This window comes from Strongylocentrotus purpuratus, unplaced genomic scaffold, assembly GCF_000002235.5.
Source record: "Strongylocentrotus purpuratus isolate Spur 01 unplaced genomic scaffold, Spur_5.0 spur5_contig_839, whole genome shotgun sequence".
Lineage (NCBI taxonomy): Eukaryota > Metazoa > Echinodermata > Echinoidea > Camarodonta > Strongylocentrotidae > Strongylocentrotus > Strongylocentrotus purpuratus.
The window spans coordinates 748,349-1,001,689 of NW_022145545.1; the positions used below are offsets into that span (position 1 = coordinate 748,349).

The 253,341-nt window shown below is 37.7% G+C and overlaps 13 protein-coding genes across 16 annotated transcripts; 5 read left to right on the forward strand and 8 right to left on the reverse strand.

Annotated features, from left to right (window-relative positions):
• Positions 1–1,427: 1,427 nt before the first annotated feature.
• Positions 1,428–3,206, reverse strand: LOC115924820 (serine/threonine-protein phosphatase 1 regulatory subunit 10-like). The gene is made up of 2 exons (XM_030987685.1): positions 3,101–3,206; positions 1,428–2,689 (listed from the first exon to the last, which is right to left on the reverse strand). Exons 1-2 carry the CDS (start codon positions 3,150–3,152, stop codon positions 1,611–1,613), a joined length of 1,131 nt encoding a protein of 376 aa, XP_030843545.1. The 5' UTR covers positions 3,153–3,206; the 3' UTR covers positions 1,428–1,610.
• Positions 3,207–6,299: 3,093 nt separating this feature from the next.
• Positions 6,300–8,072, reverse strand: LOC115917873 (serine/threonine-protein phosphatase 1 regulatory subunit 10-like). The gene is made up of 2 exons (XM_030987704.1): positions 7,852–8,072; positions 6,300–7,442 (listed from the first exon to the last, which is right to left on the reverse strand). Exons 1-2 carry the CDS (start codon positions 7,901–7,903, stop codon positions 6,364–6,366), a joined length of 1,131 nt encoding a protein of 376 aa, XP_030843564.1. The 5' UTR covers positions 7,904–8,072; the 3' UTR covers positions 6,300–6,363.
• A 3,271-nt stretch (positions 8,073–11,343) lies between these two features.
• Positions 11,344–12,756, forward strand: 185/333 (Sp185/333). Its single transcript, NM_001079548.1, is given in 2 exon segments — positions 11,344–11,419; positions 11,827–12,756. Coding segments are annotated over 2 exon segments (876 nt in total). The 5' UTR covers positions 11,344–11,364; the 3' UTR covers positions 12,648–12,756.
• A 7,067-nt stretch (positions 12,757–19,823) lies between these two features.
• LOC115924835 (translation initiation factor IF-2-like) lies at positions 19,824–21,446 on the forward strand. The gene is made up of 2 exons (XM_030987714.1): positions 19,824–19,960; positions 20,367–21,446. The coding sequence occupies exons 1-2, from the start codon at positions 19,909–19,911 to the stop codon at positions 21,173–21,175; spliced, it is 861 nt and encodes a 286-aa protein (XP_030843574.1). The 5' UTR covers positions 19,824–19,908; the 3' UTR covers positions 21,176–21,446.
• A 17,610-nt stretch (positions 21,447–39,056) lies between these two features.
• On the forward strand, positions 39,057–66,755 carry LOC580195 (cubilin). Its single transcript, XM_030987358.1, has 15 exons — positions 39,057–39,474; positions 40,513–40,884; positions 42,476–42,847; positions 43,369–43,731; positions 45,678–46,052; positions 46,459–46,842; positions 48,897–49,280; positions 50,197–50,568; positions 50,832–51,230; positions 52,654–53,037; positions 59,560–59,735; positions 61,828–62,228; positions 64,006–64,105; positions 65,219–65,408; positions 66,227–66,755. Exons 1-15 carry the CDS (start codon positions 39,057–39,059, stop codon positions 66,391–66,393), a joined length of 4,857 nt encoding a protein of 1,618 aa, XP_030843218.1. The 3' UTR covers positions 66,394–66,755.
• A 5,144-nt stretch (positions 66,756–71,899) lies between these two features.
• On the forward strand, positions 71,900–74,761 carry LOC100891926 (RBPJ-interacting and tubulin-associated protein 1-like). Its single transcript, XM_003727418.3, has 2 exons — positions 71,900–72,031; positions 73,336–74,761. Exon 2 carries the CDS (start codon positions 73,592–73,594, stop codon positions 74,222–74,224), a length of 633 nt encoding a protein of 210 aa, XP_003727466.1. The 5' UTR covers positions 71,900–72,031; positions 73,336–73,591; the 3' UTR covers positions 74,225–74,761.
• A 3,556-nt stretch (positions 74,762–78,317) lies between these two features.
• On the reverse strand, positions 78,318–132,714 carry LOC100891864 (DENN domain-containing protein 3). Its single transcript, XM_030987723.1, has 25 exons — positions 131,861–132,714; positions 131,080–131,398; positions 128,044–128,168; positions 127,124–127,284; positions 125,323–125,431; positions 122,441–122,638; positions 121,666–121,806; positions 120,699–120,805; positions 119,282–119,440; positions 117,096–117,323; positions 115,749–115,900; positions 111,459–111,508; positions 110,714–110,850; positions 110,034–110,209; positions 109,177–109,275; positions 107,605–107,785; positions 106,918–107,048; positions 106,064–106,284; positions 84,068–84,212; positions 83,356–83,498; positions 82,782–82,933; positions 82,051–82,187; positions 81,459–81,577; positions 80,866–80,988; positions 78,318–80,393 (listed from the first exon to the last, which is right to left on the reverse strand). Exons 1-25 carry the CDS (start codon positions 132,404–132,406, stop codon positions 80,202–80,204), a joined length of 4,251 nt encoding a protein of 1,416 aa, XP_030843583.1. The 5' UTR covers positions 132,407–132,714; the 3' UTR covers positions 78,318–80,201.
• Positions 132,715–136,199: 3,485 nt separating this feature from the next.
• Positions 136,200–151,073, forward strand: LOC587908 (ATP-dependent RNA helicase DDX54). Its single transcript, XM_030987366.1, has 17 exons — positions 136,200–136,348; positions 138,832–138,955; positions 139,267–139,337; positions 139,794–139,982; positions 140,872–141,059; positions 141,715–141,898; positions 142,497–142,628; positions 143,332–143,542; positions 144,080–144,220; positions 144,861–145,082; positions 145,501–145,574; positions 146,384–146,560; positions 147,411–147,562; positions 148,400–148,504; positions 149,280–149,387; positions 150,224–150,321; positions 150,691–151,073. The coding sequence occupies exons 1-17, from the start codon at positions 136,238–136,240 to the stop codon at positions 151,071–151,073; spliced, it is 2,670 nt and encodes an 889-aa protein (XP_030843226.1). The 5' UTR covers positions 136,200–136,237.
• Positions 151,074–152,534: 1,461 nt separating this feature from the next.
• On the reverse strand, positions 152,535–178,059 carry LOC100892448 (putative homeodomain transcription factor 2). Its single transcript, XM_003723228.3, has 20 exons — positions 177,935–178,059; positions 173,974–174,746; positions 173,296–173,352; positions 172,429–172,510; positions 171,606–171,702; positions 170,337–170,448; positions 169,517–169,641; positions 168,642–169,127; positions 167,721–167,896; positions 166,686–166,933; positions 165,672–165,948; positions 164,948–165,116; positions 164,069–164,264; positions 162,905–163,036; positions 161,985–162,071; positions 159,907–160,062; positions 158,964–159,059; positions 158,257–158,274; positions 155,594–155,719; positions 152,535–155,199 (listed from the first exon to the last, which is right to left on the reverse strand). The coding sequence occupies exons 2-20, from the start codon at positions 174,046–174,048 to the stop codon at positions 155,179–155,181; spliced, it is 2,736 nt and encodes a 911-aa protein (XP_003723276.3). The 5' UTR covers positions 174,049–174,746; positions 177,935–178,059; the 3' UTR covers positions 152,535–155,178.
• Positions 178,060–183,709: 5,650 nt separating this feature from the next.
• LOC757267 (NAD(P)H:quinone oxidoreductase) lies at positions 183,710–189,237 on the reverse strand. The gene is made up of 3 exons (XM_001197762.4): positions 188,716–189,237; positions 186,605–186,841; positions 183,710–184,222 (listed from the first exon to the last, which is right to left on the reverse strand). The coding sequence occupies exons 1-3, from the start codon at positions 188,843–188,845 to the stop codon at positions 183,993–183,995; spliced, it is 597 nt and encodes a 198-aa protein (XP_001197762.1). The 5' UTR covers positions 188,846–189,237; the 3' UTR covers positions 183,710–183,992.
• Positions 189,238–190,880: 1,643 nt separating this feature from the next.
• Positions 190,881–195,917, reverse strand: LOC580559 (ATPase inhibitor, mitochondrial). The gene is made up of 4 exons (XM_780611.5): positions 195,780–195,917; positions 194,010–194,052; positions 192,738–192,827; positions 190,881–191,731 (listed from the first exon to the last, which is right to left on the reverse strand). The coding sequence occupies exons 1-4, from the start codon at positions 195,833–195,835 to the stop codon at positions 191,594–191,596; spliced, it is 327 nt and encodes a 108-aa protein (XP_785704.2). The 5' UTR covers positions 195,836–195,917; the 3' UTR covers positions 190,881–191,593.
• A 5,375-nt stretch (positions 195,918–201,292) lies between these two features.
• On the reverse strand, positions 201,293–226,785 carry LOC115924903 (cell surface glycoprotein 1-like). Of its 4 annotated transcripts, none has more exons than XM_030987728.1 (12): positions 226,131–226,785; positions 223,766–223,811; positions 222,435–222,461; positions 215,787–215,881; positions 215,199–215,330; positions 212,897–213,037; positions 212,360–212,483; positions 211,723–211,921; positions 207,814–207,954; positions 207,175–207,437; positions 205,646–205,684; positions 201,293–203,339 (listed from the first exon to the last, which is right to left on the reverse strand). In XM_030987728.1, the coding sequence occupies exons 1-12, from the start codon at positions 226,412–226,414 to the stop codon at positions 201,987–201,989; spliced, it is 2,844 nt and encodes a 947-aa protein (XP_030843588.1). In that variant the 5' UTR covers positions 226,415–226,785; the 3' UTR covers positions 201,293–201,986. The 4 variants fall into 4 exon arrangements, with proteins under 4 accessions (XP_030843588.1, XP_030843584.1, XP_030843589.1 ...); XM_030987724.1 differs by having other exon boundaries at positions 211,723–211,927; XM_030987729.1 differs by lacking the exon at positions 222,435–222,461 and having other exon boundaries at positions 211,723–211,927.
• Positions 226,786–234,700: 7,915 nt separating this feature from the next.
• On the reverse strand, positions 234,701–247,989 carry LOC580675 (sushi, von Willebrand factor type A, EGF and pentraxin domain-containing protein 1). The gene is made up of 11 exons (XM_030987750.1): positions 247,805–247,989; positions 247,627–247,689; positions 241,488–241,611; positions 240,009–240,124; positions 238,878–239,066; positions 238,096–238,344; positions 237,525–237,770; positions 236,915–237,115; positions 235,841–236,413; positions 235,396–235,557; positions 234,701–235,159 (listed from the first exon to the last, which is right to left on the reverse strand). The coding sequence occupies exons 1-11, from the start codon at positions 247,860–247,862 to the stop codon at positions 234,990–234,992; spliced, it is 2,151 nt and encodes a 716-aa protein (XP_030843610.1). The 5' UTR covers positions 247,863–247,989; the 3' UTR covers positions 234,701–234,989.
• Between the last annotated feature and the right edge of the window lie 5,352 nt (positions 247,990–253,341).

A 253,341-nucleotide genomic window follows, 5' to 3' on the forward strand; every position in this document is an offset into this window, starting at 1 on the left:
GCCCGAATCTCCTCATATTCGTGCTTCGAATTGACTGCACATATTGAGTTTTGTATCAATGTATTCGGCAGCGAGGTGCCTGCACGTTTATTTTTATATTTTATCTAGTGTGTTGACTATAAAGTCAATTTTTAACGTATTAAAAGTGTGATGGAGCGGGACGAGTGTCAGAGTGATATAAGATGAATCTTCTGAATATTAATTTGGATTAGGGTGACGCGAAACCTTTTTGTTTCTTAAAAAGGTGCCTTGACTAAAAAAAAAAGGGTAAAAAAACGCTGGCCTTCACGTTGATCTAATCCAATGAACTATAATTTCTTACAAGAAGAAACAAAAGCTTGTGTTCTTGCTGGAAATGGCTTCCCCAGACTAGCAATTAGTCAAGTAAATGGGGAGGCACGGGGCATATCCTCCGCCCAATCGAAAGCCAAAACATTGTTTTATAACAAATAAAACAAAACACAAAAACCCAGAGGTAACCGTTTTTAGATAGAAAAGGAGTAGCAGAGCGGAAAGAGAACGAGAAAGCAGATTGGTTGAGAGCTCGTCACGTGACCAGAAACATTTCATCTATTAAAGTACTACTGTATATGAGTGTACTATTTGGGAGTTAGAAAAAAAATGTGGATTTTTTTTTTTTTTTAATATAATTTTTTCTTTTCTTTTTCAAATCTTAATTTAATGAAAACAAAATATTTCAAATCTTTTTAGATAAAAATTGATATTTTTGGGGTCTAAATTTTTGTTTTCTAAATGGTATTTAAAAAATAAATAAATAAATGTTTGATGCAGGATATAAAAAACAAATATGGACTGCTCTGTAATCGGATGATGGTGAGAAATACCATTCCCTCGGTGGTGTTCACACCGGCCCTTCTATCACCCCCTCGGCTTCGCCTCGGGGTGATAGAGGGGCCGGTGTGAACACAACCTTGGGAGTGATAGTTCCCACCATCATCCTCATGAGCAGTCAATATTTGTATACTATTTTCTCCCTCTGTCTGTCTCTCTCTGTCTCTGTCTCTGTCTTTCTCTCTCTCTCTCTCACTCCCATCTCTTTATCTCTTTGTTTCTCTCTGTGTATGTCTCTCTCTCTCTCCCCCTTTCTCTATCTCAGTGATCTATCTCTATCTATCTCTATTTCTGTCTGTCCCTTGCTTTCTCTACCTTTTCTATCTATTTCACCCCCTCTCTCTCTCTCCCTCTCTCTCTCTCTCTCTCTTCTCTCTTAATCCCATCTTTCTCTGTCTGTCTCCCTCTGCCTTTCTCTCTATCTATCTCTCTTTTACCTCTTCAACCAATCAATATCGTGATCAATCCAGCTGCATAATAAAAATATATAAGGGGCTTTAATATTGAACGCTTCACAAGTATTTGTACGATTTCAATTATATATTTTATTTAACAAGTCTTCAAAAATTCAGTATAAATAAGAGTTTGATAATTCGTCAGCATTTTTATGCACCTTTCACTGGCTTTCAGTCTCTTGTATCTGAATTTTTAGACACAATCCATGCTGTTGTCTCTGGTAAGATATGCATTCTGTCCAAGGAAAGACATTGATGACTATTATCAATATATTTACACAAGCAATATTTTAAAAACAAATTCTACACCTCGGCGACCACATTGATGTCTTCTTCATTGATTGCGACCACTTCAGGTGGTGAAGATGTCGTTACGCTTTCCGTCGTTGGATGCTCCTTCTCCTCACTTTCATTCTCACCCCATCGTCCTCGGTTACCATAGGGCCGACGGTGGCCATCACGCCTGGAAGATCCTTCTTCGGTTCCGTTGCGTCTGCCGAAGAGACGGTCTCCGAAAGGCTTTCTACCGAAGGGGTTGAACCGGAAGGGCCTCGACTCGAACATTGGTCTGTCCTGATCTCCATCTCTGGTCTTGTTGTGATGACGATGGGGGTGGTCTCCCGTCTCATTATGACCCTGGTGACCTTCTGTATGGTTGCGTCTGCCGAAGGGACGGTCTCCGAAAGGCTTTCTACCGAAGTGGTTGTACCGGAAGGGCCTTGTATCATGTAGTTTGTCCTGATCTTGATCTCCCGTCTCATTATGACCTTGGTGACCTTCTGTGTGGTTATGATGACGGTGGTGGTGGCCATGGTCGCGATGGTGGTGAGGGTGAGGACGGCCATCCTCCTCGCTGCTTTTGTTGCGCTGACCAAACGGTTGTTCCTCTGCTTGGTCCTGAGGATGACCTTGACGGTGACCATGATGACGACGTCCAGGACCATCAAACTGACCGGGCCCTCCTAGACCATCACCAATTTGTTGGGCAGCATCAGTTTCTTCTTCTCCATCACCACGCCTGCCTCCTTGGCCGAAGAAAGGTCTTCCTCCAGCACCAACTGGTCTGGAGCCACCAAATCCAGGTCCGTCGAATCTCCTTCCACCCATCGGACCGCCATTTTGTCTCCGTCCATCCATCTCCGGGGCACCAAATCCAGGTCCATCGAACCTCCTTCCACCCATTGGTCCACCATCTTGTCTCCGTCCATCCATTTGTGGGGCACCAGAGTCAGGTCCATCGAACCTTTTTCCACCCATTGGTCCACCATCTTGCCTAGATCCACCCATCTGCATTCCACCAGGCCTTCCTCCAAAGCGACCTTGCCCTCTCTCTCTGCCATTCTCATTTCCTCGTCGTTCATTGTAATCTCTTTGTGCGTGAGCTGTAGGGGATAATGAAAAATACAAATCGAATTAATTAAGTGATCACATTCTGCATTATTATCTTCAGCTCTACATTGGGTTATGGCAGGTGACAAATAAGAATGGTAACTCGCCTTCTTTGATGTTTTTTCCCTTTATGTTTAACCCTATCGGTTCGATATTCAAAACGCCTAATTCTGACTGAATTGAACTTGAATACCAGATTGAACATAAAGATAATTCTTATCTTTTGCCATTCGACCAACGGATTGGTGTAGGCTTAAGAAATAATATAAATTATTTTGTGTAACGAACAATTTAGAAATGCATATTATAAAATATGAAATAATCATATATACTTCTGTGAGCTATTCGTTGGCTCTATATTTAGCACTTATCAAGTAATACCGAGTAATAATTTGATTTCTTACCCGAGATAGCAAGAGCAGCCACAATGGCAACGATCAGTGTCACTTTCACCATGTTAGTAATAGGTCTCTCCGATGCTATAGCTTTCTCTTGATTCGTAACCTTCTATAAGAGAACGAGCTCCAAACTGAATAACTATCTGCTGGATCACTGAATATATAGTCTTTCTAACATAGATTAAAATCACTTTCGTACCAGACCGTGTCAGGAATTACCAGGCATACCCTGTTCTAGTTGATCCCCCCCCCTTTTTTCTTTATTTTTATACTTTGTTAAAAAAATTTGAACCTTATATCAACCACTGATGTGGAGAGTGCGTTGTACGTACTAGTACCAAAACCAATTACTTCATCTTCGGATATCCGGTAGAGCCATGTGTTGGGCGACACAGATGTCGGGGATGTCGGGGATTACATTAGTAGTCACCCTTGGAGTTTTTGAGGGAGCAACGGTCATCGATTTCTCTCTCTCTCTCTCTCTCTCTCTCTTTCTCTTTCTCTTTTTCTCCCCCTTTCCCCCTATCCTTCTATTTGAAAAATTGCATTGATTCGAAAGCCATTTTAAAAAGTTATCAAAGAATCTAGGCAATAACAACATCATCATTACAATCATTATCATTACCATTATCATCATCATCATTATCACCATCAATATTCTAGTCATCATTTTCTCCGTCATCTTACAGTTGTCATCTTCATCATCATACCAATCATAATCATCACCATCATCATCATCATCATCATCATCTTCATTACCATTATCATCACTATCATCACCATCATCATCATCATAATCATTCGGAAATTAAAAAGTAATCTAGGACATCCTTTGAAACAGCCCCTCGTTCGTATCAACTCATATTAGTTACAATTCCAATGATTACATAATTATATCCACATTCTGAAATTAACCTAATGGTATATAATGCATTATGAATGAATTGCAATTGCGTTCCTTGAAAATTATTTCGTCTCCCACCATTACAACTTTTCTGTTACATACCTTTACTCTTTGACAAGAAGTCTGTTTGACTATAATTTGCAACAACATTTCTGTGTAAGAACGGCATTTCTGTTCTGTTTTCCAGTACCGAATTTATTAGTCTAAATATGTATTTATCGAAGGGTCGTGAGAAATAAACATCCGGGGTAGTGAGCCTTCGAAAAACTGAAAATCAATAATTCTTTTGACATGGACGGTATATGTAAATCTAACAAGAGCCTACCTTTACATTTTCCTAGGCTAATTGCCTAATCCAGCGTTTTTCAACCGATGTGCCCCAAGACATTTTTAGGGTACCACAAAAGAATTTGAAGAATATATAAGATTTAAAAAAAAATTCTTGGAATAACGTCGATTTCTTGAAAACCTTAACGACCACTGAAGTACAGTATGTAATTTCATGAGGAAATAGCAATTTACTGGATAGAAAATTGTCTTTCTTCCTTACTCGCTTCACTCCTTCGCAAGACTTAGAAACATGATGATTTCTATCAACGAAGTGCCTTAATATTTGAGCATTGAGGTGCCCGAATAGCCTTCTATTTGACAGTTAGGCGCCCACATAATTATGTGTTATATCTTTTATATGAAAACTTCAATTTTACCACGCTCGTTCCCTTCACCCGCTCGCAACATTTAGGGATAATTCTGGGCAATGAGATGCCTGAATCTCCTCATATTCGTGCTTCGAATTGACTGCACATATTGAGTTTTGTATCAATGTATTCGGCAGCGAGGTGCCTGGACATTTAATTCTATATTTTATCTAGTGTGTTGACTATAAAGTCAATTTTTATCGTATTAAAAGTGTCATGGAGCGGGACGAGTGTCAGAGTGATATCAAATGAATCTTTTGTAAATTAATTTGGAATTAGGGTGACGCGAAACCTTTTTGTTTCTTAAAAAGGTGCCTTGACTAAAACAAAAAGGGTAAAAAAACGCTGGCCTTCACCTTGATCTAATCCAATGAACTATAATTTCTTACAAGAAGAAACAAAAGCTTGTGTTCTTGCTGGAAATGGCTTCCCCAGACTAGCAATTAGTCAAGTAAATGGGGAGGCACGGGCATATCCTCCGCCCAATCGAAAGCCAAAACATTGTTTTATAACAAACAAAACAAAACACAAAAACCCAGAGGTAACCGTTTTTAGATAGAAAAGGAGTCGCAGAGCGGAAAGAGAACAAGAAAGCAGATTGGTTGAGAGCTCGTCACGTGACCAGAAACATTTCATCTATTAAAGTACTACTGTATATGAGTGTACTATTTGGGAGTTAGAAAAAAAATGTGGAATTTTTTTTTTTTTTAATATAATTTTTTCTTTTCTTTTTCAAATCTTAATTTAATGAAAACAAAATATTTCAAATCTTTTTAGATAAAAATTGATATTTTTGGGGTCTAAATTTTTGTTTTCTAAATGGTATTTAAAAAAAATTAAATAAATGTTTGATGCAGGATATAAAAAACAAATATGGACTGCTCTGTAATCGGATGATGGTGAGAACTACCACTCCCTCGGTGGTGTTCACACCGGCCCTTCTATCACCCCCTGGCTTCGCCTCGGGGTGATAGAGGGGCCGGTGTGAGCACCACCTTGGGAGTGATAGTTCCCACCATCATCCTCATGAGCAGTCAATATTTGTATACTATCTTCTCCCTCTGTCTGTCTCTCTCTGTCTCTGTCTCTGTCTTTCTCTCTCTCTCACTCCCATCTCTTTATCTCTTTGTTTCTCTCTGTGTATGTCTCTCTCTCTCTCCCCCTTTCTCTATCTCAGTGATCTATCTCTATCCATCTTTATTTCTGTCTGTCCCTTGCTTTCTCTACCTTTTCTATCTATTTCACCCCTCTCTCTCTCTCTCTCTCTCTCTCTCTCTCCCTCTCTCTCTCTCTTTTCTCTCTTACTCCCATCTTTCTCTGTCTGTCTCCCTCTGCCTTTCTCTCTATCTATCTCTCTTTTACCTCTTCAACCAATCACAGCTGCATAGTGAAAATATAAGGGGCTTTAATATTGAACGCTTCACAAGTATTTGTACGATTTCAATTATATATATTTATTTACAAGTCTTCAAAAATTCAGTATAAATAAGAGTTTGATAATTCGTCAGCATTTTCATGCACCTTTCACTGGCTTTCAGTCTCTTGTATCTGAATTTTTAGACACAATCCATGCTGCTGTCTCTGGTAAGATATGCATTTCTGTCCAAGGAAAGACATTGATGACTATTATCAATATATTTACACAAGCAATATTTTAAAAACAAATTCTACACCTCGGCGACCACATTGATGTCTTCTTCATTGATTGCGACCACTTCAAGTGGTGAAGATGTCGTTACGCTTTCCGTCGTTGGATGCTCCTTCTCCTCACTTTCATTCTCACCCCATCGTCCTCGGTTACCATAGGGCCGACGATGGCCATCACGCCTGGGAGATCCTTCTTCGGTTCCGTTGCGTCTGTCGAAGGGACGGCCTCCGAAAGGCTTTCTACCGAAGGGGTTGAACCGGAAGGGCCTCATCTCGAACATTGGTCTGTCCTGATCTCCATCTCTGGTCTTGTTGTGATGACGATGGGGGTGGTCTCCCGTCTCATTATGACCCTGGTGACCTTCTGTATGGTTGCGTCTTCCGAAGGGACGGTCTCCGAAAGGCTTTCTACCGAAGTGGTTGTACCGGAAGGGCCTTGTATCATGTAGTTTGTCCTGATCTTGATCTCCCGTCTCATTATGACCTTGGTGACCTTCTGTGTGGTTATGATGACGGTGGTGGTGGCCATGGTGGCGATGGTGGTGAGGGTGAGGACGGCCATCCTCCTCGCTGCTTTCGTTGCGCTGACCAAACGGTTGTTCCTCTGGTCGGTCCTGAGGTGGACCTTGACGGTGACCATGATGACGACGTCCATGACCATCAAACTGACCGCGCCCTCCTAGACCATCACCAATTTGTTGGGCAGCATCAGTTTCTTCTTCTCCATCACCACGCCTGCCTCCTTGGCCGAAGAAAGGTCTTCCTCCAGCACCATCTGGTCTGGAGCCACCAAATCCAGGTCCGTCGAATCTCCTTCCACCCATCGGACCGCCATTTTGTCTCCGTCCATCCATCTCCGGGGCACCAAATCCAGGTCCATCGAACCTCCTTCCACCCATTGGTCCACCATCTTGTCTCCGTCCATCCATTTGTGGGGCACCAGAGTCAGGTCCATCGAACCTTCTTCCACCCATTGGTCCACCATCTTGCCTCGATCCACCCATCTGCATTCCACCCGGCCTTCCTCCAAAGCGACCTTGTCCTCTCTCTCTGCCATTCTTATTTCCTCGTAGTTCATTGTAATCTCTTTGTGCGTGAGCTGTAGGGGATAATGAAGAAAAAATCGAATTAATTAAGTGATCACATTCTGCATTATTATCTTTAGCTCTACATTGGGTTATGGCAGGTGACAAATAAGAATGGTAACTCGCCTTCTTTGATGTTTTTTCCCTTTGTGTTTAACCCTATCGGTTCGATATTCAAAACGCCTAATTCTGACTGAATTGAACTTGAAAACCAGATTGAATATAAAGATAATTCTTATCTTTTGCCACTCGCCCAACGGATTGGTGTAGGCTTAAGAAATAATATAAATTATATTTTGTAACGAACAATTTAGAAATGCATATTATAAAATATGAAATAATCATATATACTTCTGTGAGCTATTCGTTGGCTCTATATTTAGCACTTATCAAGTAATACCGAGTAATAATTTGATTTCTTACCTGAGATAGCAAGAGCAGCCACAATGGCAACGATCAGTGTCACTTTCACCATGTTAGTAATAGGTCTCTCCGATGCTATAGCTTTCTCTAGATTCGTTGCCTTCTAAGAGAGAACGAGCTCCAAACTGAATAACTATCTGCTGGATCACTGAATTTATAGGCTTTCTATCATAGATTGAAATCACTTTCGTACCAGACCGTGTCAGGAATTACCAGGGATACCCTGGTCCAGTTGATCTCCCCCCTTTTTATCTTTATTTTCATACTTTGTTAATATCTTTAACCTTTTATCAACCACTAATTTGGAGAGTGCGTTGTACGTACTAGTACCAAAACCAATCACTTCATCTTCGGATATCCGGTAGAGCCATGTATTGGGTGACACCGATGTCGCGGCGTAGTACAGTAGTCACCCTTTGAGTTTGCGAGGGAGCTAACGGTCATCGGTTTCTCTCCCTCTTTCTCTGTCTGTCTGCCTGCCTGTCTGTCCGTCTGAGTATCTCTCTCTCTATCTCTCTCTATCTCTCCTTCTCCCTCTCTCCCCCGATCCTTCTATCTGAAAAATTGCATTGATTCGAAAGCCATTTAACAAAGTTATCAAAGAATCTAGGCAATAACAACATCATCAAAACAATCATCATCAATTTTCTAATCATCATTTTCATTATCATCACTAGTGTTATTATCTTTTTATCCTTCATCGTGCAGGCATCATCATCATCATCAACGCAATCGATTAATTATATTCAAGTGATTTTTTTTCCAAATGATTATTCCTTTTTTATGATTTCATAACTCGAAGCAAGAGGAATTTCATAACACAACATTGAAGCTCATATTTCTACTAAATAGGCCTACTGTTATATGGTGATACTGCGAACAAATGGAAAGTTGAAAACGATTTCATATGACGTAGTAAAACTAGATCTAGAAAAAGGTCACTTCATTCTTTCTATTTCGGAAATTAAAAAGTCCTTCAGGACATCCGTTGAATCAGCTCATATAGTTCGTATCAGGTCATACCCCGGTTACAATTACAATAATTGCATGTTTATATCCACATTCTGAAGTTAACCTAATGGTATAGGCAGGGGTGGCGATCCCAGGGGGACGGGGGGACACGTCCCTCTTTAATATTTTTAGGGGGATCGTCCCCCCCCCCCCAGAAAATTTGAAAAAGTGCACACCAAAACAAAATGTATATGGGAAATACTGACTGCCAATACTGCAACACACTTCTAGGCTCTGGGGGCTCAAGTGTGCAGCGTTTAGACTAATCAAAATGCAAAAATCATCTCGCTCGGTCTCTATTCTCCCTCTTATAATATCCTTCAAAATGTACAAGTAAATATTGAAGAAAATCTGTAATCCGTTGTCACCATGTCAGTTTACACTGTTTGTTTACAAAGTGAAGAGTTATAGAAAAAGATCAGTGCTACAAAAATGAATATTAATCCGCTTGCTCTTTTCGGTAAGGAGTCACTACAACATTTATATATTTGCCAGAATTATATTTGACATTTCGATATCAATATACACGTAAAGGGCAGAGGCCTAGAGTGGAAATAGAGATCCAATTCGTGCACAAACTCTATCCTACTTACTAAAGTTTCCCTACTATACTGATATTCACAACCCTTCCAGTTTCATAAATGAGGTATCAAAATATGCTCATCTGACCTTAAATACCTATAAAACCCCTGAGCTTGCGGGGGTTACGCCCCCTGGATGCTCATCTGACCGTAATTAAATGCCTAAAACCCCTGAACTTCCGGGGGCTCTGCCCCTGGACCCCACTTAGGGCCCTTAGGCGGGCCCCTGAATGCTCATTTGACTGTAATTTAAAGCCTAAACCCCTGAGATTAAGGGGGCTCGCTACGCTCTACCTGATCATTGATACTTTAGACCCCCCCCCTCCCCAACGTTCCGCGGGGCATGCATGGGACATTATAAGAGTGGTGGTGACGCGGATTTTTTTTCTTCTGCCCCCTCCCAAACGCTTTTGCTCATAACGCCACTGGTCTCGCGCATTACATCCGGGTAAGAGAGCCTTTAAAAAACGGAAAATCCATTGTATTTCGTACCTGGACGGTATATGTAAATCTAGCAAGAGACTAGCATTTGCCTTTCGCTTGGCTAATTGCCTAAATACATGTATTGGGCTAATTCAACGAACTAAAGCAAAAGCTTGACGTGTTCTTGCTGGAAATGGCTTCCCCAGACAAGCAATAAGCGACGTAGAAAAAGGGAGGCATTGGGACACGTCCCCCGCCCAACCGAAAGCAAAAAGCAACAACAAATAAACAAATAAATTTACAAAACACAAAGTAAAATTATTTCGATAGAAAAGGGGAGAGAGAGAGAGAGCTCTAAGATGACGAAAAAGGAAACTACCCGACGGTTGCCTTGTTAATTTGAATTTCATTTCCAGGACACTTAAGGTAGAAAAAGAGATAGTTAAGAAATAGTAGTTTTTATAGTAGTAATCTAGCGTCAGTAGAAGTGGTAGCAGGAGCAATACAGTGCGTCCCAGAAAAATACGAAACCGAGAGTTATTGATGTTTTATCATAACTTAGTCACATTTATAATTAATAAATGACACATATTTGGAAAGCTTAGATCCTCCTCTTTCATTTGATGCAACTCATTTAATGCACATTTCAGCTGCCCGCCGTAGCAACAAACGGAATTAACAAAAGACTAAAACTCCGTTTCGTTGACAATCAGCCGTAGACGAAAGACTTCATGCATGGTTGATTGTCAACGAAACGGAGTTAAATCTTTTGTCAGTTCTGCTTGTTGCTACGGCAGGCAGCCAATGAAAACGAATTCGTTTGATAAAATTATGAAAATGCAGGCACTACTTTAAACAAACAGAACTTTGTTATTCCTAGCTCACTTTTCCTGACTGATGTGTCATGTGAAAGGGCAGAAACTAAACTTTCTAGAAATGTGATTTTCTCTTTGAAATTCAGAAACCGTCCGCCAAATGACCTTTTTTTAAACTTTGTTAAATGGCTTTCGAATCCATGCAATTTTTCAGATAGAAGGATAGGGGGGTACAAAAGAGAGAGAGAGAGAGAGAGAGAGAGAGAGAGAGAGAAAGAGACCAGTTACCGGTGCTTCCTACTGTACTACACCACGACATCAGTGCCACCCAATACATGGCTCTACCGGATATCCGAAGATGATGTAATTGTTTTTACGTACTGGTACAACACTCTCCAAAACAGTGGTTGCTAAGTCTAAGTATAGGATAAAGGTTAAACATATCAACATTGATATTGAAGAAAGAAAAAAAAGAGAAAAAAAACGAAAAATAAACGGAAAAAACTAGACCAGGGTAAACCTGATAATTCCTGACACGGTCTGGTACGAAAGTGATTTCAATCTTTGGTAGAAAGCCTATAAATTCAGTGATCCAGCAGATAGTTGATCAGTTTGGAGCTCGTTCTCTTATAGAAGGCTACGAATCTAGAGAAAGCTTGTAGCATCGGAGATACCTTACAAACATGGAGGTGAAAGTGACACTGATCGTTGCCATTGTGGCTGCTCTTGCTATCTCGGGTAAGAAATCAAATTATTACTCGGTATTCCTTCATAAGTGTTAAATATTAAGCCAACAAATGACTCACAGTAGTATATTATTATTTTGATTTATTATAAAAGGTGTTTCTAACTTGTTTGTAACACAATAAAAATAACATTTATTCTTCGGCCTGCAGCATTCTGTTTTTTTTTTATGAAAAAAATGTTTCATGGTTCTTTACAATCTGGTTTTCATATTCAATTCGTTTAGAATTAGGCGTTTTGAATATCCAACCGCATGCATGCATTCTGGTAGAGTTAAACATAACGGGACCAGACATCGAAGAAGACAAATCTCCTAGCATAAACCAATGTAGAGCTAAAGATAATAATGCAGAATGTGATTAATTTTATTAATAAATTCGACTATTTCATTATCCCAACAGCTCACGCACAAAGAGATTTCAATGAACGACGAGGAAAGGAGAATGACACAGAGAGAGGACAAGGTGGCTTTGGAGGAAGGCCTGGTGGAATGCAGATGGGTGGTCCTAGGCAAGATGGTGGACCAATGGGTGGAAGGAGGTTCGATGGACCTGAATCTGGTGCCCCACAAATGGAAGGACGCAGACAAAATGGCGGTCCGATGGGTGGTAGGAGATTCGACGGACCTCGATTTGGTGGCTCCAGACCAGATGGTGCTGGAGGGAGACCTTTCTTCGGCCAAGGAGGCAGGCGTGGTGATGGAGAAGAAGAAACTGATGCTGCCCAACAAATTGGTGATGGTCTAGGAGGGCGCGGTCAGTTTGATGGTCATGGACGTGGACATCATGGTCACCGTCAAGGTCCTCCTCAGGACCGACCAGAGGAACAACCGTTCGGTCAGCGCAACGAAAGCAGCGATGAGGATGGCCGTCCTCACCCTCGCCACCATGGCCGCCACCACCAGCATCATCATCGCAACCACACAGAAGGTCACCAAGGTCACAATGAGACAGGAGATCACCCCCACCGTCATCACAACAAGACCGGAGATGGAGATCAGGACAGACCAATGTTTGAGATGAGGCCCTTCCGGTTCAACCCCTTCGGTAGAAAGCCTTTCGGAGACCGTCCCTTCGACAGACGCAACGGAACCGAAGAAGGATCTCCCAGGCGTGATGGCCAACGTCGGCCCTATGGTAACCGAGGACGTTGGGGTGAGAATGAAAGTGAGGAGAAGGAGCATCCAACGACGGAAAGCGTAACGACATCTTCACCACCTTAAGTGGTCGAGATCGCAGTCAATGAAGAAGACATCAATGTGGTCGCCGAGGTATAGAATTTGTTTAAACAAAAATTGCTTGTGTTAATATACTAATATAGTCACCAATGTCTTTCATTGGACAGAATGCATATCTTTAGTACCAGAGCCTACAACAGAATTTTGTCTAAAAAATCCAGATACAAGAAACTGGAAGCCAGTGAAAGGTGAATGAAATTTTGATAAATTATCAAAATCTAATTTTGTACTGAATTTTCGAAGTCTTGTTAAATAAAATATACAACTGAAATCATACAAATACTTGTGAAGGGTTCTATATTAAAGCCCCTAATATTTTCTTTATGCAGCTGGATTGATCACGATATTGATTGATTGAAGAGAGAAAAGAGAGATAGATAGAGAGAAAGGCAGAGGGAGACAGACAGAGAAAGATGGGAATGAGAGAGAAAGAAAGAGAGAGCAAGAGAGAGAGAGAGGGGGGGGGGGTCAAACAAATAGAAAAGGTAGAGGGAGAGAGAAAGAGAGAAGAAGAAGATAGATAAATAGAGATTATAAATATAAAGAGAGAAAGAGACACAGAGAGAGGACGGGGGGGGGGAGGTGTATGAAAACAGAAAGAGATAGTAATACTAGCAGTAGTATATAGTTGTAGTACTATACTACTGAGCCTACCACCACTTCAATTTCCACTACTACTACTACTACTACTACTACTACTACTACTAGGCTTTTATACTACTACTACTATTACTACTACTACTACTCATAGGCGCCGGAAGTGGGGGGGGGGGCAGTTGCCCCCCCCCAGTCAAAAATGTGGGGGGGGGGGCAAAACGCATTTTTGCCCCCCCCCCCCCAAAAAAAAAAAAACGCCCCCCCCCCCTCCAAAAAAAACCCCTAAATACAGTAAAGGAGTAAACATGGTTTGTATTTTCAATCCAAAAGAACGTAACAATAATAAAAACCTGAATTAAATCACATATACAATTCCATTCAAAGAAAAAGGAAAGTTCACAGGAATTAAATTTCATAAACATTGCGCATGCCACCTATATGGTATTTATCAATCGAGGTCTCTATAATAGCGATACGCGCATATCGTGGACATATTGTGCGAGAATGGGAAAGCGTGTCCGTTTTTTTGTTATAGGGGCGAGAAGACATGAGCCCCTGAACGCTGGTGTACTGATGGGGGGGGGGGGGTGATGTATTTCTTATTCGAAACAAGTGATTTACAAATGTTGATGTTGTGACATGATTTTCCGGCATTTTTTGTTTTTGTTTTTTGTAAGTCATACCTTTTTATGCGTTTGTTGGAAAATAAGAAATTCCAAAATTACAGTCAGGCGAAATACGCTTATTTAGAAGCCTTTATGTCATGGTCTGCAAAGTGGCTGGGCTCGGGCACCCCACCCCTCTCCTTTTTGAAAAAAAGTATGTTAAAGAGAAAAAGAAAGAAAGACGGAGAAAAAATAAGTGACCTGCCAATGTCACAAATAAGGTATAAAACATGCTCATCTGACCGTAATTAAATGCTTAAAACCCCAGAGCTTACGGGGGCTCCGCCCCCGAACCCCACCAAGGGACCTAAGACGGGCCCCTGGATGCTCATCTGACCTTAATTAAATACCTAAAACCCCTGAGCTTCCGGGGGCTCTGCCCCCTGGACCACACCAAGGGCCCTAAGGCGGGCCCTGGATGCTCATTTGACCGTAATTAAATACCTAAAACCCCTGAGCTTCCGGGGCTCTGCCCCCTGGACCACACCAAGGGCCCTAAGATGGCCCCTGGATGCTCATCTGACTGTAGTTATATATTTAAACCTCTGAGCTTCTTGGGGCTCTCCCCCCTTGGATCAAGTTAATTGACTTACAGAGGGCCCCTGGATGCTTATCTGACCGTAATTAAATACCTAAAACCCCTGAGCTTCCGGGGGCTCAGCCCCTTGACCCCCTGCCGAGGCTCATGCCCTGGACCCCACGCCAATTTACGCTCTACCTGATCGATAATACTCCACTTTGAAAAACGTTCCGCGGGACCTGCATGTAACGTGTAAGACTGGTGGTGATGCAGATTTTTCGTCTACCCCCCCCCCTTCCGAACTTTTTTCTCACTACGTCACTGCCCCTAGAATGTGAGCCCCCTGGAATGTTTCCCCCCCCCCCCCATCCCAAACTGCTTCCGGCGCGCCTGCTAATACTACTACTACTACTGCTACTACGCTTTTATACTACTACTACTACTATTATATTGCCGCTGCTACTGCTACTACTACTACTGCTATATATTACTACTTAAGTATCTCCGAGGTTGTGGTAAGGGTTAAGCAGTTCCTGTCTTGTTCTTCTTCAGCTCTGCTACTCCTTTTCTATCTAAATTCTGTTACCTCCTGTTTTTGTTTCCTTTTTTTTCTCTTCTTCTTCTTCAACTCTTTAATTTAAAAAATAATGTTTTGGCTTTCGATTGGCGGAGGAGGTGTCCCGTCGATTCCCATGCCTCCCCATTTACTCGACTAATTTCTTGTCTGGGGAGGCCATTTCCAGCAAGAACACAAAGTTTTGCTTCTTTTTGTAAGAAATTTTAGTTCATTGAATTAGATCAAGGTTTAGGCCAAAGTTTTTCAACTTTTTTTTTAAAGTCAAGGCACCCTTTAAAAAAAAAAACAAGGTTTCGCATCACCCTAATCCCAAATTAATTTACAGAATATTCATTTAACATCACTCTGACACTCGTCCTGCTCCATCACTGTACACATGAGCTCATTTGTTTTTATATTTTGCGAGCGAGCGAGCAAAAAATAAAATAACTCTTTTTAATATGATAATAATTGACTTTATAGTCAACCCACTAAATAAAATATAGAATTAAGCGTGCAGGCACCTCGCTGCCGAATACATAATTACAAAAATCATTACGTGTGGCCAATTCGAAGCACGAATATGAGGGAATTCGGGCATCTCATTGCCCAGAATTATCCAGTTTTTAAATGTTGCGAGCGAGTGAAGAGAACGAGCGTGGTATCAAATAGGCTACTCGGGCACCTCAATGCTCAAATATGGAGGCACTTTGCTGCCAGAAATCATCATGTTTCTAAGTGTTGCGAAGGAGCAAAGTGACCAAGGAAGAAAGACAATTTTCTGTCCAGTAAAATGCTATTTTCATGAGATGACATACTTAAGTTTGATATCTTTATTTATACACGGTTAAAAAAGCCCCAAAAGTTACAAGTCTGATTTCCATTGGGGCCGTATGAAACAATGTAAATACATCGAATTAACATAAAAATGATAATGGTACATCAAAATATGAAATAATCAAGATAAATATCTAAAAAAATAACGATAGAATAGTACTGCCGAAAAAGTATATTTATATGAATAACAATAATCATGAGTGTCCAAACAAGAGTACTGTAAATATACTTCAAATTAAAATTGGTAATAAGAATTGTTACTAGTGCATAAACTGCCAGAAATGATATATATCTATAAAAAAATCAAATGTGGCTGGTCAAGATACTGCATTATTACAGTTAAGGATATGATTACAATTTTATTTTATTTAATTCATTAAAAGAACATTTGAAAGTGAATCAAACTAACAAGCACAACAGATAAAACTCTATTATTTAATCATTTTCGGATAAAATGAAATAAAGCTATATTACATCATATGGAAAGAAGACAAACATTTGTGGTTGTTAAGATTTTCAAGAAATCGACGTAATTCCAATATATTTATTTTGTAATTGTATATATTATTTAAATTCTTTCGTGGCACCTTAGAGATGTCTTGCAGTACATCGATTGAAAAACGCTGGTTTAGGCAATTAGCCAAGGGAAAGGCAAATGCTAGGCTCTTGCTAGATTTACATATACCGTCCATGTAAAAAGTATTATTGATTTTTCAGTTTTCCGAAGGCTCGCTACCCCAGAGGTTTATTCATCACGACCCTTTGATAAATAGATATTCAAAATAATAAATTTGATACTGGAAAACAAAAACTAAATGCTGTTCTGACACAGAAATGTTTTGTCCAATATAGTCAAACACTCAAACAGACTACCTGCCAAAGAGCAAAGGTATGTAACATATCAAATTGTAATTGTGGGAGACGAAATAATTTTCAAGGAACGCAATTACAATTCATTCATATTGCATTATATACCATTAGCTTAACTTTTGAATGTGGATATAAACAAGCAATTATTGTAATTGTAACTGGTATCACATGATACGAGCTATAGGGGCTGATTCAACGGATGTCCTGAATTACTTTTTTAATTTCCGAAATAGAAAGAATGAAGTTACCTTTGTTTAAATCTAGTTTTAAAACGTCATATCAAAACATTTGTAACTTTCCATTTGTTCGCAAAATTTCCATAACAGTTGGCCTATTACGTACAAAATATGAGCTGCAATGTTGTGTTACGAAATTCCTCTTGCTCCGAGTTATGAAATCAAATAAAAACGAAATAAATTTTGAAAAGAAATCCCTCGAATAATGACCATCTATATGAATCGATTGCATTGATGATGATGATGATGATGATCAGGGGCGGCCGAGTGATTTACAAAGTTGGGGGGGGGGGGGCACCAACAAAAAGGGGCACTTTCTAGAGAAAAAAAGGGCACCCCTACAATGGGAAATCTCAAAGCAAAAATATACACAATTTTTAGACATTGGTATATACCCCTACATTGTGATTACATTATCAGGGATGATTTCGATATTTGTTTCTCTGTATACATTATACAGTATATTGCTTAAGTATTGTACTTTGCAGTTGGGTGTGAGGTCGCAGTGCGAAAAATTACATCTTATAAAGAAGAAGAACAAATTCTGATGGGGTTATAAGCACATTTTCATAACAGAAGACTGAAATGACCTTTGATAAGTAACATATTTATATCATTTATAAATGCGAGAGAGCGTTTAATCAAAAGTGAAAAGGGGCATTTCTCGTACCTGAAACGGGGCACTTACTTGAGGTTAATAAAGGCACTTATGAGAATGGAAAAATTGACAATAATTGCAAAGGGAAACAGGAAAAACTGTCGAAGGAAAAGGGGCACGTGTCCAAAAAGGGGCACTTATCTGAGGTGGAAAGGGAGAGGGGCATGTTTATAATGGAATAGGGGCACTTTTCAAAGTAGAAGGGGCACTTCTTACGAGGTTCAAGGGGGACTTTTCGTATGTAAAAAGGGGCACTTTTGGGATACTTGAAAAAGTGGGGGGGGGGGCACTATGCCCACCCCCGCCCCCAGGAGGGCCGCCTCTGATGATGATGATGCCTGCATGATGAAGGAGAAAAAGATAATGAGATTAGTAGTGATGATGATAATGATGATGATAATGGTAATGGTAATGATTGTTTTAATAATGTTTTTAATGCCTAGATTCTTTGATAACTTTGTTAAATGGCTTTCGAATCCATGCAATTTTCAGATAAAAGGAGAGGAGAGAGAGAGAGAGAGACAGGCAGGCAGAGAAAGAGAGAGAGAAACCGATGACCGTTAGCTACCTCACAAATTCCTAGGGTGATTGCCAGGGGCGGCGATTTCTTTTCATGACCGGGGGGGACGAAATGCGAGGGACGGCGGCGTATAATGATCAAAAACGTTTTTTTTTTTTTTTTTTTTTTTTGCGGGGGGGGGGGGGGGGAGAAAATCCGCAACCCCACTCTTACATGGTACATGCAGGCCCTGCGGAACGTTTTTCAAAGTATGGGGGGGGGGCTTCGATCAGGTAGAGCAAAGCGAGCGAAGCAAGTGGAGCTTAAATTGGCGTGGGCTCAGCTCAGGGTTTTTAGGCATTTATTAGGGAAAACCATGCCATTTCAGAAACATTTGTAAATCACTGGTATCGAGTTAGAAAAAAATCAAGTTTGAACTTTATTAAGGGGCAACTACCCCCAATCCCCCCCCCCCCCCATCATTACGCCAGGGCGAGGGAGCATAGTGAACGAGAGGGGTGAAGGTGACGGAAGTGACTACCCCCCCCCCTCCCACCGCAGGTTTTTGAAGTTTTGTTGTATTAACAAAATATAAAAACAAGCAATATATCTTTTTCACACTTCACTTTTCAAGAATATTTACTGTACACTTTGAAGAATATTATGCGAGGGACATAGCTCCCGAGCGAGAAGATTATTGCATTTTTATTTGTCTAAACGCTGCACTCTTAGCAACGACTTAAACTTTAAAAAAGTCTTTGGGTAATAAACAGAACCATTAACAACCTTTTTAACTTAACACTTATAAATTTGCATATTGCGCATAATTTATCAAATTACCAAATTAATTACATATTACTTTCCAAAACAAAGTCACATCCTTACAATATAACATAAAGTGAAAAGTTGAGTCAACTTGTCCACAAGAGTTGCATAAATTATTCACAACTTGCCATTAATATAAGTTTTCTTTTGAGGCAACAAACCTGTGAATCATCTTGAAATTAAATTGTTTAACTTTATTATTACGAATTTGCTTTAATTAAATGAAAATACATCCTTCCAAACAAAGTCATTATCTCAATCTAAAAAGGAATTCCAAAAATAAATGAAATTTGGTTCTCTTGACTTAATAACAAACGATAGTAATCTTTCACTTTCATAACAAAAACATTCACTTTATCCCCTGTTTCTATTTCTAAAAGATTCGAAATATCACATTCATGTTCAAAATCATTATCATAGCTTAATCTATATAACCAATACATTAATTATGATGATGATAATGGGGATGATTATGATTGTTATAATGATTGCCCAGATTTTTTTGACAACTTTCTTAATGGCTTTCGAATCAATGTAATTTTGTTTAGAAAGCGGATGAGAGGGAGAGAGAGAGAGAGAGAGAAAGAGAGAGAGAGAGAGAGATAGAGAGAGAATATCGTTGACCGTTGCTTCCTTGAAAATTCCAAGGGTGACTACCCGATATCAGTGTCACCCAATACTTGGCTCTACCGGATATCCAAAGATGATGTAATTGGTTATACGTCCTGGTACAAAAAGGTTACAAATATTAACGAGGTTTGACATCGAAAAAACAGCAACAACAAAATAAAAACAATGATCAACTGGAACAGGGTATACCTGGTAATTCCTGACACGGTCTGGTACGAAAGTGATTTCAAGCTATGGTAGAAAGCCTATAAATTCAGTGATCCAACAGATAGTTGTTCAGTTTGGAGCTCGTTCTCTTATAGAATGCTACGAACCTATAGAAAGCTATAGCATCGGAGAGACCTATTACTATCATGGTGAAAGTGACACTGATCGTTGCCATTGTGGCTGCTCTTGCTATCTCGGGTAAGAAATCAAATTATTACTCGGTATTCCTTCATAAGTGGTATATTGAGCCAACAAAATTACTCACATAAGTATATTGTTATTTTGATTTATTATAATATGTGTTTCTAACTTGTTTGTGACACAATAAAAAATAACATTTATTCTGCGGCCTGCAGCATTCTGGTTTTTTTAATGAAAAAAATGTTTCATGGTACTTTACAATCTGGTTTTCAAATTCAATTCGGTTAAAATTAGGCGTTTTGAATATCCAACCGCATGCATGCATTCTGGTAGAGTTAAACATAACGGGACCAGACATCGAAGAAGACAAATCTCCTAGCATAAACCAATGTAGAGCTAAAGATAATAATGCAGAATGTGATTAATTTTATTAATAAATTCGACTATTTCATTATCCCAACAGCTCACGCACGAAGAGATTTCAATGAACGACGAGGAAAGGAGAATGGCACAGAGAGAGGACAAGGTGGCTTTGGAGGAAGGCCTGGTGGAATGCAGACGGGTAGTCCTAGGCAAGATGGTGGAAGGAGGTTCGATGGACCTGAATCTGGTGCCCCACAAATGGATGGACGCAGACAAAATGGCGGTCCGATGGGTGGTAGGAGATTCGACGGACCTCGATTTGGTGGCTCCAGACCAGATGGTGCTGGAGGGAGACCTTTCTTCGGCCAAGGAGGCAGGCGTGGTGATGGAGAAGAAGAAACTGATGCTGCCCAACAAATTGGTGATGGTCTAGGAGGGTCCGGTCAGTTTGATGGTCCTAGACGTGGTCATCATGGTCACCGTCAAGGTCCTCCTCAGGACCGACCAGAGGAACAACCGTTCGGTCAGCGCAACGAAAGCAGCGATGAGGATGGCCGTCCTCACCCTCGCCACCATGGCCGCCACCACCAGCATCATCATCGCAACCACACAGAAGGTCACCAAGGTCACAATGAGACAGGAGATCACCCCCACCGTCATCACAACAAGACCGGAGATGGAGATCAGGACAGACCAATGTTTGAGATGAGGCCCTTCCGGTTCAACCCCTTCGGTAGAAAGCCTTTCGGAGACCGTCCCTTCGGCAGACGCAACGGAACCGAGGAAGGATCTCCCAGGCGTGATGGCCAACGTCGGCCCTATGGTAACCGAGGACGTTGGGGTGAGAATGAAAGTGAGGAGAAGGAGCATCCAACGACGGAAAGCGTAACGACATCTTCACCACCTTAAGTGGTCGAGATCGCGATCAATGAAGTCGCCGAGGTGTAGAATTTGTTTTTAAAATATTGCCTGTGTAAATATACTAATAATAGTCACCAATGTCTTTCCTTGGACATAAGCATATATTACCAGAGACTACAATAATGTCATACAATTCAGATACAAGAGACTGAAAGCCAGTGAAAGGTGCATGAAAATGCTGACGAATTATTAAAATCTAATTTTATACTGAATTTTTGAAGACTCGTTAAATAAAAGTATATAACTGAACTCATACAAACACTTGTGAAGCGTTCAATATTATAGCCTCTAATAATGATTATTATTTTCCTTCTGCAGCTGTATTGACCATGATATTGATCTATTGAGATTAGAGAGAGAGAGAGAGAGAGAGAGAGAGATAATATATCAAATAATAGAGAAAGAGAAGGAAATGAGAAGCGAGGAGAAGAGGAAAAATATTGTTACCTATGGCCAGGGTTCGCAAAAGTGAAATACTTCACTGTTGCCCAGAGGCACGCGATGATATTGAGACATTGAGAGAGAAAGAGAGAGAGAGAGAGAGAGGGAGAGTGAGAGAGAGAGAGAGAGAGAGAGAGAGAGAGAGAAAGAAAGGGAGGGGGAGTGAGAAAGTGAGAGTGAGGGAGTATTATATATACAGTGCGTCCCAGAAAAAACGAAACCGAGAATTATCGATGTTTTATCATAACTTAAGCACAACTATAATTGATAAATGACACATATCTGGAAAGCTTGGATCCTCCTCCTTCATCTGATGCAACTTATATAATGCATATTTGACGCATGAGTGATTAAAAGCAATTTGAAGAGAGGAAACCAAAAAGTCATTTGGCGGGCGATATCTGAATTTCAAAGAGAAAATGCTATTTCTAGAAAATTGAGTTTCTGCGCTTTCATATGACACCTCAATCAGGAAAATGAGCTTGGAATAACAAAGTTCTGTTTGGTTAAAGTAGTGCTTGCATTTCCATAATTGTATTAAAACGAATTCGTTTTCACTGGCTTCCTGCCGGAGCAACAAACGAAATTAACAAAAGACTTAACTCCCTTTCGTTGACAATTAGCCGTAGACGAAAGACTTCATGCATGGCTGATTGTCAACGAAATGGAGTTAAGTCTTTTGTCCATTTTGCCTGTTGCTCCGGCAGCTAGTGAAAACGAATTTGTTTGATAAAATTATGGAAATACAAGCGCTAATTTAAACAAACAGATCTTTGTCATTCCTTGCTTAATTTACCTGATTGAGGTGTCACATGAAAGGGTACAAACTCAACTTTCTTGAAAATGATTTTGTCTTTGAAATTCAGATACCGCCCGCCAAATTACTTTTTGGTTTCCTCTCTTCAAATTGCTTTTAATCACTCAAAATGAAAGAGGAGGATCTAAGCTTTCCAAATATGTGTCATTTATTATTTTCAAATGTGACTAAGTTATGATAAAAACATCGATAATTCTAGATTTCGTTATTTTCTGGGACGCACTGTATATACCGTATATAGCTGGCAAATTAAACAGTAATGCAAGTATAATACAGAGTACAGTACCAACGATATCAACAATAATATGAAACTTATTTGTTTTTATGGTATACATGTATAGTACTGTGTTCAATGAATGAATTAAATCGCTTAAATAATAACGTTTTAAATTATCATCGTCTTATGAAATATAATTTAAATCATATATATCTTCATATATATCTGTATTAACGAAACATAACATTACAAAGTCAAAGGTATTTTTTCCACTTTCAAGGTTTCTGTGACCAGCATTTTATTTTAATGTTTACTGATTTTCACACACAAACGAGATACTACCTGAATTTCAAATAATTATGTTAGTTACAAAAATCAGAATTGGAAGTCATCTGAATTTGCTTGGCAATCAGTTCGTCAAAGAGTCAAGTGATACCAAACTTGTCCAGATACTTATACAAACTGAAATGGTCTCATTCCTTTGTATCCGAAACCAATTATTATTCCTAGAAAGGTTTCCATTTTATAATACTCGAGACCTGCGACACACTCCCCCCTCTTCATTGAAAAATAACCTAGAACTTTTTATTTCAAAAGATCCCTTCACTACTGAGGATACCTCCTGTGGAACACCCCATCACCCGATCTACGTACATTATCCTCCCTATCATTCAAGAGGCGATGTAAAAAGCTAACTATTATAAATACCTTCTGAAATTCAACTTTTATCAATTAATTTGTATACATATTTATAGTATATCCATTTATTTTTATATTATTTTTATATTCCTTGTTTTAAATGTTTGTGTCTTATCATGTTCTATATGTAACGTTTTTAGGTTTTGTAATTGTACAGACAGGTCCCATTGGAAAGTCAAAACTTGACATTGAAAGGGCCACCCTGTATGAAAAAGATTGAAATAAGATTAATAGATAAACAACACCTTTCGTAACCAGCGGATATTCTCATATATAATTCATATTTTACTAATCAATTAAGTGAATGCTTGAGTGGAAGGCCATGTACTGTCCTTTTATCGAATAGAGAACAGTGTGACAGATACAACCAACCATGGACCTACTAGGTCCATGGATCAACTAATAAAAAAACATCAACAGCAAAATGTCCAGCATTTTTGTAATACGTTTTTATAAATCGAGTGCACAGAAACGTAAACAAAGTAACAAACAATACAAAACAGACGAATAAGGGAAGAATGATCTTAGTAACCAAGCGAATAGTAATTTACACATATTGTCATTGGTTCTTACGAACTAAAATTCAGAGTTACAAAGCGAATAGTAATTTACACATATTGTCATTGGTTCTTACGAACCAATAATTATGTAGTGCATTGGAATTGTGTATATAATGAGGATTTTAAATCAATTAAATTATAACAAATTAACTCAGTCCTGCTGGAAAGCACATACACTGCACACATATCCTTGGGGTAATTTTCTGGAGATAATTGTCCTTGGGGGTTATTTGTTCCACTGGTAATTAGTCGGGGTGTGAATTTCTAGAGGGTAATTTTCCTTGAACCTAAGAAATTATATTCATGTATACAGCTACGTTATATGTAGAATAAATGGATTTTTAAAGACATTCCTAATGCATGTACCATTACACGGATATAAATGGAAACTTTGGCTTTTTGCCAACGATCTCGTGACTTTAAATCATATCAAGCATCAGCGTACTGCCATTTGCGGGGGGTGTCAGTTTTGTTTTTCTTCAGCAGGAGGCTTTTTATTGTCATAGGTTGGTCAAAGTGGGGCGAGACGCCCATTTTCCTCGTTATCAATAAAAAAAAACATCTAGGGATAGAAACATGCATTGATCGATGGGTATAAAGTGCTCCCCCTCCATGTAGGGTTTTCTAACCCCATAACATTTTGGGGAATTGTACTCCCTACTAATTGCCTGCGTGGATGTCGGTGTCGGAAATTCCGCCTCTCATTGTGTGAATTACCATACTAATAATAGACAAATCATAAGATGATTGTTTCTTCTTTATTTTTAAACATGATTCAATGAGAAAATTCAAAATTTATTTTGAATTTCGAATAAAGGCTGGTTAAGGACATAATTATGGCACTGGCAGAGAGACAGCTAATTAAAGTATCTCAAGAAATTCAAAACGATTCTTTGACTCTCAAAAATGCAAACAACATGCCATACATTTACCACAAAGAGTTTGATACAGAGAGACAGAGAGAGAGAGAGAGACAGACAGACAGACGAGGATAAATAGCGTAGAATACTTAGTCTGCATGCACAGACTCTAACTGTACCACAATTCCTAAAGCCTTGAGCAGAGCCTAAGAATGTCAGTATTTGGTTAGGCTGTGTCAAATCGGCTAAAGTACAGAGCCTTTAATGCATGAATACTGTATGACTGCATGTAGGGGATGGGGTTAGTAATTAAGGAGAGATGTAGTGGGAGAGGGAGGTGAATTATGTCAACGTGAAAAATACTCGCTTTCGCCAAAGTCGTTTATGCAAGCAAGCAATGCAAGCGCGCGCACACTGCACGTATAACGCCCACACTCCTCCGATCCTGCCGATATTGCTACGTTTACACTATGTTCCCGGCGGCCACGGCAGCCCCGTTTGCCCGAAACGTAGTGCGCCGTGGGATTTAGACCAATATTATCTCTAGATTCAAGTTTTGTTACGTCTTGCCAAGTTTTCTCACGGTCTATCACGGTATCCGTGACGGGCCGTTGGGGGGAAGGGTATGCTGAGTCCCGGAGGCTCCAAGGCGCACTACGGTTCGGCCCGCGTTCTACCACGGATGCCAGAACGTTTCCTCCCGGCCCGTCACGTTCTGATGGGGTCCCTCACGTTTCCCACGTTCTGATCAAGGTCTGACACGTTTTTCACGTTCTGTCAAGGCTTTGTACGGATGAAACGTGGACGCAGGACAGCTTTGGAGCACGTTTGTGCCGGCGGTATAAAAAGAAGGTCTCCCAAGCAATAGCAATTCTGAGACCTCGCGTTGTGTCAGACCGTAGTAGAACGCTACGCGCCGTAGCGTGCCGGGCGCTTAAACCGTCCCACTACGGACCACCCACAAGTTTTGTTACGGCCTATTACGGACTGTCACGTTTTGTTACGTTCACCCCGTTTATTACGGCCTACTAGGTTTCTCATCCGCACCGTGACTGCCGTGGCAAATTTTTTGACAGTTTAAAAATCTGACACGGTATCCACGGCAATCACGGCCTGTCACGTTTGCCCATACGGTCCCCCGCGTTGTGTCACGTCAATCCCGTTTCGTCCACGGTGGCCTGAAACGTGGTTGCCGTGGCCGCCGGGAACATAGTGTAAACGTAGCATATGCAGACAAACAACAATCGCCTCACATTATAGGTTTGTGTAATCTAAACAGAGACTGAGAGAGAGAGAGAGAGAGATAACGATGGAGTTTGATAAATTATAAGGACAGAGGGATGGATTTGGAGAGAAAGAGAATGGAATGGAAAGTTTGAGCGAAATAGCGTGACAGCTAGGAAGGGAGAAAGAGGGATACAAATCTTAAAACAAATTTTTTCAATTTTCTCAACGGTAGCTGTGGATCGAATTTTATAATGCCTATATTAACAAAAGTGAGATGATCAAAGTGTGAGCAAAGTATCCAGCACTATACATGTATGTATTGTTATGTGGGCATCAATAATCAAGTGTGAGTGAATGAAGGGGGAGGGGTCGCACCCCGTGAGCCCCCTATCCTCGGGCGCCCTGCCAAGATGGATTGATGGATTGTTCTCTTTTTCCTTTCACGTTCCCCTAATTCATCAATGATAACATGACATATGCTTATAATCATGATTATAAGTATATTCTTATAAAGCGCATTACATAGTAGTGTAGAAAGGTTGATACTTTTTAGAAAAGAAAATTACATAATCAAAACAAATTATTTCAAAGTATTTGGTCATATCAGCCCTATATATCCAGATTGTTACAACAATGAATTGGTATACTGGTAAATCATTAGGCACTGAACGCCGATAAATAAAAATCGTTTTGAAAAAGTTGATATTAAACCAACGTGCGAAATCGTATTATAGCTAAAAATGGATTTCTAAACATTGATAGTAGAACACTTGTAATATATATATTTTTTAATTATAAAAGGATGATTACAATTTTAAGTGTGAAGTGTTCCACTTCTCCCGCGTACCAGTTCACTTCGTTTACTCTAATTGTTATCAAAAGATTACTCATTTATTATTATCATGTCTTTTTATCAATGTTTATTTCAACTTTACAAATGAAAAGCTATGCGACTCCAGCCAGCTGCATGCCTGGGATAGATAAAAACAAAGTTTTGCTAATCAACTGGCCATCAATCATAATTAATCATGAACATGATGTTTATTTAAGTTATCCGCGTTACCTATTATTCATTGTATCAGTTTATCACGAATAATGAGATAAATATAATTAAGTAATGAGATATAATCCTGAAATGCAACAAACATTGATGAAATAGCCATGTGCTTTTTTTCTCATGAATGTTTTATTTCCTTCGTTGTTTTGGTAAAATAGGAAACTTTGAACCTTCCAATAAATGGCTGAGTTCAGCTGAACCGCCTATACGATCAGGTGCAGGCCGCTTTGCAGCAAGCATGAAGCTCTGTGGTCTCAAAGACTCTGACCTGTGTCCATGTGGTCAATTTCAAACTGTTGAGCATGTTCTGAATGAGTGTGCTGTAGTAGGACTCACGTATGTCCCTAACCACCACGGTGTCATATTTGAACACGTGTCAGTATTAATAATTATAATCAATCCATGAGACCCAAGATATGCTCCACAAAATGTACATGTGTCTGATCCTTTCACTATTTTTAAAATTTTCAACCAAATTTTGAAGAAAGAGATGGCTCGCGTTCAACAGTAAACCTGCAACATGGTGGTTAGGCCAAAACCCTTAAACATCGGGTAGACCTACACCGGTACACCTAAGAGTAAACTACTTTCCCCAATCCTTTCTGGTCAAGAAACAAAATATTATTTTTTTAATTTTTTTTTTCTTCTGAATTCCTCTAAGCCGAATCCCTGGGATATTAAATTGGTTGGCTTACAATCCTCAACGCTTATGTCAATTCATTCAACTATTATTATTATTACATGCATTATTCATTTGACATTGTAAATAGGAGTAATGTAAAAAAAGAGCCTACAAAATAAGTAAACAAATAACTTTATGGCAATAATTTCATGGACACTATAGAGCAGACCAGGAGGCCTGAGAAGGAATCGGTCAATCAAATAACCATGGCCCATAAGGCCCCATAGGTCTTCATTCCCACCAATGACCTTCAATGTGACTCAACATTTTGCAACACTTTAGCAAACCCTTCTCAATCATAATTGCGTGTGAAATTGTGGGACCATTTTTAGCAAATAACAACTGTTAGCGTTGCTTTTTATCAGTGCTTGCCTGGTAAAACGTAATTGCCTCCTACCTTTAATCATACATTTCATGTTCTGCATCTCGTCACTCCCTTATGACTTGTGTAAAAAATTAACCATATTAACTTACTTGTATCCAATCAAGTCTCCGAACAAGCTGATAAGTTATGCAGATATATTTGCGTAAACAGACTGACCTCATTTTGGATTGGATAGATTCGACGATTAATTTACATTATTTTACCCTTATAGCCAATAGAATTCATATCGATTAGGCTCTGTTGCTACGTTATCATAGAGCTTCAAAGAATCATTAATTATAAGAGCAGAGAAATTAGCACGCTCCTATCATTATTTCGAGGAGAGTTAAGATTGTTCTGAGAGTAAAACAGGATCCGCAGTTTATCTATCTACAAGCGATCAGACAGCGACGTCGAAATGGCGCGAAATTCTTCAGCTATGATGTCAAGTGCCTGGCTTTGCATTTCAGTCGCTTTCCTTCTACTGCCTGAAATAGGTGAGTTGTCATGACAGCGTCTTTATATCTGGAAATTTTATTGTTCTGTGCTCAGACGTTTCTCAGATTTACGTAATTCTTTTTTTTTTAAATTTTGGCCTACATTTCATAATGAATTATGTTAACAATTGTAATTTATTTTACTTCAATAAGGTACAGTGAATCAACCGACTGGATAAATGATCAGTTTTGAACTTATTGTATAATTGCCGACTTACAAAGTGGGGGGGGGGGGGGGGGGGGGGGGGGGGGGGGGGGGGGGAGGGGACCAACGCAAAAGGGTACTTTCTGGAGAAAAAAGGGCACCTCAAAGGGAAACCGAAAATATACAATTTTTTAGACATCGGTATATACCCCTAGATTAGTGATTACATTATCAGGGGTGATTTCAATAGTTGTTTCTCTTTATACAAGATAATGCTAATGCCTAGGTCACATATAAACCGGGCCCCGTACGATTTTCCCTACCCGGCGGCTTGCCGTGGATTTAGAGACCGTACGGGAACCGTCCGATTTTCATTTCTACGGCATGTGTGGTCACATATTCTGCGGCGCCCGGGAGGTGCCCGGAGAAAATTGGTCGAGTGAAATGCAAGGCGCCCGTAAGGGTGCCGACAGGGTGCCGGCAGGGTGCCGGCCGAGTGCCGGCCGGTATTCTTACGGGCTCCTTCCGATGAGCAGGTGTACCGATGGCTCCTGGAAGGTGCCCTGTCGGGGCCCTGCCGGGGCCCGGCCGGGTGCCGTGCGGTGCACTGAACTACAGAGTGAGTCAGAAAAAATGTCCCACTTTTCAAAAGTTGTATTGTTTGAAGTATGAATATTTAATCATGGGTCTCATGATATATCTTGATAGAGTTAACCTCCTAGTACATTTAGGTACCATTTTCATTTGAATCTCTGAATGCATCACTGAATATAAGGCAATCTTTACAAGAATGCCAGATCTCACTTGCGCCAAGTTACTGGGTGAGGAATAAAACAGTGCATTAAATAAAGACAGTCAGACACGCGCACACACCCACACACACACACACACGCATACACAACACACACGGTGAGAATTGTTTCATAATTACCCCTTTTCTGATTGAGCATTGATTTTCATCAAGATCGCTGGCATAACCCTAAAAATCTTTCCCTTTTGTACACATTCACTACCACCATCATGTCATCATCATCATCATTGTCATCATCTTAATCTTCATCATCATCATCATTATCATCATCATCATCATCATCATCATAAAGTACAACATCCGCACCAAGAGGACAGCGGCCACTCAACTTTTCGTACGACAAGAAGAATTCCCGACAAAAAGTAACAGTTTGGGTGGGCCTTGACGGGAATAGAATGCTTATTTGTGTGCGTGTGCGTGCGTGTATGCGTGTGTGTGCGTGTGTGTGTGTGTGGGTGGGTGCGTGAGTGTGTGTGCGTGTGTGTGTGTGTGCGTGTGTGCGTGTGTGCGTGTGTTTTTTGTCTGTTTGGCTAATTGGATAATTGAAAAAACTGGCTGTCTTTGTTCAAAACATTATTTTATTCCTAACCTAGCAACTTGGCGCAAGTGAAATCTGGCAGTCTTGTAAAGATTGTCTGATGTTCGGTCATGCATGCAGAGATTCAAATGAAAATGGTACCTAAATGTACCGGGAGGATAACTCTATCAAGACATATCATGAAACTCATGATTAACTATTCATACTTCAAACAATACAACTTTTAAAAAGTGGGACATTTTTTCTGACTCACTCTGTATCTGTCCTCCGGTATCCGCACCTCCTGTATTTAAAACTGCGTTGTACATTTCGAGATGCCGCCGTGAGGGACCCGCACGGGCAATATTCATTTTAAATGGCCCTCGGACGGCAGACGCCTGTTGTTGTGCATATCACCCAGGGCTCTTGAGGGCGCCGTAGGGTACCCGTAAGGAACCCTTGAGCACCGCAAGGCGCCCGTAAAGATTTTTCATGAAAATTGACCCCCAAAATCGTGAGGGGCCGTTCGGGCACCGTACGGAACCCGCATGGGACCCGTAAGGTGCCCTACTGGCCCTTTACGGGCTTTCTACGGCTTAACGGTCAGATAAAAACGCCGGGAGAATTGGGAGCAGCCAACTCAGCACGACGGCGCCCGTACGGTTAAAAAAACTGTCCCGGCGCCCGTAGGAACTTTACGGCAACCGGCCGGACACCGACCGAAAATTCCCAAAATGTCTGTTTTTACTCGCCGTACGGGCCCCGGAGTGTATATGTGAAAGCCCCATTAAGCATCATACTCTGCAGTTGGCTGTGATAGTCTGAATATTCATTTGCAAGCGTTGCGAGCGAGTAAAAATTGAAGATTTGTGAGGTCGCAGTGCGAAAAATTACATCTTTTAAAGCAGAAAAACCCCAATCCTAATGGGGTTATCACACTTTTTCATAACGGAAGACTAACAAGATTTTTGATAAGGAACATAATTATACCATATATAAATGTGAGCGAGCGTAGCGAGCGTGCTATGGGGGAAAGCGCTTTAAATTAGCGGCACGTTTACTGATGAGAGGAAAAGGTGACACTTATCGATAGGGATTAGACACTTATTAGAAAAGAAAGGTAGCACGTGTCAAATTACTAAGGGTAATTAACACAACTGAAAATGGGGTACTACTACACCTTAAAAAGGGCACTCACCAAGGATGACAAAAGGCATTAATGCGAATGGGAAAATGGACATTTGTCATTAAAAGTAAAAAGGGGCTAGGTTTGATTCAAATGATTAAAACGATTCTATTTCTCATGCAAAACATAATACAAGAATATTTATATCACAACAAATATGCAATGAAAAATATTAGAGAGTAAAAGGACACGTATCATTGAAAAAAGGGAACTTATCAGAGGTGAAAAGGGGCACTAATCGCACCTGAGAAGGGACACTGACCAGATATGAAAAGGGGCACTTATGAGAATGAAAAAGGGGCACTTATAATAAAGGAAAATGTGCATTTATTGAATGAAAAGGGGCACCGATCACATTTGAATAGGGGCACTTATCAGAGAAGAAAAGGAGTAGTTATAAAAGGAGAAGGGGCACTCTGTTTTAATGAAAAGCGCATTTATTAGAAAGGTAAAGGGGCACTTGTCAAAGTAAAACGAGCATCTCTCATATTTGAATAGGGGCAATTATCGGACGTGAAAGAAGCACTAGTCTTATCTGAAATGAAAAGGAGCAACTTCTTTTTACCTGAAAGGGGTCATTCACCAGAGCTGAAAAGAGGCATTTATGAAAAGGAGAAGGGAATCTTTGTTTTAATGGGGGAACTAACCATCAGGAAAAGGGGCACATGTGATAATAAAAATATGCGCTTCTCTAAGTTAAAAAAGGGTAGCTAAAAAAGGGAAAGGGCACTTCTTACAAAGGAAATGGGTCACTTGACAAAGTAAAAGGGGCACCTCTCAAATGTTAATAGGGCAATTATCAGAGGTGAAGGAGGCACTTATTACAAGTGAAAAGGCGCACGTATCGTACCTGAAAAGAGGCACTTACTAGACATTAAAAGAGGCACACAGCATGAGTAGTAAACACAGCCGTGGAAAAATGTAAACAACACAAGTTCGTATATAGTCGTACGATGAGCGATTGAAACAACGAAGTCTGACGGATCTTTGGTCGAAGAGCACACCTGTCAGCACTGGCGTACTGGTAGGGGGGCTAGGGGGAGGGGGGCGCCATCCCCCAAATAAAATTGAACCATGACTTATTTTCAATTCCATATACAAGTGATGTATAAATGTTCGTGATATCTCATGATTTTCAACAAAATGCGTTTTTCTCCATCATGGAGAAAAACGCATGATGTCTGTTGCAAACTGACACATTCCCGAAGCCAGGAAGAGCATATGTTTTATAATCACTAAGGGGCCTTGTAGTGGCCACTAACAGTTACACTTGTAAAAAAAATCCTTTTCAGAAGCTACTGTGACAAGCACTGCCGGGATATAACATGCTACCCACCCCCTGCTGGAAAGAACACTCTCATTCACAGTGTGAACACACAGTTCACACTGTGAACGGAGCCTTTTCACAGTGTGGACACTGTCACAATGTGGTAAACCACACAGTATTCACATTGTAAAATTCGATTTCACAGTGTGAATGTACCTGCTCACAGTGTGAAAATGATTTCACAGTGTGACCAAACTGTGATAAATAGATTTTCACAGTGTGAATACCTTACGACATACATTTCACGGTGTGAACAGTAAATTTCTCAGTGTGGCCACTCTGTGAAAAATACTTCACATTGTGAAAAAATAGAATTCACAGTGTGGCCGCTGGAATACTCGTGTTTTGGATCGAGGCCAATCAAGTTTCCGTGCATGATAACAGACGAATATGTACAACTACACGTTGACGGATGAGAACATAATTGGAATGGCGGACATGGCCTGGTGAAGTTTCCCAACAGCTAGGATAGCTATCAGGCGAGGGTGCTGCCGGGCTGCTGCCGGGCTGCTGCCGGGCTGTCATTGAATGGTGAGTATCATCTTTGTTATAAGTACTTCGCTCAGGGAAACGCTATGAAGACACTTTTTCAAACATTTTTGGACATTATAATTGAGCATGTTAAACACACAAACTGTTAAGTAGTGTATATCGGCCATTTTAGGCTATGGACTAGACCCTAGGTCTAGAAATAAATCAGGTAAGAAATAAATGTTGGTACAATTTATTTCATGTTTTCTGTCGGCAAAAAAAAAACAGTCGGACGAAAATGCATAAAAATAAGATATAGTCTAGGCCTACATGTAAGTCACTAGAAATGACATATATTCAATAATAATGTCTAAAAATGTATGAAAATGTGTCTTCCTAGCGTTTCCATGAGCTAGGAGTAGTATGAATAATGTTTGGTCGTGAACTGTGTCGTACTACTACTTTTACACTCGATCTGCGTAGAAGTACGAAGTGTGGCGTACGGAGTTCGTCAAATTTAGGCTGGATATGTTTGATTATTTTATTAAAATCTGTTAACGTGCTTTTCTTTTCAGTAATTCTTGACATTTCTTTTCTGTTCCACAGTTCCATACACGAGGTTCTCGGACATACTTGACCCAAGTACAGCTGGGAATACTGGAGCTACACCAGCAATCCTGGTCACGTGCTGTTCTTGCACTCATTGATATGCTCTTTACCTATGAGCAGATGGCAGACAGCATAGTTTCAGCATTTAGATTAAAGGAGGAGAATAAGGGAAGCAGTTGCTTGACCAAGACAAGGTGGATGCCATCATTGGTGTGGCATTTTACTATAACATATACTGACAGTGCCCCTTGGCTCATAATACTAACAATGCTATTGGGAAATTGCTTTTGATTAGAAAAGCATAATAAATTGCTGAATGTATGTCGTTTTGAAAGTTTTATTATTTTATTTGACTAATTATATGTAGACCAAAATATGAAACTATAATATATGGGGGGGGGTTAGGGGGTTGAACCCCCCCCCCCCTCCTTTGGTATTTTTATGTATGTAAATCCCCCTAAAAAACACCAACCCCCCTCCCCCTTTGGTTTTTTTTTTTTTTTTTTTTAAATTATAAAAAAAAAAAAAAAAAAAAAAATTATGCACATGGCTAACCTAAAAAAGGTGACCTTACCCCCACCCCCCCCCCCCCCAACGAAGAAAATGTCAAATTTTCAAATTTCAAGACCAAAAAAAAAAAAAAAAAAAAGTGTCCTCTTACCTCCCCCCCCCCCCCCCCCCCCCCCTGCCCCCCCCCCCCCCCCCCCCCCGCTTATTCAGCGGCTGACTTAGTCGTTGCGATTTTTTTGGTCTCCAAAAACAAAAAAAAAGTGTCCGCTTACCCCCCCCCCCCCCCCCCCCCCCCCCCACCCCCGCCACTGAGCGACTTTTCGGCCGGCGCGATTTTCAAATTTTCGGGAGCAAAAAAATAAAGCTGAGTCGTTGCGAAATTTTGGGCCCGATTTAAACCCCCCCCCCCCCCCTCCCCTTGAAAAAATCCTGCGTACGCCCCTGACCTCAAGAGCAACCTGAATTGGACAGATCACATAAAGACAACAACAAAGAAAGTCAGCTCTGTCAGTGCATTTTTGCTGCGGAACATTAGGCCTTGCCCAAGAGGGACGAAAGCATTGTGCTTCTTGGCTCTTGCTTGCCCAATCCTGGAGTATGCGTGCACAGTGTGGGATCCTCTCACCCAGGACAACATACACAGGCTGGAAATGGTACAGCTCCGCAACGCCCAGTTTATCACTGGAGATTACCATCATACCAGCAGCATCGCACCAATGCTGCAACATCTCAAATGGCCATCTCTCCGATACGCAGGGCACGGTTTAAGATGGTGATGGTGTACGGAACTGTCAACCTGCACTCAGAGTTTCTCAAAATCTACCTTCTATCGGTGTTAACATCCTACCATGGTCATACCCAGTAATTCCAAATACAATTTACAAGGACTCTCGTATACCAGAAGTCATTCTTCCCCGATTCCATCATGCTTTGGAACTTGCTACCTGCTGGATTTGTCAACTGTACTTTCGCTAAAGCTTTTAAGCAAGAGGTACAAAATTTCCATCTCCGTTAGAAGGGGAAGAAGGATTTTTAACTGCACATAGAATATTATAGAAAGTTTTAAATTCGCACTGTATATTCGCGACACCAGACCTGACGTACGTGATACACCATACGGTGGACTGAAGTGATATCTCAAGATCTGGGGGATGATAATTCGGGCTTTAACAAATTTTGTGATAGTGGAGGTATTATTTTTGACTGCACAGTCGGAAGTTCCATCTAGTTATAATATCCTAACATCAGTATATTATCGTTAGAACAAAAAATCATAAGTTACTTATGTAGTTTAGGAAGTACATATATTTTTGTATGCCATTCTGCTTTTTTCTGTGCCACCGTATATAGAGTGTATGGTTATTTATTTGTTAAAAGGTGAGCAAAATCTGTTTTTTTCTCATCTTCAGGTATTTATTAGTATTAGTTGTAGAAATTTATGTAGCCATAACAGTAAAACGTGTCTGCCTAAAATAGATTTGTTTTCAACTTTTTTCAAGATGTATTGACAGAGATATTTTGAAACTTTTTTTCATTTTAATAGGTTTATGAAGAACCTGTATGTGCCAAAGATTTTCTGATACATTGCAATTGCCAAAGTTACATATCATGTGTGGATATTTTATACTTGGAAAATGTGACTAGCCATATTAATGTATCTTCATAAATTTAATATACCTACAGAAATGTTTAAGAGATATTGCTAGAGATGCTCTAAAACTATTTTTGTTACTGACGTAACATGCTAATGTGCTTTTATTATGTTTTACGAGTGTCTTTACACCTTTAAAATACATTTTCAGGCAAATATTGATGATATGTGCAATTTTTGCCGTCACTGTAATTTAATCCTCGATGTTATACAGTGGAACCTCTATAACTCTATTTCACAAGTCCACGTTTTTCTGTAATTCATTGTTTTAAACCCTTGTACAATAAGATATCTGCATGATATAAAGAGGTCAATTCAGTGGACACCAATGTGCTCATTATAATGAGGTTTCACTGTAGATAGCAAGTTCTGTTTTCAGAAGTATCTCTACTATCTAATTTAAACTGTTTGGATTCATTTGTCTTTGTTTTCATTCTGGTTCACATCATGTTGGCATTCACAGAGTAAAATTTGTTTATCTGTTAGTATAGTATTACTGCAATCTTTGTATACCTAAGAGGATGTATGTTCATAAGTCCTTTTAGCGAAAAGTACATCAATATAAGCTTTTGAAATACATTTTAAGTTACCTCATAAAGGCTATAACATGTATATGTTTAAGATTACTGTATTATTTTCAGATGTTTCGGGGGTATATTTCTATTTAAGTTGAGTTTATAAGTGAGACATTGATTATAAACCTTTTCTCCTTCGTATTTATACGTACTAAGCTCTACACGACTACATTTTCAAAGTTTGAAATATTTCACAAAGAATTCAAAAACTAAACTTGTATCACAGTGTGGTGGGCCTTTTATAGTGTGGTAATCTCATACAATATAATGTGTCACAATGTGAAAACGCCCTAATTTAACATAATGGGCGTTTCACATTGTGTTTGGTGTTTCACAGTGTGGTGAGCATTTCACTGTGTGAGTGTTCACAATATTAAATTAGGGCGTTTTCACATTGTGGTTGCTTCGTTTTACAGTGTGGTTCACAGTGTGGATATCTACACTGAAACGACGCGACCACAATGTGAAAACGCCTCAATTTAACATAGTGGGCGTTTCACAGTGTGTTTGGTGTTTCACAGTGTGGTGAGCATTTCACTGTGTGAGTGTTCACAATGTTAAATATGGGCGTTTTCACAGTGTGATTCACACTGTGTTTCACACTGTGAATGAGTGTTGTGGTCTGGTCGTTTCACAGTGTGGTTCACTACAGATTCCCACTGTGAAACGACGCGACCACAATGTGAAAACGCCCCAATTTAACATTGTGGCGCACACTGTGATTCACACTGTGAATGAGTGTGAATGAGTCTGAATAAGTGTTGTGGTCGCGTCGTTTCACAGTGTGGATAACTACAGATTCACAGTGTGGTCACATTGTGAACTTGTGGTTATCCACACTGTGAATCACACTGTGGAACGACGCGACCACAATGTGAAAACGCCCCAATTTTACATTGTGGCGCACACTGTGATTCACAATGTGAAACACAGTGTGATTCACACTGTGTTCCACACTGTGAATGAGTGTGAATGAGTGTGTTCTTTCCAGCAGGGAAGGCCAACTTGTAAATGCAGTCAATATAATGAGCCATTAGTCTCAAATATATCTTGAGTCATAAAACGATTGTAGATGTAAAATTAGTCTGTTTTGTTACGGTATACGTATTTCCGATATGCACCGATTGTAACTTAGCAGTTATGTACAAATCTCCCATTTTGAATTGAAGCACATTTCCAATGATTTTGTCACCGTCCATTAGGTATTCTACCAAACTATGTACGTCTATTTATTGACCTATTGCTTCCAATACCTTTTTTGTATATATATATATATATATATATATATATAGGCGTGAAGTAAATGGTCTAGGAACGTGAGACGTAGCTGTACTTTACAAGTTTATTACTAGACCATTTTCTTCACGCCTTCATATTCTGGAACACCCGTTGTCATGTCAGAGTTGAGAATTCTCGCACTGTTATATATATATATATATATATACTTAGATTTGGTCTATTCCTCCGTACAGTGCTCAATGCTTATGGGCAGAGCAAAATATATATTGAATAAGGCAGACTAATGGAGCATGGTTGCAACTCCGAGTTTCACGCCTTGCGAGCGATCATCAGGCAACTGATAGCATGATTACTCTACAATCTACAATACGTTCAAAATAAGGAATACAATACAATACAAAACAATAAGATTTACTCATGGGTGAAGGGGCTATTGTGATTGTTCAGGTACTGCGATGGAATTTTAAAACATGGGAGGGGGTATCGCAAAATAGTCTCCACCAAGGTGCTAGTACATAAATATATATATATTTAATTAAGTATAGTCTCTTTTGAAGTTGCAGAGGTAGAATTTGTTTTCGTGGCGGCATTTGGAGATGAGTTCTGGTCTTTTGTTCAGGAGTGTCTGTTTCTCGGCGTTGATGATGGCAAGCTTCTCAGTTAGGCACAGGTTGCATTTCTTCGTTTCGCTGGAGTACGCATGGGCCTTGCTGGAGATCTACCACTCGATGGTGAATGGGGTGCTTTGGTGTTTGAGTTGCCAGATGTGTTTAGAGAGTTCTGTGCTGTTTTTGTGCTTCTCATGTCGGAAGGACTGTAGATGGTTGCCGTACCTCAGCTTGAACGGGGGCTCGGTGAGTCCAATATATTGCTTAGGGCTTTCTGGGCCGGAGACTTTTGCACTGTAGATGATACTGCCGGCCTGGCAGTTTCCTTGTAGGGGGCACACATTCTTTTTCCGGCAATTGCAGGTTTTCGGCTTGGTGTGGTCGTCCGTGGATGAAACCTGCTTGTTGTGCGCCTTGATGATGCTGGCGACATTCGGCATGCAGCTGTAGCTGACTTTGAGCGTGTTCCTGTTGAATATCTTGTTGAATTTTGATTTCTTTGGGAAGTGCTTATCAACAAGCCTCAGGAACGATCTGCCGATGTTGGTTGCGACGTTTTTGCTGAATGGAGGGTTGAACCAGATGATGTTTCGTTTCCGGTTTTGCTTTCTCCTTGTCGGGCGCTCCTTCGTGTAGGTGAGGGTTTCAGCAAATTCACTGGCTTTTAGGGCATCGTTGTAGGCAGGGGAAGCTTCGTTGAAAGTCTCTTCATCGCATGATGCACTCGAGGAAATCTCTGCTGTTCGACAAAGGCAAACCATGGAGGAAGAAGGATAGCAACGGCCTCTTCGACGTCACTATGGGCAGTTTTGACGGAGCTGAGATATGTGAGTTGGTCGGCTTATACATCCTAAGTATCCTATCGAAGGACTATGGCAAAGATGGAATCGGGCTTTACAGAGACGATGGGCTAGCAGTCTTCAAGAGCATCTCCGGAAGCAGAGCCGATCGAATTAGGAAAAGCATAACGAGAACATTCCAAAAACTTGGCCTTCACATCACAATCGTTTGCAACCTAAAAATCACCAACTTCCTCGACATCACCTTCAACCTGAGTGATGGCAAGTACTACCCTTACAGGAAGCCGAATGACTGCCCAATGTACATCCACAAGCTATCCAACCACCCACCATCCATCATCAAGAATCTCCCAGCATCAATAAGCCGCCGAATAGCAGACATCTCATGCGATGAAGAGACTTTCAACGAAGACCAGAGCTCATCTCCAAATGCCGCCACGAAAACAAATTCTACCTCTGCAACTTCAAAAGAGACTATACTTAATTAAATATATATATATTTATGTACTAGCACCTTGGTTGAGACTATTTTGCGATACCCCCTCCCATGTTTAAAATTCCATCGCAGTACCTGAACAATCACAATAGCCCCTTCACCCATGAGTAAATCTTATTGTTTTGTATTGTATTGTATTCCTTATTTTGAACGTATTGTAGATTGTAGAGTAATCATGCTATCAGTTGCCTGATGATCGCTCGCAAGGCGTGAAACTCGGAGTTGCAACCATGCTCCATTAGTCTGCCTTATTCAATATATATATATATATATATATATATATATATATAAGCTTTTAAATTTACAAACTATGTAGGTCTATTTATTGACCTATTGCTTCCAATACCTTTTATGTATATATATATATATATATAGGCGTGAAGCAAATGGTCTAGGAACGTGAGACGTAGCTGTACTTTACAAGTTTATTACTAGACCATTTTCTTCACGCCTACATATTCTGGAACACCCGTTGTCATGTCAGAGTGGAGAATTATCGCATACATACGATATGATTTTCAATACCTGTTTCATAACGTTCATCATTTCCCGTCATTTTGCGTATACGATGAACTTTACATTTTCATAATCATGATGCCCTCATATTTCTTGATGTGAACGATCTACAATGAAGTCCCTTCCCTAGCATGCTAGGTAGTGTCGAAAGGTTTTCACAGGTAACAAAAGCTGAAATAGAAATTGTGCCTCTTGTTAATATTTGTTCTTTCGTTTCCGTCAACTATCGTGTTCAATATTATTTTAAGCCCGTCTCAATGAAATCATATATAACTTTTAAAAATCAAAATGATTAAAAAATGTAATGTTATCTTTTATGGAATCCCCTGAGGTGAGAAAATAATTGATTTTATTGTAAAGAGAGCGAAATATGGAGACAAATTGAAAAATTTCTTATTCCTGATAGTTTGTATAATTTGTTGTTATTTCTTGATCATCACTAGATGGTGGAGACCCGACTCCATGCGGGAAAGTCATCCTTCTGGACGCGGACCAACCAACTGTCCAAATCACAGACGAGCGTTACCGTCTCGGAGGGACTGAAGACGATGCCACAAACGAATGCCTTTGGTATTTCCGCGGTCCACCCGGTACGACCATTCGACTGGACATAGTGGCTTTGGAGCCCATGACTGAACCCTTCATTGTCTATGACGGACTCGGGATCGAGACTGATAATGACCAAGGCATCCAACTCGGTGGACGTCATGGGAACAGTTTCATATCAAATGGTCGTGGACTCACGTGTAAACTACCCACAAAATTAGACGACATCCACCAAGAGACTTCGGTGACCATGCAAGCAACTCTACAAGGTACTAAACTGTGGGTCATATTGCTTACAATGTGTTTATAAAGGGATGGTTAAAATCCTAATCCTAATAATAATAATAATAATAACAGAATAATATAATTTTGTTGGGGTTTATTCGGTATTTGTCGTATTTGGAAGTGTCGTAGTAGAGTGGTTTGGCAAAGTATTTTTGCAAGACATTAATCTACATTTGCCACTCAATACCCAAGAGAGAAATGGGGACCCGGTAGGATGACGAAAGCATTCTTGTTAGTAATTGCCTATGCCCTCACGGTGACCATATGGTAGGAATACTCCCCAGGGAGTGGGGATGGTGCACATTGTGCGGGAATGAATCCGACGACAGGGGTAATAATATCTGTAAAGCGCTTAAAGGTTGTATTCCGTATTAAGCCATAATAAAGACGCTCACGATGCTAAGCAAACCACAATGACTTTGCATCCTACTGGGTAGGGCTATCCGTTAACATCTGGGTGATGAGAAGCAATGTAGACGAAATACCTTGCTTAAGGATATGACTGCCGTGCCGAGGATCAAACCAACGACTTTTGCATCTCATGTCAAGTATTTTTACTCGACTATACAGTGCGTCCCAGAAAAACGAAACTGAGAATTATCGATGTTTTATCATAACCTAATGACATTTATAATTAATAAATGACACATATTTGGAAAGCTTATATCCTCCTCTTTCATTTTGATGCAACTCATATGATGCATATTACACGCATGAGTGATTAAAATGAATTTCAAGAGAGGAAACCAAAAAGTCATTTGGCGAACGGTATCTGAATTTCAAAGAGAAAATCACATTTCTAAAAAGTTGAGTTTCTGTCTTTTCATATGACACCTCAATCAGTAAAAATGAGCAAAGAATGACAAATTTCTGTTTGTTTAAAGTAGTGCATGCATTTCCATAATTTTATTAAACGAATGCGTTTTCACTGGCTTTCAGCCGTAGCAACAAACGGAATTAACAAAAGCCTTAACTCCGTTTCGTTGACAATCAGCCTTCGACCAAGGAGTTACTCCTTGCTTCGACGAAAGACTTCATGCATGGCTGTTTGTCGACGAAACGGATATAAGTCTTTTGTCAATTCTGCTTGTTGCTACGGCAGGAAGCCAGTGAAAACGAATTCGTTTGATCAAATTATGGAAATGCAAGCACTACTTTAAACAAACAGGACTTTGTCATACCTTGCTCATTTTTGCTGATTGAGGTGTCATATGAAAGAGCAGAAACTCAACTTTTTAGAAATGGGATTTTCCTTTTGAAATTCAGATACCGTCCGTCTTATAAAGAGTTGATATTAATCGCAACTTTTTTGTAATTGAAATCAATCACATCTATGTACATACAAGATAGAAGACTGCAACTTGCGAATGATTTGAATCGATCGCAACTCTTTATGAGACGGGGTTAAGTCTTTCTAATAGACCTGTATAGCGAGTAATGTTTTGTATCGTATAAAATCAGGCACGAATTTTTATCCCATATTAGATGCCTAGAATGTTACCAAACACTGCTTTGGGGTTTTCTCCTTGACTATGGATGCCCATTCACTCATCTTTCTTTCATCTTTCCATGCAGAAGAGTTGTCAATCGAAGGAGCCATTCCAGGAGAGTGCGGAGGAACTATCAATCTCGACCAGACTTCTCCGATATCTCACTTCAACGTCACCAACTCCTATCCATCTGGTGTGTCTGCCTCCTGTAACTGGTACATCAATAGTCCTCCCAACACGATGATTGTGGTGGAGTTTTATGATTGGCAATTAATTGATGACAACGATTATCTGAGTATATATGATTCAAGAGGAAGACAAATTTTCTATGCTTATGGAAAACTCCAACAAGCCCCACACCCAGTTATATCTGATTCCAGTGCCCGTGTCTATTTCAACGCTTACTACAATAATGATGTGTCGGATTCCTATTTCGGCGTGAAATTCAGCTACATAGGTGAATACTTTTATAATTCGTGTTCCATGATGTTCCAATAACAGGAAGCTGGTCCCGATTAAACTGGATGATATGAGCAAGCAAAGCGAATGAGCAGTTTAAGAAAGTCGGTTATCAGAATAAGCCCAATATAACATAGCACGCCAATTTTCTTTCAGATTTATGAACCTATTTAGGTTTTTAGAAATTTGAGATATCGACAAGAAATAAGAGATTACTTAAAACTTCAAACTCTCGAATTTCAATAATTGTCGACCATCGCCGTAGCCCAAAGTTATTCCCCTGCCTATTTTGCGCCAATGCTAAAAATATGCAAAAAGAGGAAGTGTATGACTTTGTTCCAAATCAGCCCTGATACATATACATCCAAGCTAATGTAGATTTCATATCAATATAAACGATTAGATAGAATCCGCTTTGCAAGGAAGAGCATTACCAACGAAATATTGCAGCAAGCGACATGCAACATTTCTTATCTCTTATGTCTCTTTCGTGTTTCGTATCTTTTTCATACTATATAGATGGACATAACGATGCCAGCGTCCTCCAATCATCTGGTGGGGTCATTGAACTGAATGAAAATACGACATCGCTGACCGTTCAGTCTATGTATTTCACTTCTACATATTATGTTGAAAATGTGAACAACTACTGGTTTGTTACTAGTCCAGTCGGAAGACGTATAAAGGTCGAATTCCATAAGCTTAAAGCAGGACATTTCTATGTATATGATAGTTCTAACACAAGTGGAATAGTATCTCGTTTCTCGAATCCATCTATCATGCCTGAAGATAGGGTTTTCTCTCAGAACACGGGAACACTATACTTCCAATTCAGTGGAACCTATGGAGGAGTCGGCCTTCAATTTACAATAAGCATTACAGGTGAACATTGTTTAAGAGTGAAAATAGAATAAAATTAACAACATTATTTAACCAAACGGTCACCCTTTAGAACTGAGGCCCTATTCATACTCACCTCGTTAGAGAGGCGTTCATACGAGCGTTCTGTGGAGACACAACCGTGACAGGAAGCGTATTTCTGGAAGACCACATCGAGCATTTGGTCTGAACCCGGCGCGCAAGAAGCAGTTTGAGATTGGGGGGGGGGGGGGGGCAAACCTTCCAGGGGGCTCACCTTTCAGGGGCAGTGGCGTAATGAGCAAAAACGTGAGGGGGGGGAGAAGAAAATCTGCATCACAAACACTGTTACATGTTACATAATATATGCAGGCCCCGCGGAACGTATTTCAAAGTGGAGTATCAAAGATCAGGTAGAGTGTAGAGAGCGGAGCGAGAGGAGCATAAATTGGCGTAGGGTCCAGGGGCTTCCCCCCAGCGGGGTAAGGGGCGGAGCCGAGGGTCAATGGGCGGAGCCCCCGGAAGCTCGGGAGTTTTAGGCATTAAATTACAGTCAGATGAGCATTCAGGAGCCCGTCTTAGGGCCCCGGGTTGGGTCCAGGGGCGCGGAGCCCCAGGAAGCTCGGGGGTTTTAGGCATTTAACTTCGGTCAGATGTCCATATTTTATTACCTCATTTGTGACAATGGCAGGCCACTCATTCTTTCTTTCTCTCTTTTTTTCTTTTTCTCTTTAACATACTTTTTCCAAAAAAAGTGAGAGGGGGGAGGGGGGAGGGGGGGGGGGGGCATCCCCGATCTTGCCATTCTGAAAGCCCTGACATGAAGGCTTCTGAATAAACATATTTTTGACTGACTGTTAAGTGGGAATATGTAATTTTCCGAAAACGCATAAAAAAGTATAATCTATAAAAAAAGTGAGGAAAAATCCCTGAGAATTATGTTATTTTACCAACATTTATATTTCTCTGATAACGAATCGAACCACGTTTTGAATCTTAATTGGATGGGGGCAACTGCCCCTCCCCCATCAGTACGTCAGTGTTCAGGGGCTCATGTCTTCTCACCCCTATAATAAAAACACACGCGCTTTCCCATCCTCTCACGATATTTCCAGGATATGCGCGTATCGCTATTATAAAATCCTCCATTGATAAATAAATATAGGGGCATGCTTACTCTCCATTTTTTTTTTTTAATGGAACATCATTTGTATGTGATTAAATTTAGGTTTCATTATCATTTATTTTCTGTTTGGTTAAAAACGTACAAACTATTTTTACTCCTTTACTCCTGTTTTTTTTTTTTAAATGGGGGGGGGGGGGCGTTTATTTATTTATTGATTTCATTTTTTTTTGGGGGGGGGAGGGCAAAAATGCGTTTTGCCCCCCCCCCCACTTATTTAATGAAATGCTTTCCACTTTAATACGATCGCTAAGACTTCCAAAAAATCAACCTGAGGCAAATTCAATATCCGTGTCCACCACCTGCTATGAATGTGCAAACATTAATAATGTTTTATGAAATTCTAACATGGGTCATACAATACGGTATTGAAACTGCCCTTGAGTTGATTTCTTGAAAATTTTCGCGATCATGATCTTTTTTAGTAGTAAGATCGATGCATTGTTAATATGAACGTATTCAAACATTATATATTGCTCGCAAAATATCTTCATGACAATCTAAAATAGAAATGTCTCAATAGTTTTTTCTTGACATTTAGCTTTAAGGTACATTCATTTTGTTCAGGACCGTCGCCAGACTATTTGAATGGGGTAAATGGGATCAGATTTAGTTTGCCAACGGGGAAAAAATCGGATGGTGGAATTGCCCAAAGATTTTTACGTTTTTCCCTAACAAGCAAAATGACTTTAGAAAAACGTCACCAGTCTTTTATTTTCCTATATCACGCCCCCCCCCCTCCCTTGTAGCGGCGCCCTTGATTTTGTTATGCAAAATATCTTTGCAGATGAATACCCAGTTGTGGGGCAACAGACATGTGGCGGTAGAGTAGAACTGGATCAATTTCAAGATAAGTTTATCTTCATCTCCCCGTACTACTACGGTCAGTCGGTTAGAGGAGAAACAGATTGCTATTGGTATGTGACTAGTCCGGCAGGTAAACAGGTGCAGCTTGAATGGCTAGATATTGACACATCGTATGAGTACGTGAGGGTGTACGATCACCCATCATCTCAAAGTTACCCGGTATCTCAATTCCGAGGTGAATTTGATCCAGACCTGTCACCGTTCGTGTCTACTCGAGGAGGCATCACGTTTATGCTAGACGACTACTCATCTGATACTAATGGAAGAGGGTTCCGAGCCAACGTCTCCCTTTCAGGTAATAATTTCGATTGTACACTATGATACTGATTATGATGAAAACACCAAAGGCCACAATGACCTGATAATAAGAATGTTTATGATAAGGATTCACAAATCATCATCTTTTAAACAAAGTTCAACCATGCTTATTAAAAAGACAAACGAAGGCATTAGTTTTTCTTCATCAATCTACAGTGCCTCTCTCCACCCAAGAGCAGTATATTGTTATCAGGTATATATCTATTATTTGAATGCTTTAGCGTCTTAGGGCAGCTTGGCTAAAGCCAGAAAGATAGTAGAACTGTATGGATCGACGCCTTACGCATTCCCTGGTATATCAACGTCGCTATTCGTATACATGTACATGTATTATGATTGTTTACATTACATAGTACATTGAAACGGTTCTCTTCTTGATCTAGATGGAACTTCGGTAGTGGGCCCAGGATCATGCGGGGGGACAATTAGGCTGAGCAAATCGATGCCAGACTTTACACTCAACTCCCCACATTACTACCAACCCTCGTCATATGAGTCTAACACATATATACGCTGCTACTGGTGTGTACATGCTCCCTTGGGACAGGAGGTTGAACTGACATGGTTAGACATAGACTATAAAACTTATCAAGTTATGATCTATGACTACCCATCCTCTACCAACTACATAGTTTCAAGTATACAAGGAGACATTGACGTGGATATATCACCTGTGGTTTCTTCACGTGGTGGATGGACAGTACAACACACTGACAAGTACACTGGGAAGAAGGGAAGAGGCTTCCTGGCAGAGTTCAGTCTAAGAGGTAAAGTAGGAGGCTCTCCGTTTGTAACGCCTACGAATTTCCAACAAGAACTCTTTACTGTCATCGGCTACTTTGTACATTCGTCCCTTCCCCCATCCAAAGAAATGCATCATTGACTACTTCAGTGATGTATTTCTATTGGGAAATTTAATGGCATTGATTTGGATGGTATGAAAATAATGTTGATGTCGGATTTTCCCGACGGGGGTGTGGGGGGGGGGGGGGTAATAGTAAAAACATATTCCCCCAAATTTCTCTTTCGGGACTTATTTTCCAACTCGAATCCCACGGCCCCCTATCTCCCCTCCTTCCCCATGCGCTGACGGTGGGAAATTCACATTTATGACACAGTAGGCCATGCTTGTAACGGAATCAAGTTGAATACATAGGCCTTCATCTTTGTGAATGCCTCGTTACGAATTAATTCATTCAAGTACTACGAATCAGGTGCGCCGAAAGCAGTTTGGGATTGGTGGGGCAAACATTCCAGGGGGCTCACCTTCCAGGGGCAGTGACGTATTAAATAAGGGGGGGTTAAAAGAAAAATCTGCATCACCACAACTCTTAGATGATACATGGAGGCCCCGCGGAACGTTTTTCAACGTGGAGCATTAACGATCAGGTAGAGTGTAGCGAGCGTAAAGTGGTGTAGGGGCCGGGGGCTTTGCCCCCGGAAGCTCAGCGTTTTTTAGGCATTAAATTACGGTTAGATATTATTCAGATTATTTGTGACATCTTATTTGTGACACTGGCAGTTCACTAATTGGCGCGGGGTCCAGTGGCAGAGCCCCCTGAAGCTCAGGGGTTTTAGGTATTTAATTACGGTCAGATAAGCATCCAGGGGCACAGGGGGCAGAGCCCCCGGAAGCTCATAGGTTTTAGGTATTTAATTACGATCAGATGTGCATCCAAGGGCCCGCCATGGGGCCTTATGTGGGGTTCAGGGGGCAGAGCCCCCGGAAGCTCAGAGGTTTTTAGGTATTTAATTACGGTCAGATAAGCATCCAGGAGCCCTCTTTAAGGCCCTTGTTGGGGTCCAGGGGGCAGAGCGCCCGTAAACTCATGGGTTTTAGGCATTTAATTACGGTCAGACGAGCATCCAGGGGCCGCCTTAGGACCCTTGGGGGGAGGGGGGTCCAGGGGGCGGAACCCCCGTAAACTCATGAGTTTTAGGCATTTAATTACGGCCAGATTAGCATATGTTGATACCTCCTTTGTGACATTGGCGGGTCACTCATTTTTTTTCTCTCTCTTCCTTTCTTTTTCTCTTTTAAATACTTTTTCAAATTCGTGAAGGGGGGTTAGAGCCCCCAAGCCCCGACATTCTGCATGCCTGACATGAATGCTTCTAAATAAGCATATTTTTTCGCCCGACTGTAAATTTGGGAATTTGTAATTTTCCAACAAACGCATAAAAAGGTACGATTTACCCCGAAAAAACACCGGAAAATCATGTCATTTCAGCAACATTTATCAATCACTGGTTTCAAATTAGAAATACCCCCCCCCCCCATCAGTACGCCAGTGTTAAGGGGCTCATGTCTTCTCACCTCTATAATAAAAAAAAAAACACACTCGCTTTCCCATCCTCTCACAATATTTCTACGATATGCGGGTATCGCTATTATAAAAACCTCGATTGATAAATATAGGGGCATGCGGAATGTATAGGAAATTTAAATCCCATTCTTTGAATGGAATATAATTTGTATGTGATTCAATTCAGGTTTTCTTATTTGTATGTTCTTTTTGTTTCAAAAATACAAACCATCTTTACTCCTTTACTGCTTTTTTAAATATTTTTTAAGGGTGGGGGGGGGGGCGTTTTTTTTTTTTGGGGGGGGGGGGCGCAGGTGCCCCCCCCGCCCCCCTCCCACTTCCGGCGCCTATGCTACGAATTATTTCAAAAGTCAGAGTGCATATGAATATATTAGGTCTACGTGTTTGCAAGGTAGGGCAATCCATAATGTTTACCCGACCTAGCAATGTAAGCAATGTAAGCAAATCGAGATAAGTTTATCCACATGTATGCTATAAATATGTTCATTTCCTAGACACACCCAATTCTTCGAGCGCGACTTCATGCGGAGGTATGATTCCACTGACTCAGTCTTCACCACATGCTACCTTCTCCATCCCGTACTACTATCAGTCGTCTAGATCTTCTGTTTTCTTGAACTGCTACTGGTATATTACAAGTCCTTCAGGAAAACAAGTCCAACTGACAGTACTTGATCTAGAGACAGGCAGTTCTGAAAGGATATATATTTATGACCATCCGACTTCTATTAGTCCAAGTTACCAGGTATCTTACTTGTCTGGACGCCTGGAATCACCTGCTACTGTCTTGTCTTCACGGGGCGGAGTGATAGTGCGTTACTACGATTACAACTCTGGTTATAACGGCCCAGGAATCCTGTTCGAAGCGAGGATTCTAGGTATGAACGAGAAATCCAACATTCTAGATGAGCTGGTAGAAAAAGTTAAACTGATATAATACAAGAAAGATATGCGTGGTTGTTAGTTGAAGCACATATGTTTCCTCCTCCTGACATCTCTTGTACCCTTTACGGTGCCTACAGGTGTTTCAATGGTATTTTCATCAAAAACATGTGGATGGGATGGCATCCCTCTGCTTTTAAATAATATAAGACTTCCTTTGCAATTCACCTTTTCCCCTTTTTTGTGTATTCAACTTGATGAAGGGTGATTGATTAGTGCCGGCTAGGGCGCTAGGCTACTAAAAAATATGCTTTTCCCTTAATAGTTATAATCAATATAGATGTGTCATAACGTAGTGGTAGTGGATACGTGATCGGACTGTCGCCCGTATATGGTTCGTAAAAAAAGGCGTTAGTTTGAGTTCTTATTAACAAAAATATGTATTACGCTTTCGTTCTAATATCATACTAATGATAATTGTTTTATTAAGAAATATGGAAGGCAGCCCAAGGGCTAAATTGTACAATATTTTTTACAATAGTATTTATAAGACTTTATATCTCTATATGCTCTTGTATGTGACATATGAACGAACATAATACACACAAGTGGGTCTACCACTGAATGAGTAGTAATTCTTAACTGTATATAGGTAAAATTTCAAATTAATGTAATGTAAAGGATGAACACATAGGAAAGAGGGTAGCATACGTGTATATGCTTCATACTTTGAGAAGACAGGTGGTAAGAAATCCTAAGAAATACATTCCCAGCCTTAGCATATACACGCAGCTATAAACAATTAGCAGCATCATAACATCAATTAATTTTACTTTCCATCACTCTTCCGTGCGCTCTCATGACAATTCGAAGAACAGCTCCGCATTTTTTATTCTTTATTGTCACCTTCAGATGCAATGCCTTCGGAGGTGCCGGGTTTCTGTGGCGGAGTGATTCCTTTGAGTACAAGTACACCACGGGTCACAACCACCACTCCTTTGTATCATAAAAATTCGGAATCTGATGTGACCATCGACTGCTGGTGGTACGTCAGAAGTCCCTCGGGTAAGCAAGTTGAGATGCGTGTACACGACCTCCAGACAGAAAACGAGTATGTGACGGTGTACGACTATCCATCGTCATCGCTCTACCAGGTTTCCGATCTTCGGGGCATTGTCAGTAATTCTACGGTGGTTTCAACAAGGGGAGGTTTCTCTGGAGTTTTCAACGATACATCAACTAGTAGAAATGGTCATGGTTACGCCATGGACGTCGCATTAACAGGTATGACCTGAGTGGTTTTTGACTTGACTCTTAACATGTTTCCATTTCATATAAGCACTTAAGTCGGGAGTTAAGCTTAAAGTAATGCAAATCTGACGGAAAATCAGAGTCGGTTTTCATCGGAATTGCGAAGATCGTAATTTATGTAAAATCCAACGCAAATTATCTTCAACGAGCTTTCTTTCCTCTATTGATAACAATATTCAACTCTGTTATCTTTGAACTATATACCTATAATATTGTGTGTTTACCTTGTTTTTCAGACGAACTGTCGTGGGATAGTGTGGGTATTGATTCCTGTGGTCAAACGGTACACCTCGACCTTTCATCACCATCTATTGTCTTTAGAACACCGACTTATCCAGTCGAGGTTGTGAATGACCGGTACATCTGCTACTGGTATTTCACCTGCCCATACGGATACCGAATCTCGCTGCTTTTCAACGATTTCGACATTTTCTCTGGCTCCCGCCTCAGAGTTTACGATGCCTCTTCTGTTTCTTCAACCTATCAGTTGGCCGAAATATCGTCGAGTTCCACACCAGGTTCTGGAGCCATTCAGTCATCCAGCAATACCATGACGCTTTACTACAATGATACTGACTGGAGTGACGTAACAAAGCAACGTGGAATACTCGCTGAAGCCTCCATTGTTTCGTCAGGTTTGATATATTCAGTTCAGTACTGTTCGGGGTTATTTCCAAGTTTCACGTTAAAAAAGGTCATTTTGGCTCACAAGATATATAATGGTAATACAAATGCATAGGTATGTTTAATAAACGGAGGTACATAAATTATCAATTATATATCTAGACAATACAATTTCCATATTACAGCTAATACCTTCTCTCTGCTCTCTCTCTCTCTCTCCCCTCTCTTTCTCCCTCTCTCTTTATCTCTCTGTCTCCCCCTCTCCCCCTCTCTCTTCTTCTTTGCCTTCTTTCTCTCCCTCGATAGCTCTTTTATTTCAGTGGACAATATTAGTATGGATCTACTAGCGACAGTATAGTATATCCGTGATAGAAGTAACCGAATACGAGCCAAGAGTTGATCCTTTCGAAGAACAGCGGTTCGGCTCAACCGAGGTTTTTCGAAGTTAGACTAAAAGAATCATTTCTGATAATCCATACTGGCGTTATGAATATTAATACGTAGTACGAGCGCCAAGTTTGTATTTCGGGGATGACTCGGTTTCACACTGACGCTTGATAAATTCGTTCCTAAGATTTTTAGTTAAACCAAAACTTGCTTAATTTTAAAATGCAGTAATTTTGATCACTAGTGGCTGAACTCCCCCCTCCACAAATACACACAGACAAATGAAATAAATATATAATATTCCAAAATTATTCTAGACAATGCTTTCAAAGTATTCTAAAAATTACTTCATCCAAATCCTGATAGACTGAGGATGTAATTGGGTAACTAAGATAATGCGATATCAATAGGCACGACAAATTTATATCCAGGACTTTGCGATTATGAAAACGTATCCGCATGATGGGATGATCTAAATTATAACAGACACATTATTTGAAATTATGTTTTTGTTTGCCTCCTCCTATATTACTACTAAGCAGCTACATTAATATGCATGTCAAGAGATGTCGTGGTCCAGTGAATATGTCTCCGGAGTGTGGATCACAAGACAGGCCTTGCAAATTCCTTTGGCAAGACAATGACATTTGCCATTTTCCACCAATGTAAAGGAAATGGCTTTAGGGCCTTATCAAAGTGGTTTTGCCGTAAGTAGGCTAGTCCAGAATTTGGCGTTACCAACACTACCTCCCCCTACTTACTTGCTACCAGCCGATGATGGCGTGATAAAAAAAATAAGGACGCCCGGCGAAAAAAAAATAGGTCCTTCCTCAGGCTGGGCTGGTGAGTTTGTTGGTAACGCCATCTTCGACGGCTTGAATAAAGTGTGTAAGGAATTATAAAGAACCGGGCAGATTCTGATGAAGGGGGGTGCATGCCGTGTAATAATATTCTTATAAAGCACTTAGAAACATAAGTACCAAACGCTATATTTATTGCAACTATTAATATCTTATCTATCATATATTTGGTGTATGTTATATTCAGGAGAACCAACTTGGGAGCAGGTTGGACCGATGTCTTCATGTGGTAGCGCTGTATCATTGTCTGGCCAAGATAGTCGTATCACGCTCACAACTCCTGATTACCCGGATGTAAATGGCGACTACTACGAGTGCACGTGGTTCGTAGAATGTCCCAGCTACACAACAGTTCGAATCGATTTTAACGACTTCTGGCTTGATTCTAACGGGTATCTTCGCGTGTATGATGGCCCGAATACTGGTTATTCTGTGATACAACATTCAACTGGTAATTTAAGCATACCTGACAGTGTGAATTCAAGCAGCAACGTCATGACGGTCTACTACTACAACAATCGCGGAACCTCAGGCAAAGGAGCTAGTTTCGCAATAAGCTGTTTATTTGAAGGTAGCTGAACGACCTTCTTAGTCACATAACTAAAATCATAAAAATAGAAAATTATGAGAAAAACAGTCTTGTCAATGAATAAAGAATTTTAAAAGAATGTCTAGAGGGGATTCACGTAGGCCTACCTATTATCCGTGTAGGCCTGTCGTAAGATTAAAATAGGATATTTCAAGCGCTGTACGCAAAAAAAAGAATGAAAACCGCGGCCATGCACAGCCTTTATTCGGCTTTATAGTTTATCCGTGCTGCCTAAATTACAGAAAGAAAAAAATGAAATATTAGTAATATCGTAGATATTTCAGACCTTAGTTAAATTATGAAATAAGTTATTAAAGATCCTTTTTTTAATTTTTTTTTTAAATAGTTTTTTTTTATGAAGAAAGAAAAATCGAATCAATTTCTTTGTCTTCTTCATCATTTATATAACTGATAAAGAGAAACAATGAAATGTGAAGAAACCTGACGCAAAAGGGAGGCCTACGCTAAACAAAATAATGAAGATGATGATGATATGTTTTGTAGTGATTATTATGATAATAATGATAATGATAGTGATAATAATGTTTTGAAATTGCCAATTATTAATGATTGCTGAAAACCTAAACTCGTAAAAAACTGAGTTTTGAATATTGTAAGGTTAAAAGATTTCAAAGTTATTTCTTAGTATCTTTTATGACATTTCCATGAATAGGGCCTCATCTTACTCTAAAAATGCCTCTGACAATTTCCTTAGATTTTCAATTTTTTGAAAAATAAAGGCCACAGATCTTAGTCTTTCAGTTATTTATTCAACACCAACAATACTAATGTGCATGGGTGTCGATCCTTACGTAATACCTATTGTTCAGGGGGATGAATGAATAGATCATCCCCCTGAACAATAGGTATCAATTACAGATCGACACCCATGCCAATGTGCATCGCCTTGTCATTTTTTCTAACCTCTTTGCTATCTCGATTCATTAATGACTCATGACTCTGTGTTAAAGGGATAGTTTAGTTCTGTTTTCAGATCGCAAATGCCTTCAAAGTGCATGGCTATTGCTCTTATTCTTATCTATGAAATTTCTAGTGCCCTTTTAGAACCTAAAATTGCTATGGAGGTAATTTTAGACCCCAAAATGTGTGAAATTTAGCCAATACGATCATACCAATTCAGCTCCACTTTAAAAAAAACACGTTGATCGGCATTGGCTGAAATATGACGTAAACGGCGCTGTTTCGTTTTTTCAACGGTTTTTTCAAGTTATCTAATATTTGTGGTGATACACAAGTATTAGAAATCGTTATATTTATGGATATTTCAGCCGTCTCTGAACCAATTTTTATCAAACAAAGCTGATTTTGTCATTTAAATTGTACGTTTTAATTTGTATTTTTTCCCATCATTTATTAACTGAATAATAATACGTACATAAGAGACACGAAATTATCTCGATTACAAAGAAAAACACATGAATTATACTTATATTACAAAAAGAATTATACTTTTTTGTTTAACATAGTCAACATTTCTTTCCAGAGATGATGCTTTTCAACATTTACCTTTCATAATATTTACTTTAAACAAATGTCGAATTTGTTTGTAAAATTACCTTTTCTTTTTTGCGTATATAAAACATAAGAAGCTAAATTAATTAATAGATTTTTTAAAAATACATATTTTGAATTTATGTTATCACATTGCTTGCCTACAATTATATCACTGTATTCAATATTTTCATTATAAAACAATACTTCTGTTTTTCTGAGAAAAATAAGACCTTGTTCCAAAATATTTTTGAGTACTCACAGTCATAAAATAAATGATAATATTTTTTTCTGTGCATTTGCACTTCAAACAATAATCATGATCAGATCTTTTTGAACGATATAGAAATTCTTCAAATACTAATAACTTATAGAGTAGTTCGAAATTAAACTGTTTTAAATTTTTTCCTTAACGTATGTCAAATTCGTTTTCCATATATTTTCCCAGGATAATTTATTTTTATTTTTATATGAACACAAAACAGTTTCACATTTTAATTTTCTTTTCCAGTCACGAGGTATACACTTCCAAAGTAATTTAACCTCACATAAATAATTATTTTTAATACAAAGTAATTCTTTTGCCCGATTTACATCCACATCCCCTTTGGCGTCTATGATGTCCCCAATAAATAATATTCCAGATTTTAGCCAGTGTTTCCACCATAAACATAATTTTTTCTTTCTTTTATATATGTGTTTCCCCATGACAGCTGCATTCTAATATTATTGACCTCATTACATGATTTATTTACACATTGACATTTTTTCCATGCGGAAATACATTGTTGGTAAAATAAAGGTGTTTCTTTTAGAACTGTAAAATCTTCGTTTTTTAAGAAACTCATCTTGAGCACTAAAAAGTTAGGCCCAAGATAGTTTAAATAATAATATGGGAGAATCTTCCATCTAAAATTATGATCTTTATTATCCATTAACTTAAAGAGCCAATTTACTTTTAAAGCAAAACTTTGCAAGACAAAATCTGGCATATTCAAACCTCCTTTATCGGTTGACCCGATTAGAGTTTTTCTCTTTGCTCTATCTAAACCATCCCAATCAAAATTGTAAATGAGTTTTTCAATTTGTGTATTTATACAATCAATATTTGGAAAAAACTGACATAATAAAGTAATATTTGACAACACAAGTGATTTCAATACAGTTACTTTAACAAAGTATGTCAACTTTCTACGTTTCCATCGTTTAATTTGGTTTTCAATATGTTCTTCCTTTTCCTTCCATGTTTTTTCATAAGCTAGTTTCATGTTCTTACTAAAATAAACACCGATTGTTTTTTACAAACTGATAGGACCATGTGATTTCCTTACATTGTTCTACATTAAATTCACCAAAATGAAAACCTTTTGATTTTGATACATTTAAAGTAGGTCCTGCTGCACAACCAAAAGTTTTTATTTTACGCATGGCATCTTTAAAAGAATTTCGTTAGCAACGAAAATTGTTGTATCATCTGCTAATAAGCTAATTTTCACTTGAGTATCAGGCATATCTTCTAATCCCGGTAATTGAACACCTTGAATAGCTTCATCTGATCTAATCTCGGTTGCTAATATTTCGATGACAACTAAAAACAATAGAGCAGACACTGGGCATCCTTGCCGAAGACCTCTTTGCAGAGAAAAAAAAGATGATTGCCAATTATTATTAATAATACAACTTTGAACATTTTTTAAAGAGTTTTTATATATCCAATAAATATGCAATCAAATTTAAATTTGTCTAAATTTTATAAAGAAAATCCCAACTTGTTTGATCGAAAGCCTTTTCTATGTCCAAAAAGATAACAGCTCCGGAATTCTCTTTTTCTTAAAAATAACATATATGATCATCGATCAAACGAATATTGTTCCCAATAAAACGTCCTTTAAGATATGCATTTTGATCTGAATCATTTCAAACATTTAATACTTTTTTCAACATTCCTGCTAACACAGATGCTTTTATAATCGGTATTTAGGAGACTAAGCGGCCTCCAATTTGAAAGATTTTCTTTATCACCTTTCTTATGTAAAAGGGTTATGACAGCTCTAGTTTGTGAAATAGGTAAATTTCCTATTAACAATGATGTTATGAATAAATTTAACAGAATATGTTGCAAATTATTCCAAAAAAATTGGTTAAACTCAAAAGTCAAACCCTCTGAACCTGTTTTTTTTTTTTAGTCCCATTTAGGGCGTCATTACATTCTGTTAGTGTTATTTCTGAATCACAGTATCTATTTTGTTTTTCATTTAATACATTATCAACCTTAATGTTTTTTCAGATAATCATTCACTTCATTCTCTTTTCCTGTCGCCGAATACAAACGAGAAAAATATTCAACTTCAGCTACAATTATATCTTTCATATTTCTGTATATTATTACATTAACATTTACTTTAAACATATTCTCTAACTTAAAGTTTCTTTTTTCTAAGCCTAAAAATTATTTATTATTTCGCCCACCATCTTCATACCATTTGATTTTTGACCGTATTTGTGCACCATGTATTTCATATTCATAGAATTCTGACAATTGTCTTCTAACATGAGACAATTCTTCACCCTTGCCTTATTAATACAATCATCAATTGACATGTGTCTTATTTTCTGTTTGAAAATGTCCCACAAAACTGATATTTTCTCTGTTTTTAATTGTAATTTCGCTTCTAAGTCATTAATAAGAAAAATTACATTTTTCTGATAACCATCATCTTGCAAAAGTGAGTTATTCAGTTTCCAAATGCCTTTGCCTTTTGTTGCGGCCTTAAACTCTAATTTTAAATACAATGCATTATGGTCTGCATAAAAGCGACCTAAAATGACTTTAGCAAAATTATTCAACCATTCGGCAAACAGTACGAAGTCAATTCGAGACTATACAAAGCATGGATAAGATTGTTCATGTGTACATTCCCTTGCTTCAGGGTTTCGCACTCTCCATATATCAATTAAGTTTTTTAAAGAGATTTGGTAAATAAAAAGCATCATTACCATCCTTCATTATTCCTCCATTTTTGTCCTTTTTACAATTCAGGACCGTGTTAAAATCACCGGCTAAAACAACCCTTCTCCTGGAAGTATGTTCATGAAATAGTTAAAATCATTCTTGGAAAAAAGCCATTCTGTCGCTTACTACATTTGGTGCATATAAATTAATAAACCAGATAGTTTCACCTGCAAAATATACTCTTATTCCATTCAACCTGCCATTCTCAAGAGCAATTTTTCCTGAACATCGATAGCCTTGTTGCGGAGTAAAATACTTGTTCCGCAGCTTTGCGAAGTACCCACTGCATGAAAGGCACGATCGACCTGACCAATCGTATTTATCATAAATTGTATGTTCTTTCAAATTTGACACTCAGTTTTTCATTATCTCACAAACAAATATTTTGTGTAGCGCCCTCTGCAACAGAACTCCACTATCCCTTTAAATAGGTGGAATTTCAACTGCAATGCGTATTGGGAAATGTTGAGTTCTGAATTTGTCGGACTTCGTATTTTTAATTGAATATTCAGACCTTTATTCTAAGTAAAACATTCACAGAAATGTCATAAAAGCTAAGTATAATATAAATGTGACATCCTTCAAATGCACAATGTGAATACCTCTGTGTGATACGAGTTATTACGTATAAGTTACTAACGATCAAAGGCGTAATTGTTTGTTTACATGTATTTTAACTTACATTAACTCCCGTCTCCCCCTTCTCTCTCATCCTTCTCTCTCTCTCTCTTTCTTTCTCTCTCTCTCTCTCTCCCCTCCCCCTTTGTTATCATCTAAACTATATCCCACGATGATGATCACTATGCAACGGCTACATCGCAACCTACATCGTATGGCACAACTGGTGAGTGGCTCGGAGCATTGGTCACACTCCTCCTCAAGTTCAGGCAAAATAATGCTTTGTAAATAAAAAAAAAAGCATCATTAATGATATTTAGTCTCGCCCCTCCCAGCCCCTAGAAAACCTGTCGATGCCTACCCAAGCCCACCCCCCCCCCCCCTCCTCATGCTGAAGTTGCAAATGGTAGTTGTCCAGGAATATTATATATATTTGTTTTGAGGATATTTCGCAATCTGTGAATTTTGAAACACAATTTTTTTTCTCTAATCGGACTTTATACTACATTGTCTGTTTGGAGCCAGATAACGAATATTAAAAAAAACACCATTTTGCAAGAGTTGAGTAGGAAATGTTCGCATTTGCACAAACTTGTTTATTCTATCAATTTCGGCTTTATACTTCAAAATTCATGAATCGGTGAAGACCTTTCCTGTGTAGCTTAGGTTCGTCATACGGTTGTGTGCACTTGAGAGTTTATTTCTTTGATATTATTTTGGTGACCAGACATTTGCTCCTGCGGCAATAGACCATTTCGTAGTTAGCACATGGGTAAAATGACCCCAAATATCCACAGAATTTTCACTCATGGAGAAGTCCTACTTTGTGTGTGTATAAGAATAATCAATGCCAAAGTCATGTTTGTGCTTTATGAAAAGCTTTTGTTTGCCCTCTTGATCTTGTATCATAGAATGTACCGTAGGTGTACACATGAATATTAGGGACTTTTAGATTTACACGAAGACATTGGGGATTGCTACGATCGACGTCCTTTTAATGCACTGCCTTGAATGGACGTCACACGTATCAGTCCATGCAAATGTAAAAGTCCCTAATGATTACATAACATGAGCACGTATTCATCTTGGTAGGTTTTACAATTTTATCACAAATGACCTTTATCTGCCCATGCGCAGATAGTATTCACGAAATTGCTTTACTTCGTCAAATATGGTTAAGGTTGCTATTGGGTTTTACGTGAGGTGTACGGTTAGGATTAGTAATATTGTTGGGTCCAGGGTTCAAGTTAAGAAATTATGTTAGTGTATATAGGAAATAGACGAGGTTAAATCGTCACAAGAGCATGCGGCGTACACTCGATATTTGAAAACCATCTGGAAATGATTATCTTTAACAGAAGTCAACCTGGAGTGTGACAGCACATCCATGGCGGTTTTCCTGGACATAAGGCAGCTACCAAACGGAACGAATGCAGAAGATATTCATTTCGAGGATGAAGATTGCGTGGGGATCGATCATGATACTACTCAAATCGTTCTATACACCAGATACGACAAGTGTTCAACCAGAGTGCAAGTAAATAACATAAGCACAATTTGTACCGTCATTTTAGTTGTCCAATCAGAACTGAGGTGAATCTGTTAAACTGGCCTATCATTCTTTGAGCTTCGAAGCATTCATGATTCCTTTTTTTCTGTGCTTTTAATAGAGCCTTTCCCACCTAGAACCAGTGAGAAGATCTAAACGTCATATGCCGTTAAACAGTTGCACTATTACTGTTTGATAAAATTCCTTGAAGCAGAATAATTCTCTAGGCTATAATTATTGTTATTGTTATCATTATCATCATTACTACTATTATTATTATTTTTGTTATTGTTATCATCATTTTCATCATCATCATCATTATCATTATTATTATTATTATTATTTCGTTGTTGTTATTGTTATTATTATTATTATGATTATTTAGGAAACTGAGACCAGCATCATCTATTCTAACGTGGTGACGTACAACACACCTTTGATAAAATTCTATGAATTAGAATAATTTTCTAGGCCTATATAAACCAAAAGCATGTTTGACATGTATCATTATATCAATTCCATTGTTCCTATAGAGTGGAGATAGAGCTGTGTATTTTGTTCGAGTCGTGTTTCCAAATGATTTTACCGCTATATTAATCATGTTAAAAAGAAAACTGAGACATACTTAATCTTTTCGTAACACTCTTTTTTGAGGTCGATCTTCATTGTAATGCATAATTTTACCGCTGTTTCAATGTAGCGTGATTCGGGGTGTTGTTGTATACAGTGCGTATCAAAATAAAAGTTTACACAACTTTGGTAGCTTCTAATTAAAAAGTTTTCACCTGTGTGATCTTGAATTATATTTCATTGTAAAGAAAAACTAATACCCTGTCTAATTATACCATTTTCATAATTGTGCTACGAACGATGACTGAACAGGAGGCTTTTCAAAAAGTATTGTCGAAATCCTCGTGTACGCGTCTATACGAAGTTTGGGCTGAACATTGAATGTGGGTCAAAAGCCATTATATGTGTGTTATCTCATTCCAAAACAATTGCTCATTTATTTACATTGACCATTAGGGAGTTGGAAGAAAAATAGTTAACATCAACTCTAACTCAAAGAAATGCTTATTACAAGCAAAATTTATGATATTCTCTTCGTTATGATGATTGCAATCTTGCCTTCATCCGCAACCCTTGTTTAATATATCCTTCTCATTGGGTGATACAAAATGGATAAAGTTTATCAAGGATTTTACCTTCTTAAAAAATAAAAGTCTGTTATCACTTTCTTTGAAATGTAATCGTCATAAATGTTCTTTCTTGCACTTGGGTTTAGTAACCCAAATCAAAATCGCTATTCGAGTTAAACACCTTATGCTCCTGACGCGTGTGAAATGGCGCAGTGGACACGTGAGCGGTGAGGTAGTAGGCTGTTTAAGATAATTAAGGGTTATCCTGTCAATTGAAACAAGGTTCTGTGAAAGCCTAGTTATATTGCATTATTTTGAACAATGAAGCACTGAAGCACAGGGCACAATTTAACTTAAAAAAGGATTTAAGACCAGAGAAGCACATGCATAATTATGGCAAGACCCATTTGCTCCTAAAGCCCAATCTTAGAACAAGGCGATGTTGACAACACTTTTTAAAGACCCTGCTGCTCATTTACCCGTGGCAAAAATTATTATTAAAAGGGTATCATTGAACAGAAAATAAGTTACTCCTCATCATGAAAGCAATGTCCAAGTCATATTGGTTATGAATTTTTAATTAGGAGCTACCAAAGTTGGGTAAACTTTTTATTGATACGCCCTGTGTGGTAGTGGTTTATTCGCTGGCTCTCAATGCAAGGGTTGGGGATCCGAATCCCGGTCAACATATTAATGGCTACCCGGCAATTACTGAGGTAATGGTAAATGGACCTCCCTCGGGAAGAATAGCATTGATGCTGCGGATTGTTTTTGTATGAACAAAATCATTGTGATAATTAATTGTAGCACCAGAGGCTGTTATTATTGTTATTGTTATCAGTATTATCATTACTTATTCTATTATTATCGTTGTTATTGTTATCATCATTGTCATCGTCATCATCATTATCATTATTATTATCATCATCATTATTATTAAGGAAACTGAGACCAGCATTATCTATTCTAATGTGGTAACGTCCTACAAACCTCGGCCGCTCCCAGGCACGGAAATAACGCGGGATAACATCCTTATGATCCCTGTCAAATGTGAACTTGATCGCCATCGTCTCCTGGGTGATTCCTTCGACTCGAAGATCGGCGAGATAGTGTTCAACGAAACGGGCTACGGTGACTTTTCTCTTCGACTCGATCGCTACACAGATGCGACCTTCGACGAGTTCGCAGGTGACGACGAAGGCGAGATCATTCTTGGAGAACATCTTTACTTTGCGGTTAATCTGACAACTGTGGCTGGCTTGACTGTCTTTTTCGAGAACTGCTGGGCCACGCCATCTCAGTACCCGAATGACGCAAAGAGTTACAACTTCCTCGACAATGGGTAATGAAATCACTCTCTCATTTCATTTATCCATTTATTTATTGAAACAGTATTTTTTTTTCTTTTTAATAGATCAGCAAAAGCTGTTGTTCATCAAGTTCCTGATTAAGGACATTCAATTGTAAAACAGAAAAACAATTTGAATAGAACACTCTTAATGCAGAAATTGATTAAATTTATTAATTTAATTACAATGCTAAAAAATTACAATAGCATATTGAAAATATAATGAAAATGAGATACACGGAAAAACATATGATGCGCCTATCCGTAGTGGGAGCACTTTGGTTAATTGGGGAAGGCTCTTGGCTCTTATACGAGGGTCCCAGCATGGAGTAACTCCATGGTCCCAGCCTGCAGGTATAATTCTTGCGTGGTCCTTACATCCTTGGACAAGGTGTTTTGCCCGCAATTTTGTCCCACTCCACCCGGGTGTACATGCCTACTTCGCAATTATGGGGTAATAAGAATTGTAGGGCCAGTAGGAAAAGACAATACTAATGCTAATGTGTATACCTTAGGTTAAAAAAGTCCAAACTATTAATTATCAACACTATTATTCGCCTTACTTAGACCTATTCTACTTGTAACCTATTCATACTCTCGGGTGCTTCCCTGTCAAATTTCCCCATGGGAACCCATGTAGATATGCATTCTGTAAATGTGCAAGATAACATAACCTCCAAACTACACACACCTTATCACACAAATTTACACACAAATGTACACACGTTCACCCGCACATCTTCTATGGATATTTACTGACCGCTGCCAGGTCTGCCAGATTACTAAAATGACTTTTGCTTTTGATAAAACAATACACAAAATCAGTAAGCATAAAGAAATGTTTGCATAATGCTACCGTAATGATATATATATATATTTTTAATAGCTCAAGTTATATTGCGTCCATATCCATCCTAGAGGATGCTCAACGCACCTAAAGAGTATTTTTACCCTGGCATAAGCATTAATGCTGCACAATGCGCTGAAAGCATTCAAGGAGTTACTTCCTACCAGATACCCGTTTGCTACACATGGGTCGAGAGTGACAAATGTAGATCAATATGTTTCGTCAAAGGTCAGTTGTGCAGCGGTTGCGATTCGAACCGCGAACCATATGAACTACAGTCTGTTGAAATTTTAACTAGGCAACGTGACCTCTCGGTGGATAGTAAAACAAAACAAAAAACTCAGTGCGATTCCGTGATTCATACGAAAGAATAACATTCATTCGAGTGTTTCATCCATAGTTGCAGGATCTATTGACTATGACTACTGGTAGTGATACCAGAAAGCACCATTATTCAGTGGTCAAACAAGAGATTTTTCATTTTGTATATAATGTTGAAAATCTCAAGTCATATAAGTAATCACTGATTGATTTGATTAATTGAAAATGGCCATAATCGTACGGGACATATAGCACGAAATTGCTCATAATTCTCCAATTCGCGGTGGGCGTGTGTGTGCGGACGTGCGTGTGTGGGTGCGTGCGGGTGTGTGCGTGCGTATCTGTGAGTATCTTTGAGTATGTATGTAATGAGTTTTTACTAATCGCGTATCAATCAGATAAAGATTATGTACGTCTAGGACCGACCTTTAACGTCACCATCCGAAAGAGGTGACTCAGTATTGAACCCCGGGTATCGAACCTGGGTTCGATCAGAGTCGGTTTGTAGCCGAAGACAGACAAGAGAGCTGACCATGCACGGACATAACCACTAGATCAACTCACATTTATCATGACGGTTTTGTTGTTCTTTTCTTATCTCAGATGCTCAGAGGATCCCACTATGCGCAAATTGTACTCTTCTGATCCGTCATTCTCCAAGTTTGTCATCGACGCTTTCACCTTCATCGAGGAAAACACACAGGTGGGATGATAAGGCCATCGTTCTTTTGTATTTCCATTTCTTTTTCACAATGATAAAAGTACAAAAGTGGTCAAAATAATGAATAAAAGGCGTAAAAGGCTGCAAGAATGACAATAATAGGGTTTAGGGAAAAGGCTGAGTAAAGCTGAGATAATTGTTATCAGTGAGCTGTATCATGTTCACGTCTGCCTGAAAAAAAAAATCACAGTAGAAATATCCCCTGAAAAGGATTGATCATCGTTTTCGAAATATTACCGGAGGTAGCTGGAAATTTGTTGATAAATATTCCATGCCACATGAGTAGTTTTATATTAGCCTACCCATTTCGTTTATGTGTGCACTAAATGTCATTTGTCAGCATTTTCAGACATTCTGATTAAATTTCTTGTAATTTTGATGAATTCAAACCTTACACTTCTGTACTAAACAGGCGCGTACGCAGGATTTTTTCAAGGGGGGGGGGGGGTTAACATTTTTAAATCGGGCCGAAAATTTCGCATCGACTCAGCCAGCCGCTGAATAAGCGGGGGGGGGGGGGGGGGGGGGGGGGGAAGAGGACACTTTTTCTTCTTTTTTTTTGGTCTCGAAATTTGAAAATTTGACATTTTGCTCCGTTGGGAGGGGGGGGGGGTAAGGTTGCCTTTTTTAGGTCAGCCATGGAAATAGTTTTTTTATTATTATTTTTTTTTTCTTCAAAAAAACAAAATACAAAACAAAACAAAGGGGGGGGGTTGGGTTTTTTTTTAGGGGGGTTTATACACATAAAAATACCAAGGGGGGGGGTTTAACCCCCTAAACACCCCCCCCCCCTGCGTACGCGCCTGGTACTACATACATATTAAACCTTTCTATGTAAATTTTAGCCCATTTCTTTCAAAACGTAATCACATGACCAGTACTAGATTTATTTTGAAACATCCGTCTTGATGTTTATAATGATAGATGACGTTATAAGACCCTGTCTTATGGGGTACCTTGTCATTCATGCCATTTTGGGGGGAGGGTGGAGACCCGCAGACTTCCCCCTCTAGAACCACTACTGAATACCACTGAACGCAACTGAAGAATATGTTATCGTCATAGAGGTCGGTTATACATTTTTTTTCCATGCAGGTTTTCATTCACTGTGAGGTGCTCATTTGTAATGATAATGACCCATCGTCTCGGTGTTCCCAGGGATGTAAGTCTAGATTCAGACGTGGTAGCCGTCACACCCGTGGAACAAGCTCCACACCTCATCTTATCTCTAATGGACCTCTTTCAACTGCCCACACTATGCATGCCGCAGAAACACACAACTCTGGTAAATTCCTTTTTAAAGATACTTTAAAGGTGTCGTTTTTGTCTAGTGAAAACGTCATCGGACCGTGAATTACATGGTTTGCCTGCAGATATTAATATACATTTGTCCCCAACCGCCCAGGTTTTAAATGGGTACCGGTATGAAGGAATTACTTGAATGATGTGAGAGCTGAAAACGGTAGCCTAGCTAGCAGAGCCGGGGTATAAATATTGGAGCGCCTTGACCACCTTGCCTGATGGGCAATGAGCGGTTTAGAAATACCAATCATCATTATTATTATTATTATTATAATTATAACCTACAGACTAGGCCTATGCCAATTAACTGTCTCTATTTGTCATCTTGTTTTTGTGTGTAGTTTGTTTGTATTTCACTTTGTATGTATTCTATATGGTCAAATATCCAAATTTAAATCAGTTATGGGGAGCAGCCTCAATGTATCACCTACTTGTCCTGCCTTTGACATTTGACCTCTTGTTTTCTTGTACAAATCTTTTTATGTTGTATTTGTATTTTAATTATTGTCCTTCATGATGACATTGTTTTAATACTGTATTACATAAAATTAGCTTAATGGATTAGAAGTTTTAACCTGAAATTTCCTCTTTTCTTCATTCAAAACGCTTACAACGAGCCAGCGTCTGTTTCTCAGAAAGGGTCGTGTAAACTTATAAAATATAGAATATGTATGACATTTAGCACAATCCTTTATATAAATCATTTCTTCTTCCTAGTTTTTGGAATGGGGATCATTTTGTTTATTTTTCTCTTTTTCATTATTGATAAAATAATTAGGTATTCATGATCTTTAACTACAGATGGTTCGCCGGTCGGTATGGAATCAAGCATTTTGATTGGAGTGCTCGCGTGTATCACGTGTTTGATTGTTGCCACGGTAGCCGGTGTGCTCTACAAATTACCAGCGAGACGCATGTCCAACATTTATACCATCGAGGCATCGAGTGAAGGTCAACGAAAATTATAAATAAAGTTGAAATACCAGTTATCAAAGAGAATGTTGAGTTATGGGAATAGTGATGTGTTAATATAATAATATGTTAGTACAATAATATCGTAGAGACTTTCGAAAAATCAACTTATTAATGCAATTTCAGTATAACCCTGTCATATACCTTTTTTCAACGCGCGGACATTGCAATGACGTTTTACATAATTCGATCATGATTTCTATGAGATGTACAACAGGGTATTGAAATTCCCCGCGATTTTTTTTTTTTAATCCGCATTTCTCACTTTCCACCTAGGTGTAAATGGGTACCTGGTAATTGCTGGAGTAATAATGATTGCAGGGCCCTCATGAAGGGCCTTGATGCCGATGAGGCTACCTGAGTGTTATTGTTATTATTATCATTATCATTTTAAATTTAGTATTATTATCATTATCATTTTAAATTTACTATTATTATAACTATTTGTATTATTATTATTATCATTAGTATTCTTATAACTGTTATTAGTAGTATTATTATTATCATCATCATCATCGGCTATACTAAAAAAAAACTTGGATGATGTCGGTATGAAACGTATGCCTTGGACTTGTCAATCTACCTTATCATGGTTTTGATGGTACTTAAATTTGTATTAATCTAAATTAATCATCAATCATTATATAGGCCTAATGAACATGGTGAAGAGCGCAAATTATTGACATTAAAGTCTACTAAGTGTTATCATTTCGAGGATGTCATCGAGTGAAGTATTTAATTTGACATCTGATGTATCTATTGGAGACAGGCATATCCAATGTACCAATTTCATTGGCCTATTCGGGACTCCCCCTACAGGGACTGCTGATGTGAGCAGCTACCAACAAGTATTTGTTGATACCCGAACTGGCTATTGTTCGCAATTGCAAAATATATACAACAACGACAAAACATGCAAACGAAATAACTTTTTGTATGATTATTACACCATATTCGATATTTATGCATTCTCGAATTTATTCTACCTTCACTATGTTGTATCTTCGTTTGCTTATCTTTGGGGTTCATGGTTGATATACAGTTAAGACCTAAATTAGTGATACCCCTTGTAAATTTGATGTTTTTGTGTTTTTCGCAACTCAAGAATGAAAGGTGGACTGGTTCAATTAGGGCCTTTGTTGAAAATTGTCAGACGTAAACTTTAATATGTCTCATTCTCAAAAAAAACATAGAACAGGACATATAAACATTTTAAATACTTAAAGTTTTACGAAACTCTGTAAGGGTATGAATAATTTAGCTGTTAAATATACGTATGTTTTGGTTTTCAGGATTTATCATGCTTTCTTGCTATAGATATTTTCATAACTTTGCAATCATTATATTGAATAGAGGATTTTGCAATATTATAGTAGAAGCTTTACGTATCTTAAACATGTTATTAGTCTTTCGCCTGATGTGTTCTGATGTAGACTGCATCCCTTTAATAAACACACACTGTTATGCCGTTTTCCTCCTGTTGTCGATTCTACCACAGTTTAATATGAATATCCGAAATTACAGAGAAATCATTGCCAAGAAGAGAGCTTTTACCCATATTCGAATCAATAATGTTACACGAAAAAGCTCAAGCTTGTCCAACAAGTCATGGCTATAGCAATTTCCCCCGACGTAATACAGATGAATTTGAACAAACACCAGGAATTTATCTTTCAATATTAAAAGGTTTTAATGCTCTTAAAGGCTTTGATTACAGTAGTATAACAAAGGATTTGTGTTATTTGGTTGTGGTGGGTATTTGTAGTTAAAACACATAGCATTCTTTATTTGCCAATTTTCCTTGTTTTGTTTATCTTCTTCTTCTTGGCTTGGCTTCCTCCAGTTTGGAGAACTGCAGTTTGTGCAGGTGTTGGTAGTACACATATAAAAAGGATAGGCAGGTTTAAAGGTTGCATCACATATGTAGTGGAACGTTTACCATGGAGGTCAAGTATAATGGTTTTAATTTTCTTTAGACCGTAAAAGTAAAAGCTGCGTTGTACATGTATACGTCTTTAAAACATGACGAAGAAGTTTACAAAAACCTTTATGACATATTAATACACTACAAAAATAGATACTTTTCTGTTGTTTTTTCTCTTTGTTTTCGATTCATGCCCTAAGAATTGTCTTGTATTGAATCTGAAGTCCGTCTTCAAGCAAATATAGCTGAGCTTCATTTTTTTTCTCTCTGATTCGTTTTTACATTTATCACTTTGATTGTCATTCTGTTTACTTTACTACCTAATGTAGTTTGTCAAATGAATCATCGCTGTTCTACCAAAGGTTAAAACATTTGCTTTGATTTCATACATCTAAATTCAGACGGGCCATCATTTATGAAAACAGATATCAAAACTGGCAAGAAAATATATTTCTGTTACTCTAAATGAAAATAGTCGATTGGATTTCCATTGACGTCGACCAATGCCTGTGATTAGCGAACATTTACCTCCTTAAAGGGGCACGTTTCCGCCAGTGTAGTTATCGGAACATGCCATCTGCGTAAGAGCCGATTTCTGTTGGTGTCAATAGGCAGCTATAGCACCGTCCGCCAGCGCGTACGTATTTTGAACATGCCCCTTTAAACTATTACTTTTCACCTTAAGCATGACAAGTGCAAGGTCTCGCGGTTTGGTCAATAGGTTCCTGGACTATTGAGTACAAGGTACGGGATTCGAATCCCTGTCACAACATTAAATGTCCTTTGCTACTATATTAATATACGTTCTGCCACTCTCCACCCATGTAAAGTAAATGGGCATACCGAATAGGAAGAAATTCCTTCAATTCTCGAGCTCCTTATCTCGATAAAGATTTTGCAACAATTTTTTTCCATTCTTCTTTTTTCCGCTTTCGATTATTACATTATTCTTTTGAACCATCTTTACCGCATCAACAAAGGGGGCTATTGTAATGAACGAGTATGTAGTATAACTCATAATTGATGAATACAGATCATGTAGATTGTGTGTAATGACTGCGACAAAAAATTGCAAAAAAAAATGTATGAAAGAAAATCATAAAGCAATAAAATACATAATGCCTCAAATTGACTGATAACTTGCTTTATCTTTTGTTTCGTCTTTTTGATTATTTTCCCTCTATTTTGTAAGATTGATTTTTGGTTTGTAACTTTTGTGTTTGTCACTTTTTGTGCTCATAAAGCTTGCATATTGGAACAAGAATATCAAGACAAAAAATATTTTTTCTACTTATGATAATTATGACGCTAGAATTTATAATTAATGACACTTTGTAAAATCAGAATTTGTTGGTAAATTTGCTGTTCAACATTTTGAGTTACTTCCTGTAAAAGAAATTAATATATTATATAATATTCAAGGAATTCATGGAAAGACAGAGTGTGGAGATGCAGACCGAGTCTATCCTTTATAAAAAGAGAGAAGAAATTGTGAAAATGACACATAGACGAGTGAGAGACAGAAAGAGACAACCCCTCTCATCCTATTCTCCAGGGAGCAGTCAGCCAATACAATAAATAGTACAAGATATGATAGAAAATGGATTGAAGCGTGCAAGTGATCAGAATTTAGATTTTATACAAACTAACAGTTAAATAATAACACTTCTTCTCCAAGGATGATTATTTCGTTTTAAAATATGTTAATATAATTATAGCGTTAAAAAACATATATAAGACCAAAAAAAAGACAAGATAGTAGTCATATTGTTAAGTCTTGTTTATTTGAATACTTTCTTTATAACCTGCAATCATTACAGAAAGACAAAATTATGTCATACAAAAATAATTAAATTGAAAGCGATAATATTATATAAAAGCATTGTAAAACATACATGACAATATATTTTACTCGTACACTAAACTGTTGTTATAAATTGCATATTAAAATACAAAATGGCAAAATTAAATACAAAACATGTTTACATAAATTACATTAAGTGCAAAATTGTCAAAATGTTTAAAAATGCTAAAATGCACTTAAAATGCACTTAAAACTTTAATGTGTCTATTGAAATACCAAAGACTAGCTGAACAAGTCTGAAACACTATCAATTAAGTACTGGCATATTAATATTAATCCATTTTAAGAAAAAAAACTTTGCTGGATAATATTCATTAAAAAAAAATATATATGTATAGATGGCAAATTAAACAGTAATGCGATTATAATACGGAGATTACAGTTCCAACGATAGCAACAACAATATTAAACTTATTTGTTTATATGGTATATGTATAGTATACGGTGTACAATGAATGAATTAAATCGAATAAATAGTAATATATCTTATTTTTAAATTATCATCATCTTATGAAATAGAATTGAAGTCATATATCTGTATTAACGAAACATAACATTACAAAGTCAAAGGTATTTTTCCGCTTTCAAGGTTTCTGTGACCTGCATTCTTCATTTGATGTTCACCACTGATTTTCAAAATAAACAAGATATTACTTTTATATACTTATGTTACTTATCAAAGGTCTTTTCTTTGCTTATAACCCCACAAGGATTGGGTTTTTCCTCATAATAAGATGTAATTTTTCGCACTGCCACCTCACAAATCTTAAACTTGCTCGCTCCCAAATAAATTGTCAGACCATCAAACCCAGCTGCAAAGTATGATGCTTAAGCAATTTCTTGTATGGTGTATTAAGTGAATCAAATATTGAAATCATCCCTGATAATGTAACCACAATGTAGGGGTATATACCAATGTAAAAAAAGAAGTATATTTCTGCTTGGAGATTTCCCTTTGTAGGTGCCCCTTTTCCCGGAAATTGCTCTATTTTCTTGGTGCCCCCCCCCCCCCCCCCCACCCACTTTGGAAGTCGCTCGGCCGCCCCTGCCCTTCGACCATAATAGCTTGGGCTTGATAGGGTATATTTATATACACCGGTTATGGGGACATTTATATACACCGGTAATGGTGTTTCTTATTTCAAACGCTATATATTGATATATAGTTTCGCCTCGAATGGCTTTACATATCGGATATCCTACGTTGAGATTGCTTTAATAACCCACGGCAAGTCCAAGTCCCTATAACGCGGTTTCATACACATGTCCCCATAGCACTAGTTTTATAGTATGTAATTATATATATATAGAGAGAGAGAGAGAGAGAGAGGGAGAGAGGGAGTGATTATATATAAAATAATAGAGGAAGAGAAGGAAATGAGAAGCAAGGAGAAGAGGAAAGAAATTGTTACCTAGTGGGCCAGGGTTTGCAAAAGTAAAATAATTCACTGTTGCCCAGAGGCATATGCGAGCCCTCATCATAATTATAGGGTACCCAGGCAAAGATAGAAATATAAAATATAACACATTAAATAAAGGCCCTAGGCCCTAGGCTTAACTGCTCTTTGAACGAACAATTAACAACGACAACAACAATAACACCAACTAAAGCTGGCCTTTTTTATTATTAGTGGAGACGGTTTATTTCATCAAGAGCACCAAATGTTCCGGACGGATTTGGCGCCGCACCGTACTCTCGTCGGTACCAAATCCGCCTGCGTATCCTATCCGTCGTGACACGGTTCGTTGGTAGGTGACGCATTTTTTTGGTGACAACAATATTCCGGGAATATGTTCGACGAATTTATCCCATATCGACGTCCAATATAGTTGTTTTGATTTACCGGTAAGAATCGCCCACATTTTCCTCTTATTTTGTTTCCATATCTCCTTGTAGTGATGTAGAATGAAGGAATATGGTCTAACTACGTTGTTTACGTTTCACTGTAATAATTTTGATAGTATGGTCCCATGTATCGCAAATTGCGTACCGTTCTGTACTATCACTAACTTGATTTGAACTTGTCTGATAAAGCCGGCGCCGCGCCAGGGACTCGTTTCTCGAAACCAATGACGAGACAGTCGTAGCTGTGTCCACCTAATACGGAGATGTTTCTGATGTTCCTATGCCGTTTTACGAAGAGTTTACTCGCTAGACATCTCATGAATTCTCATTATTATCTGAGGGGCCGGGTCCACAATTTACAAGCTTTGCTTTTCAGTGGACCTCTCCATTTTCTCAAAATATAAATGCAATTAAATTTTAAAATTCATTTTTTTGTCTTCCTAAAATGTATAAATTATTATTAAGATTTGTTTATTACCAATGTAACTATGTTTTGTATACATTTTTACATTGTATTCGTTATTATGTATTGTATTTTGTTGGAAATGAAAAAATAAAAATGAAATGAAATGAAAAATGAATTTGATACTAGTAGTATCAGGCCTTATCGTCGAGAATGTATTGTCACTGTTAATGTTATTAATGTTAGCATGATTGACATGTCAAAATCTGGCTTGGTGTGACATAATGTTACGTATTGACATTGCCATTGAATTTAAGTTGCGCTGAAGTTAAGTAGGCCCTCTCTCACTTAAATTTGAAGCCACTCGAGCAGATCGATCATTCAATGGGAGCTCATAGGCTCACTGTACAGCGCTCAATGCGCAAAGTTCTTCATGCTCCCTGGCCTAGCACATAGAACTTTGCGAATTGAGCGCTGTACAGTGAGGTGACGCGCTCACACATAACTGACACACACAAATGGCACTGCACACACATAAAATAGAAAAGTCAACAAACATTTCAGAATAAATTTCCAATTTGTACCTTAGATATAACGAAAACAAGAATTTTTCAAATTTAAAGAAAAGTTACGTAAGATTTAAACTTAGTTGAAATACTTAACCTTTTAAGGATTCTGAAAAAATTGTAATATATAGAGGGTATGACTGAAATATCATGATTTTGGTATCGGATCAAAATGAAAATCGCAGGCTTTCTCCTCGCACCAATATCTTATAACATTGAGCGAATGGAAGCCAGCGATAGTCAATAAGAAGGGCCCTTAATCCTTGTAGACGCCAATTTAGGAAAATGAGGCTGCAATTCTCTAATGTTGTACCCTTTTATTCTTTTGTCCACAGGAGCCTGACCAAGCGGTTGACACAAGGTATTGGGACTTCAAAAAAAAGCTAGACAGAGATATTCTTGTCCAGGTCTAGTAACAGTTTCTACCTGCAGAAGTTTACCCAAGCCACTCAAATTTTCGACCATGCTCACTGTTACATTCTAAAAAGTACATGAGAAAGGTTAATGAGGTAGCTGCTTACTTAGGATGTGGAGGAGGTTTCAGTTTTCAATGGCACTCTACAATAATTAGATCATCTGAAAAGAGATAAAATGTCGGATTATTCTTTTCGTAATACTGGCAGTGGGCGCCAGTCCAGCCTCAGCGTACAGGGCGAGTCCATGGGCAGAGACACTTCAAATGGAAGCGTGAAGAAAAACTACAGATATCGGGTGATATCCAATGACTCCTCAGTGGACGAGACACTCTTCGGATCACATAGAGATAGGAATAGGAAAGCACAGGTTGAATGGAGCGATCATCCACCACAAAGAACGCCCTCTAGTGGGGCAACGAGGAAATCTCCAGCAATCAAACCAATGCTGACTGTCTCCCCGTCCATGCCTAAGACGAGGAATAAGTATCGGATTCAGCAGCACACACCGACTTACGTCGACCACTCCCTCTTTGGGGGACCTCTCGAGGAGCCCTCTTTTGAGGCACCATGGACGGACAAGAAGGCCGATAAACGTAGAAAAACACCTCTTTTGTGGGGGTCCCCTGTTCAGGGTAGTCTTGAATTTGAATCAAGGTCAAACTCAAGCATGGGTGAATGCCCTGGGTCGGCCAGTGGAAGTCGGCCTGGGTCGGCCGCTGGAGGTCGAAGGTCATCCACAGGAAGCAGGCCTCAGTCTGCCTCGGGGAGGCGCTCAGCAACACCTAGTAAACCAGCTCCTTGGAAGTAATAGGTTTGAGCTACTTGAACTTTGATTAATTGGTAGATATATGAAACCCCTGAAATTAGTTTGTGGGAACCTTTGATCAGCCCATTAGAAAAACAAAATGCCATGTGCAAAGTTTGATATATATATAGTAACTGTTTAGTTACAATCCATATTAAATTCTTAAGCTGTGCTACGTTGCATTTTCATGTTTGTACATACATAGTCTATCAAAACACGCGACTGTTTATTAATTGCTGTTTGATGTTAAAATGATAGGCCTACATATATATACATTATATATATACATGTACATGTCTGTTTTGTGTCCTAATTTGTTAATACACATACAGGTGTATACACTGCAGATGATTTTAGAGTGCTTATTTGATTGCTCTCGGGTCCAGAATCTACACTTTTGTGAAATAAGTTGTGTCAAGGGATTATTCATGAATGCTCTAAAAGCATAGAATTTTCAAAAGCGAAGATTAATCTTCTTTTTTAAATGAAATCAATATTTGTATCAAACAGCAGAGGGGGGATTCAGGGAAGAAAAAAGAAGAAGAAGATTTTTCTAATTTTTAAAATCTGTTTGGAGCATTTCTGGCTCCGAACAGACGATATATACCGGTACATGTACAGTGTATATTATGATTGTGTTTATTGTATTTATGTTTTTGTGTTTCCCATCCAGTTTCTCATCAGTGCAAGTACAAATTATATCTATTTCTTTTCATAAGCATACATGTATATTGTTTGTAAACAATACTTTTGGATGTGTAACATTATTCAAAGTAAACTTTCATCTTTCATGTTGGCACGTGACAGGCAAATGGTAATTAAAGGCCCACTGCACTACTTGTAGCTACTTGCGCCCTCTATGTAACAAACAATGCCTAATCGGTGACCATTGGTCCCCCATGATCCTCTTTTTCTTATGTTAACTGAGAGCTGAGTTGATGAGATAACCACCGGTCCAGTGACCTTGCAGGGCAGTCTAATCCCTCCTGTAAACTACGGCAGATAAGCTTTAATACATTGCTTTTAGGCTATTGCTTAAAGTGAATCTAGCTTTTAGGTTTGCCCAGGTATAGTTCTACTAACGCATACAACTTTGTCTCGGGGCACAGTATCGTTTTGAGATGTCCTTGGGCTATAGTTTTCATTGTGCCCCTCAAAACAGTCATTATTTGTATACATGTCCTGGGACCTTTCAAAGAAGCTGAATGAATGTGGATGAAATAATATTGTAATTGTATATAATGTTGTCATCATATCTACTTCGTTATGTACAGCTTTAATACATACCTTTTTAATATGACCAAGTAAAAAATACTTGGTGCAAAAGGTGTGATCGAGCCCGCTCTCCAATGTGATTTGTTATGAAGTTTTGGTTGACACTCAGAGACGTTTCTTCTGTATTCTCTGATCATTTTGATTTGTAATTTGCATCATAATATAGTATAGTCCAGAAATGTTACCGGTAGTTATACCTCTATTTATTGCTATAACAAGCTGTTACAGGAGTAAAAGTTCTCTACGCTGCACGTAATACGCTCATAATTGATTAAAGTTTCCATAAATTGTTATTGTCATTGGGCATACACAATATATGTAATTTGGTGGTGAGGTCAGCTGGTAAAAGAATTTTTTTGATGTAATGATTGCCTATTAACTCTTGGGTATGAGTGTCCCATGTATATGAAAAACAGTTTTTATTTGTAAATTATAGACTACTTAGACACTAAACAGGTTTGTATATGAATTATGTGCCAAGAATGTACTACATGTATGTACAGTTGGTATATTTTGTGTAAAAAACATGTTTATAAATAATGTGAAATTAATTGTTGAAGGTTGTTTCGAGATAAAAGACAAACATAAATGAAAATATCGTGTGTGAAAGTAATTTCTTTTGTTGTGCATTTAGTTACCATTATACGACACTTGAAACATGAATATATAATGCAATGTAAGTTGTTTTACACCATGAAATCTAAACATAGATAGCACATGCTGTTAAAGACGGGTTAATTGAGAAAGAGTATCACACATACCAAGCTACCGACAGTAGGAAGCACATTCCAAAAGATGTTGTGAAATGGAATATATGGTATTGTTATGTTCCAAATGAATAGATGATACAATCAGAAAAATACATATTTACTTGCCTTCATTTGTCCACGGGTTAAAATCTAGTAGGAATTTCTGAGCATTGTTTTACAACTAATATGTCTCAAGATTTAGTGTAGATAAATTCTACAAGATTTGATTTACAATATACATTATGTACCAAGTCCAGCTTGATACTAAATGCAGTAAATGCTGAATTGTTGATGTAATTAAAAAAAATAGCAATCAAGTGTTACAGTATATCATTAATAATGCTTGCTTTAAAGACAATTTTACATATTTGAAAAGAAGACAACATACCTGTAGTCAAAAATAATTTTTAGGCTATATTCACATGTAGACTTTATTGCAACATAGTCTCGTAATAGCTTTTTTGTTTCATCTATTGTAGACATACATGAAAATAATAATGTTTAATATACAGTATAAACATATAATCAACAAATTAATAATAAAGTAAATTGAATGTGCAAAAAATATATTTGGTTGCATTTTGCTGGAAGATATGAAAATATGTTGCATAAATTATTGAAATATACAAACATGCATAGATTTAGCAAAGTGACAATGTGACCAATTGGAACTGCAAGTAAGTGCATTGTTATTGAACAATCTTTTAATTTTTTTAAATAATATGATTAGAGTCTTCTTGGCTTTAACTTGGAGGGTTAAACTTTGTGTCAGTCATGTGCAAACCATGGTGCAAGAGGCTAGAGCTATATGAGATAATCTTTCAATGAAATATTTCTCACGAAGGAGAACATTGGAGAGACCTAGAGAATATTTAGTATATACTATGAGAACATAATTTGCCATATGTTAGAGCTGATTAGCATTGTATTTGGTATTAGAGTCTAGTCTAAATGACTGAACTGCATTCCTGCTGACAATATGTGCTACACAATACACATTGAGGTATACACCCTGCTAGACTTGATATGTACAACCTTGTTTTGACACCAGGGCCCAATTGCATAAAACTTACCGTTGATGTAACTTAGTCACCATGGCAACATCACTCAACAGCCAATCAAATCAAGGTTTCCTAGAAAATTACAATTAATGGCAAAGTTACCATCAATGTAAGTTTTATGCAACGGGCCCTGCTCTACTAAATCTAAAGAATTAACTAATTTGTGTTACTTTATACAAAAAAGTAAAAGTTTTGATGCTAACATAGGTTCTACCTCTAGTTTTTTGTTGTTGTAAATTCCTTTAGAGTGGTGAAGGCTTGCAAATGCTTGAAACTACATATTAAAGTACAATGTACTTTCAATTCTCTCCTAACCACAAGTTCACATCATGATTGCATTTAAATGTATAATTAATATTATCCTGAGAATGATCTTAGTGCATAGCAAATGGAAATATATTAACAGGTAATGCAGTGTTGATATAAGTCTAAGGAATGAAAGAAAATTCCATCAATTACCTCAATAAAAATTAGGGTAGAACAAAATACCACACAGGTTTATTTTGTTTATATTTTCGAGAAGTTGCATACACATGTACTTGATACACCAAATACTAGACTCCCCCATCAAAAATATATGTTTTCACTTAAGTTACATGAATGGCCTTTACCAATAACTATTTTTAAAAAATGTGATGGAATCAAAATTTGAACAACAAGAAACCCAATTTCTTCCTCTTAGTCAGAAGACTTTGGGAAATGGGCAAAAGCATGAAAAAGACTACGATAACATAACAAATATTGCACATCATAATTGTTTAGGTCGCATAGTAAGTATGAAATTGACACACTGATAGAAACTTGAATAGTATCACAAGATTGTCTTTTGACAATAAAACTCAATGGAATAAAAGTGACATAATAATACATGTATTATATGCAATTGATTGATTGATTGATTGATTTCTGTTTGATTTTCTTTTTCTTTTGCATTTTTACAAATATATAACAAACAAATATTGCAAATTTACACATGACAAAAGAATATATGTAGAATAAAGTAAGGCTGGGTGTAACTAATCGAGAACATCAAACAGGAGGGTTGACAAAACACTTCATATTGACGCTATAACTGTACAAGGACAGTTTATACATAGACACTAGACACCAGAAACTATATGTAAGCACTATCCTGAATAACAAATGCATCACCAGATTATGTACCAATAGGGCAATTCCAATTGGTAATTTTTGAAATGTAACCAAATTTAATGCATACGTCTAGTTTGTCAAGTGCCATCAGCTATTACAAATATTTGCACTGTACATGATGAGAATTCCATATGGTGGTAGGCTAGAGCACAGTGCATTACACAAGACATGTCTCTCGTAAAAGTGAATGACAACACCGGTTATTGGGTAAACATCAGAATGGTGTCAAATTCCCAACGAAAACCTGACTACTAGGCGTCTTTATTATGGAAATAATTGTACATGTAATTTGGCATATTTTCAAGAAAGACATATCTGTGGAAGCAAATCAAAAATGGAAGTATACGATATATGAAAAGCAGCTGTGGTTGATATGTATATACATATATAGCTGGACTATTGAAACATTAAGTACGACAAGTGTATCTACATAATGCACTGACATATTTACACATAGACATAGCACATAATACATTACTTAATATAAATTACATTTCACTATGAACTCTTAACAGGTCCAGAACACAGATCATTTTTGAAAAAATTATATTGGCATAAAATTTGAAGTTACAATGCATTAAAAATAAAAAGAATCTATGTTCTTCTGAGAACATTCAACAGTCTGCAATTTGGGCACTGTTGACAATTGGCTCATTAACAAAGGACACTAAATTGATTGCATCTTCATTTCAATGTAAAAAAAACACATTGTATATTGGAATTATGAGAAACGTATTGGTTCTGCACTTACTATTGGTTCCAGATGAAAGTATATTCTTGATATCTTTGTTTTCTAATCTTCTATGATAAAAAGGTATTAAAATGATTTTTTTCATTTTCATATACGTGCAGAGGAAAAAGGAAATGAAAATACTGACTGACTTTCTAAAAAATAAGATGTGCAGGCACATGTTTATGTACTGGTACATATCTGAATAAGCCTTTACAAAGTCTGAGCTAAAATTTACATCAGAAGTACAAGAATAAAATCAGACATATGTTGGAAACATGTGAAAATTTGTCTTTTTTGTATTAAAGGACAAATTTAAAGTTTAAAGAAATTGACATGTATATATATCTCTTTATAATACAGCACTGAATAACTGATTTGTGATTTTACGTTTAAATCATAGGGATCTTTATTGCACATTGAAGGATAAGAGTAGCTCCTCCCAAGGTGTTTTAAACAAGAATAACCAATAAATATTGACAACTTTGCGCAGCTTTCATTTCCCTGTAGAAAACTTCAACCAAAAAAAGTAAACAATCCCTACTTGTAACTCTATATTTCAGTTCATAACATTATTAAATTTCAAGAAGCTCAATTTCTTTGTTGACTTGTTCTAAATATATTCAAGACAGATATTTTCCATCTTCAAGCTGTTCATCTACACGAGAAGCATTAATGTGCTCCTCCAGGACTTATTTCATCAAAGTTTTTATGGTTAGGACTAGGATTACAGTTGGATTTTAGGTTTAAGATTAGGTTGAAGTTGAAGTTATGAAATTTGACTTGGCCTGACTTGGGGCCAATCAGGTATAATACTTCTCTGGACAACGCAACCGCAGTAATCATGTGCATGCAACATACGCGAAATTCGGTCTGTTTCGCAAACGCTAGCGCGCGCTGACCATGTAGAGATTAAGTCGTTGACTACCGCTAATGAAGTCTCTTCGTTTACGTGCAGTTGTCCAAAAGAAGTCGTAGATGGCGTTAACCAGTATTTGCCAAGCTACACTCCTTTAGTTTGCCACAAAGTTTGCCCTCCAGAGGGCGACCTTTCCATCCTTGCTGCCTGCCCCGGTGATGACGTAACGTAACTCTGCCTGGCACATGGACCTGATAGCATCTTCATGAGCCTCGAGCTCCTTCTCGTACTCACAGGTGTTGGCATCGAAGAGGTGAATCTTGCCTTGTTTGCTACCAGCCCATATCTAAACCGATATAAACAATAAAGTAATCAAAATAAGAATTATAAAATTGCTGTTGTAACTTTAGTTTCCACTGAAATGACCGCACATTGAGCTAGACTACGGAGAGTCTTGGCTGCCGGGATTGGCTTTTCTTTTTGGAATAATGAGCTGATCTCCAAAGAGGATGGAAGGGAAAAGAGGAGGATGACATCATAGCTACACTAGGGGGGGGGGGGGGGACAGCTTTGGGTATTAGTATAAGTGATACAGGGCAACATTAATGTAGACCTCTGAAATGGCTTCTTTACATTTTATCTAAAACCTAGCCTGATATGTGTTATGAGATAAAAATGTATTGAATATGTTACAGAACAAACCACTGAAGACTGCTATTGCATTCCATATGATTTATGAAGAAAATCTTTTCATAGACAGATAATAACAAAGCATTTGGAGGCAGAGGCTCTAAGTGGAGAATGTATAATATACTGACCCTGGTTCCTACGGCAACAAGCTTGCTGATACCCCGGCATGATATGGTAAGAAGCTTCTCTTGTTTGAAGGTGTTCACATTCCAGCAGGCTACCTCTCCTCTCCTACCACAACCTGTCCAGATCTGTCAAAGAACAAAGATTAGCTGTAAGTAACGTTCTATATAATGTTATTAAAATCTAAATAAAACTTAAAATGATCATCATTATTCAACACCGTCATCCCCACAATCAAGATAAGATGAAGCACCATTCTCATTATCCTCCCTCTCCTCCTCCTCCCCATCCTCATTATATAAAAATCCCCATCCTCCTCATCACCATCATCATCATCATCACCATCATCATTTTCATCTTCCCTATCATAATAAACATCCTCCTCCTCATCATCATCATCTTCATCACTACCATCAGCATTATTCCCCTCAATTCTATCATCACCACCATCATCTTCCTCATCATCATCATCTTCCTCATCGTCATCATTTTCATCACCACCACCATCCTGAATCTTTATCATCACGATTTGCATCATCTCCTGCCTCTGTCTCAGCCTCATAGTCCCACTCATGATACTAATAGTTATATAACTTACCCTGTTCCCTAGAAGAAGGAACGACTCAATGAGGGATGGACCCCCATCTTTGTCAAGATGCTGGAGGCTGCTCAGCTCACTACCATCCAGGCCTATGACTTTGATATCAGTCTTGGTACCTGCAAAATACAATACCAGGTGGAGTTTAGCTATCATAGAGTCAGGGACATTGACGATCGAGGGAATGAAAAACATTTTGCATATTGCAAATGTGTTCACAGCATGATGAGATGATAATCATATAAAAAGTAAAATCTCATTCTCTTGTCTTTTTTAAAAGTAAACAAATGTTTGCTGATAATCATTGAGACCAATAACAATGATAAAGATACATCAATAATAATCATGATCATATCAATAATAGAAATAATAGACAAATACAGGACTGTTTCTAAACACTTTTACAAATGACAATAATAATAAAGAAACTTGAAATAATAATAATCTACTGCAAAAGAAGTACATGTCTAAAATGAGCAAATTAAAAGATATCAACATGCCATAAGACTGCATGAATAATATCATAATATATGAGACAGGTGTACTATATGATGATGATAGTCATGCTGTTGATAATTGCAAGGAAACTTACAGCACCATAACTTGTCATTGTACCATCTCATTGAGACGAGCGTCTTGGTATTCTTCAGCTGTATCTGATGTTTCTGTGACAAGCTCTGCGTGTCCCAACCAAAGATCTGCCCATTCAAGCTGCATGTGAAGGCAATCCTGAATACAGAAATGCAACATATTGATTGAAACAAGGTGTATACAATACTAGCATAATGAAAATAATAAAATGCTCAACATGAAATGTAATACAGTACTGGACAAGGTCACAAGTTTGGTGGTATGGTCGATTTTTCTTTATGCATATACAAAACCCAAATCAATCACTTTTCTTTAATAAGCTTTGAAGGTTGTTAGAGGATATCATCGCTAAGATTAATCTGTGCTGCCAAACAAATCTGTTTTCTCTTTTGTAATACACTGTACACTGGGGATTCCATAGCACATTTTTTCCAGATTTATCAACATATAAACACGTCGTTTCACATTTGTAAATTAAGTTCCAGAGCAATTTCGTTTCTAAAATAATCATGATACTATACTATACTATACTTTGAATGACAACAGATTAAACATTCTACTGTATCTATATAACTTGTTGGCTACTGAATTATCTATTCCCCGTAGGCTTAATACAGGGATCATCAAGTTCAACACAAAATGCTTCATTTTTAGATAAGGTCAAAGGTGTGGAGGTAATTGGCTAAGCGTACAACTAACTTTTGAAAATGTATGTTGTAAAATCATACTTACTTGCCATCTTCTGATATGGTCATGTCAGAGACAATGTCGTTATGTTCTACAAGCTGTTTGTTTGACAGGCAGCTGGGTATGTCAATGATGTAGATGGTTGTATCGAACGACCCCGCCCATACCTGCTCTCCTCTCACAGACAGCAGGCAGCACTGTTACACATACAAAGAAATAAATGAATGATACATAATTACTAGTAAGGTGAGTGTTGAATAAACTTTGAATTGAATTGAATTATCAAACGTAACTATTTGGCCATTAAAAATACCTTTTTTTTCATGAAGAATTTTAATCATTCATCTATTATAGGCTAGTTTGATGATAAAAGGAACTTTACCCAATTTTCATTTGAAAGTAAAATTATTTGAATTCCAACTAAGCTTGCTCAATACACTCTTCCCTCTTTGAAGGTTATAAATGATATAAAAATAGTCAATGTGACTTTTGAACAAAAAATAATGTTTGTACTAACAATGTACATTAAATCATGACACCGACCTTGGCAATGTACAAATATATTCAACTTGAAGTCAAAAAGACTTTTTAAAAAGATGAGAAGAACTGAAAAATTTACCACTCTGTCCTTGGCGTCGGCAAATTCCGCCTCCAGCACGAAGTTGCTCCCGTCGAAGACCTTGACCTTGCCTGACCCCATGGCGCACCAGAGTTTGGGCGTGGCCTCCTCCTCGCTCATACTTCGGTCTGAAAAGACAGAGGCTGAGGGATGTACAGAGGGTATAGTAAGGGGTCAGTTCTGATGTGTGTGCCGTCGGTGGGGGCAGCATGCATCAGGGGATATTTATCCTGACATACTACTAACTAGGCCCCTCTTGATCAAAAGGTATCATCTATTCTAATAGCACTGATCCGGAGAATTCATGAATTATTATTGTAGTGTAATTACATTTTTGGTAAAAATATTTAGATTTGTTTCTGAGTTATTACACGGTTAGAATAAATTCCACACGGCAGCATACTTACCTGACCCAGCACAAAGAAATATCTAGCTGAAATTCCTCATAAACTAAAATACACAAACAAAACTATTTCACTATTCACTTCAAGGACCTTAGAGGATGATAAACCGTGCGTTGTGTGGTGAAAAAGAAATATCTAACCTGTTGAATTATGTGCATTTTGAAAACAGTGTAGTCACAAACAAAGGAAAATCGCTAATCATGCATAGCTTTTCTAGAAAATGGTATTACTATGAGTTTTTAGATTAAAAAAGAAAGATATAAAAGAAACCCAAAGAACCATGCAGACATCAAGCTGAGTGGACTTACTGCCCGGTGTGTAGACCATAGCCTCCACTGTAGTCCTCTGTGCCTCGTTACTGGATGGGTTAAACTTGTGAACCAAAGCTGAGCTTGTCTCTGGTGGAACCCGTCCCATGCCCTCCTCTCTCAACCGTGAGAAGTGACACAGATGCTGAAACATAAAAGGAAAGAAAAAGAAAATTTTGTTGTGAAAAATTGGTAATTGGATGATCATAGTCTCTCAATTCATTGTGTCTTAATTGCTATCAGATCGGTTAAACTTGTGAACCATGGCTGAACTGATCTCTGCTGGAATGCACCCCATGCCATCCTCTCTAAACAGTAAGAAGTGATGCAGATGTTTAAATTAGAAATTTTACCAAATTTTGAAATAAAGACTGCTTAAAGGAAAGATCATGTTTTTACATTATGTTTAGACAACAACAACAACTAGATGGAATTTTGACTGCGCGCAGTCGAAAATGATGCCTCCGCCATAGAGCAATTTAAACAAGTTTGGAGTTTAAATCTCCAGTGGTTCTTGAGATATCATGATAACAATCTCAATGTATGGCATTTCGTAAGTTGACCTCTGTGACCCTTGACCTTTGACCTACGTGCTCCAAAATCTAATCAGATTGTCTTCCTATGGTGATACACACTATCATTAAGTTTGAAGTTTAAATCTCCAGTGGTTCTTGAGATATTATGATATGGTGATACATACTATCATTAAGTTTGAAGTGAAAATTCTCCAGTGGTTCTTGAGATATCGCAATAACGATCTCAATGTATAGAATTTCATAAGTTGACCTCTGTGACCCTTGACCTTTGACCTACGTGCTCCAAAATCTAATCAGATCGTCTTCCTATGGTGATACATACTATCCTTAAGTTTGAAGTTTAAATCTCAAATGGTTCTTGAGATATCATGATAACAATCTCAATGTATGGAATTTCATAAGTTGACCTCTGTGACCCTTGACCTTTGACATACGTGCTCCAAAATCTAATCAGATTGTTTTCCTATAGTGATACACACTATCACTAAGTTTGAAGTTTAAATCTCCAGTGGTTCTTGAGATATCATGATAACAATCTCAATGTATGGAATTTCATAAGTTGACCTCTGTGACCCTTGACCTTTGACATACGTGCTCCAAAATCTAATCAGATCGTCTTCCTATGGTGATACATACTATCCTTAAGTTTGAAGTTTAAATCTCAAATGGTTCTTGAGATATCGCGCTAACAAACTCAATACAAGGAATTTCATAAGTTGACCTCTGTGACCTGTGACCTTTGACCTACGTACTCCAAAATCTAATCAGATCGTCTTCCTATGGTGATAAATACTATTCCCGAGTCTTAAGTTTAAATCTTAAATGGTTCTTGAGATATTGTGATAACGGTCAAACGGGACGGACGGACGGACGTACGGACGGACGTACGGACGGACGGACGTACGGACGGACGTACGGTACTACTCACGACAGTATGCTTGTGAGATTTTTGTCTTGTGTGTCTGAAAAAAAGGGGTATCTTGTGTGTCTTTTCATTTTTTCCTTCTAAAGACTACTTGTGTGTCTTAATTCCCAACTTCTTGTGTGTTTGTCTAAAATTAAATGAAAATGCATCTTGTGTGTTTTTTAATACAATATGTGTTGAGACTGGTTTTTAAAATTAAAATTAAGGCTTGTATGCCCAAAAGACATTATTGTCTACCTCTATCCAAGTCAGGAAAATTAAGGCTTGTGTCCCGCAAAAACACATCATTTACCCGCCTAAGTCGTGAAAATTGAGGCTTGTGTGGCAGAAAAGACGATCAGCTACCCTGTCCAAGACAAGAAAATTAAGGCTTGTGTGCCTAAAAAACTTGATGTCCAAAAAGTATACAACTATTTATTTGTGACTTTTGAATGACCAAAAAATTGATTTATCTTTTTTCCTCATTGAATAGAAACATCACACACATATAATACAGGTAATGCAATAATATTCCAATGCTGTGGAGGAACCAATGAAAAGCCAAGGAGCTTGTCATGGCAGAAAGACATTATTATCTACCCCTGTCCAAGTCAAGAAAATTAAGGCTTGTGTGGCATAAAAAACATTACATGTATTATATACCTCTGTCCAAGTCATGAAAATTAAGGCTTGTGTGGCAGAAAGACATTACATGTATTATATACCCCTGTCCAAGTCAAGAAAATTAAGGCTTGTGTGGCAGTAAGACATTATTGTCTACCCCTGTCCAAGTCAAGAAAATTAAGGCTTGTGTGGCAGAAAAACATTACATGTATTATATACCTCTGTCCAAGTCATGAAAATTAAGGCTTGTGTGGCAATAAGACATTATTGTCTACCCCTGTCCAAGTCAAGAAAATTAGGGCTTGTGTGGCAGAAAGACATTACATGTATTATATACCTCTGTCCAAGTCATGGATATTAAGGCTTGTGTGGCAGTAAGACATTATTGTCTACCCCTGTCCAAGTCAAGAAAACGAGGGCTTGTATGGCAGAAAGACATTACATGTATTATATACCTCTGTCCAAGTAATGAAAATAAAGGCTTGTGTGGCAGAAAGACATTACATGTATTATATACCTCTGTCCAAGTCAAGAAAATTAAGGCTTCTGTGGAAAAAAAAAAACATTACATGTCTGCATTTAAAGTGAATTTTGATGTGGAATTGGGAAATCTTAATGAATTTTGATATTTGGAATCTCAAAGTTTGTGAATTTCAAAGTTTAAATTCATCCAATGTACAGAAAGCCAGTACAGAAAGCCAGTTCTGTGGCATAAAAAAAACATTACATGTATTATATACCTCTGTCCAAGTTATGAAAATTAAGGCTTGTGTGGCAGAAAGACATTACATGTATTATATACCCCTGTCCAAGTCAAGAAAATTAAGGCTTGTGTGGCAGTAAGACATTATTGTCTACCCCTGTCCAAGTCAAGAAAATTAAGGCTTGTGTGGCAGAAAAACATTACATGTATTATATACCCCTGTCCAAGTCAAGAAAATTAAGGCTTGTGTGGCAGAAAGACATTACATGTATTATATACCTCTGTCCAAGTCATGAAAATTAAGGCTTGTGTGGCAGTAAGACATTATTGTCTACCCCTGTCCAAGTCAAGAAAATGAGGGCTTGTGTGGCAGAAAAACATTACATGTATTATATACCTCTGTCCAAGTCATGAAAATTAAGGCTTGTGTGGCAGTAAGACATTATTGTCTACCCCTGTCCAAGTCAAGAAAATGAGGGCTTGTGTGGCAGAAAGACATTACATGTATTATATACCTCTGTCCAAGTCATGAAAATTAAGGCTTGTGTGGCAGAAAAACATTACATTATATACCTCTGTCCAAGTCATGAAAATTAAGGCTTGTGTGGCAGTAAGACTTTACAGCACTGGCTTTCTGTACATTGGATGAATTTAAACTTTGAAATTCACAAACTTTGAGATTCCAAATATCAAAATTCATTAAGATTTCCCAATTCCACATCAAAATTCACTTTAAATGCAGATATCCATTAAAATTCTCAAAATCACTTTGCCGATGGATTTTCAAAGAGGAGTATTGACAAAAAGAATATGTCACGTAACTATGAAGAATTTTTATTTCTTCAGAGGCAAAGTTGAGTATTTCATTATTTGCTAATGGAATACGTTTTACACATATCTGGAACTTTAAAGGTACTATGTCCCATTTGCAGGCCCCAAAAATGAAAAGGTTAAATTCCAACAGCATTTGAAAGACAATATTAATTTAGAACTTTCCGAAAAAAAGGGGGCTTGAAAATGTCTTTAAGTGGGAAAATAACGACTATTAGTTGTCAAATCGACTTAGGAGCTATAGAGCCAATAAGTAATGGTCTTGATTTTCAGACCATTGTACAGCATGGTCGTACGTTTTATGCTGCACAAAGATTCAATCAGTTTAATTTTGGCCATCACAAGAAGTGAGTTATTGATGTAGACGAATCCTTTACAGCTCATTTTATGTACGTTATTACCAAAGAAGACAAAAAGCCAGTCAGTCACTCAATACTGACAATAGTGTCTGACAGTGAAGTCTAGCAAGTAGACGGTTTCCTTGCATAATTTGAATATTAGGACACTGCTAACGTTTAAATTTCACAGATAGGACATACATGACATATTCATAATTCCTGCAAAGTTCTACAGAATTTGAGGTTGGCTGCAAAAGGGACATAGTACCTTTAAGTTAAGAAAAGAAAAGCTGTGGTCATCAATGGCAAGCTATCACCTGAGACCACCCTTAGCTACGGAGTTCCGCAAGGCTCTGTCCTCGGTCCCTTGCTCTTCACACTCTACATCACCCCTCTTGGCTCTATCATACAGCGACATGGTCTTAGCGCACATTTCTATGCAGACGACAACTAAAAGATGAAGTTGAGTTCTGGTTTTGCGATTGCATTGTGAAAGAAACGGTGTGGAATCGACCAGAAAAGGTTGATCATCTAGCATATAAGAATTTGTGTGTATTGCAAGGTTCTGGAATCATCAAAATGATAAGAAATTTGGCCAAGTCTTGGTAAAGTTACAAACACTGTACACAGAAAGATGTATATGGGACTACACAACCACGTGGCGTAAAAAGGCTATTCCCCCGAGTTTTACGATGTTACATGACATATTTAGAATATGAAGGCATTTGAAGAGCCATGCTTTTTAAGGGAACATGTCTTATCTGATGTTCTTCCACACTTGCATAATAGGAATGATAACGCTCACAAATTATTTTTCACCTCTTCCCAGAACTCAACCTTCTCTTTAAGAGCTATAGAGCCAGTAATTAATAATCTGATTTCAGACCACTGTACTGCAGGGTCAATGTCGCTATTCATAAGGACCGCTATTCATAAGGTTTGCTATTCATAAGGTCCGCTAATCATAAGGACCGCTATTCATAAGGTCCGCTTTTCATAATTGGAGAAAAGGGTCATTATTCATAAGGGTCATTATTCATAAGGACCGCTATTCATAATGAAAGAAGAGGGTCGGTATTCATAATATTAGAAGAGGGTCGCTATTCATAATACGAAATCGGGGTCGTTATTCATGAGGGTCCCTATTCATAATATTACAAAAGGGTCGGTATTCATAACACAGAAAGAGGGTCGCTATTTATGATACGAAATGAGGGTCGCTATTCATAATACGAAATGAGGGTCGCTATTCATAATGCAAAATGAGGGTTGCTATTCATAAGGGTCATTATTCATAATCGATGAAGAGGGTCGCTATTTATAATAGGAGTAGAGGGTCGCTATTCATAATAGAAGAAGAGGGTCGCTATTCATAATAGAAGAAGAGGGTCGCTATTCATAATAGGAGTAGAGGGTCGCTTTTCATAATAGGAGTGGAGGGTTGCTATTCATAATAGAAGAAGAGGGTTGCTTTTCATAATAGAAGAGGGTCGCTATTCATAATAGGAGTAGAGGGTCGCTATTCATAATAGAAGTAGAGGGTCGCTATTCATAATAGAAGAAGAGGGTCGCTATTCATAATAGAAGAGGGTCGCTATTCATAATAGGAGTAGAGGGTCGCTTTTCATAATTGGAGTGGAGGGTCGCTATTCATAATAGAAGAAGAGGGTCGCTATTCATAATTGGAGTGGAGGGTCGCTATTCATAATAGAAGAAGAGGGTCGCTATTCATAATAGGAGTAGAGGGTCGCTATTCATAATAGAAGAAGAGGGTTGCTTTTCATAATAGAAGAGGGTCGCTATTCATAATAGGAGTAGAGGGTCGCTATTCATAATAGGAGTAGAGGGTCGATATTCATAATAGGAGTAGAGGATCGCTATTCATAATAGGAGAAGAGGGTCGCTATTCATAATAGAAGTTGAGGGTCGCTATTCATAATAGGAGTAGAGGGTCGCTTTTCATAATAGGAGTAGAGGGTCGCTATTCATAATAGGAGTAGAGGGTCGCTATTCATAATAGAAGTAGAGGGTCGCTTTTCATAATAGAAGAAGAGGGTTGCTATTCATAATAGAAGTAGACGGTCGCTATTCATAATACGAAATGAGGGTCGCTATTCATAAAACAAAATGAGGGTCGCCGTTCATAAAACGAGAAGAGGGTCGCTATTCATAATAATAACAAAGGGAAATATTGGATGGAGGCCATCCCCACAGCTATGGCGTCCTGTACAGGCACGTAGCCAGAGTTTGATGTTTGGGAGGGCACATACATGTAATCGATCGAGGTAAACAAAAAGGGGGTCTAAAAAAGTTCAACTGATCTTGGAAATTTGGGGCCCCCCCCCCCCCCGTCCTGGTCGCTATTCATAATACGAAATCGGGGTCGTTATTCATGAGGGTCCCTATTCATAATATTACAAAAGGGTCGGTATTCATAACACAGAAAGAGGGTCGCTATTTATGATACGAAATGAGGGTCGCTATTCATAATACGAAATGAGGGTCGCTATTCATAATGCAAAATGAGGGTTGCTATTCATAAGGGTCATTATTCATAATCGATGAAGAGGGTCGCTATTTATAATAGGAGTAGAGGGTCGCTATTCATAATAGAAGAAGAGGGTCGCTATTCATAATAGAAGAAGAGGGTCGCTATTCATAATAGGAGTAGAGGGTCGCTTTTCATAATAGGAGTGGAGGGTTGCTATTCATAATAGAAGAAGAGGGTTGCTTTTCATAATAGAAGAGGGTCGCTATTCATAATAGGAGTAGAGGGTCGCTATTCATAATAGAAGTAGAGGGTCGCTATTCATAATAGAAGAAGAGGGTCGCTATTCATAATAGAAGAGGGTCGCTATTCATAATAGGAGTAGAGGGTCGCTATTCATAATAGAAGAAGAGGGATGCTTTTCATAATAGAAGAGGGTCGCTATTCATAATAGGAGTAGAGGGTCGCTATTCATAATAGAAGTAGAGGGTCGCTATTCATAATAGAAGAAGAGGGTCGATATTCATAATAGGAGTAGAGAATCGCTATTCATAATAGGAGAAGAGGGTCGCTTTTCATAATAGGAGTGGAGGGTTGCTATTCATAATAGAAGAAGAGGGTTGCTTTTCATAATAGAAGAGGGTCGCTATTCATAATAGGAGTAGAGGGTCGCTATTCATAATAGAAGTAGAGGGTCGCTATTCATAATAGAAGAAGAGGGTCGCTATTCATAATAGAAGAAGAGGGTCGCTATTCATAATAGGAGTAGAGGGTCGCTATTCATAATAGAAGATGAGGGTCGCTATTCATAATAGAAGAAGAGGGTCGCTATTCATAATAGGAGTAGAGGGTCGCTATTCATAATAGAAGATGAGGGTCGCTTTTCATAATAGGAGTAGAGGGTCGCTTTTCATAATTGGAGTGGAGGGTCGCTATTCATAATAGAAGAAGAGGGTCGCTATTCATAATTGGAGTGGAGGGTCGCTATTCATAATAGAAGAAGAGGGTCGCTATTCATAATAGGAGTAGAGGGTCGCTATTCATAATAGAAGAAGAGGGTTGCTTTTCATAATAGAAGAGGGTCGCTATTCATAATAGGAGTAGAGGGTCGCTATTCATAATAGGAGTAGAGGGTCGATATTCATAATAGAAGTAGAGGGTCGCTTTTCATAATAGGAGTAGAGGGTCGCTATTCATAATAGGAGTAGAGGGTCGCTATTCATAATAGAAGTAGAGGGTCGCTTTTCATAATAGAAGAAGAGGGTTGCTATTCATAATAGAAGTAGAGGGTCGCTATTCATAATACGAAATGAGGGTCGCTATTCATAAAACAAAATGAGGGTCGCCGTTCATAAAACGAGAAGAGGGTCGCTATTCATAATAATAACAAAGGGAAATATTGGATGGAGGCCATCCCCACAGCTATGGCGTCCTGTACAGGCACGTAGCCAGAGTTTGATGTTTGGGAGGGCACATACATGTAATCGATCGAGGTAAACAAAAAGGGGGGTCTAAAAAAGTTCAACTGATCTTGGAAATTTGGGGCCCCCCCCCCCCCCCCCCCGTCCTGGTCCTGTAGGGGGTGACATATAGCCCTGAATAGTTGTCTCTTTTTAAAGTAGTTATATTTTATCTGTTATCTTTGATAATTATATAGAGCCAACCCCCGCTCATGTGGTGACGGGGAAAAAAAAAGAGTAAAACATAACACACATGTAATCCTATCGTAAATTGTCCTCCTTGTTGGAAATCTTGCCCCACCACCCTGCCCCCGACTGATCTTATCCAGGCTACGCCACTGAGACATTAAGTAAGCCAAGCAGGCCCATTATCCATTTTAGTTTGCTATTTAAGAAACTAGTAATTGTTTATACGACAATAATGTTTTTGTAGAAAGTAATTTTTATTAGGACTCATGGACCTACAAATTATTGAGCGGGATTGGACCTGACCATACGCCTAGTATCTACTGAGCCCCCCCCCCCCCCCCCCATCAGTACGCCCTGGCGCGGATCCAGAATTTTCCAATAGGGGGAGGGGGGCGGAAATTTGAAAAATGCGCAGTTTTTCAACTCAACATACCAATACTGACAAGGTCATATTAGAAGCACGATGCCGGTACCTACAAGCAGGCACAATTTTGGAAAGGGGGGCAAGCTCACTTCACGTCTCTTGTCCGATATCAACATTCCCCGTTTTTAAGTTATACATTTTTTTGACATTTTCATCGGGGGGGGGGGGGGCTGAAGCCTCTTGCCCGAAAAGGTAATTTTCTAGTTCACAATTCGGCTAGTGAGCGAAATGAGCGAGCAAAAATATGAGCATAATATGTATTTTGTGAAAGTGACGATTTGTTGTATCATTCTCGACTCATATTTCTTGTTTGAATTGAGTTCCCCCCCCCCCTCCTGCGCAAAACGCGTAAGCTCTGACCTTTCATAATTTCATTAAATTATTAGAGAAAGAAGACGATTCATTGTACCATTCTCGACCCTTTTTCCTTGTCTGAATTTGGTTCCCCCTCCCCCTCCGGCGCGAAGCGCGGAAGCTTTGACCTTTCATTGTTTAATGCAATTATTAGAGAAAGAATATGATTCGTTGTTCCATTCTCGACTCTATAATCCTTGTCTGAATTCAGTTTCCCCCCTCCCGCGCGAAACGTGGAAGCTTTGATGTTTCATTAAATTATTAGAGAAAGAAGAGGATTTGTTGTACCATTCTCGATTATTAATCCTTGTCTGAATTCAGTTCCCACCCCCCCCCCCCCCCTCTTGCGCAAAGCGCGTAAGCTTTGACCTTTCATAGCTTAATGAAATTATTAGAGAAAGAAGACGATTCGTTGTTCCATTCTCGACTCTGGCTACGCGCCTGCTTTAAAGGGAAAATGAAACAATTATGATTGTGATAGCACACAATAATGTTAGTAGAAATAGTAAAGAACAAAAATTATTGCAACAACCATGGATAAATCACGGCCGGGAGCGTGGGCCGAGTGTCATATCATAGGTTTGTGTTATTGGGTGAGGGGGCGTAGCGACCAAGTGAGATTTTGCAATGTTGAATGCTGACATTATGCACTCTAGGAAATCCCTAAGCCCAATTTGTACGTTCTTTCCGCTATATATCTTTCTAGCTATATTTCTAAATTTCCTGGCGGACATGTCCTCCTATCGGGTCCAGGATCACCGCCCGTGTCCATGATTACTACCAACATGAGCTCAAATACAAGCTCAAGCGAGTTTATATGAGCTGAGGCCAAATGAAGAGCAAAATAAGAGTTGTGAAGCGGCCCCCCTACCGTTAATTACAAAATTGACTTTACAGCGCAGGGGCTGTTTTAACGTTTAACTTTGATTCCGTGGCTCGAAAGTTACTGTCACTAAGCGCCATTTCCTTGTCTTTCCATCTTTCTCACCCGACTCTCCCCCCCCCCCCCCCCACTCAGTGTTATCTAGGGTACGCGTACGCATTTTCCTCTGTTTGAAAGCACCCCTCTATCTCCGGTGTGTAAAGTCAGTACAGGCCGGATTTTTGTGTATTACGGGCCGGACTTTGTTGGGTGAAAAGTACTCCTTTACCGGAGATTTTGGGAACACGAGTTCTGTCCTTCCGACCCCAGAGTGGGAGGGAGAAGGGGGGGGGGGGCTTTTTTTTCCCCCTCTCTCTGTGTTTCTTTTCTCTTCTTTCTTGTCTCTTTTCTTCTATTTTCTTTTTCTTATCCTTTCTTATGCTTCTCCTTTTTTTTCTCTCTTCTTTTTTTCCTCTTTTTTCCCTTTTTTTGCGCCGCCAATAGGGGGGGGGGGGGGGGCCGCGGCCGTTTCGGCCCCCTGGATCCGCCACTGAGTATGCCTGTGGTGTCCAGTGGCGTATCTGGCGCTTGTTCTCGTTTTGGAGTGGGGTGGGGGTGAGAGGGGTGCAAAAACGTATCTTTTCCCCCTTGTTTTTTCTTCTTCCTCTTTATTTTCTTTCCCTTTCTCTTTTTTGCTGAGGGGAGGGGGGAGGCAAGGGCCTTTCAATCCAAACCTTGTTGGCGTGCATTTTTGGTTATATGCGCCGTGCATTTTTGGTTATATGCAGACTGCGTACCTCTCTGCCCTGCGCGTATCCCGTGTATGCGCGTGTATCTGACACGAAGGCAATCTGAATGTAATCGAGAAGGCTCACTTGACTCCAACTTTAATTTATCTTTAATATAAGGAGTAAAGCATAATTTGTTGATTAACGTTCTATTAGATCTTCTTTGATGTTGTACAGTATAAAACAAAAAATGAATGTTTTTCATTCGTTTAATAGTGCGAATATTTTCATTCGTTGAAAGATTAACATTAATTCTATTCAACTCATGAAAATATTTGTACTATTGAACTCATAACCATTCATTATTTGTATAATAATCCATGCCTGTCAAAGTCATGAAGTTTTGGGAAATTTTGAAAAATGGGTGGATAGTGAATCTTTACAATTTTGATATATTTGGATGCCCCTGTGGATGTGGATGTATTAAAAGCACTAGTAATTTTAACCCTTAAAACACTTCTGCTTTCAAGAAAAATTTAATATTAAGATTTACCGGTGCTCCCGGTAAATTTTGATAAATTTCAAATAGCTCCTACGGCCGTACAATGGTAGATGCGACCATATGTAGTTGTGGTATATAATTTCCGAACGGGAATAGCTTATCGGTCGATTTTAGTCAAGAAACATTGTTTTATAGCTTAATTAATATCTTGACCTTGAGAGGGAGCTATACAACATGAAGTGTTTATCATTTATAATTTCATAACTTTAGAGTCGATTTCGACCGCGACAACGATCAGTGAATATTGTAGGATCGCATATGCTTCCAATATGTTCATTTGAACCAAATTCACGACCCCATACCAAAACTTTGTATTACCTTTAAGGCTTGTGTAGCAGGATGATACCAAATCATCTATACCTGTCAAAGTCACAAAAAGTAAACTTTATGTGCAAAAAAAGTACATCATAATCATCATCTACCCTAATTGTCCCAGTCAAGAAAATTAAGGCTTGTGTGCCAAAAAGACATTATTATCTACCCCTGTCCAAGTCAAGAAAATTAAGGCTTATGTGGCATAAAAAAAACATTACATGTATTATATACCTCTGTCCAAGTCATGAAAATTAAGGCTTGTGTGGCAGAAAGACATTATTATCTACCCCTGTCCAAGTCAAGAAAATTAAGGCTTGTGTGGCAGAAAGACATTATTATCTACCCCTGTCCAAGTCAAGAAAATTAAGGCTTGTGTGGCAGAAAGACATTATTATCTACCCCTGTCCAAGTCAAGAAAATTAAGGCTTGTGTGGCATAAAAAAACATTACATGTATTATATACTTCTGTGCAAGTCAAGAAAATTAGGGCTCGTGTGGCAGAAAGATATTGTCATCTACCCCAGTCCAAGTCAACAAAATTAGGGCTTGTGTGGCAGAAAGACATTATTGTCTACCCCTGTCCAAGTCAAGAAAATTAGGGCTTGTGTGGCAGAAAGACATTATTGTCTACCCCTGTCCAAGTCAAGAAAATTAAGGCTTGTGTGGCAGAAAGACATTATTGTCTAACCCTGTCCAAGTCATGAAAATTAAGGCTTGTGTGGCAGAAAGACATTATTATCTACCCCTGTCCAAGTCATGAAAATTAAGGCTTGTGTGGCAGAAAGACATTATTGTCTACCCCAGTCCAAGTCAAGAAAATTAAGGCTTGTGTGGCATAAAAACATTACATGTATTATATACCTGTACCACTGTCCAAGTCAAGAAAATTAAGGCTTGTGTGACAGAAAGACATTATTGTCTACCCCAGTCCAAGTCAAGAAAATTAAGGCTTGTGTGGCAGAAAGGCATTATTATCTACCCCAGTCCAAGTCAAGAAAATAATGGACTTGTGTGGCAGGAAGACATTACATGTATTATATACCTCTGTCCAAGTCATGAAAATTAAGGCTTGTGTGGCAGTAAGACATTATTATCTACTCCAGTCCAAGTCAAAAAAATTAAGGCTTGTGTTGCTAGAAAGATATTGTCATCTACCCCAGTCCAAGTCAAGAAAATTAAGGCTTGTGTGACAGAAAGACATTATTATCTACCCCTAACCAAGTCAAGAAAATTAAGGCTTGTGTGGCAGAAAGACATTATTGTCTACCCCTGTCCAAGTCCAGAAAATTAGCGCTTGTGTGGCATAAAAAAAACATTACATGTATTATATACCTCTGTCCAAGTCATGAAAATTAAGGCTTGTGTGTCAGAAAGATATTGTCATCTACCCCAGTCCAAGTCAAGAAAATTAAGGCTTGTGTGGCAGAAAGACATTATTGTCTACCTCTGTCCAAGTCATGAAAATTAAGGCTTGTGTGTCAGAAAGATATTGTCATCTACCCCAGTCCAAGTCAAGAAAATTAAGGCTTGTGTGGCAGAAAGACATTATTGTGTACCCCTGTCCAAGTCATGAAATTTAAGGCTTGTGTGGCAGAAAGACATTATTATCTACCCCAGTCCAAGTCAAGAAAATTAAGGCTTGTGTGGCAGAAAGACATTATTGTCTACCCCAGTCCAAGTCAAGAAAATTAAGGCTTGTGTGGCATAAAAACATTACATGTATTATATACCTGTACCACTGTCCAAGTCAAGAAAATTAGGGCTTGTGTGGCAGAAAGACATTATTGTCTACCCCAGTCCAAGTCAAGAAAATTAAGGCTTGTGTTGCTAGAAAGATATTGTCATCTACCCCAGTCCAAGTCAATAAAATTAAGGCTTGTGTGACAGAAAGACATTATTATCTACCCCTGTCCAAGTCAAGAAAATTAAGGCTTGTGTGGCAGAAAGACATTATTGTCTACCCCTGTCCAAGTCCAGAAAATTAGGGCTTGTGTGGCATAAAAAAACATTACATGTATTATATACCTCTGTCCAAGTCATGAAAATTAAGGCTTGTGTGTCAGAAAGATATTGTCATCTACCCCAGTCCAAGTCAAGAAAATTAAGGCTTGTGTGGCAGAAAGACATTATTGTCTTCCTCTGTCCAAGTCACGAAAATTAAGGCTGGTGTGTCAGAAAGATATTGTCATCTACCCCAGTCCAAGTCAAGAAAATTAAGGCTTGTGTGGCATAAAAACATTACATGTATTATATACCTGTACCACTGTCCAAGTCAAGAAAATTAGGGCTTGTGTCGCAGAAAGGCATTATTATCTACCCCAGTCCAAGTCAAGAAAATAATGGGCTTGTGTGGCAGAAAGACATTACATGTATTATATACCTCTGTCCAAGTCATAAAAATTAAGGCTTGTGTGGCAGAAAGACATTATTATCTACTCCAGTCCAAGTCAAGAAAATTAAGGCTTGTGTGTCAGAAAGACATTATTATCTTCCCCTGTCCAAGTCAAGAAAATTAGGGCATGTGTGGCAGAAAGACATTACATGTATTATACCTCTGTCCAAGTCATGAAAATTAAGGCTTGTGTGGCAGAACGACATTATTGTCTACCCCTGTCCAAGTCAAGAAAATTAAGGCTTGTGTGGCAGAAACACATTATTGTCTACCCCTGTCCAAGTCAAGAAAATTAGGGCTTGTGTGGCTGAAACACATTATTATCTACCCCAGTCCAAGTCAAGAAAATAGAGGCTTGTGTGGCAGAAAGACATTATTATCTACCCCAGTCCAAGTCAAGAAAATTAAGGCTTGTGTGTCAGAAAGACATTATTATCTTCCCCTGTCCAAGTCAAGAAAATTAAGGCTTGTGTGGCAGAAAGACATTATTGTCTACCCCTGTCCAAGTCCAGAAAATTAGCGCTTGTGTGGCATAAAAAAAACATTACATGTATTATATACCTCTGTCCAAGTCATGAAAATTAAGGCTTGTGTGTCAGAAAGATATTGTCATCTACCCCAGTCCAAGTCAAGAAAATTAAGGCTTGTGTGGCAGAGAGACATTATTGTCTACCTCTGTCCAAGTCATGAAAATTAAGGCTTGTGTGTCAGAAAGATATTGTCATCTACCCCAGTCCAAGTCAAGAAAATTAAGGCTTGTGTGGCAGAAAGACATTATTGTCTACCCCTGTCCAAGTCATGAAATTTAAGGCTTGTGTGGCAGAAAGACATTATTATCTACCCCAGTCCAAGTCAAGAAAATTAAGGCTTGTGTGGCAGAAAGACATTATTGTCTACCCCAGTCCAAGTCAAGAAAATTAAGGCTTGTGTGGCATAAAAACATTACATGTATTATATACCTGTACCACTGTCCAAGTCAAGAAAATTAGGGCTTGTGTGGCAGAAAGACATTATTGTCTACCCCAGTCCAAGTCAAGAAAATTAAGGCTTGTGTTGCTAGAAAGATATTGTCATCTACCCCAGTCCAAGTCAATAAAATTAAGGCTTGTGTGACAGAAAGACATTATTATCTTCCCCTGTCCAAGTCAAGAAAATTAAGGCTTGTGTGGCAGAAAAGACATTATTGTCTACCCCTGTCCAAGTCCAGAAAATTAGGGCTTGTGTGGCATAAAAAAACATTACATGTATTATATACCTCTGTCCAAGTCATGAAAATTAAGGCTTGTGTGTCAGAAAGATATTGTCATCTACCCCAGTCCAAGTCAAGAAAATTAAGGCTTGTGTGGCAGAAAGACATTATTGTCTTCCTCTGTCCAAGTCATGAAAATTAAGGCTTGTGTGTCAGAAAGATATTGTCATCTACCCCAGTCCAAGTCAAGAAAATTAAGGCTTGTGTGGCAGAAAAACATTATTGTCTACCCCAGTCCAAGTCAAGAAAATTAAGGCTTGTGTGGCATAAAAACATTACATGTATTATATACCTGTACCACTGTCCAAGTCAAGAAAATTAGGGCTTGTGTGGCATAAAGACATTATTATCTACCCCAGTCCAAGTCAAGAAAATTAAGGCTTGTGTTGCTAGAAAGATATTGTCATCTACCCCAGTCCAAGTCAATAAAATTAAGGCTTGTGTGACAGAAAGACATTATTATCTACCCCTGTCCAAGTCAAGAAAATTAAGGCTTGTGTGGCAGAAAGACATTATTGTCTACCCCTGTCCAAGTCCAGAAAATTAGGGCTTGTGTGGCATAAAAAAACATTACATGTATTATATACCTCTGTCCAAGTCATGAAAATTAAGGCTTGTGTGTCAGAAAGATATTGTCATCTACCCCAGTCCAAGTCAAGAAAATTAAGGCTTGTGTGGCAGAAAAACATTATTGTCTACCCCATTCCAAGTCAAGAAAATTAAGGCTTGTGTGGCATAAAAACATTACATGTATTATATACCTGTACCACTGTCCAAGTCAAGAAAATTAGGGCTTGTGTGGCAGAAAGACATTATTGTCTACCCCAGTCCAAGTCAAGAAAATTAAGGCTTGTGTTGCTAGAAAGATATTGTCATCTACCCCAGTCCAAGTCAATAAAATTAAGGCTTGTGTGACAGAAAGACATTATTGTCTACCCCAGTCCAAGTCAAGAAAATTAAGGCTTGTGTTGCTAGAAAGATATTGTCATCTACCCCAGTCCAAGTCAATAAAATTAAGGCTTGTGTGGCAGAAAAACATTATTGTCTACCCCAGTCCAAGTCAAGAAAATTAAGGCTTGTGTGGCATAAAAACATTACATGTATTATATACCTGTACCACTGTCCAAGTCAAGAAAATTAGGGCTTGTGTGGCAGAAAGACATTATTGTCTACCCCAGTCCAAGTCAAGAAAATTAAGGCTTGTGTTGCTAGAAAGATATTGTCATCTACCCCAGTCCAAGTCAATAAAATTAAGGCTTGTGTGACAGAAAGACATTATTATCTACCCCTGTCCAAGTCAAGAAAATTAAGGCTTGTGTGGCAGAAAGACATTATTGTCTACCCCTGTCCAAGTCCAGAAAATTAGGGCTTGTGTGGCATAAAAAAACATTACATGTATTATATACCTCTGTCCAAGTCATGAAAATTAAGGCTTGTGTGTCAGAAAGATATTGTCATCTACCCCAGTCCAAGTCAAGAAAATTAAGGCTTGTGTGGCAGAAAAACATTATTGTCTACCCCAGTCCAAGTCAAGAAAATTAAGGCTTGTGTGGCATAAAAACATTACATGTATTATATACCTGTACCACTGTCCAAGTCAAGAAAATTAGGGCTTGTGTGGCAGAAAGACATTATTGTCTACCCCAGTCCAAGTCAAGAAAATTAAGGCTTGTGTTGCTAGAAAGATATTGTCATCTACCCCAGTCCAAGTCAATAAAATTAAGGCTTGTGTGACAGAAAGACATTATTATCTACCCCTGTCCAAGTCAAGAAAATTAAGGCTTGTGTGGCAGAAAGACATTATTGTCTACCCCTGTCCAAGTCCAGAAAATTAGGGCTTGTGTGGCATAAAAAAACATTACATGTATTATATACCTCTGTCCAAGTCATGAAAATTAAGGCTTGTGTGTCAGAAAGATATTGTCATCTACCCCAGTCCAAGTCAAGAAAATTAAGGCTTGTGTGGCAGAAAGACATTATTGTCTTCCTCTGTCCAAGTCATGAAAATTAAGGCTGGTGTGTCAGAAAGATATTGTCATCTACCCCAGTCCAAGTCAAGAAAATTAAGGCTTGTGTGGCAGAAAAACATTATTGTCTACCCCAGTCCAAGTCAAGAAAATTAAGGCTTGTGTGGCATAAAAACATTACATGTATTATATACCTGTACCACTGTCCAAGTCAAGAAAATTAGGGCTTGTGTGGCAGAAAGGCATTATTATCTACCCCAGTCCAAGTCAAGAAAATAATGGGCTTGTGTGGCAGAAAGACATTACATGTATTATATACCTCTGTCCAAGTCATGAAAATTAAGGCTTGTGTGGCAGAAAGACATTATTATCTACCCCAGTCCAAGTCAAGAAAATTAAGGCTTGTGTGTCAGAAAGACATTATTATCTTCCCCTGTCCAAGTCAAGAAAATTAAGGCTTGTGTGGCAGAAAGACATTATTGTCTACCCCTGTCCAAGTCCAGAAAATTAGCGCTTGTGTGGCATAAAAAAAAACATTACATGTATTATATACCTCTGTCCAAGTCATGAAAATTAAGGCTTGTGTGTCAGAAAGATATTGTCATCTACCCCAGTCCAAGTCAAGAAAATTAAGGCTTGTGTGGCAGAGAGACATTATTGTCTACCTCTGTCCAAGTCATGAAAATTAAGGCTTGTGTGTCAGAAAGATATTGTCATCTACCCCAGTCCAAGTCAAGAAAATTAAGGCTTGTGTGGCAGAAAGACATTATTGTCTACCCCTGTCCAAGTCATGAAATTTAAGGCTTGTGTGGCAGAAAGACATTATTATCTACCCCAGTCCAAGTCAAGAAAATTAAGGCTTGTGTGGCAGAAAGACATTATTGTCTACCCCAGTCCAAGTCAAGAAAATTAAGGCTTGTGTGGCATAAAAACATTACATGTATTATATACCTGTACCACTGTCCAAGTCAAGAAAATTAGGGCTTGTGTGGCAGAAAGACATTATTGTCTACCCCAGTCCAAGTCAAGAAAATTAAGGCTTGTGTTGCTAGAAAGATATTGTCATCTACCCCAGTCCAAGTCAATAAAATTAAGGCTTGTGTGACAGAAAGACATTATTATCTACCCCTGTCCAAGTCAAGAAAATTAAGGCTTGTGTGGCAGAAAGACATTATTGTCTACCCCTGTCCAAGTCCAGAAAATTAGGGCTTGTGTGGCATAAAAAAAACATTACATGTATTATATACCTCTGTCCAAGTCATGAAAATTAAGGCTTGTGTGTCAGAAAGATATTGTCATCTACCCCAGTCCAAGTCAAGAAAATTAAGGCTTGTGTGGCAGAAAGACATTATTGTCTTCCTCTGTCCAAGTCATGAAAATTAAGGCTTGTGTGTCAGAAAGATATTGTCATCTACCCCAGTCCAAGTCAAGAAAATTAAGGCTTGTGTGGCAGAAAAACATTATTGTCTACCCCAGTCCAAGTCAAGAAAATTAAGGCTTGTGTGGCATAAAAACATTACATGTATTATATACCTGTACCACTGTCCAAGTCAAGAAAATTAGGGCTTGTGTGGCAGAAAGACATTATTATCTACCCCAGTCCAAGTCAAGAAAATTAAGGCTTGTGTTGCTAGAAAGATATTGTCATCTACCCCAGTCCAAGTCAATAAAATTAAGGCTTGTGTGACAGAAAGACATTATTATCTACCCCTGTCCAAGTCAAGAAAATTAAGGCTTGTGTGGCAGAAAGACATTATTGTCTACCCCTGTCCAAGTCCAGAAAATTAGGGCTTGTGTGGCATAAAAAAACATTACATGTATTATATACCTCTGTCCAAGTCATGAAAATTAAGGCTTGTGTGTCAGAAAGATATTGTCATCTACCCCAGTCCAAGTCAAGAAAATTAAGGCTTGTGTGGCAGAAAAACATTATTGTCTACCCCAGTCCAAGTCAAGAAAATTAAGGCTTGTGTGGCATAAAAACATTACATGTATTATATACCTGTACCACTGTCCAAGTCAAGAAAATTAGGGCTTGTGTGGCAGAAAGACATTATTGTCTACCCCAGTCCAAGTCAAGAAAATTAAGGCTTGTGTTGCTAGAAAGATATTGTCATCTACCCCAGTCCAAGTCAATAAAATTAAGGCTTGTGTGACAGAAAGACATTATTATCTACCCCTGTCCAAGTCAAGAAAATTAAGGCTTGTGTGGCAGAAAGACATTATTGTCTACCCCTGTCCAAGTCCAGAAAATTAGGGCTTGTGTGGCATAAAAAAACATTACATGTATTATATACCTCTGTCCAAGTCATGAAAATTAAGGCTTGTGTGTCAGAAAGATATTGTCATCTACCCCAGTCCAAGTCAAGAAAATTAAGGCTTGTGTGGCAGAAAGACATTATTGTCTTCCTCTGTCCAAGTCATGAAAATTAAGGCTGGTGTGTCAGAAAGATATTGTCATCTACCCCAGTCCAAGTCAAGAAAATTAAGGCTTGTGTGGCAGAAAAACATTATTGTCTACCCCAGTCCAAGTCAAGAAAATTAAGGCTTGTGTGGCATAAAAACATTACATGTATTATATACCTGTACCACTGTCCAAGTCAAGAAAATTAGGGCTTGTGTGGCAGAAAGGCATTATTATCTACCCCAGTCCAAGTCAAGAAAATAATGGGCTTGTGTGGCAGAAAGACATTACATGTATTATATACCTCTGTCCAAGTCATGAAAATTAAGGCTTGTGTGGCAGAAAGACATTATTATCTACTCCAGTCCAAGTCAAGAAAATTAAGGCTTGTGTGTCAGAAAGACATTATTATCTTCCCCTGTCCAAGTCAAGAAAATTAGGGCATGTGTGGCAGAAAGACATTACATGTATTATACCTCTGTCCAAGTCATGAAAATTAAGGCTTGTGTGGCAGAACGACATTATTGTCTACCCCTGTCCAAGTCAAGAAAATTAAGGCTTGTGTGGCAGAAACACATTATTGTCTACCCCTGTCCAAGTCAAGAAAATTAGGGCTTGTGTGGCTGAAACACATTATTATCTACCCCAGTCCAAGTCAAGAAAATAGAGGCTTGTGTGGCAGAAAGACATTATTATCTACCCCAGTCCAAGTCAAGAAAATTAAGGCTTGTGTGTCAGAAAGACATTATTATCTTCCCCTGTCCAAGTCAAGAAAATTAAGGCTTGTGTGGCAGAAAGACATTATTGTCAACCCCTGTCCAAGTCCAGAAAATTAGCGCTTGTGTGGCATAAAAAAAACATTACATGTATTATATACCTCTGTCCAAGTCATGAAAATTAAGGCTTGTGTGTCAGAAAGATATTGTCATCTACCCCAGTCCAAGTCAAGAAAATTAAGGCTTGTGTGGCAGAGAGACATTATTGTCTACCTCTGTCCAAGTCATGAAAATTAAGGCTTGTGTGTCAGAAAGATATTGTCATCTACCCCAGTCCAAGTCAAGAAAATTAAGGCTTGTGTGGCAGAAAGACATTATTGTCTACCCCTGTCCAAGTCATGAAATTTAAGGCTTGTGTGGCAGAAAGACATTATTATCTACCCCAGTCCAAGTCAAGAAAATTAAGGCTTGTGTGGCAGAAAGACATTATTGTCTACCCCAGTCCAAGTCAAGAAAATTAAGGCTTGTGTGGCATAAAAACATTACATGTATTATATACCTGTACCACTGTCCAAGTCAAGAAAATTAGGGCTTGTGTGGCAGAAAGACATTATTGTCTACCCCAGTCCAAGTCAAGAAAATTAAGGCTTGTGTTGCTAGAAAGATATTGTCATCTACCCCAGTCCAAGTCAATAAAATTAAGGCTTGTGTGACAGAAAGACATTATTATCTACCCCTGTCCAAGTCAAGAAAATTAAGGCTTGTGTGGCAGAAAGACATTATTATCTTCCCCTGTCCAAGTCAAGAAAATTAGGGCTTGTGTGGCAGAAAGACATTACATGTATTATATACCTCTGTCCAAGTCATGAAAATTAAGGCTAGTGTGGCAGAACGACATTATTGTCTACCCCTGTCCAATTCAAGAAAATTAAGGCTTGTGTGGCATAAAAAAACATTACATGTATTATATACACTGCACACACAAAACCATCCACCCATGACACACACATACACAGAGCCATACACTGCCTACTACTTTGCTTACAAATACTACACACTAACAAGTCACACACACACACACAAGTACTGTAGATGCGCATAGTACCTAGCTACCTGGATGTCAACTGTAGATGGCACTATTCCGTTTGGCTACTTGGACACAACCCCTCTCTAAAATTTGGACATTTATTTTGGGCCTTTTTTGGGGAAAATTTTTTCTTGTGTGACTAAATCTTAGTTGATTAGAAATGACATGTCAGACATCTTAGACACTGAATATGATAGTTTTCTTGTGTGGCTAGACACACAAGTCTAAAGTGACACACAAGGATATCTCATACGTAAAACTAAACACACAAGCATACCATCGCAAACTCGGACGGACGTACGGACGGACAACCCGAAAACATGATGCCTCCGGCACCACCTTCGGTGGCGGAGGCATAAAAATGTTACAACATGATAGTTTATCATTATATTATATTATATTTTACTGAAAACAATTATGGACAGGTACTTTGAGGCCATTCATGAGCCAAGTTTGCAATTTGGTACTAAAAGAGTCTGAACAAAATCGGTGGCGTTTTAATGTAACAAAAGTTGGGGGCCAAAAAAGGCTCAAAGGACTTTTGCTGAGCATAGAGAGATTCATACCAAGCAAATATGTTCAATAGCTTGATAATAAAATAGTAAATTTCCCACTTAGTTTGTTTGTTTGATTGATTGATTTACTTCACTGCTAAGAAAGCATGACTGCTTGTAAGTTAGCAACCAGGGGACCAATGGCTTTAAGTCCTCTTCGAGGGACTTGGTAATGAGGATTAATGCCTTATCAAAGGGCACTGGCGCAATGAACCCAGGACCTCCCGTTTACAAGTCCACTGCTCTACCACTAAGCGATCAAACCTCCCTTGTTAAGAATTGATTACAGGACCCTCGTCTAATACCTACCCATACTGCACTATCAAGATGCTTTGCGTGAGTTGCATCCTCATTCTCTGCACTCCGTATGACCGAGTCTATCAGCTTCACATTCCTTGCGGCTTGCTGCACTACCTGAGGATCTTTCTGAGCATCGGCAATGACACGCCCGGCCCACAGCTCAGTGATCAGTGTGAACCAACTGTTACGCTCTGCCTTCAAATTGGCAACGTATGGACTGGTATTGGGCTCTGGAATAGAAATATAGAGTAAACATACAAAAGAGTGGTCAAATGAGTGCTTGATGTCACAGCTCAGTGATCAGTGTGAACCAGCTCTAACGCTCTGCCCTCAAATTGGCAACGTATGGACTCGTATTGAGCTCTGGTAAAGAAATATGGAGTAAATATATACAAGAGTGATCAAATGAGTGCTTGATGTAATGTTGTAACATTGTATACAATGTTTGTGTACATTATACACATTTCCATGTTGCAAAACACAATCAGGCAAACAATACTGTGCAAAAATATGATAAAAGCATAAAGGAAAAGTAAAAATGGCTTGTACATTTTGTTACTACTTAATTAATGAATTGTATATTTGTAATAAAACTAGCTACCTCTTGCATGTTATATGACAAATGAAAGATTTTGCCAAACTGTTTATCATACATCTAAAACTGAACGCATGTGGGAATTCAAAAATTAGCTGGTAATTAGATACAACCTGCATTGTATAAGCTAAAGAGTACATTGTCTATCCACCATGTAAACGACGTACAGAATGAGGTGACAAAACACCGACTGGATCTATGACACATTCTCCGGGGACCATTGCTCTGCGGTCAAGTTACATAACATGCTGAGGTTAGTGTTACTTACTGGTGCTGTATATCCTAAGGGCTTGGCAGCTGAGGAGGATGTTGAAGTATTCAAACTTCTCCAACTTCTCTATGTCTCTGGCTCTCACAATCTCTTTGTAGATATTGCTGCCTTCGCCCATGTAGAAGAGCCTAGTAAATAAGGAAAATATGAAATTTATACAGGATACATCTTGCAGGAAATTTGCATTCCAGAGAATGCAAAGACATGCAGTTATACCTAAGGAGTGACAAAGGGAAAGACGGGTAAAACAACATCCTTCACATCCACATATCTTAGTTTAAATTGCAGGAATATTCTGATATGATTGTATATAATCACAGACAAAAACCTGTCTTTCTAAACAAATTGACATTTTCCACTTTCACTTAAAAGATTTGGCGAGTAATGTACATTCAACAGTGCCATTAAACTGTGTAAAATAAAGGGAAAGGTGTGTGTGCACAGAAAAGTGGCTGCGGTGCTATGAAATTAGGCAGAGACAGATTTAAGCAAGCAGTACATGTAATTTCAATGTGGTATTCCATACAGAAAATTACACTAAAAATCATCAGAAGCTAAGGGCAAACCATTTACTTATCAGGCACTTGTTATATATGATATGAGTAGAATGATATGACATGATATTCAAACATTGTCATTTTCCTCCTCAAAGCCATAACTAAAATTATCTCCAAATGACTGTACCTCTTCTCAGTCAAGACCAATCTTCCCATGCCATGATCTGTTCTGATTAAGGAAGACATCTTGAGAACACTCTCAGTGCTCTCCAAGTATTCCTTGTAGATACTCAGTGGTATGGACTTTGTCTCCTCTAGTCCTTCCTTCCATGCCTCGTAGAAATAGATGAAAGTCTCTGCATCAAGGACTACACAAAGAGAATTGAAAGAGAAATTAGGGTACTGAACATGGGTAAGATAAAACTTCCACCAAAAAAGGTCCAGTGTTGTGTGTCTTAAAACTTGATATCAATAACAAGTGATTGAAATTGTGGCATTTGATTGGCCAAGAGCAAATTTGACAAAGTTAAAAATTTAGCATTTGTTATTTATAAGTTTTACGAAACGGGACCCAGATTTCCAAAAGTTTCATGCCACAAAATTGACTGAATCTGGTCATTAGAATTGTCCATGCGCAAATGCAGATTTCTTGCCATAAAAGTGATTGGTTTACAGGATAGTTAATACTTCTTGGCACCCCTGACAAGAAATAAGTAGCAAGAGACACACTTAAATCAAAGTAAATTTTGCATGTTATGCTATCAGAATTGTCTCACTTGTTTGAAACACAGGTGACACTTTGTGAAATATATGATGAAGCATATATACCATGTAGTAAAATTAAGTCAATCAAGGCCTTCGTAGTTTCAAGTAGTGCTGTAGCCGAACCGCCGAACCGAACTTCGCCGAACATGGCACTTCCAAACCGAACCGAGCCAAACCGAACCGAACGCAAAGGCCTGGTTCGGACGTTCGGCAGAAAAATGAAAACTTCTTCACAAGCCAATTAACTTGTCATTTTGTACCAAATTTTCATGTCATGATTGCTCATTCTATATTTACTTTGGCGCTTGTTCAGAAACCTATCCAAAATTTGATCCGTAACTCGGGCGTGGAGATACCCTACTAAAACATACCCAAAATGAAGTAAATATTAATCAAATGTCCAAATAAAGATCATGAGTTAAAAGTCGTTATGTTTATTCCCTGTTTCGTGTCAATTTTCATGATATATTTGGAGCATTTTTCAAAAAAACATTGATATTAGTAACCACTTTTTCACAGGTTTAACAGTAAACCGCTGCACAATACAAGTGCATACCGATGGTGGGTTGCGGGCGGACACTCGCCTGTGTGAAATTATCTACCGTAATAATGTCTCAGATCCTCATTACTGTAGATAACTCTAAGGTAACATCACAGTCTCCAAAAGACTTAAATTTTTATTGATTACATGACTCATTATTTAAAAATTTCTTGCAAAAAATAAATATGCGTACATTCCTTGTAGATTTCTACTCTCCTGTAATCTAACAAGCTTTGAATTGTCACACATTTGTTAGTGTAAATAAATAAAGTGAGCCAAGATAGTCTACAGGTGTAATTCAACTGGTTTTGTATAACAAAATATCAGTTCATTTATTTTATTGACAAAATAAATGCAAGAAGAAGGGAGTCCTCAGATTTAAAAACTTCACAACAAGGGTGCAAAAGTATATTTGAAGAGAATAGGTTAATATATATTTGTTTTGCTACTCACAGTTGGATCCTGCTGATAAAGCATTGAACAGCCTGTCAATCACATCTACATCAATGGCTATCTCTAAGTACTGCATCCAGTGGATAAACTCCCTCAAACCTAGAAAAAACAAATACCAAAAACTATGAAAATTAAAATAATCTCTGAGTGGATAACTCCCTCAAACCTAGAAAAAAAAAGAAAAAAAAAATATTCAAACTAAAATAATTTCAAAGAACTGCATGCAGTCGATAAACTCTTTCAAACCTAAAAATCTGAATACTATATACTGTAAAATCAGAAATTTTTGAATGCATGAAATATCTTTTAATTTCATACCTGGTTCAGATTCACAATAGATTTTTGCAATGCAAAAATAATTAAATCACAATTCACTTACACTAAATTTGTGCAATTCACAAAAAGTTTCATGTCATCAAAGTTTCTGATTCTGCAGTAATACAAATTTAGCTAATCTCTAGACAGCATCCAATAGGTAAACTCCCTCACTCCTTGAATACAACAAAATATCACAAGAAATATCCTTGCTGTGATATCTATAGGCTAGGTAGAAACATGTCTCAAGCCTACATGTGTAAATATATCTGGGCCCGTCTTGCATAGAGTTGCGATTAATCCAAATCAATCAAGTCCTCCAATCAATCGCAAGTTTGCAGTCTCCTATCTTTTATATACATAGTTGCAATTGATATCAACTCTTTGTAAGACAGGGCCCAGGACTGGTTTTAGGGTGGTACTGTATGACAACGTGTGGTGTTATAGTAAGCGAGTGCAACAGGTGTCATATTGCAGAATGTGTAATATTGATATTTTAATTCATATTCTGGCTGGCTGAAAATATCTATTTCCATGCTTACCTAGTTCTCCTTTTTCAGGCAGGTCATCCGGTTGGATACTGGGCATGGCAGTGATCTGAGGTGCGGCACGGCGCTCGCTGATCTTCCGTAGGATCTCACCTCTCTTGTAGAATTCTCTTCTGTGGAGGAGATCCTTGTCTTCTGCACTCAAGTTGTTCATCAGCTCAGTGATCAGGCTGCACAGAAAGTATTTACAAAGATACTCCACAATGGTCGAATAGGTAATATCACATTTGTATTGCCCCATATGGACTTGAGTTAGAAGTGGCATTAGTCCATTGAGAATATCATTACATCAGACGCATTACAATTTTGAAGAAGTGCTCAGGTGTCAACACTTTAAATCAGTCAGTGTAATAGATTCTAGTTTTATTCATGCAAAATTTAAACCTGAGCTTGGCAAGACAACAATCTCTCCATAAGTCAATCGAGAGAAAAAATAATTTGATTTTGAAAAGAATTAAAATAATTCAAAGCATCAATACAATTAATTATGAATCATACCATCAAGTAAACTGTAGAAACAGACAAGTTTTCAATGCAGCAGAAATTTTTCACATCAATCTTGTACCAAAAACTCAATCATTCTACAATTTATATCTATGAAATCTAGAAGCAAATTTGCCAATAGTCCATGAGAATGTCTAAAACAAAATGTTATTAATCTGCAATAAACTCACTTAGTAGGTAGGATAGACAGGTCTGCTTTGTGTAGATTATGGAAGTCATCTAGTGCATCGAGAGGGCAGTTACATGCTACATGGAACATCCCTCTTAGATACAGGTAGGAAGCCTTGAGAGCTGGCTGTCTACAGCTCTGTAGGACCATACATGAGAAAGACAAGAATGGATGCTAAAACTCTTTACAATCCTCTCTACAACTATTTGAAGGTATTTATTGAAATTAAAAATATCTCAGGAAATAACAGATTTCATGTTAAGAGTGGCAAAATAAGAAATGCTCTACAGTTGTACTTGGAGTAGATGAGAATGGGTTCGGTGAGTTTGAAAAATGAATTACGCTTTATAACTGAAAATACTTCTCTTTGTTGCTTTATATCTCAAATTAAAAGAGTAATTTTAAAATGAGTTTGAACACCAGAATTCTATACATGTTAAGCTTGACCGGTGATCACTCATGGGAAGACACTTAAAGGTACCAATAGGCATGTAATAAGTTTTAAATTGCAGTACGCTGCTTGATGTTTCAATGTGATGGAAAAAACGGAGGGTGCCAAAACTTTATTTAAAAAATTGGGTGCCATGATTAGGTTTTTTTAACTTCTCTGTTACATAAATTAAAAACATTACGCCACTAATAGCTCTTGGTAAAAGTATAAAGCAGAAAATGTGTCAAGGATTTTCTTAGGTTTACCGGTAACTAAGATTTGTGAGGGGTTTAAAGTATTCAGGACTACTCCTTACCTCAATGGAATGGTCCAGCTGCTCAATACATTTGGTGAAGAAATGTTGGGCTGCATAAAGATTTCAGAATAAAATATGCATATAGTTTTTTATAATCGAAATATACAGTGCGTCCCAGAAAAAACAAAACCGAGAATTATCGATGTTTTATCATAACTTAATCACATTTATAATTGATAAATGACACATATTTGGAAAGCTTAGATCCTCCTCTTTCATTTGATGCAACTCACGTGATGCGTATTTTACGCATGAGTGATTAAAAATAATTTGAAGAGAGGAAACCAAAAAGTCATTTGGCGGACGGTATCTGAATTTCAAGGAGAAAATCACATTTCTAGAAAATTGAGTTTCTGCCCTTTCAGATGACACCCAATCAGGAAAAATGAGCGAGGAATAAAAAAGTTCTGTTTGTTTAAAGTAGTGCTTGCATTTCCATAATTTTATCAAACAAATTTGTTTTCACTGGGTGCCTGCAGAAGCAATAAACAGAGTTGACAACAGACTTAACTCCGTTTCTTTGACAATCAGCCATGCATGAACTTTCTAGAAATGTGATTTTCTTTTTGAAATTCAGATACCGTCCGCCAAATGACTTTTTGGTTTCCTCTCTTCAAATTCATTTTAATCACTCATGCGTGAAATATGCATCATATGAGTTGCATCAAATGAAAGAGGCTCTAAACTTTCCAAATATGTGTCATTTAGTAATTATAAATGTGACTAAGTTATGATAAAACATCGATAATTCTCGGTTTCGTTTTTTCTGGGACGCACTGTATAGTAATCCAAAATACATTTTATAATAGATAAGACATTGAAGTAGAAAGGCATATGACTGTATACAGTTTACATGAGAGAAAACTGAATGTAGTTTCTGAATGTTTGGTAAACTTACAACAGAGCAAGATTTAAATCTTTGAAGAATTTTTTTTTTATCTGTATACCAATCACCAATACCAATCACCATCTGCAAGTCTGCAATACCAGCAGCACCCATCCAAGAGCTTTGACCCTGCTTCCATTCAGCTCCCAGCAGCTTCTTGACTGATAACACACTGTACCTTAACCACCCTGCTTCCCTGCGATCCCTTCATCTATACTACAAACAGCACAGCTGTCTAAATCATTGAGTACGTTTCTCTCACCTAGTTCTTTTCATGACTCGGACTGAACATACTCTTATAGATAGCAAACAGACCCTTTTAAAGCCCAACGGTACAATGTTATTGTAAACTGCGAAAATTTATTGGTGTGACAACTTGTGTCTTTCTAAATACATAAGAATAGGAGAAAATGCAGAAGAGGGCTCAGAAAGTTGTTTCTAAAATACAATTTCCATTGCTGTGTAGGATAGATATACTTGAGAACAGCAGAAGAATTTGAAGGCATATGAAAAGTATATTTTGAAATAAGCAAGAGCTTTCAATGCTAGGTCATACTTGTTTTAATTTACTCAAATGTACAATTTTTTTATCAATTTGGCCTGTGGCCACAACAATGATTTTAATAAATTTATTCAACTCTCTCTCTCTCTCTCTCTCTCTCTCTTTGCCTCTCTCTCTCTCCCTCTCTCTCTCTCTCTCTCCCCTCTCTCTCTCTGTATATCTCTTTCCTATCTATCACACCCTCTCTCTCCCCTGCCCTATTTTTCTGTAATTTTATTCATACATCTAGGTAAAACAAAAAATTCTGTTTGCCAAACTAAAGTTAAACTAGATGGAATTTTGACTGCGCGCAGTCGAAAATGATGCCTCCGCCATAGAGCAATTTAAACAAGTTTGGAGTTTAAATCTCCAGTGGTTCTTGAGATATCATGATAACAATCTCAATGTATGGAATTTCATAAGTTGACCTCTGTGACCCTTGACCTTTGACCTACGTGCTCCAAAATCTAATCAGATTGTCTTCCTATGGTGATACACACTATCATTAAGTTTGAAGTTTAAATCTCCAGTGGTTCTTGAGATATTATGATATGGTGATACATACTATCATTAAGTTTGAAGTGAAAATTCTCCAGTGGTTCTTGAGATATCGCGATAACGATCTCAATGTATGGAATTTCATAAGTTGACCTCTGTGACCCTTGACCTTTGACCTACGTGCTCCAAAATCTAATCAGATTGTCTTCCTATGGTGATACACACTATCATTAAGTTTGAAGTTTAAATCTCCAGTGGTTCTTGAGATATTATGATAACAATCTTAATGTATGGAATTTCATAAGTTGACCTCTGTGACCCTTGACCTTTGACCTACGTGCTCCAAAATCTAATCAGATCGTCTTCCTATGGTGATACATACTATCCTTAAGTTTGAAGTTTTTACATCTCCAGTGGTTCTTGAGATATCATGATAACAATCTCAATGTATGGAATTTCATAAGTTGACCTCTATGACCCTTGACCTTTGACCTACGTGCTCCAAAATGTAATCAGATTGTTTTCCTATAGTGATACACACTATCACTAAGTTTGAAGTTTAAATCTCCAGTGGTTCTTGAGATATCATGATAACAATCTCGATGTATGGAATTTCATAAGTTGACCTCTGTGACCCTTGACCTTTGACATACGTGCTCCAAAATCTAATCAGATCGTCTTCCTATGGTGATACATACTATCCTTAAGTTTGAAGTTTAAATCTCAAATGGTTCTTGAGATCTCGCGCTAACAAACTCAATACAAGGAATTTCATAAGTTGACCTCTGTGACCTGTGACCTTTGACCTACGTACTCCAAAATCTAATCAGATCGTCTTCCTATGGTGATAAATACTATTCCCGAGTCTTAAGTTTAAATCTTAAATGGTTCTTGAGATATTGTGATAACGGTCAAACGGGACGGATGTACGGACGTACGGACGGACAACCCCAAAACATGATGCCTCCGGCACCACCTTCGGTGGCGGAGGCATAAAAAGGTCCCCCAAAAGTTAAAAGTTTTCCTATATTGACATGGAAAAGACTATAAACAGTCAATAATTTGTTGGGAGCCGGAAGTGTCTTAACTCAAACTAATCTACGCTCCCTTGGCTCTGACAATAACTGACAATATATGTGTATAAAATGAGTATGAATCAGTGAAAATCATTAGAATGTCATGAAAATATGGAACGCAATTTAAGGTAATGAAATGAAGCTCCATACTATGAAGGAATATACAATGCTTCAAAATGAGCAAGTTTACAACCACGGCAAAAGTCTATGCTACCATGGAGACTACAAGTATGTGTATATCATGTGATACTTGAAGATAGTTTGCCAAATCTACTATTGTAGATGTCAGCAAGGAAAAGAAGAGACTTTCACGTGAATATACTTGGACAGAATCAATCCAATAACTGATATATAGTGCTGGTAATGATGCAAGAAAATAAGAGACTTTCACGCAAATACACTTGGACAGAATCAATCCAATAATTCATATATAGTGCTGGCAATGATGCAAGAGAAGGAATCATCAAGTATTTTGAGAAATGAAATAGCCACTCCTCCAGCTTTGGATGACAGACCTGATTTTTCTGACGGAAACTCTACTGTTTTGATGCCTTCATCATTTTCATTATCTGTTGAGGAAATATCGATAATACACATGCAGAACTACAGCAATCAGCATTTTCATTCAAATTCTATATCAAATCTTGATAAAAAAATGTTCGCATAAATCAAGGCAGTATAGCACTGTGTTACTATCAATCTAAGGCTCAACACTAATATATAGCTCTATATCAAAATGCATCCCCAAAAGAAAGTAAGATCAAAGTAATACGATATTAAAGTCATTCAGCGTGTCAAATGAGCTTTATTAGAAAAACTGCCTTATTTAAAAATGTATAATAATAATAATAATATTGGGTTCTTGTATAGTGCTCAACACTGTCAGACTTGACCCTCCCGGCGCTCCCGATTATTACCCTGGCTTTAGCACTGCTGCCATTACGGCGCTGGTTGAGTGTGGCAAATGTAGATCAATGTCTTACCAAAGGACATTGGTGCCACGGCGGGACTCGAAACACAGACCTTGTGATCGACAGTCCGCTGAGGTATCCACTCGACCACAACACCTCTACTCAAATACCATTGATGAACTTCATAGTAATTTTTAGTTAACATAACACATTGGGTTTATTTTGTATTACAGTTCAAAGGACAGTAAAAAGTTACATTCATTTTAAAAATCCCATTTCCCAATTCCTGTCTGTTCCATGAAGGTGAACAAAAAAAAAAAAAAAAAAAAAAAAAAATGAAACAAATAGCTTTTCACAGACCAGACATTTATGAATTACCTGAAGTGTATGGGATATGAAAGAGAGGCAGCATGAACTGCGCAGTCTGATCAGATGAACTTTGACCTGTGTCGCTGAAACTCCTTCCATCGGATACTCTGCGTCGTCTCAAATCAGGCATAGCCTGTCCTGTACTCTGCTGCTTACGAAGTCTACAAATGACAGAAGAAAACAAAATTGATGGTGTTGTGTTTAGGTGTAACAGATAGAGAAACTGGCTGTAATATTTCAATGAAAGCAAAGTAATATTTCTCAGGGATGACATCGGGTGTACTGAAGTCTAATCTGTCTAGGATTTTAGAGGGGGAAGGGCAAATTGGGATTTAATAGACCACTATAAGGTCTCATATCTAGAAAGCCTGATCAATGAAAATACTTTATATTGATTTTGTACCTTTAAGTGTTGATATATACAGTTATATACAGTTGTTGAAGAAAAAAACCCAATATACTATTGAATGCAGACTACTATTGTGATTTATGGAAATGTGATGTGTTTTTTTAGATATAAAAAAGCATAGTAAATTGTATCATTTCTTGTAAAGTAAACCGATTCTAATAAGTTCTTAAGGTATTTTTATTTTCCACATTTTCAACTATGTGATTCACTGTTATTCTATCATCACCTACATTGGTTCAAAATTTGAATATTCATATTTAAGGTCATTACCAGGTAAAAAATTATACGCTTTGGACTTGATAGAGTACCGAAATGCTAACATCAAATTTGCTCGTCGTCCAGGTTACTGGTTCTAAACAACAGAGCCTGCCCATGAGGTTCACTGCAAAATCACTCAAGCAACGGGCTGGAGCAGGGCAAATTCAGCGTTTCGGGCTGGTTCGACCACCACACCATTGTTTAACACTAAATTGTTTAGAAACCAACAACCTTGACAACTTGGCCAGTATGACGTCACACCTCCGTACTCTATGGGAAGTGTTTAAGAGCATTATACACGAATCAGTCATTAAAGGGATTGGGTAACTTTGTCTCAGATTCTGAAACAAAATTCTGGATACAGCTCATGCTGCAATGATCATTATAAATCTTTAGGTCAGTCAGGAACCCCATGAAATTTACAAGCCGATGGCCTTTCTGATTATCAAGATATTTATGATTGGAAATTGAAATTTTGAAATTTGTTTTCCTAACAGTTTTCATAACACTACAGTCTATTGGGGAAAATGAGTATGGTAAAACCGGTCACTCAAAGATTTTTACTTTTTTGAGGCACTTGATGATCATTTCTAAGACACTGATAACACGTACATGTAGGGCCATGCATCTCAGATTTAACATTATTAAACGATGCCTTTAAGAATGGCCCTGTTAGTGACCATACGTACCTGCCCTGGTCCACAACGCTGGACACGTTGAGACTCGGTGGACGAATTTTCTTCTCCATCTGGGCGTAGTAGTCCTTCTTCTGGTCCAGACGGTCCTCCCGGAACGGCTTGAACATGTGGGAGTGGACCATCTCGGCATAGAAGTCCTTCTCTTCCTCCGCCCGGGAGGAAACAAACTCCTCCAGTTTGAACCATCGCTGATCCATGCTCATGAACTCTGGAAGCTCCCTGGTTGATATTTCACATCATAAATTGATCAATGAAAGAACATTTAAAAGGAAACTAAATGCTTCTCATCATTATTATCTTCAATAGTAACATTATGATATCATTACTATGAGTCAAGAAGATTTTGTGAAGCAGATAGAAAGCTCTAAAAAAAAAATGGTTAGATTACAATGTCAATTTTTGCAATTTTTAGTTTCATGCCGAGAACAGATCTTTGTTAATTTAGAGACTTTCATTTCACAAAGGCTTCTGAACTTCTGAACCAGTCTATATTAAAAAAGAACAGTCACTATTCTGAATGCTCAAATGATACTGAAAAGATTATTGTTTAGCATAGGAAGGGTAAGCCTGTGTCAATGAGCCTGTTTTCTAAAATGATGCAAAACTTAACCAAAATTTATCACAAAGAAAATAATTAAAATTTCCCAAACTACAATCCTGTGTGAGAGGAACAACAAGAATTTATACTGAACAGATAATTTATTATGGTAAACATTATCTGTCTCCTTCATTTCATAACTAATATCATGTGCCTGTGTGAAGGGTGCATTGTCCAGCTATTGGATGCATATTTCTGAAAATTTGCATTAAAAATAAAATCTCATGCCGGTTCTGACCTTTGTTTGAATACATCTATCAAACACATTTTATTCCACACATTGTGTTAATTTTGAACAGTGATTAGATTTACCGTAATTAACGGTGTATTAACCACACTTTTTTGCCGCCAAAAATAAATAAAATTCGGTGGTGCGTCTTATACCCTCCATCTGGCGCTATGCCTGGCAATGTCTCCCAGCTCAGTAATCAGTGTTTTGACTCACCACTCGGAAACTAGAACAACATTCAAATTTGTCTGTCATCTTGGTTTGAAAGTAATCTTGCTGATAGATCTCAATATGTAGTTTATAATAATAATTCCTCCAATTTTTCTTCTATTGAACAACGTACCACAAGGTTCTATCCTAGGTCCTCTACTGTTTTTTAATTTACATGAATGATCTTACACATTCAGCTGCACCTCGCAGTTATATGAAAGACCTTCCCGGGGCCTTTTCACAAATCAATGGGTGGGTTTTTGAACACGGACCTGGCTTTTTTTTTTAGGGCGAAAAAGAGGGGTGTGGTTAATACACGAGGGTGGTTTATACACCGTTAATTACGGTACCTTCTTCTCTAACTCTACCTTTGTTACAAAACTTAAAACAAACAAAACATGTAGATTTACACCACTATTTGTGTTCATTATGTATTACAAAAGTGATATCTCACCATTAAACTTTAGCATGACTTTGTAGAATCTAATTTCCAATGATGGCTTGTCCCTTAAAAGAGGTTGTCGAACGAGATAAATCACATACTTAATTAACCCTCATACCTCAAACTCTTTCAATTGCACAAGTCCCAAAGCTCAAAATTCAATTGGCTTTTCTATGAAACTGCATGAATAAACAGACATTAAGTGGGATATTTACTTGATCTTAAAAGCGCCTGTTTCTATTTCACTGTAAGTCAGATCATTAAGAATAATCAATAAATCAAATTTTAGTCACCATAACTTGCTCTTTCGGCTTCTACCTGTGCTTATTCAATTTCAAGGTCAATACATGTCACTACACGTTATGATTACCCCAACCAATAAAAGTTATTTTGTTTTTATTTTCATAGTTATTTTATTACCTAAATACCAACCTTCAATTTAGTTTTCTATACCTACTCAATTTCAAGGTCAATACATGTCACTACATGTTATGATTACCCCAAACCAATTAAAGTTATTTTGTTTTTATTATCATAGTTATTTTATTACCTAAATACCAATCTTCAATTTAGTTTTCTATACCTACTCAATTTCAAGGTCAATACATGTCACTACATGTTATGATTACCCCAACCAATAAAAGTTATATTGTTTGTGCGATCATCGTTGTTTGTATTATCATCATTTTGTTTATTACCTGAATATGTGGACAAACATCTCCAGAAAGCTATCAAGGATCTCCTGCTGAAACTGTCTGTCTATCTTCTGTCGTCTTGCTCTCTCCATCTCCAGCGTGGCAGGGACAGTCCGACCCAGTGTGGAGAGCTCGTAGTACTTCACGCGTGCATGGTAGAACCTTCATTTATTTGAGAGAGAGAGAGAGATAGAGAGAGAGGGAGGAAGGGAGAGCGAGAGAGAGAGAGAGGGGGGGAGAGAGAGAGAGAGAGAGAATGAGAGAGCAAGAGAAAGAGAAAGCAAGAGAGAGAGAGAGAGCAAGAGAAAAAGAAAGAGAGGGCAAGAGAAAGAGAAAGGGAAAGAGAAAGCAGGAGAAAGAGAGAGCAAGAGAGTGCAAATGAAAGAAAAAGAGAGTGCAAAAGAAAGAAAAAGAGAGTGCAAAAGAAAGAAAAAGAGAGAGCAAGATAAAGGTAAAGAGAGAGCAAGAGAAAGAGAAAGTGAGAGCAAGATAGAGAGGGAGAAAGCAAGAGAAAGAGAAAGAAATAGAGAGCAATAAAAGGAGAGAGAGAGAGCAAGATAAAAAGAAAGAGAGAGAGAGAGAGAGAGCAAGAGAAGGGGAAAGAGAGAGAATGAGAGTGCAAGATAAAGGCAAAGAGAGAGCGAGAGAGAGAGCGAGAGAGTAAGCAATAGAAAGAGAAAGAGAGGGCAAGAGAAAGAGAGAGAGAGAGAGAGAGAGAGAGAGAAGGTAGAGACAGACAAACAAATGAAAGATGAAGATGTTTACTGTACAGGCACTGGGTAAAAGGCAAGAGTCAAAATGATAAGGAATATCTGATGGTTGTGGTCTTAAGATATGGACAAATCAACAAGCCTTTCCTGGAAAACAACAGCCATAATTTTGAATGGGAATACAAATACATAGTGCAATAAAGATAATGTCATATCATGTCTTATTTGTATAACACTCCACTTTAGGGCAATGTTTGCTCCAAATTATGTTTGTGAGAATCTTGATATTTGTCACATAGAACAGAAGAAATTTGATGATTGCTTTATTTTGTGGGGGAGTGTATCCCCCAAATACATGAACAAAAACAAATTCACAGAGCCAGACACAGAAAAATAGAAACAGTCAGCCAGGGATAACATAATAGAGACCTACATAAAACAGATAGAGCTGTAAAGAATTTAAAACAGAGTACCGGAATACAGTGAAGAGTAAACACAATATTAAAGTGGTATTCTATAAGTCATTTACTATCATTCAAAATAAGAGTGGACTTTATTCATGATTATATAGATAATGTTTCTTTGTTTATCCGAACCAGCATAACATAAACAATGGCACAAGGAAATCAATTCAATACAAATAAATATTACTCTTTGTTAAAGTACATGAATTAACGCCCTTCTGGCTGTGAATCGAAAATATGACTTACTGCTTTTTGAACCCTTCTGCAGGTGCTTTAGGCAGACTTGGAACAGACAATGTAGGACATTCATGAAGAGTGCCTTTCTCTATGTCAGCTATAACAAGTCCTTCAATCTATAAGAGAGAGGGGAAATTAGCTGTTGAATAGTGTCCTCTATGCTTTGAAGAGCACTGTAATCTGTTATTGCTGGATAATAATTATAAAAATATTATTATACAAGATACTTGAGTCAATGTTTCAACTGCCCAAACTTACATAGCTATTACAAATGACTGTTCATTGTATTTTTTCCATTGTATACTTATCCTGTTTTGTTGTAGTTGTAAATGTTTAATTATGTGTATTATTTTTTCGCCTTGTACTGTCATGTGTATTCCTACCATCCCCCCTCTCTCTCTCTCCACTCATCTATCGATCCATTCTTTCTATCTGTCAGTCCTACCCATTGTATCCTGCTTCTATGTGTGCTATATGGCAGCCCATGATGAAGCACCCTGGAGCCTCTTATGCATCAACATGTATCTACCACTCTGTTCTTCAACTATTATATGTTTATTCATACCATCTCTCTCTCTCTCACTCTCCATTCATCTATCAATCCATTCCTACTATCTGTCAATCCTACCTGTTTTTGTGTGTGCTATGGCAGCCCAAGATGAGGCATCCTAGAGCCTCCTATGAATCTACATGTATCTAACACTGTGTTCTTCAACTATTATGTTCATTCCTTCCATCTCTCTCTCACTCTCCATTCATCTATCAATCCATTCCTGCTATCTGTCAATCGAACCTGTTGTATCCTGCTTCTATGTGAGCTATGGCAGCCCAATATAAAGCATCCAGGAGCCTCTTATGTATCTACCACACTGTTTCTTCCAACCATATCTCTCGCTCTCTCTCTCTTGCTCTCTCTCTCTCTTGCTCTCTCTCGCTCTCTCTCTCCCTCTCCATTCCTACTATCTGTCCATCGTACCTGCTGTATCCTGCTTCTATGTGAGCTATGGCAGCCCATGATGAAGCACCCTGGAGCCTCGAGCAGGTCAAGAAGCTGAGTGCAGACCACCGGAACGTAGACAAACGGCCACTTGAAGGGCAGGATGTAGGAGAAGAAACACTACACGCAAGATAGGGAAAGATATAATGAAGGTTATTTGAGAAGAACAAAACTTGACCTGCAAAAGCACAACATCATTTTGATAGTCACAAGTTAATATGGATTTTTAAAGGCTTAATCATGTTTAGATAAATGGGGCACAATAAAATTTAAATACCTTATTTACCATCTATTATTTGGGGGGGGGGGGATAAATAATTATGAAGATGGAATAGCTTTTTAAAAATAATGGGAGAACAGTTGAATTCTCTCTTCAAAACATCATTTGTGTTTACCATTCTGAATTAATGCTTTATAATTAGGACACAACTCTGTCTTATTAAAATCAGCTGTTAGAGAATTTATACACATGTATTTACAAAAAAGAAATACTTACTTAAAAAATAGGAAAGTACTAACCCATAACATACACCATCAAACTCTTTTGAGCTGACTTAGAATATAGTATGGGAATATATTATGCTACACAACTCTGATTACGGTTTGAGTAACATGGAGGGCATACAGAACATACCACAAAGTCTATATTACACTTGATATTGTACATTACATGAACAACTGGGAATATATGCCTTAATAGCCTGACCCTAGTCAAATCTGGATTAGGGACATCAATGAAAAGCATCACACAAACCTCAATAATTGGGACCAAGAGAGAGTAATCATGTGAGAGGAAGATGAGCCTCTGCTGGGTCAGGATGGCTGAGATGATCTTGAGGATGTCGTCCAAGGAGAAGCAGAGGAACGGGAGATGGAGAGAGATGTTGACGACCGGCTTCTCGGGATCGTCTGGAGGAGGGATGCTGATGGTGAACTCATTCAACATGAGGGACTAATTGGAAGACAATGCAAAAATGATATGAATTAATTGTGAGAGTTGAAGAAAACAATTTACACCAATCTCGAAAAAAGAAACATAAAAGAAACAAATGGGTTCTCTAACACATGCCCAAATGACAATTGCTCAGAAGTCAATACATCAACTTCAATCTGGAACCAATTTGTTGTACAATTTATCACCTAAACTGTAAATCTAACCTAAAACCCATTGCAGCCCCTGCCCTAATCCTAACCCTATATCTTTCATTAAATAAAGCATGGAGCACTACTCTTCTCTGAGTAGGTATTCGTTTCCCTCACTTCTCTATGATTAAAATTCTCTCTTTTTCTCTCTCTCACCCTCTGCCCCCCCCCCCTCTCTCTCTCTCTCTCCATCTACCACTCTCTCTCTCTCTCTCTCTCTTTCTCTCTTCTTGTCCCCCTCCCTCTCTCCCTTTTTTGGTGTGTGCCTACACATTTGTTTGTATGAACCCATGTTTTCCTGTATGTCTGTTTCTGTGTTTCTTTCTCACATATCCACCAGATTGACGGCACAACATCCTGATGTCCAGCCACAAGCTAATCCTTTGATTAAGCTTTTAAATGAATGCAGATCGTGTGGTCTACAATCATTACTAAAGGCATAAACATGTTCTTTTGATGGAGAATGAGTTGAATGTACATTCATCATATTGTGCTAAGGAATATCTTGATAAATAGCTACCAAAATATAGAAAAATAAGGCTAGAGGTATTGTATAAGATTCCTATCAAGATAGGCTGTAAGATATAAACAAATGTTCATGGAAGACACATTCATTGGGACTAATACATTTTGTAACAGCAACCTTGATTTGACAGGTCAAAGTTCTTTTTATTATCATTTTTTTTTAACCTGAAAAGGCTGTTACAGAGTCTAGCTTTCTCTTTATACTACACATTGTAAGTAGATCTATCTTTGATTTCCATGTTGTGTGCATGAAAAAGCCTGTTGTCTGAGACTAATATCTGATTCAGTAGACCTTGGTAATGGCATCTGTTCCCAGGCGAACATGACAAAAACATCATTAAGAAGTCAACAGGACGTGGTATACACAGGCATTAGCTAGGAGCTGACAGCCTAGTTAGGGCGATATGGAATGCTTACACTGCCTTGATAATGTAAAAATTGAATATTGAATGAGAATGCTGAGCAGTACTTCAACACATATGTTTGAAAACTTGGTGGGTGAATCACAATTCCAACATTAAATTATACATGTTCTCTCACATGTACAGTTTACATTTGAAAGATAAATATTCAATTTATAATTCTTTATTTCATTGCATCAAATTTTATTTCATCTCTCTTTTTCATTTCCCCCCTTCTTTTCAGTCTGTTTTAAATCTACCATTATATTCTTCTTTCATTCCATATACATGTAAGTCTACAGTTGTACAACATTGTCACTCACAAATGCAATAACAAAATTATATCCAATAGAATCAACATCTGTTCTGAAAATGATGACATAATCATATAATTGCTTAATTACAGGAAAGGAAAGAGAAAGAAAGACACATTAAGAGAAACAAAGTCTTTGCAACTCGAAACAACACGTATATAATGGCATCAAGCCTAGGAGGAATGGGCATGGTTCCAAAAAATGAAAGAAAGTATTTTATCCTGTCAATGTAATTTCTGCAATGGTAGACCAAAGAACTGATTTGAGGCTCTACTAAAAGACTGATATTGCTTTTTAAGAAAACCTCTAAAAACATCAACTATGGTCTCTAAATACAACATACACACAAGACAAAATGTAGGCTATTCTGTACTGTCCTATTATGTCCTAATGTTATGTATAATATATAAAAAGAATTCCCTCACATTGCTGCAGAATAGAATAATCACAATACCATGAAAGAATTACACATTATAAAGGTTTCCAGCAAGAGAGGTGGGTATGATGAATTGAAACTTGAAAGGCAGCTATTTCTTCCTAAAAATGCTACAAAATACATAACTCTCTTTCTTTCTCTCTCTCTCTCACCGACTCTAGTCCACAGCCCTCTGTCATCAATATACTCCACATAAACCACATCATTCTCATATGATAAAAACAAGGCTTATATCTAATTCATATCCATTTAACTAATATTTGTGATATACGTCTGTACAATTTTGATGTATTTGTACCACCGTCTATTTTGATTATGAAATAAATGCTTATAAATAAATTCATATATACTGGAAATATGACTTCAATTGAAGTAAAAACGGTTTATCAAAAATGATACATAGCAGCCAGAAAGCTGAATTGCATTTCGATTCACAATAAAATAACAGAAAATCACATTTGAGTTTATAAAAATATACATTAATCTTAAAAATTTGAAAACATAACATAGTTCAAGTCAGTACATACATGTAAGATAAATCATCCTAGGGATGTTGCTATGCAACACAGAGGAAGGGAGAAGAGAGAGATGGAGGGAGAGAAATAGAGATAGAGAGAAAGAGAGAGAACAATGAGTGCATGAGAGAAAGAGGGAAAGAGAGAGAAAGAGGGACAGAGAGTGAGAGAGAGAGTGAGAGAGAGAGAGATAGAGAAAGGAGATAGCTATGAGAGAGTGAGAGAGAGAGAGAGAGAGAGAGAGAGAGAGAGAGAGTACGATAACAAGACCTAAATGTACATTCAATATTAATGATACTCACGATGTAAAGATTTCCAGCAGGAGGTGTAGGTATGATGAGGAGTTGTAAGGTAAACTCTTTGAGTAACACATTCATCTTCTGAGGCTTGGCATACAGATCTGGGACCAGACTACAAGACAAGCAAGAAAAAACGTATGTAAGACTAAAGAGAAAGTATCAAACATATAGGAAGGGTCTGAAAATCAGACTATTACTTAGGTGATTACAATCACTTAAGTTTGATTTGACAACTAATGGACCTTTCGTTTTGAGGGAATTTCTAAATTAGTAATGTCTTTCTAACCTTATTTTGGCCGGGAAATAGTACCTTTAAAACAAGATGACTGAAAACATTTCCCAAAAATTGCAAATAGCATGAAGTTATGAACACACTTGTGAAAAATAATATGCTACTACTAAGTAGTACACATACATGTAGATTAATTTCAACATAGAAAAATAGTCTGAACTTGCAGACTAGCCATCTTTTTCAGATGTGTATCAACAGACAGATAGCGAGGAAATCTTGGAAGGAACCTCTTGAGCAGTAAAAAGCAGAATTAATGATTGTTGGTCTGCTTGTTTTGGACAGCCATGGCAATGACTTCATTATCGGTTCATCAACCCTAGATACATTGACTGTTGAGAGCCAGAAGAGTGTTAAAGGTAAAGACCAGTATTGGAAACGCCCCAATTTCAAAAAATGAAATGGAAGCTCTCATTACCAATCATGTGAAAGAATATGTTTTGACTAATACATGATGATAACAAATTTGCCGGGAAACCGCCTACTAATTCATATATTTGGTAAATTTGTTTCTCTCATGGTCTGTGAGAGATATAGGGTAGTCCCATATACCTCTTTCTGTGTATAGTGCTTGTAAATTTACGAAGAATGGGCCAAATTTCTTATCATTTTGATGATTCCAGAACCTTGCAGATGCTAGATGCTAGATGATCAACCTTTTCTGATCGATTCCACAACGTTTCTTTCACGATGCAATCGCATGACCATAACTGGTCTTTACCTTTAAAGGTACTTAGTAACATTGTGATGGTTGATTTCACAAATCTGTTGAATCAGGATGCAAAACACGTAAAATTATGTTTGTATGTATGGATTATCCCACTACGATGCCCCAAATCCGAAATTAATTCACGCAATATGAAGATTTTTAACAAAGTTCAACGGGTTTTCGAACATCGATGTGCGGCGCTTCTGAATCTAAATTCTCCCAACCATTTTTGAATTTTCCCAATTGTTTTCCATGAAAAAAAGACATAAAAACAGACTATAAAAAATCTGTCAACACTAAAATGTCTGGAATGGAATGTAGAGCCATTTTATTGCTTTGTGAGATTTCCATTCACGTTAAATGTAATTAAATTGTAATAATATAGTTGGGAGAATTAAGGAATCGATCGGATCAGTTTTTCCCAATTTGTACCATGAATAATGGTCCGTTTTCGCTCAAATTTTCAGATTATCTTTAATTGTACATCTAGCATTGAAGTCACTACCTTAGCACCACTATCTCTCATCTGAACAATGTTACAAAGTCCCTGTAACTCATATACACTGTAGTTAAACACAGAGTTACATGTACCTTCTGGCTATAAAGAGAAGATTTGAAGAAAATGAACCCTCATTGATCTTATCAAAAATTTTCCAAGAAAGAAAAGCATAACATTGTTATTCTGACCAAAGGTCAAAACTTGATTATATAAAAGCCAATTCTTTAAATAACAAGTAATAATAATAATAATTAAATAATAAGTTTTTTTTTTTTAAATCCTCCTATTGTATGACCTTTGACCTCACCTTGACAAACATTCCCTCATGACTGTAAAGTAAGGGTTTGGTGAGATGAGGACAATGCATGCTGGTACATAGCACATGTCCTGTTCATGGCCTTCCTTCTGATTGTTCTGCACAGTGGTGGATGTCTTGGGTTCCAAGCTGTAGAAATCCTCATCAGGGTACTGAAACAGATTAGTTTATATAACAAAACAACAGATTAACCTGTGACTACTGACTTATGATATTCCCATAGGTGTGATATAGGAACCATTTGATTGAAATCAGAAAGACATGACTCATGCCTGCCTTGGCAAACAAACCAAGCAATTAACTAACGATCTGCACACAAATCTACCCTGGGAACATAAACATATTATTTTATTGCAAAATAGTGTAGGTAGGGACTATTTTCGTCACTTCATTATCTTTCGCATGTATTTGTTCCTTATTTCATCTATTTCTATAAACGTGATGTAATTATTTCTTGTAATGATGTATTTTCTTGAATATTACTATGAAGCCAGTGGAAACCAAATTTCTATGTAACTTGTTTGCAAACACCAAATAAAATATCTTGTATCTTGTGTCTTGTAAAGTTGTAACCTGTACACTGCATACCTTCCCTCTTGCTCCTCCCCATCCTCTCCCCCCCCCCCCCCCCCCCCCTCCCTACATTCCCTCAAACTTAACCTATACTATTGTCTTGCCCCTTCAGGCCTCCATCCTCCCCTATCTTATCCGTTCCTCTCTGATATGTTGTCTTCTCCTTCTTTCCTTCTTCTTTTCCTTTCTCCGCTACTGGTTTCTGGTTAACAATTACCCTTTCCTGTCAAATTACTTCCTTGACTCTTTGCCAAAAAATGTTGATGATGATAATATTGAATATTATCATAAAAGTGATATATTCAATCAAGTTTGTTTCATTCCAGTGATGGTCTTACCTTGTGAACTATAAACTGTCGATAGAAAGTGAGACATGTTGCATACGATCTGGTTCCTCTTAAACTGGTCAAGACTAGATAATGAAACGATTCCTCTCGCTGACCTTTACTGACCATTGCATCACCTAAAGGAAGAGACAGATATGACAAAATATGAAAGAAAAGTTATTATTGGCTAAGAGTAAAAAGGACATCAATTCATACAATTTAACATGTTTCCGGGTCTTAAGATAAAAAACATCAAAATGTAAATGTGCCTCTGCCGCTGAAGGTGGAGCGGTCTGTTTAAGGGATTGGGTATCTTTCATTTATATAAAATACACCATTTTGAGGGTTATTTATTTGTGCTATTCTTTATTATAAGAGAACAAGACAGCTGACATTCCTTTGTCAAGATTCTCATGTAATCAATAAAGATTAAAGTCTCTCTCTCTCTCTCTCTCTCTCCCTCTCTCTCTCACACACGCATACAGCTGCACCCACACACACATTCCCAGGTTGTTCTGCCAAAGCAGGTCCACTACACCAAAGCTCTCTTTAGTTTTTTCTCCATCCCTCTCTATCTTTAGCCTTCTTCTTCATTATGTCATATGATCTGTTTCTCATGAAAATACAAAATAATGTTCACTTGCTTGTGTGCAAAAAGACTATCACATTTCATTCATGCAGGTCTAAAGGACTTTGTTTGTTTGTTTTTATTTTTGAAATCCATAAATACAAGTTTTAAAAAACATACATATAAAACACATTTCAAATGATAAGAAAGTAAGTAAATGTGTTAAGTATAAACAAGTCTTTGTAAAATCCAAACTCAAGTCCAAAAATGGTAAGAAAGAGGAAGCTGTAATTCCACTTGTAATGAAGTGAAACAGGATGTCATTTTAAACCCAAATTTTCAAGGATTTTCAATAACAAATGTATTTAAAGATCAATATTGATGAAAGAATACAAAACTTGGGTTTTTTGTTGTACGCAGAACACCCGAATTTTGTATTCTTTCACTTTCATAAATATTTGTCTTCAAACACATTTATTCTGAAAATCCTTGCACAAGTCAGTGTTATTAAATGACATCCTCTTTCACTTTATTTTACAATTGAAGTGAATTTTTGCCATCAAATTTGTTCCAAGTTAAGTACAATGTACCTGGCTACATATTCAAACATGATGGCAAAGAACTATAAAACTTCGCTTGCATGAAACTTTTGTGAACTTAAAGAGTGGAAGAAGTTCACTTCAGTTACAAGCTGTAAAATAATTTAATTACGAAATTAAATTATGGCAACCAGCAAACGTGTCAGGAAACAAAAGTTTTGAGTAAATTACAGTAGTGCCTCCTCTTAATTTATTTTACAACAACTTCCTCCTAGTAGAAACCCATGAAAACAGGTTTTTCTTACAGAGGAACAGCCATCTATACCATTTCTTTGCAGGAAGTATTTGATAATTATCTTGACAAAACAATTCTCCCAGACAGGAAGAGAGGGCTAAATTAGAGCAGCATCCTGGGGAGACAAAATGGTGCATATTCCAGGTTTCATTTACAGCATCCCATGGACTAGGGACCATAAACAATGCTACATTGTTGTGTGACTGTCCCTAGAAAGAGGGCATTAACTCAAATTTATATCTCTTTGATGTTTATGAATGAAAGTTAAAAATATAATGTATATGAAGAGAAGTTCACTGGAGTGTTAACAATTTTGATATAGAATGAAATGTTTTGTGTAAATAAATAAACAAATAGAGCAAAAGAAATATCAAAATTTAGGTGTGTATTTTGAGCATTGTATTTTCTAGCTATAACTCAGCACCCTTCTGCTGGGCACATGACAATTTATGTACTGCATCCTTATGAATTGCTTTGTCAACATCTGATAGGAGCCACAATGGCTTATCACACATGTACACTCCAGTGGCAACTGCTTTGGAGTCAATTTCTAACAGTAACTAAATTTGAAACTTGAACGATAGAGTACACCCAGTTCTACAACCCACCTCCGAACCGATAACACCAACAACCAAAAAACAACCCCAATCTCAACCCTTTATTCTCTGATGAAACAAAGCACCAAACAAATGTAGCTTGACTATTTGATCATTTGTATCATCATTAAACTAAATGAGTATTACTATCACAAAAGTTAAAAAGTACCTTTAAGGCGGAGTAATATACAAGTATACTACAGCCTACAAACATGATGATTAATATTTTTTGGGGAAAAAAAGAGAAATGACATGCACCATAGATATGAAGATAATCAGGGATTGATGGATTACCCCTTTCATCAGTGAAGGTCAACCATAAGGTCGTGCATGGGTGCCCCCACTAATGAAAATCCCCAGCTTCATTCAAGGATGTAATTTCATTTTCAGTCATTATTGATATCACTTTTCCCTGATGATTCTGAATGTGTACTGTACTTTCTTCAGTCTGTTTCAAAGATACTGTCCATATGTCTCCTACTTCTTCATAGCCCAAATCTTTAAGATCAATATAGCCGCAAAATTTATTTAAAAAAAACAAGTGATACATATAGTCACATATATAAGTTGATAGAAATAAAATACATTGAATACTTTTGTGAGCATAGTTTTCTAGATCATATCATACATGTATGGAGTTTACTTAATGGCAACAATCATCATATCACGTGTGGAAGTGGGGCAGATGAGAAGACAACAGGGGTTTTTTTAAAGTTAATTAAGAAATGTTCCACCTTACCGAGTAAAAGAATGAGAGATGTGGGAACAGAAGAGTTAAGGATGAAAACTAAGTAGACAGTGAGAAGGAGAGAGAAGGAGAAAGTGAGAGAGGAATAAGTAAGAGAGGAATAAGCGAGAGAGGGAAAGAAGAGCAAAATGGAAAGGTGAAAGATTATTAATATGTGTTAGAGGAAACCTGTGTGTAAAGACTATGTCTTCAAAGACAACATTTTGAGTCTCCCAATTACAGACTGAATTCAGAGATGCATGAAAATTTTGAAAAGGAGCTACATGTACATGTATATTGTAGATACAATGAATGGATCTTACCTGGGAAACAGAGTGGAGGTAAAGAATTGATCATCTCTTGATTGTACGAGAGAGGAAGTGCACGCGGCTTGATGGACAGCCTCCGGGTGATGCGTCTCTGCCGCTGGAATCCGCTGGGAAACCCAAGGTCCCTCGCAGGGGGTGTGGTCACAGACACAGGGGTTCGAGGGTACGCATACTCGCCGTACCCATCGGGTCCGAGCAGAGATTTGTTCTGGGGGAAAACTGCCATCTGACGCGTCAAGACGGCCAAGACTTGTGGTTCGAAGGCTCTAGAAAAAATTGGCATTCCATCTCCGCCATTACGGAAATTGTAATGCTGGCAAAATAAAGAAATAAAAGAGGAGCATAAACAATAACACCAAAATAAGTAAATGCTATTGGTGAGTAACATAACTGGGTCAAATCATTGTAAATAAAATAAATCTATTTAGGATAATAGTATTAAATTCATTTGATACACAAGGGTAAAGCTTATGCAATCAATATCTGTTTGAAATTCAATTACATGTGATTGTAAACAATACTGATAAGTGATGCTATCATTTTATGATCGTGAATAATTTCAAATTTCCCAAACAATTTCACATTTAAGCCGAATTATAAGTAAAATGAATTTTAAAAATTTATTTTCATACTGATTAGGATTAAGACCGTAATTCCTACAGGAACAATTTAAAAAACATTTTAACTGCATGGCTAGGCTAAAAGTAAAACTGTCTAGACTCTAGATCTAGCAAAACATTATTTATCTAAACTTTATTATCATATATAAATCTACCTGAGATGCAGACATCGACTTCCTGGCAAGTTTCAATCCAGTGTCATGATCCATCCCCACGACCACACACATCTCAATGAGAGCATTGGGAAGTTTTGGAGTAGAAATAGGGTTAGCTGGACCTAGCAGCGAGGCAGAAATCACCGGAGGCTGCAGGCTAGACATGCCGCTGCTCGGGGCTAGACTCATGCTGCTCATCAACTTCGGTCTGCCGGAGCTGGAAGGGTTAGGAGACAACGTAAAATCTTTCGCGCTCTGCCTCCATTTATTTAGAAATCGAAGAGTAGGAACGATGGTACTGAGTTTATCCCCAGCTTCGTGGATATCGTCTGCACTGTGACTTTTCTCGTTCTGCTGCTGTGCAAGACTGATGTTGAGATGTAATTTCGGTTTGTTGAGCCGCTGTGGAACAGCTGATGCGGAGGCTGAGCCAGGCGTGGGCGCTCCGCGTGGAAGCTGCAGAAACTTTCCAGTTGCCCTAGTGTCAGGGGCCTTCTCTCGCTCGCTGCCCCCGCTGCCGAAGCTGCTTTCATCGAACCCCGACATCCCGTGATCCTGTTTATTGTATTTTTATTGATTGTCAATTCATAAAATATGTAATTGCATGACAATATTCATGGTATGCATCAAAAGGTACAATGGCCTTCCCTTTGGTCTAGCTCAAACAGCCATTTAAACGTACAAAGTTCAATCATACAGCACAAAAACAAACTTAACAGCCGACGACTGACTGGGTGGGTGTTGCTGCTGTTGACTTGTTTATTGAACTGTGAAAGTGCATTATGCATGCGCAAGACGACTCGACGGTACTGCATGCAAGGACTTTGCACCTTGTAAAACAGCACGTGTGTTAACAATTTTTTGTGCACAGTCGTCTTCATCTGATGAACATTCCAGGGAGAACTAAAAATTATCTTGGAAAAAAAAAAAAAAAATACGTTAGATGTAACACGAGCAGTAGGCTATGTATGCACAAGATGGCCACACTAATAGCACAAACGTGGTGCACTCTTGAAAGTTTGTCAAAGTGGAGCAAGGAATCTTACGATCAATCACTCAACCCCCGATGTTTGTGTCCCTTGGGAAGTCAGTGATTCAACTTTTTTCCGTCTTAATTAAACTAGACTGACTGCCAAATAAGGGGTTTTATTTGTCCAGTTTTGTTGATTATATCAACTCTCATTTAGCTCTTTACCGAGATCATCGCGCCAAGCGCGTAGCCAGGACTTCATTTTAGGGGGGGGGCGCGGTAGTGAGCACGCAAAGCGTGCGAATCACTTAAAGAGCGCGCGAAGCGCGCTCCCTAGGGGGGTGGGTGCAGGGAGGGGGGAGTTTCCCCCCCTCCCGCGCGAAGCGCGAAAGCTTTGAAAGAAGACGATTCGTTGTACCTTTCTCGACTCATAATCCTTGTCTGAATTCAGTCCCTCCCCTCTCTCGCGCGAAGCTTTGACGTTTCATTAAATTATTAGAGAAAGAAGACGATTCGTTGTACCTCTCTCGACTCTTAATCCTTATCTGTATTCAGTCCCTCCCCTATCTCACGCGAAGCTTTGACGTTTCATTAAATTATTAGAGAAAGAAGACGATTCGTTGTACCTTTCTCGACTCATAATCCTTGTCTGAATTCAGTCCCTCCCCTCTCTCGCGCGAAGCTTTGACGTTTCATTAAATTATTAGAGAAAGAAGACGATTCGTTGTACCTTTCTCGACTCTTAATCCTTGTCTGAATTCTGTTCCCCCCCCCCCTCTCGCGCGAAGCTTTGACGTTTCATTAAATTATTAGAGAAAGAAGACGATTCGTTGTACCTTTCCCGACTCATATTTCTTAATTTGAACTCAGTTTCCCCCTTCCCGCGCGAAGCGCGGAAGCTTTGACGATTCATTGTACCGTTCTCGACTCCTTTTCCATTTTTCTTCCTACGTCCTCTTTCTTTTTTTCTTCTCTTTCTCTCTCTTTTTTTTTTTTGGCCGGCGTTTTTTTTTTTTTTGGGGGGGGGGGGGCGACCGCCCCCACCGCCCCCCCTGGCTACGCGCCTGCATCGCGCGAATAATTGGAGTATAAAAATACCACTTTTCGCCACTGAGTCAGAGAACTGGAAAATCGACGCAGATCGAGCGCATTTTTGTGTGCTTTATTTCAAGAAGGCACAATTTTAAAAAGTTGGGCCCTATAGATCGAGACTATTATACGAAATAAAAGACTTCAAAAATTGGGGGGGGGGGGCAATCTGGACGTGACCCTCCCCCCTCCCCAGGAAAGGTTCTGTGAAGTATTTAGGCATTGAGTTGGCTAGCGCAATTTCATTTTCATCTTTAGTAGAATCAGTTGTAAAAAAAGCAAATTCTCGTCTGAAATTGCAGATATCAAGTTGTATGGATTTAAAAGCAAGACGTACACTCTGTTTTGCTCTTTTTCAATGTTTATTTGACTATGCTAACCTTGCGTGGTATAGTAACCGTAACAAGTCACTAAGTTGAAAATTATACAGAACAAAATGGTGAGATTTATCAACTGTCATTCTGATCCAAGAACTCAAGTAGCCTACTTTCTAAAGCTGGTTTTCTTGAAGTCGACCAAAGATCAAAACAACTCGTTTTGCATCACGTGCATAAAATATATCATACTAGGTCGAATCACTATATTCGATCCAACTTCGATCTTGTTACATGATTATAATACAAGAAATAGCCGATTCAACTTTAACTTAGTATTGGAAATTTGTTTTATTACAATGCCATAAAACATTGGAATTCCCTTCCCATGTGTAAAGGAAATACATGTAGAAAACTATGCTCATTTTAAGATTAAATTTAAGGAATACCTAATACTTGACCAGTGGCGGATCCAGGGGGGGGGGGGGGGCCGGGGGGCCCGGCCCCCCCCCTTGAGAAAAAAATCATGTAAAATCACATGATTTTTACCTTTTTGGGGGGTTGGGCCCCCCCCCCCTGGCGCTCAAGGGGGGGGGGGGGGGGCAAATTGAATTTTTTTTTGAGGATCAAAAAAAAAAAAAATGTGCTCACTACCGTATAATTGGCTTTAAACAGACCAGACATTTGCAGATCATATATTTTGGTTCTGTTTATATTTCTTTCATTTTAGGTTTTCTGCGTAGAATACAGATGACCGAGATTACAAATTCTTTCAACAATAAAATTTTGTCTTCAAGCACATTTTTTTTTTTTTTTTTTTTTTTTTTTGGGGGGGGGGGGGGGAGGGATCTTTGCAGAATTTTGTCTTAAATTACATTATTTGTCACATTATGATACAATTTCAAGCCTCACTGTACTACTTGTAGCAACGTGCTCCCTCTATATAGAAAACAATGCCTAAGCGGTGACCGTTGGTTTTCATCATATCCTCTTTTTCTAATTGAGAGCTGAGTTGATGAGATAGCCACCTGCCAGTGACCACGCTGGGTGGCCAAACTAGTACAGACGGGCTTTAAGTGTAATTTTGCCATCAAATTTTTGGCGAATTTAAGGCACCCAACACTTTATGAGCCTTTCCTTTTATTCTTGATCCATATTCTTTCTTTCTTTCTTCTCTCTCTCTCTCTCTCTCTCTCTCTTATCCTCTCTTTCTCCCTCCCAATTCTCTCTATCTCTCTCTCTCTCTCTCTCTCTCACTCTTTCTCTCTCTTCTAGAGTTCTCCGTGTATAAACTCATGACGCATGACAATTTGATTCCCAATCATAGGTTACATAGCTTTCAATAATTGAAGGGAAAAGAAAATCCTCAAATCTATCTTTTATTAAATTTTGATTCGGCGCTAAATATTTTCTCACGAATTTGGAAGAAAAACAAAATTAATGCTCCTCCCCCCCCCCCCCCCGCTTATTCGCGGCTGGCTGAATCGCCGCTCAACATTTTCTTACGAATTGGGCCCCCTTGCCGCCGGCTGGATCCGCCCCTGTCCGAAAGTATGGGGGCACACTGATTTTTTTTTTTGCGCGGCTGTCGGGCACATGATTTCAGGAACCCTCGGCCTTCTCCAACCTCGCTGATTTTCAGTGCTCATATATTTGTTAATGCCTTTTTATCTTTGTTGTTGTTGTTGCTTTTTGATGTATTTTGTTTTATCACCTGGGGGGGGGGGGGCGGAAGGGGGTGTAGTTCTTTATTGTATTCATTCAATACATGTACATCCCATAAGTTACTTATTTCAAATTGCAATACATAACATATCGAGTACACAATATACACAACTCAATTATTTTGAAGGAATAAATCTTACCGTAACCCCCCCCCCCCCCCCCCCCCCCCCCCTCCCCTACCCCAGCCAGCTCCCGTCGCTGCTATCGTAATATGATGTGCTATATCGTAATATGCTATCGATCAACGAAACTTCACGTGTTGTGCAGCAGCCGACAAAAATGGCTAAAAAAGGAGGACATGTAAAACGTAAAAGAAGTGAAAAGGCTATCGAAAAGCAAGATAGTGGGATTGAACCTGAAGAAGATGACCAGCCTGCATCACCAAAACGGGTAAACATGTTAATATTTGATCAATATTTTGCATTTATTTCTGGTCAGTGTCTCAACTTTTTCATTGTCCCATATACTGTAATTGATGTATTGTGTTATTTATAGGTCTAGATCATCTAGATCTAGATCTAGGCCTATATTATTATTAGCATCGTGAAAAACGCAGCCATGAGTGTAAATTGTAATTTCAATGATGACAGCTCGCCGTGTGCAATTAAATTACATTAGCTGATGAAAGAAACTGAAAAGATAAAAGGAGAAAAACAACTTATGAGAAAGAAAGAGGGTTGATTGTTATGAGAAAGAAGGAGGGTTGATTGTCAAACTCAAAATAAAAGATGAAAGAAAGAAAAGAGAAGGATGAAAATAGAGAATACCATCAAGGGTACAAAGTGAAGATGATGAAAGGAATAATGAATTCAAGATAGAAAATGAAAGGAGAAAGGGTAACGTATATTTAAGAAAAAAGAGAAGACGAAAGACAGATAAATATTGAAAGAAGGATGATAACATCGAGAAAGAAAGGTGGATTTTATAAATAAAAACACATCAAGATTGAAAGAAAATGAGGGAAAGATATGAGAACAAAAAAAATGAACTAGAGAAGATAAAAGAAGGATAACACAAAGGATGATATAACTTAGAGATAGATATTGGGGAAAATTTCTACATGTGCCTTTGTATGGAGGTGTAAAATTAAACCATGCAATGCCAATGATAAACCTCTACAGTGTAGAGTATGTGAGTAGTAGCTTACTGGCTTTTATAATAATGCTAGACACATTCATGGGGCACTAGAGGGCGCTTTGCGCGCGTACGAAAATCTGAATGGCCTTGCTGCGGTGGGTCGGCAATAATCAGCCCAAAACTTGGATATGGGAGGGTGGAAGGATATATCTTTTTTATAATGTTATCTGGTCTTACCCTTAACCATCCTATGTTTAATCTATGTAGAAATAACATGCGAGTACGATAAGATAAACATCGGGCCCATTACTGATGCAACTTTTAAAATATTAGCCTAAAAATGACCACCAAACGGAAAAAATTGACATTTTTTCCCGACAAATCTTCATAAAATCTGATTTATAAACAAGTCACATCTAGGTACACTAATACAAATACGATTTTCTGAAAATTCAGGTATTATTTTTTAAGTTTCTTTCAAGTATATTTCAGCGCATCGCAGCGCCAATGTTCTTCACTGCTTCAAAATCACCCTTGAAATTTTTTTTTTGCAACAAATTTGTTACGAGGTCCGCGAGTGTTCCCCGTTCCTTGCGTGTTGAAAGTTTGGTAATACATAGTTCACATTGACTCGCGCACGAAAAAATGGTCGAAAACAAAATGTCAAATGAAGAAATAAACAAGCTTTTGTATAGTTATAAGAGTTCTACCGAGGTTTCTTTGTCGATTTAATTTATTATATAGTCTCAATTAGAATTCAGAATTATCTCACTGAAAAGTTAAGAAACCGACGATGTTCTCGATCGTAGTTATTTTCATTTTGCCAGCAGCCGATCTAGCGTTGTTTGGGCAAAAAGCTAGGCCGCTGCCTTCCCATCGCAAACCTTTCCGAGTCCCGCTAAAATGGCGCGCTGCGGAGCTCCGAAGCTGCGGTGGTATCGCTGCAAACTCTCAGCCGCCTAGCTCCCCAAGACGGACCATTCGCGATATGGCGAGATTGTGTGTGTGAGGTACGATTTGGGATTCGAGAACGCACGTAATGCAACCGTGCGCGTCATATTCAGCTGTTGAATGTCTACGACCAATTTTACATGTACGATTTTTAGTACAGATACTTGGTCAGTTTTCTTCTTATATCTTTGGTTTTACAACATTTAAAAATATAATTTCTTCAAATTTGCTCCTGACTCGGTTCAGACTAATTGTGTGATGTGTTTTCAAGTCAATTTTTTTAATATATTTTTTTGCATGAATTTGCCTAATAATGCCATGATTTTAAAGCGGTAACATTATTGGAGTAGATCTGCCATCGGTGCCATTTAAAGTAAGGTTCCAGTCAGGATGTCAGTTACTCCAGGGATTGAAGTCCAGCATTTGTTACTTTGTATTCCTAATATTTCACTAATTTTGTTGTGTAGTTTTCAAGAGCCATTTAAAAATATAATTCAGCATTTAGTTTACATGAGGTATTTGTCAAAATAATTTAGCTTTTCATTTTGCTTGTTATTTTTTAAAACAAATTTATTGAGGCTTCTCAAGTAGTACAACAAAATCACTACAACATGTTGTAAATTTAGATCGAGCAGTCTAACATTTGTATGTATCTGTTTGTTTTTATGTTTGGGGTTGCTTGTTTACAACAAAAAAAAAAAATATATCAGCAATCCTTGTATTTGTAATGATTTCATTTTGATTTTTTATCTTTTGCCAAATAAATGTGAATTGAATTAAAATTTTGTCCCTCAAATTGAGAAGGTTAGAAATATTTTGTTCAATTATATATTTTATTCCTATAGGCGAAGGTTTCAGCTGGATTTCCGACCATCGATGGCTATTCTTCAGATGCAGACATAGATACCAGAGCTCTGGTCAAACAGCAGAACAGAAAAAAGAAAAAGTCTGGAGGATTCCAGTCTATGGGTAAGATTCAAATGTCAAAATATGTGTGACTGTAGAATTTAAATGCTGAAATTGAGAAGACATATTTAAATTTTTCTAGAATGATAATGAACAACTGGATAAACTGTGAGGATAAAGTACTCACGGCTATTAGTGTTTGGTTGTGTGGGAGTATCACAGAGGCGTGTGTAAGTAGTAAGCAACAGTATTGTTGATGTGAGGGCATTGTTTTTTCAATTGTTAAGTATTATGTCTTCTTGTACATCTTTTTGTATCTTATTATTTTTTTTGTTTTAGATTAACGAATCCCCTCTATGTTTTTATTACGGCAGGTCTAAGCCATGCTGTTTTCAAAGGTATCATGAAGAAAGGATACAAAATTCCTACACCTATTCAAAGAAAAGTAAGTATGTCACCGAACCCTGTTCCCAAATGATGCAGAAAGCATTTTGTGTTATGAAGTATTTCTAAATCTATACATCTATGCAATATTTTTCAAGCCATTAACACATAACTGTCTGTGTTGAAGTACTGGTTGAGATCTAGGCAACTACACAATTAGAAACTATAAGTTTATTACCATCATTGTGCTGATTATGATTGACATGTAACAAGTTTTAAAGCTCCTTTCTCTTCATTTTATGTTATCTTGGTTTAGATAACAAATAATAACACTATTTTTATGTTAATTGGTGTATGTTGATTATGAAACGTAGTCAGAGTCAGAGCAAAATTAGTACCATTCTTAGAGTAGAAATTCACATCTTTTGTACTGCTTCCCATAGTCCAAATAACATAAAATTTTGAACAGCTATGGTCTGACTGACTGATTTTATGATCGTTTGACTCTGTGTTACAGTGTATACCCATCATCATGGAGGGGCAAGACGTAGTGGGCATGGCTCGAACAGGGAGTGGCAAGACAGCAGCTTTTCTTCTTCCCATGTTGGAACGACTCCAGAGACGATCGGCCCAGTCGGGTGCAAGAGCTCTAATCCTCTCACCCACGAGGGAGCTAGCACTTCAAACGCTTAAATTCACCAAGGAGGTAAGAATTCTATTGAAACCCAGGCAGGCTAGGACAGAGGTGTTGCTTTCTAGAATTTCTGTGCAGTGCATGATGTTGCTTCCTTTCCAATTCTTAAAAATGTTGTATATTATTTACTCTTGTGATAGTTACTTTGCAGTCAATTGATGTCTATCACTAACCAAATCCTTTAACCCTGGACGATACCCTATATCTATAACCTCAACTTGAACTCATAGCAACCCTAGCCCGAACCTAATATCTGTGTCAAAATAAATCCTGGAGCATATGTCAAAGCACCCCTAAATACTTTGCAAGGTCTTTTTATTCATTTTTCTAGTATAACAAAGTATACCATAGAATAAACACTCATATTATACTGGTTATGGTAGCAATGTATTCATGATCCATGTTCATTAATTTGCTGGTGGGCAAAGGGTAAAATCTTTTGAGTCAAAGTAAAGCTAAATTTGCCGAGATTTTAATAAAATCTTCAATTACAGTACGTTAAAGACACATAGTAGTTAGCTCTCATGGGGAATTCAACACCGTTCGGTTGTTTACTTAATAAGAGGTGCTGTCAATCACCAGAATTAGCCTTCAGTTTTATGACCAGCAGGCCTTATGTAGTGTACTGCATTTTCCACCCATTCCCCCACATGGTAAAGTCATTATCTCACTTTTCCCTCACCCGAAGACTCTCCGAGAGACAAGGTATTTCTTGATTGGCCTATGGGTTCGTGTGTGCAGACCTGTACACACGTTAATGATTTTTACCCACCAAGTCTGGTGTCAGCGAATTATGGCCTTCTGCACATGGAAACTGACGAGTGACTCCCTTTGATAAAAAGTTAAAACCAAGTCAAATCAGCTGATGAGATGATATCCACCCATCATTTCATTCTTTCAGCTTGCTCGCTACACGGACCTGAGGTCAGAGGTCATCCTGGGAGGTGACCGGATGGACGACCAGTTTGCTGCCCTCCATGAAAACCCTGACATCCTGATTGCCACCCCTGGTCGTCTTCTCCACGTCCTAGTCGAGATGGACCTCAAGCTCATGCAGGTGGAGTATGTGGTCTTTGATGAGGCAGACAGGTGAGATTCTTCCACAGTCTATGACAGTTGGCCTCCGTTAACAGTATAAGCTGGGGTGTGAGATGGGAGGAGTCGGTAGTATGAGGCATGTACAATTATCCATCCTTCATATGTACACACCTTCCTTTGATGTAATTGCAATATTTTTTAATTAGTATTTTAATAGTATGTTGTCTTTAATATGGGAGATTAGAGGGGGAGAAACATGACTACGAGGGGTGTTTATCCACCCCTCTGTAGTGGCTGCTAGAGTAGCTACTTGTAAAGGAAGTCAAGTTGAATTTGTGTAGTATTCGGTGAGGGAGACTTGGGGGGGGGGGGGAGGGGGGCTGTATGTGTTGTGATGGTCTGTTATATTCCCAATTCTTTTCATATTTAAGTTTTGAATAAGTATTTCTCTCCACCAGAACTTTGCAGTGCACATACCAATTTTTTATTCAGGGCAGCATCTTATAAAACCGCCATAAGTACAAGTTCACCGACATCCCATTGAAATTTATGTATTAATTTATGATGGTTCCATGAAACACTTCCCAGGAAGAAAAGTAGCTACTCCAATTTCAAACATTTTGAATTTGGCCTGGATCTGTAGCCTTTTTGACCTAAACAGCTGAAATATTCATGCAACATTATTATTTGATCTTATTCTATCCAGGTTATTTGAGATGGGTTTTGCAGAGCAGCTGAATGAGATCTTATCCAGGTTACCCGACAATCGACAGACCTTGCTCTTCTCAGCCACCCTACCCAAGAGTCTGGTAGAGTTTGCCAGCGCTGGTCTGAGTGAACCGGTGCTGGTCAGGCTGGATGTAGAGTCAAAGATTAGTGAGCAGTTAAAGGTACAAATCAGATCATTGTTTGTGTATGTAATATCTTGACATGAAACGCTATGGAAAAGGTTTCATATGGATAAATAACATTTTAATCTTTGACAATCTGATATAAAAGTTGTAAATGTTGGTGTGTTTGGTGGTTTTATGTTGATTCCTTACACCTTGCTATAAAGTAGACATAGTAAAACTCATAACCCTTTCCAGATAGATATATGAAATTTTTGATTTCTTGATATTTGGAGAAGGTTTTTCATTACATGTTTTTCTGTCAAGTTTGAACAGTAAAACCGGAAACTTTGGCTTATTGCACAAACTTAGTGTTGTAATGCAGTCATGTCAAAGCTTGAAATATGTAAATCTGGACCCCTTGCTATATTCATGAAACTTAATTGCATGCTTAAGTTTCTGGCTCGACACTGATCAATGAGTATACATGTATGGTTCAGGCAACAGCGTGGTTTATGATTAAAGTGTCTACCTATCCAGCCACCCAAAGAGGTAGACGAGGGCCATGTCTGTGCTATAAGCATTTGCCATCGATCCGATAAATGAATCTTGATCTAGAATACTGGTAAAGCTACATGATCATTTTCTCTCTCAACAGAGTATGTTCCTGTACACCCGAAGTAATGATAAGACAGCGGTGTTGCTGCACCTGTTGCGTGATGTCATCCAACCCAATCAGTTGACTGTCGTATTTTTAGCTACTAGGCATCATGTGGATTATGTTAGAGAGGTAAGACCACGTCTCCTACAAATTTATCATCTTGTTGATTCTGGTGGCACCATTGAAATTGTTTTGGCCTATATTGTTTCTCTCTATATCCCTACGTCTCTACAGGGGGATTTTATTTGGTTTGAATTCATTCAGATAATATTACACATGTCAAGAAAAGAAAAACAATTTCAGCGAAACCCATATAAATCTGTTTCCCAGTTATGAAATAGTCTGTAAGATAAACATAACGATGATGTATTGGTCTCCTTTTCTCCTTAGTGTGAGAATATAAACTACATATTGAGATCTATCAGAAAGATTACTTTCAAACCAAGATGACAGACAAATTTGAGTGTTGTTCTAGTTTCCTAGTGGTGAGTCAACACACCGATTACTGAGCTGGGAGACATTGCCAGGCATAGCGCCAGGTGGAGGGGCATAAATCAAAACTTTAAAAAAAAAAAAATTGGGGGGGGGGGGCAAAAAGGTGCGGTTTATACACCGTTGATTACAGTACGCAATCATACTTATATTTATGGCTTAAATATTCATAAATGAATGATACACGCCAATAAAAACTAAAACAACAACTTGATTGATACACTTCTCTTAAAACTAACATGTGCACAGACACACTTATTGTGGGTGTTTGTCTATATCTTTCTGCCCACTGTGCTATATGATATATATCTCTCTCTTTCTCTCTTTCTTACTCTTCCAGTTGCTAGAGCAGGCAGGCATCAGCAACACCTACATTTACAGTGCGCTCGACCAAGCTGCGAGGAAGATCAACGTTGCCAAGTTCACCCACAAGAAAACTCATATTCTCCTGGTCACGGACATTGCTGCCCGAGGTATCGACATCCCTATGCTTGATGTTGTCATCAATTTCCACTTCCCTGGCAAACCAAAGCTCTTTGTTCACAGAGTTGGTACGTATGTATGAATATCATGTGATGTACAGGGAGGTTGTGATGTCATTTTCTGTGATGGTTGGTAGTTGATGCTTCAGTTTAAGCTGTGATAGCTATTAACTCTGATTACTTTTAGAGTGATAAAGCGACAGATTTTGTGTCCCTTTAAGCTTTGGATAAGTATACAAAGCCTTTCAAGTTTGACAAGCACAAGGTACGATAATACGCCACAGCGGTCTGTACTATACTGGAAGAAGAAAAAAAAAGACATTTGATATAGTTCCTTTTCCTTACGGTTACAAAGCGCTACACACACCGCTCCACAATGTTTGGGCCACTTATAAACAAAACTTAGTCACTTCTCAGAGATCATTTAAGTATCCAATTGATATGCATGTCCTAAAATCAACTTACAGTGGGATATCGCTTTACTTGCACTTACAATGATTTTAAGAGACACTGACCACATTCCCATCCGCCCATTACTATCATCCCACCACACCATTCATCTTGATGAGCTTCACCCAACCCTGTCCCCATCATTCTCCTCTACAGGTCGTGTTGCCAGAGCAGGAAGGACCGGTACAGCGTACTCTATGGTAGCACCTGATGAGCTTTCATACCTCATTGATCTTCACCTATTCCTGGGCAAGGACATTGCTTTCTTCAAGAATGATGACAAGACGTCAGAAGAAGGTACTGTCAAGTACCTGTAATCTAGTTTCATGCACCATGGAATGAGAATGTTTTTCTCTGTTGAATTATTATCTTTCAGAAAAACATGTTTCTATTTCCTCAGTTAAGCAATTTCATCAACACTGTCTTTGTTATTACTTGTTAGTTTAGTGTGACTTGCTATTGCTGCTGTCATTAAAATACTGTAAAAGTTGAAATATTTGCGGTACATTAATTTTGGCAGATTTCACGCTAAGATTGACAAGCCCGAATTTTAGAACTTGTGAAAATATAAGCATGACTTCTTATGCCTGTTTTGAACGGGCTAAAATGCATGCTACACGAATTTAAGAACCAGCGAATATGTTTTGGGGTAGCTGAGCGCAAAAAATTAATCACGCAAAAATAACAGCGTTTATAGTACTTAACAAATGTATTTTTTTTTGTTAATGAGAAATTTCCTGCTTCAGAGAAAGGATATTGTTGAAGCTTTGTAGTGTAAGGTCCAAAAGAATGTGTTTTGGTCCAAACATGCATGTTTAGGGGCTCAAGGATTGATTGCATGTGCTTTCTCTGGGTCACATGGGACAAAAGCTTTTTTTTATTTTTTACCCACTTTAGTCTCATAAATGCAATTTCTTGGTGTGTTTTTCTTCTTCAGATGTCTCGGGTAAGCTTGGTCGGGTTCCTCAGTCGGTGGTCGATGATGAGGAGAGTGTTCTGAGGAACTTACACAAGATGAGCTCAGATCTTACTAATCTGAAGAGACCCGCCTTCAATGCCATGAAGAACTACCTCAGGTCACGACCTTTGCCCTCTCCAGCCAGTGTCAAGAGGTCAAAAGAGATTGACCCAATGGACATCGCCTATCATCCCATGTATGGTAAGGAGTAGTAGGATAGGTAGCAACTATTACATTTTTTAGATAAGATTTTAAGTTGCTGTTACTATTACTATTACTACTTCAGCAACCAGATCTGTCATATTTTTCAGTGCTTCAGATCGAGAATCTATTTTACGAGTAGCAATTTCATTCAAAGAGTTGATGGTAAAGGTATTAGTAGTAGTAGTATAAATGGTGTTAGTAGCAGTAGCAGGGCTGTTGAATATTAGAGGTCTTCAGTATTTCCTTCCAAAATTGGTTACAGAAGAAGTAACAGCAATGTCAATGGTAGGAAATAAATTATTAGATATGTAAAAACAAAAACCACTAGGAAAAGATCGGTTAAAATGAAGAATCATTGCATTGATGTTGCTAGGCAAATACCAATAAGATAAAGAGATGTTTTACTTTTTAACAGGAATTCAAGACAGTGACCTGGAGAGCACAAGAGTACAGCTTGTTGATGAAGTCAAGGGTTATAAACCACGCGCTGTAAGTACTCTAGCACTATGCTTGACAAACATATCTTTGAATTAATAAATCCAAACAATAATGATATTAACAATAACAACAAATTTATATGGCGCTTAATACGAAATATTCCTGGTCATTGGATTCATTCATGCACAGTATGCATCTTCTAGACTCCCTGGGGAGTATTCCTACCATATTGTCATCGTCCTACCAGGTCCCTATTTCTCTCCTAGGTATGGAGTGGCAAATATAGATTAATGCTTTGCAAAAGGATATTAGTGCCGTGTCAGGGATCAAACCCACGATCTTTGTGCTTATACAACAGCAACCAAAGATAGCATTCATAAATATTGAAAGAAACAGCATTGAACATTTGCAAAATACATACACTGAAATGGAGGCCTAATTAAATACCACGTATAATGAATCAGCAAATAAGTTCCCTCTCTCTCTCACATGGTGCACCCGCAAGCCTTCTGTATATCTACATCACCATGCAAGCCGATACTTACAAGCAGCATCTAACTTTTATATTGTTTTGCATTCTGCTTATGACAAAATTTGAAAGAAGTTCTGTAGATTCAAGCAGGATTGCATTGTACAGTGAAATCTTAACCTAAAGACTATTGAAGGGAGATTAGACAAGCTGGCTTTATAGGCAAGTAGTGTTTATATATCCTTTTTTTTAAAGATACATGTACAAACAAATATTGTACAGGGGAGATCAACATATTGGTCCTCCTGTACAGATGGTTGCTAAAGCGTGTTTGACTATATTAATTTTGTTTAATTATAATTGTTAGATATTTTCATTATTAAATTTGTAGACAATTTTTGAGATCAACTCCACCTCCAAGAACAGTGCTCATGGTGTCATGCAATCCAAGAGGAGGTTACACAACACTGTGATCAACAGGAACGTACAGAGGCTCGAGGAGAAGAAGAAAGAGGAGCAAGCAATGAGAAGGGTTGCCATGGAAACAGAAGATGATGCAGATGCTGAGGTTTGTTTCATGTGTTTGTATTGTGTGTTTATATTGTTCATGTCTAGTGGATCATTATAATAATAATAAGATACATTTCTATACCGAAATTTGATAAAGCCTTTAAGTGCTTCTTCTTTATTTAGAAATATCTAATTTGAAATTCTTAATTATCCCATGTGGTGTTGATCACCAGGATGGTTCCCATACTCTGCGTACTCTGACGGCAACTGGTCAGCGCTTGATTTCCCACACGTTCAAAGACTCTTTATCTTTAGCTCTTGACCAAACTCTGTACCTAACCCTAGTTTCAACTTAACCTTACCTAAAATTCAATTATAACCCTAACCTGAAATCTTTGTTTTGGTCAAAATAAAGCTTGGAGTATATGTTGCCGTGGAAATATTGTTTCACCAACATGATATGAAGTAAAAAAATTAGAATTTAATTACCACAGCATCAACAGCAGTCTATTCACTGCTGATATTCTATGAATAAATTGATTTGGATTGACTTGATTTTATGTTACCATTGAGTTTAGGTGATTATGAAGTAACAATAAATTATGGATGGTTTATGAAAAGGATAATGGTAATCGTGTTACAGAACTTGCTACATATGACTTTGCTGATTGCTGATCGATTCTCACATTCTGTGATCAAACGCAAACAGTGCCCCATTTTACAAAACTTGTCATCAGTGACAAATGACAGCTTTTATTATAAGCTAGTGAAATCCTTGCTTCTGATTGGTTATCAGCAGATTTGTCACTGGTTTTTGTCATTTGTCATCCCAAAAAGGCTCTGTGAAACAGTTCCCTGATATATAGTTACCATGCTTCCATGATTGTTTTTCTATGTATCTCTATCAGAATGCATTCTCCGTTGTGATCGGGCCAGCTGGGAAGAAGAGGAAGGATGTGGGTGGTGCTTCTCAGGGGTCATTGCCCTTTACTCAGAGTGCTGTCAGGGATGAGAATGTGTTTATTGCATACACAGCACCAGACAAACAGCAAGAACAAGGGTAGGTATTCAAACAAATAAAAAATAAATAAAAAAAAAACAGATATTGAATTACATAAACAAACACCCTTTTACATAAATTGTGTTCTGTAGTGACAATGTCTGCTTCTCATATACTTCACCAGATAAATAGATGAAACAAACGTAAGTGTTCAACCGTACAGATAGCAAGTCACAGAAACCAAAAGCCTATTTCATATTAAAAGCCATCTTATGATTTCTTCATCTCATCCCCTTCCTCCAATTGGTGCAGCCGCTGTTCAATAAATTTAAATTTGGATTGAAACTTTGTTGGGAAAGGGAATAGAACCACCCCTTCCTCATATTGGAAGAATCAAAATACTATCAGAAAATTAATCAGATCTTAAAAATGCTCCTGATGTGACTAGAAAACAAACAATCATACTTGAACTTAAAGAGAAGGTTGAGTTCTGGGAAAAGGTGAAAAACAAATTGTGAGCGTTATCATTGTATCATGCGTGTGGAAGAACACCAGGTAAAAAATGCTCCCTGAAAAGCATGGCTCTTCAAATGCCTTTATATTCTAAATATGGCATGTAACATCAGGAAAGATTTTTATGCCATATGTTCGTGTAGTCCCATATACATCTTTCTGTGTACAGTGTTTGTAACTTCACCAAGTTGGGCCAAATTTTGTATCATTTTGATGATTCCAGAACCTTGCAGCATACACCAATACTTATATGCTAGATGATCAACATTTTCTGATCCATTCCACAACGTTTCTTTCACCAATGCAGTTGCATGACCAGAACTCAACTTTATCTTTCATATTTTGTTTGTCTCTTATTTTCCTCTTTGTGATGACATGATACAGGTTGAGCATAGAGAATAACTTTGAGAAGCAAGCAGCGGGAGCGGTGCTAGACTTCACACAAGACGAGTCGAGGGAGATGAGAAAACAACAGCAGAGAGTCAAATGGTGAGTAAGATGATGAGGATTTTATTTATTCTTGTCTATTTTGGTTGGGCGGAGAGACCGTTACGGTTACAGTGATTAAGTTTGCTCTCCTCTTCCTGGTCGCCATCTTTTGCACTCAGAATATTGCCACAAAAATTTGTATTTGTATATTTTTATCATTCTGTAATCACCTTGTAATCACCTTGATTATACTGTTTCATTTTTATATTTTGCTGAATATTGCTGAATAAATAATAATAATAATGATAATAATAGTTTGATTCAATGTTTAGTTCAACTAAAGGAGCCAACTGATAGACAAAGATGTGATGGCATACTGGTAGAGGGTGCTAGAATAGAGTTATATGCATCATGAAATATTAGAAAAGCACTCTAATTGTAGTTGATATTAAATGAATCTTTATGGATTGCGCATCTGTGGCACTCAACGAAAATGGAGCAGGCGAATTTCCCTCCAATTCTAGACATTTATGGAATCATCTGAACACACAATGATCACAATAATGCTCTGTGATGTTATTATAATACTAATAGTTCAACTGGTAATCTAAAAATTATAGTGTCTTTTATTTCTCTCATGTGTATTCTGTGTTTGTTTTATAATAGTGCAAAAGGAATTATTTGTTGTTGTTATCCATATCTTTCCCCCATATATTTAAAATAACCTGATTCTGTTAACTCTCTCCATCTCCCTCTTTATCTTTTGAACCTCACCTTCCCTATCTCTGTATCCCCTTCTTCCTTTGTTAATACTTGTCTCCTTTTCTATAATCAGGGAGAGGAAGAAGAAGAAGTTTGTAGGAGACGGAGGGAAAGATGGCAAGCAGAAGAAGATTATGACTGAGAGTGGGAAGTACATCTCAGCATCCTACAAGAAAAACATGTATCCTTGACAACATCTAGCATTGACTTATGATATTTAAAGGATAAAAGTTGCTTTAAAAAATGTATTTTTCTTCTCAGATGGTAGTGGAAGGGTGAAGATACTTTATAACTGGTAGAATATTTGACCAGCTATGGTTAGCAAGTTTGCTAATATTGCACACCAGGGCCCTGTATTGCAAAAATATGATATCAATCGCAACTCTGTGCGTAAGAGATAGGAGACCGCAAACTTGCGATTGATTGAAGGGCTTGCGAGAGTTAAGATTGATCCAAATCAATTGTAAGTCCTCCAATCAAAACTAAGTTTGCAGTCTCCTATATCTTATGTACATAGTTGCGATTGATATCAACTCTTTATAAGACGGGGCCCAGTAGTATCAACATACCAATGTATGCTCAGACCAGATCAAAATGTTCAGCACATTGTAACGCAAGCTGATATATGGTGAAAAAAGCTTTGATTAACCCTCCCTCAAATTCATTCATTAGTTTTATTCATTAATCATTTTAACAACATATATCACAATACATAAATCCATGGTAACTCTTTATACGTCTTTGAAAAATCCTTCTTCATTAGAACCTATTACTTTGAAAGTAACTTTTGCAGTCCAGGCAAAATTAACAACTAGTCACGTTTTTGTTGAGGTCTTGGTGAAAGTGTGAGCTTCATGACTTGTTTTATGGTCTGAGGACACAGTGGTAATTAGTTTCTTCAAGGTGTGGACCATAGGCAATCAGTCTTTTGGTACCCTGCTTACAATGTCCTGATTATCACTTCCTGTTTGAAACAACTCTCTTTATTGACCCTTGACCCTATTGTGATGTCATCAGATACAAGGAGTGGTTAAACAAGAGTAAGGCCGATTCACGGGATCACCACCAATCTGACAGTGATAACGAAGATGGTGACAGGTCAGGTCTTAACAAAGGTGAGGGATTGTAGAAGTCTCACTTTGATACCAGTTCATGGATGTTATCAAATTCTATGCATGTGGTCCTTGAATTGCATTTAGTGGGATACAGGGGTATGTCAAATGAGCTGATTAGTCGGCACGAGGAGTGAAAGTATTTTTTAAAGCGTGTTTTATATTCCCATGTGTCCCACAAAAGAAGAGCCATTAAATAATATTTATTGCAAGAAACCTGGAACCTAAACTTTATGTTTCGAGTTCACTTGCAAAATTACATAGGGAGAGAGAACAAGTTGTCCTTACCCAAGCATTTGTACTTATCAATTGATATCAATTCTGTTAATTGATTAATTAATGCATAAAATATATTCTAAAATTTTCCTACAGGAAGCATCACAGGAAACAGAGTTCGTTATGGTAACGGGCGAGGGGGCAAGCACTCGGGAACGAAAAGGAGGGGTCGTCATGAAGACTCTGGCACGGAGAGAGGTCAGGGGTCAAAGGGTCAGCATGGGGGTGAACTACGGAGAAAGGAGGAGATCCTGAAGGACAGGAAGATCAAGGGGCGCAAACGAGAGCAGAGTAGACCCAGGGCCCAGCGAGAAGGGGGTCGAGGTGGGGGTAGAGGTGGTGGTAGGGGTGGTGGTAGAGGTAGAGGCGGTGGCGGTAGGGGCGGTGGTGGTAGGGGTGGGTTTGGGCGTGGTGGTGGTGGCGGTAGGGGTGGTGGAGGTGGTAGGGGTGGTGGTAGAGGAGGTCGAGGTAGGAGGTGACAATAGATGACATTGCGCATCTAATATGTCTAAGAGGTTTTCTATCAGAAAGACCTTGTATGATGTTTGTGCTTTTACATGTACAATGTACACAGTAACCTTGCAAGGTGATGTACACTTTCTTGCATTCAGGGTTATGGGATTTCTCTTTCCTCCCCTTCAACAAAAAAGTTGTTAGCATATTTTTGTGATAGATTGCCAAAACAAATTGTTAATTTCCATTCCAGTACTTGTAGATATTGGAACAAAGTTAATTGAAGAAAATGAAAATACGAAAGAGTACATTGGTAAACCAATTTGCAGAATGAGTCAAATATTATCTGTACCAATGATATGCAAAATAAATTGCTAGTCTTTTGTCATATAAGAGTATATGAAAGGTAATTCAAGTTCAGATGATTGTGGAAACTAAAATTTCAAGATTAAATCCAAACTGTTTATCATCAAGAGTAAATGATATCTGCCCAACTGAATGCTTTAAGCTGTAAGATACTAAAAAACAGAGTGAATTGGAAGATAAAGCATCAATTTTTCCCCAGTAGTGAAGCATACCCTATTTAATTGTTACGTTTATTGAATTTGATTCCTTTTCAATTTCTTTCGATTTCAATTTCATATTTACCCTGTTTTCTAGTACCTAAAAGTACAAGTACTGCAATAAACAGAGAATTGTAAGTAGAACAACATTAAGAAAAAAATAAGAACATTTAAATAGAATAAACAGACTATCAAAAACTATAATTGTATTTTGAGACATTTTTCTTGTATGTGCATGTGCAGTTAAGCAAGTTTATTCATCAAAGCTCACAACATCACAATCATCACATTTTATTTATGAGCTGCTGTTACTTTGGCATTCACATCTCTTGACAATTATTAAATAATAATGATGATAATACCAATGTCTTCTATAGTGAAGGGTGTCTGATTGTCAATTTTCTTACACATTGTGAATGCACAATAGCGACGTAAAATGTGGACCAGAATATTACACTTCTGTAAAGATATGATGACTGCTAATAGTCTACCTGTATACAGTGGATGTATTAAATGCTTACCGTATATATTATATCAAATATATCATTTTTCACATTGATAAGGGGCAAATCATACACAATTTATTACACTTAGTACTATCAAATGGGGCATGTGAGGGAAAATAGGAGCCAACATAGCGGTGAGAATAATGCAATTGGTAGAATTTATCTTGAGATCCAAAATAAACTTATAACAATGGCTTCTCTTTTTTAACATTAAAGAACAGTTTTCATAGGACAATGTCTTTTTGAAAATATGTTGACATAAATTCTGCAACATAAAATATATTTTTAGCCCTGTGGCAGATTAGCCCTGTGCTGAACAAGTTATCCAATAAAGTCTACTACTGCTACTACTACTACTACTACTAGTAAAAAAAAAAAATTAAAAAAAGTGTTTAGTCAATGTGGAGGAATGTATGAATCAGGAAAAAATTCACAAATACAGGAACAATTTTATTTGCTTTTGTGGATTCTCCACACTGTTTTGTTGTTACACTCATTAATACAGACTTTACAAATTCATGGTCATCAAATCACACATTTCCCAATATTACAGTGATAAAAAGCAGTACAAACAAACGAACGTCATACATCAGGAATTCTGAAAAGTGAGAACAATATTGCACCCATTTACTATTCGCTATATACATATATCAACAGTTAAGTATGTGTATATACATCATTGTATATTTTTTTAAAGAAATAAACATGGAATGAAATCACTCTTGAAAGCAGGAATGTTGCTACTGAGAGTTCTAGAAAATAACAAGTTAACAAGCTACTTCACATCAACTGATTAAAGCTTTCATATCATAAAAAGGATTTCAATGTCACATTAGCATTGACAAACATGGATTTTTAGAGCGACTGTGGGGTTAAGGTAAGCGCAATTATAAAGTTATATTAATCTGAACTGTAGGACCCATGGCAAGATGTACTGTACATCACTTTGAGCTTACCCAATTAACACAAAGTCAGACATGGGGAAAATGTTAGAAAAGAAAATTGCACTATGCATCAAGAAAACTTTCTTATTCCTGAAAGGGTTAATAAACTTAAAAATAAATTAGATGCCAACATGTTAGCAGTAAAATGTTATAAAGAAACAGATATGATTATTTTTATCCCAATTTTTTCTAATATCAATGGGAAAATGACCCATAATGACTTTATCAGCGCTATAGTGCAAATCACCAAGCACTCTTTAAGTACTTCAAAAGTACATTTTAATTTCTACAAGTATATTTCCATTTTTGTAATTTGTAACTGATTACGTTCAAACTTGCATCACAGTGCTGCTAACCATTAATAAATTGTGTGCTACATGGACATTAAAAGTGAAGTAGTACATGATGCAATGTAAACAACAGTAACTGGACATTCTTGTGGTATAAAATAATTCTAAAAAATAAATTAAGTGTTAAAACATTTTGTTGACAGTCAAAATATCTACCGGTACTTTGCTCCTTTGAAATATCAAAATGGTTAAAACAAATCATAGTACTTCTTGAATAATACTGCACATTTGACAACATGGACATCACATCAAAGCGTTAAAAGAAACTAAAAACAAAACATAAGATAACGGTTAACTTCATTCAAATGAAGACAATTCTAATGTAGTAAATAAATCAATCATTTATGGAAATTTGTAAATTATTTGTACAAGAACAAATTTTTATCATAACTCTACATACTTTAGAAAGAGCTTGAAAAGCTAACATTAGTTTCTTATTCCTAATGTAAAAAAGATTACAAATGCATAGATAACAAAGAAACAAAACGTAACCCACATACGTTCACAGTATGATTTGGAATAATAAAAACATGATCTTGCACATAATAACCGCCAATGTCATCATAATTCAGTGTAAACCTTGGATCAAATAATGTTCTCATTCCTTTTGAAAGAATACACAGACAGTATTTACAACAAAACATTACAGAAAATGTTTTCATTTAGAGACTTTTATAGTTTGTGACATAAAATCAGTTAAGATAAAAAAAAAAAATTAAAAAGTATTCCATTAAGAAAATACCCTGGCAATATTGTAACAAGTACCACCTCAATGATGACAACAAAACAACAAAATATTAATCATTGGCTGAAATATTTCTTTCTCACACAAGCACCACATGAAAGAATAAAGAGCATAAACACTACCAGCAAAACAAAAACCATTGCAACTGTGAACTAACACAGCAATCGCATTTCATTGCTTTTGGAATGTAATTAATTGACTCCTTCATTTAAAATTTAAAAAAATAAATAAACACTCTTTCATAAGAAATAACTGGGTGTAGATTCAGTAAAGCAAAATCCTTTATTAAGGATTAGGATCAGCTCATGGAGAAACGCTAATATTAAGTACATGAATCTCAACTGCACAATTGCAGAAAGTAAAGGGGAAAAATCATTCTCAGGTATACCAATGATAATGATATAACCTTCAACATCAGATAATTGGTCACTATATTCAAAGAATTCAGGAATGGTGATTTCAGTCTTGTAATTGATTTAAATACTTTGAAATTACTTGTAAGGTACATCGAGGGCTGTTAGGATATAAACGCTCTGATTGTCTGGCGTTGTACAAAGATAACAGTTAGCAGTACTATGAAGGATAAAACATTTCAGTCATTATGGCACAGGGTGTTGTTGGTTCAAGACCTAGGCTGGGTCAGTTTGCTAGCAGTTCTCAGAAGGATTAGCTCCTTACACATCAAGGCTCAACCAAAACTTCATGATGAAGGTCTACAGTTTTACATTTACATCTGCATATTCAATTCCCTTTTAAGCATCAGCAAATGGACAACACATATAAGCACGACCATACCCAAGCACAAATATTCTGGCCTCTCACATCTTTTGGCGATGCACCTTTGTGAATCTAATTTTCAACATGATGCACAGATAGAAGCTCTCTTTGGCTGATAGGGGCCTTGCCATGGCAAGCATCATGGAGATCCCCAGTAGAAGTATTGATGATGGATGCTCATCTTCTTTTACAGCACTCTCTCCATCAAACTGCACGATCATAGTGAAATGGCCCATCTGCTTGAGATCAGGCCTTGATTTTCCATAACTACAGCAACAAGAAAAATTGGGGATAAAATTAGGAAGAGTCACAATGAGAAGAACAATACACTGTTCAAAGAATTGAAAATTCATCTAACAATGTTCATAACTGTACTATATTATTAATATTAATACACGCTTAAAATCACCCACAAATAGGTGGGTTAACTATTGCATAGCATCATGTGAATTGATGTGATTTGCAGTTCGATTACTGATACGTATGGATAAAACAGAAGAAACCGCTATCCATAATCTAACCACAGCAACAACAAAAAGCACATGCACCGAGGCTAATTTCCCTTTGAAGCCAAGAAGATCTATGAGCCATTTGCAATGCAATGGCTCGCATGCATGGAGGAAATAAAACAACCCTGTAACTTTATTTACTATGACCTTACCTTCAATTTGAATCCCAAAAGTTCTGTAAGGACTCCTGAGAATGCAGACAGGACCAGGACCCGAGTGATGTTATAGAGGACCGGGTTCATGGATAGACCAGACAGCTTGAAGGGTGTCTCTACCTCCTGATGGTGGATTGGTGGGTGCCAGGTCAGGCAAGGCAAGCCAGGTCGGGTTGGATCAGGTGAGGGACGATAGTGGGATGGAATGGGAACAAACAACAGAAAATGAACAGCTGTGAGATGAAAACCACTATACCCATGCTGTCATGAGTCACGTATGGTGCAGATATCATACCTGCCAACATTCAACATTCATTTGAAAATAAGAAATACGTACCCGAGGGCGCATACATGAACCTGTGTATTGAACAGGCAATCGCACAGCCTTACCATGGCCATGTATACAGCGGCAGAGTAACTCTCAAATCGTGGCACATGGTAAAACAAGCTAAATTTGGCTTTAATTTAAAAAAAAAAAAAAATTGGTCATTCAGAATTTTGAAAAATCTGAATATTCTGATTAATTGGAACAGTTGGCAGGTTTGATATATGGCTCGTATATTTGATTGCAATTCTAACTCAGCTCAGCTAACAAAAATTAAATAAACATTAATGATATAAGGCTGACTAAATGTACCTTTACATGTATCACAAACCCCTATCTCTAATCCTACTATTTATGTTATATTTGAAATTTGGAATGTGAAGACAGTAGAAGGTATCTTGAGGAGAACAGAAAGAATCATGATACAAAAGATGTGTGATGTAAAACTATCGATAGATAGATAGAAAGAACATAAATGAGCTCATTGAAAGGTTGGGTCTGTAAGAAACTGTTATGACGAGAAGTGGATAGAGATGGATGGGTCATGTGTTGAGCAGGGAAGATGATGAACCAGTGAAAAGAGAGTGGGATCTGGAAGTTAAGGCATAAGAGGGAAAGGAAGATTTCATGGAAAGTTATGGAGAAAGAAAGCAGTAAGGTTGGTGGTTGGTCTAATTGAGGAGGATACTTGATACAAGACGAAGTGGAGGGAGGGAGGGAGTGTCATCATGAATTGAAAGTCAGTAACCCCTTGCAAGAGGGAAAATGCTGACTTTAAAGATGTTCATGTGTGGGTATATAGTTGTTCGTGAAGTAGGGAACTTGGCAATCACTACATAACACTGAGCCAGCAGGTATTACGCTCCCATGCATACGTTCGTGTGCTGCCCTCTATTTGCCCACACATGAGCAACTTTAATAAATGATGATGATGTTTTGTTCACGATAACGAGATCCTATTTTCACTAAAGACAAGAAAAGATGAGAATTTAATGACTAAAAGTATAAGTACAAGTACAAGGTATATGACCAAGCTGCATGTACCAGATCCATGTATGGACAACTACTGCAGGAAAACTTTGCAAAAGACAATGATGATGCACAATCGTGAACATCTTTTTTTCATAAATATAAAAAACAGATATTTGGTAATGGTACATGTGGCAATAATACACAACATATATTAACAACTTTTGACCCATAGGCAAGAGTAAACGCCCAATGCTAATGATGATAATGGAGATATAATTGTGGAAATTGAAGCTGGTGGAGGCAATGACTGTCATAGCAACAGTGATGACAATGATCATCATGATCTCAACTATGATAAGGATTATAATGTTAATAAGGGTGGTTAAAGTGGTCAAGAGGGTGATGGTCATGACGATGATGAAGAAGATGGTGATATTGATGATATTGATGGTGGTGATGATGGTGAAGATGATGATGATGACGATGACGATGACGACGATGACGACGACGACGATATCAGTGATAATTCTTAAATAATTTATATTATCCTGGGCCCAGTGTAAGAGTAGACACTGAGCTGAAATCAATCTGAATTCTTTCAATCAACCATAATCTTGCAGTTGCTAATTCCTCATGTCAGGAATTGCGATTGATTAAAGAATTAAGTTGAACCTCAAGTTTGCTATCAATTTGATCAATCACAACTCTTACAGTACCAATGACGACTACATGATAGTCTTATTATGGAGGTGTTGATAAGGATACCTAATGATGATGATTATGCTAAAACCACTAGATACATTTGTATAGTGGTTGTGCTTTATAACTTGAAAAATTGACAATAATATCAGTAATTGTGGTGGTGACGAGAAGATGATAATGTCGCTAACAATATTAAAGACTAAGAGTTAACAGTGTTAGTTTTGATGAAGACATTGATGAATTTTATTGCAAAATGAATCATATATCTAATTGAAAGGCTGATGTTAATGCCAAAATTATTTTGATGATGAAATATTGCATCATTTTATGGTAAATGAGCTGATTACAATGATTAATACTATATAAACTGTAACACTGAAAATTTACAGCTATTGTCTCAAAATATGGCTAAAATGGAAATGTACATGACATATTGTGTCAAAATTCAAAATGTATCTGTGAGAATTATACAATCACTAGACCCACTTAATCTGACTAAAACATATAATATAGAAAGCTAATGAAACTAATCTGCTGTGGTGGAATATTTGCATGTTTGTGACGGTGACCCAATCCAAGGCACACTCATTGAAATGACTGACAACTAAATATATATAAACCAAACTATCATGAATTGGATGCCTTTTCTTTCAGAGAATACCTTTGTAGAATCCACATCCTGGAAATGTAATAAGATCAAACTTTCAGGATTAGCTCCTGAAGTTATAGCCCTCGGACACAACATTATTTTCAGGTTTAGTACCGCTATTCACAAATCCTCTACGTTTATACTGCGCTTAGAGCATAAAAACAAATCTATTTTTGATATGATTTCAGCAATGAACCATATTTTTCAACTGTAAAGGGAACTGGATCTTCACTACAGGGGGTAAGAATATAATACAGATTAAAATTCACAGACATACAATACTGTATAAACCAATATTTTTGCAAAAAGATATTTTTGCAGATCAAATGTTCAAGGACAAATTTGCGAGTTATAGATTTGACACTCACAGCTCGTAATGTGAAGACAATGTGTGCGACATGCAACAGAGCTGATTTTAGTGTTTAATTCATGCAACATTACTTGCTGAAAATAGTTTTGCATGTTATTAAATTGATGAGTGATTCACGAAATTTGCAAAAACAACCCCCCCCCTCCCCCCCCCAAAAAAAAAAACAAAAAAAAATGCTTATACAGTAACGCTTAATATGTAGTTGATAATATCAGATCCTGCTTTCAACATATCATCTGCTACGACCAAGAAGGGCATTGACTGTATGTAAAGAGTCTTTGAGTTAAAACCATTCTAGCTCTTAGGAGATGATATACGGTCCTGAAAATATGATAGTTGAGTTGCTTACCTTGAGCAGCTTTGAGGCAAGATTAAGTACATTGTTGGCAAGCAAGAGGTTATCTTTCTTCTGAGGTTTCCTCTCCATATTTAAGTACAGGTTGATCTACATGTTGTATGTCACAGGGGAGAAAAACAAATCCATGGTGACTGAATGACCATCATTGAATTGATATTAAGATCTGTATGAGTGAATGTTTTCCATTTGCGTATACATGACAAGGAAATTTAAATCAAATGGAATAAAATAGTATCTTATGTTGATCTCATTAAACATTGGGGATTCAAAATAACAATATCATAGGTGTCTGATAGGTTTCCATATTCAAATAGACTGTAAAGGAACAGTTCATTCAAATGACATTAAAGAACTATAGAGCAACCAATTTAGGGCTAATGAGCAATAATCATTTCTAATCCAAAACATCTAGTAATTGACTAAATATTTCAGCCAGTAGGCTTGTCAGGAAAGCAAGTCTGCTTGTTACGAAGCTTCTGACGACCTACAGCTTATACATGTATTCATAATGGAAGAATGAATGAACCTTGTGAATGTTCATAAAGACATGTTTTAAAATACATTATTATTATAATTATCATCATTACAGGTTACTATGTAACCTATTAGGTTTCCAACCAAGACTACCACATTCAGAAGACTATTGCTATAGATGTTCATCAGACTTCATTGTTATGTTTACTCAGCCAGAAGATATCCAGCAAAGTGACAAATACACACTGCTTGAACAAGTATTAGCTTCTGAGGAAAGAAATTGTGTTATGACTACCGTAAGTTGTATAATAATGACTCCAAAATTTATCCCAATTTTTGTTAATATTATTTATTGAACCCATTTCCAACAGGAATTTTTTAGACCCTGTTACAAAGCATTTAGGAATGAGGTAATTAATTAAATATTAGAATTTGAAATATAAACATCATGTTAGTTCACCTGCTCTGTTAGAAGGACTGAAGTGTTTCTGAACTTCTTGTTGATTTCTGAGCCCAGTGTGATGAAGCGCAGGAGGAATGGACTAAGACAGAACGTCCAAGCGACCACCTCCCAGTTATACAGCTCACCCAAGAAGCTCATACTCCGCTGAAGGAGCTGTAGAGAGAGAGAGAAAGAGAGAGAGAGAGAGAGAGAGAGAGAGGGAGGTAGGGAGGGAGGGAGAGAGGGAGAGAGATAGAGATAGAGAGAGAGAGAGAGAGAGAGTTATCATTGTCAATTTGCACTTCATCTATCACTGCTATGATTAAGTAAGTGGACAATAAGGTAAGCGAACAAACAGAGTGAGCGTCAATATTGATCCAAGAATGAATATGGATATTGAGGAAGACATAGAAGAAGAACCTGTTTCTACAGATATCCGATTGAGAAAATGGAAAATACCCCACATATGAAATCACATGGTTGCCATTTAATGTCTGTTTAATTGTTCAGAATTTCTTTACACTTAAGGCGGTGTCACACAGAGGCCAAAAATCTGGATTTTAGTTATTCGCATTATAGTTATCCTCTTAATTGCTGTCTTTCATCAATTATCCCATTAAAAATCCTCTAACGGAGCAAGAAAATTCTCCCTTGAAAGGATTTTTCAAGGGATTTTTTAAGGGATTTTTCTGTGTGACACCGCCTTTAATCTGATTGTTCTTGAATTCATCCTGTTGTTTTTGTAAAACATGATATTAGGCGGTGTCACACAGAAAAATCCCTTGAAACATCCTTTCAAGGGAAGATTTTCTTGCTTCTTAGAGGATTTTTGAAGGGATAATTGATGACAGACAGCCAAAAAGAGGATAACTAAAATCTGGATTTTGGGACTCTGTGTGCCACCGCCTATTACTTTAGACTTTTTTCTGTCAGCTGGCAGATGTATTGTCAATTACACATTCCTCTTTGTTGACAAATTTGAGCCAAGAAATTACTCCCATGCTGATTTCATTTAGATTTCTTCATTCCAGCAATGTACATATCACACAGTTTACTATTGTTACAAATACTTAAAGTGTGAATTTCACACTCAAGGTATTTCCTGTGTAATATACAAGCTGTCAATCAAAAGTACTAGGCATGCTACATGACCCCATTTCTCTCTTAAATCAGCTATAGTTTGATGATGATGTTGTATCAAGTGTACAAAATTTCAATCTGTATTCGTATTCAGTGATTCCTTCTATAGGATGCCTCAAAAATGGCAATTCTATTTCAAATGATTTACTCTTTCATTATATTATATTCATTAAGAACTTTGTACCGGACACCACATATCACATCTCACAAAATATTTTGCGCTTTCTCATCAACAAAGCCTAATCCTCTGATTTTCCTATTTCTTTGATTTCTTTGATTAAACATGACCTTGTTGCAACTTTCCCTAAATTCAGGATTTTTTCATAGCCATTTGGATCTTATGCATGCATTTAATTAAATGATAAATTTGAAATGAAATGGTCAGAACCAAAAGCTCTGATTTGATTCACACTTCGTAGCCATGATATTCTACTTGCAATTTTGTCTGAAGCCTTGAGTATATGAAATCCTTTACTTGGAGCAAGGCAGGAGAAAACTGGCATCATTTAAAGGGAGATGGTCATTAGTTTTTAAGGCATAAATAGTCAATTTTGACTCAATTGCCTTAAGACATAATACAAAACAACAACAGTTTCCATGGGCAGAAAGTCATAAGTCACTGACACCTGACTTGGTGGAAATACCATTAATGGGTGTACAAGTCTGCACACAGCAAACCCATAGTCCCAATTTAGAAATACCCCCTCGGAGAGTCGTCAGGTGAGGGGAAAAGTGAGATAATGACTTTCCCATATGGGGGAAGGGCAGAAAATGCAGAGCATTACATTAAGCCTGTTTGTCATTAAAATGAAGATTAATCCTGGTAATTGAAAATATCTGTTATTGGGTAAACATCTGAATGGTGTCTAATTCCCCATGAAAACCCACTACCATGCATCTACACTGATGTAAATAAACAGATGAAATTAGTCAACTTTGTGAGAGTGTATGCTTACCTCTGTACACAGAATAGAGACCAACATGAGAGTGAGGAGACAAGCCGATGATACTATGACATTCACTGATCGCTGGGGACCTCGTTTCTGTCACAGAGAGTAAGAGAGAGAGAGAAAGAGAGAGGGAAAGAGAAAGAGAGAGAGAGAAAAACCTCATAAAATAAACTTTCTGCAGAGACTCTCGTCATACAGGAAATGTACATTTCTTCCATTCATAATTTTGAACTGAATACAACATAATTCCAGTGACCTGGGTAGTAATTAGCATTTCCCATACATGGCAGCATAATTGATTTGTTTTATTAGCTAAAATAATGGATTTCCCTAGTACAAACCAACATTTATTCAATTTTCACAACAAAATTCCTGGACATGAGCTATTTGCCATCTCATTAAAGATTTGCTTGTATTCTATAAATAATCTAGACTCCTGATACAGACACCAGAGTTACAAGCTGAGAATTAATACAAGTAATGACAATTAAATGACTATCCTTGGACTGTATTCACTTCAATACTTCTGTCAGAAATATCAATATTTTACTCAGTTTTGGGTTTAGATAAAATACTTAGCCAACTTTGGTATTCAGATGAAGCTTTTGGCTGAGTATTTAAGTCTAAGACAGCTCCCTAGCAAACTTAAGCCAATTATTGTTGAGGCCTTGATTGGAAGGTATATGGTTATCATGCGTTGCTATCTTAAGCTGCGCACAATTATAAGAGCATGCATTAATTGCTCATAATTTGACGTCATAAATCTTATCAGTAAGAATTCTGCTTTATGGTTGACTTGCTTAAGTAATATGCTCATATATGATCTGAATACAAGTATACAGATACAGAATACAAGAAGACAAATTAATTAGCTAAGTAAATTCTAAGGAAAAGAAAACTTATTCCTAAACTAGAGAGTAACTTACCTTAAGAAAGGATCTGAGAGAGAGCCATGCCTTGATGTTACTAACTCTGTCTAGTCTGAAGTGAGGAAGGGATGATTGTCTTGATCTACGAGCTGATGTCAGGTGCGAGAAATACTTTGCAAAGAGACAGCGCTAAGAGGAAAGACAAAAACAAATAGAATGGTTAGCGTATGGAACCATGGAAGCACATTCGAAGCCATGCTTGAGGATAGTGATTATCTATCCAAGCCCCATAGCCATCTCAAGAAATATGTTCCACAATGGCCCTATATTAGTACCTAATGACATAAATGTACAGTTAACAACTACATTCTTCATACCCCTTGTAAATTTGATTTTTTTTTTTTTTTTTTTTTTTTTTTTTTCGTAACTTAAAAATGAAAGGTCGACTTGCATTAGAGCCTTTGTTGAATACTTTTAGATGTAAGCTTTAATATGTCACATTCTCAAGAATGATCATTTGAGACAAATCAGTTTTTCACATACTAACAAAATGACATAACTTGGAAAGGGTATGAATAATTTAGTTGTTAACTGTATATGATCATTCATATATATGACTTAGCTGCTCATCGGATGCCTGACCTAGACACTTAAAAACGTTTATTTTCATACAGAAAGGTACATTTTCAAATTTCATTCATTCAAACTGTCACCAAAGGCCATCAAAAGGGTAACAGCTATCCTCCATTAATTACAATGTACTTTTCTTCATCGTGTAATCATCTTCCAATACCTTGATTACAGGTTCTACAACATATCTTCACTTGAAGGAACAGTTCTGAAGAGGTGACCATTATACGGAGGTGGTACATGGAAGTGCAAGAGCAGGGGTGAAGATGAGCACTAAAAGAAAAAAAGTCCCCCCCACCCATCAACCACGCCCCCCCCCCCCCCCCTTGAGGAAAAGAGGATTTGGGTGGGGGGGAATGGCATCTAACAACATCCCCCCCCCCCCCCCTTTTGAGTAAGAAAATTGGGAAAAAATAGGATAAAATAGGGAAAAATAGGGAAAATAGTGAAAAATAGAGAATATAAGGGGAATATCGGGAAGGAAAAAATACTTGGGGAAACTGATTTAAATCAGGTATTTATCAGGCCTGGCAAGAGACTTTGACCATACTCTAATAATTTCAATCAGTAAGAAGAAATCTCTGACGATACCTGCTTATACGTTCTTTCCGCTACGGCGAGGAGAAAGAAGAGGAGTGAGCTCAGGTAGAACCTCTCAAACGATGTAAATACCATGACAGCGATAGAAGCCCAGTGCATGTGGGATAATGTATCTACGGCCATCATTGGAAGCTCAGGAGAGAACCATGTAACCTGACTGTCTCCTTGGTGGTGGGTTATGTGAATCCTACAACAACAAAAAGAAAGTCATAGATGGAGTCAAGAACTTAATTCAACAGGTCATGTTGTTATTTAGATAATAATCATAACTAAAACATCGGAGCTATGAACATAAAAATACGTTAATAATTTAAATTGATGGCTGTTCAACTGTAATGATTTTTTTGTTTGTACAGTCATCTTGTATTTCTAATAAGCATATACAAACGTGGAGAAGTGCTTTTGTGTCAATTAGATACTGTGGAATTGGCCCATAGCAAGATCAAAGCTTGTAATGGCAACATAATATACATGGATTTCATTCAAGTACATGTATATTTGAGCAGGTAGAGATATACATCACGCCACTAGATAACCAATGCCTTGAATTGCCTGAATGAGTAATGTCACCCACCCTTATGATGTTACAGCATCTATCAAGAACCTGAAACTCTTTTAAATCAATCAAATTGATTTGTACTCATAGTGGAGTAGGTAAAGTAATCCTAGTAAGTGTATGGGAGCTGATGTGTGAGAGTGTCTTCTGTCTTTCCTTCGCTAACCCCCTTTTCCCCCCTACCCTCCCCCCCCCCCCCCCAAAAAAAAAAAAAAAAAAAAAAAAAATGAATAAATAAAAAAAAATAAAATAAAAAATAAATAAATAAATAAATAAATAAAACAAAAATTAAAAAAAAATCTTTATTTATTTACCTGTATGTGAATGGTATAATGGCAAGAATGAAAGAACACAAGAAGCCCAGCTTGATGTAGTCAGTGCTGGCCTGTATGGAATGAACCTTGGTATTGATTGCACAACTGATCTGAAGAACAGTCATGTCTGTCTTCTTACACACGTTGTCTTCAAAGATACGTACACGAACTGCAGAGAGAGAAAATGTCACAGAATTGGGTCATTTAGATACATGTTATGACCTAAAAAGAATCGTGCACTAAGTGCTGTCATAGCAGTTAACATACAGGTTTCTTTTAATTTTAAGAGAAAGGTTTAAACCAATAAATAACTGATACAGGATGACATGTTTCTCCAGAAAATATAACAAAACTTGGAGGTGGTATCATTTAGACCCCTCTCCCCAAAGTCACCCCTTTTAATATAATTTACTACTGATAAACTTCTGCATTTATTTTCTCATGCACAAAGAGGGTTTCAATGTTTTTGAACTTCCAAAGATTATTTTTTTTTTATGAAAATTTTCTGGAAAGAGTTTAGAGGAAAACTTTAATGCCATCGACAGTCTTTTGTCAAGACCTAAAGAGACTAAGTAGTATTTTTAGTATGTATCAATATTCTAGAAGGTAAAGTTAATGCATGGGTGTAAAAACGATCTAACATTGATCATATAAGAAGATTTTGTTTTTTGTTTTGTATTAATACTGAAGGACATCAATGGAATGCATATCACTGCTCCTTTACCCTTTTTGATTCCGCTGCTAGAGATACTACTGGAGCTGACCGCACTGTGTATCAGCTTGAAGGGATCCTCGAAGTGAAGCGCTGCTCCCGTTCCCCTTCCATCCCACTCCTGCTCCCTCGCCGCCTCCTCCTCGTCTCCTTCCTCCGAGGTGGAGGAGCCGGTATCAGAGGAGTTGGCAGAGTCGCTGCTGAAGCTGGAGCCATCTGCTCCAGTCTCCTCCCAGCTGGCTTCATCTAGGTCAGAGTCAAGTGGTCGGGATATCGGCTGGAAGTATTGCTACGGGGAAAAGGTTATCAGTTGATTAAAGATGACATTTGGCATCTTGGAAACAATTAAAATTGTTTACAATACCTACATACTTTAGTGAATATAATGGACACAGTTATTGCATAAACATGCACCTGACTTTGTGTTTTACAAGTTGAGCTTATGAGGTTTTCAAATGATGCAAGATGATAAGATGAAAAGTGTTTTAGGCCATCTGGTTGTCTTGTTTAAAATAACACAATGCTTAGTTTTGCTTTCCTAGTCAAATCTTTGCAAGGTGAATTACAAGTCATCAACATTGTGAAGGTTGTTGATATCCATATAATGAGATGACCAATATCACAATGTATTTCAACATTAATAACTTGGATATCTTCAACGGAAGCAAGCTGCAAATGATGTGGAATTTGGTGCTCTAACTTCTCTGGAACTACCAAACTCCTAATCACCACTAAACTTCACACAAAAAGCCATTAAAATGTAGCAAGATTTTCAGCATCTTCTGGGACATATAGTGGTGGTGGTGTTTATTTTACCTGACTGCTAAGAAAGCATAAATGCTTGTTAGTAAGCAACCAGAACGACTGCTTTAAGTCCTCTCCGACGGGCCTGGTAATGAGGATTTAATGCCTTACCAAAGGGCACTAGCGCATCGACTTGGTTTTGAACCCGGGTCTCCGGATTACGAGGCCACTGCTCTACCGACTGAGCTATCGCGCCTCCCTCAATGAATTTCCTCTCCTTACCTCGCTTTCCATCCTCATATCTGGTGAGGTATCCCCTTCTGAATCCTGTGACCCATCCGGCTTTTTCACCCTTGACCTTCGACCCTTCCTAGAAGCAGTCCTCGTCCCCTTGGGGTGGGGTAGGGGGTCCTGTTCCAGGGTCAGGCTGGCTGGGGTGCTGTCTGAAGGTGTCCCCTCGCTGTCCGACATGTGCTGCAGGATCTCCTGTGGGCTCTCCTCTTCAACTGGTGAAAACTTTCTTGCATTTTCTGAAGAAAACCAAAAGTTTTATTTTATCAATTTTACACGATGTACAGTCATGCATGCTTTAGTAGTAGTAGTGGTGGTTATTTTACCCGACTGCTAAGACAGTATAAATGCTTGTTAGTAAGCAACCAGAGGACTGACGGCTTAAGGTCCTCTCCGAGGGACCTGGTAATGAGGGCAAAGGGCACTAGCGCATCGTCTTGGTTTCGAACCCGGGTCACCGGATTACGAGACCACTGCTCTACCGACTGAGCTATCGCGCCTCCTAGTGACTAACTGAATGGACAGAGCATCTCTCTAAAAAGGCATTGCATCCCATCAAGTAGTGGTTTACATTGAAACATATCTTATACGAATATGTATACAAATATCACCTACTTATAAAGACCACTTAAGTCTCCTCGTCTCTCTCGAGTGGCCAATATATGAAGGTGTCTTTGTACTACCTTTGGTTCATTTGAGTAGATGTGTGTCTCACTTCAGATTATCCTATTAACTCTCTTTGCTTAGAATGCAGGCTTCTTTCAGTTTCATTAAAGAGATTTGTTTTGGTCATGACAATCTAATTATATTCTTCTTATATTTGTTATACCCAAATTCAAAATATAGATTGGAAATAGGAGGATTATCTCATCATATAGTCATTAAAGTTGTGCATGACAATTTTGAATATTAGTATGTTTATGTATGAACGGGGCTTCAAATTTACCCCTCCTTCCCTCCAACAAATTTACCCCTTCCCTTTGTCATACTGTACATGTACATGTACTTCATATAAACATCACTCACCTAGTATTGATACTCTTGTCAATCTATTCTTTCTGGATTCTCTGAGATCTCTAGATGAGAGACATGATCTAGGAGCCTTGTTCAAGGGACCGTTGCTAGGCTTCTGTGCCAGGCTTTTGGGAGAGAGGGATTCTTTCTGCCGCCTCCTGCTGTATGCTTCTGTAGTGTGATTTTGTCTGAGAAAATGAGATATCCAAACATGTAAACCTGGATGATAAGATAAACCTACTCTTTGAAAGCATAGTATTCAGGCATTCCTCAAATAAAAGACCATTTCTAGGGCCACGCTATTGAAAAAAAGAAGAGAGTATCAACTGCTTAAAATCTTATTGACATACATGTAGCTATTGAGGAATTTTAAGAAACCATTTTTCACTACTTAATTGAACGAATGATTGATTATTGTGAAGAAAAATACCATTCACTGTCCCTTCCAAAATAAAGATATTTTATACTTACACACTTGGGTGTTGAAACATACTTCACAAACCTATAAACAGTCCTATCCTCTTATCTTTGCACTTGCTGTCCCATATATCTTTGAAACTTTAGATTAGTGGCCATATCAAAGTTGAAAATAGTGCAGAACTACTGGGAGCTCGATCTATCTAATCATCTAATTACGTCAACAGCACCATATGCAGGGATCAGTAATACATTCCATACAGCCTTTTATCGTAGGTGTGATTTATGCATCATTCTTTGTGTATTCTACTCCATAACACCCATAGTGCAGAAACAGGACTATGGGGTTCAGCGCGACTCAAGACTAGGGACTTTTAGATTCTGCACAACGAGAACGCGGACTGCCCTTTAAAGGCGATGTGACGTCACTTCCAGTGCCTTAAAAGGACGTCACATTGCCTTAAAAGGGCAGTCCACTTTCTCGTCGTGCAGAATCTAAAAGTCCCTACTATCTACCTGTGTGATGCCTTGATGATACTCTCTAGTTCTCTATCCAACATGGAGGTAGGGGATCCCCCTGATTCACTGGTCAGGCCCTCCACACACACCAGATCTCCGGCCACTTCCATTTCACCCACGGGGGTGTTGAGAAGAGTGAAAGCCTCATCGGCACATCCAGATATCTCCTCCCCGTCCTCCAATGGAACGTACTCAGTATGACCATCCTTATCTTCCTTCTCTGTGTTTTCCTCATTCTGTAGAACCACACCGCTCAACAGGTTCAACTTTTCAACGACATTGGATGTGCCGTTGTCTGCACTGTCTGAGTTGGGAGAAGGACTGCTGTCTTTGGACCCACGCACAGTTTTCTGTGTTGGTTTTCGTTTGGGTGAAGTAGCCTTCGCTCTGTCACGACTCTCCCTTGTCTTTTTGGGTGATGTTCGGTTTATGGCTGTTTTACTGCTGCTACCCTTTGCGTGTGAACTGTGTGATCGATGCAAGCTTTTAGATAGAGAAAAGGAAATACAGAGGACATCAATATACTTCAATTTTGTTTTAAATAGTCTCCACACAATATTTCCCACTTTGTTTCCAAAACTGCACGATATCTTAAAATCACATAATAAAATCAGGACTGATATCTCTTGAGAGAAAAGGAGTTGCATTGTGCACAAATCTTATTATGAAAATGTACGAATAAGCCATTCAAAATTAGCAAGGAAAATATGATTTTGGATCTTCTGTATTCTCTTGTTTTTTATCCTGTATTTCCAAAAATACCTGGAATGAACTTTTTTTCTTACTAATTAATTGTACAACACTACCAAAAATGAAAGGTTACATTTGCTGCACAGCATGTTAGGGCACATAAACATACATGCATCACTTACTTTCTTCTAGATGACCTTCTTAACAAAGACTTTGTCTTGGCATTTGTAGAGACAACCTGAGTATATGTGGTACCCAGCACCAGCATCAATAGGATGGGACCAATGATTTCAAACGCATAGATTGCCTGCAAAACCATAAGAAATCAAACAAGGACTGTTATACAATGATACAATTTGCCAACTTGATTTTGTTTTGTCATGTACTGTACGTTGCTTTTATGACTATCATACTGTTGTGGGTTTTTGTTTTTTAGTTTTTTTATATATATAAAATATCCAAAATATTTATTATTGTACTGGGGATTAGCCTCAAGCCCCTGGCCTTTGCTGGTCTCCCCACATGTTTTTCAACAATATCTACATGTTATTAGTTGTTCTGTGTTTAGGACATTAGATTTGGTTTGCTACTTTTTCTCTTAATATTATTGTTTGTTAATTTTGTGTTACTTTGCATTTTTTATATGTCTGAACATGTATGTATACTTGTTTTTTTATGAACCACATGTGGAAAATAAACTTGAACTTGAACTGAACTTGAACAAAAATCACCCAAACTTATTAAATGCATGACACTGAGTAAAGGCTACAAATTATAGGATATCCTACGATCTATGGCATATTAAAAATTCTATTTAGTTCTGAAAGTGACTGTGGGCTGATCGATGTTCTGACCATCACAAACATAAATATGAAATTGAAACAGTCCCACAATTGTATTAATAAAGTCTTGAAAAACGTACATGAAAACAGGGTAGGCCAAACAATAAAGGTAAGTACAGGTAATAAAGTCAAGTGATAAACTAGATGAGCTAGCTCTTACCTGGTGCTCCGTGCTTGGTTGAAAAACATAGAAAATTGCTACACACACAAGTTGTAGAAAGTAGAGGAATAGCGTTGAATAGAATGTGCTTGCTGATAACTGTTGCCTCCACCTGTGCAATAAAGAGACACATACATCTTATAACCAGTTCATAAACATTGAATGTACATAATTTGTTTATTTTTTGCTAACTTTTTTGGGGTGATATGATTTAAGATTCACACTAGAGGCGGTAGCAAATTCTTATTCTTTAAAAAAAAACACATGGATCATAGATCCCTAACCCTGAAATAGCCTATATCTTATATGAAATAAAGCCCCAAGCAAGTATATGTAACAAGGCAAATGCAGTCAAACCTTAGTGGATACCTCTATATAAAGACCACCTGTCTATAGTGGCAAAGTATTTTGTCTCCCTTGAGAAAGAAATGTGTGTTTTAGAACCTGTCTAGAAAGGCCACATTTACAGTAGCCACTTTTTCTGCTCCCCTTGGTTGGCACAAGCTTGATGTTTCATTCTGTGCTCCCAGGTTTACAAAAGATAACATACACTATTCTTAATCGGTCATTTTCTTTAGCATAATGCTTTCTGTCACTGTTAAATAGAGTAGAAATTGTTTTTTTCTTTATGAGTAATCTTCACAATACATATGCAATTTATATTCCAGGAGTTAAATCTAGACATTCTTTAATGAAACGGCATTGTATAATACATGTGTATTCAAATTGTTGGACAAAGTTTGCCCTTGTGGCATGGCATGTTAGGGGCAATACTGGTAAACAAATACTATTGGACTTTGTTATTTACACAAGAAACACATCTATATTTGTACATGATTTTAAATATTCCCATTTTTCCATGTACCCAATACAAAAGTAGAAAACGAAAGAAATGGATGAACAAGTTAGAAAGAGGAAATATAAAAAGGAATGAAAAATAGAAGACAGTAAAGGATGAACGAAGAAATAACATATCCCTGTTCTATCTAGTAATACACTCAAACCTGTATAAAGCGACCGCCCAAGGGAAACATACAAAGTGGTCTATGTAGACGGGTGGTCTTTGTAGATGGGTTCCTTTAGTACATGTTTCAATGAGAAACCGTTTTCAAATAACATGTCCCTGTTCTATCTAACACACTCAAACCTTTTTATGGCGACCGCACAAGGGAAACAAAAAATGTGGTCTTTGTAGACAGGTGGTCACTAAAGCAGGTTTGACTGTACAAAGGACTTCCCCATCATCAAAGATGTTTCTGCCAATCTTACCATGTGAAATAGAAAGGAAAGAAGAAGACTCGAAGGAGACCCTTCCATGTTGTGGCAAGCCAGGCATGATCTGGTTTGGCTTTGGTAAACGTTGAACCTAATGAAAAAATGAAACCAATCATATAGAGCATTAATAACTAGCCATAGAACTTCAGCCGAGGTATTAATAATATGATTGCAGGGCCCTCAGGGTGAACAGTATTGATACTGACGAGTCTACTACCCTGAGTAAACAAGACATATCATTATCATCATTACAGCATTAGTTTGTCTCTAGTCATCTACAGTACTAAGAGTGACTGTGCAGAATGATGGTGGAGAATTTACAATAAGTGCATAAACAGACTTAACAGGAGTAGACTAAAAAATGCATCTTTCATTTTATACGAAAAAATTCCTAGATCCTTGTTAATAAATGTAAAAAGAATTAATTTCAAGACTATTTTCTGCGTTATTGCTAACCAATGATTCGCAAGTTCAATAGGCTTACTTTAGCGTGCATACAGAGATAGCACACTTACCTCTAGATGCATTGCATGCTGCCCATATCGTATTCAAAAATTGTTGCATGCTTTTTCATGAAAAAATGTGGGATAGTATCAATATTAAATGAATCACATGTGACCGCATTTGACCAATCTTTTGATTGGGATCAGAGAGAGAGAGTGAGTTGCATAATTCTAGTTATTGTCATGATTTAATCAATCATCTGGTCTATGAGAGACTATCTTACAGTAGCTAATTAAGCAGAAAACTATAATAAAAAATGTTCATATTCATCATCATACATGTTTACCAATGGGGTAAATGAATAAATAATTACCTCTCACTAAATCAACATCAATCAACTCTGTTTTGACTCTGCCAGTCTTCAGCTGGGCACCACTGGTATCCACTCCAAGACCCTACAAAACATAAGAAATTGCGATGATATATAAAAGATTTACAAGTGATTTGCGATTCTTGAAACATGCATAGTGCATTCAAGTGATGTACATGTAGTGATGTCTCAATGCTTTTGATACATAAGTTCTGCTCACGGGTATCATGTAAAATGCTGTGTAGTAGCATCTCAGTTTCCAAGCATAATGCATTGAACTATTCAAAAACAGGAAATATGAACAAGATTCATACATTTAGATCAAATTGACCTACCAGTATTCAAATATAGGAAATGCATGTATGGACATGATTCATACATTTTAGATAAAATATTCGGACACAATTCCTGTGGAGTATTCAAATAAAATAAAATAAAAATCTGAAAATCCTAAAAGCATGAAACTCATTCAGTTAAAATGGTTTCAGTTTCAACATGGTAAAAACAAACATACATGTACTTCCTCAGTCCACACTCATCCTGATCCAAGCAACAATACTTTACTAAAGCAATACACATCACTGAATGAGAGTATCTTATGAGAGAATTAAAAGCTTGAACAGAAATTCTCATGATTGATCCTGTGCTCCAAATAACTCTTCTCTTCACTGATTCCAACGATTCAATCGCATCTTATCTTTAGAATTCATAAATACATGTACATGTATTTATACAATGCAAGTTAAAAAGGATTCTTGTATTAAACTACAATTTGATGAAAGATGCCAACTTCAAGAGCTAAGTATTTAATGCACAATTTAATGACTCGGCAGTTGATGGACAAAGTTACATCTGACTCATTTCTCTTACCTGTGATTCCTTCTGTTCTACATGTTCCTCCCATAGTTCCTTGTCATAAGCACCAATCTTTGAATTGAATAACAACAAATTATTAAAGATATGTTATTCATACATATTAATTTAAATATTCTATATTTGAAATTGTATCTAATTAATAATACAAATTTATCTTTAATATTTTCTTCTAGCTAGTCACAAATTACTTAATTATTTCAGCCGACAAAACAATTTTTGACCCAATGTACAGTATGTATATACATTTTACATTATGAGAATGACCGTTTCACACATTCTTAGGAAAAGTCTCTTTGTTTTGTGGTGCAATTATACATGAATACAAATGTTCTAAAGATCTTGGAAGAAAAAAAGATGTATCAGAAATTATATTCCTGTAAAATGACAACTGTACATGAGTTATGAGTATCTGATTGTATTTTGCCTCACATTATCAGAACTACAGAACCGTATTTCCGATATTAGGTCAATATTAAACATGAAATAATTTACATTGGAAAAATTTACACATTTGATATTTCATGGATATGTCTTTTTCGCTTTTAACTTTATTTTTATCCTAACCATTTAAACAATTATTGAATGATGACAAATTAATTACACATGTGGATTGTGGAAGTTTAAAAAAATATTCCTTCTTCTTTCCAGAAGAAAGTATATACTGGTCCTTACCTGTTGTTGAAAATGAGAGATGGCGTCATTGAGGTTGTCACGAACAGGCATCTTCTGGTTACCGCTGGTCGCCATAGTAACCCCAACACCCTAGACAATAGTTCACTCCTGTCTTTGACTCGTAATGTCTCTTGAAAAAGTTTATATACTTCACGCGCTCACATCAACAGCTGCAGATGGCTCGAATACTAAATGCAAATATTAAATACTCTATCCACACTAAATGGGCTTGGTCTGGGATTCCATGGTGTACATCGATCTGTAGTCTAGCAACATCAAATTGTACATTCATGTTCCGGTATAGCCTTCACTGGAGATCAATCCATGATGATATCACTGTGTATCTAAACAAGCCAGAGATCCTCTTGATGATAACATGTACCTCATGCAAACAGACTGCTCTGTATTCAATTGAAGACGCCTAGTGCATACTTAGAGCACTGCTTTTCAAATTCTCATAGTAAATGTATTTCATCTGCACAGCTTCAAGTAGATCTGATTACACTTTTGTGAAGCTTGTACTGTAGGTGTTAATTTATTCCTTGGACATATCAAGGGCCTCATGCTTGATACATGTACGCGTAGACAGACTGCTTAAATGTGGGTCAATGATGACCTGCAAGCTCATCATTGTATGCCTTCAAAGTGAACTAGAACTTTAGAACCCTTAATTCACAGCAAGCACAGTGAAACTGAGTTTAAGCAGCACCTCTGTAGTACCACTTCATATACAGTATATGATGCTGGTAGCCAGCAACAAAATAATTCATTTCCTGGATGGGAGAGAAAACAAAAGAGAGATCAGACAACCCTTCAATCTAAAGTAAACAAAAGAAAACTAACAGGGTTCACTGCAAGCAAAACAGTTACTCAACAGTGTTAAATCCATAGTCATTGCTTAGTTGCTTACGGTATACTACTTTGTCATGTTATTTCCTGCTATTGATCAACTTACATGTAGATTTTGACTAGTAAGAGAAAACTCTGGTTTACAAATGCATTTTAGCTTGCAATTCTATGTCTAAAAAAGTGCTTTGCTATATACAGGGAGGTGTGAGTTTAAACTCACATCTCCCTGATATATGCATGTATATACGTGTATCTACACAAACATATAGAGAGGTCTCATGATGTCTGATTATATCACCTCCTCTTGAAAAAAGAGGAGATCTCTTCATTGGATGACTGCATGTGAATACAAGAGGGCCTCAAGAGGTACATTTGATAGAGACTCCTGTTAGCCTACAGTTTTGTATATATACATTATACATGGTTACAAGTACAACAGCACACAAATATTTCCATTTTGTAAGAAAAAAGAGTAGAGGGGCGACAGTAGCAATTTGGAATGGAATCAACACACTATGATTAATATTTGTGGAGATCAAAATATTGATTAATTTGTTTACCTCCAGTTTAACAGGCATATGCATTCAAATTCAATGCATAGACTTATATGCGTTCAAATTCAAAGCATAGACTTGTTTATTTGTTGCATGTTTGTAAGTGTCTAGTGACCTGTTACGACTTATGGGTAGCCTACCGGTACTGGTATTTCAATTGTCAGAGTGCAGATAGGGTACAGTACATGATTATTAGCTGCATAATAGTAGATCAGACTATGAAATACATGTACATCTATAACCCCCATCCATACCATTCTCTTGTATGAAATAAATTATAACATGTGAATATAGAAGGGTACAACAAACAAGACACTAGAGAACTACCACATGAAGATCCAAGTCCAAGTTGCCTTCAATAGAGTACAAAGATTGACGTCAAAGTCACGTCATACTAGCTAAGTTGTCAAGGTTGATGGTTCCAAACAATGTTGTGCTAAATAATGGCATGGTGCATGAGCATGCACAACAGCACCAAACACTGAATTTGCACTGCTCTAGCCTGTCGCTTGAACAATTTCGGAGTGAACCTCATACCATTAAATGTTCTGTTGTTTGGAACCAGCAACCTGAACAATGAGGGAGTATGACGTTAGCACTTTGGTATTCTATGCCTCAACCATCACATTGTTCTCTACATGTACCTCTCTCTGGAAACAAATTCCAAACAATGCAAAATATAAAAATTCAAAATTACCTGAAAATAATATACATACTGTACATGTACTGTAGTTACCATTGGAAAAATAAAACACACAGCCAACAGTTCCTTTTACCTTATTTGTAGATCAAAATTGACTTTCATTCATAAAGCACAAGGCCACAAACTACATGTAATATTTCAAAGCACAAAAAGAACAAAGGCCCACAGCTAGAGGTCTTACTATTGATCACAAGCCTTCACTATAGACTGCTTTATCTTGTAGTATGGGCAGGTGTGTGAATAAAGAGGAACAAAGGATGTAACCGTTGAGTTTGGAGGATTATACAGTGTAAGTAATACAAAGGCAATAGGAGTACTGTATGCTAGCCTACATTGCTCATTTGCATGTAACATTTTCACATTAGAATAAGACGTACAGCAAACATTTGCATATCAACCTATAGGCTCTAGTCTAACTGATTACCATGCTACATGTACATTCAAGGACAATGAATAGAGCAGTATTACCACTGGTTCTGTATGTTCATAATCAAGTATCCAATGAGGCAATATATACCCCATTCCCAGTCATACCATTTTGATGGAACTCATCTCCATTGCCTTGGTTGGTAACAAAGGAATCCCAGTAACAAAGTGAAGTGTAAAATTGAGGAGATGGAGCTCTACAAGTTAGCTTACTTAACTGGGAATGAACATTTGGATGGATAAACTAATATAATATCCTCTTTTCCACATCTTTTCACCTCTTCCACTCTTTTTCACCCCTTTTTCAACATTTTCATGTCATTGTTGACTTTCTTGTTTAATATCGTTCATGAATTTATTCTTGTTGAGGATGAACGTATCTTTTGTCACTGCATGTTTATAAATGTGATGTTTTCATGTCAGTGGAAAGAAATAAATATATCTTAATTGTTAAATCTTATCCTTTCAGACTGGACACTTTTCAATGGGTTCATCCAGGTGCATTGAATTCTTTGATCCAGAATTGTAAAACATACAGGCCGAGACAATTAATCCACAGAAAAAAGAGGAACCTCTCAAGGCAGAATTAGAAATGCATTCAGTAAATGCTTTTAAGCTAGGCTATTTTATACACAGACGTTATCTGACCAACAAAAATATAGAGCATGCGCCCCCCCCCCCCAATATCTTTTGTTTTTATTCCTTGTCATATTATCATCAGTTTGAATTCAACGTGAATTCACATTTAAGTCAGCCGCAAAATCAAGATTTGCATTCATTTTTTTGTGAAGTGTATATGGACGTGGAGTTATGTTCTGTCCATCAACTTTTACATGGGATTCGGGAACGACTTGAAACCGTACATTATGTTTCAGTCACATGATCAGGGTCATGAATTCAACTTTGTCTTTAGAATATGCAGTTCACCATGCAAGATAGAATCTAGTAGAACTCTAGTACTCTCTAGAGTCTAGATCTAGATCTAAACAAAAGAAATCCTAAAAGTACACAAAATTAAATGACAATAGGCCTATAGTATAGACTAGAATCTAGTCTAGATCTAGTCAAACTCAAAGGCAGTACTTAGTAGCCTTTCACTTTGAAACAATGGTCCCATCATAATATATAGATAATTTAGACTGAGACACTGCCACTGCACTGCAGCTGCACTGGTAAGCTCAGCTCAGCTCAATGTCAACCACACTAGTACTGCATGCAACATACACACTTCGGCACACAGCCTTTCTCCCTAGCGCTAGCGGTAGCCTAGGCTAGCCTCATCTCACACAGCACGGCTAGTCATCCCCGTCAAAATATTCTAGCATTTTCGGTATAAAATAACATTTACATGGCTTTGTACTAGGCTATAGCTTATTTTAAAAAGCGTGATATTGAGCTTCGTAGGACAGAATCAATGGAGGTAGCTTACCTTGCAATCAAAGGAATGCACTTTTCCCACAACATCGAGATGGGGGACATTTCCGAAAGTCCAAATCAGCTGTTCAATTTTCAAATTTATTTTCTCACGATCGCACAAAATGTTGTTTACCTATTTTCTTAGTGGCCTAACCGGATGTACAGCGCGTGCGCACATTAATTATGTAGGTCAGTAGGTGGGTTCATCATCAATGCCCATCAAAAGAGTAAAGTTTGCACGATGGAAACTTTGATGCCCTTTCCTGGATTGATTTTACCCCGAAGTATGGCTTGTGTGCAGGGGCGTCGCCAAGGGGGGGGGGGGGGGGTGCGACACTGTCAGGATATTGTCGGTAAAATTGCGCGTAAAAAGAGAGAGAAAGGGAAAGAAAAGTAAAAAGAAAAGGAAAAGAAAAGAAAGAAAGGAAAAGAATTAAAGGAAAGAATTAAAAGAGAAGAAAAAAAAAGAGAAAAAAGAAAAAGAGGGAGGGGAGGAAAGAAAGGAAACAAAAAGAGGAAAAATGAGAAAAGGGAAACAAAAGAAACGATGAAAGAGAGGAGAAAGGGGAGGTAAGAGCCTGAGAGAGGAGGAGTATGGGAGTAAAAGAGAGAGGGGGTTGTTGGGTGGAGTCGTCTCGTCAAGGGAGCAAGAAAGACTGTCGGGTCAGCTGTGTCGGTATTCTTGCTCGATCCTCTTGTACCCTATCAATGCAGAACTTTTAAGTCGGTGAGATGTATATATTGTCGGTCGGCCGACAAGATTTTTACCGACGAACTGTTACTTTTTATCCGCTGTGTCGACTTCGAGAGTGACTTCAACTTGTATGTTCTCGAAGTTTCGCTTTCCTATAATATCAGCTAAAGAAGTCAGAGGTTTAACATTTTCGGGGAAACTAAATTCAAACAAGGATTAAGACTCAACAATGGTACGACGAAATCGTCTTCATTTCTCCATAATTTGATGAAACGCCAAAAATTCCGGGCTTCGCGCGGCAGGGGAAAACTTCATTTAGACGAGTCGAGAACGGTGAAACGAATCGTCTTCTTCTTTCTCTAATAATTTAATGAAACGTCAAAACTTCTGCGCTTCGCGCGGGAGGGGGAAGAACTGAATTAAGGGTCGAGAAGAGTATACTGAATCGTCTGCTTTTTCTCATAATTTAATGGAACGTCAAACTTCCGCGCTTTGCGCGGGAGGGGGAGAAACTGAATACAGACAAGGATTAATTAAGAGTCGAGCACGGTTCAACGAATCGTCTACTTTCTCTAATAATTTAATGAAACGCCAAAGCCTCCGCGCTTCGCGCAGGAGAGGGGAAAAATCGTTCAGACAGGAATTAACAGTCGAGAACGGTACAATAAATCGTCTTCTTTTCCTAATAATTTAATGAAACGTCAAAACTTCCGCGCTTAGCGCGGGAGGGGGAGATCTGAATTCAGATAAGGATTAAGAGTCGTAAACAGTACACCGAATCGTCTGCTTTTTCTCTCTACGAATTTAATGAAACTGAATTCAGACAATGATTAAGAGTCGAGCACGGTTCAACGAATCGTCTACTTTCTCTATAATAATTTAATGGAACGCCAAAGCTTCCGCGCTTTGCGCGAAGGGGGGGGGGGTTCGTTCAGAGATGGATTAATAGTTTTGTCGGTAATCGTTGGCCTCTACACCCCCCCCCCACTGAAAAAGGTCTAGCGACGCCCCTGCATGTGTGTGCGTGTGTGTGTATGTATGAGAGAGAGAGAGAGAGAGGGGAGGAAAGGGGGGGGGGGCAGAGCTAGGTGTAAGCGGATACTTCCAACAACCCACTTCCAACTAGAAGAGAAAAAACAAGACATGCAAGGTTGTCTGTTCTTATGTCATCTTACAGGACCCCCCGGCCCCCTTGCATCACACTCTTGTAAAGAGAGAGCGAGCCTTTATCCCAGAGGTGCAGAGTAGAAAATCGACTACGCGGTATCAGCAAACAGGGTGGGGCTTTCTGAGATCTCTCCATCTCTGTTCTCTAGCTCTATTTCTCATTCTACTTTCTTTATGTCTCTCTCTCTCTGGTCTTTAATTTTTTTTTCTCATTCTACTTTCTTTCTCTCTCTGGTCTTGCTTTTATACCATCTGTTAATCATCCCTTTTAATCTTATTCTTCTTTCCTATTACCCTTTGGCTCTCTGAATCGCTTCTCTGAATCTCATCCTTAATAAAAAATGACTCAGATTTCTAATAAATCTAATACATTTTCCTCCAAATTGACAAAATTTCTGAGCTAAAACGATTAAACCATAAGATACTGAATTTTGTCAGTTCATGGCTGATGTTTGTTTGTGCATATATGGGCCTACATGTGACCAAATTGTTTATCCAATTATATGCACTCTCATGCACAAATGATGAAACTGTAATTGGTGCATCTTCATGTTAAAATCATGCCTCTACATTTTTTAAATCAAACTGCAGGGCCAATTTTTAAAAGACAATTTTCTCTGTATGCTTTCCTTTAGGTTCTGTTTCGTTATTCTCTTGAACCTAGGAGCGTTTTCAAATGTGGGGAGGGGGGAGGGGGTGACCATGAGAACAAGCATATTATTTATTATTATATTTTATTACAATGCAGCAGTATTGAATGGGTCTATTTGAAAGTAATTTGGTGATTGGTCTCCTGTAATTCAAGTCTATAACATCACAAGTTACAGGTTACACAAATACTGAGGAAATTGTTTGAAATTTATTACAAAGCAATACAATAGAAATATAGAACAATCTAAAAACTATATTTATATATAACTAAATCACAATACATTGGTAAAAGTAGTACAAAATTACACATTATTGCATTCACTTTTTTCTATGTGACATAGCACTTAAATACATCTAAGGTAACCATTATATAGACAGAGGTATATATATATCTGCAATAGAGAATAGCGATTCTTCCGTCTGCTGTATTCATGATTTAATATAAGCTTTGCAGGAGTTGTAGAGTTAATTGAATGGAAAAAATTGTAACTAAGTCATGTAAATATAAGCTACGGTATTTAATTTAGTCACAGAGATTCAAATGATAACAGAACAAAATAAAAAAGATTTAGAACTTATGAGGCATCTTTTCTGATAACTTATTGTAGAGCGTGATACACATATTAGCATGGATATATATATATATTAGCATGGATATATATATATATATCCATGTAGATAGTTAGTCACTATTAAGGTATTTAAACAAAAAAGTTCCCAAATAAGTAAATAAAAAAAAACATATAATAAATGGCACAAATTATTTACGGTATTTAAATAGATATAATAATAATACAAAGACACACTTTCAATCATTTTTTCTTCTTGAAAGATACAAGTTATATATATGATTGATTTAAAAATTGAAGGGTACAAACTACATGTACTGTACCCTCTTATTCTCAACCTACCCGGTATATGAAAGACCGCTACATAGTATAGTTAGGGAGATGACAGAACATCTCCCTGGTATAGTTACACATTTTACAGTAGTTACTTTGCTTTTACTTCAGAATTACCACCTGTAAGGCCACATATAAGATCAGAATGTTTAGTTTCCTCCATAACTCTTTTCGGCAGTACGACTAATATTTGTGCATAGTGAAGGATTCTTTAATTGCAAAGTATCTTTTAGGGGAAGAAAATCGACAACTTTCTCTTAGCATCTTCTTGTGCATGGTTTGTGTACCTGAGTTCTTCAAATGGAATTGTTTTTTCGAAAATAATTTGTTCTAAACAAACATGATGACATGCATGAGGTCAAGTTGTTTTCCTTATACTATTTTTTACCAATAAATACTTAAGAAAGGAATGTGATGACTTTGAAAAAAATCTAAACCTTTGTTTGGTCATATCTTTAATAATGTATTTCCCATCAGACTTTTTTATGACTGAAATTGGCATTCTTTCAATCATCCTTACTCTTCACTTAAATTTTTTGGAAATTTACAAGATTTTCTGTGGCAATGTTTGACTCAAGATGGAGGCAATACAATGCATGGGGTTGTCTTCTGAATGTGAACTTCAATTTTGATAATAGGATTTAAATATCACAATGCTCCGATGTCTTCCGTATACACGGCCACCTAGACACAGTCATTAACCAATGTTGAATCATAATTTCGATATGCTATGTTTCTGAAATAAAATAAAAAAATAGGTGTTAGGAGTACCACCCCTGTTCACTAGTATCTTGTTGCAACACATTTTTATATTCATGAGTAGCACTAGTAGTACATCATTAACTTGGTGAAGATTAACAAGGTGAAAGCAAGTTGTTTTAGCTGCTCAGTGAACTAACTTGTAAATAAATAAGACTAACATTGCACATATCTATGTGCTCATTAACTTCTCTGAAATTCCAATGAAACAAATCATTGCTCATTAAAAAATCTGAGAAGCCTAAGTATTTCCTTTAATCTTGTTAACCCTATACCCGATAGCGCTTATAGAGACTTTGGTGGAAAGTGCTTTATAAGCAGTTTTATTATTACATTAATATTATCATTATTATTAGTATTATACCACTGCAAAGTGATCAATGATGCCTCCATTAATTTCAATGAATCAGTATTCGTAGGATAGGCAGTTACCGTAGGATAGGCAGTTACCGTAGCAATCAATGTATGGCACCTACACGTATCAAGTCATTTCTTGCTGGCTTATAACATCATTACGTAACTATTTCAGATCATCACCTAAAATCCAAGTCACAAAAGCTATCTGCCACCTACTAAAAACATTTTTTTTTTCTATCCTAATTTTTTTTAGCAAGAACCCAGGTTAAACTAGATGGAATTTTGACTGCGTGCAGTCGAAAATGATGCCTCCGCCATAGAGCAATTTAAACAAGTTTGGAGTTTAAATCTCCAGTGGTTCTTGAGATATCATGATAACAATCTCAATGTATGGAATTTCATAAGTTGACCTCTGTGACCCTTGACCTTTGACCTATGTGCTCCAAAATCTAATCAGATTGTCTTCCTATGGTGATACACACTATCATTAAGTTTGAAGTTTAAATCTCCAGTGGTTCTTGAGATATTATGATAACAATCTCAATGTATGGAATTTCATAAGTTGACCTCTGTGACCCTTGACCTTTGACCTACGTGCTCCAAAATCTAATCAGATCGTCTTCCTATGGTGATACATACTATCCTTAAGTTTGAAGTTTTTACATCTCCAGTGGTTCTTGAGATATCATGATAACAATCTCAATGTATGGAATTTCATAAGTTGACCTCTATGACCCTTGACCTTTGACCTACGTGCTCCAAAATGTAATCAGATTGTTTTCCTATAGTGATACACACTATCACTAAGTTTGAAGTTTAAATCTCCAGTGGTTCTTGAGATATCATGATAACAATCTCAATGTATGGAATTTCATAAGTTGACCTCTGTGACCCTTGACCTTTGACATACGTGCTCCAAAATCTAATCAGATCGTCTTCCTATGGTGATACATACTATCTTTAAGTTTGAAGTTTAAATCTCAAATGGTTCTTGAGATATCGCGCTAACAAACTCAATACAAGGAATTTCATAAGTTGACCTCTGTGACCTGTGACCTTTGACCTACGTACTCCAAAATCTAATCAGATCGTCTTCCTATGGTGATAAATACTATTTCCGAGTCTTAAGTTTAAATCTTAAATGGTTCTTGAGATATTGTGATAACGGTCAAACGGGACGGACGTACGGACGGACGTACGGACGGACAACCCGAAAACATGATGCCTCCGGCACCACCTACGGTGGCGGAGGCATAAAAATTGTTGTTCTGACATTTGCTCCAGCGACAATTGCTCCATGCTTAACTTCATCAAAGATATGGGGTCAGGTCAGGGTTCTGATTGGGTTTGAGTTGGATATAGGACTAGGCCAGGATTAGGTATAGTGCTTGGTCCAGGGCTGCAGTAATGAATTTGATTAGTCTGGGAAATTGACTGGGGAGCTATTGTCGCCGGAGCATGTGTTGTACAACCAAACAATTTTCCTTTCCAGAATACAACCAACCAGGTTAAATGCAGTGAATAAGCAGAGGCAGCATGGCTCATGGGGTGCCAGCCTTCTCACGTTGGGCCTTCATTGCTTGTGCCATCCACTCCAGCTGAACGAGTAGCTTCCCAGCCCCCTTCTCCATGTGCTCATTCTGGGGTTTCCCCTCTTCGCTGATAGCCTCATGAACCTTGGGAATGCCGAAGATGTTGGAGACACTGATGCACCCCATCTCGCCCAGGAATGCTCTCAGCTGCATGGCGCTGCGCATACCACCATATTGACCTGTAGTATGGATGAGAGAATGGGAGAGATATTAGAAGATGGAGACATGCAGGGAGAAAGTGAGGGAACAGAGGACAGGATGATGAGAGGGGTAGCCGCAGCAGCAGGTGGAGGAGGATAAGAAGGAGATGGTAGTGGTGGTAGAGGAAGTAATTGCAGGAATAGAATAACGGATGTAGAGAGGAGGAGGTAGAGAGAAAGAGGAGGTAGTGGTGAGAAGGAGGAGGAGGAGGTGGAGGTGAAAGAGGGGAAGGAATGGGTGGAAGGAGAGAAAGGATGAAAGTATGAGAGGATTGATTCCAAAGTAGAAAAATAACAAAAGCCTCAAGAGCCATAACATGGAAGAACAAAACAAAAGAAAAAAGAAAAAAGGTGGAAAAGAGAATGAGTGCATGCATTGTAAAGAGAAACACTTTGGATGGAGAAATACAATAAAATAGCAAACATCTTTAATGCTGTTGGAAATTCTTGATCCACTAAATAATTGACAGAATGGTAAACAATAATAATCCTCCATAGGAAACTCAAGTAGGTACATGTACCTTCTCTCTACGTCAACGTGAAAGCACTTATCCCCATGTTTGTATAGGCAAGATTTAATCTCATATTTCCCAAGAAACCATGGTAACTTATATATGAGTGACAAGGCAATTAACTACCAGAATATTTAATTGTACTTTTTGTCTTTGAAACCCATTTAAATCAAAGTGGAAACAGCTGGGAGTACTGATAGATGATTGCCATTTCTGACCCTTTACTGTTTCCTAAGTGATGAATTATCAGAACCGATACTTGAGCTTTGTGAAATATTCGAGGGGGGATGTAGGCAATTGTTATTTGCACAAAGTTTCCTGTCATGCTAAGTCTTTGTCAAACAATGACAAAAATATATACAATTACACCGTAAAGGCTAATTTGATCAAAATTAAAAACAGATCTAACATTTAAAAAAGGTTTTACACTGTTCATCAGTTGTGTGAGTTGCTGATGAGATAATTTAAAGTACATTTCATCATATCACATGATCTTCTTAGCATGACCCATAGTGACAGGCGCGTAGCCAGGGGGGGCGGTGGGGGCGGTCGCCCCCCCCCAAAAAAAAAACGCCGGCCAAAAAAAAAAAAGAGAGAGAATAAGAAGGAAAAAAAGAAAGAGGACGTAGGAAGAAAAAGGGAAAAGGAGTCAAGACAATGAATCGTCAAAGCTTCCGTGCTTCGCGCGGGAAGGGGGAAACTAAGTTCAAATTAAGAAATATGAGTCGGGAAAGGAACAACGAATCATCTTCTTTCTCTAATAATTTAATGAAACGTCAAAGCTTCGCGCGAGAGGGGGGGGGGGAACAGAATTCAGACAAGGATTAAGAGTCAAGAAAGGTACAACGAATCGTCTTATTTCTCTAATAATTTAATGAAACGTCAAAGCTTCGCGTGAGAGAGGGGAGGGACTGAATACAGATAAGGATTAAGAGTCGAGAGAGGTACAACGAATCGTCTTCTTTCTCTAATAAATTAATGAAATGTCAAAGCTTCGCGCGAGAGAGGGGAGGGACTGAATTCAGACAAGGATTATGAGTCGAGAAAGGTACAACGAATCGTCTTCTTTCAAAGCTTCCGCGCTTTGCGCGGGAGGTCCCCCCTCCCTGCACCCACCCCCCTAGGGAGCGCGCTTTGCGCGCTCTTTAAGTGATTCGCACGCTTTGCGTGCTCACTACCGCCCCCCTCTAAAATGAAATCCTGGCTACGTACGCGCTTGCATATTGAGTGACACAAACAAAACTACCCTGACAAATCATTAGTCTAGCTATCACAAAACCTCAAGGCTTTAAAAAAGGCTTGAACCTACATGTACCTGCCTACAAAGACCACCTTTCAATACTACATGTACCATGTATTTCCCATGGTTATGGCCTTTGTAGACAGGTATGACTCTCATGGCTCAAAATCTCATAGAAGACAGAACTCAATGGTCCATATTCTACAAATATCTGCACCCACCCCTTTGTTCAGCACGACTTAAATGTTGCATCGGGTTCTATAACTGAATTTTGTAGAACATGGGCTGAGTAGTTTACCTGGGGAATAGAAGACAATTCCTGAAGGCTTTGTTCAGCATGACTTAAATGTTGCATCTGGTTTTATAACTGAATTTAGTAGAATATGGGCCAAGTTGATTACCTGGGGAGTAGCAGACAATTCCTAAAGGCTTTGTTCAGCATGACTTAAATGTTGCATCTGGTTTTATAACTGAATTTAGTAGAATATGGGCCAAGTTGATTACCTGGGGAGTAGCAGATAATTCCTAAAGGCTTTGTTTAGCATGACTTAAATGTTGCATCAGGTTTTATATAACTGAATTTAGTAGAATATGGGCCAAGTTGTTTACCTGGGGAATAGCAGACGATTCCCGAAGGCTTGTAGCTGAAGATGGACGCAGGGAAGTAGTCAAAGAGGTTGCTGAGACCTGGTGGGATAGAGTGGTTGTACTCCCCAGAGACAACCACGTAGCAGTCTGCAGCGACGATCTTTGCCTTGGCTGTCTGCAGGATAGTAGGGGCTTCCAATTGGTCTTTGTAGAAGTGAATGGGTTTGGTGAGGATAGGAAGATTCATTTCCTGTGCATCTGTGGAATTTGAATGGTTAATAATAAAATGATTGCTAAAGGAATGATAAGATGACGGTGACGAATACCGTTTAAGATTTTGTCTTCAGGATGTTGGGGAATTCGGATTGGTCTTTGTAGAAGTGTAGGTCTTTGTAGAAGTGTTTGGTGAGGATAGGAAGATATAGTTCCTGTGCATCTGTGGAATTTGAATGGTTAATAAAAGATGATTGCTAAAAGAATGATAAGATGACTATGAGTCTATGATGAATACCGTTAAAGATTTTGTATTCAGGATTGGAAGGTTCAGTACCTGTGTAGCCAGTCTGTAATATTAATTTAAAGCGATGACGAAATTAAAATTTAAAAAAAAAGCTAGCAACAACATCAACAACAACAATAATAATAATAGTCATAGTAATAATTTCAATTTCAATTTCCCAACAGACAACATGATACAAGAAAGAAGAACAGGCATCATTCTCACACCAACAAAAAAGGAGGAGAAGACAAGGGTTATTTCTATAGTCATTGGAGCCTTGGGAACAGTATCAACAAAACTTAAGAGCTTCATGGCTGATCTTGGAATCAAAATGTAATTTGAGTTTGAAACCAATCAGAAAGCAAGCCTGGCTGGGAGACTGCATATATTCTGCCAAAGGAAAGGAGTGCAGGAGTTTTCATTTTTGAACCTATTTCTGGACAGTTTGTTTTCATTAATCTATCCTCGTCTTTGATGTTTACATCGCCGGTTTTGTTAATTGCTTCAGCGGAACTGTGTTATTGTTCTGATTAAATTGACTTGCGCCTCCAAGACATGGTGCACATATTTGACATTCCATCGTCTGACCTATTTGCACTCCAATTGTCGTCGGTACAAGAACATGTTCCTGATTTATTAAGGAAGCTGGTGATATAAACATTGAAGATAAGGATAGATCAATGAAAACAACGAAAATCATTACAAAAACATATTACCAGGTGGTATTCTGAAAACTCTTGTTTCTTAATTGTCCTTGTATCTTCACTTTCGAAAAGTTGGTATTCTGAAAATTTCTTGTATTTTTTTCTCTTATATCTTATTTTCTTTACCCATGCTCAATATAACTGTGATTTATAAGAGAAATTCTGAAATTCTTGGACTTTTCTGCTATTGTTTCTTTCATGGTAGCTTATTAATTATTAATTACATACATGCAAAGCGCAACCTCCTGTTTTGGTTGTGTTCCTAATTGGTTGAACAATTCATTTCAAATCTACCTTTATTTGGTTTACTTCAAAAACTTGGCGTGTCAAAGATAAAATAGAGACAGAGCTCTTCCAGAGATAATATTCTGCTAAAACATTTTTCAGAATACCAACTTACAAGAATTTTAGCGCTCTTTTTATCTCAGAGGATACAAAAAAAACTTGCACAACAACTTTTCAGAATACCCCTAGCCCCTGGATGAAGTCTAGTTCCTGTTCTATCTATGGCAACTGACCATTAGATTGTATTACGACGAATTGATGATAACAATAATAAAAATAATAATCATAATAGATTCTAATCATAATCATAATGATCATAATCATAATCATAATCACAATCATCATAATCATAATCATAATAATAATAATAATAATAATGATAATAATAATAATAATAATAACAATAATAATCATATAATAATAATGACAATTAATGGTGGTGATGATGGTGGTGATGATGAGAGTAATAATGGCAAAAAACAAGGAGGACTTGAGCCAGACGACTGAGAAGGAGGAGAGGAAAAAAACAAAAGGTCGGCAGAGAAGAAAGATAGGAGGGAGAAGGAGGATGAATATATAAATTTTGTCAAATTACAAATTTTGAGATTTTCAGTCATGTCAGGGGAGGTTACTTAGTAACTTACCCAGAAAATCGACCTCATGTCCTCTTGCTTTCAGTTGGTTGATCAAAAAGTTTGCCACTCGAATACCTATCCTCCCTTCTCTGCATGTTCCCAAGAACAATACAACTTTCAGTCCGCTTGCGGTTGCCATGTCGATCTCTTCCTGCTCTGAACAAAAATGGTATCGTTATCGTGGTCCTCGTCTGGCTTTGAAACTCGGGATGCGAAATCAAACCTTGAAATTGAATAGGCTCCTTCACTTCAGCTTGGTAGTAGTGGTAAACACGTACACCTGGCCTAGATTTATAACAGCTAGTGCATGCAGTTGAGCTAGAGATGAGTTCGTGCGTGGCGTTAAGCTGTGTACCAGACCAGTCCAGTGTAACAATTCCAATTCAATTGTGATTGAAACGATAATTGAAACGAACCAAAGCGGGGTGCACAATATGTCAATATGACTAAGCACTTTTCTCGCATGCAAGCGATGTTGAATGTGAACTGAGCCCTGGGTGGCCCGTAAACATGATAAACACAGTCTGCTGTGGCATGCGGCGCGGTAACTCTCAATGCATGGATATGGTCGTTAAAGTGGGCGTGGTCAGATGGTCAGCTGGAATGCTCCGTTAGCATGCCCCTCCCCCATCCTAACGCTCGGTATCATCAGCCAGTTAATAAAAAATTATCATAGGCCTATTATTAAGTCAAAAAAGCTATACAAAAGACTGGGATACTGCAAATGGAAGGAAACGATCTATGGAGCACTTAGAGAAAGCAAATATATAGAAGAATAGAGAAGAACTGGAGAGTAGAGGGAAAATAGTCCATAAAGAGACAGAGAGAGGAGAGGGGAAAGAGAGAGAGAGAGAGAGAGAGAGAGAGAGAGAGAGAGAGAAAGAGAGAGAGAGGAAGAGAGAGAGAGAAACGAAAAAGGGTTGATAATTCGTAGACAAGACATATGAGATGAGAGAATTTTAACAAGACAGTCAGAGGAAGGTAGAGAGTGAAGGAGCAAGAGAAATATATGGGGGGGGGGGTGCATGGTGTCCCCATCATGAGTTTGTGTTTTTGAATGGATGGATTAAACTTTTACAAGATTGTCCTTCATCAAGACTTTTTCTTCAGGTTGGAGGACAACCGCCTGATAATCCCCTCTTAAAACACAACTGTGCACACCATAATTAGTAAAATACACACAAATTAATTGTTTTTGTGCCCCTTGTTCAATATTAGGTCCAACTTGCACCTGAGATTTTTGAAAATTATGCCCTTCTCCAACAAAATCCTTGATCAGCCTAAACAAAAAACATCCTAAACTTGATCTCACAAATTAAATTTGCCACTGTACCATTTTATTTACTTGATAATGTATGGTTGGGGCCAGAATGCATCAACAAGAGCGAAATGAAGTGAGTTTTTACCACTCCTTTCAACACTTTCATAATCATTACAACCACATCCCTACCAAGTATATATGCCACGTCACCAATTTCAGCAGACCCCCCCCCCCCCCACACACAAATAACCTAGATTTGTTGGTTAACTTGTATACTAGTTGAATCACAAGAGTTGGAAACCTAATAAAAGTTTGATAATTCAAAAACTTAAAAGCATTTTAGGCAAACAATGACAAAAAAAAAAAAAAATGAAAGGGCCTGAAGCTGAATAAGTGAGAACTAAAGACCGAGGGGTCCATGATCATTACAATAGTCCAAATTAGCAACTCTTTGATGTTACACAATGTTGCAATCTTGCACAATGAATTGAAAATACATGCATTAATTGCTTTTATGAATTGTATATGAAGATTGAAGAGGGATATTATTTCCATACAAATGTACATAGGCCTATAGAGAACACAGTATTCTTGCTTCTCTCATTGGACAGTGTACACATACAGATTCCGAGATGCTGTAGTCCCAGTCATAGAAGTCGTATCAGTGATATTTTACGTCTAAAACCTCTCACACTCTTGCAACTTCATTGTGCTGCCAATTTAAGAATATGTATGGTATTACAGAGCTAGAAGATAAAAGGGTAATTTTTTTCCTTCTAAGTTTGTCCTTTAAAGCCACCATTGGTTTATATTAACATGTATTGATATTCATTTTTTTTTTAAAAGACAATGTAAACAACACTATCCTTTCAAACCCATGATTATCCAACAAAAACAAACATGAAAAGCAGTATACATTGTTTTAGTTTTTAATTTTGTATTAACTTCACATCTCTATAAACAACACATACATGTACATGTATCACACTTAATACCTTGTGTGTACACGCAGGGTAAGCATTTGGATACGTCAATGAGGAGTCTCCTTTCAATATGAGAAAGTCAAGTATGTTTTCCTGAAGTAATTCAAGGAAATGACACAGATTCTCATGCAAAACATGGACATATCAATAATCTCCTAAACTTCAACTCTCAATGTGATAAAGGTATGGAAAAGGAAGATATTTGTCAATTTGTAGAGTATGTCTGATAATTGCTAAATTAGACGGTCTCTTTCAACTTATTTCAACACATGTGGTCTGAAAAGTTGAAACTTGATTTGCTTTGAGCATACGCAGTAAAATAACAAGGCAATTAGATGCATTTTAGAAGAAAAATAATAACTACAATCATTTCAGATTATCTATGGATAAAATTGACAGAAGAGAATCACATTCTTTTAGGTTGATCAAAATCAAAGAAATAGAACAATCACCTTTTGAGCAAAGTATTTTTCTTCTCTTTTAGATCAGTATTTATAGTTGGTCACACCACTAACTCCTGAATGAATATACAGATCTTTAACAAACTTTGAAGCAAAACATACTGATAATCTGAGAAAATATCATCTTGCAATACATTATGCTTCATACATGGTGCCGTATGACAAGTTAGAATAAATTCAATCTAATCACTATCGCTTTCGATTTCATCCTTTCGCTTCTTAAGCCTTTTGATTGATTCTTCGTGTCTACGGATTTCACTCTCATGTGCCTCGATTTCGTCATTATGGTGTTTCTTCAGGGCTTTGAGCTGTTCCGCTTGCTTCAAAGAGAGAAAGAAAAAGAAAAAATAATAAATTCTCTCAGACTTGAAGAATATTTTTGTTTATTATTATTATTATTAGTGATTACATCTTACTGCTATCATTTCGTCAGAAGGACTGGGAGTGAAGGAGGGGGGGGGGGTGCACATCAAGCAAAAAGCATATGAAACATACTGTTAATATTTTTTATTTTTATTTTCTGGAAATCCATGTGACTCACTTAAAATATTACTGTTGTTTTCTATTGACTGTTTCTTGACTTTCTTTTTGCAGAATAAAAAATAATAAGAATCAATATAGTAGTAATAATAATTAACGTTTCAATATATATAAATAAAAGGAGATGATCCTATCTTATTCAACAGATTTCAGCAAATTATCAATACCATTAAAAATTTGTTGTACAATAGATTTTTTAGAAAAAACTTCAAAATAAGACGTATTTAAGCTATTTGTCTTGCATTCATCAGAATAAAATGCTTGCCAAATAAAAAATATTAAGCATACTGATAATGATAACAATAATAATTACTTTTTTAATATAAACAAAAGGAGATGATCCTATCTTATTCAACAAATTTCAGCAAATTATCAATACCATTCCTTTAAAATTTGTTGTATAATAGATTTTTCAGAAAAAGTTCAAATAAGACGTATTGAAACTATTTGTCTTGCATTCATCAGAATAAAATGCTTGCCAAATAAAAAATATTAAGCATACTGATAATGATAACAATAATAATTACTTTTTTAATATAAACAAAAGGAGATGATCCTTTCTTATTCAACAAATTTCAGCAAATTATCAATACCATTCCTTAAAAATTTGTTGTATAATAGATTTTTCAGAAAAAGTTCAAATAAGACGTATTGAAACTATTTGTCTTGCATTCATCAGAATAAAATGCTTGAATGAAACGAAAAGCTGAAATTATAAAATTCCACGAAATGGCAAATAAACCATCATGATTTTTAAAGAATCTATTGCCATTTCCCTCTACTCACCAATGCCCTGAAATATTGTTCCTCATGTGCGGCTTCCATCTTACCAAAGGCACCTCCTGCATCACGGATAGATCCTCCAGTACCACCTCCCTAATTAGCAAAATAAAAAGAAATGAAATAGAACAATCATTCTCAAACAGGATTCAAGGATGAGCATATAAATGTCCAAATATGATGTGGCAGAAACACAATTTTACTTGGATGAAGGGGTAGTGTCCCCCAAAAAAAAAGTTTTAAAAAAATAAACGTACTAAAAAAAAATTAAGACATTGTAATCACAACTGATTAAATTTGCCTAAATTGCATGATTGATTTTATAGGAATGAAACAGTACTGCATTGCGAATTTGCGATTTACAAATAATGAATATAAAACAAACAAATTATTAAACAAGTGCGTATGCTCTTTTGAGAAAGAGGTTAAATGTAACACGGTGCCTGGTCGGAATACCCCTCAGGAAGCGGAGCGTGTGCACTTTCATGAGTGGATTAGCTATTGTATCCAATGAACAGGGTAATAATAATAATGTAAGGCACTTGGAAAGTTATTATTCAGCAAAATGTGACCATTATTATTATTATCATAGTGAAATGTTACCTTATTTTATTAAGTATGAAGCCTCATTGACACATGACAAAGTAACCATCTAAACTTACTGTGGCATATCATTCACATGTAACATGTACATAAATAGCAAATACGGTAAAGGCCCCCAAACAATAGCTGCATGCATTAGAAGCCTCTACTCGCTCATCAGTGAGTTAAAAATCCAGACATGTGAAACAAAATGCTTTGGTCATTTAACTTTGTAATGATGGTTTTTAAAGTGTTATAACAAAAATATAACATAAGTGTCGCGTATAGTTGAGGGAAACGGGAGCTTCAAATCCTCTGCAAATTTCACATTTTTCTCTACCTATATGCGACCCTATACTTTAAAATTTGGACAACTAGGAAGTAAAGTACTAGAGACAACACAAATGTAAGAAATTGCTGCACCATGAACGCAATAATTACTATTGAGAATCTTGGCAATTATGTCTTAGAACATCTTTATGTCTTACATGATTTGTATTGTATGTCCTGCTTTGGCAGTTATGAGCCATGACCTGGACTATTCTTATTATATGTCTGTGACAGTGTGACTGTGTAAGTCTTTTATGTTTATACTACGTTCCTTTATTGAAGATTGACAATAAAGTGAAACAAAATCAAATTTAAAAAGTTCATTTGTGAATGAGGTTGATGAGTAGAAATAGAAGCTTAACTTACACTGCCTGCTCCAGATCCATATTCGCCCCCCATCCTGACTTGACTGAAATAGACAAGAAAAGACAAGAAAAGGAAAAGCTCATTAGGCATACGGTTAGACATAAACAAATTAAAAAATCTTACAAAAAAAAAAAACTACAAAAAAGTTAAAGTCTTTAGTGGTCCTCATTTCTTGAAACGGATACTTCTCAAGTTTTTTTTTCTCTTTCAATTGTAGGGAGTCAACCTATGATGATGAACTTTGAGAATAGATCCTATGTATTAACAGAGCATTTCGCAACATGGTCCAACTTGTTCATCCTTAATCTGAATTTCCTGATTTTCCTCATATTCAATAGCGATGATTTGTTGGCACTCATGCACGTTAGCACCAGGTGCCTTTTCTGTTAAATGAAATGCTAAGAAAGACCTAGAGTAGATGCTGCGGTTTGCGGCAGCTTCATTGTTTGCACTGCGCCTCTCGTACTTACACTGTTAGAAAAAGGATTGCATTGTCCTGAAAAAACGCCTAAAATCTAACCAAATGAGCTTCAATGTTGACCTTAAACTTGTTATTCTGCATCAGTAAGGTAGGCCCCTATTTGATCATTTGAGTATCTTTTTTTAGAGTAAAGGAGGGGGTTATCGACCAGCTTCAGTTTTTGGCCGATTGGTTGGATGCATGGTAAAATCCCTTTAAAACACATCGCATAATAGCATATCACATATCCCACACATACCATACCATGCCAGAGTCACTGAAGAACCACATTTGTAATGAAAAAAATATCCTAAAATATCACATTTTAGCGATGTAATCCGTGGTCCCGCTACCCCAATCTGAAAAATAGAATATCTTACGCGTGTCTGTAAGAAATATGGGTACCATAAAATGAAATTTATTCCAAGTATTTTTTAGATTAAGAGCTCAATTTTGTGCTGGTCCCAAGCTCAAAAGTATCTCACCGCATGTATTAAATCAATGCAGCCAGACACCGCAACGCACACACGATATCTCTGTCTAATTCAGATTCCAATGTCCGATCACTGCAGTACTAGTTTTCGGCCTGGCGAGCTCTGGGGCGAGCTCTGGGGAGCTCCGGGGTGCTCCGGCGTGGGATACCTGCTCCGCCCGCTAGTACTATGGATCAGCGCGGAAACGCACGGCGCACACGCACGCTTCCTATTGACTTTGTACATGCGACCGAAAACTGGTTCGCTATGCCGATAACCGACTCCGAAACAGTGAAAATTGAAATGAATATTGTCATGGCAATTCGTGATTTTTTTCTGGGATTCTTTTTTTGTTTAAATAATAATAATAAGTGCTTCATGATTTGAAGAAGAAATGATAATAAATAGGAAGTAAAGGGTCCAAAAAATAGGATTTTGTCTTAAGTGGCCGAAAACCCCCTCCTCTACTCTAGTTTTAGTTATTTTACTTTTTACTTTTAAAGTCTAGAGCATTTTTTCTGTTCTGGAAGTGAGACTTAAATTGGGCAGAACCTTAAGTATTACCAAGTTACTCATTTACAGACACGACAGATCTATGAACTGGATCCGCAGCTACAAGCCCCAGCTCATTTAGATAATCAGAGTGATTATTTTCAAAATGGGGTTTCATTTACTGGTCTGGCACATGACACGACACGGATTTCAACACATGGGACAATAATGAAAACAAAATTGTAGCTTCTTCTTTATGACGACACTCTCTCATTAAACATCGCACACCCATTCGTTAACTCGCCATTAATTAACTTTCAAATTGCGAATACTTCAAATACAAACCTCACTGCTAACACTGGTCGCCAAGCTTTCAGCAAAGATATACGAGCTAAAGCCATATTAAGGAAATTTACTGATATTTACTAGAGAAACACTGTCCAGAAAGTTCTCCAAGGCACCGCTATCACTTCTCCTCTTCAACCGAGAGATGGCGCTAAACAAGAATATACTCATATACAGCCATAGATGATTTCTCGGAAATCTCCGCGATCTTAAATTATCTTCAATATACACCTTTGTTTATTCTCATATTCATATTCGTTTGGAATACCTCAAATCCATCTTTATCCTTATCACTTCCACCAATCATCTCAAATTCTCATCACTTCTACCAAACATCTCAATTGTCATCACCATTAATTAACCCTAGATCCTCCCCAGAGCTCCTAGCTTCCCTCAACCCTCCTCACCCTTCTCCTCTTCATCATTGATCACTGCCATTCACCTTTATTTACATGACCGCCATCATCTTCATAATCTAAAACATCACCATGAATCTCTTTTATCCTAATCCTCCTTCCATCCTCCTCGACTCTCCCCTCCTTCTCCTCTTCATCATTGTGCATTGATCACCACCAATCATCTTTACAACTTGTTATCATCACCATTGCTCAGATCTTTATCCTCTTCGATCCTCCCCTCCCTTCCCTTCTTCTCCTCTTCATCATTATGTATTGATCACCACCACTTATCTTTATCTACATGCCATCATCATTATCTCCACAATCTTTAACATCACAATGTATTATCTTTATTCTCCTCCTTCGGCCATCCTCCCACTCCCTTTCTTCTCCTCTTCATCATTAGGCATTGATCACCGCCAACTTTATCTCCATGACCATGCACCATCATCTCCATAATCTTTCTTAAACATCAACATCACTCTTCTTTACCCTCCTCCAGTGACCTCCCCCTCCATCTTCTCTTCATGCGTGATCACCGTCACTCATCTTTATTTAAATGACCGGCATCATCTCCACAATCTTTAACATCACCATTGCCAGATCTTTATCCTTCTCCGATCCTCCCCTCCCTTTCCTTCTTCATGCACCACCACTTATCTTTATCTACCATCATCTCCACAATTTTTAACATCATCATTTATCATCTATGTCCTCCTCCGACCATCCTCCCCTCCCTCTCCTCTTGATCACCTCCAATCATCTTTATCTACATAACCATCATCATCTCCATAATCTTTATAACATTGCCACCAATCATCATCATCATCATCACCATCATTCAAATCATCTTCACCATCTTGACTTATCAATCATCTCTCTCAGTCATGTTTATCCTACTCCTCAACATCATAACCACCAAAAAGAATCTTTATCACCATCTTCATCAATAATATCATCCTCATCCTCATCACCACCAATCATCATCTTTATTCTTACCATCACCAAATATAGGTATACATGTATTATTCAAATAAGAATACCTGAAAGCTTACATAAGAATGGTGGTATATATATATATATATATATATATATATAATATATATATATACATATAAAGAAATAACCAGAAAATATACAATTTCCTTTCAGTATCCACAATTTATTACATATATACTACATATCTGATATAAATACTACACTTTGTACAAAACTTTTCCATGGAATTATTGGCAATGCAGGTCACTATATATTTACAGTCGATAACAAAAACACAATACATGCTATATCCCATTAATTATTATCTGCCTTAAAACAAATATTTGCCTGGCATGACTGAAAGGCACTCTACTATTTCTTGTCAGTGTTGAATTCACTGTCAAATTATCTGAAAGATCAGTTCTGCGGGGCATTTCACAAAGCTTTTTTTCAATGACAAATAACAAAAATCAGTGACAAATTAGCTGATAACCAATCAGAAACAAGGATTTCAGTAGCTTATAAGAAAAAAACGTCATTTGTCACTGATGACAAGTTTTGTGAAACGCCCCCCAGTTGTAACTATACTTTAAGCATGCATCTTGGTAGAGCATGACTGGGTTTAACAGACTTCAAACAAAAGATTATCAAAATGTCTTTCAGGCAAGCCGTATTATTTTACTGCAACTTATACGAAACAGAACTGTATAAAGACATCAAATGATAACAAAATGCTAGCACAAGTAAAAGTAAAGTATAACTCAACTTTGATGTTATTTTTTGTATGTAGCACTTCTCAGCACCTCTCTCGAATCCAAATGTAAACAATATATGTTTCAACTTTAAAATTCACATGTGTTGAAATATATAAAAATAAGGCTATTTACATTCAAAGTATTTCATCATTTTGAACATTTCATCGAGTCTTTTGTAACTATATACTTATGATGTACAATAATACACTCTGTTTTTATATCACCTTTAGTGTTACTTCAAAGAAAATAGATGAAATGTATCTCTATATACATCAAGTGGATATATATCTGGGACAAAAAATCTAAGAAATCAAATGGAAAGGAATGTATTCTTTAAATTCTTTCTCAGCACACATTTTTCAATTTCCACCTGAATTTATACTTAAGCATTTTACTGCACCCGAAGTAGTTTACAAATTAAGCCATGATCTTTGTCAACCATGACATTTTTTTTCTGACGGAACAACCAGTGATATTGCAGGAGTATTATTTTATTTTATTTGAAAAATTGCCAACTCTAATGCCTCATTGTGATAAGAAAAGAAAACATGAAATAATTTGATCAAGAATAAAGACATCTTGTTCTCCACAGCTAAAGCAGTCCATAACAGAATGAAATCAATGAATTAATTTTGAACCTTGGGGAATAAAAGCCATTATTGTTCGATCAACTATTTTTGTATTTATGTATTTGATCATAATCAGACTCAACAAGTTTGTGAGAAAAAAAATATTATAGAAGATAAGCTATATAGACTAATTTTATAGGAGATCATTGTATACTAGGTCATTATGGGGCTACATAATAAAACAAATGCCAGAGCAAAACATTGCATCCTTAATTAAAATGATTTTGAAATTCATTTTCAATACAATCGTGAGAAGTTGTAGAAAAATAATTACAATCCCATTACCGGTAATTAATACACAAGAGAAAAGATTGGTAAAACCTTTTAAAAATTCTTCCTAAATCTGATGCAACTTCCTATCAGCGTATTGTCAGCTCAGAATCAGGACTCCTCACAATGAGCTCTCTTTTCTGGCTCTAAACATTCAAGATCGTTTGTCCCTTTTGCAGACCTAGACCTAAACTAGATGGAATTCGACTGCGCGCAGTCGAAAATGATGCCTCCGTCATAGAGCAATTTTACAAACCAAAACAGAAGAAATTTTTCAAATTCAAGTTCAATTGTAATCCATTGACAGGTTCTCAGAATATCGTGATTACAAGCAATTTCTCATATACATATATGACCCTTTGATCTTTGACCTCATGACCCTAAAATCTACTCAGTTCATTGGCTCTGCAAGATGTCCCGAGTTAAATAGTAATTCATCTGTCAGTTCTAATGAGAATGCGTTCACAAGCTAATTTTGCATACATAATGAGCCCATGACCTTGGACCTTATGAACCAAGAATCTGCTCAGTTCATTGGCTCTGCAAGTAACATACATGACCTAATTTTGGCAGGAATCCATCAATCGGTTCTTAAGATAACGCGATCACGAGCTGTTTTTGCATACATAATGTGCGCTGTGGCCTTTGACCTTTGACCTCATGACCCCTAAATCTAATCAGTTTATCGGCTCTGCAAGTAACACACATGACCTAAGTTTGGCAGCAATCCATTAATCGGTTCTTGAGATAACGCGATCACAAGCTGTTTTTGCATACATAATGTGCGCTGTGGCCTTTGACCTTTGACCTCGTGACCCCAAAATCTAATCAGTTCATTGGCTCTGCAAGTAACATACATGACCTAAGTTTGGCAGCAATCCATTAATCGGTTCTTGAGATAACGCGATCACGAGCTGTTTTTGCACACATAATGAGCCCTGTGACCTTTGACCTTTAACCTCGTGATCCCAAAATCTAATCAGTTCATTGGCTCTGCACGATACATACATGACCAAAGTTTGGCAGGAATCCATCAATCGGTTCATCCGATAACGCGATCACGAGCTGTTTTTGCATACCTAATGAGCCCTGTGACCTTTGACCTTTGACCTTTGACCTCGTGACCCCAAAATCTAATCAGTTCATTGGCTTTGCAAGATACATACATGACCAAAGTTTGGCAGGAATCCATAAATCGATTCTTCAGATAACGCGATCACTAGAACGGGACGTACGTATGTACGTACGGACGGACAACCCGAAAACATAATGCCTCCGGCTACTTCGTAACGGAGGCATAAAAACGCATGATTTCCATGAATCCAGTGGTTTATTAAACAGGTATAATATTAGGAATTTCCCACCAATTACAAAATCAAAAGAAAATGGCTTTCAACAAATCAATTTTAAATGTTTAATTACAGATATTTATTTTCTAGACTTGAATACTTGACCGTTATATCTGTTGATTTGAGAATAGCTATCTCTGTGCCAATATAAAAACAGCACTAGAATTTCATTTCTTACTAAGTTTCAGAACTTATTACAGTATTTAAAAATTTCACACATGATATCTGAAGGATATATTTTAAACACTCGCACAAGTCTGCAAAAGGGACTTACTGCCTTTAATGTCATAACTACTTTCTTATCATCTTTCTTCTGCATCTACAGACTGCTCCTCTGTGCTGTCTACTCTGATCTCTTTGCTTATTTGATCTTCAAAAACTCTTCCTTTTGAACATTCAGTTTTAACCCTGTGGTATTTGTTCAGATTATTTGTGACTGCCTATTAAAGAACACATGCATTACAAGAACTTGTATCAAACTTGTATTTGCCGTTCATATTTGTTCTTCTAAACCGACATGGGTCATGTGTTTTAAATCTTATATGAGGTCCTTTTCAGTCTCTCCCTGGTATAAAGAGTATGTATTTCAGAAGACTGCACCCGGAATACACATTTGAGAAAATAGTAGTACTACATCAATAATACATGTTCAGTAATGTGAATTTCATTATTAATTATACAGATCAAGCAATTTTGAAGTAAGATATATCTTTCTGGTACCATTTAAAGCAAAAATAGCAGTACTGTATAACTTGAAGTACATCTTTGAAGTACTGTATAACTTGAAGTACGAGTATGAAGAGCTGGACATATTAATGCTTCAGGAAAGACAATAATATGTGGATGAAACATAGATTGGCTTTCAACTAAGCCATGACAATGACAACAAACTCTCACTACAATACATGAAATAATTGTATGATATAATTGTATCATTTGAAAAATGATCAAGAAAGAGTGCTACAGCACAGTTACATGCATACATGTATCACATCCAAAAAGAAGTGGGGGGGGGGGATTTCAAGGATCATTTCATGGTACAGCTTTAATCTGAACTTATTTTCCACTGTAGGCTGTCTTAAAAAAGTTTATACCTGATCATGAAAACAGAATTTGGGGATTCTGAGCAAGACAATGTAAGTTTATCCCAATTCTCAAGTCTCTTTATCAGGTGTAAAGCTATTCACTTCCAACAATAAACACCAACATAAAAAAGACGATACATGTCTTACTTAAGAAATCTACACATACATATAGTTATCAAAATGTACAAAGTGGTTTATTATACATCGGATTGAAAGTGGATTTCATAGGAAATATACATTTAAGATATTTATACAATGGTTCATAATTCCCATGAATCAAGATAAATCGAGTAAAACATATGCAGAAAATAAAGATCACGACTTTGAATACAAGAACACTGTAGGTTATAAGTGTGCAGTGTGAAGATAAATTCTATAGTGACAAATCTGGGAATGGGGATTTCCCATTCCTTTGAATACATGGAAGGTGAGTGTGATAAGTTATATACAAATGGATGGATGAGAAAAGATTGGTGGGATGACTGTGAATCTATAATGGTAATACAAGTAAGCAAACAGTATACGTATGGAATGTATAAATGTAACAAAAACTGGTGGAAAATGGCAGCTGAAACTGAAGGAATCGAGTGCGATGAATGTGGTGGGGATTCGTAAAGGAAGAGGAAGGAATGAAGACATTATCGTTGAGTTCACAAGAAAGTTAAAATCTGTCATAGGCTGCCCTGTATATCTCATAGAAAGAGTCTTGTAAAAATAATCGTTTGTTTCAGAATGAATCCATATTATGCGCCCACTTGTCCTTCTCTTGGCTCAGTGTCTACGGCATTGTCAACATCCTTCTGAGGCAGGGGTGCTTCGTTGTCTTTGGACTCTGCAGAATCGATAGCCTGTTCATCCTTATTTGCAAGTGGAGTGTCCTGATTAACAGGCGATTGGGATGGTTCAGTATCACCCTTAGGGGAGGTAGGTTTATTGGGTTCTAAGGGGGGCGGGTTGGGGCTCGCAGTGGCACCTTGGGCAACATCGCTTTCTGGAGGAGCATGTGTGCTTTCAGGTCTGGAGCTAGTGTCTTTGATGGGGGACTGGGCTGGTCCAGTGCTGGCAGTGGGTGTGGGATTACGTTCAGAGGCAGGTGGGTGGGGACTCGGTGCTGAATCAACGATCTGATCACCCCCACTTTCAGGTGGAGCGTCCCCACTGACTGGTCTTGGGCTAGCATTCTGAATAGGTGACTGGGCTTGTGCATTGCTGGCTGCAGGGGATGGTGGCGCATTTCGCTCCGAGGGTTGAGGATGAGGAGTTGACGTGGCTTCAACATTTTGACCACCCCCACTGACTGGTCTTGGGCTAACATTTTGAACCGGTGATTGAGCTGGTCCATTTTGGACATCGAAGGAGAGTGCCGCATTCTGCTCTGAGTCTGCAGGTGGAGGATGAGGAGTTACCGTGGCTTCTACAACTTGACCACCCCTGCTGGGAGGTTGACCATCCCCACTGACCGGTCTTGGGGTACTGTTCTCAACAGGTGACTGGGCTTGGCCATTTGGCACCGCGGGGGAGGGTGCCGCATTCTGTTCTGAGGGTGGAGGATGAGGAGTTAAAGTGGCTTCTACATTTTGACCACCCCCACTGACTGGTCTTGGGGTATCGTTCTCAACAGGTAGCTGGACTTGTCCATTTTGCACAGCGGGGGAGGGTGGAGCTTGGGGACTCGGAGCCGAATCCGCCACTTCTACGCTCTGACTCTGAGGTCGACTTTCTACATCATTGCTTATGATCTCCTTCGGGGTCACACTTCTTCTGTTGCTTGCCGCAGGAGAAGGTGGCACGCTACGTTTCGTGGCAGGTGGGTGAGGACTTATTCTCGACTGACCCTCCCTACTCCGAGATGAACTCTTCCGACTCAACGCACCCTTGTTATTGTTCTGAAAGGGAGTTTCGACTCTTCCATTAGACTTGGTGGGGGACGGCGGAGGTAAACTCTCTGGCTTGACAGAAGGTGCAGGGCTCCCTGCAGTTTCAATGACTTGCTCATCCCTATTCTCTGGTGGAATATCCCTGTTCTCTGCACTGTTGTTGTTGTTTTCATTAGGTGATTGGGCTCTAGCGGGAGGGGAGACTGGGTTGTCATCATGCTGCAAAGTAGAAAAGAAGAGGAACATTATATTAAATAACAGTCCAATTCATATTTTTCATATTATTTGTGCTGCACAACAATCACCATTACAGCATGTTGTAGCCTTTATCTTGCATTGTTAATATAAGTAGTACAGGAGATATCTAAAAGGAATTTTGTCAAATTTACTAAAATTAAACTGAAATTATTAAAAATCTTTTCCATACCGGCACTTATTTCATCTTCAGTCGTACAAAAAGGGTAGTCTATTTGGCCGGATATTAAGACAGGCATTTTATAGCACGTAAATCAATAAAATTTTCCTTTTCTGTTCAAACAAATACAGTTTATGAAGCATCACACAATGCACATCATTTAAACAATAACATAAAAATGTGACATAAAATTAAAGAGAAATGAGTTATGGCACATTAAACATTATTGGATGTGCAACAACAAATTTGTTAGCAATGCACAACATGGAATGATGAATTAGTATGAATAATGGAATGCATACTCATATGGACAAAATATGATTTAGTTCATGTTAACGTCAATTTAAGTCATAAAACACAAGTAACAAGGTAGTTAGAAATGCATCACAGATTCAAAAGAAAAAAGAGAAGTTTTAATTAAGCAGATAAGATCCTGAATGAAGCCATGCAGATCTTGCAAAGTAAATGTATGTTATATATAACAGCATCTTACAGAAAAAATAAAAATATTTTGCATTTAAAACAGCAATGAAATTGTTTTATAAAAAAGAGAGGAATGCAAAGCTAAATAACAATCATCATTCATTAAACTATGATCCCAAACTGCTTACAGGGGCCCGTTTCATAAAACTTGTTATCAATAATACAAGCTACTGTTATAAGCTACTTAAATCATGGCATCTGATTGGCTGAGAGCAAATTTGTCATAGAAATTTAGCAGTTGTTATAGATAACAAGTTTTATGAAACGGGCCCATGGAGGGAGAAAAGTCATGGGATGATTCCTGACTAATACATCCCAAAATTGGGACATTTCTCATTCATCGTGAAAGATCAATGTTCAAATTGCTACAATTGGATAAATAAATCAGTTTTTTTTCCAGAGATTCTAGACTTGATAATTGTTTCCAAGTTATAGATTGCAGGTAACTATTATAAGACAGAGTATGCAAGGTTTATAGTAAATCCACTGCAATATTCAAAAATTTAGTCCACAAATGCCAGACTATATATACTAGGGTCCTCCCCCTTATAAGAGACTGAGATTCAACATACTCCAGTACTAAGCTGGGACGGTCTTTGCCGTGTTCTCACGCGGAGAATCCACTTTTTGCAGCGTTGGACCATGTTGACTGACATGGGGAAAGCCTTCACAGAAAAGAATAGGTTCCATAGATAAAGAAAGCGGTTAGGACAAGAGACACTCAGATATACACACAAAATATAGGTCAATTGAAAAGGAAATCTCAGCATGAACACAGACTTTAAAACAAAAACTGCAAAAAGAGTAATAATGTATGAACAATTAACATACATGTATTGCCACACAAAATTTGTTATACTGTAGAAAGCAATGGGTTAGAGAAAGAAACAACAATTTCTCAAAAAATATGAATTCCTATAAATCTGACTGCTCAAATACGACTTCAATTTTCTGGTTATCCATTTGGATTTAACATAAAAAGATGGTAACCTTATTTTGGTAACACTCCCAAGATATTCCCTGGTGATTTGTATTACAATAAAACAATCAAAATTTGTTATAAACTTGAACATTATTTTGAACCAAGGGCCAAAACCCTATCCATTGAGCAATCATGTCTTTTCAATAAATAATTTTTGAATGTTCTTATGATTACAACACATTTTACAAGCAGAGCTGCATAAGAATTGATGATTTTGACAAATGGTTGATACTGCCGTCAAAGGAACATTAGAGGGTTAAATATACAGTGCGTCCCAGAAAAAAAGAAACCGAGAATTATCAATGTTTTATCATACCGTCCACCAAATGTCTTTTTGGTACCCTTTCTTCAAATTGATTCTAATCACTCATGCATGAAATATGCCTCATATGAGTTGCACCAGATGAAAGAGGAGGATCTAAGCTTTACACATATGTATCATTTATTAATTATAATCGTGATTAAGTTATGATAAAAATCGATAATTCTCGGTTTCGTTTTTTCTGGGACGCACTGTATAAGGGGGTTAAAAACAACCATCCACCACACGGCAAACCATGCAACAAACAAACGTACAACCAATCCAAACCTGTTAGGAGTGAGTCAAAAGAAATAAAATGTAAGCGTGCTGTGGCGTCATCATACCGTATTCTCACCTAGGTCATCAGTCAAGAAAGCATTAGGCTGCTCGAATGGAAACGATCAACGTGAAAGAAGGAAAAGGTTGGTTTTAAGTCAAAAGCCCATGAGAGGAAAAAAAAGATGGAAGGTAACAGAAATTTGAATAAAATCATATCACGCAAGAGTGCAAGTGGATATCATTAACGTTTATGGACATAACTCTTTGAAAAATTATTTTTTTATTTTTTTTATTTTTTAAAGAAGGCAAATGTTTGCTGTCTATGATAGAGCAGGCGGGAAAAAAAGGCTCTTAAAGACTTAAGTACGCAGCCGAAGTGAAAGACTAGCTGCACATTGCAAAAGTGTAAGGGGATATTAATAACGCATATAGACATGATTTAAAAAAAATATTTTTCTTCATAGAAGGGGAATGTTTGCTATTTTAACATGATAGAGCAGGAAAAATAAGAAAAAAAGTAGGCTCTTAAAGCCTTGGTATGCAGCTGGAGTGAAATACTAGCTGCACATTACCTAATTAAACTAAATCAAAATTATGCTTAAATAGATAATGGAATTCATTGCTTCAGCTTATTCTCCGCAGGGAAAATGATATATAATGTGCATTTTTTCATGCTTTTCATGAAAAAACTATTAAAAAATATTACATGCATGCAATGATACACGTAGGAACATAAAAAAACATACTGAAAGAGCGTTAACTTGAAATGCTTTTCAATGCTTAACATGGACCATAAAATATGTTTCTGTTATGTTATCAATCCATGTTGGGATCCAATTGATGAATGCTTGTTCCATGCATGTTAGTGCAAATGAGGACCACATAATGGATGATTAAAGACCAAACTTATTGAGTACCTTCGCTGGGTGGAAGAAGGGGGCCGTAAGCGGGGTTCTGTTGCACCCCTAGAGCTTTGTTACCTAGCAAGATGGTTACAAAGGAACTGTTATTACTATATTACCACAGCAACTAGTTGGTTAAAATCGCCAGAAAGGTGGAGAAAGGAGGAGGGACCTACAGTGTGAACAACTTTATACAGAATAGATGTTTGCTCAGATGTTCAGATAAAATTATAATACTTTTACTTTCTGTGTTTACTATTCACTTTTACTTTGAATTGAATATTTATGGGAGTATTTCAAAAACTGAAAATAAGCCATCTCAGTTAGTTTTTTCCGCATGTACAGTAATCTTATCTGATGTTTTGCACTCTGAAAGGATTTTAAAAAGAAAAGGAAATGAGATAACCTAAAGACCCGTAACACAACATACATCCATGCCTCTACCATTACACTTCATTCAAAGAGAACTTAAAATGGAAATTCTTTCCAATCTTTCCAAATTGAGATTTAAACAAAAAAATTTATGATAAAAAAGAGGATCAATTCAAAGATTGAAAGACATACAGAATCAATTTCTGTTGCTACTGGGTTATTCTGTTTTGAAAGACAAATGAAGATGGGGAAATAAGTGGCTAAAGGATGGTGACGGGTTAAATATGAAGATGCCTTTAAAAGGTTTCCAAAGAACCCACCTGGTCCTCCTCGTTCTTCTCTTCCTTGGCTCCTCCTCCTGCTTTCTCCTCCTGTGCTCCAGCACCTACATCATCACCGACACCAACATCACCACCCTCATCATCATCACCACCATTGACCACCACATTATCATCCTCATCCACAGTGGGTGGGGCATCGTCGGGGATAGCTTCCGGTACCTCATCGTCTTCCAGCATCCTCCCGACGAGGTCCACGGACTCCTTGGGTGGCTCTGGCTTATCATCCTCATTATCCCCCAGATCTAGGAAGGACAGAAAAAGGGGTAATATTACTCAAGTGACGAGGGCAGGAATACATGGAGAAAAAAACCTCAAGATAAACAAGTGACCTGTGCTCCTCTAAAATTCTATTATTCCTTTGTTACTCATATTTCCACTCGAGTATGGTTTATATCAAAATAATAATAATATTCCGCTTTTATGTAGCGCCCGATACATCGATGTGTCTATTAAAGCGCTTCACAGATATATTATTACCCCGGTCATCGGATTCAGGCTTACCCGCACACAATGTATGCACATTCTCCACTCCCTGAGGAGCATTCCGGCCAGTCTCCATTTTACAGGTAAATTGCATAAAATTGCATAACATAAGACTTAATAAGAATTAATATTTACCAAGGTCTTCTTCTTCCTCCACTTCCTCAGCAGCCACCTGGTCGATGGGAAGGTCGATGGCAGTCTCAACGGTATCTTGGACCTCGGCTGCTCCCTTGGTCTCGTTCCTTTCTTCTTTGGCCTTGAAGACACCTTCTGGATCTACAGGAGAAAGAGAGAGAGGGAGGGTGTTAAGTGTAAGGTGTACTCAGGAGACTTCATGATCAAGGATGTTAAAGTCAACTTTGAATCGTCTGAATATAAGAAATTGTCTCAAACACCCCTTCTGCATCTATAGCAATTAGGGTGTCAAGTGTATGGTTTATATTAAGGTGTATTATGAATTGTCATGAAACAGGGTGTCAAGAAATCAAGACATTCAGACATGAACATCCCGCCGCGGCACTTACAGGTATGTCCTTTGGCAAGACATTAATCTACATATTGTGGTACATGCACAACATTACTTATTATAGGCTCTGTATAAGCTTGGCTTGTTAGAACTCTTGTGAGTAATGTGCCACGGGATTCCATATCCTCAAACTGCCGGCGAACAGAGCAATAAGACCAAGCTCTGTTATTATTAGGATCTCTGTCTAGTAGTGCCGTGTTTTTGCCATCGAACTGGATCGACCAAATCAATTGATTCATAATATATATATATATTTGTTCACGTAACATGAGAGTAAATTTAATAGTTTCATACTTTTAATTAAATGTAATGTTAATTGTTATTGTATAATTGGTTTAAATGGGGGCATGCTACAAAAGTCCTATCTCGCACCCTGGGGCAACGTGTCTGACACTGCTGGTTGTAGCAACTACTCCTTAGATCAAGATACATTAATCTTGATCTAAGGAGACACGAACGAACAAAATCTATACTCGACCCAGGTGATCAAGGTAAATGGGTACCTGGCAGGAATAAATTCCTTGAAATGCTAGAGCGCCGTCATGGCAGCCAAGCTAAAACTGGGGTATTAATTTCCAAACTCTTGGAAGTGCCGCATAGAGATGTTATAATGTGACATGCGCTATACAAGAACCAATTATTTATTTTGTTATTATTACAGCTAGGCAACAGCAGCGGTTTGATCAGACTTTCATGTACAAAATATAGAAACAGTATTAATAATCCAGACACTTTTAATCTCATGATTTGCTATTGATCATATTCTCATTATATGCATGGATGATTGGACCCATCAGCTAATAGCAATTAGTCTGGAAGCCTACATGCTCCAAGGCAATGAGCAATGAAATTATTATAGTGCTTAGTGTGTTGTCTCTCAGTCAATTGCATACTGTCAAAACATTCAGAGTAACTGGATTAAAAGCATGTTAAACAAATACATGAGTCCAAGGCCAATGGACGATGATTAGGGAATGGTGTCTAATTGTATGTGTCTAACATTATTAGGCATACATACAACTATTTGAATTGATAACATGGATATGGTACATGTACATTTAATAGACAAAAGTAAAAGGGCTTGCTTCCAACTCCCAGGCGACGTTTCATGACACTGTCACAAGCACAAGTCTGCCGACATGTACTTACAGGTATGACGGTTTCATGAAACAAATTACAATGCCCTGTATCCTTAAATTTGATTAATAATAACACTGTTCTTTCTTTGTTATCAGGGAGTGACCAAGACCAAGAGAACAGAAATACAGTGTTGAAGGAGGAAATTATTCATCACTAAAAGAATAGAAAGAAAGACCCCAAAACAACTACCTGATATGCACAGGGCTACAATGTATATTTGTTATCTACACATACATGTACATGTACATGAACCTACAAAATATATTTAAAACAAATACAGACTACCGGTAATTACAAATATTTACATTACTTGTAATTGAATTATAAAAATATTACACATAACAGTTCACCCAATAAATTGTCAGCTACAACTACTACTATTACAATAAATTGCAACTTGACAAGTATGTTAACTAAAGCTCGCAAGGGACAGAAACACACATTGACATTGCTCAATCTAAATGCATTGATCATACTGTATGACAAGAGTTCCTGCAAAATACGGAGAGCTGAAGTTGTTTACAAACAAAAAAGCTAATTAGCATTGTGGTAATGGAGAATATCATTTGCATAACATTTAAACAATATCACAATCAAAGAGAAAAGTGCTTCTCCATTTACGTAAGAAAGATCTTAGCAAATGCAAATTTAATTGCATCTTCATTTAAACTTTGTGTCAACAAACTCTGACACTAATTATGCGAGACATTTCGATGACATTGTCTTGCACACAATGAGAAAATTAGCAGTCATGTGACATCATTCAACCAATCACATTGCAGCTTGTACACTCGAACCAGAAAGCACAACGTAAGCAACTGACCGTACTCGTAGTTGGATAGATAATGCTGAAGTGCCATCTCTAACTAATGCCTCCTCCTTCATATATTGTAGTCACAAATGTATAATTCACACACATTCACACACAGGGAGAAAGAAAATCCTCCAACTGTCAATGCTCCTGGTCTATGCTCTATCTTTAAATCATCACTGCTGCAAACTTTTCCAGTCATTAAATTTGTAATGGAAAGCGAGGGACTGAATGGATACCTTATGTTCCTCCTATGACCAATGTATAAGAGAGACACTTTTAATACATATGGTTTTTCAGGACCAAAACACAAACAAATTATTGTGCCTTGAGTGCAATTATCATCTGCCTAGCATAATTGAGAAACAATGGAAAACAAATGATGTCATGAAACCAAGTGCATTTCAATCATCTCTTTTTTCACAAGGCCAAGTTGGATTGAACTTATAATTGGGTAAACATCATCATTCAAATGAAACATTTGAGATTAAAAAATATTATAATAGCTGTTTTATTACCAGTAATTTCTATTGGAGGAAATGCCTAATCATTTTGATTGAGTGTGCGCAACTGGGCGACGGGTAAATGTCCGCGAGGAGAAAATTAATAAGGAACGGGGGCGATTAATGTCACGGCAACAACACCCCAACCAATAATCACGAAGGGTGAATGGAACTTTATCAATTATCTATTGACGTGACAAATGGCACCGACTACAAAGCAGCAATAAGCACATATATGCTAATATAGGCAAGGTCATCCACATTAGGCATAATAGGCCACTATTCAGCTACAGTTTACACATATTACATTTCTGTAAACAAATGATCTACATGGCAACAAGGATGTAGGGAGACTACATCCTAGCATCAGAGATGCAAATAAATTAAACAGAGCAGCTAGGGAATATAATTCTAGATGTCAGCACTGACCTTGCTATAGATGATTTGATAGCAGTCGTTCAAATAACAATGCAAAATAGATTGCTGAACTTACCTGTAACTGAAGGGGATTTAACTTTATAGTAAATGAAATAAAACAAATAAAGACTGATTTTTATCAATGTTAAGTCATACCGACATGACCCGATACAAGACTTACAAAATAACTAATGAAGATATCGCATAACACAGCACTCTCTCAAGTTGCTTGCCCATTAAATCCTGAACAAGCTCAAGCTTAGATACACATACTGTAGTCAGGAGTTTGATTTTCCAGGTCTCAATTAGCTGGAGCTCAGCAAAGCCCGAATTGATAGAGGAATCAGCTTGAGTTTTAGAGCAATTACGATCCAAATGTGTCTTCACCAGTGAATTAGTCTGCTAATTGGCTTTGACAGCAGACTACTTCACAAAAAATTCTTGTTCGCTTGGGTTAACAGCTCAAACTAATATCACAACAGTGTAAAAGCCTGCTATTCGCATCTTCAATGACGACTAAACTGAGTTATATGTGATCGGGTAAATGCCTCTGGAGCGGAATGACAGGTCTATGTTAAAAATTTGGCTAATAAAGGTGGGCCTTATTAGGAGTTCGTTTAAATAAACAAAGATGGAATCTAACTTACCATCGCTGTAATCCAAGGCATTCTCCTTCTGTTGTTGATCCCTCTCTCGGCTCCTCTTCACCATGGTGGGTTTGTGATGGAACACCTCCTCAGCCTCCTTCTGCTCTGGGCTCTTCTCCTTCTTGATCTTCGGTGGGGTCGGCTGTGATGACTTTGATGGCTTAGATGGTTTGGATGGTTTTGAGGGCTTGGATTTTTTCTGCTCCTGTCAAAAGGAAAGATAACAGAGAATCGATACAGGAATGTCTACCAGTATGTCGGATATATCGACATCTCTACTCTATGCTATGGTTGCATGGCACTGTTCAGCCCTTTTCAGGGGAAAACAGTTACGTCATTACTTTCAATTTTATTCAATTCAATTCAATTCAAATATACATTTATTTTCTTCCATTCAATTTGATAACATATTTGACATTTGTTCAAACAATACAATCATACTATGTGAGCACTTTTGTAAAATCCATTTCAAAGAGCATTAAACTTGGCTTTGACTGCAAGACTATAGAAGTAAACAGAAATAAAATGGGAAAGAACAATTTATAACGCACTAATTTTATACCAACATTCTTATATATGTTGAGCTCATGTGCATGATCTGTACAACTGGATGATGCCAATAACCATCTGGACTCACCGTTTGAGCGGGTTTTGATTCTTTCGATTCTCGTGATTCTTGCGATTCTTTTGATTCCTTGGATGCTTTTGATGCTTTGGAGTCTTTGGACAATCTTGTTATCCTTCTTCTGACTAGGGCAGGCCTATGGACGGGAAATAATAATGAAATAATATACACTGTCTTGAGAGGTTCTGGTTAAACCTACTGGCAAGAGGAGACTCCAATACTATATTACTATTGGAGTCCCAGAGGCCCATAGTTTTAACCAGTACCTCGAAAAGAAGGCATGATATATTATATAATGTATCCCCAAAAAAAGTTCATTGCTTCAACTACCGTAAATGACACTTTAAACACTTTTGTTGAACACATTAGAGTATTTAAAATGGTAAGTGAAAGGCTAATGACCTTGCATTTTCTTTTCTCAGTCTCAGTAAAAAAAAAAATTAAATGAGACTTTTTCAAATAAACATGAATAAATAAAAATATTATCTCCTTATAATGTCAAAGGAAAAAAAAAAAGAAGACAAAATAAAGTTATGGAAAATATCTTACCTCAGTACCCTTGGCGATACAATGACACCATCCTTGGGGTAAGGGACCTTCTTAAAGTTTTCTCGCCCACTAGCAACATAGAATTCATGGTCCTCAAACTCTTCTGGCCCGTGTAACTGCCTACCATCGAGTGAATGTAGCCTGGAGGAAAGACAAGCAGATGGAGACGGTGAGAAGATGGCAATGTGGAGAGAGAAAGTTGGAGAGATGTAGACAGAGGGGACAGCCAGAGAGATAGGGAGGGAAGAAAGAAGTGATGACGGGAGTGAGGGAGGGAGGGAGGGATGGAACATCATGGAAGGGAAAGTGGGAGAGAGAGGGAGAGAGGGAGAGAGGGGGAGAGGGAGAGAGGGAGGGAGGGAGAGAGAGAGAGAGAGAGAGACAGACAGATAGAGAGAGCAGTAAAGCAGCAGAGAATAGGTAAGCAAATGTGTCACATATTTCTTTACACACTCTAAAACAGGATATAACTGAGTAAGTTAACCTAAATGTTTGAGTGTTTATAATGGGTGTCTATTATCATCAAACATTAACCATATTCTTAACATCATATTCCCTATGAACAAATATGATGTGGTTTGGGCCTTGAACTAAATCAAGTGAACCTTTGTGTAAATTCTGAAGGGACTTGTTGAACATAAGAATTTGGATTAAAACGTTCCCTCAATATTAAAGTAAGAAAATCAAGATAAATGGTCATTAAGTGACCTTCCGAATGATGAAAAGTCAAAGTTGATCTGCATCTCAAGAGGATGACCTACAAAGGGCATTCCTAGATTTCCTACCCTATTTCAAACTATTTGGCCAGATAAATATCCTTTAAAATTACACAAAGTATCCAAAGTACACAAAGCATACATATCTAAACTTAAAAACTTATTCAAGATATGGTGACACTGCTGCTCAGGGGCGTACGTAGGATTTTTTCAAGGGGGGAGGGTTTTAAAATCTGACCCAAAATATTTTGCTCCCGAAAATTTGAAAATCGCGCCGGCCGAAAAGTCGCTCAGTGGGGGGGGGGGGGGGGGGGTAAGCGGACATTTTTTTGGGGGGGGTCTCGAAATTTGAAAATTTGACATTTTTTTTCGTCGGGGGTGGGGGGGGGGGTAAGGTCACTTTACGTTAGCCGTGGGCATAATTTTTTTTTTTTTTTTTTTTTTTTAAATTTAAAAAAACAAAAACAAAAAAAAACAAAGGGGGGGGGGGTTTTAGTTTTTTTAGGGGGGTTTACACACATAAAAATACCAAAGGGGGGGGGGGTTTGAACCCACAAACCCCCCCCCCCCCCTGCGTACGCCCCTGCTGCTGCTTTCTGAGAAATAACTCCTATATGTACATACTCCCTTTTCTAAATCTCTTTTTAATCTTATCTTTCCATAAAGTGTTTGTGCCTGTTGCCCTCGTAACAGGCAAATAAAGAAAGAGAGATATTGAGAATAATATATCTGCACTGGTGCTATAATTAGCATTGTAGCAACTGCAACAGTCATGAATTAATAAAGAAAGATGGAAGGATTGAAGAAAGGGAGCTCCGATGCAAGGATCATATATTCAATGGCGCTAAAGGTTTCTATTGAGATGCCACTGCAGAGCAGGTGACCAGGGCTTCCGTTAGAGGAACCAACGTGGGGTGACTAGCAGGGGAATACACAGGAGGACCTAAGTGTGAGGCGGTCATCAGTTTTGCTTGAGATATATGGCACATTCACACTCTCCCCGGCCCTACGCCAGCTGATCAAGCCAATATGCTTTCCTTTTCTCACTCTCTCAGTATTATATCTGGGTCATTACTCTTGTTACAAATGGATATTTTCTTCATTCTTTTACTATCACCTCCCTGTAAGTATTTGCCTCATCTTAGCAAGAAATGAAGAGGATAACAAAGAAACAAAGGGGACAGATAGATGCATATAAAGTGAGAGAGATAGAAAGAGATAGAAAGAGAGAAAGATAAAGAGAGAAAGAGAGAAAGATAAAGAGAGATAAAGAGAGAGAGAGAGAGAGAGAGAGAGAGAAGGGGTAGCAGGAGATACATGTAAATCACAAAAAATATAACAACAAATAGAAAAGCAGGAAAGAGACAGAGAGAGATACATGTAGAAGGGTGGGGCAGGGAGAGATACATGTACAGTAGATCACAGCAACACTTGGCTATAACATGAAAAATGTAATCAATAACATCATAGAGTATTACACATGTACATGTAAATATACAAACTAGAATGGAAGTCATGTCATGCCTGATGTTTGCAAGCTAAGACTGCTTGTTTACACTTTAGGCATAACAAAATGGAATGCTTACTTCCAAACAGCCCCTGTCATGATGTTGACCTTCCGCGTGACCTCGTTTAAGACGACATCATAGTTCTTGAGCATGAACTTTGTGAAGAGGATTTTGACAGCTGGACTGTTGGCATCTCCATTCCGAAAGACGCTGAAAATAAATGAGAAAATTAGAAATAATTAATAAAAAGACAGATACTTTGATTAGTTCTGCAATAGCAATGAGCATTGTACATGTACATGTAGAAGAAGAATGAATATAGACAAACATGTACATGTATTTCCTTTCTTCATTTATTCAGGTTTTATTTATATAAAAAGTATGATAAAGAATAGTAATCCAGAGACTAGTATTATAATATTGACCATACAATGGACAACATATTTTGTACATGTATATTTAGAGAAAGAGGGAGAGACAGAGAAAAAAAAATGATAACATTCATAAAAATACTGTAATTAGCAACTACTATAGTCACAAGAGAGTGAAAGAGAGAGAGAGAAAGAGAGAGACAGAGAGACAGAGAGAGAAAAGAGAGAGGCAGAAAGAGACAGAGAGAGAGAGAGAGGGAGACAAAAAAGAGATGGTGGTTTAATTTGTACTTACTAGATAACTTTGCTACCAACTGCTATAGCTGCTCTTTTACATCTTGCTGAAACTTTGAGTCTACTATGCTTGACTGGTCTGATGATAGGTGGAAGCTGAATACAAAGAAAAGGATACAATTTGGAAAATGATTATAAGAGGAATATCTGATATGAATCTAGTAATAATGTACAGGTACTGTAGATCAATATTCCCTGCTTGAAATCCCTTGGAAATGTTTGGGTATTAAGCTCAAAATGCTTTTAATGAATCATTTGTTCATATGCATGTACATTATACATGTACATGTATGTTTTTCAACAGCATGAAGTTTCCAGATGTACATGTCCATGTAAACTTCAGACAAAATATATATTTCACTTACCGGTAATATACAATAACAAAATTAGTGAACATATTCCTATGAAAATGTGTTTTGTATATATATTTTCTATTCTTGCATTCCTGAGGAAGGCACCTAATCTACTGTACATTCAGATTTGATGTACACCATCTTGAATTTTAAGACAAATCTTAAAGCACACAATAAAAACATTGATATTTGCCCTAAAATTTTCTTTCTAAGGCAGTGTATGTACATGTATTGTACATCACATGTGACATCAACAATAACACCAGTAGTACATCCAATACACCAAACTGACCCAACACAGAGGATTATTACACAGTTACTTGTACATGTACATGTACAACTGTATATGACAAATGTGAATAAACAATGAAACAACACAAAGCATAGATTGTAAATTTCTCAAAGCTCCATTATCCCATAATAACAAATGACAACTGCACACTCCACAACGCCATATTGGTCAACTGCATATCACAATAAATATAACTGATAAAAATGTCCTTTGCTTTATAAATCAATAAATCAACACACCTCAATCTCTCCCTTTCCCGTGTTATAAACCCAAGCATCCATTACTGCAGCGCCAGCATAAGAGCTATGAAATTATAAGAACCTCCTATCAAATATGGCACAGAACTGCAGCGCCAGAATGAGAGCTACGAAATTATAAAAACCTCCTACCAAATATGGCACAAAACATAATGTCTGAATGACTGCATTATACCCACATCTCAAAGTCTCTTGAGATTGTCATGGCTTAGCGAAAGCTCATTATATTGGCAAGTGTAACAATGATCATCACCACGGCACAATGCGGTGGTGTCCGGCACATCTGCGCACTAATTTGCAGAATAATTGCCAATTATTTCTACAAATCAACTTCATGATTGACGCTCAGGGACACGTACATCTACGTGTTATATTTGAGTGTCTTACTTTGATCCTTTTCATCTTCATTCATATTACTGTGAGGACAAAAATTGGTTGGCATGCATCATAAAGTTTGAAAGGAAAGTTTCTGTAGGGGTATTTTGATGAAAGATAAAATAATATTTAAACTTGTAGGGGTTTTGAAAGTTCTTGATCTCTGATACTGGGAATACATGTACTGTAAATCAAAATAAATAAACAAACAAAATATAGATAAATAAATATAACTTGGGGAAACCTAACACATACTATCTAAAGTCTAAACTGGGTAAAAGAGGGGTGGGGGGGGGGGTACAAATTGTGCATGTACATGTACATTTCAGATCGCGATGAAAATGAACCGTTACAAGATTTTCTTGATTGATTTGCTTTAGTTATCATGTACACATGACAGAGCTTTAGTTTGATAGTTGAAGCTATGTTATATTTTCCTTCCCTGATTTTGAGCAGTTTCTTTTCAATGAAACAGCCAAAGGGCCATTCTCTCTTATAATTTATCATGAATGGCCCATGCTAATAACTGCAAACAAATCATTACACTCATGGTAAAACTAAAAGACTAGGACATAACAAGTACAATGTAAGCCTATAAGGGAAAGAACTTTGACTCAATTTTGATTTCTATAGCCTTATAAAAAAGAACCATGGTAATAATTTTTGGGTTTCCAAATTACCATCCACCATAGTAACCATGGTTTAATGGTTACCATGGTGGATGGTAATTTGTCCAAAAAAAAACATGGTTACCATGGTACTTTTTTATAAGGGATATTGCAGCTTTTCAGCAGGATGTCACATGCTGCTTTCCAGGGAAGGCTGAATATTTCTTGACCTTCTTAGTATGAAATTTCAAAAGAAGAGACCTTGCCCTAGTCAACTTCATTCAAGAAAAATCACCTGCCATCAATATTGAATCATTTACTTTAATTCACTGCCATAAGACAGGATGGTTGATAAATCTACATTGCCTCACTCAACTCAGGTGATGTAAATGGGTACCTGGCAGAAATTAATTCCTTGAAATGCTAAAGCGCCATAATGGCAGCCGTGCTAAAGCAATCGAGAGCGCCAGGAGTGTCAAGTCTGACAGACATGAGTGCTACATGTATATACAAGAACCCACTATTACCATAATTTATTATTATCTTAAAGCTGGAACGCTGTCAAGAAAAAAAATCAGTTCTTAGTTCATCCCCTATTTCAAAAACTTAAGTGAACAATCAGTTTCATACACCAGAAAACTTAGAAAACAACATTTGTTATTAAAGGTGTAAATCCTAACCAATATGGGTATGGTTTATAAATATTTTAGATTTACGATGGTAACTAAATCAATCTTTGTAGACATGTTGGTCAAATACAGGTAGTATTCACAAATTTGTCAAAAGACCAGACAGGCAACTAATGTACACATAAAAAAAATAATCTGCATTGGTGCAAATTACCGGCCTTGTTTGGTTGCTCAGTACTTAGCCCTCCAGTTGAAAACAGATCAGCTATTGACATTGAGGGATTAGAACCAAGTTTTATCTTAATCTCTTGATAAAAATGTGGTTCATAGATCACTTAAAGTCCATTAGTGAATTGCAGTTATTTTAATGAAATTGAACTGAAATTGGTAGCAGTCAATTTGTATAATACAATATAGGCCTATTCATATTAGAATTATTTTAGCACAAAATTTATGTAAAGAAATTGTTGGCTTTTGACCAAGATATATTTATAAGCCTTTAAATTTTGATGAAAAGTGGATAATATTTACATTTTAATTCCCAATTTTTTTTTGGAAGCAATATTTAGATGTTATTGTTATACTTGTATACATGTACATGTAGTTCCTTTCATTTGTATTTATATGTATTTCTAGAATATTGTGTACAGTGTTAGTGTATGATAATTCTTAATTTGTATGATGCCTTTTAATATTTTAAATTCTGTAAATTCATTTGAAATTTAGTCTTTGCAGGCTACATGTACAATGAGTGAATAAAATACCTTGAATTGAATTGAATTGAAAAGATTACTTTGCCTTTAATTTAGATTAATAAATTCATATCAGTCAAATCTAGAACTATCATATTCTTGTGCTTGTCCTTCAAATGCAAATGCTTGTCCTACAGTGCATGAAAAAAAGAAAGTACAGACTCTCTATATACCACACATTACAGTGTATACAGTACATGTATTTAATTTCATCTCAGTAAAACTGGAAGCGGAAGGGAGTAATAGGCACTGCAACTACCGACATTTATGGGAATATTGATTGAGTATTGATTAAATCATTGATTCACTACTCAATGAAATCGCTGTACTGGTCATGGCCTTGGATAAAGGTTGAGTAAAATCATGACGGATATCAAATTATGGGGTATTTTTCTGCCTCACAACACAACAATGACAATATAATCAAAGAGGTAGATTGACTTGGAATATGGATTTTTAAAACAAAGTCTGATTTATACCAGGATAGTACTCAATATCTTACATTCATGTGAGAATTTACAGCCTCTAAAAGAGTGATATTTGTAATCTGATGGTTGTTCTGAATGCATTTCATGTAACAAAAATTCTATCTATAAAAACTGTCAAAGAATGTTTAGAAAAATTATAGTTTGCTGTAGTTTTTTAATACTTTTTCCTCTCAAATGTTTTGGCAGAATCTTCCCTCCTGATCATTTTCTTTATGATTACAGCTCTGTATTATCAAAATATACACACAAAACAATTGGATTGATACAAATTCAATAGGTATTCTATTGATACTAGCACCTTCATGTGTGCACTTCAAGAAGTTTCAATATTTGAAAAAGCTCAGTGACACAAATGTACAGGTAAGTAGCACGGCGGAGCTCAATTGGGCTCTTATGTTATTTGCATCCACTACTATAGATACACAGCGTTATTCTTAGCTCCTGTGTAACTTTCGGATCAATAACACAACAAAAGCACACCGGAGCTGCAGCAATCAGGGTCTTATAGCTATTGGTGAGAAGAGCAGACAATGCAGGGAGAAGAATTGAAGGAGAAGTGGATTCATTCAAAAGAAAGTGGATTGGAGGAAGAAAACAAAATAATCGATGGCACCTTAGTGACCAGTTACTAAAGCGGGCGGTTGTAATGGGGGTAATAATGCTGGTGCCACTGGATCTAATGGCATACTCGAGTCACTTGTGTACCTTTAATTACATGCATGCATGCCAAGATGTAATGGAAAATCACATTGTTATTCCTACATATTTATTTTAATATGTCTACATTTTCGGTACTTTCTACAGGTAACTTTAAAAATTGCGCCATTTGCTTTGCTTTTATACGGACATTAACTTGTCTACAGGTGTATAGGTATATGGAGGTTAATGTGTATGTGTAACTTAACAGATTTTTACAAGATTTAAAAGACCTATGTACATGTACATTGTACACGTATCCCTGAAACTTATTGTAAAGTGTGAGGCAGTCATTCATGTATCAAAGTACTCACACTTGTATCTTTTCTATAACGTACATGCTTGTACAAGAGCTCTCTCTATGCATCAGATCTACAGACTATCTCTATATTTAATAAAAATATATACATTTGTAGAGGTCTACAATGCACGGGTACAAATGACTGAATGTTTGTCTAGATATGCCTCGTTTAATAATTTCATTCAGTAATGCCTCCATTTTTCTATTAGAAAACCCCAAAAGCAAGTAAATAAGATTTATGTGAACCTAACATTTACACTAAATGTGAATGTGAAATGGACCACCACTAACAAATTTACACATGTACATTACTAAATATGCCTCCTTCTGTATGTACATTAATTAGTACACTTTACACAATCATAGTGCAACCAATTCAATTAGTTAAAAATCAAATACTGGTTCGTGGAAGTCACCTTTTTGTCATTATAGTGCTAATTAATTAAAGTGATTTTTGTTTTAATCTCAATCCAAACAATCTCGGGTACACTTAAAAGTGCATCGGCTCTACAAGCTTATCGATAATGTATCCTGGCATCATGCATCTTGAAAATGTACAGTATACTAAACTAATGGGTATACACATGAGTAACTAAGGGTAAAGACGGTGTATACTGTATATGCATTAGTAGTCTTGGTGACCATTTCAACATGTCTATTGAAGGGGAATGAAAGGGAATGACATGGAAAACATATCAGTGAAAGCAATCTCTTCTACAATGTAAATGTTTCCTGGGGGTGGGGGGGGGGGGCATTGTTATGCAAAAACACAGATGACGTACAACTGTACATGTTATGTTTTTTGAGGTTGGAACACAAGGACTTGTTTGCTAATGATCTATACCATGACAAAATATTCAAAGTGTTTAAAATGGAGAGATCAAAGAACATGCAATTTTGCTTTAAAGGCCTGTCAGGCATTGATCAGATTGATAAAAGCTCTCTAGAAATACAATTTGAAACAACATTTTGGAGATAAGAATATACAAGTATGTACATGTATATTCATTTTGGAGAAAAGAATAAACTAGTATGTATATTTCTGGCCATGCTAAATGTAAACACAGTCTACAATTCTTTTTTTTTTTAAAAGGGTCAGTTACTCAATTTGCAACAAAATGTTAATGTTGTATGAATGATATTAAGAGTGAACTATGATATGAAGATCTGTTTCATGATATAAAATAATAAACTAAATAAATAAAAACCCATTCCACCAAAATCAAGTGCCCTGCAACCTTCCATAAATCTCAATCGTAAAGTTGTTAAACTATTGAGGTACATGTACACCTGTATTCCATTATTTTTACAGATTTGTATAAATCTTTACAATTTCTTGCAAATAGTCAGTATGCAATATATAATACACACACAAAGCTTATCTTCTCAAAGCCAATTCATTTCAGCTGTGTCAGTGTCATATTTGTATGACCGGAGACTCTAGGCTACTGGAGACCCCCCACAAATACAGTGAATAAACTCGTAGATCAAGGATATATCTCTCATGAAAGAAAAAGGAAGTTTTATAGAAATCATACTGTTTACACGTCGCTTGGCAACATGGTTTACGTCGGATGAGTGCTATTACTATTTGCATTAGAGATATGAAGAGAATTGGCACACGCGTGTGTACAAAGGTGAATTTATATTTGATAAGTCAAGTGAAGAATCTGATGCATTGTTACTTTTTATTTACTCTACACTGTACATGTATATGAATATGAATTAGTTGATGGTGACACATATACTTTACATACACATAGCAACAGAAATGGACAACATGCATTGCACAGGGGTTAACACGTATATTTAAGCAACCTTTTTATGCCCTTTTTTCATTTTTTGCAGTTAATTAATGTTCCATACACCACCACACACTGAGACAACTTCAAACATACCTTTACAGCTGGATCTAGTGGGTCACTCTGCAAACGATGAATTAAATCAAAATCTTGGTTTTATAATTAATCATAATTTCCCATAAATTGGGAGCCATATTTTAATTTTGTCTATTCTTGTGCTACCCAAATTTTGAAATTGAATACGATTTCATTCACCAAACATAAATATTCAAATCCATGCAAAAACAAATGTCAAATAAAAAAAAAAATGTTCAGAGCCAGAAAAACCTTAACTTTGTGTTAAAGTTACAAAATACGCTTCGGGCTCCAAACAGACAATTAATTAGACTAGGATTTTTTTCACATTACGAGTCAAACTTGAAAGGAAACCTTGCACCAAGAAATAAGTGAAGTTATTGTGAGAGATGTACCTGTTCTTGCCTATCAATCATAAAAGATTCCCCACCAACGTGTATGAGAGATGTAAAGCAAGTTATTCTTAATAAAGCATACCGGTAATCACAAGTTTCTCAGCACTACATGGGCATGTCCATTTTCTTTATAATGTGACGTACTGAGTGGAGTCCTTTATCAAGTAAACATATCCAAATTTATGGATACTTTATTACTTTCTTCCCAAGTGTGTGTGGTGCTGAAATATTTCATTCACTATATTTTGTAATAATAGTTGTCAGATTGAAAAATTGCATTGTTGATGCACTTTTGGGGTGACATGTATATGAATTAGATTGGTCAACTGCTTTAATTTTGTAATTTTGTAAATAAAGGAGTTATAATTTCCCCCTCTTAAACATTTTCACCAAATCTTAGATAAGCTATGATTTCCCTCATTGAATAGCATAGGTTAAATGTTCCTGAATTAAAGTGTCTCCCCAATTAGAGCTTGAAAGCATGATCCATGACATGTACAAGTTTGGCTGGTAAACTACATGTACAGTGTATGTCACATTATCAAGAAAATGACTGCATCCATGTCACGCCGAAAGACATTACATCATGTAAAGAATTTCTTCATTCATGCATGTACTTGTATATCTCGCATACATTTTTGTATGGAATATTGTAGGTAGATTAATAGGAAGGAATCAAATTCATCTTTCAGCATACTTTCACTTATTCTTTGGGGTACGATTTCCTTTAAACTGAGGATGGAACGGTGATGAAAAAAGTCTGTTCTTTCTGTTCAAAACAAGTAGGAACTAAGAGTAATATGTGTGTTCCAAATAAAAACTGCAAATGTGATGCAGAAAATAAAAATGAAAAGTTTGTGATTGCATGAAAGATGCATGCTTTTCTTTCTGATGTGTACTTTCTCACAGCAGCACTTGACATGAGTCATAATAATTGTTACAATTGAGCAAACTTACCGATAATCTGGTCTTTTGTGGAGTTAAAGTTGTGATTTTATTGTACCTGATAGAAAAAGAGAGAGGAATAAAAAATTATACTGAATTAGACATTGCCATAATTTACAATTACACAAATAAAATCTTCAGAATTCCATGATTAATAAGAGATTTTGTAAGACAATTATATTTTCAAGATTTAATTCTAATATATACTGTAGTGTGCCTCATAATTGTGTTCTAGATCGATTGCACATTATAAATGACCAAAGGGGTATTGTACATGAAGTTTGTCCCAATTGACAACACATGTATTGTACTTACAGTATGAAGATATTGTATACAAATAAATGTATGAAAGTATATCAACCAGCCAAAATTTTGTTTTAGATGTTGAAGATGAAATTCCTACATACATGACATGTACTGTACATGTACAGACAGTTAACATTAAAATAACAACTAAATTATTCATACCCTTACCAAGTTTCATTTCATATTTTTTCAAGGATATGAAAATTTGATTTGTCCAGATTTACGTTCTTGAGATCAATGTTACATCTAAAGGTATTTAAACAAAGGCCTTAATTAAACCAGTGCACCTGTCATTCTCGAGTTACAAAAAACATAAAAAACATCAATTTTACCAAGGGTATGGATGATTTAGTTGTTAACTGTACATGTACAGGAACAAGACTTGGAATTTTGTAAAGTTTTCTCACATCAAATTTAAGTACACACAATTTTTTTCTCCAATTCACTGTATTGAAGTAAAAGTATTATTAATTAGTGAAAAGGAATTCAATTTAAAAATGGGAAGCAAAAGGGCCAACAAAGGCTTGCTGAGCCTTGCTCCTCGAATATCCTAGCAAAAAATCATTTTGAAAGATGATCTTTAAGAGAAAATTGTAGGATTTTCCATGGGATGTAATTCAGTTTCTTATCGTTCTTCATAAACATTAATCAAACTTTTTTCATATATGCAACGTATTCAATGTAACTACACGTACATGTACATGTGTCAATAAATGTAACACATCTGACAAAAGCATGGAAATCTAATCAATTTTTATTTGCTCGACCTTTTTTCTGAACTAGAAATCTACAAAATAATATAAACCTACATGTACATTGTACATAATGGACCAGTATATCTTTATAGTACAGGGCCCTTTAGTTTTACAGCTCAAACCACATGCATCTGACCAAAATTTTAACTACTGTACTAAAAAGAAATATATAGGCCTACCAGGGTTGGCCAGTATAAAGGACTGGAGTGGAAACACTGAGCGGTAACTACCGCCTAGCAAAATGTTTTAAAAAAGAAGGAACTACTCCGAAAACAATATTTTAAACAAGAAAAAACCATAGCCCTAACATATTTAAAGTTTTAAACTTTGTCCATTTCCGCCAAATTTGAATTTGTAAAAAGTATCTAGACTACATCAGTAGTATGAATTTCAGACAACTCGCCCTGGACAACTCGACACAATACCCTGGACATCTCGCCACAATACCCTGGACAACTCGCTACGGCGAGTTGTCCAGGGTGGGGTGCCTTTTCGGACAGCTCGCCACACTTTTTTCCCCTCATGATTTCTAGATCTAAAATCCCTCATCTTAGATGAAATTGTCATTTTATGTATTCATTATTCTTTTATAAACACAGTGAGGGATAGAAATCATGAGGGGGAAAAGTGTGACGAGCTGTTCAAAAAGGCACCCCACCCTGGACAACTCGACCGTGGCGATTTGTCCAGGGTATTGTGTCAAGCTGTCTTTGTGGCAAGTTGTCTGGACTCCTAAATGTACATGTAAACCCTGCACTTGGATGTACGAGTATAAATTTTGGTGTTGGAAAAATCGGGGTTAAGTTTTCTCTAAAAGAGGATCTGAGACATTACGGTAGATAACTTCACACAGGCGCGCACCCGTCCGCAACCCACCATCTGTATGCACTTGTCTTGTGTAGGGGTTTGCAGTGAAACCTGTGAAAAAGTGTATAGATCTACTATATCAACGTTTTCCTGAAAAATACTCCAAAAATAAAAATAAAATTGACACAAAACAGGTAATAAACATAACAAATTTTAAGTTTTAACTCATGATCTTTATTTGGACATTTAGACCTAGATCTAGGCTAGGGTTTTGGGTATGTTTTAGAGGGTCTAGGGTATCTCCACGCCGGCGTTACTTACACTTGTTACAGGTCAAATTTTGGATAGGTTTCTGAACAAGCGCCGAAAAATCAACTGACATCAATTTTGACTTTGTCAAACTTGCGTTCCGACTTCAGTATGGCCTGATCTTCTACTAGCATGACTAACTTTATCACTAGACTACTTAGTACTTGACTCTAGGACTAGAGTAGAGGCTGAATACTTACTGGTGTCTCTTGAACCCTTCAGCACCAGCTGCAACATAGAAATGGTTATTTTCAATGCCTCCTAAGTCCGAAATTGTATTCCTGCCAGTTGGTGTAAACACTCGTCTCACTGCCCCACCATTTCTCGCCTTCACTCTTGCTGTGACGAGCTCAATAAATGAGTCCCAGTTTTTAACTTGACGTGGGTTGACAACAACCTTTTTGCACTGAAAGTTCGTATCTCCATTCCGATACACATATATGCTTTTGGCTGGCGTTGATTGAAGAGTTGTCCCAGATGCCATGGTGAAAATTAAAGTCTGAACGACCACTAATTTGGCCGACAGAAAAAATTAAAAAGTTGTAGACTCTAGGTTAGTGCCTCGGATCGGATCTCTTCACATTCAGCAGCAATTAACTTCAGCGGCGATCGATGAACTACGCCCGCCTGTAGAGCAGGGTCCTGTAACATGTGCAAACTCACTCTCACTTCTCGAGCTTCTTCGGAACACCTCTGCAAACATCAAACATCACCAGTTCTGGTGAACATCTTAACTGCATCTTGCTGTTTCATATTCTTGATGAAGATTTTTTCAAATGTGTTTGTCTTTCTCACTCATTGCAGGTCGAAAATATTTTAGTTTTGTTTGCGGTTTGTCGTGGTTTCTTGTGTTCTTGCGGCAGTTTTGTTGCGTGCATGAATTGATCGCGAGAGTACGTCAGCAATGCATGATGGGACGACCTGTTTACAAAGCGTGCGTGTCAACATCTATGTTGTCCATAGTAACCGTATTGAAGAGCTGACAAGCCGATGGATGTGAGCTGTATCGCACGCACTCTTGTTCTCAACAATAGGCCGAGTATACAAACTAAATCAAGCTGTCTTTTGCCCAATAAACTATACTTTTGTTTGACTAATGCCTTGGTCACAAATACCCTTACGGGCTGCTACGAACGCCGTACGAACGATTTTCAGACCATTTCTTAAGATCTTCTTAAGGCGGCCGTACGAAACAAGCGCTCGTAGACCGTTCGTAGACCGTTCGTAAGAACGCAGATTGGTCGATGGTCTTGTCCAAGATTTTTTTTAACATCGTACGAAACCCTCTCTTCGTAAGGCGGCAGTACGAACGCCGTAATTACATCGTAAGAACCACGCAAGATCTTTGTACATTTCGTAGGGTCGAGGGACAATTTTAGAAGCTTCAAATTATTACGATGACCGTAAGAACGCCTCAAGTTGTTCATAGAGGGCTCTTACGGCGTTCGTAAGAACGCCTTACGATCGGAGATTCTTGTGGTATTCGTACGAATGACTCCTGGCGTTCGTAAGAAGTTCGTAAGGTGCTCGTAAGGTGTACGTACACAATTTATGCAATTTTTGAGTTTTAACGGTTATAAAGCCTCACTCTGTTCATAGTGTTCGTCGAGGGTGTATCTCCTGTCGAAGAAATATGGGACCAAAGGGGAAATCTGTTAGAGGAAAGAGATGAGGAGGAAGGAGAAAGAGGAGGAGAGTGGCAACAGCAATATCAAGCAGAGGCGCCGGAAGTGGGGGGGGGGGGGAGGAGCAGGGGGCATTCGCCCCCCTCCCACCCCTATAAAAAAAAACAGTAAAGGAGTATAGATGGTTTGTATTTTTTAACCAAACTTAATTTAATTTAATTAAATTAAATTATATTCCATTCAAAGAAAAGGAAAGTTAATAGGGATTAAATTTCGTACTAGTATACATTCCGCTTGCTCCTACATTTTATCAATGGATGTTTTTATAATATATGCGATTTGCGCATATCGTGGAAATATTGTAAGAGGATGGGAAAGTGTTTTTTTTAAATATTATAGTGGTGAGAAGACATGAGCCCCTGAACACTGGCGTACTAATGGTCGGGGGTATTTCTAATTCGATACCAGTGATTAACAAACGTTGCTGAAATGACATGATTTTCCGGTATTTTTTCTCAATTTTTTGGTAAATCCTATCTTTTTATTCGTTTGTTTGAAAATTACTAATTCCCAAATTAACAGCTGGGCATAAAAATATGCTTATTTAGAAGCCTTCATGTTAGGGCCAGAACGGCGGGGCTCGGGGGTCGAGCCCCCCTCACTTTTTAAAAAAAGAGGAAAGGAAAGAAAGAGTGAGAACAAAATGTGTGACTTACCAATGTCACAAATGAGATATAAAAATATGCTCATCTGACCGTAATTGGATGCCGAAAAGCTTTGAGCTTCTAGGGGTTCTGCCCCCTGGACCCCACCAAGGGCCCTAAGGTGGGCCCCTGGATGCTCATCTGACCGTAATTGAATACCATAACCCCTGAGCTTTCGTGGGCTCTGCTCCGTGGAATCCCCGACAATTAGTGACCTGCCAGTGACACAAATAAGGTATCTAAATATGCTTATCTGACCGCAATTTAATGCCTAAAAACCATGACCTTCCGGGGGCTTAGTCCCTTGACCCCCGCCGGTGCAAAGCCCCCGGACCCCACGCCAATTTACGCTACGCTTGCTACACTCTAACCTGATCGTTAATACTCCACTTTGAAAAATGCTCCGTGGGGCCTGCATGTAACATGTAAGCCTAGGAGTGGTGGTGATGCAAATTTTCCTTCTGCCCCCCCCCCCTCCTCCAAACGATTTTGCTCACTACGCCACTGCCCCTGGAAGGTGAGCCCCCTGGATTTTTTGCCACCCCAATCCCAAACTGCTTTCGGCGCGCCTGATATCAAGAAATGATGGCCATATCGGAAGCGACCGGGAGGAGGCGGTGGAAGATGACGACGACGAGGAGGAGGGAGAACCATCAAGACGGCAGTTTGACGGCGATGAAGATGAGGTAACGGGGAAACTGATAAAGGAGAAGTAGTCCTATGACTTTGATGCCACCACAGAGCAAAAACTTATTGACTTCTTCGGTTAACATGACTGCTTTTATAATAAAGGAAGTAACAGATATGCTAACAGCAAGTTCAAGAAACACTTTATGGAGTTGCAGTTGCAGTTGTAGTCTTCTTGGCAATACTGTCATCGTGTAATATCAAACTTTCAACAGTCATAGAATTTTCGACAGTATACGGCAGCGCTTTTTTGCAACCCGACCAAATAGGAAAAAATTCTTAAGCTCTTCTTACGAATGACTTGTGAATGCCGTGAGTTAAACGTACGACCACCTTACGAGAACAAAAACTCGTAAGATTGGCGTACGTCTGACGTAAGAAGAACACAAGGCGTTCTTACGAAAACGTACGAACTCTGGGGCCATTGTATAACCGAAAATCACTTCGTTTCTCAAGAAGGTCTTGAGTTGTTCTTGCGAATAACACGGCGTTCGTACGAACTCCGTAAGAAGCACGTAAGAATATATGCCCCATCTGCGAATCTCTACGAACTCTGAAATTCGTAGGAACAGGGAGATTCGTACGAACATTTGTGACCGTAGCATTAGTAGAGCTTATTACAACAAGCTACAAGTTTGTACATGAAAACACGATTGGAGGGGTCGACTTATTGTGCATATAATATTTAACTGTTTCTGCGATAAAATTAATGATGATGACAACAACAACTAGATCTATACTAATACAATAATATTAATGATAATGATATTTTAAAAAATAATAAAAACAGTAAATCCTAATAGTTATTAAAAGAAATGATTACAATATTACTACTACTACTAGCAATTATAACAATGGTCGTCATCATGTGGCGGTCCGATGATATATACAACAATGCTAGAAGCATTGGTGGTAGCAACGGAAATATCATTACAAAAGAGAACATAAACTAAAAAAAGCCAATTAAGGAGAAGAAGAAGAAGCGGAAGAAAAAGAAGAAGAAGAAGCGGAAGAAAAAGAAGCCGGAAAAAGAGAATAACAAGAAGAACAATAAAATAGGAAGGAAAACAAAGACAGAAGAAAACAGGTTGATGTGGAGAGTTCCTTTTGGGAAAATCATTTGTTCCCGTTTGACAAAATAATGCGATATATAAGCTTGTTCGTCTCATGTCGAGGGGAGGGGGGTGTCCCCCCCCCCCATAACATGACTGTCTACGCACTCGCATCCAGAAAAAGCGTCGAAATGGTGTCTTTTTCACATAAAGTATACGGCGTCGTCGACAATTTCTTCAAAAAGGGGTGTTTTTTAAGCACTGATTGAGAATTAAAAACCAACCGAAAAATGGTACTTTTTTCAGGTTCACAAGTTTCGACGTCTTCTTACATACGCCATTAGGGTCCATTTCAGAGGTTGATGGACACGGGTGGGTAGCACTTGTATATGAGAGTGACCCCCCCCCCCTCCCTCCACATGCACGGGGGGGGGGGGGGTGTGTCTTATGGTCACTTAACTTAAATGGCCATATTTCTTAGAATCTTATGCATCGAAAGGTCAAAGCATTTTGGCGAGTACATGCCTTGTTAACCAGACTTTGTGGCCGAATTTAAAAAGGTTTAAACTTAACGCATGGTTTAAACCCGTATTAACATAACACATGGTTTAAAATTAGCCAAGTTGCATTGCACGTACGTGTCTAATATTGGACCTCTGGCCGTGTCGAGCTTATTTTGGTCTGATTTTAGACCATTGGTTATGTAATTGCAGATTTAAACCATTACATGGTTTGAATTTAAACCTCCTTTGTGAACTTGGGCCTATGTGTCCGGTAGGTCAGTTGATTTGAAACAGTAATTTGAATAAGTTTACATAAAATTAATATACAAAATCTTTCAAGAGTTATGTTAGACAATAATTATTGTAAAGGACACATTTTTATGATGGTAAGTTATATGTGATGCATACTTTCATAAAATTCATTTAGGCAAAAGGAAAGACTTCATCTTTGGTAAGCCTCCAGACCAGCTAGGACACAACCCAATCATGCAAGAACTGCCGTAGCGTTTACGTATTTTATTCTACCGAGAGCGCGAATGCAATCGCAATATACAAAGAATTATGCTCTTAAAATTTGGTGCCCAGAAACTTCTTATTAATGACTAAAACGCTCTGCACAAAGTTGTTTACATGTATTGTGAGCGCACAGCGCAGTCAGTGACGCAACAATACATGCGCATCTGAAAACATGCGGCCTTATATCTAAAAGTTCGTTCAACCATGCAGGCATTGGCGTGACATGACAGCGCGTGGCAGACACTCGACGCGCGTAGTGGAACTAGGTCAGTATCATCATGACGTAATAAAACTTGATTATGACGTAATATTCACAAGCGCTAGTATTGTGACGCAATAGTCAGCTGGGATTGTCAACGGACTTTGCGGTTTCCAAGTGCGTGTCACATGCAATAAACACATAAATGTCTTGTAAGACAAATTACACGCCACAAATATTATCTGTATCTATTAATTTTATTGACATGCCGAAAAATCGCACATCAGAAGAAAAAAAATTCTCTTGTCAAATGCTTATCTAATCACTGTAAGCAGCAACATCAGGGAAGAAAATTGTACGGAGAGATACAGAATTTGATTATTATAAATTCCTGATTAGTGTTCATTTTGTCATAGCATAGGGGTCTCGTGGTGTAATGACTAATTCACTTGACTCTCAATTTAATTAATGATTGAGGGTTCGAATCCCAGCTCGATACTAACGTCCTTCGTTGAAGACAATAATTCACATTAACCATTCTCCAGCCAGGTGAAATTGAGTATTTTTTGTATTTTTTTTTGTTGGTATTTTATTTATTTAATCACGGTTAAAAAACCTGCTATCAGCTAGAAGCTGCTTTTCAGCAAGGCCGTGAACAACAATTGAACACAACAAGTAAACGAATACAAAATTATATACAAAAGAAATCATAAACATTATCATAACAACATAATAAGATGAAAACAAACAAAATGAATTAAAAATTACTTGGATAACAGAAACGATGGAGGGGGTGTATTATTTAAGAGAGGGATATAAGACGTGCGAATGTTCCCAGGCTATTTTCTAATCGGATGTTTGCCGGTAGGTTATTGAAAAGTTTTGTGGCTGAATAGAGAGGGCTCTTTCTGAGGTAATTTGTATGTGGTCGTGGCAGTTGAATTTGGCAATCGATATTACGTAACAGGTAGTTGTGTGATTTAAAATGGATCCGTGAGCATAGTGAGGGTGGGGCTATGTTATTAACTAATTTGAATACAAGTAAAATTGACTCCTTATTCCATCTTTCATCGAGTTGATCGACATTTAGCGTGTTATACAAAGTGGCTCTATTGAAACGATTATTTACCTCTAAAACGTACCTTAACGCTCTATATTCCGTAAAACTTGGAGACGATTTAGCTGGCTTTCATTGCCATTTCTCCAGACTGTACAACAATAGTCAAAGATTGGTTGAATTAACGATTTATACAAAAGGAGAGCAGTACTTCTCGGTATATAAAATCGGATGCGCTTATTTTTTAATTCGTTCATGTATTCATATGTCAATGTACTTGTCAATTGCTATATAGGGAAATAATAATTGCAGGGCCCTCAGGAAGAACAGCGTTGATGATAATGATAATGAAAATGTTAATATTGATTCCATAAATAAATGACTGAATACATCGACATATGAATACACGAACGAATACAAAAAAACATAAATACATACAGCCATATATACTCTACGTTTATATCTTCCAGGAAGGAACTACATGTGCATTTAAACGCAACGCCAATATCGTATATTTTTAATATACAGTAAAACCTGATACTAAAGACCGTTCAAGGGAGACAAGAATTGTCTTTATGAGCAGGTGATCTTCATGTACAGGTTCACTTAGTATGTATTTCAATGAGAAACGATTTTCAAGGGAAACATAAAATATGGTCCTTCTATACAGATGGTCGTTGAAGCAGGTTTCACTGTACTACCTATATATTAACCAATGTTTTGTAGGACTACCTACTATGTTACATGTGGTGCACAACTTTTTGAATAATTTTACACAGCTTTACACACAAAAATTACAGTGTATGCACTTGGAGAGCAAAATAATTATTCTGTTGTATGTACTCATGTAAAGTGTTTTGAGCATGTTTATGTAAAGCTACGGTCACAAAGGTTCGTACGAACGATGCGTTCGTACGAATCTCCCTGTTTTTCCATTGTCTTTCCGAATTTCCATTGTCTGAAAATCGTTCGTACGGCGTTCGTAGCAGTTCGTAATGGCATTTTTGACCGAGGCTTAAATATGTATGTAACTTGTATATACCTGTAGGTGACAATCCCATCATAACCCACGCGTTTTAGGGACCCCGCCCCTCCCTCCATTTAGTGGACCCCCCCCCCCCCCCATTTCCTCAGAAATTAAGAATTTCTTGTAAAAAATTTATTATGTGCAATGTTTATTTGTATAGTTTCCTGAAAAAATAAATCATGTATGAAAAAAAATGTAATATCTTTGTTTACCTTTCTGTTGGAAATGAAATAAATATGAATATGAATATTGGTAATTGTTCGATTGAGTTTCTATTCATACAAAAAAAAATGATACAAAAAGGAAACGTTTTATTTTTAAATCTGAATCTGACACTAGATTAGGAAATACGGTATATTTTAATGTTGTAAATACCTTGGACGTGCGATGATACAATACAAGGCTGTACATACCAGGCTTGATCTGATTCAAATTAATAGACTTATTTATTTCCGTTTCAATCATGTACAATATACATATAAATTCATTACTTGGCACAGAAACAATGGACTAAGTTCGTATAAAATACAGAATAGAAAATAATAACGGAACGCTGCTGACCGTAATGTTTACTTGAAACTTATGCTATAACTAAACGAAAATTATGATTTGAAACTCAGTATATTTGTACCTATTTCATACGTCACTTTACGAGAGATTTCTTCTTCTCTGCCACGTTAAGTATGCCCATATATGCTGTAAAATTTAGTTTATTATATATTTTAAACGGAATATTCCTGCCGTGTTGGAGAAAAACAAAGGCATCATGTTACATTAACAACTTTCAATATTTATAGTTTAAGGCAAACATAGTTCAAAGGGTTATCCCGTCAAATTTTCTTTTGAATACAAATTTGCGTTAACAATCATTCAACTAATAATTGTCTGAAAATGACTAGCAGCCTTTTCACAAACAGCTAAAATGCATCGTATCTAGAGATGATTAGTATAAACGTGTTTAACTCAACAGTTTTAAACATGTTCATAGAAAATTTTCCCTGTGTGAACATCGTTTATACGATGTTGGGATAGATACGAAGTCGCGATTCATACGCCCCTAAAAGCAGGCTGCAGATACGAAGTTCGTATCTAGAGAGCTTGACATTTTGTGTGTGAAAGGTTATTCGTGTTTAAACGTGTTTCAGACGTGTTTAAACTGGATGGAGCGTGTGCTTTGATTGATATGACATGACCTTCAATGCGCAATGGCACTACTGCGCATTTTACGAGCAGTAGTTAATTACGAAACGATTAACGATCGAACCGAAATTTCTGTGTGTGAATGATGTCGTAATGTTCAGGTGATTAGTTTAAAGCCCTTTAAACTAATCATGTTTATAGAATTTTAGCTGTGTGTGAAAAGGCTGTAAGTAACTTGTAAAGCATTGGAACAGTTATACAACAGAGAATGAAGCATGCTATACTTGCTTGTGAAATCGGTGAATCTTCACACTCCTGCCATGTCTCTTACCTATACCTTCGTAACAACAAACTTTTTAATTTTTAATGAGCCTTATAAAATGTGACCATGCAGAAGTGATATAATCACTGTATATCAATAGTTCTTGCTTTCATATTGGCCATTTCCCTCAGACTACAACCTGAAGAGAATACAACCTGAGTGAATTGATGGAAACTTTCGTAAAACGGAAAACATTCTATTTTGGGAGTCATCTTTTCTCATCAGTGTTAGATGTGGACACATTGCTCTACGTCTGATGCTCCTCTGTTCCATGTCTTTCTTCCATCCGGGCATTCAAAGCACATCGTCTGTCCAATCAGCGACTGAAACGTGTGCAGGGGGCATTGAATACAAGGAGATAAGCCGGATGTTGAAAATTGGCCTGCTTCGCATTGATCTGTAAAATACATAATCAAAAGTGTCTATGTTTTATTTGATAGTTGTTTTACATTATACAGCATTCCATCAGTTTTAGCTTAAAATGAAATGAGTTTACTTTTTATACTTATAACAACTTCGAGTTTGGTTATAGCGTAAATTCTTCGAATTACTGAACTTTTAATGTTTACATTTTGCTTCCACATGAGTTGAGGTGGATTCTTTTTAATTTACTATAGTATTTGTACAGCTTACCTTCACAATCAGCCTTGCTGGGACTGCCCTTGTGTTTGGTAGCCTGACCGGTGTCACATGACTTGCAGCTCACCTGACCATACTCGTCCTGGTAGAGTCCATAACCACATTGGTGACATGCCCTAGATTTGGTGTCGTAGTAGTGACCAGTCGTACAAGCGACTTTGAAGGGAACAACAAAATATGTTACCATAATTAGTCTAGCTTTATTGGCCAGAAGAAGATTTTTTTTTTTTTAAATGTTCTAATGTGGAAAATTGTGTGAAGGACTGGAGTCTCTTGTATCGTCAGCCCGCAATCGTTAATAGCGTCCCAGTATCGATCTCTTGATCGCAATTTATACACAATTTGTTCTTGAAAGAGAAAATTGTCATAAAATGCCAGTATGATACCATTTAATCAAGAATATGGCTATATCCTTCATCATATGAGTTGGTTAACTTACCACAGCTGGTGTTATTGCGACCAGCAACGTAACCATCAGGGCAATCTATGTAGTGTTCGCTGATCAATAAGTAGGCGTCTGGCGCATCTTCACGTTCAGAATGAGGTTTCATGAAGAAGCTGAACCTTCCGCTATCTTCAGAGACGGTGATGTCCAACACTTCTCTTGCCAGATCCTGAAGCTTCTCCTGTGCCACCTTCACGTCATTGACTTTAAATACACCGACACCTAACTTCATCGAGATGCGCATCTCCTGGAGGCCTTCGAATAGACTTTCTTCGATGTCGTCAGCAGTCTTTTCGATGTCTTCTACAGGCGATTCTTTGGCACTGTGGCGTAGACGTCGTCCGACCAGCGCACGCTTTCTTCGACGACTGGTCGGCCAGCCGCAGGTGATGGCGACGTTGTCGACCGTACAGTCCTCATTCATTTTGCAGATGTCACTGTGGACGGACTTCTCGATAGTCTCGATGAAGGACTGTGCGATGTCGGACAAGGTAGCTGGACTACCACATTGGCCACTGTAGTAGAGCAGGTCTGTCGGAAGGTTGATCTTAGTGGGGTCTCGCATTTCTAGATTAAAATTAGAACATGAAGGAAGAGGTTTCATATTTTGTGTTCAATTAACATCTATTTCACATTACATTGTTAAATAAACCATCTAGTCCGCATTAGAATTACAAGGTCGATGCCAAATTATGTAGATGTCAAATCTAGCGGTACCTAAGGAAGCCGGGGCCAAGTTATTAAGAATCAAATATGAAAGAGAGTGATTCTTTAATTACGTTTACTACGAGGCCTAACATCAATCTACTTAGGCTGTATTATGTGCAAATCTCCTTTTGCGAAAGATTTTCAGAAGTTGAGATTTATTGGGGAAAGAAGTTCTCATATACGGACAACAATACGGACCTGCTTTAACATTCGGTCTATTGTAAGAACGATGCTAATACACATTTATGAGGAATTCTGGAGAGAATCTCACCCATCTTTTATCAACATAAGACTGTACCTTAAAGGAAAAAAAAACTCTTCCTCCTTGATGGATTTGCTGGTATCCTATCCTGAACTTACGTGAGCAGTCAGGCACATACGAGGTAGGATTCCACTGTCCAGATGAGCCGCATGTGAACACATCGGTAGCAGGTTGGAATGGACTAGGAGCAGGGATGTCATAGTTATCATTACAGGACATGCTGCAGTATCGACCGTAGGCCCAGGTATCACAAGATATGGCGCCGTGGCCAGGTGTGCGAAGCTTTAGACATGGCATTGCTGTCACCAAGAATGAACAGATATGATAAAGCTCTTTGGCCGGGCGATGGCAATTGCTGACACGAATAACATCCTTAAATGCTTTTAGTGTTTATTGCATTGTATATAGTCTGCTAACGTATCATAATAATGTGCTACCTCTAACTATATTTTGCCCGCTTTAATACTGTTACGTCCCTTGAACGTTTTGCACTGATAAGTAAGTATCTTATACTTGAATTGATTAATTTCAAGTCAATATATATTATTTCAGTCTGCACATAGTTAGAGTGCATTCATTTCGGATTGAAACTTGACGTCAAAGTACCAGAAAGTTAACTTGTTCAAGCCTATATAGAAATATGAGCTTATATCGACAGCACTCATCTTGAACATTATTGTTATCGGGTAATCAAAGACACATGCTTACGTTCGATATTGACATAGAAGTCGCAGATCCCACTCAGTCCATTCTTCATATTAGTAGCGGTGTATATCACGTGGTTAATTCCCCATGGCAACAGAACGCTGTTACTACCATAGTTACAGACGAGTCGCACCTCAACCCCGGTGATTTCCCTATATGTCGGTTCATCCCAGGTTACTGGGGTCATATCCAAGCTTGTCCGCAAAATTTGGTCTGGTGGGCACGTTAAAAACTCGGGTACAACCGTATCTATCAGTAAAAGAAGGAACAAAACATCATTAATAATTAATGTGGAAGATTTTGTGTTTCGTATAAATTGTTGTGGATCTGTAATCTATTTTCAGTGGGTTTTTAAGGAATTCTTTTTATTTCCTTATATAAGTTGTTTCGAGTTATTTTTCACTTCATTCAATTGAGTGTACACATTCTTTGTGACAGAGCTTTATTTTTGGTGTAGTTAATCATAAACAAGGGAGTTTGTCCTTTTATTTGAGAAGTACATTCTGACAGATTGTGATCCTTCTTTGTTAAATAAAGGCGTTGGCATTTGAAACAAAACAAAACACTTTTTTACCGTGTATCTCGACATCAAAAGTGCACAAGGCAGCATTCCCCGTGTCGTCCAGGAAGTGATACTCGCAAGTAGTATCCGCAGTGAAGTTGTAAGGCGATGTGAGGTCCGCAGGAACTGTCCATGTCTGCAGCGTCTGGTCGAAATTGTCCGTAGCCGTTGGTTTTGAGAATGTGACTTCCACTCCCCAGTACTCAGTCCGGTGGGCGACCAAAGAGCTTGGACAGTGCGAAATGGTTGGTGCATGATCATCTAAACAATCACAAGCAAAAAAAAAGATTATTCGTGTTCAGAAGAGACCCTTAATGAATGTGGTACATCTTGGGGGACAATCACAGGTTTCAACCATGATTATAATAATGGTTGAAACCTGAGTCATTCCCAGTCAATGCCTTGGTACCCTTGAGTAAGTCATTCATTCCAGTGGATATAAGACTACTAAAAGCGCATATCTCCTGCATACTACTTACAAACATATCTCGCCTGCTTAACCATCAAATTAAATAAACAACAATCAATGAAACCATTAAAAAGAGTGAGATAGGGGAAGAGGGAGAGTATCACGTCATCCAAATCAAAAAGTGTATTTGATCCAGTTATAAATCATTTGCAAAATAGTTTAAAATAGGTGAGAATTTACTCCTTTACGCTTTTTGGTAATCGACTAATATCGAAGACATCTAAAAGAAAGTGATTTCATGGTTTATTATACCAGTCCTGTTAAAAAAACACAAAGAGTAAACAGTAAACACATTTACAGCACTTAGTATCAAATGTGTTCCTACCTGTGCATGTGGGTTGGGTGCCGGTCCACTGGGCCGCGTTACCACTAACCTCTTGGCAAACACGTTGAGATGACCCCGATAGAGTAAGTCCAGTGGCACACTGGTATGTACAAACTGACCCTACAGAGTTGGACTTGGTGCAACTCATGGTACAGTGTTGAGGAGAACTAGGACTACTGCAGCGTATCACTGCAAAGATATCCCCAATGTGGAGATGAGTTATTTTCTTCTTAATTAATTCAAATTAATATAAACTCTATGTTTTGGCAGGCCCAAGCTTTATTGCCGGCCTCTGCGTTACATCTGATTTTATATTTGGCCTCATATAAGGTCCATCATCTAAGTTGATTCCAAATCAATATATAAGACCTAGCTTATTTAAAGATAAAGGTGAGTTCTGGTAATGCGATTGCATTGTGAAAGAAAAGGTGTGGAATGGATCAGAAACAGTTGATCATGTAGCATGTAAGAATTGGTGTGCACTGCAAGGTTCTGGAGTCATCAAAATCATAATAAATTTGGCCGAGTCTTGGTAAAGTAACAAGCACTGTACACAGGAAGCTATATATAGGACAACACACATGGTGTCGGGGCTAGTACTACCTTGATTTCCCTGTCTTTCTATACTCATTACTCAGCCAGTATACATTTTCTTCCAAAATTGTTTGGCACATGTCATTTATTTGTAACCTTGAACATTCAGTGTAAGTTTCGTTTGATTCTGTGAGAATTTTTTTAATATTTTTTTTACCAGAACTGGAGTTTATCTTTAAGGTCAAATACAAAGTGAAATACACCTTTGGTTATCATATCTGACGAATTCAATACTATGTGTTGTTATTTGTACAAGGAGGGAGGGGCGATATACTTGTAGAGTAAAACGTAATGGATGGTTCCAGAGCATAGTTGGATATCAAAGATTCTAACATCCGTATTTGTACTAGATAATATATCATACAAATACAGACGAACTCGCTGTTCGAATTAAGAGGAGGCAGCGGTAACCCGGGTAATTATTAGCCCTGTAACTTGACGTAAGACGTGATTCGACAGATTTATGTCGGTCGATATTTAAATATTTAAATAAATATTATTTGTTGCTGACTGGTGATTAAAGAAGTAAATATCTACCATTGACAGTAAAGGAAACGGTACAAGATGTAGACGATCCACTAGTGTCAGTGGCGGTGTATGCGATGCTGTGTGTCCCTTCGCCGAAAGAAGACCCAGATGGAGGACCACTTCGGCTGCAGGAGCAGAAGGAGAGGGAGAGAGAGAGAGAGAGAGAGAGAGAGGGTAAGGATCGAAGAAAAAGAGAAAGAGGGAGAGGGGGCGGGGTATGTGTAGCAGAAATTATAAAGAGCAAAAATGAGGCAGTCATCGAAAGACCCATTTATATATGTTTCAGGATAGGAGAAGGGATGCAGCATTAACAGAAACATATATGAGCAATATTGAGAGAGAGAGAGAGAGAGAGAAAGAGAGAAAGAGAGGGGGGGGGGGGTATGGATCGACGAAGGAGAGAAAGGGGGAGAGGGGGTATGTATAGGAGATATTATGAAGAGAGCAAACATGAGACCGTCATCAAAAGACCCACATGTTTCAGGAAAGGAGAAGGATGCAGCATTACAGAAACATATATGAAAAATATTGAGAGAGAGAGAGAGAGAGAGGGGGGGGGGGAGGGGAGATATAATCGGCTGAAGATGGAAGGGGCATAGATAGGAAGTGTTTGACACATTTCAAAGTCTATTAGTTTTTTTACCAACGACCAATCACTAAATGGTGCATCGGCATTGGCACATCCCTCTTGAAAAGTTTCTTTCCTTTTTGATGTTTCTACCCAATAAATAGTTTTACATGGATTTGAGTTTTCTTGTGCTCCTTGTTTTTTTAATATTATAACATTATTAACAGGTAAGAGGAAGAAAGTTGTCGACAATCCTTTTCAAAGGCTTGCCGAAGCTTCTGGACATGTTAGTATCAACGATTGTGAAGACTTCGAAGAAAGATCTGCTGCTAAGTCGATCTGTTTAAAGCTTTCAAAAAGGCCATTTTCGTAATGTTACCAAATTTACACCAAAGTGCCTCTATCCGAATAGTTTTGTAAATTTTTACTATAGTTTATACTTTCATATTTTCTGTTTAATTTGAATGTCATTATGCCAATGTATATGGGGATATGTTATGATATTCCACCTCTTCACTTAATTTGTATATGAATATATATTGTGATGATGATAGAAATAAATTTCAATTCAATTCATACCCTTGGTTACGACTGGTTTTAATTCAATATGTGTCCATTACTCTCTCTCTCTCTCTCTCTCTCTTAATATTGAGTCCGTATTTCAGGTTGGTCATATTTAGTCCCGCTCAAAAGAAATATTATCTAATAAATTGGAATATATGCATTTTCTCTCCAGAACCTTTGGTTATTATTCAAATCTCCTGCGATGCATGTAATGAATATCTATAGATGGAATCACTTTGCATGTATACGTCAATTGTTGCTATGTTTGACAAGCCTCTGACAAGCATTACAGTTGTCGTGAGGAACATAAGTTCAAGAACTACATGAGTACACGTAATAATGCGTAATAATATTACCTTACTGTACATGACGATTCTGTGTCTGTGCATGTTGGTTCAACCCACGTGACTACCGCAGTGGGGGTAGTAGTATACTGGACAGGTAGGGACTGCGGGCAGTTGTAAAATCTGGGAGCCGTATCTGCATGGAGAAAAAAAAGCCCGAGTAAAACATCAATGTCATTGGTGAGAGCATGGAGGGATCTAAATGAGTTTATCGAATAAATTAGAAATGAATTGTTCATTTTGCGAATTACATTTTCAGAGATATTTCATTACAGGCGCATATAGTCCGGCAGCCATCTCGATATACCTTGTTTTAGGGTCTATAGTTTTTTTTTCTTCGGATTATAGTCCTTTAGACCATCAATTTGAAGAATTCGATTGCTGACACTCTGTCAGCATTGAGCAATTTGAGATATGTGACGTCATACAAAATGGCCGCCAAAATCCCCTTTTTAACCAAAATTAATGATATAAAAAGTTTTAACAGCATTTTACTACATTAAATGGCAGTCAAATATCTTGATTTTTTTCTAGAATCATCACTAAATAAAAATTGCGATGCTGTATGATCACAAATGATATGCAAATTTGCATAATTCGGAATGGCGCCCTCTATAGACACATTAACTTGCATAGGTCAAAATGATGGCCAAATACCAATTTCTAACATGAGATTATCATATGGCATGAGTCAGATGCACTGGATACAGTGAGTAAAGATTGTGCTGCACATTTATTTTTATTTTGTAATTTGATACTCGAAGAAAACACGGTTGAATTTTATGCTCTCTGTCCCATAGATATGAGGTGGCATATGGTGATAAATGCCCATTTTCAGTGACAGCGTTAAGAAACTAGATTTGTATTCTAAGGTACTAGATTCTTTTAAAGTAACCTAAAAATTACGAACTACCACTACGATACAGGACTATATCCGTTTATAAGTTTGCTTCAAAATCTTGAAATTTGTTTAAAAGCCCTTTAAAGTGTTGGGAACCCTAAAATATTCCATGCAGAAGAGGGTGTCATTTAACACTTGATTCTGCAAAGTAAGGTCGTGACTGTAATGCGTGCTTCCACACGCATGTTTGCAAATGAGTTCTCTTAACATTTTCTACAAACGCTTCAGTAGTTTGAGGTAGTGAGGCAAGGTTTGGGGGTATTTGGAGCTCCTAGTCTTCGGACCCTTGATAGCCACACGTTGATATACGAGCCTCTGACATTCAGTTGGTTGTTGACTGTCCATAACCTGAAGCAAAGCATTGAGTAGGTTGAGTGATGACATATGACCATACTGCATCAACATTGCCAACTCAGTCCTAAGGGAGTCGAATCTTCTGCTTCATCACTTTCAGCATTGTACCCTATCCAATGCCAAAGTATGCCCCAAGAGTGTCGCATCCCGTCAACGCATGTCCTGCCAACATCGATGGAATGATATCTCCTAACTTGTCTACATTGGCAGGAACATCAATAACAGTTCGATTTGTGAAGGGGCGTCTCCATGTTCATTGGCGTTTTATAAGTCCGTCATGTAGATAATGATGCAAAAGTAGTACGTAGACGTCTGTGTCATCCACTAGGACCCTAACATACATCTTCTCATTAGCATCAATTCCAATCGCTTGCTGTTCTTTGATGTTGCCTGCTTCATCATAACTATGTTGTGGACAGACCTTTCCTTGGCATGACATCACTGACTGGAATCACTTCAACAAGAACCTCATCTTGACGGTAAAGGCGTGCTTGTGCTTTTGCCTATTTCTGAGCACCCAATCATCCTGCAGACTCGCGCATATAATTATGATGTCGATCAACTATAGTTTGTTGTCATGAAAAGATAGTGAAGTTAGCAACACTAGAGACACGTTTCAACAACTTCTCTCCCTAGCTTTATTGATCTTTCCAAAGCTTTTGACTGCGTACAACATAAACGCCTATGGAAGATTATGAGCTAGATGGGCTTTCCAGCACATATAATTCAACTCATCCAGTCGCTCTACCAATACCAAGAAGCAACAGTAAGAGCAGAGAATGGCGACACCGAAAGGTTTACTATTGGTCAAGTTGTCCGTCAAGGCTGCAACCTATCATCATAAATTTTCAACATCTATGCTGAATTCATCATGAGAAAGGCATTTTATGGTCAAGTTTCTGTTGGTGGACGAACGATCACCAACCTAAGATACGCCGACAATACAACACTCTCTGGCGTATTAATGGGGAAGGGTATGGGGGGGGGGGGGGGGGACAGTTGAACCCCCAAACAAAATTCAAACTGTTTTTTTTTTTTATATATTCGATACCAGTGATTTACAAATGTTGCTGAAATGACATGATTTTCCTGGGTTTTTTCTCACTTTTTAGTAAATTATTATTTGTTAAGCGTATGTTGGAAAATGACAAATCCTAAATCCACAGTCAAGCAAAAAATATGCTTATTTAAAAGCCTACATGTCAGGGTCCGCAGAACAGCGGGGCTCAGGGGACTCGAGCCTTCCTCACTTTTTGTATAAAGTATGTTAAAGAGAACTAGAAAGAAAGAAAGAAAATGACCAGAGGTGAAATGAGGTATCAAAATATGTTCATCTTACAGTTAATAAATGCCTGAAACCCTTGAGCTTCCGGGGGCTGTGTCCCATGAACACCACGCCAATTTGCGCTCCTCTCTTCCTGATCGTAAATACTTCAACCCCCCCCCCCCCCACCCCGCTTTAAAAAAAAGTTCCGCAGGGCCTGCATGTAACATGTAAGAGTGGTGGTGATGCAGATTGTTTTTCTGCCCCTCTAAGTGTTTTTGCTCAGTATTCCACTGACAACACTTATAACAAGAACATCAGAAGAACTACTAGAACTCCTTAAAAAAGAGTGAAGGATGCTAGTGAATAATTTGGACCCTACCTCAATGTGAAAAAGACCAAGATCATGATTGGTGGAAATTAACTACATGCAACAGAGCATGGTGGTTGATGGAGAAGAAGTTGATCAAGTGGACAAGTTTATATAATGTTCTTGGGTCAATGATTGTCAAGGAGGGTGGAAGCTCGGCAATATCTGCCTTTGAAATGTGGTGTTGGAGGAAGCTACTTGGGATATCATGAAGAGATTACAACACCAATGGACACAATTAATGTCCATCATCGGAGATCAACCGCCACTTGCTACCAGGATTGACAAGTACAAGCTACAATAGTTTGGTCACGTTAGCAGAAGATCAGGAGACAACCTTGACAAATTATCATTCAAGGTACCTTTGAAGAAACACGTAACAAAGGAAGACTCAAGCTCAGATGGACTGACGACCTTAGGGAAATCACTAGCCACCCTCTAAATACTAAAGACACTCTACCGGATTGCAGGAGACAGATGCCGATCAAAAGGTCTCATCAAACGGGTCACAAGGGTGAGCCATGATCTATATGACAACGACGACGACGACGAACAGTAAGAGATAGTTTCTTGGAGGGCAGCAGTGACGCGGGACTGAGTTGGAAGACTCTCGACCCGTTATGACCTCTAAATACTCTCGGATCTGTCAAACACCAAGCAAACATCATCAGATTTTCATCCACAGCAGAGCACAACCATCAATGACTGTACAAGGTTGTTCCAGTGTCTGATGCCTGGCTGACATCTCAACTTTTGTCAAATTCTATAAGTCCGTCTTTGACATGGGAGTGCTCGTTTCCAAAATCATCAAAAAGTGATGTTGGGACTGGTGAAAGCTCTTATGACAAAATGTCCTTGACATTGGCCTCTCTTGATCTTGTCTGCAGTCCTATTACTCTGGAGTAGATCAACTTTTCATAGACTTTCGTACCCCAACATTGACTTCTTCATGGCTGCCACGGTTTGAACATTCTTGGAAATTGTGACATAGAATCCACCAGGTAATTTCTTTTGAAAATCATGCATCTGTCTAGTATAGATGTCAACTGCTTTATCCACATTCACTGACGTTGGAGCAATGCTGGTCTAAATAAAGCCTATTAATTGAATAATAATGTGTGCCGTTAAACCACTTCTCACCGATTTGTTGAAAAATAAATTCTTTCATAGCCATTTTTTCTTGACATATGTAGGGTAGGTGTAGGGAATTGGAGACCACCAAGCTTGAACCCATCACTGTCTGTCCGTGTTGGCTCCAATATTGATATAGCGACATATGTGGCCTTCAACAACACTACTGCATATATCCAATTCATTTCGAAGACTACAGTGCGTTCTCTCTACGAGAAAATTGGCAAAATTGACCAAGATAAGCAATTTTGATCGTAAAATTTTGCTCTGATATAAAAACACGATTTTCACTGAATGTTGTGGTGTATGCAGATATTTAGGGGTGGCTCTTAAAAAAAATAGTTTTAAAAGGAAGTTTATGAAATGTGCCAACCATCACAGAAAGCTTATGGCCACTGTGTGTTGTGAATGGGTGTTGCAATTCACATTATGAATGGTGTCTGATCAGAAATGTGTCACCATTCTAATTTGAATGCATTTAATTTTAAGAAGTTGTTTCTATGCTGTGAGTTTGATAAATGTAAAAGTCATATTGCCAGAACATTATTCTGAAAGTATTTTAACATATTTGAGAGCACCTTTATTACTGTAAACAAAAAACTACAGAAATATTTTGGGCCCCATTGTTTTAAAATCGTTTCAAAATTACAGTAAGTTCATTGGCTGCATGTATATCTTTCAAAAAGTGTTTGAACTAACTATAACAATCCCATTTTCATTCAAATTGTATTTAAAATGTCTTGAATTGTAACTGTCCCTTATTACCTACACATGTAGGTAATGAGAGACCTTTGGTGATGACGTCATTAATCATTGTTATCTTATTAATCAGTTACATCATCACCACAATTTCGTTACCAAATAAAGAGAAAAAATACTAAAGAGAATACAAAAATGTCTGTATGTGTAACATTGTTCATGTTTATGTAAATTATGCAAATCTGCTAAAGGGTCTTCCATTCCCCACACCTACCCTATCTAAATTTGTACCAAACACGATGAAAGATTAATGCAGCACAACTGCAATTGTTTCCCCCAAAAAGCATTTAATATGATTTCAACGTGACATAGATTTAAGAAATTGGCATTTGGCTGGCACACATATTTTATTCAAATTAATATGTTTATAGAGGGCGCTATTTCAAAATATGCAAATAAGCTGGTCATCTCTAGCCATGCAACACCACGAAACATATTTTTAGTGATGGTCGTAGAGAGATACAGACATTTGGCTGCCAAAAATTGTAGAAAAAATCCTTATTATATATTTATTATTCATTTTTAAAGGAAAATCATGTACTTTGGCGGCCATTTTGTATGACGTCATATATCTTAAATTGCTCAAGGCTGACAGAGTGTCAGCAATCGGATTCTTGAAATAGAAGGTCTAAGCAATCAAAATCCATTGAAAAAAAAACTATAGACCATAAAACAAGGTTAGGCCAATAATCTGGATTTGGCTGCCGGACTAATAATGACTGACTATTTTCTACAAGTATTTAGAGCAGTGGCGTACGCAGTATTTTTTAAAGGTTTTTTTAAAAACATTTTTCAATTTTTCAATCGGGCTGAAAATTTCGCAACGACTCAGCCAGCCGCTGAATGCGGGGGGGGGGGAGGGGGGGGGGGAATGGTTGGGGTAAAAGGACATTTTTGTTGGGTCACCCATTACCACAATTTTTTTTAAAAATTAAAACAAAATTTTATTCAAAAAAAATAAGGGGGGGGGGGGTTTCCTTCAAAACACAAAAATGTAAAGGGGATGGGGTTCAACCCCAACCACCCCCCCCCCCCTACGTACGCGCCTGATCTATAGTATAATGTTCGATGAAACATGTGTATAGACACCTCATGGGAAACGCGTAAATCAATCTTGATAACATTTTTTCAAAGGAAAAAATGTGGTCATTATAGACAGATGGTCTTTCTGTAGAGGTGGTCGCTAAAGCAGGTTCCACTTCAATAAAAACGTGAAAGGAAGTGAAGAGAAACAAAGGGGTTCTTACAAGTGATGCAAGGTTGATATCTAACAACTTTAAGGAAACAGAACACAGTTATTGTTTCATTAATTCATAACATATCAAGATCATTATCACTCCAACATGGTCAATGAATATTGAATGCTACTTACTTGAAGGTGGAGGAGGTGGTGGAGGTGGGTCAGATCGACGACGCCGCCGACGACTCCATGCATCTGAAACATCAACAACGACAAAGTAAATTGACTAGAGGAACATTTTGTTAATTAGCATTGTCTCGGAGTTGTTTTAGGGTAATTCGTTCCATCCCTCAGATGTCACGATACTAACCTGTGGCGTGGAAAAGGGTGATGCAAAAAAGGCACAGAATGATGGCTGTCGTTTTCATCGTGCACCAATGTCGGGCTCAGACCGCAGATCAAAGAGCTTTTATTTCCAATATGTCGAGGAAAAGAAAGAGAAGTGATATTTGACCGTCGGTGTACGTGCTCTAACCTCCTTTAAACCTCATGAATCCAACCACGTGATTGATGGACATTGTTCTTACGTGTAGGCCTATATGCTGTAGATCACGATTCATTTCTTATCTCTCAAACAGGATATGTACATTAGTTTTAATTATCTGATACTGTAGATTAAACATTATTATCTCCGATTCAAATTCTTACGAAAGGCCAATTCAAATTATATTCTTCAAAAAACTTCCTGAATACTGTGGAAAAATTCAAAGATATGACACTTTGCTAGAAACACCAATAATTACTTATTATCACTATTAAAGTCAAAGATATTTGCATCGTAAACAGCCGTATTGATTAATTTATTTCCTTAGTTTGTTTTAATAAAAAATCATGCTAATTGTTTATTTTCAAGTTCTTGTATACCCTTTTCTATGACTGTTAATGTTCTTCTAATGGCCTTTTAATCTTTTTCTTCTTCATCATCATCTTCTTCTTCTTCTTCCCCTTTTCTTCTTCGTCCTCTACTACTTCTACTGCTGCGACTGCTACTACTACTTCTACTACTACTACTACTACTACTACTACTGCTACTACTATTACTACTACTACTACTTTTACTATTTCTACTACTACACTGTACTACTACTACTACTATTGCTGCTACTACCAATACAACTAATTTGTCTAATGCTACTATACTTCTGCTGTGTGATTAACTCCTTGCTTGGTGATTGCTATACGTCAAATATGTGGTAGTGGGGACACGCATGTAGCACCTTTAATTTTTAGGATGGTACAAATATTGATTCATAATAGCTGTTCTCAGTTGCAATTTACTAATAACTTCGTTTCATATTTGTGTTTTGTGTGCGGGGGTGTATTAGAGTTGGAACTGTTTTACTGGGGTGTTGGCAAGTATGGAAAAAGTAACAGCAACAGCGGCGACTTCAATTTTACAAATATGTTGTAATTGACATTGGTTCCAATATTCCCAAAATTACATTTTATTTCAGTCAAGAGGCAAGACAAATTTTGCTATAAAGCTTGGACAAAGACTACAAAGTGGCCAAAGGAGGATATCATGTGATTATCACAAAACAATAGACAAAGATAAATTTTAAAGTAAACAGAGGCAACATGATCTTTGATCTAACGCTTGGTCCGAACCTTAATTTATACCTACTTATACCTAAGTAGGTCGTCCGTGATAGCAGTAATTTAATCTCGAGGAACTGGGGACATATTCCCATGGCATGGCCGGGCCATGGCGTTTTTCAGGGAAAATCCCCCAGGAAAATGAGATTTGTTTTTAAAGATATGGCGAATAGTAAGCTAAGGCAAAAATACACCGTTTGGGGGTGTGAAGTGATTTTAAAGTTATCAAGTATCACTGTATAGGATTTAGAAGGAAGAAAAATCTCGCTCGATTGCTCCATTCCATCGCGTAACGAGCAGAAACTCCACCGTCGCCAAAAGAAATCGAATTTGCTTGACTCTATTAAGAGAAAGTAGGAACAAATATGTGGATACTAAGATTCAACGTTGATTTGACCTTGCCTGTGTCATCTAAAAATATACTCTAAAAGTCACATACAAGTAAAGGACGTTTACACTGCAAGATGCAAACTCTTATTTTATTTTGGGAGGGGTGGACGATATAGAACCCCCCCCCTCCCTCCAACTTCTGCTACTGTCGCGTCAACCTTCCTCCTTTAGCCCTCCCCTGGGCAAAACAATCAGCCACTGCCTCCAGTTTTTTTTCTTTTTTGGTCCAATTTTTTACGAAATATTTAGCGGCGACTTAGCTAGCCGTTGAATAAGCGGGGGGGGGGGGGGGTAAGAGCGCTAATTCGTGAGAATTTGTGTGTGTGTGTGTGTGTGTGTGTGTGTGTGTGCGGGTGCGTGTGTGTGTGCCTAATTCGTGAGAATTTAAAACAAATATACTTTTATTAATTTTTGTTTGACCGGGGGAGGGGGGCAGGCCCGTCGGCCCCCTCCCCGTGGATCCACGCCTGGCTGCCCCCGTCATTATTCAATCGTAATATGTTGATAATGTAAGATTTTCATTATCTAGGGGAGCTAGGAGATGAATGGGAAAGCCGAACGCTGTCGTATTACAAGAAAGTGGGGATGGTGAGGTCAGTAGTAATGCACCAGTCACACCTGCTTTGTGTATTTGGTTTGCGTATTGCTGCGTATTTATGGCAAGCCGTTTGAACATTTATTCCTATTTCTTGATATCAAGAGTTACCATTGCTTTAAAACAGAAAATCATTTCTAGATATCAAGAAATAGTATCGAGCTGGGATTCGAACCCTCAATCCTTAATTAAAGTGAGAGTCAAGCGAACGAACCACTACACCACAACACCCCTATGCTATGACAAAATGAACAATAATCAAGATTTTTCAAATTCTCTATATCTTCGTACAACAACGTCCTTTGTCAAAGACAATAATTCACATTAACCATTCTCCAGCCATGCACTACTACTACAGGATTTCTCAGAAGTCATGTGATTGGTCCTTCTAAGAATATCAAGCACATTGAACCTCTAAGTGATCATGCTTTGGTCCACTCCTTACATGATTTATCTTTTTTTTTTTAAATGCCCTCTGAATTGAATCTCATTTTTCTCGACCTTTCAAGGAGTCCGTGCATACAGAGGGGTCTAATACTGCTGACCTTACTATCACCACTTGTCTTGTAATACGACAGCATTCGACTTTCCATCCCATTCATCTCATGTTTGATCATCAGTCGTTTTACACAAAACATTGATCATGGTCAGGGGCAGCGATCGGGAGGGGGGGGGGGGGGGGGGGGTAACACCTTCCCCAGAAAAGGGAGTTTGAAGATATGAGTTTGAAGATATTTTTGTAATAGGCCTGTCTGGTGGGGGCTATAGGGCCGGGCTGCACCAACTTTCAACTTTGTAACAATGAAAATCGTACAGTATCCACATACTACTATTGTATACAATAGGGGGCAGCGGCTGATTGTTTTGCTCAGGGGAGGGGTGAAGGAGGAATGTTGAAGCGACAGTCGCGGAAGTTTGGCGAATGAGACGGAGGAAGGGGGGGGGGGTGGTCTATAACGTTACACCCTCCCCTATTCCCCTTTTTTCTTCTTCTTTTCTTTTTCTCTTTGAAAGAGAAAAAGAAATTCTTTCGTTTGTTAGTTCGTTCTGTGTGGGTGTGTGTTTTGTATATTGTTGTACTTGTTAAGTGTTTAGGTGTTTCAGTGTTGGGTAGGGCGGGGAGGGGGGGGGGTAGTAGTTGTTCTCTTTCTTTTTTTTCTTCTTCTCTTTTATCATTTATCTTCTTTTTTTTTAATTTTAGGAAAATTCAAGGGAAAAAAATACTGTGGAAAAGAAAAGAAACAATTTGAAATTGATATGCAAGCTGGTCGAGGAATTATTTGTAATTTTGTATACAATGTTATAAGTTATGTACACGTTTCTTTATTAGAGAAGAGAATAAAAACCTATGAAAAAAAATTAATTGATATGTATACTGTTAGAGTACTTTTGATGTCACAGTCAAATCAACGTCAAATCTTAGTATCCACATATTTTCTTTCTATTTTATCTCAATAGAGTCAAGCAAATTATATTTGTTTTGGCAAAGGTGGAGTTTCTGCATGTTACGCGATGGAGCAGAGCAACCGAGCGAGCTTCTTTCATTTATAATCCTATACAGTGATACTTTACATTCTAGATCACTTCACATCTCATACAGTGTATTTTTGCCTTAGCTTATTATTCGCCATCCGTATTTTTTTGTTGATTTATCTTATTTTCCTGCGGGATATTCTCTGAAAAACGTCCATGACTATGTGTCCCCTGTAGGTATAAAGTTCGCACCGTGTTAGGTCGAAGATCATGTTGCTTCGGTTTTAATATTTTTAATAAATAATCTTTGTCTATTGTTTTGCGATAATCACATGAAATCCTGTCTATATTCTTTTCTCAAGTATTATAGCCCAATTTGTCTTGCCTCTTGACTGAAATAAAATATAATTTTGGGAATATTGGAACCAATGTCAATATCAATATATTTGTAAAATTGAAGTCAACGCTGCTGCTTCTACCATACTTGCCAACACCCTGGTAACAGAAGTCCAACTCTATACACCCCAAACACAAAGCACAAATAAAAAAAAAAAACAACATTTTTTGGCGGTAAATTGCAACTGAGAACAGCTATTATATATCAATATTGTACCATCCTCAAAAGTGCTACACGTTGGTCCCCACTAACACAAGGCCCCCACTAACACTTAAGTAGTAGATATAACGCTGTATAGTAATCATAGTAAAAACAAAGTAATGAACTAAATTCATCAATACGGCTGTAAACGATGTGAATATCTTTGATTTTATTAGTGAAAATAGTGCTATTATTAGTATTTCTAGCAAAGCGTCATATCTTTAAATTATTCTACGGTATCCAGGAAGTCATCTGAAGAATATTTGAATTTTCTTTTAGTAAGAATTTGAATCAGAGATAATATGTCTAATCTACAGTATCAGATAATTGAAACTAATGTACATAACATGCTTGAGAGATAAGAAAGAAATCATGATCCACAATATTAATGTAAGAACAATGTTCATCAATCACGTGTTTGGATTCATGAGGTTTAAAGGAGGTTAGGGCACGTATGCCGACGGTCACATATCACTTCTCTTTCTCTTCCTCGACATATTGGAAATAAAAGCTCTTTGATCTGCGTTCTGAGCCCGACATTTGATACACGATGAAACCGACTTCCATCATTCTGTGCCTTTTATGCATCACCCTTTTCAATGCCACAGGTTAGTATCGTGACATCTGAGGAATGAACCGAATTACGGTAAAACAACTCCGAGACATTGCTAATTTACAGAATGTTCCCCTTGTCAATTTATTAATCAGGAGAGTCGTAGGCTACGTCATTGAAAACATTACTTTGTCGTTGTTGATATTTCAGATGCATGGAGTCGTCGGCGGCGTCGTCGATCAGACCCTGCTCCACCGATTCCTCCACCTGCACGTAAGTAGCAATCGATATTCATAGACCATGTTGACGTGATAATGATCTTGATATGTTATTAATCAATGAAACGATTATTACGTTGTGTTTCCTTCAAGTTGCTTGGATAATAACACATAAGAACCCCCTTGATATACCCTTCCTGCCATTTTCTTTAAAAAAAGACTATGTGTCTATACAGACCACATTTTTGTTTTCTTTGAAAAATATTTCCCTGAGTGGGATTTCTATACACACGTTTCATTGAATACTGCGCTCTAAATACTTCTGTAAAAAAAAGTCAGTCATTATGCGACTGTAATGAAATGTTTCTGGAAATATAATTCACAAAATGAATAATTGCATCTAATTTATTTCGATAAACTCATT

Excerpts from the sequence above, each read along its gene's own strand:
- LOC580675 (XM_030987750.1), bottom strand. The coding sequence starts at position 247,862 with ATGAAAACGACAGCCATCATTCTGTGCCTTTTTTGCATCACCCTTTTC. Across the intron at positions 237,771-238,095 it reads TTTTGATGTCGAGATACACG|ATACGGTTGTACCCGAGTTT; the intron begins GTAAAAAAGTGT and ends TTTTACTGATAG. Across the intron at positions 235,558-235,840 it reads TCGCAATAACACCAGCTGTG|TCGCTTGTACGACTGGTCAC; the intron begins GTAAGTTAACCA and ends TTCCCTTCAAAG.
- LOC115924820 (XM_030987685.1), bottom strand. The coding sequence starts at position 3,152 with ATGGTGAAAGTGACACTGATCGTTGCCATTGTGGCTGCTCTTGCTATC. Across the intron at positions 2,690-3,100 it reads GGCTGCTCTTGCTATCTCGG|CTCACGCACAAAGAGATTAC; the intron begins GTAAGAAATCAA and ends TATCCCCTACAG.
- LOC757267 (XM_001197762.4), bottom strand. The coding sequence starts at position 188,845 with ATGGCAACCGCAAGCGGACTGAAAGTTGTATTGTTCTTGGGAACATGC. Across the intron at positions 186,842-188,715 it reads ACATGAGGTCGATTTTCTGG|ATGCACAGGAAATGAATCTT; the intron begins GTAAGTTACTAA and ends CAAATTCCACAG. Across the intron at positions 184,223-186,604 it reads AATCGTCTGCTATTCCCCAG|GTCAATATGGTGGTATGCGC; the intron begins GTAAACAACTTG and ends TCCATACTACAG.
- LOC580195 (XM_030987358.1), top strand. The coding sequence starts at position 39,057 with ATGGGCAGTTTTGACGGAGCTGAGATATGTGAGTTGGTCGGCTTATAC. Across the intron at positions 40,885-42,475 it reads CATGCAAGCAACTCTACAAG|AAGAGTTGTCAATCGAAGGA; the intron begins GTACTAAACTGT and ends CTTTCCATGCAG. Across the intron at positions 46,843-48,896 it reads GGCAGAGTTCAGTCTAAGAG|ACACACCCAATTCTTCGAGC; the intron begins GTAAAGTAGGAG and ends TTCATTTCCTAG.
- LOC587908 (XM_030987366.1), top strand. The coding sequence starts at position 136,238 with ATGGCTAAAAAAGGAGGACATGTAAAACGTAAAAGAAGTGAAAAGGCT. Across the intron at positions 143,543-144,079 it reads GCTCTTTGTTCACAGAGTTG|GTCGTGTTGCCAGAGCAGGA; the intron begins GTACGTATGTAT and ends TCTCCTCTACAG. Across the intron at positions 149,388-150,223 it reads GCATCCTACAAGAAAAACAT|ATACAAGGAGTGGTTAAACA; the intron begins GTATCCTTGACA and ends TGATGTCATCAG.
- LOC100892448 (XM_003723228.3), bottom strand. The coding sequence starts at position 174,048 with ATGGCGACCAGCGGTAACCAGAAGATGCCTGTTCGTGACAACCTCAAT. Across the intron at positions 169,128-169,516 it reads AGAAGGTCATCTAGAAGAAA|CTTGCATCGATCACACAGTT; the intron begins GTAAGTGATGCA and ends TCTATCTAAAAG. Across the intron at positions 155,200-155,593 it reads TTTTGGGATTCAAATTGAAG|TTATGGAAAATCAAGGCCTG; the intron begins GTAAGGTCATAG and ends TTGTTGCTGTAG.
- LOC100891926 (XM_003727418.3), top strand. The coding sequence starts at position 73,592 with ATGTCGGATTATTCTTTTCGTAATACTGGCAGTGGGCGCCAGTCCAGC.
- LOC115924903 (XM_030987724.1), bottom strand. The coding sequence starts at position 226,414 with ATGGCATCTGGGACAACTCTTCAATCAACGCCAGCCAAAAGCATATAT. Across the intron at positions 215,882-222,434 it reads CACTAGATCCAGCTGTAAAG|CTTCCACCTATCATCAGACC; the intron begins GTATGTTTGAAG and ends CTTTGTATTCAG. Across the intron at positions 211,928-212,359 it reads AATCAAAACCCGCTCAAACG|GAGCAGAAAAAATCCAAGCC; the intron begins GTGAGTCCAGAT and ends TCCTTTTGACAG.
- LOC580559 (XM_780611.5), bottom strand. The coding sequence starts at position 195,835 with ATGGCTTTAGCTCGTATATCTTTGCTGAAAGCTTGGCGACCAGTGTTA. Across the intron at positions 194,053-195,779 it reads CGACCAGTGTTAGCAGTGAG|TCAAGTCAGGATGGGGGGCG; the intron begins GTTTGTATTTGA and ends TGTCTATTTCAG. Across the intron at positions 191,732-192,737 it reads AACAATATTTCAGGGCATTG|CAAGCGGAACAGCTCAAAGC; the intron begins GTGAGTAGAGGG and ends CTCTCTTTGAAG.
- LOC115917873 (XM_030987704.1), bottom strand. The coding sequence starts at position 7,903 with ATGGTGAAAGTGACACTGATCGTTGCCATTGTGGCTGCTCTTGCTATC. Across the intron at positions 7,443-7,851 it reads GGCTGCTCTTGCTATCTCAG|CTCACGCACAAAGAGATTAC; the intron begins GTAAGAAATCAA and ends TATCCCCTACAG.
- LOC100891864 (XM_030987723.1), bottom strand. The coding sequence starts at position 132,406 with ATGTCGGGGTTCGATGAAAGCAGCTTCGGCAGCGGGGGCAGCGAGCGA. Across the intron at positions 119,441-120,698 it reads GCAGAAGGGTTCAAAAAGCA|GTTCTACCATGCACGCGTGA; the intron begins GTAAGTCATATT and ends AAATAAATGAAG. Across the intron at positions 82,934-83,355 it reads CCGACGCCAAGGACAGAGTG|TGCTGCCTGCTGTCTGTGAG; the intron begins GTAAATTTTTCA and ends TATGTGTAACAG.
- LOC115924835 (XM_030987714.1), top strand. The coding sequence starts at position 19,909 with ATGGTGAAAGTGACACTGATCGTTGCCATTGTGGCTGCTCTTGCTATC. Across the intron at positions 19,961-20,366 it reads GGCTGCTCTTGCTATCTCGG|CTCACGCACGAAGAGATTTC; the intron begins GTAAGAAATCAA and ends TTATCCCAACAG.